At 46.7% G+C, this 243,793-nt stretch overlaps 6 protein-coding genes across 41 annotated transcripts in view; 3 read left to right on the forward strand and 3 right to left on the reverse strand.

Annotated features, from left to right (window-relative positions):
- Positions 1 to 4,939, reverse strand: part of KCTD20 (potassium channel tetramerization domain containing 20) — a 56,135-nt gene extending 51,196 nt beyond the window's left edge. For both annotated transcript variants that reach the window (XM_074038232.1, XM_065544113.1), the window contains exon 1: positions 4,824 to 4,939. The gene's annotated coding sequence lies outside the window, so the exon portion shown is untranslated. The remainder of the gene's footprint in view (positions 1 to 4,823) is intronic.
- Positions 4,940 to 13,357: 8,418 nt separating this feature from the next.
- On the forward strand, positions 13,358 to 51,348 carry PXT1 (peroxisomal testis enriched protein 1). Its single transcript, XM_074039112.1, has 4 exons — positions 13,358 to 13,387; positions 15,798 to 15,975; positions 41,770 to 41,900; positions 50,058 to 51,348. Exons 1-4 carry the CDS (start codon positions 13,358 to 13,360, stop codon positions 50,160 to 50,162), a joined length of 444 nt encoding a protein of 147 aa, XP_073895213.1. The 3' UTR covers positions 50,163 to 51,348.
- Positions 51,349 to 54,370: 3,022 nt separating this feature from the next.
- ETV7 (ETS variant transcription factor 7) lies at positions 54,371 to 77,689 on the forward strand. Of its 8 annotated transcripts, XM_074038236.1 has the most exons (9): positions 54,371 to 54,691; positions 56,538 to 56,673; positions 67,262 to 67,426; positions 69,760 to 69,885; positions 71,772 to 72,002; positions 74,266 to 74,408; positions 76,892 to 76,992; positions 77,106 to 77,248; positions 77,472 to 77,689. In XM_074038236.1, the coding sequence occupies exons 1-8, from the start codon at positions 54,686 to 54,688 to the stop codon at positions 77,221 to 77,223; spliced, it is 1,026 nt and encodes a 341-aa protein (XP_073894337.1). In that variant the 5' UTR covers positions 54,371 to 54,685; the 3' UTR covers positions 77,224 to 77,248; positions 77,472 to 77,689. The 8 variants fall into 8 exon arrangements, with proteins under 8 accessions (XP_073894337.1, XP_005553228.3, XP_045246686.2 ...); XM_005553171.5 differs by having other exon boundaries at positions 77,106 to 77,689; XM_045390751.2 differs by lacking the exon at positions 56,538 to 56,673.
- A 23,821-nt stretch (positions 77,690 to 101,510) lies between these two features.
- BNIP5 (BCL2 interacting protein 5) lies at positions 101,511 to 122,653 on the forward strand. Of its 4 annotated transcripts, none has more exons than XM_005553176.5 (12): positions 101,511 to 101,689; positions 107,698 to 108,311; positions 109,821 to 109,937; positions 111,425 to 111,489; positions 111,764 to 112,001; positions 113,066 to 113,197; positions 114,225 to 114,286; positions 114,881 to 115,112; positions 115,950 to 116,081; positions 117,178 to 117,242; positions 118,761 to 119,015; positions 121,015 to 122,653. In XM_005553176.5, exons 2-12 carry the CDS (start codon positions 107,702 to 107,704, stop codon positions 121,048 to 121,050), a joined length of 1,944 nt encoding a protein of 647 aa, XP_005553233.3. In that variant the 5' UTR covers positions 101,511 to 101,689; positions 107,698 to 107,701; the 3' UTR covers positions 121,051 to 122,653. The 4 variants fall into 4 exon arrangements, 3 of the variants coding, with proteins under 3 accessions (XP_005553233.3, XP_005553234.3, XP_065400188.1); XM_005553177.5 differs by having other exon boundaries at positions 111,767 to 112,001; XR_012433846.1 differs by lacking the exon at positions 111,764 to 112,001.
- Positions 122,654 to 123,381: 728 nt separating this feature from the next.
- Positions 123,382 to 196,984, reverse strand: PNPLA1 (patatin like domain 1, omega-hydroxyceramide transacylase). 8 transcript variants are annotated; one of them, XM_015449495.4, is made up of 11 exons: positions 196,719 to 196,984; positions 167,595 to 167,715; positions 146,351 to 146,583; positions 144,480 to 144,545; positions 143,202 to 143,411; positions 142,177 to 142,237; positions 134,908 to 135,516; positions 131,294 to 131,378; positions 129,972 to 130,097; positions 126,359 to 126,464; positions 123,382 to 125,643 (listed from the first exon to the last, which is right to left on the reverse strand). In XM_015449495.4, the coding sequence occupies exons 2-11, from the start codon at positions 167,674 to 167,676 to the stop codon at positions 125,593 to 125,595; spliced, it is 1,629 nt and encodes a 542-aa protein (XP_015304981.2). In that variant the 5' UTR covers positions 167,677 to 167,715; positions 196,719 to 196,984; the 3' UTR covers positions 123,382 to 125,592. The 8 variants fall into 8 exon arrangements, with proteins under 8 accessions (XP_015304981.2, XP_065400189.1, XP_045246684.1 ...); XM_065544117.2 differs by having other exon boundaries at positions 167,595 to 167,737; XM_045390749.3 differs by lacking the exon at positions 167,595 to 167,715.
- Positions 196,985 to 207,801: 10,817 nt separating this feature from the next.
- On the reverse strand, positions 207,802 to 243,385 carry BRPF3 (bromodomain and PHD finger containing 3). Of its 18 annotated transcripts, none has more exons than XR_012433849.1 (13): positions 242,711 to 242,745; positions 238,362 to 239,835; positions 235,349 to 235,505; positions 232,729 to 232,860; positions 230,274 to 230,402; positions 229,661 to 229,973; positions 228,629 to 228,931; positions 226,041 to 226,567; positions 222,581 to 222,674; positions 218,314 to 218,411; positions 215,212 to 215,309; positions 211,520 to 211,674; positions 207,802 to 210,151 (listed from the first exon to the last, which is right to left on the reverse strand). XR_012433849.1 is itself a non-coding variant. In XM_045390743.2 (13 exons), the coding sequence occupies exons 2-13, from the start codon at positions 239,807 to 239,809 to the stop codon at positions 209,968 to 209,970; spliced, it is 3,618 nt and encodes a 1,205-aa protein (XP_045246678.2). In that variant the 5' UTR covers positions 239,810 to 239,821; positions 243,159 to 243,385; the 3' UTR covers positions 207,802 to 209,967. The 18 variants fall into 18 exon arrangements, 13 of the variants coding, with proteins under 13 accessions (XP_045246678.2, XP_065399000.1, XP_005553242.3 ...); XM_045390743.2 differs by lacking the exon at positions 242,711 to 242,745 and adding an exon at positions 243,159 to 243,385 and having other exon boundaries at positions 226,041 to 226,547; positions 238,362 to 239,821; XM_065542928.1 differs by lacking the exon at positions 242,711 to 242,745 and adding an exon at positions 243,159 to 243,385 and having other exon boundaries at positions 226,041 to 226,547.
- Between the last annotated feature and the right edge of the window lie 408 nt (positions 243,386 to 243,793).

The raw sequence follows: 243,793 nt of genomic DNA on the forward strand, positions 1-243,793 counted from the left end.
CAGAAGGTTAGGTTTCCTAATCTGTAGGTAACTGACCTACTTTTGCCATGAGGTTGTTATGAAAAAGAAAAAATCAAAATGTATGCAAAAATATTTTATAACCTCTAAAAATTAGCTGGGCATGGTGGCAGGTTCCTGTAATCCCAGCTACTCAGGAGGCTGAGGCAGAAGAATCGCTTGAACCCAGGAGGCAGAGGTTGCAATGAGCCGAGATCACGCCCCTGCACTCCAGCCTGGATGACAGAGCAAGACTCTCAAAAAAAAAGAAAAAAGAAAGCATTGGCCAGGCGTGGTGGCTCACGCCTGTAATCCTAGCACTTTGGAAGACCAAGGTGGGCAGATCACGGGGTCAGGAGATTGAGACCATCCTGGCTAACATGGTGAAACCCCGTCTCTACTAAAAATACAAAACATGTAGCCAGGCATGGTGGCAGGCACCTGTAGTCCCACCTACTCGGGAGGCTGAGGCAGGAGAATGGCATGAACCCTGGAGGTGGAGCTTGCAGTGAGCTGAGATTGCACCAGAAATTTAGATCGCGCTAGAGAAAGGTAAGGTACTACTAGTATTAATATGATATATATACCCCATCCAAACTAATATTATCTTTTTCCTGAGGTAAAATTGTCCTCGTTAATGTCGACCTTAAATTGTTTGCATATCAAAATATACCAGTTAGTTTTCTTAACATTTGTTCTGCAGTTTTTTGTTTGTTTGTTTTTTGAGCTGGAGGCTTGCTATATTGCCCAGGCTGGTCTTGAACTCCTAGAATCAAGAGATCCACCCGCCTCAGCCTCCTGGTTAGCTGGGATTACAGGCACGTGGCACCATGTCTGGCTTGTTATACAGCTTTAATGAAAATAAAAACATGTTACAGTGATGAAATATTTTCAATTTTTTTCTTTTATCCATAATCATGAATAACAATAGAATTACTATTTTAAAGATAATTAAACATCACTGTTTTTTTTTTTTTTTTTTTGAGACCGAGTTTCGCTCTTATTGCCCAGGTTGTAGTGCAGTGGCATGATCTCAGCTTACTGCAATCTCCACCTCCCTGGTTCAAGCTATTCTCCTGCCTCAGCCTCCTGAGTAGCTGGGATTATAGGCGCCTGTCACCACATCCAGCTAATTTTTTGTATTTTTAGTAGAAACTGGGTTTCATAATGTTGGCCAGGCTGGTTTTGAACTCCTGACCTCAAGTGATCCACCCACCTCGGCTTCCCAAAGTGCTGGCATTATAGGTGTGAGCCACCAGGCCCGGCCTAAATATCACTTCTTAAGGAGATATTTGGTTTTCTACCGGATGTGTCCTCTTTAGTGCCTTTTAAAAATCATACACTAAATAATTGTCCTTACAGATTCTTATTCTTTTTTTTTTTTTTTTTTTTTTTTTTGAGACGGAGTCTCTCGCTGTTGCCCAGGCTGGAGTGCAGTGGCGCGATCTCGGCTCACTGCAAGCTCCGCCTCCCGGGATCCCGCCATTCTCCTGCCTCAGCCTCCTGAGTAGCTGGGACTACAGGCGCCCGCCACCGCGCCCGGCTAATTTTTTGTATTTTTAGTAGAGACGGGGTTTCGCTGTGGTCTCGATCTCCTGACCTTGTGATCCGCCCGCCTCGGCCTCCCAAAGTGCTGGGATTACAGGCTTGAGCCACCGCGCCCGGCCCAGATTCTTATTCTTAAAAGATTGTCAAACACACACACACAGTCAATGTCCTAGGCTGAATCTGGAAGGAATTATTAGGAATTGCTAGCTCATTGCTTCCTCAGCTACTCTTTGATTTTTAATATACTATATGATAGCAACATATGAATAAGGCTGACAGCTTTTGGAAAGTTCCTCTTCTTGCTTTGAATCTCTGTGCTTAAGCTAGTAAGTGGGTTGGTCTCTCTTGGTTTTTATTTACTGTAAATGGAAGTAGGTCCATATGATGCTGAAAATTAGTGGATACTCTACCTTGAAATGGGAACCATATACTTCGAAATTGACTTTAAGAAGGATCCAGGTGAGAGTAAGCTGAATAGGAACTAAGAAGATCTGACAGCCTGGTCACCTTTAGATCAGTCATTGCCTCTCTGGTCTCATCCACTTTTATCTAAAAATGGGGAAGTTTAGATCAAATGATACCTACCATTTGTTGAGTGCATCCCATGTGGTGGGCAGGCACTAGCTCTAATTGGCAAGCCTCATTAGTTCCATATTACAGATGTAGAAATCAGGGTTTAGGCTGGGCGCGGTGGCTAACACCCGTAATCCCAGCACTTTGGGAGGCCGAAAATGGATCACTTGAGGTCGGGAGTTCAAGACCAGCCTTACCAACATGGAGAAACCCCGTTTCTACTAAAAATACAAACTTAGCCGGGCATAGTGGTGCATGTCTGTAATCCCAGCTACTCGGGAGGCTGAGGCAGGAGAATCGCTTGAACTGGGAGGCAGAGGTTTCAGTGAGCCGAGATCACACCACTGCACTCCAGCCTGGGTGACACAGCGAGATCCCATCTTAAAAACAGAGGGGAAAAAAAAAAAAAAAATATATATATATATATATATATATACACACACACACACACACACATATATACACACACACATATATATACACACATATATATATATGAAGAAAAAAGAAAAGGAGAGAAACAAACATAGGAAGAAAAATGTAGAGCTGGGGAGAAGGGAAAGAAAAAAGAGTTGCAGGCCTGACGCGGTGGCTCACTTCTGTAATCCCAGCATTTCGGCAGGCCAAGGCGGGCGGATCACCTGAGGTCAGGAGTTCGAGACCAGCCTGACCAACATGGAGAAACCCTGTTTCTACTAAAATTACAAAAAGTAGCTGGGTGTGGTGTCACATGCCTGTAATCCCAGGTACTCGGGAGGCTGAGGCAGGAGAATCGCTTGAACCCGGGAGGCGGAGGTTGCAGTGAGCCGAGGTCGTGCCATCGCACCCCAGCCTGGGCAACAAGAGCGAAACTCCATCTCAAAAACAAAACAAAACAAAAAAAAAGCCCCAGCACTTTGGGAGGCCGAGGCGGGCGGATCACGAGGTCAGGAGATCAAGGCCATCCTGGCTAACACTGTGAAACCCCGTCTCTACTAAAAAATACAAAACAAAATTAGCCGGGCGTGATGGCGGGCGCCTGTAGTCCCACCTACTCGGGGAGGCTGAGGCAGGAAAATGCCATGAACCCGGGAGGCGGAGCTTGCAGTGAGCCGAGATCGCGCCACTGTACTCCAGCCTGGGTGAGAGAGCGAGACTCCGTCTCAAAAAAATAAAAAAATAAAGTTGCAGAGAGTTAGAGAAGGAGAAGGAGGAATCAGAATGGACGAGAGAAACAGAGTGGTCCAGAATAGGAAAAAGCTGGTCTTAGAAGGCAGAGAAAGACTAGAACAAAGGGGAACCACAGTGGAAGCCAGGAGAGATAGGTTAATGGAGTTCATTTTTTTCATTCAACAAATATTTATTATCCAACCACTGACTGCAGAGTACCCTGATAAATGCATGTCCTGGGAGAAAAAAAAAATGCATTACTCATGGTCTAACCCCAGATAGAATTTCATTTCTTAGTAACTTGGGTTTTCTTTTCTTTCTGATAATAGAAATAATTTATGCTCTTTTAGAAAATATGGAAAACAAGAGCTGAAATAAAGAATCTCTCATTCTAGCCTAGGGCTCAGTTTGAAGGGGCAGCACCACCGAGAGAAAACTCTTCTCATTAAGATAGCAGAGGTGCAAAAGAGCAAGCAGAAAGTAACCAGGCCTCTTTAGACTTAGGCTTGAAATAGTGCATTGTCTCGTCTGTCTCTGTCTCATGAAGCCACTGCAAAGGTGTGGACACAGGGAGGGGTAAAGAAATGGGGCCAGTAATCAGGTATGTATAGAGAGAATATACATATACATACATATACTATTAAAATTAGTAACTCAAGTACCATGTGTGGTCTTGCGGTAAATGATCTGATTTTCTGATACAATGAACAAATCTTGGTAAAATTCAGAAAATCATTAAACAACAATAACAAAAGTATAAGTTTCCCTTGATTTATACCATAGATGCATTCCTGGAAATCTGGTATATATAAAACCCACACAAAAAAATATTTTTTATTTCTATGTGAAACAGACAAGTTCTAGATTCAGATCATTATGACTGGATTTTTTGCCTATGAGAGTATCCAGAGGGACAGTCAAAATACAGAACGTAGGACAGTTTTTTTGTGGAGGGCAGGACCTTTACAGGCATTGGAGGAGGTCTAACATACCTGACTCTACCTATTAAATTTGGGTTTTTTAAAATTTTGTTTGTTTGTTTTGAGATGGAGTCTCGCTCTGTTGCCCAGGCTGGAGTGCAGTGGTATAATCTCAGGTCACTGCAACCTCCACCTCCTAGGTTCAAGCGATTCTCCTGCCTCAGCCTCCCAAGTAGCTGGGATTATAGGCCTGTGCCACCACGTCCGACTAATTTTTGTATTTTTAGTAGAGATGGGGGTTTCACCATTTTGACCAGGCTAGTCTTGAACTCCTAACCTCAAGTGATCCACCCACTTTAGCCTCCCAAAGTGCTGGGATTACAGGCGTGAGCCACCGCACCTGGTCTCTATATTTGAATATAACCTCATATTAATGTAACTGTACAATTGCACCCCAACATTTTGAACAATGCCCCCTAGAGACTAGTACATCCTAGTTGAAGTCTACTTATCAAATATCCCATATTGTGAAATTTTTGTTCACTATTGTAACCTTGCATCTAGTTTGATGCCTGACACATAGTAAGAGTTTAATAAATATTTCCTAATGAACACAAGAGTGTTCCTTTTACTTACATGGCATTTTTCATATTCCTTATGATAACGACTCGCATTTGTTTTTCCAGTCCTGACCTCTCTTCTGAGCTCCAAATCCATATTGGCAAATGCCCACTTAACATCTTTACTTGAATGACTTTCACATACCTCAAAGACTAAGTATATCCAAAATTGAACTCGTCATTTCCTGCCATTGCATCCCTCCCCCAGATAAAACCTAGTACCAAACAAGGCAAAATGTTAATTCGTGCTGGTGCTCTCTGGTTTAGTAACTGCCACTATGACCCACTTACTTAAGGGATCATCAGAACCCTGGCATTATCCATGATTATTTTCTACTTATCATCCCATTTTCTAGTCAATCAATTCTAGTTCCTAAATCTAAAATTTATCTCCTTTCCATCTCCAGGGCTTCTACCCTAGTGGATGATTGAATGACTACAATGGTCTCTTGCCTACTTCCAAACCACCTCCATCCAGTAGCCAAAGACATCTTTTAAAACAGAAATCCCATCAGGTCATCCCCCTGTTTAAATTCCTTAAAGAGTTTCTCACTTTTTTTAAGGACAAAATCTAAAACCCTGCATGATTTGGCCTCTGCCTATGTATCTTTTCTTATTTTGTGCCACTTAGTACTCTCCAATCATGCTGAGCTTTTTGTGTTTTTTTTTTTTTTTTTGGCTTACATTCTTTTTTAAAATTAATTTTTATTAAATGAATCCAGGCACATCATTTAAAAACCAATCATTGTTAAACAGTTTGTTTTTTAAAAAGTTTATGGCACAGTCTTGTTTTCCAGGATCCCTGCTTTCATCTCTGTTGACTTACTCCTTTCTTTTTGTAGAGCCCTTCCCTTCTCCACTAGCTTTCTGATGCAAGGGAGGTTAATTTTTTGAGATGTTGCATGAAAAGGGGGTTTATTCTAGTCTTACTTGTTTGTTAGTGTGAGTAGGTGTACACTCTAGATTGGAAAACATTTTCTCTCAGGATTTTGAAGGCTCTGCTGTCTTCTAACTTCCAATAGTGCCGTCGAGTTTGTTCTTAATTTATTTTTTTCAATCTGGAAGATTTTAGGATTTATCACTGATGAATTCCAAGATGTGTGTGTGTATATTGGTTTCGGTCTTTTCCATTTGTTGTGCTGGGCCTTTTCATCCTGGAGACATATGTTCTTTTGTTCTGCGATGTTTTCTTGCATTTGTTCTTCCCTTCCCTTCCCTTCCCTTCCCTTCCCTTCCCTCCCCTCCCCCCTCCCTTCCGCCACCCCCCTCCCCTGCCCTCCCCTGCCTTCCCTTCCTTTGGGACAGGGTCTTACTCTGTCACCCAGGGTAGAGTGCAGTGGTGTGATCATAGCTCACTGCGGCCTGGAACTGGGCTCAAGTATCCTCCTGCCTCAGCCTCCTGAATAGCTGGACTACAGGAGCAGAGCACCATGTCCAGCTAATTAAAAAAAAAAAAAAAAAAATTGTAGAGATGGGGTCTACCTATCTTGCCCAGGCTGGTCTTGAACTTCTGAGCTCAAATAATCCTCCTGCCTTGACCTATCGAAGTGCTGGGATTATAGGCGTAAGCCATTGTGCCTGGTCTGGTTAATCTTTTTAATTTTTTGTAGAGATGTGGTTCTCCAACTTCTGGGCTGAAACAATCTTCCCTCCTCAGCCTCCCAAATGCTGGGATTAAAGACATGAGCCATCACACCTTTGTTTCTTTGATAATTTCTTCTCTACAGCTTTTGCTAGTTTTTCTTTTTTCTTTTCTGGAATTCTTATTATTCAAATATTGTAACTTCTAGATACTCTAATCTTATCTTTTTTTATTGTCCATGTTTGTCTTCTGTGACAATTGAGTTTTTTATTACCTTCAAGGGTGATTTTCAACCACATAAAAGTACGTTTCAGAAAAGTTAATCTCCCTAAGCTGTTAAAAGAAGCATAAAGAGAAAATTATAACATTTCAGCTGATATATTTTATTGTTTTAGTTAAAAGGCTAGCAAATTTTAGCAATCAATTGAAAAGGGACTTTTGCCGCTTAACTAAAGACAAATCGTTTCAAACCACAGGCATTTCAAATATTTTATTTCTTCTTTATATACCTGAATTGTCTGACAAACCTTCTCATGTACTTAAGCATCTATTATAGACCTAATAATGTTATAAATATGCATGATTATTGGTTCTCTTATAAACCAACATCTCTTGGAAATTACAAGTATAGATTTGATTTTATTTGGCCTTTATACACCCAACTATTTCACCAAAACTAAGGAGAATTTCAGTTACGTCATTAATGTTCCAATCCGATTGGAACCTATAATGGCTACCTCATTTGGTTGGATTCAACTAATTTATTTATTGCTTTTCAAAATAGGCCACAACTCTTAGAGACATTAACATAAAATTTTATTAAATTTTAGATCTCTCATGACTTTTTTGTTACGAAAAATTTCAAAGATAAAAAGTTGAGGGTATAGTATTTCAACAAGTATACCCACTACTTAGATGCAATAATCATCAGCATTTTGATGTGTGTGTACATTCCAAGATGTGTGTGTATATACTGGTTTAGGTCTTTTCCATTCGTCGTGCTGGGCCTTTTCATCCTGGAGACATATGTCCTTTTGTTCTGGGATGTTTTCTTGCATTTCTTTGTTTCTTTTCTTTTCTTTTTCTTTTAGAGACAGGGTCTTACTCTGTCAACCAGGCTGGAGTGCACTGGCATGATCATAGCTCACTGCAGTGCGCTCCCAATATTTGCTTTATTTCTATGGCTGTTTATTATGAAAAAATTCAAATATAAAGGAAATTTAAGACTAATACAACCAACACTAGTATATCCACTACTTATAATAGATTAAACAATTGCTAACATGTTCTCATATTTTCTTTATTTTTATATTTGTCTATTTTGCTGAACTATTTGAAAGTAAGTGGCAGACAATATGACATCTCACTCCAAAATTGCATTTGGTTTTCTTATCTCTTTAGCCTCTTTTCTTTTTCCTTTTTTTTTTTTTTTCTTTTCTGAGATGGAGTCTTGCCCTGTCGCCCAGGCTGGAGTGCAGTGGCGCGATCTTGGCTCACTGCAATCTCCGCCTCCCAGGTTCACACCGTCTCCTGCCTCAGCCTCCCGAGAAGCTGGAACTATAGGTGCCTACCACCATGCCCAGCTAATTTTTTTTTTATTTTTTAGTAGAGACAGGTTTCACCGTGTTAGCCAGGATGGTCTCGATCTGCTGACTTCGTGATCCACCCACCTCGGCCTCCCGAAGTGCTGGGATTACAGGCGCGAGCCACCACGCCCGGCCTAGCCTTTTCATGTAGAGCAGTACCCTTCCCCATCTGCCTACCATTTTGTTCCCCCTTGACAATGATTTCTTAAGGACATCAGAGCAGTTTTCTTGTAGAATCTTCTCATGACTTTTCCTGACTTGTAACAATTTCCAAGGTCATTCTCTTTTGGAGCATTTTTTTTGTCTTTATCTTTCACAATGTATATATTTTTAGATTTCTAATTATAGTATTTGTAATTTTCAGCTGCTCTTGTTTATTCTTAGAGTGTTTCTTCTTTTAGCATCCTGTTCTTGTTTCATGGATATAATATTTCTCTGATGATATAATTTATTTGAAGTATTTTAATGCTCCTTGCATTGTCTCAGTTTTCTGTGATTTTTCCCCCCTGATTCTTCCATGCTTGAGGTTTAGAATTTTTTTTTATACTGCAGATTTTCCTCTAGTAGCTGATGATTTTTGTACATTTATATTTTAAGAATAAAGTCCTAAAAGCTAATTGGAAATTCTAAGTATATGTTTGCGTCTTATCAATTGAAAGAATTCACTGGAGGCTTTTTCTATGGGAGCCCCCAAAATGTCAGGTTTTTTTCCCCTAAGAAGTACTTTTTTTTTTTTTTTTCTTGCTAGAGAGTAGAACCTGGCTATGAAGTTCTATACCTATGCAGAAGAGGCCTGGGTGTTTTCTTTTCAGTAATATGTCTGACTCCCACTCTGATCTATGCCAAGTGTACCGCTATCTGTAACTCCTTTAGTTTACTTTCTCCAGAGATGGCATTTCCCGTTTCCTATGGAGGTAAAAGTATAGCTTGATTACATTAGATGGGGTGGGGCTCTGGGAGACCTGCCTACTTCTTAAACAGATTTTCAAACAAGTCTCCTTTTCGAAGCACTACATTTCTCCCACTTCACTGCTTCTGATACCTGAGTCTTTCCAGGGCTCCTCAGGGAGACGTGCCTTGCTTCTCCTTGGTTTCTCCTTCTCTAAGCACTTAGGCTTGACCTTCCTTGGATCTGCTAAGTCCTTTAATAGCCTCCATCCATTTTCTATTTTCAGGCATTGTGGTTTGAGGTGAGTCTCAGTTCAAGAAAAATGAAATGAGTGTTTCTAGGTGTTTCCCCCACTTGTTATTTTTGAGAGAGTTGTGCGGGGAATATCTCAGCTATTTTGAATTGAAAGTTCTGTTTTTATTTTTAGTTCTTTACATGCCTTGAATTATTTACTACCTTTGGGCTTTTGCATTTGGTGTTCAGCTCTCCCGGACATTCTTTTTCCCTTGCTCATCCTCCCTCCAGGCTAATTCCAAGTCAAATTTTAGGTCCTAACTTAAACATCATTCCTAGATGAGTCCTTCCTGATCACCTAGACTAGGTTAGGTCCACCCCTCATGATATATTATATCTATCTATCTATCTGTGTGTATACATATGTTTTTTATATTTTAATTTGTTGAGACGAGTCTTGCTCTGTGGCCCAGGCTGGAGTGCAGTGGCACTATCTCAGCTCACTGCAACCTCTGTCTCCCAGGTTCAAGCGATTCTCCCGCCTCAGCTCCCTGAGTATCTGGGATTACAGGTGCCCACCACCATGCCTGGAAATTTTGTATTTTTAGTAGAGACGGGGTTTTCCCATGTTAACCAGGCTGGTCTCAAACTCCTGACCTCAAGTGATACCCTCACCTCAGCCTCCCAAAGTGCTAGGATTATAGGCATGAGCCACCACGCCTGGCGCATATGTGTGTGTATATGTGTATATATATATATATTTTTAATTTTATTTTTTTAGGCAGGGTCTCACTCTATTGCCCAGGCTGGAGTGCAGTAGCCCAATCATGGCTCACTGCAACCTCTGCCTCCCAAATTCAAGTGATCCTTCCACCTCAGCCTCCTGAGTAGCTGGGACCACAGGCACATGCCACTACACCCAGCTAATTTTTCTATTTTTTGTAGAGACACGGTTTCATCATGTTGCCCTGGCTGTTCCTGAACTCCTGATCTCAAGCAATCAGCCCACCTCAGCTTCCCAAAGTGTTGGGATTACAGGCATGAGCCACTGTGCTGGGCCGATGTACTCTTGTAACACCCAGCATGACTCTAATATAGCCTCTTTCTTCTGCTAGACTGTAGCTCCGCAAGAAAAGGAAACATGTGTGTCTTGTTCACTGCTATATCCCCAGGGTCCAGAGCAGTGCCTGGTATTCAGTAGGAGATCAATATATATTTTTCATTGTCAACCAACGTATGTTGATTGCTGTAAAGATTTGTAGCTTAATTTACAGTTGCCATCACTAATAAGTAATTATTTAGAGTTCAGCATTCCTAGTTATTATGATCATCTGTTTATTGCTATGGACAAGAGCCCATTTTATAGTATAGTGTTTCCATAATTACATTTTCAAATTTATCTTACAATGAACACTTCTAAAATGACAATTTACGGCCAGGCACAGTGGCTCACGCGTGTAATCCCAGCACTTTGGGAGGCTGTGGTGGTGGGCTCCTGTAATCCCAGCTACACAGGAGGCTGAGGCAGGAGAATTGCTTGGGCCCGGGAGGTGGAGGTTGCAGTGAGCCAAGATTGCGCCATTGCACTCCAGCCTGGGTGACAGAGCAAGATTTTGTCTCAAAAAATAAAAAATAAAATAAAATGATAATTTACTAACAATATTATGCACTGAGATTAACATAGTATATAAATTTTCTACTGCTGCTGTAACAAATGACCACAAACTTAGTGGCTTAAAACAATACAAATTTATCTTACAGTTCTAGAGGTCAGAAGTCTAAAATGAGTTGGCAGGGTTGCATTCCATCTGGAGGCTCTAGGAGAGAATCCATCTCATCTTTTTCAGCTTCTAGAGGCTGCCTGCATTCCTTGGGTTATAGATTCTTCTCATGTCACTCGGACCTCTGCTTCCATTGTCACATTTCTTTCTGTGAATCTGGCCCTCTTGCCTCCCTCTCTAAGGATTATGTGATTAGGTTGAGCCCAGCTAATCCAGGATAATCTCTTCATCTCAAGAGCTTTAATATAATTACATCTACAGAGTCCATTCTGCCAGGTAGGGTAACATATTCACAGGTTCTGGGAATTAGGATGTGGATATTTTGTGAGGCTGTTATTTAGCCTACAACACATAGACAGCAAAATGTGAACCCATAGATGAATTAATAATTAACAAAAGAAATGATAGGAGATTTACTTTTTTTTTTGGAGATGGAGTGTCGCTCTGTCACCCAGGCTGGAGTGCATTGGTGCAATCTCACCCCACTGCAACCTCTGCTTCCTGGGTTCAAGCGATTTTCCTGCCTCAGCCTCCCAAGTAGCTGGGACCACAGTCATGTGCCACTATGCCTGGCTAATTTTTGTATTTTTAGTAGAGACAAGGTTTTGCCATGTTGGCCAGGCTGGTCTCGAGCTCCTGATCTCAAGCACCTATCTGGGCCTCCCAAAGTGCTGGGATTACAGGTATGAGCCACCATGCCTGGCCAAAAGCTTTACTTCTAATGCATTTTAAGCTTTATATCAGAACAACCCACAAAGAAGATAAAATAAATTATTTTATTAAGTAAAAGCTTTCATAAATATATATCAAAATAATAAGACTTGGCCCGGCATGGTGGCTCACGCCTGTAATCCCAGCACTTTGGGAGACTGAGGCAGGTGGATCACTTGAGGTCAGGAGTTCGAGACCAACCTGGCCAACATGGTGAAACCCCATCTCTACAAAAAATAAAAAATTAGCCAGGCACGGTGGCATGCACCTGTAATCCCAGCTACACAGGAGGCTGAGGCAGGAGGATCGCTTGAACCTGGGAGGTGGAGGTTGCAGTGAGCCGAGATTGCACCATTGCACTCCAGCCTGGGCCAAAGGAGTGAAACTCCATCTCAAAAAAAAAAAAAAAAAAAAAAAAAAAGTAAAGGAAAAGAAAATAATAATAATAAGACAAGATACCTAACATAAACCAGTAATTATTAAATTGACAACATACATCAACTAAATGGTTGCTGAAGCATGTGCAGATACATTCTCATGCTTTCATGAATTCTGAGATTTCCTGGTTATATATAATATTTTCAGGTAGGGCCAACATTTCTTAAGGGTATTTATGCAATTTTTTTTTTTTTTTGAGACAAGATCTCACTCTGTTGCCCAGATTGGAGTGCAGTGGTGCCATCTTGGCTCACTGCAACCTCTGCCTCCCAGGCTCAAGCTATTCTTCTGCCTCAGCCTCCTGAGTAGCTGAGATTACAGGCATGCGCCACCATGCCCAGCTACTTTTTGTATTTTTAGTAGAGACGGGGTTTCACCATGTTGGCCAGGCTGTTCTGGAACTCCTGACCTCAATTGATCCACCCGCCTCTGCCTCCCAAAGTGCTGGGTTTACAAGGGTGAGCCACTGTGCCCGGCCTGGTAATTATCCAGTTATACTAACAGTTACATAAAACAGCATAGTGTTTTTCTGACATTTATGTACATATATATGTATATATTTTTTCTTTCTTTCTTTTTTTTTTTTTTTTTGGGACAAGGTCTCACTTTGTACCCCAGGCTGGAATGCAGTGGTGTAAACACGACTCATTGCAGCCTCAATTTTCCAGACTCAAGTGATTCTACCTCAGCTTCCCGAGTAGCTGGGATTACAGGTGTGCGCCACCACGCTAATTTTTGTATTTTTTTGTAGAGATCAGATTTCACCATGTTGCCCAGGCTATTCTCAAACTCCTGAGCTCAAGCAATCAGCCCACTTCGGCCTCCCAAAGTATTGGGATTCCAGGCATAAGCCACACCACTTCTGGTCCTGACATATATTTTAAAATAAGTTTTAGGCTGTGCACGGTGGCTCATGCGTGTAATCCCAACACTTTGGAAGGCCGAGGCGGATGGATCACCTGAGGTCGGGAGTTTGAGACCCGCCTGGCCAACTTGGTGAAACTCCATCTCTACTAAAAATACAGAAATTAGCTGGGCTTGGTGGCACCACTGCACTATAGCCTGGGTGACAGAGCGAGAGACTCCGTTTCAAAAAAAAAAAAGGTTTTAGATGAAAAATATAATTAGCATTAATTATTTTCCATAAGTACCTATTAACATACTGCAGTATTGTTTGAGGGAAATTATAATAAAAACCTACTTGGGAAAAATAAAATCCAACATTCTTGATAGTTTAGTTTAAAAGGCTGTGGTTAGATATTTTATTCTCAGTTGTCTAGCAATGTTACATGAATGACTAGTACAAAATGACAGTTTCACAATAGGCTGATGGGTAAAGCTGTCAGCCAGCTCTTTCAGGTAAGAACCTCGCCTGGTAGCTGCATCTTGATGATCAACTTTGCTCATTTAGGAACAGTTTTTTTTTTTTTTTTTTGAGTCTCACTCTGTCGCCCAGGCTGGAGTGCAGTGGCACGATCTCGGCTCACTGCAACCTCTGCCTCTAGGGTTCAAGCCATTCTCCTGCCTCAGCCTCTTGAGTAGCTGGGACTACAGGCATGTGCCATCACACCGGCTAATTTTTTGAATTTTTAGTAGAGACGGGGTTTCACCGTGTTAGCCAGGATGGTCTTGATCTTCTGACCTCATGATCCGCCCGCCTTGGCCTCCCAAAGTGCTGAATTACAGGCATGAGCCACCGCACCCAGCCAGGAATTTTAATACTTTTATCAGTTCATCCAGGTCTGATCTGGCTCTGACACATGAGCTGAACAGCATGTCTTACTTGACAAATCAAATTAGGGTCAGAAGTTTGCCTAATGAGTCTAGTTAAAATGCCAGGCTGCCCAAGGCACTAAAAATGCCCAGAAACCCACAACAACTCATTTCTCAGCTCCCTTTCCCCCAGTGTGGCCTGAATTACAAACTTAAGCAATATATTGAGGTAGCATTCTACACTGGAAAATGTGGTACATTTGAAAAACGATGAGTCACAATTCTATTTGACAGTCTTTCTCCCCTTGGTTTGTATGGCTGGCTGTCCGGTAAAGTACAGTACAGTAGCCACTGACTGCATGTGGCTACTGAGTACCCAAAATGTGGCTAGTCTGAATTGAGATGTGCTGTAAGTGCAAAATGCATACCAGATTTTGAAGACTTAAATTAATAAGAATGTAAAATAATTCATTAATAATTTTTTATATTGATTACATGTTGAAATGATAATATTTGGATTTATTTGGGGATAGAGTAAATAAAATATATCATTAAAATTAATTTCACTCACTTCTTTTTACTTATTAAATGTAGCTACTAGAAAACTTAAAACCATATATGTGGTTCACTTATTTGTATTAGACAGCACTGATGTAAGGCTCCTGAAGTCCGCCTCTATTATCTTAGCAGCTCATTGTGGTCTTATCCATTCTTTGCCTTTGCAGTAACTTAGATTTAGAAGTTAGAATAGCAGGTAGATTTAGGAGGTAGAATAGAAAGTTTTGAACCCTGTGGCCACCCTTCAAGTCAAAAGAATTAAATGCCCAGGAAGACAACAAAAGTCATAATGCAGCCGGGTATGGTGACGACTCACGCCTGTAATCCCAGCACTTTGGGAGGCCGAGGCGGGCAGATCACGAGGTCAGGAGTTCAAGACCAGCCTGGCCAACACGGTGAAACCCCGTCTCTACTAAAAATATAAAAATTAGCTGGGCGTGGTGGCACACACCTGTAATCCCAGCTACTCGGGTGGATGAGGCAGGAGAATCGCTTGAACCTGAGAGGGAGAGGTTGCAGTGAGCCTAGATGTGCACTCCAGCTGAGATGTGTACTCCAGCCTGGGCAACAGAGCAAGACTCCGTCTCAAAAAAAAAAAAAAGTCTTAATGCAATTCTTCATCTCATTTGGATTTATTCTACAATATTGGAGGGGAAAAGGGAAAGGAGGCAGAAGAGTAATCTTCATATAAGTGTTTGCAGAGACAGAATGTGTGTGTATGAAGGATCAAAGAGGACTATGAGAATTATTTTGGGGAGGAAACACACACACCCACGAGGAAATAGGACAAAGAGTGTGTTGTATTCCATCTCCACCCCTCTCCACCTCTCTAGGTTTTGATCTACTTTATTTTGGCTATACCAATTTTTCTCTCTTTTTCTCAGTGTACCAATTTACACACTTCCCCTGATGGAATGTGGCTCTTGAAAAGAGGCCAGGCACCGTGGCTCACGCCTGTAATCCCAACCCTTTGGGAGGCTGAGGTGGGTGGATCACCTGAGGTCAGGAGTTTGAGACCAGCCTGACCAACATGGTGAAACCCTGTCTCTACTAAAAATACAAAATTAGCCAGGCATGGTGGCACATGCCTGTAATCCCAGCTACTCAGGAGACTGAGGCAGGAGAATTGCTTGAACCCAGGAGGCAGAGGTAGCAGTGAGCCGAGATGGCGCCATGGCACTCCAGCCTGGGCAACAAGAGCGAAACTCCGTCTAAGAAAAAAAAAGAGAGAGAGAGAAGAAAGACTAATGGGAGATAAGGATGCAGGCAGGTGTAATAGGTGATAAGGATGCAGCAGCCTAGAAAGATGTTTAACTAAATTGAAAAAGACCTCACTCTGGTCCACCTTCTACGCTAATCCACCTTCTACTCTAATCCATAACTCTCTTATATGTGGAATAAATGCTGCTGATATTGTTAAAACATTAATATTTATCCAAAATACCAAATATTTAACTGAGAAATGGGGGAAAGCCTCTGAAAATATGTTTTTCAACAGGGAAAAAACAAGAAGAAAAAACATGATGGCATTGTTTATGAAACTAAAGAAGTTCTCAATCCATCTCCCAAAGTAACAAATTGTTGCAAATCACTGTGGGTAAAATACAGTTTTCAGAAGGCATACATGACCCAACTTGTCAGCTCCCAGCCAGTTCCAGCAATGTCAAGGAACTCAGGTAAGATCTTATTTGGATTAAACTAAGATAAATAGTTTACTTAGCATGTGTTTTTCTTGATATTAAGACCATAAAATTGGACATTTTATATATATATATATATATTTATTTATTTATTTTATTATTATTATTTTTTTGAGATGGAGTCTCACTCTGTCGCCCAGGCTGGAGTGCAGTGGTGCGATCTCAGTTCTCTGCAACCTCTAGCTCCTGGGTTTAAGTGATTCTCCTGCCTCAGCCTCCCGAGTAGCTGGGATTGCAGGCGCCCGCCACCATGCCTGGCTAATTTTTTCATATTTTTAGTAGAGACGGGGTTTCACCATGTTGGCCAGGCTGGTCTTGAACCCCTGACCTCAACTGATCCCCCCTCATAGGCCTCCCAAAGTGCTAGAATTACAGGCGTGAGTCACTGCGCCTGAATCACATTAAATATATTATTTAAATATGAACTATAAGAAAATCTATTCATCCCGGTTCTTAGGTGGCAAAAATCTAAAAGTGACTTTGCTTCATGGTACTAAATCTCTTTAGTTTCTATTAGCCCTGAATCATTGCTGTGACGACCAATTAAGGTAATCCCAAATGGGCTAAAAATAGATCAAATTTATCTTTTAATAAAAATTAGTCTTTAAATTGGACCTGATAGTGTCTGTATTGTTAAGGTAGGGAACATTCAGATTAGATTTCTTCTTGATTTTGCCACTAGAAGAGAGAACATGAAGGAAAGATAAATTTGAAATTTTACGTTGCAAAAATGTGATTCCTAAATGTCCCAGAATGCTGGAAAAGTAGTTTTATGTTTTGAAGAGCATTAAAGGGCAGTGTTAGGTAAATTTATGAGGTTTTAGACTTTTAGATAAAAAATATGCTAGATACCCGAGAGGGATTATGAACATTAATTTCAACCTAATATCTAATTTTAAAATAATTACATGCCTCCTGAGAAAGTGGAAATTTCAAGCATCCTGATAGTTGCTTGCCACCACACCAAATACTTTTTTTGTTTTTGTTTTGTTTTGTTTTTTTGAGACAGAATCTCACTTTGTCGCCCAGGTTGGAGTGCAGTGGTACAGTCTTGGTTCACTGCAACCTCCGCCTCCCGGATTCAAGTGATTCTTCTGCCTCAGCCTCCCAAGTAGCTGGGATTACAGGCGTCCGACACTACGCTGGGCTAATTTTTATATTTTTAGTAGAGCCAGGGGGTTTCCATCATGTTGGCCAGGCTGGACTCCTGACCTCAAGTGATCCGCCGGCCTCAGCCTCCCAAAGTGCTGGGATTACAGGCGTGAGCCACTGCGCCCGCCCTGCTATCCATTTTTTAGAAAGCACTGAATTGACTGAAATTTTGGATCTTCTTCTTCTTTTTTTTTTTTTTTTGTTTTTGAGACGGAATCTCGCTCTGTCGCCCAGGCTGGAGTGCAGTGGCGCGATCTCGGCTCACTGCAAGCTCCGCCTCCCGGGTTCACGCCATTCTCCTGCCTCAGCCTCCCGAGTAGCTAGCACTACAGGCGCCCGCCATTAGGTCCAGCTAATTTTTGTATTTTTAGTAGAGACGGGGTTTCACCGTGTTAGCCAGGATGGTCTCGATCTCCTGACCTCGTGATCCGCCCGTCTCGGCCTCCCAAAGTGCTGGGATTACAGGCGTGAGCCACCGCGCCCCGCCTGAATCTTCATTTGTTAATTCCGTTGTCAACAATTATTCCCCAAAGTCTGAGATTGTGTCACCTATGAACACGTTCTAGGAACTTGTATTTATTTTTGAGACGTAATTCACTTAACATAAAGTTCACCCTTTTAAAGTGCACAGTACAGAGGGTTTTAGTATACTCACAAAGTTGTGCAAATCGTCGCCACTATTCTAAGATTTTATATTTTATTGTAAACCCTTTCCAGTATGTTTCCACACTCCACCTCCTGATCCTCAGATTCCTTGTGAAGCTGATCGCTGTCTTCTGAAGTTTTCCGTGGGCGTTGCTACTTTTGCCTCAAATGCTTTTCTTTTTTTTTTTTTTTTTTTTTTTTTTTGAGACGGAGTCTCGCTCTGTCGCCCAGGCTGGAGTGCAGTGGCCGGATCTCAGCTCACTGCAAGCTCCGCCTCCCGGGTTCGGGCCATTCTCCTGTCTCAGCCTCCTGAGTAGCTGGGACTACAGGCGCCCGCCACCTCGCCCGGCTAGTTTTTTGTATTTTTTAGTAGAGACGGGGTTTCACCGTGTTAGCCAGGATGGTCTCGATCTCCTGACCTAGTGATCCGCCCGTCTCGGCCTCCCAAAGTGCTGGGATTACAGGCTTGAGCCACCGCGCCCGGCCTCAAATGCTTTTCTAATTACAGTTTCACTTCAAAAGAAGAGGCAGGTGAAGAGTTACTAACGCTGCTGCCCTTGATTATAGAGTAACAACCCACTAGCTAAAGTACATGCTTGTTTTCATACCTAGAACTCTCGTTTTAACATACGCGAGTTATATGTCGAATCTTATTTTGACATATGACTGGTAGTCTGGTGAGCCACCAATGTGCTTTCAATGCCTCCCAAACAATTAGAAACCAGGGATCTCCCAATAAAGAGGTGCCTCCCATGTCCTTCCACTTCTGGCCCAGGAGACCTAAGTTGCCTTTCTGTTCAGGCAGCAGCGCATTTCTCCCTTTCATCTTTATGATACCACTGAAGAAATGAGGGATGTGCGGAATGAGAGGGCGCGAACTTGTTATTACTGCGTCGAGAACGCCAGAGTAACCAAGGACGAATAGAATAACGCTGGCGCGCATAATTCGGGTACCGCGCCTTCCTAACTCCAGCTCCCGCCAGCAGCCCGAGGCGAGCTACGCGCGCGCGGCCGCGGGCCGCGCCACCATGCGCCCTCCCCATTGGCCACAGCTGGCCCACGTGACCTCTATCGCCTAACCTGCTCGTCCGCGCGCGCTTTTTCCTCCACAGAAAGTCTAGGGCGGGAGCGGGCGTCTCACGGGTGCGCGAGGTCGTTCGGAGGACCTGGGGGCGCTCTCTGGCGGGGAGCCTGAGACAATGCCTAAGTACTGTCCAGAGGAAGACTCTTACTGAGGAAGCGGAAGATTGAGGAGGTCCACCTCTCCCCTCAGTGGCTTCTGTCCCGGGCTGTGACACAGACAGACTGAAAATGGAAATCACAAGCCTTTCATTGGCAGGAATGTGACTCGCTGAAGCCAAGATTTATCTCTTTGGGGGCGCTCTACACATACAAACCTAACTCTTCGGGGGAAAATACGTAATTTTTGTATGGGGAATTCAAAGCCACTTTTTCTTAGAAGAGTTGAGGGTCGTGGGAAATCCGGAGCAACCATCCTGATACACATCATTTAAGGGAAATTAGAAACTCCTGGGAAAACAAAGATGAGTAAAAGCAGAAGGAGGCCCTGCGCACCATTGCTGTGCGGGAATGGAATGATTTGACAAGGGCCAGTAGTGTAATAATTACAGATAGGAAAGGGCTAAATAAATGTGTGTGCATGTGTGTGTAAGTAGTATAAATGGGAAATATAATTGTAGAATTCAGTAGAGTTCAATTTAACTTATTTTTCTCTTTAAGAGTGCTTTGCTTACTTTTGCTTTTTTTAATTTTTTGCTTCGAAGGCTTACCAACCCTTCCTCCTCTAGATAAACATTTTCTTTTTTAATTCGTTCATTCCAGAAATACTAGGACCTACTATATTCCAGGCACTGTGCTAGGTACTGAGATGACAATGATAAATAAAAACAGTACCAGTTCCTTCAATCATGGAGCATATGGTCTGGTAAAGGAAGCAGACAGTAGTTAATTGCACATATCAATGTTAAATATAATGTGATAAGTGCTAAGGAGAGGTCTAGATGCCATAATGGGGGATTTGACCTAGCAGGGAGATCAAAGAAGGCTTGCCTCAAGATACAACCCCTGACATGAGACCTGAAGGGGTTAAAGGGGTTGGAGGTTGCAGACAGAGGGAGCAGCTTGTACAAGGGAGCACTGGGAGCCTCTCCCCTTCCAATGACTGCCCACCTCACCCATTTCCACTATACATACATTCATCTTGCCCCTCAGTTCTCAGAAGACATTTGTTCTCTTAATTCCAAGTTCTTAGGGAGTGCCTGGTTGTAACCTACAATGATTGTTAAAGACAGTGTTACCCAATAGGTAAGTATACATATCTAATATAATAGCAATATACATTTAATATACAATATATATTAATATACAGTCTAATATGCGTTATCTGTTGTTTTGTATAAGAAAAATATACAATGACTGTAACAAATCGTAGGATATGATATATCCCAATAGAACTAAAAGTGCTGTAGACAAAGTAGTGAGAGATCACATGATTTTGGAAGACTCAAAAAAGGCATCTTAGCGAAAGTAATTTTCAAAAATCATTGAGGTAAGATTTGGTCAGATAAAGATACAATTTAGTTAGAGCATCAGGTTCTAAAAGAAGAGTAAGGAGGTTGAACCAATCAGTTGAAATACATTCCAAGGGCCTTGAAAACCAGTCTAAAGAGTTTGTAGAAACCAAGCTAGTGCAGTGGCTTGCCTCTGAAATCCCAGCTACTCCAGAGGCTGAGATGGGAGGATTGCTTGAGCCCAGGAGTCTGAGATCAGCCTGGGCAATGTAGCGAAACACACTGTCTAAAATATTTTTAAAAGTCTGTAGAAACTAAAAAGTTCTATTTAAGTTTTAAGAACTTTCCTGAGATACTTTTTCTCCCCTAATATTTGTCTTGGAAAATTTTAAATCTACAGAAAAGTGACAAAATTAACTCTATGGTTATTCATAAACCCTTCCCACAGATTAGTCAGTTTTGTTTTGTTTTGCTTTTTTTGAGACAGGGTCTTACTCAGTCGCTCAGACTGAAGTGCAGTAGTGCGATCATAGCTCATGGCAGCCTTGAACTCCTAGGCTCAAGTGGTCTTCCTGCCTCAGTCTCCCAAGTAGCTGGGACCATAGGCATGCATCACTGGGCCCAGCTAATTTTTTGTTTTTTTGTAGAGATAGCATCTCACTTTGTTGCCCAGGCTTATCTTAACTCCTGGGCTCAAGTGATCCTGCCTTGTCATCCCAAAATGTTGGGATTACAGACGTCAGCCACACCTGGCCTTGGTTTTTTGTTGTTGTTGTTTGATTTTGCCTCATTTGCTTTATTCTAAGAACAAGGATATTTTTCTGCATAACCACAATACGACACTTGCGAGGTACTTTTTTTTGAGACAGAGTCTCTATCTGTTGCCCAGGCTGGAGCGCAGTGGCACAATCTCAGCTCGCTGCAACCTCCGCCTCCCGGGTTCAAGGGATCTTCTTGCCTCAACCTTCCCAGTAGCTGGGATTACAGGCACACACCACCATGCCCAGCTAATTTTTTTGTATTTTTAGTAGAGATGGGGTTTCACCATGTTGGCCAGGCTGTTCTCAAACTCCTGACCTCAGGTGATCTGCCCGCCTTGGACTCCCAAAGTGCTGGAATTACAGGTGTGAGTCACCGCGCCTGGCCCTGAGATACTTTTAAATTTTGAATAAGTACTTATTAATTAATAAGTGACTTACCAATTTTAATTTCATACTACATTGTAAGTGCTATATGTTTGCTTAAAAATACATTTTCTTGGCTAGAAAAATAAAAAATATGAAAAGGCATACAGCGAAGACTATCTCTTTCATTCTTGTCCCCCATCTGCTCAGTTCTCACTCCCCTAGTTCCCTATCTTAGGCAACTATTGTTCTTAGATTCTCAGGTATCTTTCCAGAATTTCTTTATGCAAACATGGACAATTGTGAATATGGATTTTTGTTCCTATTTCTGGATGAAAAGTATCGTATTAAGCACACAATTCTTACTTGCTTTGTCACTTAATATGATTTGGAGATCCTTCTGCATTAATGCTTAAATAACTTCCTCATTGTTTTTTTACAGTGGCATAGTATTCCATTGTGTGGATATACCATAATTTATTTAGACTGTTCCCTATTGACTTACACTCGGGCTGTTTCCAATTACTTAATATTGAAACCAATGCTGTAACAGATAACCTTAGACATATTTCTGTTTGTAAAATTTGATAGATAGATAGATAGCATTGCTCCCTACACAGGTTGTACCAATCTAAACTCCCACTAGCAATTGTGAGAGTATCTCCAAGCTTTTACAACAGTGGCTGACATATTGTAAGTGCCATATAAGTGTTTGCTTAAAAACTAGATTTTCTTGTTTAGAAAAATAAATAAATGAAAAGATGTACAGTGAAAAGCCTAGCCCTAAACCCACCTACTTGGGTGCTTACCCTTGGGCTGAGGTGAATCAATGCTTTGAGACCCTGGCTCTTTCTTCCCACACTATCTTCTCCCTCCCACTCTTGACTCTGTTGTAGGGTCTTGGAGATTTGGGGACCATCGTTGATCAAAGGCCAAATATTTCACCTGGTTCTAAACCGAGAGCTTTAAATATATGAATGTGCATTATTGTTGCTGTTTTACAACTTTAAATGAAAGGAGAGCTGACTTCAAGATAAATGGAAAGGTAGTGCTGTTTTTAGATAAAGTTACAGAGTAGCTGACCTTTTTCATCCAACTCTAACCTAATCAACAAATATCTATGGAGTACTTCCTATGTATAGGGCACTAAGCTAGGTCTTAAGAGTTATGAAATAGATACTTGCCCTCAAGGATTTCACTATTGTTTAGACAGGCACAAAATATAAATAATCATTATGTCAAGTTTCAACATGCAAAATACACCTCTTGCTTTTGGCACACTCACTGCTTTCCTTCCTGTCTCCTTCCTCCTCTGCCTCTTTGTCTACCTAACTGCCCTGATCACTGAGCTGCCCAAGCCTTGTTGGTTTCCTTGTAGCTCCTTCATTTCTCCCAGTGTCCATTATTGAAACTTACCCAACTTGTATTTCACTTTCCTGATGCAGATATTAGAGTTTGTATTTCTCAAGTGATAATTAGTTATGATTAGTTATTCTGTTAGACTAATAGTTACAAATCAATATGCTTTTGATTGGCACAGGCAGGCCTAGCCCATTTGGAAGTAGGTGAAATTTGTTTAGTCTTCCCAGTTGATTCCTGTGTGAGTACCTTCTCTCCTGGGTGAGCTCTCAACCCTCATTGATATCCTCACTTTTTTTTCAGGTGATTGTCAACTAATCATTAGGGTGTTATTTCAAAATGGTTTGAAGTGAGGATCTCAGGAGTATGTGTTATGTTTCAAGATACAATTTTATAGAAAACTGAAATGACAGGCAATAGGGTTGCAATTTTGATCAGAAGGCTGTAAGCCACCGACTTAGGGACTTACCCTTGGCTGAAGTGAATTAATGCCCTGGCCCTCCCTGCCCCACACTATCTTCCCTCTGCCACTCTTTACTCTGTCATAGGGTCCTGGAGTTTTGGGGACCATTACTGTCAGAGATCTTCGAACCCAGCTGGCAGCTGTTGCTCGGTGGCCTCTGGAGGAGAGTGGGAATGTAACGGTGGAAGTGAGTGGGTACTCTCCAGTGCTCTTAGGCACTCTTCCCTTTGTCTTCTCCCAGTCACCTTGCAGCCTGGCTGCCCATGGTGAAAGGTGATTTTTTTTTTTTTTTCAATCTCTATCACTCTGTGTAGGTGGCTGCCTTTTCCACTCAGCAGAAGTGGTTCTCACTAGTTGCCCAATGTGTTTAAAAGTGTGGATTTGTATAATGATGCTGTTGTATAATGATATTTGTATAATGATATTTGTTGCATTAATTTTAAAATCAAAGCAACTCAGGTTCATGGAAACAAATCAACTAGTACAGAGAGCTTATGGTGAAAAGGGACTTGGACCAGCGCCTGGCACATAGAAAGCCCTCTATTTGTTGAATGAATGAATGAATGAATGAATACAAAGTCAGTGTCCAGCCTGTCCTTTACACCTCCACCCCATCCCACCATTCCTTTACTAGAAGTGAAATTCCTTAATTGGTCATGTTTTCCGGTTTTCTAGATCCATGATTCTTATCCCTGGGTGCATGTTAGAATCAGCTGGGGAGCTTAAAAAACAAACAACAACAACAACAACAAAATCTATGTGTAGTCTCATTCCCAGACTAACAAAATTACTTTTTAAGCCTCCAAGCTGATTGTCTTGTGCAGCCAGCATTCAGAACCAGTATTCTAAATAATGTGCCTTTACATTTATTCCTCTCTTTCTTTTTTTTTTCTTTTCTTTTCTTTCTTTTTTTTGAAACAGGATCTCACTGTGTCTCCGAGGCTGGAGTGCATTGGTGCAGTCTCAGCTCACTGCAGCCTTGACCTCCTGGGCTCAAGTGATCCTCCCACCTCAGCCTCCCGAGTAGCTGGGACTGCAGGCATGCACCACCATGCCTGGCTAAGTTTTTGATTTTTTTTTTTTTTTTTTCTTTTTAGAGACGAAGTCTCACTATGTTGCCCAGGCTGGTCTGAAACTCCTGGGCTCAAGTGATCCTCCTGCCACTGTCTCCCGAAGTGCTGGGATTGCAGGAGTGAGCCACCATGCCTGGCCCGCTATCTCTTGGTTAATCATATTCATATCATCCATTGACTCCTTGACATGACAGATGAGGTTTAGCTCATACCGCACCCTCCTTTTTCTCATATTTGATGTTAAATTATTATTATTATTTTGAGACGAAGTCTTGCTCTGTTCCCCAGGCTGGAGTGCCATGGCGCGATCTTGGTTCACTGCAACCTCTGCCTCCCTGATTCAAGCGATTTTCCTGCCTCAGCCTCCCGAGTAGCTGGGATTTATAGATGCCCGCCACCACACCCGGCTAATTTTTGTATTTTTAGTAGAGATGGGGTTTCACCATGTTGGCCAGGCTGGTCTCGAACTCCTGACCTCAGATGATCTGCCCGCCTTGGCCTCCCAAAGTGCTGGGAAAACAGGCGCGAGCCACTGTGCCTGGCTGTTAAATTATTTTAATATTTCTCTCTCTTGTCTTCATAAACTTAAATAATTTGCACTCCTATTTCTTATTCGATCCATTTTCAGCAATGTCACATGAACTCTCATTTTGTAAGATGAAGATACTAACTTCCATGTCTTCTCACCCAGTCTTCTGGAGCCTGCTATTTGCTCCCCATATTTTTTAATTCTTACATTTTTGAAGTAGTTAACATTTGCATTCTGACCTCCAGCCACAATCAGCTCTTCCATGCTATCCATAAGTTGTTTCTTAAAGTTACAAACCAATAAACTTGGTTTACATTATAGTATCTATATAGTGTCTATCACCAGGTCTAGTGATAGTAGCTGACATTTATATAATACAGAATTTATTGTATAGTAAGTACTTTATGAACATCATTGTTTAATTGTCATAATGATCAGAAGGTCCCTTTTTAAAAATGGGGAAACTGAGGCACGGAGAAGTTGAGGCTTATTTAAGAACAGGAAGTCAGAAAGTAGTTGAGACAGAACTTGCACCATTTTCTACAGAAGGATAGGATGAATTTTTTTTCTTTTTTTCTTTTTTTTTTTTTTTTTTTGAGACGGAGTCTCGCTCTGTCGCCCAGGCTGGAGTGCAGTGGCCGGATCTCAGCTCACTGCAAGCTCCGCCTCCCGGGTTCACGCCATTCTCCGGCCTCAGCCTCCCGAGTAGCTGGGACTACAGGCGCCCGCCACCTCGCCCGGCTAGTTTTTTGTATTTCTTAATAGAGACGGGGTTTCACCGTGTTAGCCAGGATGGTTTCGATCTCCTGACCTCGTGATCCGCCCGTCTCGGCCTCCCAAAGTGCTGGGATTACAGGCTTGAGCCACCGCGCCCGGCCAATTTTTTTTCTTTAGGTACAAGTTTAGGACCCTTGCCAGATGAAAAGATAATGCACATCAAGGTCAAATACATATTTTTCTCTTCTCTGTTTCGGGGAGGAATAAGGGTGGTCTTTGGGTCTTGTCAGTTTTATTTTTTCCATTTCTGTTTATTTCTTCTTTTTAGAGATAGGGTCTGGGTCTTTGTCTGTTGCCAAGGCAGGAGTGCAGTGGCGTGATCATAGCTCACTGTAGCCCCCAGCTCCTGGGCTCAAGCGATCCTCCCACTTCAGCCTTCTGAGTAGTTAGGACCACAAGTGCACTCCATCACACCTGGCTGGCTTGCTTTCTTTCTTTCTTTCTTTTTTTTTTTTTTTTTTTTTTTTTTTTGAGACGGAGTCTCGCTCTGTCGCCCAGGCTGGAGTGCAGTGGCCGGGTCTCAGCTCACTGCAAGCTCCGCCTCCCGGGTTCACGCCATTCTCCTGCCTCAGCCTCCGGAGTAGCTGGGACTACAGCGGCCGCCACCTCGCCCGGCTAGTTTTTTGTATTTTTAGTAGAGACGGGGTTTCACCATGTTAGCCAGGATGGTCTCGATCTCCTGACCTTGTGATCCGCCCGTCTCGGCCTCCCAAAGTGCTGGGATTACAGGCTTGAGCCACCGCGCCCGGCCCTCTTTCTTTCTTTCTTTCTTTCTTTCTTTCTTTCTTTAGAGACAGGGTCTTGGTCTATATTGCCCAGGCTGGTTTCAAATTCTTGGGCTCAAGCGATGCTCCTGCCTAAGCTTCCCAAAGTGCTAGGATTACAGACATGAGCCACCCTGCCCTGCCACTTTTTAAATTTCTGGTAGTGACTAATTTCAAACACTTCAGGATCTCTTTCCTTCTTAGCAGATGGACCAGTCTCCTGTTTCATATACAAAATTGATGTCATCAAGGGTAAATACCTGAATCTTCCTCACTTCTTCCAGACTTCCTTAAATGAGCATCATATCTTATCTCCTGTCCTGTCTCAAAGGAAGGAGGAACCCTCCTCCTGTTCAAAACTAATCCTCATATTTGTATTCACATTCCTCCTTAACTTCTGGGACTTCACCTCAACAATTTGCCCTACTGTATCTCCCATTTTCTGTGGCTCCTAATCTAATTCCTCTCCTCAATCTGCAAACCTGCTCAAGACTCAATTGAGAAAGTTCCTGCAAGACACCTCCTCCAGCTACTGCCAATTCTCTCATTCCTTCATCAGGACACTTTAGAAGAGCAGTCTACACATATTGATGCCAAGTCCAGTTTGGTAACTCAAATTCATGCTCACTGTCATGAAAATTTCCATTCATCCCTACTGCAAGACCAGTTCTCTTTTCTGATACTTAGAGCCTGGGTTATGCCAGCAATTCTTTTTGTTTTATTTCATTTATTTATTTATTTATTTATTTATTTATTTTTGAGACACAGTCTAACTATGTTGCCAAGGCTGCAGTGCAGTGGCGCCATCTCAGTTCACTGCAGGCTCCACCTCCCAGGTTCAAGCAATTCTTCTACCTCAGCACCCCCTAGTAGCTGGGATTACAGGCATATGCTACCATGCCTGGCTAATTTTTGTATTTTTAGTAGAGACGAGGTTTCACCATGTTGGCCAGGCTGGTCTCGAACTCCTGACCTCAGAAGATCCATCTACCTCAGCCTCCCAAAGTGCTGGGATTACAAGCATGAGCCACCATGCCTGGCCAGCAATTCTTTTTAAAGGATCAATTTGTCCTTGGCAAGAGACTTTGAGCCTTCCTGAGATTGATTTGTAGGCCTGCTAAATTTAAGCAAATTATTTTGAAATTATTATTCAGACCAAAGATTGTTAAGAATTAAACTTTTAACTATAATAAGTTTGATTATGAAAGGACATGCCTTTTGAGATGGTGCCATAACTATTGATTTTGTACTTGAAGTATTTGCATCTTCAAAATGATTGAATTTAAAGCACTAGCTAATGCTCTAAAGTCCTCATAAAAGAAACCACTTTCCTCAACTAAAAGAAGAGGTCACTCTGAGTTTGACATGAAGCCTTGAGTTCTGGTGAGGTGGTTTGTCTCTGAGAAAGGGAGACATACATTTTCCAATCTGTCAGCAGATGGCCCAGAATGTGGAGAGGCCAAGACTTCCAGTACTTTCAACCTAATTTTTTTCCACATTGTGTCAACATTCCAAAGGTAATGTTCAAATACTTTCTTGAAATTCCTTTTAACAGTCTGGGAGTTAGGGGTGGTGGCTACCAGCAGTGAAGACTCTATGTCCTAGAATGACTTTACCTTGAGAAAAATCACCTGAAATTATGCCTAGTTATACAGATAAAGCGCTGCCAGGTTTAACACAGAGGAATATCTTTTTGGAAGGAAGTATAAAACAATCCCTTCAGTTTAAACTTAAGCCACATTTTAATTTGCTTCATATTTGGACTATAAGCTTCCTATATGATCTTTTATTATTTTCCGGACTTTATCATTTCCTTTCCTCCCCTCATCCATGTGATTTGTAATTATTACATCCTCAAACTTCCCCAAGTTCTAAACCATACAGTCGCTTCCACCAAGTCTCCCTTTCCACTGGGAACTACCCTTTGAGAGTTGTTCTCTTGTGCCAATCTGGTTACTCTCTAGGCACATTGCACCATTGAGATCCTGGGACTTCCGTACACATGGTTGGACCCACCTGTTGTTAAATCTTGTGGCTTTTTCTTTCTTAATTTAGTCTTACTCTATTTATTGTGTTTTACTGGAATACTTCCTCAAGAGACTTCCTAACAAATGGTGTATGGGAGAAAAATTCCTGAGTCCTTGCATGTGTGCAAATGTCTTCATTCAATTCTCACATATTTTTTATTTTTATTTTTATGTTTTTAGAGACAAGATCTCACCCTGTTTCCCAGGCTGGAGTGCAGTGCAGTGATCTTTAGCTCACTGTAACCTTGAATTCCTGGGCTCAACCTATCCCTCTGCCTCAGCCTCTTGAGTATCAAGGACTACAGGCTCATGCCCCCACATATGGCTAATTTTTAAATTTTTTGTACCGATGAGAGTCTCACTATATTGCCCAGACTGGTCTCAAACTCCTGGGCTCAAGCAGCCCACTCATCTCAGACTCCCAAAGTGTTGGGATTACGGTAAGCCACTGTGCCTGGCCCCACCTCTCACATATTATTGACAGTTTAGCTGGGCATATAATTCTAGATTGAAAATAATTTTTTATAAAACCTTTGAGGGCATTAAAAAATTTCTCCCACTATATTCTAGTATCCATTGTTGTTGATGGGAAGTCCGTTGCCGAATGAATTCCTGTTTCTCCTCAAATGCTTTAAAGAGTCTCCTTATATTTATCCTTGGTGTTTTGAAATTTCAATATGTTCAAAGGGTAAGGTTTTTATTTCCCCATTTGCTGTCCTAAGAACTTGGTAGGATTTTCTAATATGAATGTTTGTGCCCTTTAGGTCTGGGAAGCTGTTTTGCATTGTTCGTTTATTTCCTCCTCTGTTTCACTCTTACTGGAATTCCTATTAATCAGATGCTGGTCCTTCCATATTGTTCCTCTGTATTGCCTATCTTTTCTCTCATGTTTTTCAACTTCTGATTTTTTTTTTCCCCCGCTGAGATTTCCTTGACTTAACTTTTTTCAGGCTATCAATTGTATTTTTAATTTTGGCAATCATATTTTTGAAATCTGAAAGATTTTGTTCTAGGATTTTTCTTTTTTCATAGCATTCTCTTTTGTTTTATGAACGTAATATTGTCTTAAGTCTCTCTCTAAACAGGCCAGGTGCAGTGGTTCATGCCTGTAATCCCAGCACTTTGGGAGGCCAAAATAAGAGGATCGCTTGAACCCAGGATTTCAAGAGTCTCTCTTTTTTTTTTGAGACGGAGTCTCGCTCTGTCGCCAGGTTGGAATGCAGTGGCACGATCTCGGCTCACTGCAACCTCTGCCTCCCAGGTTCAAGCGATTCTTCTGCCTCAGCCTTCTGAGTAGCTAGGACTATAGGCGCGCACCACCACACCCAGCTAAATTTTGCATTTTTCGTAGAGACGGGGTTTCACCATGTTAGCCACGATGGTCTGGATTTCTTGACCTCGTGATCCGCCCGCCTCGGCCTCCCAAAGTGCTGGGATGACAGGCGTGAGCCACCGCGCCCGGCCTATTTTTTTTATTTTTGTTTTTATTTTTGAGACGGAGTCTCGCTCTGCCACCCAGGCTGGAGTACAGTGGCGGGATTTCGGCTCACTGCAACCTCCACCTCCTGGATTCAAGCGATTATCCTGCCTTAGCCTCCCGAGTAGCTAGGATTACAGGTGCACGCCCGGCTAATTTTTCTTTTTTCTTTCTTTCTTTCTTTTTTTTTTTTTTTTTTTGAGACGGAGTTTCGCTCTTTTTGCCCAGGCCGGAGTGCAATGGCGCGGCGATCTCGGCTCACCGCAACCTCCGCCTCCCGGGTTCAAGCAATTCTCCTGCCTCAGCCTCCCAAGTAGCTGGGATTACAGGCATGCGCCACCATGCCTAGCTAATTTTGTATTTTTAGTAAAGACAGGGTTTCCCATGTTGGTCAGGCTGGTCTTGAACTCCCGACCTCAGGTGATCCGCCCACCTCGGCCTCCCAAAGTGCTGGGATTACAGGTGTGAGCCACCGCGCCCGGCAATTTTTCTGTTTTTAGTAGAGATGGGGTTTCACCATGTTGGCCAGGCTGGTCTCGAACTCCTGACCTCAGGCGATCCTCCCACCTCGGCCTCCCAAAGTGCTGGGACTACAGGCGTAAGCCACTGCGCCTGGCTCCACTCTTATTTTTAAAAACCTCTCTAAACACATACATTAGAATTTGCAAACATTATTTTCTGTTCACTGAATTATGTGTTTTCTTCAGGATTACCGTTTTGTTTATCTGGTATTTATTTTTTTGGCAAGGTCTTACTCTGTTACCCAGGCTGGAGAGCAGTGGCAAGATCTTGGCTCAGTGCAACCTCAACATCTTGGGCTGAAATGACCTTCTCACCTCGGCCTCTGAGTAGGTGGGACTACAGACACACATCATCATGCCTGGCTAATTTTTTGTTTGTTTGTTTTTATTTTGTAGAGATGGGGTCTCACTATGTTACCCAGGCTGCTTTTGAACTCTTGGCCTCAAGTAATCCTCCTGCCTTCATCTCCCAAAATGCTCGGGTTACAGGCATGAGCCACCTTGCAGGTAATTCTTTGTTATTTTAGTGAAAGATACAGTGGGTAGCTAGTGTGGGTTTTTTCTGCTGTTATGTGAGAACTGTTCCCCCAGGTGGGTAGTAATAACTAACATTTATACAGTGTTTACCTGCGTTCTAGGCACTGTTCTGTGTAGTGTATTAACTTATTAAGTCATCTCAACAACTCCTCTATGAGGTAGTTACTATGGTCTTTTCTTTTCTTTTCTTTCTTTTTTGAGATGGAGTTTCACTCTTGTTACCCAGGCTGGAGTGCAGTGGTGGGATCTTGACTCACTGCAACCTCCACCTCCTGGGTTCAAGCAATTCTCCTGCCTCAGCTTCCCAAGTAGCTGGGATTACGGGTGCGTGCCACAATGCCCGGCTAATTTTTGTATATTTAGTACAGACGGGTTTTCCCTATGTTGGCCAGGCTGGTCTCAAACTCCTGACCTCAGGTGATCCGCCCAACTCGGCATCCCAAAGTTTTGGGATTACAGGCATTAAGCCACTGTGCCTGGCCATAGTATTTCATTCAGTTTACTATTCCATCAATTGTAAGATGAACCATTATTTTGTTTACTACTAAAAAGGTAAATAATGCTGTTGAAGTATGACATGTCTTTATAAGATTATAAGACACATACTGATTATGCATGTATTAAAAATCTTAGAATGAATGAATAATACATTACTATTGCCGTTTTACAAATGAAGAAACTGAGGCATGGACAGAATGGATAACTTGTGGCAGGTTACATAGTTAATATGTGGCAGATTTTATATTTGAACCCAAGCTTTCTGGCTTCAAAATTCTACCACTATACCTGAATGCCTCTCCAGGACTCTCTCTAATGGAGGCTCAAATGGTGCATAGGAGGGTTTTGAGTTGTCTGGGATTTAGGGAGATGAGTTAGTTTCTAGCTCCATGTCCCCCAAATGCCAGAACAAAGAGACCTTTAATTTGAGGTGCCAACATCCATAAAGAAGCTTCTGCTTTCACCACAGGGTTTGACCTCTTCCGTTAAATAATGGTCTGGATTCCTTCCTTCCTTCCTTCCTTCCTTCCTTCCTTCCTTCCTTCCTTCCTTCCTTCTTTCTTTCCTTCCTTGCTCCCTTCCTTCCTTTTCTTTTTCTTTCTTCTTGCGTTCTTCCTTTTTTCTTTCTTCCTGTCTTTCCCTTCCTCCCCTTCCTCTTTCTCTCTTTCTCCCTTCCTCTCTTCCTCCCTTCCTCCCTTCCTCCCTTCCTCTCTTCCTCTCTTCCTCTCTCTCTTTCTCTCTTTCTGCCTTCCTGCCTTCCTTCTTTCTTTCTCTCCTTCTCTCTTTATTCTCTTTCTTCTTCTTCTTTTATTATTTTGAATTTCACCCTAGTTGCCCAGGCTAGAGTGCAATGGCTCATTCTCGGCTTACCGCAACCTCTGCCTCCTGGGTTCAAACTATTCTCCTGCCTCAGCCTCCTGAGTAGCTGGGATTATAGGCATGCACCACCACACCCAGCTAATTTTGTATTTTTAGTAGAGACAGGGGTTTTCCATGTTGGTCAGGCTGGTCTTGAACTCCCAACCTCAGGTGATCCATCTGCCTCGTCCTCCCAAAGTGCTGGGATTACAGGCATGAGCCACCGCATCTGGCCTCTCTCTCTCTCTCTCTCCCCCTTCTCTCCTTCCTTCCTTCCTGGTCTTGAACTCCCGACCTCAGATGATATACCCGCCTTGGCCCCCCAAAGTGCTGGGATTACAGGCATGAGCCACTGCGTGCCTCCCCACCCCACCGGCTGCCTGCTTGCTTGCTTCTTTCTTTCTTTCTTTCTCTTTCTCTTTCTCTCTCTTTCTTTCTTTCTCTTTCTTTCTTTCTTTCTTTTTCTTTCTTTCTTTTCTTTCTTTCTCCTCTCTCTTTCTTTCTCTCTCTTTCTTTCTCTTTCTCTTCTTTCTTTTCTTTTCTTTCTCTCTGTCTCTCTCTCCTTCCTTCTTCTTCCTTCCTTCCTTCCTTCCTTCTTTCCTTCCTTCCTTCCTTCCTTCCTTCCTTCCTTCCTTCCTTCCTTCCTTCCTTCCTTCCTTCCTTCCTTCCTTCCTTCCTTCCTTCCTTCCTTCTTTCCAGACAAAGTCTTGCTCTGTCATCCAGTCTAGAATGTAGTGGCACAATTATGGCTCACTGCAGCCTCAAACTTCTAGACTCAAGTGATCCTCCCACCTCAGCCTCCTGAGTAGCTGAGACTACAGGCACACACCACCACACCTGGCTAATTTTTTGTATTTTTTCTAGAGACACGGTTTCGCCATGTTGCCCAGGCTGGCCCCGGACTCCTGGCCTCAAGTGATCCACCCACTTGAACTTCCCAAAGTGCTAGGGTTACAGGCCTGAGCCACCTTGCCTGGTCTGAATTCTCTTTTCTTTTGTTTTATTTGCCTGAACTCTCTGCTGGGTACAGTGAGCTGGGGGCACCAAGTGGTGCAGTTGGTCCCCATCAGACTTCCAGTCAAGGGTGCGTCTCCCTCTTCCAGTCTCTGGGTCTTGGCTGGGTAGATGGGCTTCCAAGCATCAGGAGCTCCTGTGGTGGATTCTCTGTGCTTTCTCTCCTGGTTTGTTTATCTGCAGCTTGTTTCGTCTGCTTTCTGCCTTCCAGAAACACATATAGGTCTCTCATCTGTTGTTTGACCTGCCTCCCATTCTCTTCGGTGTTCTGACCTTGTTCTTTTTCATACTTTCATTTTGGTGAGGTCTTGGGGGAGATTAGGAGAGATGGAGAAACCAGTGCTTGTGCTCAGTCTTGAACCAGAAGCCCCTAGACCCCTATTTTTAGTGAACAAAATCAGGAGTATAAATGGATGACCACCATGTGAGAAAATAAAATATTAACATTATGCCTGGCAGTGGAAAGGCACTTATAAATCTTCACAGCATGTTTGCTTCAAAGCTTTCCTAAATGCAACTGAAAGACAGGTGGTGGGAGGTCCTTACATAGGATTCGCAACATACAATAATATATTTTAAAGTTCCGACACATTGAGGCTGATTATTTCCTTTACAAAGGATTTTTTTTTTTTTAAACATGGTGTTTGTCACCCAGGCTGGGGTGCAGTGGCACGATCATGGGTCACTGCAGCCTCGACCTCCCATGCTCAAGCAATCCTCTCACCTTAGCTTCCCAAGTAGCTGGGACTACAGGCACTACCATGCCCAGCTAATTAAAACTTTTTTTTTTTTTTTTTTTTTTTTTTTTGTAGAAACAGGCTCTCCCTATGTTGCCTAGGCTGGTCCTGAACTCCTGGGCTCAAGGGATCCTCCCACCCCAGCCTCCCAAAATGCTGCAAAGTACCTGGCCTATAAAATTTTTTTTTTTCTTTTTTGAGAAAAGATTAACCAAGGCCAGGCATGGTGGCTCACTCCTGTAATCTCAGTACTGTGAGAGTCTGACAAGGGAGGATCACTTGAGCCAGGAGTTCTAGACCAGCCTGGGCAACATGGTAAGACTGTCTCTACAAAAAATAAAACATTAGCTGGGCATAGTGGTACATGCCTGTAGTCCTAGCTACTTGGGAGGCTGAGGTGGGAGGATTGCTTGAGCCTGAGAGATTGCAGTGAGCTGTGATTGTGCCATTGCAACAGAGAGAAGCAGAGAGAGGCAATAGAGAGAGACCCTGTATTTAAAAAAAAAAAAAAAAAGGCTGGGTATGGTGGCTCACACCTGTAATCCAAGCACTTTGGGAACCCGAGGCAGGCGGAACACCTGAGGTCAGGAGTTTGAAACCAGCCTGGCCAACATAGTGAAAACCTGTTTCTACTAAAAATACAAAAATTAGCCCAGTGTGGTAGCGGGCTCCTGTAATCCCAGCTACTCAGGAGGCTGAGGCAGGAGAATCACTTGAACCCAGGAGGTGGAGGTTGCAGTGAGCGAAGATTGCACCATGGCACTTCAGCCTGGGCAACAGAGCAATACTCAATACTCCATCTAAAAAATGAGAAACTTTTTTCTCCTAGATATTAATATTTTAATGCTTGGAAAATAATACAGAGTTTTACTTTTTTCATTCATTTTGATAATCTTGCTAAAGGAATTTTTTTTTTGCCTCCAATATGTGACTAGTTTAGAACTGTGATCTAATGATTTCTTCCCTGTTACGATGTTTCTTACGATATGGTGGTATAGCTATCTTAGTGCATAAATGTCTATAAGGCAAGTGCACCAACTCTCTTTAGCTAGCAAATAATGTCATATATAGGTTGAGTACTGCACAGCTTTCAATCTGTTTTACATTGAACTTTTATGAGGAGTGGCAAATGACCAGAACTAAAAACACAACCTACTAGTATCACGAAGTTAATTTTTAAATTTCACTTCCAGAGTCTGTGCTGAAGCTGATTTATAGCCAACGTATACTCCTACAGTTTTATGTACATTCGACAGCTCTGGACAATGGAAATAATGGATATAGATATTTAAGATGTTTAGCTGCAGGGAAGAGAAATCTACTTCAGTCACCTCCAGAAAGATGTGGTTTCTGGTGAGGATGCTTATGAAAATGAACTGAACTTGAAGGGCTTGGGCTCTGAGGCAGGCTGGCACTGGGGGCCAGTCTTTCTTGAGTCTTCTTTTCTTTTTTTTGGGACAGAGTCTCACTCTGTCACCCAGGCTAGAGTGCAGTGGTGTGATCTCGGCCCACTGCAACCTCTGCCTCCCAGGTTTAAGCGATTCTCCTGCCTCAGCCTCCCGAGTAGCTAGGATTACAGGCATGTGCTGCCACATCCAGCTAATTTTTGTATTTTTCCTAGAGATGGGGTTTCACCATGTTGGCCAGGCTGCTCTCAAACTCCTGACCTTGTGATCCACCCACCTCGGCCTCCCAAAGTTCTGGGATTACAGGCGTGAGCCACCGCACCTGGCCTCTTGAATCTTGGTTTCTTTCTGATTACCTGTTCAGTTCTCCTCTATTAACCAGCATCCCGTGTCTTTTCAATGCTTTCTTCCTCTTCATAATTTTTACTTGCAAGTGGCTTCAACTCATCATGGCCCCAACACAGTCCTGTGGCATTTGTGATCCCAATGCCACCCATTCCCTTAGTCTCCCGAGTCTATTGAGCAGAGAGGAACCTGACTCACCCTGTTCCTTTTGGGACTAGGTTGTAAGTACTTGGCCAGGCAATGGATTATTTGTCCTTGGGTCAGGTGTCCACCTCTGATCCAAATCACTTTGGCCTGGGGTTGTGGTGGAAACATGTAGGAAAGAACCTGATTGCTTAGGCAACAAGATAGATTCTCTTGGAAGGGCGTGTGGGCACAGATAGTGATTGGCATCTTTAAAACAAGGACCTTAAGTTGTGTTTTAGGATTCTGGATCATCATTATTATCACACTCAAACACTTAAATCATTACACTAGTCATGTGTCAATGATGGGGACAGGTTCTGAGAAATCCGGTGATTTCGTCATTGTGTGCACATTGGAGAGTGTGCTTACGCAAACTCAGATAGTATAGCCTACTGCACACCTAGGCTAGATGGTGTAGCCTATTGCTCCTAGGCTACAAACCTGTACGGTATGTTACTGTACTGAATATTGTAGGCAATTGTAACACAATGGTGTTTGTGTATCTGAACATAGAAAAGGTAGAGTAAAAATATTGTATAAAAAGTAAAAAGTGGTTATCTTTTATACCATAAATTGAGCCTGCAGGACTGAAAGTTGCTCTGGGGGAGTCACTGAGTGAGTGGTGAGTGAATGTGAAAGCCTAGGACATTACTGTACACTACTGTAGATTTTATAAACACTATACTTAGGCTACACTAAATTTATTTTTAAAAGTTTTTCTTCAGACCATTCTGGCCAACATGGTGAAACCCGGTCTCTACTAAAAAACTACAAAAAAGGTGTGGTGGCGCGTGCCTGTAGTCCCAGCTACTCGGGAGGCTGAGGCAGGAGAATTGCTTGAACCCAGGAGGCAAAGGTTGCAGTGAGCCGAGATCACACCATTGTACTCCAGCCTGGGCAACAAGAGCAAAACTCCATCTCAAAAAAAAAAAAAAAAGTTTTTCTTCAATAATAAATTAACCTTAGCTTACTGTAACTTTTTATTTTAAAACTTTTACATTTTTAAGTCTTTTGTAATAACACAGCTTAAACACAAACACATTGTACAGCTGTACAAAAATATTTTCTTCACATCTTTATAAGATTTTTTCTATTAAAATTTTTTATGTTTTACTTTGTTAACTTTTTGTTAAAAAGTGAGACACAAACACATGTATTAGCCTAGGCCTACACAGGGTCAGGATCATCAATATCACTCTTTCCCACCTCCATATCTTGTCCCGTGGGAAGGTCACAATGCCTTCTTCTGGAATACCTCCTGAAGGACCTGCCTGAGGCTGTTTTCAGTTAACTTTTTTTTTTTTGGAGGCAGAGTCTTGCTGTGTTGCCCAGGCTGGAGTCCAGTGGCACAATCTTGGCTCACTGCAACCTCCACCTGCCAGGTTCAAGGAATTCTCTGCCTCAGCCTCCTGAGTAGCTGGGATTATGGGTGCACACCACCACGCCCGGCTAATTTTTGTATTTTTAATAGAGACAGGGATTCACCATGTTGGTAAGGCTGGTCTCAAACTCTTGACCTCGTAATCCACCCACCTCGGCCTCCCAAAGTGCTGGGATTACAGGTGTGGGCCACTGCGCCCGGCCGTTTTTTTGTTTTGTTTTGTTTTGTTTTGTTTTTGTTTTTTTTAATAAGTAGAAGGAGTATACTCTAAAATAACAGGCTGAGCACGGTGGTGCACACCTGTAATCTTAGCACTTAGGAAGGCCAAGGCAGGTGGATTGTTTGAGCTCAGGAGTTTGAGACCAGTGTGGGCAACATGGCAAGACTCCATCTCTACAGAAAATACAAAATTTAGCTGGGCATGGTGGCTTGCACCTGTGGTCCCAGCTACTCAGGAGGCTAAGTTGGGAGGATTGCTTGAGTGACTGGCAGCACAGTAGATTTGTTTACATCAACATCACCAAACACATAAGTAATGTGTTGATGATGTCACTAGGTGATAGGAATTTTTCAACTTCATTGTAATCTTATGAGACCACCATTGTATACGTGATCTGTGGTTGACTGAAATATGGTTATACGACCCTTCTCTGTGTTCTTATACTGTAGTTAACCAAGTAACAGTGTCCATTAATACATTTTAAAAGGACATTTTCAACAAGACTTGAAAGATGCCTTTCCTGACATCATTTTCTTGGTTCCCTTTTTACCTCTTTGATTTCTTCTCAGTCATTTCTGTGGACTTTTGTTCCTTTGTCTATCTTGTTAACCATCTGGTTTATCCAGAGGTCCTGTCATCACCTATATAAACTCTCCCTCAATCACAACCACTCTCCTACATTGTTATTGAATAAATGAATGAATGACTCTTAAATCTTTATCTTAAGTTCTACATCCTCTGTGCTCCGAATGTTATCCAAATGCTTGCTAAAATGTCATAAAGGTACCTACGATTTATTTAGTTATTTTGAGACAGGGTCTTTCTCTGTCACCCAGGCTGGAGTGCAGTGGCACAATCTCAGCTCACTGTAGCCTTGACCTCCTGGGCTCAGGCGATCCTCCCACCTCAGCCTCCCAAGTAGCTAGGACCACAGGCGTGTGCCACCATGCCCAGCTAATTTTTTATAGTTTTGGTAGAGATGGGGTTGAGCCATGTTGCCCAGAGTAGTCTCCTGAGCTCAGGCAATCTGCCTGCCTTGGCCTCCCAAAATGCTGGGATTACAGGTATGAGCCACCATGCCTAGTCGGTACCTAAAATTTATAAATGAACTCAAATTTTCTTCTTTCTCTTTCTGCTGGCCTCCTCTGCCTTCCACACCTGCTCTCTCTCCATCCCATTCTCTGTACAGGCTGATGCTGCCTTTGCCATTTCAATACCTCGAGCCTAAAAAGTGGGAGTTTCCCTTTTCCTCCCTTTCCCTAGCTAATACTAAATCCCAGCCTATTCTGTTTCCTAAATATATAATCTGTTTCCACTATTACATCCCTATTAGTACTGCTTTAGTTCAGGCTCCATGCTAAGGTTAAGTGCATGAGTTTTGCAGCCAGACATACTTGAGTTTAAATCCTGGCTCACGTTCACTGGCTTTCAAACCCTAGGCAAGTTACTCAACCTCTCTAAACCATCAATCCTCAAACTTGGCTACACATGGGAACCACCTGTGGAGCTTAAATAAAGTACTGGCCAGATCCAGTGGCTCATGCCTGTAATCCCAGCAGTTTGGGAAGCTGAAGTGGGCAGATCACTTGAGGTCAGGAGTTTGAGACCACCCTGGCCAACATGGTGAAAACCCATCTCTACTAATAATACAAAAATCAGCTGGACATGGTGGTGCTGAGATCGCACCATTGCTGGGTGACAGAGTGAAACTATTTCAAAAAAATAATAGAAAAAGAAAAAGAAAATTACTGATGCTTGGTCCAACTTCAAGGCTCCTGATTTCACTGGAGCGGAAAGAGGCTTGAGCATTGGGAGTTTAAAAACTCTCCCCTCGGGGAGCTCTCCTTTATCTCTACTGGATAAAGTTGAAGCCTCTTCTTGTGCTGTCTCTATTAGCTTTGTCTCCTATGTCCCTCCCTTTCAATAACAGAACTACTTAGAGTTTATGCATAAAACCTTCCTGTCTGTCACCCCCAAGCCTTTGCTCACCTGATCCTTCTGCCTGGAATGTCCTGTTTGCACTCTCTCAGGGGGCTCTTCCCCAGTCTGTGTCTTCTCCAGGCTAATTCTTAGTCATCCTTCATCTTTCAAGACTCAACTCAAATATCACCTACTTCGTTTGGGATGTCTTCCTGACCCATCTGTGCAAACCTCATTCTTACTCTAACATGTTGAATTGTAGTTTGTGTCTCTCCCACTCGACTCTTTGAGTTCAAGGCTGAAAATCAAAGGTTCTCCAATTTTATTGAAATGAAACAGGTTCAACACAATTCTTGCTTTCCTATGAAGCCATACTTATGTCTACTTTAGCCCAAATTCATTTCCTTCTCTTCTGTAGTCCTAAAGCACTTGGGAATTGTATCATCTCTAACCTGTGGGTTCTAAGTGACTAAAGGACAGAAACCTTGTTGTATTCTTTAGACCTTCCCCAAAGCACCTAACAAGTGTTAACTTATAGTGTTGCTTAAAAATGCTCATTGGTTGCTGGAAGCAAATAAAGTTTAGAGAGCTCATCAAGGAGAGTGCATAAAAATATTAAATGGGGCTGGGCATAGTGGCTCATTCCTGTAATCCCAGCACTTCGGAAGATAGAGGTGTGAGAATCGCTTGAGCCCAGGAGTTTAAAACCAAGACCAGCCTGGGCAATAAAGCAAGACCCTGTGTCTATTTAAAAAAAAAAAAAAAAATATATATATATATATATATATATATATGTGTGTGTGTGTGTGTGTGTATACACACAGAATTTTTATATATAGTTATTCAAAATAGATTTTCCATTTTATATATGTGCACACACATATATAATATGTACTATATATTATATATATAGTGGAAAAATCTATTTTGAAAAGCTATAAAGATCTATTACTACTTGTCCAATACAATAGCTACTAACCACATTTGGTTATTAGCACTTGAAATGTGGCTGGTGCAATTGAGGAACTGAATTTTAAGTTTTAATTAATTTTAATTAATTTAAATTGAAAACTGATAATTGATTTAATTGTTGGAGCCCTTTTAAGTATGTTTGAAATGACCTGGATATGTGAATCTTTTTTTTTTTTTTTTTTTTTTGAGGCAGGTCTTGCTCTGTTGGTCAGGCTGGAGTGCAGTGGTGTGACCATAGCTGGCTCCAGCCTCCCCTCCTGTGCTCAAGCAATTCTTCCATGTCAGCCTCAGTCAAGTAGGTGGAACTACAGGTGTGAGTCACCACGCACAGCTAATTTTTTAATTTTTTGTAGAGACAAGGTCTCACTATGTTGCCCTGGCTGGTCTGAAATTCCTGGGCTCAAGTGATCCTCCCACTTTGGCCTCCCAAAGTTTTGGAATTATAGATGTGAGCCATGGCGTCTGGCCTGAATCTACTTTTTAAACTGTCAACTTCATGAAATCTAAGTATAGATCAAGATTTTCCGGTGAAAAGTTAGCATCTAAATTGAGGTGTCCTGTAAGTACAAAATAAACACTGAATTTCAAAGACTTAGGTATAATTTTAAAATGCAAAATACATCATTAATCATTTTATATTGATTAATGTTATAATTATGATATTTTGGATATATTGATTTAGGTAAAATAAATTACTAAAATTAATTTTACCTGATTTTACTGCTAGAAAATTTAAAATTACATGTGTGGCTTGAATTATATTTCTATTGGAGAGAGCTGACCTATTCCAATAGATAGGCTTTGCTTTTTGATAATTATTGTAAGAACTGAATTTCAACTCTCTCTCTTTTTTTTTTTTTTTTTTTTTTTTGAGATGGAGTTTTACTCTTGTCACCCAGACTGGAGTGCAATGGTGCAATCTTGGCTCACTGCAACCTCTGCCTCCTGGGTTCAAGTGATTCTCCTGCCTCAGCCTCCCGAGTAGCAGGGATTACAGGTGCCCGCCACCATGTCCAGCTAATTTTTTGTAGTTTTAGTAGAGATTGGGTTTCACTATGTTGACCAGGCTGGTCTTGAACTCTTGACCTCAAGTGATCCACCCACCTTGGCCTCCTAAAGTGCTGGGATTACAGGCATGAGCCATTGCACCCAGCCCACCCTCTCATTTTCTAAGACAGTTTTTAGTAACTAGTGGTGATTTTACAGATAATTAAGTAGGATTATGTCTTTTGAACTCTTTTTTTCTCAATGCAGATCATAATCTACCTTCTCAGCCCAAGGAGCATAGCATTGGTCAGAAGCATCACCAGGAGGAAATAATTCACAAGTTGGCCATGCAGCTGAGACACATTGGGGACAGTATTGATCATAGGATGGTTCGAGAGGTGAGGCTTCAGTTTCCCCAGCCAGGGCCTGTCAGGTAGGAGGAAAGAGCAAACAAAACCACAGCTGCCAAGTGTCTGAGATGCCCAGGAATTATCAGAATTAATGGATTAATACTGTCTGGATTACCACATATTAGATCTAAATATTGTGAACCTGAGCCAAAGCTGGCATTTAATCTCATACTTGTTACTCAGACTGTGGTCTGTGGACTGGCAGCATCAGCATCACTTGGTTAGATGTGTAAGATCTGAGACTCCAGCCCACACAATCAGAATCAGAATCTACCTTTTTATGCATTCCTCAGGGGATTTGTGTGATCACATGCGCTCTGTGACAGACGGGGTGGCGGACCCCTCAGAGCCCAGTTTCTTGCTCTTAGATTCAACTATCCTGTGAAGCTTTCTTGGTGCAGCTTCCACCATGCTGTCCTCCACCATTCCTGCCACAGGGAGTGCCGTGTCCTCTTTTATACTCAGGTCCAAATGTGGACAACACACAGCCTTTTCCTCAGATAAAACATCCTGGAGACAAAACATGGATGGGAGATCCCAACAATAATGCTATAAAAGCAAGAGGGGGCTCATGCCTGTAATCCCAGCACTTTGGGAGGCCAAGGTGGGCAGATCACTTGAGGTCAGGGGTTCGAGACCAGCCTGGCCAACATGTTGAAACCCCATCTCTACTGAAAAACACAAAAATTAGTCAGGCATGGTGGCACACACCTATAGTCCCAGCTACTCTGGAGGCTGAGGCAGGAGAATCTCTTAAATCTGGGAGGCAGAGGTTGCAGTGAGCCGAGATTGTGCCACTGCACTCCAGCCTGGGTGACAGAGTGAGACTCTGTCCCAAAAAATAAAAATAAAATAAAATAAAGCAAGAGAGAAATAAAGAGAAAATAAACATAGAGAACATAGGCAATCAAATAAATATTTGATAGGCCAATTTCATTCCAACAAATATTTATTGAATGCCAGACTCAGTTCCACGCATTGGTGGCTACAGCAGTGAGCAGCAGTCTCATAGAAATGATGTGGGGAGGGAGCAGATAACAAGGCAGATGAACAGTAAACAGCCAAGTCAGACAGGGATGTGAGCTCCAAGCAGGATCAGGGCACACTGATTGATGGAGAGTGACTTCCAATAGGCTGTCGGGGAAGGCGTCTCTGGGAAGGTGATATTTAAGCAGATACTGGAAATGAGGGAGCTAGCCATGGGAACACCTGGAGTGGGAAAGTGTTCCAGGCAGAGGGAACAGCCAGTGCAAAGCCCGGCCCCACCAATCTACGTTGTGTCTCTGTGGATTTGTCTATTCTGGACATTTTATATAAGTGGAGTAACACAATATGGAACTTTGTGTATGGCTTCTTTCACTTAACATACTTTTTTCAAGGCTTATCCATGTTGTAGCATGTATCAGTATTTTACTTTTTACAGTTGAATATTCTATTGTACAGATATGCCGCATTTTGCTTATCCATTCACCAGTGGTTGGACATTTGGGTTGTTTCCACTTTGTGGCTGTTATGAATAATGATGCTATGAACATTTGTATATAAGTTTTTGTGTAGAAATGTTTTTAATTCTTTTGGGTACATACCTAGGAATGGAATTGCTGGGTCATGTGACATCTCTGTGTTTCACTTTTTGAGGAACTTTCAGACTGTTTTCCAAGGTGGCTACACTATTATACACTGTGGTCCACCAGCAGAGTATGAGGGTTCCAGTTTCTACACATCTTTGCCAACATTTGTTATTAACTATCTTTTTGATTATCGCCATCCTAGTGGGTATGAAGTGTATCTCATTGTGTTTTTGATTTGCATTTCTCTGATGAATAATATGCATCTTTACATATGCTTATTGGTCATTTTTCTCTTTGAAGAAATGTCTATTCATATCCTTGCCCATTTTAATTGACTACTTATCTTTTTATCATTATATGAGTCTTTTTTTTTTTTTTTGAGGCAGGTTCTTGCTCTGTTGCCTAGTCTGGAGTGCAGTGCTGTGACCATAGCTCACACAGCCTTGAACTCCTGGGTTCAATTGATCCTCCACCTCAGCCTCCTGAGTTGCTGGGACCACAGGCACGTGCCACCACACCTGGCTAATTTTTTAATTTTTATTTTATTTTATTTTTTTGTAGAGACAGGGCCTCACTATGTTGTCCAGGCTGGTCCTGGATTCCTGGGCTCAAATGATCTTCCTGCCTTGGCCTAGGAGTCATTTGTATATTCTGGATGTAAGTTTCTTATCAGATATATGATTTGCAAATATTATATCCCATTCCGTAGGTTGTCCTTTTACTTTATTGATAGCGTTCTTTGAAGTACAAAAGTTTTAAATTTTGATGAAGTTCAATTTATCTACTTTTCTTTTTGTTGCTAGTGCTTTTGCTTTGGGTGTCACATTTATGTTTTCTTCTAAAGGCTTTTTAGTTTTAGTTGTTAAATTTAGGTCTTTGATCCATTTGAAATTAATTTTTGCATACATTTTAGTTAAGAGTCTGTCTTCCTTTTTTTGCATATGGATATCCTGTTGTCCCAACATCATTTGGATTTTGTTGTTGTTTGTTTATTTGTTTGAGACGGGGTCTTGTTATGCTGCCCAGACTGGCCTCAAACTCCTGGGCTCAAGAGATCCTCCCACCTCAACCTCCCGAGTAGCTGGGACTATAGGTACATCTCACTGTGTCTGGAGTACCATTTGTTGAAAAGACGATTGTTTCCCTATAAATTGTTTTGGTGTTATGGGATCTTTGGGGTGTCAATTTTCTGGCCGGAAATCTCTGTGGCCATGGCATCTTTTCCCCAAGTTCTTGTCCTGCATCCAGGAAGAATGAGGTATGCAGACAAGTGAAGGGTAAACAAGACAAAGATGAGCTTTATTGAGTGTTACAACAGCTCAGAGGAGATCCGCAGTGGGTAGCTCCTCTCTGTAGGCAGGTTATCCATTGAGTGTTCAGTTCTCAGCAGAGAGGAGGCCCTGGAGAGAGTAGCTCCTCTTTGCAACTAGTCCTCCCAATGTCTGCAGCTCTCAGTGGAGAGGCGGCCCTAGAGAGGGTGGCTCCTCTCTGCCAGCAGGTCATCTCTGCAGCTGTTAGCAGAGAGGGCAGTTCCTCTCTGCAACTTGTTGTTGCCTCATCTCCAGCTATCAGCAGAGAGGGTAGCTTCTCTCTGCAGCTGATCATCCCATTGTCTCTCTACCCTCTTTGTCCTGAGGACGTCATCTGCCCTGCTCTGGCTGAGCCCAGGGCTTTTATGGACCTCAGAGGGGAGGCAGTGCATGCTGATTGGTCCATGGGTGGCCATGGGTGGGTCTGGAAGGGGCAACACCAGTACCCACTCTGGTCCACAGGACTGGTAGCCTAGCCCCCAGCCTTTAGACCCTCTCTGACCTGAAGATGGGGTCTCACTGGGGACCCACTCCCTTCCACCCAGGAATCAATCTGCCTCTGGCACCATGAGGGACTTGGCCCCCACCCCTACTCAGAGATTGGAGCAGGCTCTGGGAGCAGAGAGAGGCCAGGCAGTGGGAACAGACACCCCTGAGCCTTCAGGGGTAGGGGTATGTCCTTCCTGGGGCCCCCAAGGGTGCAGGCTGCAGAGATGCCTGGGTCCTGCAACTGGGAGGGTGGCCAGAGTGTCACCCAGGGAGCTCCTGCCCCAACTCAGAAGAGGTGGGGCTCCCACTGGCTCCATGGAGCATGCGGCCTAAGCTGCACCTTCCTGCTGCAGCCAGTATGAGGGCAGCAGCCATTGCCATCATTGGCACCCTTGTTGAAAACCAATGGGCTGTAAATATGAGAGTTTCTTTCTGTACTCTCAATTCTGTTCCACTGATCTGTATAGCTATCCTTATGCCTGCTCCAGCTTTTCTTGCAGAACTTTACAAAGCTGGTTTTGACCTAGACATTTGTTCTGTACTATAAACCTATAAACTTGCACTTTAGAATACCTTTTTTGTTGTTGTTTTTTTGACAGGGTCCCACTCTGTTGCCCAATTTGGAGTGCAGTGGCACTATCTCACTGTAGCCTCAACTTCCCAGGTTCAAGGAATCCTCCCACCTAGGCCTCCAGAGTAGCTGGGACCAAAGTTGCCCACCACCACACCTGGCTAACTTTTTTGTATTTTTTTTGTAGAGACACAATTTCGCCACATTGCCCAGCCTGGTCTCAAACTCCTGGGCTCAAGCAATCTCTGCGTCGGCCTCCCAAAGTGCTAGGATTACAGGCATGAGCCACTGCGCTCAGCCTAGAACAGCTTTAAAAAGACCACAACACATTTAAAAAATAATAGTTTGAAAAATTCCAGCCGAGTGTGGTGGCCACAGTCCCAGCTACTCGGGAGGCTGAGGTGGGAGGATCGCTTGAGCCTATGAGGTCAAGGCTGCAATAAGCTGTGATAGTGCCACTGCACTCCAGCCTGGGTAACAGAGTGAGACCCTGTCTCAAAAAAAAAAAAAAAAAAAAAAATCCTTCTAAGTTTGGCTCTGAAATGCTAAAGGCTTTGCTGCTTCGAAGTTCAAATCAAGGAAATTAACAGAATTTCAAGTCTGGCATGGTAACTTTCTTTCATATATAGTCATCATTTATTTACCTTTTGTACTCTGTTTAATCAAGCAGTCACATCGATTCTCTAGATGCCTTCCTGCCACTGATGTATTTAAAGAAACTTTTATTCCTGCTCTTGGAACTGCCTATCAAGCAGCTCATCAAGTTATATTTTTATATGCTAAATGGATTGTTGTTGAGCTGCCAAAGTTTTCCTCTCTTGTTCTTTTTACTTAAGCAAGTGCTCTGTCTTTTTCAAAAGTGTTTTGTGTTTCTCAAAATAACATCTTTTAGGGTGGGCACAGTGGCTCACACCTGTAATCCCAGCACGTTAGGAGGCTGAGGCCAGGAGTTTGAGACCAGCCTGGGCAACATAGTGAGACCCTGTCTCTACAAAACAATTTTTTGAAAAATTAGCCAGGTGTGGTGGTGTGTGCCTGTAGTCCAGCTACTTGGGAGGCTGAGGTGGGAGGATTGCTTGAGCCCAGGAATTCGAGGCCTTAGTGAGCTATGATTGTGTCACTGCACTTCAACATGGGTGACAAAGAGAGACCCTGAATCTGAAAAAGAAAAAAAAAAATCTCTATTTTACCATTGAGTTGTGTGGGGTTTGGGTTCAAGTATGTTTTTTTTAATCCAGTTTTTTTTTTTTTTTTTTTTTTTAAGCCCGGGACATATACTTTTTCTAGATATAAAGCATGTTTTAAAATAGTTAGGCTTCTCATCACTTTTAGAATTTTAAATATGCCTTCGAAATTTTTCTCTCCTTCTGGGTTCTGGAAACTGCTCCCTCCCTGTCCTTACGCCCCTAGGAGTGGTGACAACTCTGTTGTCACTGGGTCTGGGTACTGCCCCATCCTCTGTGGTTTCTCCACACCTTTGTAGAGTCTCTCTATTTAACTCACCTTGAATTAGCCTAATTTGGGTGTGCCATCTGTTTCCTCTGGGAATCTGACTGATGTCATAATGCATAGGGAATTTCTCAGTTTGTTAGGAGGAAGGGAGGGAAACAAACATTTATTAAATTTTTTTCCAAGTACTATTTGAGACACTTTTTCATGTTTCATTTCATTCTCCCAGTAACCCTATGAACTGCTGTCACAGGTATTTCAGGAGAAGCAGTGGAGTTTCAGAGCGATTGCAAAACTTATCAAAGGGCACTTAGCTTCTAAGTGACAAGACTGGAATTTAAATATATGAGCATCTGACTCAGTGTTCTATACTTTTTCTTGTCTGCCATGCTGAAAGGAAACTCATTCCATTTTCCTAGCTGATATCAACTATAAGAGGGGGAGAAAAACATTTATTGATTTTCAGTTACTAGCAGGACAAAGTCTAAGTTCCTTAGCCTACTGCTAATGGTTTTCCATTCCTTTCTCCATTCATTTCTTCAACTTTTATCGAGCACCTACTGTATGTCAGGCTCTGTTTAAGTACTGGAGTTATGGGAGTGATCAAAGAGACAATATTCCTGATCTCACAGAGTTTGTAAGGGAGACAAACAGTAGCTACACAAATAAAGTAGGTAGTTTATCAGATAGTGATACATGCTTTGGAGAAAAGTAAAGCAAGGAAAGGGATAAGGAGTGTTGGGGTTTGCAATTTTAAGTAGAGATGTTAAGGGAAGGCCTCACTGAGAAGGTGACTTTATTTTATTTTATTTTATTTTATTTATTTTATTTTGAGACAGTCTCACTCTGTCATCCAGGCTGGAATGCCGTGGAACAAAGTCATCACTGCAACCTCTGCCTCCCAGGTGCAAGCAATTATCATGCCTCAGCCTCCCGAGTAGCTGGGATTATAGGCATGCCACCACACCGGCTATTTTTGTATTTTTAGTACAGGGGTGTTTCACCATGTTAGCCAGGCTGGTCTCAAACTCCTGGGCTCAAGTGATCCACCAGCCTCGGCCTCCCAAAGTGCTCACAGGCGTGAGCCATAAAGAAGGTGACTTCTGAGGAAAACCTTGAAAGAAGCATGGGACTGAGCTGTGGGTATCGGGGAGGAGGCAGAGGATTGGAGGCAGGAGGACAGCAAAGCCCCTGGGGCAGGAATGCATCTCATGTGTTTGAAGAATGGCAAGGAGGCCAGTGTGGCTGAAGCTGAGTGAGGGAGAAAGTCATAAAAGATATGGTCAGGGCCGGGCATGGTGGCTCACGCCTGTAATCCTGGCACTTTGGGAGGCCAAGGAGGGCGGATCACCTGAGGTTGGGAGTTCTAGACTAGCCTGACCAACATGGAAAAACCCTGTCTCTACTAAAAATACAAAAAAAATTAGCTGGGCTTGGTGGTTCATGCCTGTAATCCTGGCTACACAGGAGGCTGAGGCAGGAGAATCGCTTGAACCTGGGAGGTGGAGGTTGTGGTGAGCGAGAGTGCGCCATTGCACTCCAGCCTGGGCTACAAGAGTGAAAATACATCTTAAAAAAAAAAAATCAATCAATCTATCTATCTATCTATCTATCTATCTATCTATCTATCTATCTGTGTATGGTCAGGGGTGGGTGGTGGGCAGATTAGGTAGGGCCTTGAGGTCACTACAAGGGCTTTTTTTCTAGTGAGGTGGCGCCATTGGAGGGCACTGAGCCGAGGAACCACATTTCAACAGTCCACAGAGGGAGCTGTGCTGAGAACAGACTGCAGGGGGCAGGCGGGGGAGCATTTGTGTCTGACCCACAGTCTTTTTCTGATGTTCTGACATAAACAGTTGTTACTTTCTGCTCCAAAGTACTTAATATTCACCTCACCTCTTTGCCCATCTAAGTCCTAGACATTATTTACGGTTATTATTATTATTATTATTATTATTATTATTATTGAGACATGATCTCCCTCTGTTACCCAGGCTGGAGTGCTGTGCACAATCACAGCTCACTGCAGCCTCGACCTCCCAGGCACAGGTGATCCTCCCCACTCAGCCTCCTGAGTAGCTGGGACTACAGGTGTGTGCCACTATGCCTGGCTAATTTTTTCTAGAAATGAGGTTTCGCCATGTTGCCCAGGCTGGTCTCAAACTCCTGAGCTCAAGCCATTCACCTGCCTTGGCCTCCCAAAGTGCTGGGACTACAGGCGGGAGCCACCATGCCCAGTCTTCTCTCCATTCTTCTAGCCTCAAGGCAAATTTGCTTACCCCTTTGAGAGGACTAAGAAAGTGTTTTGGGAAGCCAGGGGAATAGGTTATCAGCCCTGAAAAGGGTGTCCCAGTTTGCTGATGAGCCCCAATTTGTTGAGACCAGCCTAGGCAACATAGTGAGACCCTGTCTGCACAAAATATTTTTTAAAATTAGCCAGATGTGATGGCATGCATCTGTGGTCCTAGATACTGGGGAGGCCGAGGTGGGAGAATCTCTTGAGCCCAGAAGTTTGAAGCCAGATGGGAAAGATGGTCAGATAGGAAAATATGTCCAGAGGCAAACTTCCAAGGCAATGTGAGGATATGGCCATATGGAAGGTGCTGTCCTTCAGCTCATACTATTCATAAAGCAACCCAAGAAGGTTGTTTGCAGCATGGATTGAATTACTATTTTCCATTGTGTTGAATTTTTAACTTTGGATTATTCTATCACTTAAAAATAAAACCTTTCTGTCTCTCTTTTTTTCAAATAGGATCTTCAACAGGATGGCATAGATGCACTAGATGGTTTTGTCTTCTTTTTCTTTAGAAGAGTTCAGGTGTTGTTGCATTTTTTCTGGAACAACCATTTGCTGTAAAAGGAAAGTAAAGGTCAAGTTCTGCTTTCTTTTTACCCTCTGAGAAACATGAATCCCACTGGGACAGACAGGAAGAACACCCTTCTTCGTCTCCCATCACTGTTGGTCTACACCTGGTTTATTGAAGAACTGCAGGCTCACGAGCCATTTGTCTCTTCGGAGGAACTAGCTATGAGATGTCTGCAATCACGTCATGATGAAGCCCAAGGAGTAAACCCCAGGAAGCCTTGCTGCCCAGAAAATGCCAGTGCTGTGGATGGTCCCAGGGCTCCTTGTGAGGAAACCTTGAACATTTCCTTCCAGGAATGAAAGAGAATCTCGTCCTCAAACTAAAGATCACAGAAATGGGCACTTTCTCCTGGGCCACTCCCTGGGCACCATGCCCTCTGGTGACCTGTTGGCTCCACTCTCGTTACTCATGTCCAGATCTGCAGTGACAGCTTCTCCTTCTCAGTGACATGTCACCTCCCTGCCCCAGTCCTGGCCCCAACTCTCTCTGGAAAATCGAAGTGAAACATTTGTCTCTAATACTCAAATCCAACATATGGTCCATCTCATCTACCTTCCCATTTCCATGCCTAGAGGCCCCACGACTACCACTAGCACCATTGGGTGTTTCCTTCTCAGGCTCTGATTCTACAACATTTATGTTCTTGTCTCACCTTTGATCCTCTTACTCCTCTGTGACCCCCTTCAGGTCTTCCTTCAGCACTCCAGTGTTTTCCCATACCACTCAACCCTGCTCCAAGGTGTCTTTCCCTGCTCTGCCATCCTCTTTTAGGCTTGCCTGCTTAAAATTGGGAGTGCTTAGTCCTTAGCCAACAGTCCTGCCTTCTAGAAGAGTGTAAGACCTGACAGAGTTATGAATCCATCACAAGGCAAAAACTTCTCTGTTCCTATTGCTGGATGGTTTTGCTGTTATTGGTTGGTGGGCCCTTTGCCTGTTGAATGTATTTCACTCATTCTCTCCTGCATGCTCTGACGCAGTTCTTTCACCTCCATTCTTCTCCTTTTACGTTTTTGTCTACCTCATAGTCCCTCTCTCCCCTCCTTTAAAATAATTATAAATATTAAGAAGGTTTGTTGTTATAAATTAAAAGTTTATGTATCTTGAGCTCTTCATAGTAGTATTATTTTTAAAAATTCTAAAACAGAAATAAATATTGTTATTTTATTGAGCATGAAACCCCTGTGCATATTTCTTTCTTGAAGGAGGAACCCCATGGCGGGGTCTAGCCACTTATTCCTGCTCATATTGGTTTGTAGACTTTGATTATACATACCATCAACTTTGTCCTTCCAAAGGGAAATGTCTCCATTTTTAGTCTGTCTCAGGCAGTGCCTATTTATTTCTATTATTACTTAGGTTCTGGCAGACTAGTCCTAAAACTTTCTTTTTAAAATGTATTTTGAATAGGTTTTTATTTATATGATTCAAAAATCAAAACAAGGCCGGGCACAGTGGCTCACGCCTGTAATCCCAGCACTTTGGGAGGCCGAGGTGGGCAGATCACAAGGTCACGAGATCAAGACCATCGTGGCCAACATGGTGAAACCCCGTCTCTACTAAAAATACAAAAATTAGTTGGGCGCGGTGGCACGTGCCTGTAGTCCCACCTACTCAGGAGGCTGAGGCAGGAGAACTGCTTGAACCCAGGAGGCGGAGGTTGTAGTGAGCCAAAGTGATGCCACTGCACTCCAGCCTGGCGACAGAGCAAGACTCTGTCTTAGGGGAAAAAAAAAATCACAACAATATGAAAAGGTTTACAACAAAAACCCTTTCTCTTATTTTCTACTCTAAATTCCAGTTATGCTTTTTAGTTTTTATGTATTCTTCCAGAGGTTCTTTGTATAAACACTAGTTAATACATACATACATACACACACACACATATATACACACACATATATTTACATACAAGAGGTAGTAATACACACTGTTTCGTACCTTGATTTTTTTACTTAGCATGGGTGGGTGTTTTACAAATGTTAACTTACTTATTCATAACAACCTTATGAGACAGGTATTATTATTTGCTCTTTTTCACTGTTAAAAAATTGAGGCAAGGGCCGGGCGCGGTGGCTCAAGCCTGTAATCCCAGCACTTTGGGAGGCCGAGACGGGCGGATCACGAGGTCAGGAGATCGAGACCATCCTGGCTAACACGGTGAAACCCCGTCTCTACTAAAAATACAAGAAAATTAGCTGGGCGAGGTGGCGGGCGCCTGTAGTCCCAGCTACTCGGGAGGCTGAGGCAGGAGAATGGCGTGAACCCGGGGAGGCGGAGCTTGCAGTGAGCCGAGATCGCGCCACTGCACTCCAGCCTGGGGCACAGAGCAAGACTCCGTCTCAAAAAAAAAAAAAAAAAAAAAAAAAAAAAAAAAATTGAGGCAGTAGTTAGTAGAGGGAGGCAGTAGAGGGGTTAACAAACTTGCTCAAGGGCACACAGCCAGTAAATGACATGGTTGGGATTCCAAACCAGGCAGGTGTTCCTAAGTCTAGATTATTATCCAGTATGCCATACTGCCTCTTGGAGAGCTTGCCATGATCCACAGAGAACTCCATAAAGTGTTGAACTGTATTCAGTTAAATGAATGTACATAATTTGGCTGGGTGTGGTGGCTCACATCTGTAATCCCAGTGCTTTGGGAGCTGAGGTGGGAGATCACTGGAGCCCAGGAGTTGAAGGTTAAGGTGAGCTTTGATGGCACCACTGCACTCCAGCCTGGGTGATAGAGTGAGACCCTGTCTCTAAAAAAAAAAAAAAAAAAAAAGGAAAATTAAAATTAAAACAAATGAATGCACATTACTTTATCAAGCCTCCTTTTATGGACACCTTGAGTTATTTCTCATACTTTGCTATTATAAACCATAATGAAATATGTAACTACGTATACTTTGGATATTTGTTGAATAAATTTCTGGTGGGCAGATTGCTGGGTGAAAGGAAAATGCATTTGTAACTTTGCCAGACCTTGCCGTGGGGTTGCACCACTTTACACTCCCAGAGGCTGTTCCTCTCAGCCTCTCCAGCAGATTATGTTATTAAACTTTTAAATTTTTGCCAAATTTATGGGTAAAAATTTTTGTCTCAGAATAACTTTAATTTGCACATTGGAAATAGTGAGTTCGTCTGAGCATCTTTTTCTTTCTCTGCTGCCCAGGGTGGAGTGCAGTGGCACAATCACGGCTCACTGCAGCCTCCAACTCTCAGGCTCAAGCGATCTTCCAACCTCAGCCTCCTGAATAGCTGGGGCTACAGGTGTAGCCCCACCAAGCCCAGCTAATTTTTAAAATTTTCGGTAAAGACAGGATCTCACCATGTTGTCCAGACTGGTGTCCAACTCCTGGGCTCAAGCGATCCTTCCACCTTGGCCTCCCAAAGTGCTGGGATTACAGGCATGAGCCACTGCGCCTTGGGCATCTTTTCGCATATTCAGGAGCCACTTGGCATTTCCTTTTATGTGGACTGTTTATTCATATCCTTTGCTCATTTTTTTTCTACTGGGTTTCTGGCCTTGTTCTTACTGGTTTCTTATTGCTGGCCTAGAGCTGGTGATAATATATCAGCGCTAAGCCTACTTTGTAACAGCATCTACACCGTCAGATTTTCAGCAGAAGGTTGTTAATGCTTTTCTTTCCTTTTCTTCAGTGTCTGCTGGTTTGTTTTTATGCGCACAACCTCTCTTGAGACAGGGGGAGCTGAGACAGATGGAAAGGGTGATGGGTGGCCAGGCACCAACTCTGGAGCACTCAGAGGCCCAGGAAAAGGTGTCAGTCGGGATCTCGGAGTAGTCTGGTCCCGCTCAGGAGAGCACAGCCGCTCTGATGGTGGCGCTACGGTTCCGGACCTGTGGGGCCTCCGCGGGGCCAAACAGCAGACCGAGACAGTATCTATCGGGGCCGGGAAGGTCACCCACCCCTAAACGGAGGCACCAGGCCCAGGAACACCCCATGGGCGGCCCCTTCCCATCCCATGTGCGGAGACTCACAGGGTCTTGCTCCTGGGCTCGGGACCATAAGAGAGGCAGCTGGTCCCGAGTTCAGGACTAGGGGTCCCCTTAGCTCCTCAGATCCTGCAGAATCCCACCTCTGCCCCAGTGGGAGCCAAGGCCTGGTCGCCAGAGGGGCTGTCCACCGGCAGGAGGCTGTGTGCAGGATCCACGCCTCCCAGGCTGGCGAGCGGGAAGCGCCCCGGGGTTGCGCTCGCGCGGGGCGGGCCCCTGCCCTGCCCCTAGCCCGCAGCGGCGCGAGTGGAACCGCATCCCGCTCTTTCGTTTTCGTTTCCCGGAAGGATAGCGATTACCGGAGCGCCTGGCGCCCCTGCCCGCCTGCGGGGGACCCGGGCGCACACGCCTTGGCGCTTCTCGAAAGACATTTCCTCCCACGCGACCTTCCAGTTCTCGGAGCCAGGTTAGGGGTTTGGGGGAGGAGGACTAGGAGCGCGGGCCTAGGGCCCCAGCAGCCACAGCCGGGGAAGCGCTCACGACAGAAAGCCGGTGGCTTCCTCACCTCCACCTGTAATGCAGGTAAGAGCCTGGCGGCTGAACACGCAGCGCGCACGCGGAGCCACCTGCTCCCTCATCCTTTCCCCACTATCCAGATTTCCAAACCTATTTTATCAGACCTTTTACCTGGCGGGAATCTCTCTTTCCAACACATTCCTAAACCTCACAACCATCCCACTCACCTCCCCTTCCACCTCCAGACGCGGGTCACCGCCCCTGACTCAGTGTCATACACAGCTCTGAAGGCATCACGCACAGCCCCTGCAGGCCCTTTCTGCAGCCCCCTTACCACTGGTCGTCCCTACACCAACCAAATGTGAGGTCCTTGGAAGTTCCTGCGCAAGCCGGGTCCTCACAGCTGGTGAACGCATTCTCTCGCAGGGAGCCCCTCTTTAGCAGCCCCTCCCCACTCGCCGGTTTCCTGGGAGCCTCGGAACTGCCCCCAGAGCTGGGGCCCCGTCCCACTCCAAGGCCTTTCTCCACTCGCTTCTCGCCAAGACCCATACCCGTTTATCAGACCCTTCCCTGGCCTCCATGCTGAAACCCAGGAGTCTGATCCTCAGCAGCTCCATGGCTGGCGTTTCCCACGCAGTTACAGCCCCGGAATTCCCCGCTCCTCTTACTTGGATGGGGATAGAGGAGTAGACAAAGAGCCTCCTGCAAGTCCTAGGCAAGTCCTAGGCAAGTCCTGTGACTTGAGCCCCTTCTCCAGCAAGGTAAGCTTTCCTTTCCCCGTTAGGAGGCAGCCCCTGAGGTCTGATTACTTGGGAAACAGCACCAAAGGGGGTCTGGCTGGAAATGAAGTGAGAACGACCCTGGAAGGTGTTGAATCCCCTTTCGCAGCAGCCAAGGCTTCTGGAGTTCTGCTGGCTCCGATCCAAATTCTTTCTCAGCAGATCGCTCTCCTGGGATCCCAAGACATGAATGTAAAGCTTTTGACAATCCTAGAGTGAAAAATGACTTGATGGAATTGGTTTCACTTTTCCTTTCCGTGCTGTGGCAGCCTGTGGCTGGGCATGAGCCCCAAGGAGCCTCCTATTCCTACAAAATCCTGCCACCTTCTTCATTTTCTCATCTGGATGGATGAACCCCCGTCATCTCTGGGGGCCAGGCTGATTGTTGAATTGTAAAGATACAGGCTTCCGGTGGTGAGACCTTAGGATTCAGAAATTTATCCTTTTTTCTCTTTTGAAAATGGTGTGTGTTTGTTCTGAGACGGAGCCTTGCTCTCTTGCCCAGGCTGGAGTGCAGTGGCGCAATCTTGGCTCACTCCAACTTCCGCTTCCTGGGTTCAAGTGATTCTCCCGCCTCAGCCTCCTGAGTAGCTGGGATTACAGGCGTCCATCACCACGCCTGGCTAATTTTTGTATTTTTTCGTAAAGACGGTGTTTCACATGTTAGTCAGGCTGGTCTCAAACTCCTGACCTCAAGTAATCCACCCGCCTCAGACTCCCAAAGTGTTGAGATTATAGGTGTGAGCCACTGCACCTGGCCTGTTTGTTTATTTCTGATTTAAGGTCTTTTGATACTGGCCTCTCAGGTTTCCTGTGTTGTCCTCACCAAGGATCCAGTGAGTATCCCTAGGCTCTCAGATATCAATCATACAAGTCTTGACAGGGGATCCCTCTTGGAGTTAGGCACATGCATGGAAAGCTTGAATTGGAAGGATGTCATTTATTGTGCCCACTGGGTACAAGATGTTGATGGTACTGGGTTGAAGATATACATGGTTCCTACCTTTAAGGTTGATGCAGTCTATTGGGAGAGATAAACACTCTTTCCCTTCCAAAAAAATTCTTAAGACATTTAAAGATGGCTGAGCCTTCACCAAGACGCTCTTCTTCTGTCCTGGTTTCTCTCTCTCTAGGAGGGAGAATTGGCTGGTTCTCCTATAAGCCCTGTGGCAGCCATGCCTCCCCTAGGCACCCACGTGCAAGCCAGATGTGAAGCTCAAATTAACCTGCTGGGTGAAAGGGGGATCTGCAAGCTGCCGGGAAGACTCCGTAAGTAGAGGGGAGGAGAAAAGCTGAGTTTTTAAAGGTAAATTTTTATTTTGTTTTAGATCCAGGGTCTTGCTCTGTTGCTTAGGCTAGAGTGCAGTGGTGTAATCACAGCTCATTGCAGCATCAACTTCGAGCTCCTAGGCTGAAGTAATCCTCCCACCTCAGCCTCCCCAATAGCTGGGACTACAGGCACACTGACTAATGTTAAAATTTTTAGTAGAAATGGAAATCTCACTATGTTGCCAAGGTTGGTCTTGAACTCTTGGGCTCAAGCTATCCTCTCACCTCTGCCTCTCAAAGTGCTGGGATTACGGGGCGTGAACCACTATACCTGGCCCTTAAAATTAATTTTTTTTTTTTAAATAAGAGACAGGGTCTGTCTATGTTGCCCAGGTTGTTCTCAAACTCCTGCGCTCAAGCAATCCTCCCATCTTGGCTTCCCGAAGTGCTGGGATTATAGGCACGAGCCACTGTGCCTGGCCAAGATTTTATATATATCTCATAACATAACTTTGTACCGCATAAATATATACAATTATTATTTATAATTTGTCAATTAAAAATTTAATTTTGGTCAGGTGCCAAAATTAAATTACCTTCCCTCTGTTTGCTGCTTCTTTGCTGAGTTTTCTTTAGCTTTTCCTTTGTGATGGAGTGTTGCTCTGTCACCCAGGCTGGAGTGCAGTGACATGACCTCAGCTCACTGCAACCTCCGCCTTCCTGGTTCAAGCTATTTTCCTGCCTCGGCCTCTCAAGTAGCTGGAACTACAGGTGTGCGCCACCATGCCTGGCTAATTTTTGTATTTTTTAGTAGAGATGGGGTTTCACCATATTTGCCAGGCTGGTCTCAAACTCCTGACCTCATGATCCACTTGCCTTGGTCTCCCAATGTGCTGGGATTACAGGTGTGGGCCATGTGCCCGGCCAAGGTTAGAAATTTTAACACAACTTCTAAGAAATACTTTCTAATAGTGAAGCTCAAGCACAAGACCCACAACTCTTCTCTGAGCCCTGGGAAATCCTATTTCCCTAAGACCAAACTTCTTAAGTTCAGAAGCTCACTAAATATCTACTGAATGAATGAATGCATGAATGACTCGGGATCTCTGTCAAGAACACCAGGACCTCCAAACAATGCAGGGTCACTTCTGTGGGCCCTTCTGAGATGGTCACCAGATATTCCTGCACACTTCTAGGGACAGGCATTTTATCATCCCCTCTTGAGGCAGCCTATTCTCTGGTTGCATAACTCAGGGTGCAGGTCATCGTGGCCTATTTTCTCCTAGATTAGAACTCCTGAGCTACCAGTTCTGTTGCCTTGGGTTAGATTTCCCCAGGAGCAAACCCTAAAATACTGGTGAGGAGTGGGGAGGAAAGACAAATAAGAGAAAGAAATCCCAGAGGTGTTCTTTTGGGCCAGTTAGCACCATGGGGTCTCTGGGGACAGTGAATCCTAAGTTATTCCAACCAATGGGTAAGGGGGTTATCCACTCACTTCCCTTCCATGACAGGACAAATGCTGTTTCCAGGGGTATTGGCTCTCCAGCATTTCCAAGCTACCCTGTACACTGGCTAAGGGCTTCCCGCAGCCAGAAAGAACCCAAGGCAGAGTCAGATGGGGCATTTGGCAGCCTTCAGAGTGCGGAGGTGAGAGGCAGTGCCTATGGGCAGGGCCCCAGCAGCGTCTTCTATACCTGTCATCTTAGATTCCATGACTCATATTTATTGGAACATCTGCAAATATTCAGACAATACAGTTCTGGCCCTTAGTAAATATCTGACAGTTTTAAAAGATAGGGGATGCCAAATGACTCATTTTCCTGTCAACAGCATCCCAAACAAGCCAACTGCTGACACAAAATGAGGGTTCAACTTTTCAGCCCTGTTGGGGGTGATCTCAGCCCAGTTTCCCAAATTTCTGGAAGCTGGATTTCCATCTCTGTCCATCTCGCTTGTTTATACCCCATCACCCACCCCATTCCCTCCCCTACCTCCAGCCTCCCTTTTAGCAGTCAGGACTGATTTGCCTCAGCAGGAAGTGAACAAACAAAACACATCTTGTTTAGCCTTGTGAGTTGACGCTAAGAGGAACACGGAAGTTATTTTCCTGCAGAGCTCACTGTTTTGGTGTTGATTTTCCTGACAAAGATGTGTAGTAAAGCAGTGGAAAGTCCACTCTGAGGACAACTGTGATGTCCAGGGTTGTGGCAAGGGACATGAGGTCTACTGGGATGGAGGAGTGGGATTCATGGAGATTCACAACTATGCTTCCCTGTATGGAAATGGGGAACAAAAGAGGATTCTCACCTCCCCATCCCTGGTCCACGGCCATGAGGGTCTGCCCAAGGCCAGAGTGAGTCAGGAGCTATGGGGGGGGATGCAGCTGCAGGGCAGGGACAGCTGGCAGTGCAGACTCTAGGACCACTTTCAGAACTGGGCTGATGTCACAGAGGAGTGAGTCTGGGAGGAGTTAATGTATCCTCAAGGGACAACTTGGGAGAATTTTGAGAGGAGGCAGTTCAGAGATGGTCACCACCATGGCCTCATTCAATGACAGAGAAACTGAGACTCCGGGAGGGCAAGGGTCATCTGTGATGCTAACGGCCAGACTAGGCCTCCAACCCAGGACTCTTACTTCTCGGTCCTGCATCTCTTCTTTTCCCTGGAGCTTATTCCCCAGAGAAAAGGTCTGTGAACTTCTCGCTTTGGATGCAGAGGAAATGAGACTTCTTTGTGTTTTGAAATTGACTTTCAAAGCTCCTAGCTGTAAATAAGCCACGGGAAGAGACGTAGAGTGCCGTGTCCTATATTCAGAATCACAGGGAGAGGGATAATACCTCTCTGTGACTCCCTGGAAGTGTAAAGCAGGAGAAATGGGCCTTTGGGAAGCTTGAACAGATTTCGGGTGCCCATGCTCAAGTTCACATCCTTCACGTGTGAGAGAGTTCCTGGGCACTTCATTTAATAGATCAGCGTTAACAATTGTGGCTTCCTGGTATTCCAGACCAGGGCTTTTCAGATTTTAATGTGCACATGAATCTCCTGGGAACCATGTTGAAATGCAGATTCTGGTTCAGCAGTAGGTCTGGGATGGGGACTGAGATTCTGGAGATTTCTAATAAACTCTGCAGAATCTAATAAACTCTGCAGAAGGTAATGCTGATGCTGCTGGTTTGAGAACCACATTTTATTTGTTTTCAAAATGCTGGTCAAGACTTACTAAGGAAGTGAAATCAACTTAGTGGACCAAGATAAATATTTTAAAAAATTGAAATAGAACAACACATCAGGGTGCATTATAAATAGTAAAGGTAGCTGAGATTTGTGACTACTTTGTTTAGGCTATTTATATATATATATGTGTGTGTGTGGGTACAAAATGTATTTGTTTACCATGGGTTGACGTCAAAACGGTTTGAGAAATGCTGCCCTAGATCATGGCATATGAGAAGCAGGAAACCAGAGGGATGTGGGTGTAAAACACCAGAGAGGTGGGGTGGAATGGGAGGATGGAGATTAAAAGCGAATGTTCTAATTCACTGGAACGTGTGAGTGTTGACAGTGACATCATCACCTGGCAATGAAAAGGAATATGGTGGTGAGGACCCAAACAAACAGATGGGGAATTGCAAAAACTATTAATATGAGGATAAAGAACCTCTCTCCTCCCTAAACACAAGGTCAGGGCTAGATCATATGCATCTTTGTGCAAATTGGAAAGACCCCTCCTTTGGGGAGAAGCCAATCAAAGTCCTGGCTGGATTTCACCTCCATCCTCCCATTCCCCTCCTCTGATGGTATCTTTGTGCAGTACACAATGTGAACTATATGCACTGGCCCCGCCCCCCACAGTGATGACCATAAAGCTTGGTGTGATTACCAAGAAAAGGATTATCGGCTAAGAATGGGGCCAAGTAGTGGGGTGACGGATTTAAGGGGTCTCTGGAGACACAATGACATACAATAAACTAAGGGCATGGTAATTGATAAGCCGTAGTCATCACGGCAGAGAAGCAAGCTAGTCTCTCTGTGTTCGGGCTGGGCTCAGCCAGTGAGGATGCTGATAATCAGCATAAAGGCCATGGTTTGAGTTTTCACTCTTGACTAGGCATTGTGATGGGCATACCGTATTTACTATCTGATTGAATATATTCAGTAGGCGTGGAGAGTAGCTTCTTTTGTTATCTCTGCCTTACATTTATGAAAAGTGGGCCTTAGGTGAATTATCTTGTCCAAAGCCACCCACCAGTAAAATGGTGGAGCTGGGATTCGAACTGGCATCCCTTAGACCCCACAGCTGCCATTTGCTTTGAGAAACTGCCTCTAGCCTCAGGTTATGATAGCTCCCGTTTTTAGCATACTGGCCAAGCACTTTAACTGTCTCTTGCATTCTTCCTGCAAGAGGATCCTGCAAGGTAGGGAAAAGCCAGCTGTTCATTCTGATTTGGTTGCTGAATGCTGGTCAGGTTCTGTGGCTCCTGGAGCTCACTAGACCCAGTAAAGTACAGGGGTGTGGTGGGAAGTGGTGGGAAATAGCTTTGGTCAGGTGGGGAGGGGCACTTTGAGGGGTCTTGAAACCAGGACAGAGGGGTTTTGACTTGATGGGCTTGATAGTTGGGAGCAATAGTTTCTTCAGCAAGAGAGTAAAAGGGATGCTGTGGGAAGAGAGGTCCAGTCGGGGTGGGAGTCAGGGGCTGGAGAAAGGGCAGGCAAGGAAGCCCTGGGGGTGACTCCACACTGCTTTGCTCAACTCACTTATTTAAGCAATTTATTTTTGTTGAGCAGTTACTACGTGCCAAGCATTGCTGTAGGGGCTGGAGAGACCACAGTGACTGAGACAGGCAAAGTCTGTGCCTCCTGGAGCTTACATTCTAGTTGGGGATTCAGGTGACTATGTAAAGAAGCACTATGTCCACAGATAAGGGCAGTGGAGATGATACAGCTGGGAGGTGGAGGGGAGCCCCCACATCTAGCTCTGTTCTGGAAGGAGGTAGGGGACACAGTGTTGACTCTTCAGGGAGACACCTGAGCCCTCCAATTGTGTCCTGGACAGGCAGCTCCTCTTGCTGCCCCAGCCAGGGGGCTCTGTCCATATCTGCCTTGGGAGCTGGGAGTCAGGAGCTGGCCAAGCTAGAAATCCTCAGTAAGGAGGCCACTGGGCCAGGAGAGTGAGGTGACAAGGTGACATTTGCCTGGAATCTTGAGAGACAAAGATGGTGAATGGGAAAGAAGTGAAAATGCAGTGGATTATTGCCAAGAGAGGGAGAGGCCGGGGGCCGATCTGCAGGGGAAGTCCCACATTCACCTTGGATTGGGAAGGGGAGTCCTAGTTGCTCTCATCCCGGCAACTAGGTCAGGGAGACTTCTTGAGGGTGATTGACGCCTTAGATAATACCCGCCAGGTGTTGGACCCTGTGCTACGCATTTTACACATATTACCTCATTGACATCTATAGCTCCGTGTATGTCAAAAAGCACATGCCACATGCCAGATGCTGCTCTTTAAATGGATTATCTCATAGCATCCTTGTGACAGCCCTGTGTGGACGGTACAGTTTTTTCCATCATCCTTGGTTTTACCGATGACGAAACTGAGGTACTGTCATTTAGGTCACATTATTTACAAGTGGCCTGGCAACATCATCTATGCTTTCTGTTGCTGTTGCATGTTTTTACTTTTTTTTTTTTGAGATGGAGTCTCACTCAGTCACCCGGGCTGGAGTGCAGTGGCACTATCATAGCTCATTGCAGCCTTGAGCTCCTGGGCTCAATCCCTCCCTCCTCAGCCTTCTGAGTAGCTGAGACTATAAGCATGCACCACCATGCCTGGCTAATTAAAAAAAATTTTTTTTGTAGAGTCAAGAGTCTAACTATGTTATCTAGGTTGGTCTCAAACTCCTAGGTTCAAATGATCCTCCCTCCTCTGCCTCCCAAACTGCAGGAATTACAGGCCTCAGCCACCACAACTGGCCAGGAATCACAGTTTTGAATTTTCAGGCTGACAGCCTCCAATATGGTGAACTAGGGGAACTACACAAAAAATATGAGTTCAGGTACAATGCAATTGGCGGTTGACCCCCTAGCCACAGAAGCCCTGGCTGGCTGTGGAGGCCTGCCCTCGATCCCTCAGGAATCTGCCCATCATGTGGCCTCCACATTTTACACTAAGTCAGCTTTCAGCATCTCATGTATCACCAGACTCATCTCCCAGCGAGGCTCCAAATTCCTATCTTCACCAGCAAGGCATCCTTTTCCCTGCACTCCTGCTATTAAATGATACCTTTTTTTTTTTTTTTTTTGAGACGGAGTCTCGCTCTGTCGCCCAGGCTGGAGTGCAGTGGCCTGATCTCAGCTCACTGCAAGCTCCGCCTCCCGGGTCTACGCCATTCTCCTGCCTCAGCCTCCGGAGTAGCTGGGACTACAGGCGCCCGCCACCTCGCCCGGCTAGTTTTTTGTATTTTTTAGTAGAGACGGGGTTTCACCGTGTTAGCCAGGATGGTCTTGATCTTGTGACCTCGTGATCCGCCCGTCTCGGCCTCCCAAAGTGCTGGGATTACAGGCTTGAGCCACCGCGCCCGGCCTAAATGATATCTTATTTTTCTCTGATGGTACCTTTCCCTGACTATTGAGGTGACATGTCTTGTCACATGCTTATTGGTGGATTTGCTGTGCTGCAGGGGATCTCACCTGGCAGCAATTTTGCTGCTCCCTTCCCCCTGGGGACATTTGGGCCGTGTCTGGAGACATTTTTAGTTGTTGGAACTAGGCTGGCGTTGAGTGGATAGTGACCAGGGTATTCCTAAACATCCTACAACACACAGGATAGGCCCTCACAGCAAAGAATTATCAGTCCCAAAGCATCAATAGTGCTGAGGCTGAGAAATCCTGCTTTGCTGGGATTGCTGGGAAGATTTTTTTTGTCTTTAAAAAAAATCAATTTACAGATGCTCTTGACAAGGCATTAACCTTTTATCTATCATCTGCATTGCAAATATTTCCCCGAAATCTATGTTCTTTTAGTTTTGTTTATGGTATCTTTTGCAGCAAATACAGAAAATTAATGTAGTCAAATGTGTGTTTCGTTTTTATTATAGCCTCTGTGTTTCCTGTCATGGTTGAGGTCCCCTCCGCTCTTATTAAGTGCATATGGTTTTTGATTTCTACTATATTAAGATTTGTATTGTTCTATTCTTTAGGCCTTTAATCTACCTACAATTGATTTTTGTGAATGTGAATGGTGGGAGGTTATCGGGAGAAACCCCACCCCCGATATTTATTGTGGGTTATTTTCTATTTCCTAAGTGTCTCAGCTGGTTTGAGAAATAAAGGGAAAGAGTACAAGAGAGAGAAATTTTAAAGCTGGGTGTCCGGGGGAGACGTCACACTTTGGCATGTTCTGTGATGCTCCCCAAGCCATAAAACCAGCAAGTTTTTATTAGCGATTTTCAAAAGAGGAGGGAGTGCATGAATAGGGTGTGGGTCACAGAGATCACATGCTTCACAAGGTAATAAAATATCACAAAGCAAGTGGAGGCAGCGCAAGATCACAGGACCACCAGATGGGGTGAAATTAAAATTGCTAATGAAGTTTCAGGCATGCATTGTTATTGGTAACATCTTATCAGGAGACAGGGTTTGAGAGCAAACAACCTGTCTGACCAAAATTTCTTAGGCAGGGGAATTTCCTTGTCCTAATAAGCCTGGGAGCACTACAGGAGACCGGGGCTTATTTCATCCCTTCGGCTTCGACCGACAGTAAAAGGAGGCCACCTTAAGGGGGCTGTCTATAGACCTACCCTCAGGGATGTTCTTTGCTGAGAAAAAGAATTCAGCGATATTTCTCCTATTTGCTTTTGAAAGAAGAGAAATATGGCTCTGTTCCGCCTGGCTCACTGGCAGTCAGGCTCCAAGTCTTTTCTCCCTTGCTCCCTGAAGATTGCTGTTATCTTGTTCTTTTTTCAAGGTGCCCAGATTTCACATGGTTCAAACACACATGCTCTACAAACAATTTGGCAGTTAATGCAATCATCACAGGGTCCCGAGGCGACATTCATCCTCCTCAGCTTACGAAGATGACGGGATTAAGAGATTAAAGTAAAGACAGGCATAGGAAATCACAAGGGTATTGATTGGGGAAGTGATAAGTGTCCATGAAATCGTCACAATTTATGTTCAGAGATTGCAGTAAAGACAGGTGTAAGAAATTATGAAAGTATTAATTTGGGGAACTAATAAATGTCCAGAAAATCTTCACAATTTATATTTGTGTTCTTCTGCCGTGGCTTCAGTCGGTCCCTCCGTTTGGGGTCCCTGACTTCCTGCAACAGGAGGTGAGGACCCAAATATATTTTTTTCCAGGGGGAGAATCAGGTTTTTTTTTTTTTTTTTTTTTTTCATATTAGATTAACTATCCTTTCCCTCTGAATTAAAATCCTACCTCTGTCATGTATTAACTTTACAAAATACACATACACACATTTCTATGCATGTGTGTGTGCATGAACACTTACTTACTCCTAGGATCCACCTTTTTTTCCCAGTAATACTTGCCAATCTTAGCATAAGACCTTTCAATCTTAGTTACATGGCTTTGTCATATGTAGTACCACAGAGGCTAGTTCTCACATGTATTCTTTCTTCCCGTCTTAAATCATTTTTTTGGCAATTTCAGACATTTACTTTTTTCTCTTATTTATTTTTAGGTCCCAAAATAGAAGTAAAGGAAACCCCTCCTCACTTTTAACCTGGGCTCTAGTGCCTTGCTTTCTGTTTTCTCGGCACCGTGAGCACTCCTCGCATGCCGTCAGGAGGACTGTCGTTAGAGTTACCGGTTGTGGGACTCCTCCCTCCTGCCAGCCTGGTTCTGTGCCATGTCCCTGGCCCTGCACGGTGACTGACACAAGCTGGTGCTCATTAGATATTGGCTGAATAAATGAACAGTGAAGGATGCAGATCTCCTTTGTTTTAAATGTTAAAATTAAGTTCATTTCTTGTGTTGCTTTGAGTATAAGGGAGCAGAGGCTGGTCTGGTCTTTGTCATTGCCAAGGTGTGGCCTTGGACCGTTGCTTCTCTCTTCTGCCTCAACTTTCTTACCTGTAGAACTGAACCCAGTAAGCTCTGAGTCTTTATACCAGTGCAGTCATAAAATAGGATGTAAATTTATGTATTTTTTTGAGACAGGATCTCACTCTGTCACCCAGGTTGGAGTGCAGTGGTGCAATGATGGTTCACTGTGACCTCCCAGGCTCAAGAGATCCTCCCACCTCAGCTTCCCAAGTAGCTGGGACCACAAGTGTGCATCACTATGCCCAGCTAAATTTTCTTTTTTGTATATTTGGAGAGACAAGGTTTTGCCAAGTTGCTCAGCCCGGTCTCGAACTCCTGGGATCAAGTGATCCACACACTTTGGCCTCCCAAAGTGCTGGGATTATGGGGGTGAGCCACTGCACTCAGTCTATTTTAAATATTTTTTGCCCACAAAGGCAAATGTGTCAAGGGCTCATAAAGTCATAATGTAGCCCTGCTAAACACCACCCAAAACTTGGCATTAGGAGCATAGCAGTCCCAGGCAGAGTGGAAACGTGGGGAGAATCAGCAGCCATTTGTCTGGCTACTGCCAGAAATAAAAACACATGCACTGAAGGTGAGTGTAGGAGGCTCCCTTGTCCCCTGGGCTGTTCCCTGAGCAAACCTGATTCCAAGTTGGCACAATGAAGCAGAAAAATTCAATAACCAGACATCCCAGCTGTGCCTCATGCTTCCTGTGTGAGTGTGGACCAGTCACTTAACCTCTGGGAGCCTCATTGCCTCATTTGGGAAATCATAACACCCCTTCCTTTTTCTTTTTTTAGACAGAGTCTCTCTCTGTCACCCAGACTGGAGTGCAGTGGCGCGATCTCGGCTCACTGCAAGCTCCGCCTCCAGGGTTCACGCCATTCTCCTGCCTCAGCCTCCCGAGTAGCTGGGACTGCAGGTGCCCGCCACCATGCCCGGCTAATTTTTGTATTTTTAGTAGAGATGGGGTTTCACCATGTTGGCCAGGATTGTCTCAATCTGCTGACCTCATGATCCACCTGCCTTGGCCTCCCAAAGTGCTGGGATTACAGGCATGAGCCACTGTGCCCGGCCAGTAACATCCCTTTCATTGGACTGTTCGGGCATTCAAGTAATCACTCAACATGTGTTTTTTGAGCACCTACTGTGTTCCAGGCACTGTTCTAGGTGCTGAATACACATAACATTGTGCCCCAGCACACCTAGTCCAGTGCCAGCACAAAGTAGGTTCTCGTTAAACACTTGTTGAATGAATGATTGGAAAACAGGTGGGGAGGAGGTACCAACAATAAATTAGTGAATACATGCATGATACATATATAATGATAAACACCAACATATGGTTCTATCCAGTGTAAAATGTCATTACAAAGAAGGTAAGGTGCTAGGAAGGAAACGAACAGGTGCCAGGGACAGAAGATGATGGGGGTTGGGAGCCAGGACAGGGGAGTATCTGCTCAGATGGAGTGCTCAGGGTAGGCTTCTTTGAGGAGGCCTATGGGGAGTGATGGGACTGGTTCTTGCTGGTTGCAGGCATCCAGCCCGCACTGTGGAGCAGGGAGGACGTGCTGCACTGGCTGCGCTGGGCAGAGCAGGAGTACTCTCTGCCATGCACCGCGGAGCACGGGTTCGAGATGAATGGACGCGCCCTCTGTATCCTCACCAAGGACGACTTCCGGCACCGCGCGCCCAGCTCAGGTCAGAAAGACTCACAGGTTTTCCTCTAAGTAGGAGCACTGGTAGGCCAGGACGGCCCAAATACCCCAGGGGGGTCCAGGGAGGGAGATGGAGGAGGTCTTCCTTGGGGAACCATGCTCATTTCCAGCACTGCAGATGCCCCTCTGCACACGCGTGTGTCTGGTGGGTCCTAGCTAGAGCAGGCCTTCGAGGCGAGGGAGTCCATTTGACCACGTGTTTTCAGAGCTGTAGGGGCCTGTTTTGCTGTCTCACTTTCTCTTCCCCCTATCTGTGGCCCTTGTCTCCTTTACCCACTTCCATCCTATTGCCTCCCACCCCCTACCCCTACTGAACAAAAAACCAACTAGAGAAAGATCAGATATTCATTCACACTGAGGTATAAATGGCTGGTAACAGCAAAAGCCTTAACTCTCAATATGACTTTTGATTTTAACCAGAAACTAGGTCTGAGGGCAAAGGAATGAACGTCAGATTATGGTGTTCCAGCAGCACGAAGTTTGTGGGGAGGGACTGGTGGTGGGAGGGAGGGTGGCCAGTGGTAGCGGGCAGCAGGGCCTTCCAGGAATCTCTAGAATTGCATTTGAGTCTTATTTGGCTTGTTTTCAGGTGGCTCTTATGTTTGTGCTGATTTGGTGTCTTTTTTTAAGAATTCGCTGATGTTTTCTGTGTACTCTGTCTTTTGGTCAAGCAGGCCCACAGTGTATGTGGCAAAGAGACGTTCTAAAATCTGCTGATTTGCCCCTTTTCTTCTTAACACGCACAGCCAGTCTCATGTCACATCCCAAGTTCTTTTTTTCTTTTTCTTTTTTTTTTTTTTTTTGAGACAGAGTCTCACTCTGTCGCCCAGGCTGGAGTGCAGTGGCGCGATCCTGGCTCACCGCAACCTCTGCCTCCCAGGTTCAAGCAATTCTCCTGCCTCAGCATCCTGAGTAGCTGGGATTACAGGCGCGCGCCACCATGCCTGGCTAATTTTGTATTTTTGGTAGAGATGGAGTTTCGCCATGTTGGCCAGGCTGGTCTCAAACTCCCAACCTCAGATGATTTGCCCACCTCGGCCTCCCAAAATGCTGGGATTACAGGCATGAGCCACCGCTCCTGGCTGACATCCCAAGTTCTATCACCCACTTCCCTCCACAAGCCTCCCACCCACTTCCCTCCTTGAGCCTCTTGTAGCAGCTGCTGGAACTTTCGTCCCTCTAAGAGTTTGGATTCAAGAGCTCTAGTGGGAGGTGAGGGGAAGGTAGGGACAGAGAGACAAGGCTTCCCCACAGCCCTAATGGTCCTGTGCCAAGGCAAAGCGGGGAAGCAGGTGAGCTTGGGGCTGGTCCCCTTCATGCCCTTGTTCATCTCTCCATCTTCCTACAAGCACTCCTGGTGCTCGAGTAACCACTCTCTACATTGTATCCCGGTGGGTGCCTGGGATCCCCAGGTTGGCTCTCTACCCATGGATCCCCTCTTTCCTGTCCTACTATCAGCACCTTAGTCCAAGGTATGAGTCAAGGGAAATTTCTGGGACCCTGGACACAGCCCAATTCTGTTTTTTTTTTCTTTTTGTAACAGGGTCTCACTCTATTGCCCAGACTAGAGTTTGGTGGTGTGAACACAGCTCACTTCAGCCTCAACCTCCTGGGTTCCAGTGATCCGCCTGCCTCAGCTTCCCAAGTAGCTGGGACCACAGACATGTGCCACCATACCCAGCTGATTTTTAAACTTTTTGTAGAGACAGGGTCTATCCATGTTGCCCAGGCTGGTCTCTAACTCCTGGGCTCAAGCAATCCTCCTGCCTTAGCCTCCTAAAGTGTTAGGATTACAGGTGTGATCCATCGCACCTGACCTTTCTTTTTTTCAACCATTTATTGAAGCGGCTACTAATTCTGCCTTTTAGGAAGAGGCTAAGACAGCTTTGCTCCTTGGAAGGCAGGGGCAGACTTTTTAAAAAGCTTGGAATCCCATGAGCCTTAGAACTGTCTCTGCCCCCAGAAACGTGAGGTACAGTGGTACAGTTTATGCACTGTGCACAAGCCCTCAGCCAAGGGTGTGTGCGGGGATTGAGAAGCAGCCTGACCTTGCAAGCTGCATGCCCTGGAGGCGGCCGCGTCTACTGGCAGGATAGGATGTCTTTCTAAAATTCATCCACCACGGGAGCAGCAGCGTCCCTGCCCATCGCCAGCCCAGCCTCCTGTTAGCTGCAGCAGGAACCCCTTTGCCAGCAGCATGAAGCTGTGACAGGACATGCCAGCCCTCACCCTGAGGCAGGTGGCTGCAGGGGGCCAAGGCTGACCCTCCCCACGTGGCCTGTTCAGCAGCCTGCCCTCCCTCCCACCCATGTCCAGGTGACGTCCTGTATGAGCTGCTCCAGTACATCAAGACTCAGCGGCGAGCCCTTGTGTGTGGGCCTTTTTTTGGAGGGGCCTTCAGGCTGAAGATGCCCACCCAGCACTCTCCAGTCTCCCTGGAAGGTGAGGAAGCTGTTTGTGGTGCTCTGAGTACCTCCCTCAAATCAGCCTCACTGGGAGGGCAGGACGTCCTCAAGGCAAAGCAATGAAGGAGGTGGCCAGTGTGGGCAAGCTCCCCTCCCTCCCCGCCCCCACCTCCTGTCTGGGGTGCTCCTGGCAGCCCTCCCTCTGTGCTGCACCCTCTGTGCTGCACCCTCCCTGCCTCCCACCTCCCCGTTTCTCTGCTCTCTCCAGCAAAGAGCTGTTGGTATCGTGTCTCAGTTTCCTCTCTGGAGCCCTCCATGGAAACCACTCTTGTCAGGGTCTCCAGAAACCTGAAAATAAGGATGTCCATGCCATGGCCATTCTCAGTCCTGATTTACTGTGGCCTCTCACAGCCTTCGACCCTGGGGGTCACCTCTTCTTCCCCCAAAACTCTTTCTTCCCTTGGCTTCCAGGACACCCCACTCACCTGGTCTCCTCTACCCCACTGGTGTCTCCTCGACCTCCTGGTTTCTACTCTTCTCGCCTGCTTCTAGAAGTTGGGGTACCCCAGGGTCAGAGGACCTCTCTGCTTCTCTATCTGCACTCAGATGCTGGGAAATCTCATCTGATCCTGGATCTTAAACACCATGTGGTGCCAATGATTCCAATATATGCCTCAGCCTCTCCAAATTCCAGATATGTGCACCCACGCTGCCTGCCCCACCCCTCTACTGGGGCATCTAGTAGGCATCTCAACCCCCACAGCCCCTAAACCAAATGCCTGATATCCTGCCCTTTTCGGTCTTCCCCAGCCCCACAAACCCCGCCTCCACACTTCCAATTGCTCAGATGTCATTTCTACCCCACCCCCACTCATCCCACTGTCCACAAATCCTGTCAGCCCTACCCTCAAATCTATCCAGAATCCAGCCTTTTCTCATTCCTCCCCTGCTGCCCCGTTCCAGTCCCCACTGCCTCTGGAGAACGTCCTCACTGGTCTCCTTGCTTCTGCTCTTGACCTCCTGTGATCTGTTCTCCACAGCGCAGGGAGATTCAGAAGTAGGTCACATCACTTTTCTGCTCGGCATCTTCCAGCGGCTCCCTTCTCACTCGGAGTCCAAGTGCAGTTCTTCTGCTGACTCCTGCCCCTGCCTTTCCCTTGCAGCCTTCTCTCTCTTGCTCCTGCTGCTCCAGTCACATGGGCTTTCTTGTTCATTGGACAAGCCTGAGATGCTCCTGCCCCAGGGCCTTTGCAATTACTGTTCCCTCTGCCTGGCATCCCCTCCCTGCTCTAGAAACCCACAGATCTCACTCCTCTACCTCCTTCGGGTCTGTTCAAATGCTACTGTCAGGGAGGCCTGAGCAGCCTCTCAAAAGTGGCAACTCCTGCTCCTTTCCCAGATCTCCCTCTCTGCCTTAGGGTGATTTATTTTGTTCTTCCCACATTGTATACTGTTTCTGTTTCCTTTTTATTTTAACTGTCCATCTCCCCTGCTCTCAATTAGCATAGAAGCTCCCTGAGGGCAGGGGCTTTTGGGGGCTCAGCGATATATCCTCAAGATTCTTAGAACAATGCCTGGTTCATAGAAGGCTCTCAATAAATACTTGGGCAAATGGAGAGGTGGGATACAGCGCCCCTGGGTTCTAGACCTGGCTCTGTCACTGCTTGGCTTTGCAGCCAGTTTCACAGATGGGGGAACAGGCTTGACAGATTGTTACTTGTGTGGGAGCTGGGGTTAGCACCTAGGCTGTCTGGCTCTCACCCACTGCCCCCCACTGCCTCCCTGACCTTCTAACCAGGGGCTGGACAGAGGAAGAGCATTAGGAGTGCTGCCCCACAGGGCTCCCAGGCTCACCATTGAGGGATTGAGTTGGGGAGGCTTGGGGCCCACTGCCTGCTACCACTGGTGCTCATCTGCTTGCAGAGGTGACTGGCCCTTCTCAGATGGACACCCGAAGTGGCCACCTGCTGCAGCCACCAGACCCAGGGCTTACCAGCTCCTTTGGCCATCTGGATGACCCTGGCCTGGCCAGGTGGACCCCTGGCAAGGAGGAGTCCCTCAACTTATGTCACTGTGCAGAGCTCACCTGCAGGACCCAGGAGGTCTGTGCCTTCCCTGCGATGCCACAGGCCCCCATTGACGGCAGGATCGCTGGTGAGTGGGAGGCTGCTCCTCTGGCCATGGGAAGGTGCCCTGAGTCTGAGTCCCAGCGTCACGAGTGATAAGGACAGGGCTATTTTGACCTGGTGATGGGAGGTCTGTGGCTGGGGGATTTCGGAGTCCTGCATGACAGGACAGCATGACTGTCCTGTGTGCTGGCCACAATCTGGTTACAGCGGGCAGTGATACCTGGGATCACCAAGCCTCACCCTGTCTCCCACAGAGGGACAATTTACCAGTCATATTCTGACACTCACATTAGCATGGAGTGCCACACCTGCCTTTTAAAACTTTATCTATTTTAAAATAATTGAGCATTCGTTATGTGCCAGGCATGGTTCCCAGGCCCTTATTTAATTCTACAATGGCCTTTTGAGTTTGGTACTATTATTAGCCCCATTTCACAGATATGGAAATTGAGACACAGAAAGGTTAAGTAACTTCTCCAAGATCACACAGCACTGGTAGAGTTGGGATGTGAACCCAGGCAGTCTGGCTCCAGAGCCTGAGTGCTAACCAAATGATACACTTCCTCTCTGCATTCATTGTTAAAGGATTAGCAGGCAGACAACCTGACAGACTGACAGGTAAGCTGAAGGGTGTTTTTCTAGTCATAATATTTACACTGCATTTCTTCTTCTTCTTTTTTTTTTTTTTTCCAACTTTTAGGTTCAGGGGGTACATGTGCAGGTTTGTTACATGGGTAAATTGCGTGCCACTGAGCTTTGGTGTATGAATAATCCTGTCACCAAGATACTGAGCATAGTACCTGATATGTAGTTTTTCTTTTCTTTTTTTTTTTTTTAAGATGGGAGTCTGGTTCTTTTGCCCAGGCTGGAGTGCAGTGGCAAAATCTCAACTCACTGCATCCTCTGCCTCCCGGGTTCAAGCAATTCTGCTGCCTCAGCTTCCCAGGTAGCTGGGATTATAGGCGCCCGCCACCACACCCGGCTAATTTTTGTTTTATTAGTAGAGACAGGGTTTCACCATGTTGGCCACAGGCTGGTCTCAAACTCCTGACCTCAGGTGATCCACCCACCTCAGCCTCCTTTGGCGCTGGGATTACAGGCGTGAGCCACCGCACCCAGCCTGTGATAGGTAGTTTTTCTGCCCTGGCTCTTCCCCTGTAGTGGTCCCCAGTGCCCAGAGTCTATCGTTCCCATCGTTATGTCCACACATTTATTCTATGAAGCCACAGAGTGGGCAGAAGCCTGGCTTTTGGGTTGGAAATGACTAGAAGTCACTAAAAAACAATGATTGGCCCAAAACATAGAAATGATGAATACTTGAGGTGATGGTGTCCTGAATACCCTGACTTGATCATTACACATTCTATGCATGCAACAAGATCTCACATGTACACCAGAAATACGTACAAATATTATGTATCAATAAAACACACAATGATTCACAATAATTGGATTTTTTTTTTTTTTTTTTAAAGAGACTGAGTCTCACTCTGTCGCCCAGGCTGGAGTGCAGTGATGCAACCATAGCTCACTGCTGCCTCAAATTCCTGGGCTCAAGGAATCCTCCCACTTCAGCCTCTTGCAATTACTGTATTCTTCAATTATAATGCTTAACATTCTTCGTGCACTTACACTATCCCAGGCACTGTGCTGAAGGTTTTGTGGTCTGTTATGTTACCTAATTCCCTCACCACCCCATACCAGGAAACTGGCTCAGAGGCGGTTGTGTAACTTGCCTGCAATGACCCAGCCGACAGGCCCAGGTCCTGGGATTCAAGATCACACAGTTGCTCCCAGATGCCCACTTACCCTCCCAATGGCATGCTTGGTTTTCCTGAACTTCACCATTAGGGAACTTGAAGGGGTGGATGTTATAATTAATAGAAGTCCAGGGGGCTAAGTGGGCCAGGGGCAGAGAGGGACCTGCGGTCAGGGGCCTGGCCACTCGGCCTGTGGGCCCAGCACCTACCCTCACGTGGCTCTGATGTCGGGTGGAGCCGGTCAGACTCCCCGCTTTGCCTGCCACTTAGGAGCTGGGCAACGTTAGACACCTCTGCACCTCTGAGCCCATTTCCTCACCTCTTCCTGGGGATAAAGGTAGCCACTTCCCAGACTCATGAGACAATGCATGAGGAGCCCCGTTAGTGGCCGTTTCTGTGGATACCATCATTTTCACCATTCTGCTGGTGCTCCCAGGGCTCTGGCCAGGAGGCCTCCAAGAGCGCCTTTCTAACACCTGTCCTCACAGCTCCAGTAAAGCTGCCTGCACTCCCTGTGCTAAATTGCAGACTGCCGGCTGCTGTGGGAATACGTGTATCAGCTGCTCCTTGACCCCCGGTATGAGCCCTACATCAGGTGGGAAGACAAGGACGCCAAGATCTTCCGAGTTGTGGATCCAAATGGGCTCGCCAGACTCTGGGGAAATCACAAGGTGAGCCTTGGCCGGCAGGATGGTCTCGACGTAACCAGAAGGCGACAGAGTTGGGAGTCAGAGTGAACCGCTAGCACTATGGGACAATCATCAGCTGATGGCGCCTTCACCAGCAGCCCCAGAAGTGTCAGGATAACTTTATTTGGGGAGCTATTGAGGGACAGGCAGTTACCTCTTATGGACGGGGAATGTCTCTGAAACTGAACAATTGTGTCTTCTCATTGCTTAATCTTACCTTTGCTTAGCATTTTAGCCTTTAGAAGCATGTTTACATGAACTGCACAGTTAGGCCAGATGAGGAAGCTGCTTTCCTGCGGGGAGCTGGACAGAAACCCAGGTCTCAGGCCCAACAGGAGCATCCGATGTCAGGGCTGGAAAGGCCTGGGGATGACTGAGGCCAGCATTCCCATGAGGAGGAATGCCTGTACCTAAATGGGCGTCTGCAAGATGATTTTAGGTGGTTTAATATCCTTATAATTATTTATTTTTGAATTAGGATTACAAAATGTATCTACCGTGACTATCTCATGATTTATAGCAGTGATATAAGGAATGTAGCCTTTTAAAATAAATAGATTTCTTTAAGTAAAAAAATCTTTTAAAGAAAACTATTAATGATAATGATAATCATCAATTTATAGCCTTTCCTAAGATGTAATAGTGCCTGATTGCCAGGCATTGCCCTGAGAGCTCCACTTGTATTAATTCATTTAATTATCATACCAACCTCATAAGAGGTTTTATCAAATGTGGAGACTGGGGCTCAGTGAGGGCTAACAACTTGCCCCAAATTTACCCATCCCCTGCTATGTAAGAGGCAGAGCAGGGACTTGAACCCAGGCTGTGGGTTCAAGAGCTAAGAGCAATATTCTATTACTCTTAGCAGTGCTGGTGGCTGGAAGGATGCAGATGACTAAAGTTCAGTGGATGTATTGGTCTAATCCTCGTATAGAACAGGGAGGAAAACAGGCCCAGAGAGCACCAGTTCCATTTAATGAGCACATACTACATGCCATACACTGTGCTAATTGCCTTCATGGATTAGCTATTTTTTTTTTTTTTTTTTTTTTTTTGAGACGGAGTCTCGCTCTGTCGCCCAGGCTGGAGTGCAGTGGCGCGATCTCGGCTCACTGCAAGCTCCGCCTCCCGGGTTCACGCCATTCTCCTGCCTCAGCCTCCTGAGTAGCTGGGACTACAAGCGCCCACAACCGCGCCCGGCTAATTTTTTGTATTTTTAGTAGAGACGGGGTTTCACCGTGGTCTCCATCTCCTGACCTTGTGATCCGCCCGCCTCGGCCTCCCAAAGCGCTGGGATTACAGGCGTGAGCCACCGCGCCCGGCCTGGATTAGCTATTAATAATTTAATCCTCGACCTGTGCGATGGGTGTTCTTCTCATTATGTAGCTGGGGAAGCAGACTCAGAGAGGTCCAGAAACTTGTCCAAGGTGACACAGCTGCCAAGCGCTGGAGCTGGGGCTGAAATCTATGCCAAACCCCAGGCTCTTTGGCCCTACCTCATACTGCCTATCCCCGAGAGAGAAATAAATGACTTGGCCAAAGTCATCCAGGGTGTGGCCTGGCAAGGCCATCCATGCCACCCCACCATGCTGTCTCTCTGATTGCATTTCCTGCAAATATATCTATATCTATATCTGTATCTATAGAACAAATATATATTTGTTTATATATATTTGTTACTGTTGTGACATTTGCTATTTAAAAGTAACATGCAGTTCACTCCCACACTATGTTCTCAGCCAAGTAGGCAAGAGAACGCTTCTTTCCTTCCTTCCTTCCTCCCTCCCTCCCTCCTTCTTTCCTTCCTTCCTTCCTTCCTTCCTTCCTTCCTTCCTTCCTTCCTCCCTCCCTCCCTCCCTCACTCCTTTCTTCCTTCCTTTCTTTCTCTTTCTTTCTTTCTTTCTTTCTTTCTTTCTTTCTTTCTTTCTTTTTCTTTTTCTTTCTTTCTTTCTTTCTTTTTCTTTCTCTCTCTTTCTTTCTTCTTTCTTTTTGTGATGGAGTCTCACTTTATTGCCCAGACTGTAGTGCAGTGACACGACCTCAGCTCACTGCAACTTCTGCCTCCCAGGTTCAAGGGATTCTCCTGCCTCAGCCTCCCGAGTAGCTGGGACTACAGGCATGCACCACCACACCTGGCTAATTTTTGTATTTTTAGTGGAGACAGAGTTTCACTATGTTGGCCAGGCTGGTCTCAAACTCCTGACCTCAAGTGACCTGCCCACCTAGGCCTCCCAAACTGTTGGGATTACAGGAATGAGCCACCCTGCCCAGCCCCATCATTTCTTCCCCAACCTTCCCCCTCCTTCCAAACTCAAGTGAGCACTCATAAATCCTCACAGATCCCTGGAATGAGAGGCTTAAGAAGCTGTCCAGTCCACCCCGCTCCCTTACAGGGTGGAAAGTGAGGCCTGGAAGGAGTGGGACATGGAGAGCAGGGCTGATGTGGGGGCTGCTTTGCTTTCCAGAACCGGGTGAACATGACCTATGAGAAAATGTCTCGTGCCCTGCGCCACTATTATAAGCTTAATATCATTAAGAAGGAACCGGGGCAGAAGCTCCTGTTCAGGTGAGTAGCCTAGGGGATGCGGTGAAAGGGGGACGCAGAACTGGGGTTGGGTGGGCTGAAATCCCCCTGCAACTGGGGCAGGAGATGATTTGCAGTTGGGGCCTGAATTCTAGATTTCTAAAGACTCCGGGAAAGATGAGCCAGGACAAGGACAGCCACCTGGAGCCGCCGGAGAGCCACGAGCAGGACAGAATGGAGTTCAAGGACGAGAGGCCAGAAATCTCTCCGTGAGGGGCAGGTGGACTCCAGGCACCCGGTACCGATGGGGCAGGGACCGAGTCTCCTTTGAAGGCAGCCTCCTCCTCCCAGCAGAGCAGCAGGATCCCCAGCTAGACTCTATACCCACAGGATTACAGCCATTGCTTGGGAGGGCTGGGAGGCCTCCCATCCAGGACACTGGGGGCAGGAGGGTCATCTTTTGGGCAGGGCGATCCTGGGGCTAAACGGGGTACAGGGGAGTGTTCTCTCTCCTGCTGCAGCCCCGGGAGAGGAAGCCAGGCACCGGTAGAGCATCCAGCCCCACCCCTGTAAATGGAATTTCCAGGATGAAGGGAACGAGGTCCCTCAGTGAGCCTCAGATTTCCTCACCTGCTCCTGAAAACCCCGCGCTCAGGGGCTGATGCAGGAAATGGGAAAAGTGTCAGTGCTTTGAGGCAGCACGAACAGCCTCCGTAATAATAAAAACAATGCTAGCTGACGTTTCTTTCTTTTTTCTTTTTTTTTGAGACAGTCTTGCGCTGTCACCCAGGCTGGAGTGCAGTGGCACGATCTCGGCTCACTGCAACTTCTGCCTCCTGAGTTCAAGAGATTCTCGTGCCTCAGCCTCCCGAGTAGCTGGGATTACAGCTGCCCACCACCACCCCCAGCTAACTTTTGTATTTTTAGTAGAGACACAGGGTTTCACCATGTTGGCCAGGCTTGTCTCGAACTTGCGACCTCAGGTGATCCTCTTGCCTCAGCCTCCCAAAGTGCTGGGATTACAGGCGTGAGCCACTGTGTCCAGTCGATGTTTCTTAAGTGTTTGCTATGTGCCAGGCCTTGTGCTAAGGGCCTCTCGGATATCTTATCTCGTTTAATTCACTCGGCACCTCCCTCGGGCTTGAAGGTGAGGACACTGAGGGAGAGGCCTGCGGAGCTGGCCTGCCTCTCCAGAACCCAGGGCTTCGACCTGTTTTCTTTCAGCACCTCTGACTGTATGTGGGCGCTTCTTAACCAGGCCCCGGCCCCACCTGTCTGCTTGTGGCATCTTCACTGAATAGTCCATTTCACTTGGCCCAGCCCCCTCATCCTCAGTTTTCAGTGACTATGGCCCAGTGAAGACTGCCCCCCGTACCCCCGTACCTGTGGCTTCCTATGCTCCTGTCCCTGTATCTGCTGTGGGACTTTGGGCAAGGTGTTCCGCCTCTCTGGGGCCTCAGGTTTCTCGTCTGTAAAATGGGGCTCCTTCTCCTCACCTGACCTCCGCGGTGTCAGAAAGCTTCCATAAGGCCGTACTTGTGAAATGCTTAATGTTTGCCTGCTCTGGGGGGAGGGCTTAACCTGTGTTAGCTGAGACATCTCTGCAGACCAAAAGCTGCTCTGAAGCATGAAAACACCTCGGTCCAGTGGGTCAGCTTCTCCCTCTGTGCCCCAGCCCCAAGTACTCACTGGGGCCTCCTGAGGGCCAGAGCCTCTGTCCTTGCAAGCCCTCAGGTAAAGCTCGGGGAGGAGAAGGGAGTATTTTCATTTAACCAAGAATAGAACTCCCTGGATTCACATCTTCTTTCTCAGAAGGAGGAAACTACCTCAGCCTCTTGCCCTCAGCCAGTCAGGAAATCCCCCTGTCTCTGCTGGAGCCTGCACTGGCCTTGAGTCACTGCAGAGAAGTTCTTGATAAGGACTCTTGGATTTTGGGGCTCAAAGCTGTGATAGCTCACAAGCAGGGAAACTCCAGGCTTAGTCTCATCTGGAACCCTCGATGGTCCTCACCAGCAGGGGACAGGCAGGTGGCTTTGGAAAAAGGATCCATGGGAAAATGCTTTGCCCCTTTCACTTTCCCTCTGAGACTGTTCCGGCTCCTTGACTTTGCTCTGGGATGAGCCCATGCACCATGGCCTCTCTTATCACCTCCTCAACCCAGAGCTGCATACCTGGCCCGGGAGGGACTGTCAAAATCAATTTATTCAGGCCCTCATTTTACAGAGAAGGGAACTGAGGCCAGAGAGAAGTGACTTGCCCAAGATCACATGGCCCAGCCCAGCTTCCTGGCTCCTGAAGCCACCTCATTTCCTCACCTCGGCATTGTGGTTGGGTCCAGGATGAAGCGGGAGGATGGATTCCTAGATCACTTCTTTCAGTTGTAAGTGGTGTTTTGCCTGCTGGTGGGTTGACGGATGTCAACAGCTACATTTCCCAGGGATGAGGCCTTAACTCAGGTGATGAGTCTCACCCAGCACGGAGACCATCAGGGCCAGGGATGGGCTACCAGGAGAGCAAGCGTGAACCACTGCCAGAGATCCCGACTCCGGAACTCTGCACTCAGCCCTGGGGCCATGCCACCTTTTCTCCATCTCCCCAGGGAGATCAGGCCCTGGGCTGGGGATGGGCCCCTGGGTGCCAGGAATAAAGGGGTTCATTCAGGCCTTCCTTCTACAAACTTTAATTGAATACCTGCTATGTACCGGGTAGCAGGTGAGGCATTGCGTTTATATCCATTTTTCATACAATTAAAGTCCTGAAAAGTGGCAGGTCATTGAAAATGACATATGTCAAAGTGGACTTCTCACAAATAATTTTTTTTTTTTGAGGTGGAGTTTTGCTCTGTCACCCAGACTGGAGTGCAGTAATGCAATCTCAGCTCACCACAACCTCCGACTCCCGGGTTCAAGCGATTCTTCTGCCTCAGCCTCCTGAGTAGCTGGGATTACAGGCACCCGCCACCACACCAGCTAATTTTTGTATTTTTAGTAGAGACAGGGTTTCACTGTGTTGGTCAGGCTGGTCTCGAACTCCTGACCTCAGGTGATCCGCCTGCCTCAGCCTCTTAAAGTGTTGATTACAGGTGTGAGCCACTGTGCCTGGCCAACAAAGAATTTTAAAAAGCAGGAAATACATTCTCATGGTTCAAAAAAGTAGCCAGTGCTCTCTTTTTGTCAGATTACATTACAATTAAAGAATTGACAATAAAGACAATTGATAAAGAATTAATGAAAAAATAAGTATAATAAGAAGTTCATTAATGAAACAAATGATACAAGTCACTGTCTTGGTCCAGTTGAGCCATTTATAGCATGAACCCATGAGCATGAGCTCTGGTCTTCATCTTCTCTATTCGGTGCATTCTTGCCTAGAAAGGCTTTTTCCCTCATAGGAAAGTTCCAGATCTAGCACTTGATTTAATCCTGGTGGCTCTGCTGGGTCTTGGGCTCTTACTGCAGGAAGCCTGGGCTGATGCCGGGGACCCATCCTCTTTGTCCCAGAGGATCCCAGGGTGACAGTCTTCCTTGGCTCCCTCCTCTGGTCCCACAGTGTTAGTGATCCACATTTTCTACTCAAATGTTCTCACAAAAGGTTTGTAGAGACACACAGAAAACACGGACCTTTACAGACCAAGGGCCTGTACCGCAGAAATGTCCAGATCTGGTGGTAAATGGGAGGGCAGTGTGGGCTCAGAGGGAGCCTGCGGAATGCTGGTGTCAGGGCCCCGCGCTGCTGGCGAGCTCCCTCAGTGAGACCTCGGCCCTCAAAGGACCTCAGCAGGAACTAAGCCACCAATGGGACAGCCCTAGAACCTGAGTGAGGAGTTTAAAGCAGGTTGTTCTGAAACCAGTATATGCAACTCAGAAATATTTTAATCGTGATCTTGATTTTTTAAAGTCCAAAATTCTTGTGAGTTACTTGCTCATATACCGGGGATGGGGAGTGATGGTGAGTAAACAAAGGGGAATAGGGCCCTGGCTTGGAAAGTTTGTACAGAAGTAGGGGAAACAGAGGTAGCAGATGAGCAAACCATTGCAGTCCCCAGGGAGAGATGACGTGAGAAGTGCACCCACTGGGGACAGTGCTGGACAAAGTGGTGCCGGTGAATTCGGCTTGAGAGGCACCAGGGAGCGTTTCCCTCCGGAGAATCACAGGTTTCTGCCCTCTTTTTCCAACTTCCCTTTTGGAGGGCTGAGGTCTAGAAGCACAGCAGGGCTGTGGGCCTTCCGATCCTTGAGGGGTCAGGGAGACTGCACGGGAAATGGGATTCTGGGCTGTGGGCTTCTCTCCACGGAAAGGCCTGCAGTTTATTTTATTTTATTTTATTTTTGAGACGGAGTCTTGCTCTGTCTCCCAGGCTGGAGTGCAGTGGCGTGATCTCAGCTCACTGCAAGCTCCGCCTCCCGGGTTCCCGCCATTCTCCTGCCTCAGCCTCCCGGTTAGCTGGGACTACAGGCGCCCGCCACCTCGCCCGGCTGGTTTTTTTGTATTTTTTTAGTGGAGACGGGGTTTCACCGTGTTAGTCAGGATGGTCTCGATCTCCTGACCTCGTGATCCGCCCGTCTCGGCCTCCCAAAGTGCTGGGATTACAGGCTTGAGCCACCGCGCCCGGCCAAGGCCTGCAGTTTAAAACCATGTCCACTAGGTGGTGCAAAAGCCTCTTTTTGTGTTAGTGTGGGGCCGGGCGGTGGCTGGCTGCATGTTCTGTGGACAGCAAGCCTGCCGTCTCTCACGGGGAGGTGTACTCTCCAGCTCAGGCATGCTCTTTAAGTAGACATCCAGGCCCTGCTTGAACACCTCCAGTGATGGGGAACTCACACCTCCAGGGGACAAAGTAAGTAGCAGGGGTGGGGGTGGAATTGAGGGGCACCAAAAAGCCAACTGTCCATTGATAGTGTCGGCCTCCTCTCCTAACCCACAGGACACTGGTTTCTGCAATTCCTATTTTCCCAGTCTTTTTATTGGGAATAACTTCTTATCTCCTCTTCTTATGATCACTTTATCCTTGAGTAGTTTGTCAGCAGGGGCCTGGATGAGGCCTCTTTCAGATCTGGGACATCTGCTAGGGGCGTGTCAAAGCCTCTCTACCCTCACCCTACCCATGTAGACCTGATTAGGAATCAAAAAGACTGGCCGGGTGCAGTGGCTCACGCCTGTAATCCCAGCACTTTGGGAGGCCGAGGCAGGCAGATTACGAGGTCAAGAGATCGAGACCATCCTGGCCAACATGGTGAAACTCCGTCTGTACTAAAAATACAAAAATTAGCTGAGCATGGTGGCACATGCCTGTAGTCCCAGCTATTTGGGAGGCTGAGGCAGGAGAATCACTTGAACCCGGGAGGTGGAGGCAGTGAGTTGAGATCACACCACTGCACTCCAGCCTGGCATTAGAGTGAGACTCCGTCTCAAAAGGAAAAAAAAAAAAAAAAAGGACTGAGGCTTCCTTAATTTTCTGCTGGCTTTAGTTACACTACCCTTCTAGGCCTCACTTTTCACTTTTGTAAAATGAAAGACAACATCCTTTGCCCTGCTTAGCACATGGAGTTGTTGAGAAATTTCAAATGAAATAATGCATTCATTTAGTTAGCATTCATCGAGCACCTACTGTAGGTTAAGCACTGTCTAGAAACAGGAATATCGTGGTGACCAGGACAGATAAATAAACAAATCAAAACAGAATGTAATGGCAGGTGGTGATATGTGCTGTGAAGGAAAATAAAATAGAATCAAGTGAGAGCGGCCAAATTTAAATTGAGCTGTTGGAGATGTAAAAACGTGTAAGTAGGAACAAGTCAGCTTTATCTATGTCATTTTCTCCCCTGTAGTCTGTCTGTCCCCTTTCTTTCTTTCTTTTTTCTTTTCTTTTCTTTTTTTTTTGAGACTGAGTTTCACTCTTGTTGCCCAGGCTGGAGCGCAATGGCGCGATCTCGGCTCACCGCAACCTCCACCTCCCGGATTCAAGCGGTTCTCCCGCCTCAGCCTCCTGAGTAGCTGGGATTACAGGTGTGCGCCATCACGCCTGGCTAATTTTTGTATTTTTAGTAGAGACAGGGTTTCTCCATGTTGGTCAGGCTGGTCTTGAATTCTCGACCTCAGGTGATCTGCCCACCTCGGCCTCCCAAAGTGCTGTGATTATAGGTGTAAGCCACTGCGCCCGGCCTGTCCATCCCCTTTCTATTTAACCTGCAGGTCACACCATGAAAGATGGACACTGTTGTTAGTTTGTTATGTGCAATCCAATGCAATCTTAATGGATATGAATAACGTAGACAGGCTGGGAGGAGAAGACCACCTTGGCCTAGAGCTCCCCTCTCCCATCCTCTTCCTTTGGGGGAGCCATCAGCTAAGACCACTGAGATCATAAAGTCTCCTGAATAGACCTCAGCTCTCCAGATCCGGCCTATCTAAACATCCCAATTCAAGGAAGCACGGTGTATTACTGAAAGTGCTCTGGCTGGAAAGCCCCAGAGTTCTAAACATGGCTCTTAAAATTCCAGCAATTCTGAGCAGGAAGAGATTTCCCCTCAGTCACATGATCATATGCTCCAGCCAGTGACAAGCTCAGGTTCTTGACCTGTGGTGTGGGATGGGGAGTACATATCAGATTCTTAGGGGACAGCTGATTGTGGGTGGCTGACCGTGGCGTGCAAATCTCTAGAGAGCTTCTAAAGCACCAACAAAGGCACTTTCTTCTCCACCACCCCCACGAGCGTCAGTGAACTGACCCAGTTTTAGGGTTTTAGGGATGGGGAAACTGAACACCAGGCGGACCTGGAGAGTCTGGGATTCTGGACTTTCAGCCAGGGACCCTTCCAACCTTAGGGACAGAATATGCCAACTCTAGCCCTCTGCAAACTCTAAAGTGATTTGCAATAAGAACATTATTTTTTTCCTGATTGACCAGTGAGTAATTTACCAAGCTGGGTCTTGATCAGCCACCAAAAGGAAAAAGGGCCTATGACAAAGCAGGAGACCTGAACTGGGCATGGTGGCATGCGCCTGTAGTCCCAGCTACTCGGGAGGTTGAGGCAGGAGAATGGCGTAAACCCGGGAGGCAGAGCTTGCAGTGAGCTGAGATCCAGCCACTGCATTCCAGCCTGGGCAACAGAGCGAGACTCTGTCTAAAAAAAAAAAGAAAAGAAAATAACAAAACAAAAAATAGATAAATTGAATTCCATCAAAATTAAAAGCCTTTGTGCTTCATAAGACACCATCAAGAAAGCAAAAAAAAAAAAAGCACCACAGGATGGAGAAAATATCTCCAAATTATATATCTGATAAGAGAATTGTATACAGGACTGATAAAGAGTTCCTACAACTCAATAATAAAAAGACAAATAGCCCCAAACTGGGCAAAGGACATGAATAGAGATTTTTCCCAAGAAGATACACAAATAACCAACAAGCACATGAAGAAATGCTAACATCATTGTATTAGTCCGTTTTTACGCTGCTGATAAAGACATACCCAAGACTGGGTAATTTATAAAGAAAAGAGGTTTAATTGACTCACAGTTCCACATGGCTGGGGAGGCCTCACAATCATGGCAGAACACAAGGAGGAGCAAGTCACAACCTACATGGTGGCAGGGGAGAGAGAGCCTATGCAGGGAAACTCCTTTTTATAAAATTATGTGGTCTCATGAGACTTATTCACAATCATGAGAACAGCACGGGAGAGACCTGCCCCCATGATTCAATTACCTCCCACTGGGTCCCTCCCACAACATGTGGGAATTGTGGGAGCTACAATTCAAGATGAGAATTGGCGGGGGTTCAGGGGGACACAGTCAAACCACAATAATCATTAATCATTAGGGAAATGAAGAACAAACTACCATGAGATACTACTTCTCGCTCACTAAGATTGTTAGGGAAACAGAAGCATAGGAGAGCCACAGTGACATCATTTTAAAATCAACTCCATCTTAAAAGTATCAAGGCACGTTCCTTGCTAGTCATGACTCATGGTCCTAAGATGTTTACAGTTGAGGAAACACCTTAAAAATACCTGCAAGGACACACTCCTACAATAACAAAAAATCCAGATGTCCCACTATCCTTAACAAGATATGCTTTTAAGATGACTATAGTCATGCTTTGATGTACTTATGCACTAAAATGCCAAGGATAACTTTCTTTACATCAACAAAGTACTAAATTTTATCATGCTGTCAGCCCACTCACACATAGACATAATTTATCTTAGCTTTTACATAGATGAGACTCCTGTATGAGAAAAGTTTAAGACAGAGATGGCATGTTCCTCCTCTTGCTTTCTGAGGATGCCCTATTCTGTAACTGAGTAGCTTTCAATAAACTATCCTCTCTCTGTACTTTGTAACTTGCCTTGAATTCCTTCCTGTGTGAGATCCAGCAATCCTCTCTTGGGGTCTGGATTGAGACTCTTTTTCTGGCAACAGCAGAGCTATAATTAAAAAAAAAAAAAAAAAAAAAGATGGACATTAACAAGTGTTGGAGAGGATGTGGAGAAGTTAGAACCCTCATACATTACTGGTGAGAACATAAAATGATGCAGCTGCTGTGGCAAACAGCTTAGCAATTTCTCAAAAAGCTAAAATAGAGTTACCATATGACCCAGCAATCCTGCTTCTAACTATATACCTGAGAAAATTAAAAACATATGTCCACATAAAAACTTGTACACAAATGTTCACAGTAGCATTATTTGTAGTTGCCAAAATGAAAACAACCCAAATGTCCATTAACTGCTGAATGGATAAACAAAATGTGATCTATCCACACAATGGAACATTATGCAGTCATGAAAAAGGAATAAAGTTCTAACACATGCTGTAACACGGGTGAACCTTGAAGAAATAGTGTTGAGTGTAAGGAGCCAGTCACAACATGTGCTTGTATGATTCCATTTATATGAAATGTCCAGAGAGGCAAATCCACCCAGCCAGATGGGAGATTAATGGTTGACTGGGGTTGGGGGTGAGAGGGCCTGGGAAGGGACTGGTAACGGATATGGGATTTCTTTCCAGGGGTATGAGAATGCTCTGGAAGTGGGCAGTGGTGGTGATTAATGCACATCTCTGTGAATATACTAAAACCCACAGAATTGTATACTTTTAAAGAGTGAATTTTAGCCAGGCATGGTGGCTCATGCCTGTAATCCCAGCACTTTGGGAGGCCGAGGCAGGTGGATTGCTAGAGGCCAGGAGTTCGAAACCAGCCTGACCAACATGACAAAACCCCATTTCTCCTAAAATCACAAAAATTAGCTGGGTGTGGTGGCACATGCCTCCAATTAAAGCTACATCAGGAGGCTGAGGCACGGAATTGCTTGAACACAAGAGGCAGAGGTTTCAGGGAGCCAAGATCATGCCACTGCACTTCAGCCTGGGTGACAGAGTGAAAAAAAGAGAGTGAACTTTATGGCATGTGAATGAGATCCCAGTGGAGTTATTATTAAAAAAACAAAAACAAATTTATGAGCAAACAGAGGCTCTGCATAGAGCGGCAGCTCCCCCAAAGAGGGCAGCAAATCAGGGGCACTTTCCTAGGCCTGGCAAAGTGGGATGTAGCATGAGGATTAAGAACCCAGGCTTTGAATCTGACGGTTGTGGGTTTGAATCCTGCTTCCATGTCTCATGAACTGTGGAATGTTGGAAAATGGACTCAATCTCTCTGAACCTCACAATTGTAACATGAGAATAACTCCTACTTTGTGAAGTTCTTATGAGGGTTAACTTCTTGGTAGCTTTGAATATTCAGTAAATGATAGGTAGTTTTATCATTTTTTTTTCTCTGGAAAAAAGAAGGAAAGGAGTCTCTGGAAGGTGACTTTGACCTTGGACTGAAGATGGAAAGAATAGGCCCAGTTTAAATAAGTACAAATAGATTTCAGGTTCTAGCATGTGCTAGAGGGATACGGAAGACCCTCTCCAGGCATGGTGGGTGGTCAGTAGGGGTTCAGGGACGGTGACTGGAGGCAGAAAAAGTACAGACACTCAGCCTCCCGCTAGGCTGCCAGGTCTGTGGGTTAGAACTGGATGCTCTGGTATTCAAGTTTTCTGCCAGGAGAAAAATGAGGTAAGTTATTACCATCGCGTTTTGTTGCCACAACTTTTCCCCTCACTCTCAGAAAGGAGCTGGGAGCTCCTCTGCAGTCTCACATCAGATATTAAGTGTGAGCCCAGATCAGCCCAGGCTGTCCTCAGCTGAGCTGCTGAGTCTGCGTTCGGATGAACAGCAGCTGGCCTGCTAGACCCAGCATCTCAGTGGGGCTGGCTGTTTTCTTCTCGTCAATATTTGATTCTTGTGGAATAACAGATGATTTTTATTTCATTCTTTGTGCCTCTGCTTAGTTTTCACATTGTCTAAAGGGACGAGGTATCTAATTAAAGTGCTATTGGGAAAACCGTAATAAGCGTGATTCATGCCCGTGTTGCCCTTTGTCTAGACTTTTCTTTCTCTTATCTTGCATGGCTGCCTCCGTCAAGATAAAGCATATTTGTGAGCTGCATCAGTCACGGTTCAGCTGGAGGAAACCACAGCAGCTAATTTTAGCGGGAAAGGCATCAGGGGTTTACAAAGTCATTGGAAGAGGGGAGGAGCGGGTTCCCGGTGGGGCTCCTGGGATGAGCCGGAACCTCAGCACCGCAGCAGTGAGGCGGCCGCCGGGAACCAGCCGCGCATGGAGGCGTATCAGCACGCGAGCCTTGCTGGAATGCGCAGCTTCTCCTTGACCTTGCTTGTTCAGCAGCACGGGATCCGCAGGCAAATGCCCTCACCTCACTTCCTGGGTGAGGAATCCCAAGACAGTTGACAACACATCCAGGTCCAATTTTTTTTTCCTCACTTGGAGCACTTGAGAGGGAACCCGGGCCAGGGCGTCGAATTGTCAGATCCTAATTCACATCAGAAACTCCAGCTGCTAAGGGGCCAGGGGAGTTTACTTTTCAGTTTTCCCGCCTCTGAGGGAGAAAAAGGGCCTTTGATGGTGTGGTCCAAGCCAACCCACCAGGACCTTACGTCAAGATTTTAACATGTACTTTGGTTCAGTACTTACTTGAGATAACTGACAATCCTTTTATTTTTGTCTGTATAAAAACTATATTTGCGGTGTGAAGTGACTTCCTCCTGTCTGTGGCGTCTGTAAGTTGACCTCTGAAGTCCTGTCTGTGAACACAGGTGCCCTCAAAAGCTGGAGAAGCGGCTTCCTGTGGAGCAGTCCTGGAATCGGCTCCCGGCATGTGGCATTGGTGGGTGCTGACATCAACAGTTTCCTTTTCCCCGCGAGGTGAGAAGGGTCTGTGTGCCATAGGAAGACAGGGCTTCCACGTATTCTCTTGGTTATAATGAGCACTTCCAGGAGGAAACAATAGAATTTGTAAGTGGATTTTTTTTCCCCCAATAAAGAATCTGCTGCTCAGGAACAAACTCAGAGGCCAAGAAGCATTTGAGGAGATGCTTAACTTCACTGTGAAAGAAAGGCAAATCACATCCAGCACGGTGGCTCATGCCTGTAATCCCAGCACTTTGGGAGGCCAAGACAGGAGGATTGCTTGAGGCCAGGGGTTGGAGACCAGCCTGGGTAACATAGCAAGACCCTGCCTCTACCAAAATAATAGTAATAATAATAAAAAGAAAGAAAGAAGGAAAGAAGGAAAGAAAGGAAGGAAAGGAAGGAAAGAAAGGAAAAGAAAGAGAAAGGAAAGAAAGGAAGGCTGATTAAGACAAGAGTGGCTCATCTGATGGACAGCAATGAACAGGCTCCACAGTGTCCACAGTGAGTGTGAGGGTGAAGAAGCAGCCACACTCATTGACACAGCTGGTGGTGGAAAGAGGCACGCACTTTTGGAAGGGAATTCAGCAGGGCCTACCCAGGTTGTAAGTGTGTCTCCCTTGTGACCCAGACATTCTGTTTCTGAGAATACAACTTTCACAAAACTTCTCACATATGTGCAGACATATATTTATAGAGATGTTCTCTGGAGCACTGGTTATTCTTACAAAACATGGGGAAAATCCAAAGGTCTAGCAATGGGGTTTGGGTAAGTAAATAAAGTGGAAAACCCTGCAGCTCACTTAAAGAGAAGATCTGCAAGAACTGATGGGGAAGGACGCGTGATGCCTCTGCAGGTGCAAGGCTGGGGCTCCTGGACCATCTGCCAAGTGGTGATGCTGCCCTGTCTGTGAACATGTAGAGCTGGTAAAATGGATGATGATTCAGAGAACATGGCACAGCAAGGCATAGTTGCTTTTGTTATATAAGATAATTTCTATAAATTATTTCAAGGAATTAGACTAAAATTATGGGATATCCTCTAGTCTGTATCTCTTCCATATGTCATGAGAATTTTACTTACCTCTCAAGTGCCCCAAGATAAAAAAAAAATTGGACTTGGATGTGTTGTCAACTGTCTTGGGATTACAAAAGGGAGGAGCATTGCCTTGGGGAGAGAGGCAGTGAGTGATCTTGCTGGGGACAAGCTGATTTGGGTTCACCTGCTTGTCCCCTTACCCTATCCCTGTCTGCCTAAGCTGGAGTGGGAATAGGGGCTGCAAGTTCCACTCCAACTTTGCAAGGTTTCAAAGAGAAAAGTCATCAGCGGAAGGTTGAGAAGTTCATGTGGGTGAAATGCAATTATTCCTAGTGTCCCCTTCTGTGGAAACCCGCCTTCCTGAGAAGTGATGGTCTCTTGGAGTTCTGAACCGCTTCCCTCACTAAGTTTTAAAAAAGATTTGGGACTTGGAAGAGAGAAGGGAGTCTTCCCCACTCTGTGACCAAAAGCTCCCTTAGGATAATGTTTTTTGGGAACTGCCACCACCACTGGAACAAAATACAACACCACTAACAACAAACAGGCCAGGCCAGTAGCTCGCGCCTGTAATCTGAGGTGAGGGAAGCTGAGGTGAGGCGAGTGGATCACTTGAGCTCAGGATTTCAAAACCAGCCTGGGCAACATGGCAAAACCTATCTCTACCAAAAATTTAAAAAATTTGTGGCTGGGCACAGTGGCTCATGCCTGTAATCCCAGCACTTCGGGAGGCCGAGGTAGGCAGATCACAAGGTCAAGAGATTGGTACCATCATGGCCAACAGGGTGAGACCCTGTCTCTACTAAAATACAAGAAATTAGCTGGGCGTGGTGGTGCATGCCTATAGTCCCAGCTACTCAGGAGGCTGAGGCAGGAGGACCGCTTGAACCCAGGAGGTGGAGGTTGCAGTGAGCCGAGATCGTGCCATTGTACTCCAGCCTGGGTGACAGAGCAAGTCTCCATCTCAAAAAAAAAAAAAAAAAAAAAAAAAATCTTGGTATAGTGGTGCTTGCCTGTAGCCCCAGCTACTTGAGAGGCTGAGGTGAGGGGAGGTTGAGGCTGCATGAGGTGTGATGATGCCACTGCACTCCAGTCTGGGCAACAGAGTGAGACCCTGTATTAAAAGAAAAAAAAGAGGAATAATATAATGCTATGTGCATAGAAAAAATATCCTGGAAGAGCTTTTTCTAAACAGTGGCTATTCCTAGGCAGGAAAGTGGCAAACAAGAATCACCGTAACAAAACCCTCAGTGGCCATCGCTAAAGTGTGGAGCCTCTGGTGTTGTAAATGAGACACAGGCATGTACTAATCGTTGCAGTACAACAGCCTGGCTCCCCGCAAGCTGTTTCGACAGGCTGTCTGCTCCTGCTTTGATAAGACCAAAGTCTGTCTTGGACAGCCCATTTTCTGGTTAATGGGGTGTTCTTATCAACTGAGAGGACTGTCACCCGCTAATGCAAGGGCCCGCCCCTTCCCTGAAATATGGCTCCTTCCCTGAAATACAGCCCCTTCCTGCCTGGGCCTCGTGCCTGAGATCCCGCCATCTGATCATACTTCCTGGGAATTGCAGTTTGTTGAGCTCAGAGGGCCTGGCCCTCAAGTTTCACCTTGTGGGCAACCTCTGTGCGTGGAAACGTGGTCTCACCCTGGACTTGAAGGTCAGAGCTGACTCAGAACAAAAGTCACCAAGGGTAGGAAAAAGGGCAAGGAGGTGCTTTAGGGATCAGCCTCGGCATTGTTTTTACATTTTTTACTTCAAGATTAATTATTTTACATCATTTTATTTGCTTATTTTTTAGGGCCACAAAGGGAACACTTTTGAGAGTGACAGGATGGAAGATCTTCAGGCTCTGCCATCGGCCTGGCATCCACCCCTTCAGCAGGACAGTCAGGACGATCAAAGTCAGTGCTCCTGAGGGCCCCTGCCCGCCAGCAGGAAGGGGGACACTCCGGTTGACAGGCAGCTCAACCACGAGCCTGAGCGAGCTGGGTGGGGGCTTCAGGACCTGGAGACCCAGTCTGCTGCGTGGCTGGGTGTGAGAGAGAGAGTGTTAGTTTCCTGGGGTGCTGTAACAAATTACCACAAACTTGAGGACTTAAAACAATGGACATTAATCGTCTCACAGGAGGTCCACAATCAAGCAGAGATTGATTCCCTCTGGGCACTCTGACAGGGAGTCCCTTCTCTGTGTCTCTCCCAGCCCCTGGCCTCTGGGGTTGGCGGGCAGACCTTGGCATGCCTTGGTTTGTGGCTGCATCACTCCCATCCCTGCCCCCATCTTCATGTGGCCATCTTCCCCCTGTGTGTTTCTGTGAACCTCAGGTCTCCTCCTGCCTTTTTTTTCAGGACCACTCTCACTGGATTTATGCCCCCTCCAAATCCCGGATGATCTCATCTTGAAATCCTTAATTATGTCTGTGAAGACCCTTTTTTTCCCAATCAGGTCACATTCACAGGTTCTGAGCATTAGGATTTGGACATATCCTATTGGAGCCGTTCTTCCGGCCATGACCGAGAGGGACCCGACACAGCTGAGCCCAGTTGCTGCTCTCCTTCCCTCAAGCTACGGTGATTAATTAGTCATGGCTGTGGCGTGATGGCGGCCAACCTCTCCTTGCCTAACCTTTCATGTAACCTCGTATCTGTAAAAGAGGTCCCAGTTCCAGAGGCCTCAATTACATCCTTTTGATGCAGGGCAGGTGAACCTAATATTGAGGCTTAGCCCAGGAAGGTTCTTGGCTCTGCCCCAGAAATAATCCAAAGTCAAGCTGGTGGTGTTAAAACAGCAAATTTTATTGAAGCGACAGTGTACATCACCAGCAGAGGTCCTGCTCCCTGCAGAGCAGGGCTACCCCATTGGCAGCGTTCCCAGAGCAGCAGCTGAGAGGCAGGACTGCATTTATATTTATACCCACTTGCATTATATGCAAATTAAGGGGCAGATTATGTAGAAATTTCTAGAAAAAGAATGGTAACTTCTAGGTCACCAGGTAGTTGTCATGGAAAGGGGCAGTAACTTCCGGGTGTTGCCATGGCAATGGTAAACTGACATGGCGCACTGATGGGCGTGTCTTATGGAAAGCGGCTTCGCTCTGTCCTGGTTTTACCTAGTCCACAATTTGGCCTGGCGTCCAAGCCCCGCCTTGGCAGTTGAATCCTGACTCCTAGGACTCAACTTACTGTCAGTCAGTTCACACCTGGCTGGAGGGTGGATATAATGGGGCCCATTTGCAGAAGAAACTGTGATGCTCAATGGAAAGAGAAGTAGATGGGCATTTGGGGCAGACAGTTAACTCCTTCTGGAATCCTCTCTCCTCCTCTGTGCTCATAGTCATTCCCAGGCCTGTGCTGGTGGGGAAATCCCTCCACATTCCCCAAGTGTCAGGGCTTGAACTGGATTTGCTCAGTCTCCAGAGAGCTGGAGCCACAGCTTCACTGTGAGAGAGGAGGCCTGGCCGTGCAGCTGGAGTTTCTCTGTGATACTGAGAGGGCCCAATGTGTGAAACCCAGAGTGGATGGGAAGGAATCTTTCTGTGAGGAAGAGTGACCTGGAAACTATCACTGTGGCAGGTACTCCTGGAATCAAATAGCCTTTGACAAAAAGGGCCTGTTTCTATAATTTACCTGGTTGGGGACAGAGTCAGAGAAACACTGGTAACTAATTTTCTTTTTTTCTTTCAGACCAAATCTCGCTCTGTCACCCAGGCTGGAGTGCAATGGCACCATCTTGGCTCACCGCAACCTCCGCCTCCAGTGATTCTCCTGCTTCAGCCTCCCAGGTAGCTGGGATTACGGGCGCCTGCCACCATGCCCGGCTAATTTATTTTTTGGTATTTTTAGTAGAGACAGAGTTTCAACATGTTGGCCAGGCTAGTCTCGAACTCCTGACCTCAGGTGATCTGCCCACCTCAGCCTCCCAAAGTGCTGGGATTACAGGCGTGAGCCACTGCACCTGGCCTGTGTAAGAATTTTTTGGGAATATACATGCAGGAGTGGAATTGCTGGGTCCTGGGAATATATACACCAGTTTTGACAGTGCCTGATTGTTTTCCAGAATGGCTGCACCAGTCCATATACCCTCCTGCTCTAGCAGTGCATGGAAGTTCTATGCCCCTGTGAATGTTCTGGCCAACACAGGAAATCTGGTTTAAAAACAACAAGAGGTCAGGCGCGGTGGCTCACACCTGTAATCCCAGCACTTTGGGAGGCCAAGGCAAGCAAATCACAAGGTCCAGAGTTTGAGACCAGCCTGACCAACATAGTGAAACCCCGTCTCTTCTAAAAATACAAAAAGTTAGCTGGGTGTGGTGGTGGGCGCCTGTAGTCTCAGCTACTCAGGAGGCTGAGGCAGAAGAATCGCTTAAAAACCCGGGAGGTGGAGGTTGCAGTGAGCCAAGATCGCACCACTGCACTCCAGCCAGACCGAGACTCTGTCTCAAAAAAACAAAAAACAAAAAACAAAAAACAACAACAAACTAGCATTATGGGAAACCCACCCTCACTCCTATTTCCCACCCTCACTCCTATGCCCTAAGGACAACTAGTCTCAGTTAATTTGTTTTCAATTTTCCAATGGCTACTGTGTTAGTCAGAGTTCTCTAGAGGGACAGAATTAATATTATATATTATATATTATATATTTTTATTAAGTATTAACTCACACAATTACAAGGTCCCACAATAGGCCATCTGCAGGCTGAGGAGCAAGGAGAGTCAGTCCTAGTCCCAAAACTGAAGAACTTGGAGTCTGATGTTTGAGGGCCAGAAGCATCCAGCACAGGAGAAAGATGTAGACTGGGACATCCCAGCTACTTTCATTAATCTAGATAATGTTTTGAATATCATTTCAGAGAAATCATTTGTATGGAAAAGAAATATCCTTCTGCCTAGTTTTTAAAATTTCCAACAGAATTGCATATAGAAATTATCAAACATTTTTGTTTGAACCTATTGATATGGTTCCCTGATAGTAACAGTTTCCCAGTCTTAAGTTAATCTTTTTTTTAGTTTTTTCAATTGAGATGGAGTTTCACTCTGCCTCCCAGTCTGGAGTGCAGTGGTGCGATGTGAGCTCACTGCATCCTCTACCTCCTGGGCTCAAGCGATTCTCCTGCCTCAGCCTCCTGAGTAGCTGGGACTACAGGCGCCTGCCACCAGGCCTGGCTAATTTTTTGTGTTTTTAATAGAGATGGGATTTCACCATGTTGACCAGGCTGGTCTCCAACTCCTGATCTGAAGTGATCTGCCCACCTCAGCTTCCCAAAGTGCTGGGATTACAGGCGTGAGACACTGTGCCCAGCTCCAGTCTTAATCTTAATCTTTGATTTCCTAAGACACAGTCTTCTGGGTTGTGATGGCTAAGTCATTTAATGCACTTTCAAATTTAACTTACTGCTTGATCTTAAGAAATACTGTGCATTACTGCTTTATGCGATCCTGTTGTATCTTTGAGAATGACCTAGAAAATCCCAAACATGTGACTCTCAGTATTAATCAGGGTTAGCAAACTAAGGTCCATTACCTGTTTTGGTACAACCTGTGAGCCTTTAAAAATGGTTTTTACATTTTTATATGGTTGAAAAATTTTTAAGGAATAATATTTTATGACATGTGAAATTCATATGAAATTCAAATTTCAGTGCCCACAAATAGAGTTTTATTGGAACACAGCCATGCTCATTTGTTTAAGTATCAGCTATGGCTGCTTTCTCCCTCCAACCGCAGAGTCGAATGGTTGCAACAGAGATCATACAGCCCACAAAGCTGAAAATACTATCTGGCACTTTGCAGAGCAGCTTTGCCAACCCTTGGCATAAATGATTCAAACAATAAAAGTTTAAGTTCTCCGTAAACTTTTAAGTTTACGGAGAACTTAAACTTTGGTGAAGGACAAGCTGTTCTGGTCTCCATGGGCATTTCCTGTCCTGCTAGGGAGACAGTCACAACACAGGGTGATAAGTGCTAGGATGGCGCAGCACAGGTGACCAAGACCTGGAGCCACACTGAGGAGATCAGGGAGGGCTTCCCAGAGGCAGTGACATCTAAGCTGAGACCTAGGAGTGACAAGGAGCTGGCCAGCTGAAGAGGGGTGAAGGGAGGTTAGAGGTGGCAGGAAGAATGTTCCAGGCAAGTGGAACAGCATATTCAATGGCCAGAGGGATCAGGGCTTATTGGAGAAACTGGGAGATGTTTGCATTATTATTTGTATCAAAGGCTTATTTGTAATTAGACAAGTTAATTTGCATATCGATAAATAATCACCTACTTAGGGCTCTTAGTGATATAAGCAAGGAAGGGGGAAGGTCAAATAATTGATCAATTGATCGATTAATTCATTCAACGAGCATGGAGTAAACACCTTCTAAGTGCTGCACACGAGGCTAAGTTCTGAGGATACAGAGGAAAACATGTGGATCCCTGTCCTGAAGCCTTAGTGAGGAAAAGTAGATAGATTTAAAAATAATTTCTGCAAGTATGAGGAGTGTCTATTCTGCCAGGTCAGGGAGGGCCCACCATTTCCATCCCTCTTCCCCCTTGCCACTTAGTCATTTTCCCAGCTCCCTTGCTGCTAGGACTGGATATATATCCAAGTTTTGGCCAATGAGACATAGGGGAGATCTGCTGAGGAGTGTTTAGGAAAACTGTCTAGTTTAAAGGTGATGCCACAGATGACACCATTGCTTTCCCCCTCTTGCCTGCCTTTGAGTGGGACTGTAGTGGTGGCACAATGGGATCTGTGGCAGCCATCTTGTGATCATGAAGTGATGAGCATTAGGACAACGTTGGTGCTTGTTGGCATCATCAAGCTGCTGCGCCAAACCTGGAACTACCTGCCTTCAGGGACTCCTAGTTAACCTGAGATCATTGCATGTTGTTATTGCTTAAGCCAATAGTTCTTAGCTGGGCGAGATTTTGCTCTCCAGGGGACTTGGAGGCATTTTTGGTTTTCACTACTGGGTGGGGTACTACTATCATCTAGTGAGTAGAGGCCAGGGATGCTGCTAAACATCCTACAATACACAGGACAACCCCCATCCCCTCTAGCAAATAGGTGTCCAGTCCAAAATGTCAACAGAGCTGAGATTGAGAAACCCTGCCTTACCCAGGTGCTTCCTTTACTGGCACAGTGTGAGAGGACTTGCTGGAGCCACTGGAGGTTGAGGAGACCAATGTCCACCTTAGGGCCCAGGAAAGAGGAATTTGGGAATTATCCTCGCTGGGCTCAGCCATGTGACAGTGTTGGGCTTGGAGCAAGTTCTGTGAGAGAGCTGTGGGCCCCAGTCCCGTGATGAGACCTCACTGTGGGCTCCTCTACAGCAAATGCTCCCACTACCCAAGTGCCCACCAGCATCCTGTGCCAAGTGCTCACTGCATTGCCTCACTCCAGTTTCCCGCAAGGCTGGTATCATTTATTCCCATTGTAATGGTTTGAAAATTGAGGTTCAGAAGAACAGTGGAGTGTACTTTGGAGACTGGCACATTTTTATTTTTATTTTTTGGAGACAAGGTCTTGCTATGTTGTCTAGGCCAGATTAGAATTCCTAGGCTCGAGAGATTCTCCTGCCTTAGCCTCCTGTGTAGCTGGGAACACAGTTGCATGCCACAAGGCCTGGCTGACTGGCAGGTTTTAATCTGCCATTTACTAGTATCACTTAAGCATTTTACTCTTTTTTTTTTCTTTGAGATGGAGTCTTGTTCTCGCCCAGGCTGGAATGCAGTGGTGCCATCTTGGCTCACTCACTGCAACCTCCGCCTCCCAGGTTCAAGCAATTCTCCTGCCTCAGCCTACCGAGTAGCTGGAACTGCAGGCGCACGCCACCGTGCCCGGCTAATTTTCGTATTTTTAGAAAATACGAAATGTTGGCCAGGCTGGTCTTGAACTCCTGGCCTCAAGTGATCTGCCCGCCTTGGCCTCCCAAAGTGCTGGAATCACAAGTGTGAGCCACCGCACCCGGCCTATTTTATCTTTTTGAGCCTTAATTTCCTGATCTGTAAAATAGCAATATACGCTTTATGAACATTATTGTGGGGGCAAAAATCACGTATTTAGAAGCACCTGCTAGGGGCCTAAGGTCTGTCTGGTAACCATTTTGCGAATGGCCGTTGTCTTTGCGATCACCAGCGCGCCCCCTGGGGGTGGGCAGCCGGAGCTGCGGCGCAGGTCTGCCTAATGTCAAAGCCACCGCTTTCCCACTCCATGGGGATGCGCACTCGAGGCCCCCACTTGCAGCGGGGACCCGCAGACCGCTGAGGGAGAGGAGAGTCTAGGAGTCCCTGGGAGCCACGAGGCAGGGGAGTCTGGAGGGGAACTGGGATTCACTGAGCACTTCCGGCACAAGACCTAAATCAGGCATCGCACACAGCAACCGAGGGGATATTCTGAGGCTATTTTCGGGCTGGGGACTTTGGTCCTGGGTCCTGACGGGGCTTGAGAAGGAGTGAGGTCATAGTCTTTCAGGTACCTCTCACTGAGGACAGGGAAGGAGACTTAGGGAAGGCCGGTGGGTTGGAGGCCGGACGTCGAATTACCAGGCGCCAGGCAGAGGGTGTGGCCCGGGAAAGGAGTGAGAGTTCACCAGCTTGCTCTTTGCTCTGCGGTGAGCAGGAGCCGCAGAGCAAATGAAGGCCTGGGCCCATTTCCATATGTAGATAATTCTGGCGGGATGGGGACCGATTTCTGGGAAGCAGCGTTCACACTCAGAGAGGTTAGAGGGTGCCCTGTGAAAATCCTTCTGAGGTTTGTTACTCAGAACCACCACATCCTGCGCTCCTGAGACTGGGGCCCTGTGTTCCACCCACCCCTCTCCGTTGGCTACCATCATTTTTATCTAAGACCACTTTTAAATTCCGTGCCCCGCGCTGCACACCCAGGCCACACAAGCGGGTGAAAAATCTTTCTAAACAAATGTACAGACTCTCCGGGAAAAAACAAAAAACAACAAAATCTCAAATTTGTGAATATGCCACTGTTTATACATTTTCCTGTTAATGGGCATTTAAGTCGTTTCAAGATTTTGAGGGTTTGGCTATCACAGACAGCACTGCTATACACATTCATATAAAAGTTTGGCGGGGGCCATGGGAATGCATTTCTGTTATGTATCTATCCGTGGGTGGAATTGCTGGGTCATAGGGCAGGTGTTCGTTCAGCTTTGGTAGATATTGCCAGCCGATTTTTCCAAGTAGTTGCACCATTTTCCACTCCTACCAGCAGCGTATGAGAATTCTGTTTGCCCCGCACCGGCTCTGACACTTGGGGTTGTCTGTCTGAGAATGACAGCACAGCAGTATGGCTGAGTCCCGCAGACATGCAGTGAAAAAAGCCAGGCGTAAAAGAAAACATGCAGACCGATGATGCTCCAAAATAGGCAAAACTAATCTAATCTGGGAGTCATGAGGGGAACAAGGCGGGTTCTGGGGTGCCAGGAATGTTCTCTTTCTTCATCTGGGTGCTGGTTTACACAGGTTTATTCCCTTTGTGAAAATTCATGGAGCTATCTCCTTGTGATCTGCGTACCTTTTTATATGTTATACTTAAATAAACATTTCAAAAATATTCTGTCTCAATCTCCCTCTGTCTCCCTCTCGCATCTTCCCTCCCAGCACATGGTTGGGAACTGTCACCTTCAGAGCCCCCTTCAAGGCTGTGTGACCTGGACAGTTGCACAGGGTGTGCACTCAGAAGGGCCTGGTGCTTGGTTTAAAGTTCTGCTGTCTGTCTTGAAACTATTAATACTTTTTGAGCAAGGGTGCTTTGTTTTCATTTTGCATGGGGGCTCACACATAGTGTAGCCGACCTTGGCCCCGGGTCAGGTAGCTGCCAGAGTCTGTCTCCAGATTTCCAGCCCAGGACGTGATCTTTGGCAGGCACTGAGGGCAGGGCTAGGTTGCTCCCCTAGACCCCTGATGGAAAAGGTGTGGAATGCTCAGAGCGGCCCATGACGGCTTTCCCTCCCGTGAGAACCTAGGAGCGCATGTACCTGCAGATGGGATTGCTGGGTACATGGGAGGTGCCTGCACAGTGTCCCACGTGGCTCTCTGCCCCTCCCCTTCTTTTTATTGTGGTAAAATATGCATGACATAAAGTTGACTGTTTTAACCTTTTTAAAGTGTACGGTGCAGTGGCATTAAGTACATTTTGATTGTTGTACCACTCTCTACCACTGAACCATCTCCACAACTCAAAAGTTGAGTTTGAGTTTGCCTTGTGAAAATCCTCCACATCTCAAAAGTTGTGGAGATGGTTCAATGGTGGAGGTGGTGGTACAACATTCCTCTCAAACTGAAACTCTGTATGCATTAAACAACTTCCCATTCCCTTCTGCTTGCTTGTATGGTTTTCTCTGTGTGTTTCTCTCTTCCCAACTACTTTGTGGACTCTGTGAGGGCTGGGCCAGGCCAGGCATATTCACCTCAGAATAAGAAAGAACACATACAATACACACAGGGCCTGGAAGAAGTGGGTGACAGAATAGTTTCATTAAATAAATGAAAAATATGTAATATTATTTAACCTTTGTTTGAAGGCTGGGTGACTTCTTGACTAATAAACTCTAAATTTAGTGCTGAGACAGTGTCTGGCACATAGCTGGATCCAAAACCTGTTGACAGAATGAATGAAGCATTAATAACTCTGTTGCCCGTAATAAAATATTGGGCCTTTATTGAACCCTTACAAGTACCAGGCACTGTTAATACACAGAAAGAAAGATGTTTGGCACTCCATACCCTCCCTCCCTCCCTTCCTCCCTTCCTTCCTTCCGCCCGCCCTCCCTCCCTCCCTTTCTTCCTTCTTTTCTTTCTTTTTTTCCTTCCTTTCCTTCCTTTCTTCTTTTTTCCTTTGACACAGGATCTCACTCTGCTGCCTAAGCTGGAGTGCAGTAGCATGATCACGACTCACTGCAGCCTTGACCTCCTGGGCTCAAGCAATCCTCCTGCCTCAGCCTCCTGAGTAGCTGAGACTACATGCATGTGCCACCATGCCTGGCTAATTTTTAAAATTTTTAGTAGAGATAAGATCTCACTAGGTTGTCCAGGCTGGTTTTGAACTTCTGGGCTCAAGCAATCCTCCTGCTTTGGTCTCCCACAGTGCTGGGATTAGAGATGTGAGCCACCATGCCTGGCCTCCTTCTTTTCTTTATAAGCATTAGCACATTTGGCCCTACAACTACCCTCTGAGATGACCACTTGTTTTATAAGTGAGCACAAGCTCAGCGACATTGTGTCCTCTGCTGAGGTTACATAGCTGGCAGGTGTCTCCAGACGGGGCTGACTCCAAAGTCTGGTGCCTCCGTATTTATTTTGTAATGCCTCCCTGTGTTAATGAACCAAAATAGAATTTCTTAACTTTTTTTTGAGACAGAGTCTCGCTCTGTCACCCAGTCTGGAGTGCAGTGGCGTGATCTCAGCTCACTACAACCTCTGCCTCCTGGGTTCAAGTGACTTTCCTGCCTCAGCCTTCTGAGTAGTTGGGATTACAAGTGTCTGCCACCACACCTGGCTAATTTTTGTATTTTTAGTAGAGATGGGGTTTCACCATGTTGGCCAGGCTGGTCTTGAACTCCTGACCTCATGTGATCCGCCTGCCTTGGCTTCCCAAAGTGCTGGGATTACAGGCATGAGCCACCGCGCCCGGCCTTTGCTTTCATTTTAATAAAACTAGTTTTTCTTTTCTGATTATAAACATGTATTTACACTCTTTTTTTAAATAAGGCATTACAGAAAGTGGAACTCTGACTTTTTAGGACTTCTTAGAATGTTCTCTCAAGATCCGTGGCAACCCTTCCCGGGCGCAGCAGATCTGGAGCAGGTGGCTCTTGTGGGCTCTTTCTTCTGGGCTGTCTCCAGGTCAAGGGACGTATGTATCCCATCGCTGACCTTTCTTTCTAGGTACCCACTAATCTTCAAAGATAACTGAGGGATGTTGTAAAGGCAGTAAAGCTACCTCCACTTTCTTCCCTAACCTGCGTTTCCCATTAAGGCTTGTTTTCAACTCTAAGGTGGGGCTTTCCCCAGCCAGACCTTAGGTTATTTTCTGAGCTTTGGTTTCTTATTGGGGTTTGGGTGCAATAAGGAAGTTGTCAAGTGAAACTGTTTTTTCCAGGGTAGCTGAGCTAAGCCTCCTATCATTGGAGGAGCGGGGAGCAGCCCTGGGTTGGGTGGTAACAGGTGGAGGCAGGTGAGCCAGCCCATGGCTCTCTGGATTGGCTGCCATGAGCTCAGCTCCTGGAAGATACTATATATATGGACGGCCAAAGCATCTTCTGAGACACTCAGAAAATTGTCAGCACCAAAGTCGTGGCATCTTCTCCCTGGGAGAGCTGGGTCTGACTTCTCATTGGACACAACTTCCAGCTGACAGGGAGGAGAGCCTACCACAGAGACCTCCTGTCTGAAGATCCCGGCCCCGGGTGTTCAGGACAAAAGCGATTTCTGTGGTCCAAGGTTGGTTGAACAATACCCTCTCCTTTGGGGGCTGGAGCAGTGGGTATGTATCTTGGGGTCCGGAGAGGAGTTTAGTCCTGGGAGTCAAACCAAGAGTCCAGTTCCAATTCTGCTTCCAGCATGCTGGGCCCTCCCAGAGAGGCAGCAGGGGTGGAGGTGGGGGAATCAGTTTTCTTATCTCTAAAAAGATGAAGCAGGGTTCAGTGACATTATCTCAATGGGGTGTTTCTCAAAGAGCTCTGGGCTCACTTGGACTTAAAACTCTGTATTCAAGTCCCAATCCTGCTTATTAGCCGGCACCCTGAGCAAGGAACTTCACTTCCTTGGGCCTCAGTTTTCTTGTCTGTAGGATGGGGCAGCATTACATAGCTCACCTGCTAGTTTCCCTATAGGATGTGGTAGACGTCGAGTTCTAGACCTTATGTGAAGGTACATGAGGGGACCCCCGATAAATGGGAGGTGTTATTATTACCTATGGTTGAATTAAGATTCTATGAGTTTTAAGGTTTCGGAAGTTAGTCCAAGAACGGGGAGATCTTATTAAAAAAACTCATGGTCTACTGCTTTCTTGGATGGGAATTTAGAGGCTGGGGGTGGATTATAACCCACAGTCCTGACCGACTCCTCACGCAGTGTTGCATTGCCCGTGGTCTTGGATAGAGGACAGAATGGGGTGGGGAGGGCATGGGTGTCTATACCTAGGCACACGTGATTGTGTGACTCTGTGTGCACAGGTCACTGTAGGTGTGTATGTGAATGTGGTTATTTCCATCAGTGTGAAAGAGCAGGTTTCTCCCCTCTAAGTCTGTATGTAAGTGTGTGCATGTGTATCTATGCTTACATGAGGCCATTTGGTGTAGAATAGAGAAGATAGGATTCAGATCAGGAGAAGTGAATTCGAGTCTCAGCTCTCTGCTTCCCGGCTATGTGACCTGGGGCGTGTCTCTTAATGGTTGAGAGCCTCAGTGCACCACTGTTAGCCCATCTGAGTCACAGCCCTTGGCAAAGATGGAATGAGATCATGTAAAGGAAAGGGCTCTCTGGACGCCGTGTGGCTGCATGAAGGTGAGATGGTTTGGGTTTTCACGTGCCTATGTATCATTTATTTGTTTCACGAACACCGAGAGCCTCCCAGGCTCAGGTCCCCTCTCACGGAACTTAGAGTTAGCACCGATGGCAAGTAGTGAGCTTGGTCATATAATTATTCCTTTACACTTGGGACAGGAGAAATACAGGGCGTCTTGAGTCCGTGTAGGTCTGTGGTGTGCACAAGTGTGTTCTGGTGACACGTGGATGTCTGTGGTGTTGACTGTGGGTCCACGTGTGTGTGCCACACACTCTGTCCCTCAGGGTGCTGCTGTGGGTGTGCCGCAGGTTTTCTCTCTGTGAAGTTTCTATTGTGTGAATCATGGGTGGAAAAGGAGAGCCGCAAAGTTATCTCCATGAAAGGCACCAGAGCAGTTAGAGGGTAAGGCGGCCAGGTGAACAAATTAGCAAACAGCATAGAGATGAGGTCACCGTGCAACTTAGAAAGTAAACAATACACAGCAGCAAGCTTGGGGAAGGCAGGCAAACTTCCTGCTCCAGGGTCAGCTTCGTGAGCCTTCTCTGGTTCTTTGTCGCTGTTGCTGGACATGTCACCAGTAAATGCCACATCTTATCAGAAGAAGTCTTGTGATCTGTAGATCACTCGGGTATTTCTGAGCTGATTTGGACTTTGCTCTGACATCCACAACAAGTTTACGAGAGCAGCTGGGTTTCCGCATAGTGAGGCCGCGCTGCTGGCTTAGGGTTCCTAGTCTGGAGCACAGCCTGCGCGGGGTGGGATTCCCTGGTGGTCGGGCTGAATGTAGTTGAGCACCTGGGGCACAAAACAAAGAAGAAGAAAGGAAAGTCTTGCTTTGATAAATCCTGGATAGCAGAATTTTATACTTGGAAAGTCTTTAATTTTGGCACAGGTAGGAAAGGGGAGGTTATTAGGATTAAAAGACAAGCTTCCCAGGGCTTAGAGACTTTAAAAGTCTGAGGACACACCATCCACAGAGGTTCTTCAGGGGTCTTCCTGGGGGCGTGTTGGTGTGTCTTCCCCAGTCAGCCGCACTCTCTCAATCCCTGGCCCAGAGCTGAAGACAATCTTTGAAACATTACAGAGGAGGAGCAGTTGGAGCGGGGGAGAGGGAGGAGAGAGCTGGACTGAGCACAGTCACAGCCACCCAGAGAGGAAAGAGAAAAGAAGGAAGTAGGGCTGGTATCAAATGCTGCAGCACGTTAGGGAGGACAAGGCATGGGAAGAGGTCACTGGATTTGGAATTAGGAAGCCTTGGGAGACCCTGGAATCTCTTCATTGGGGAAACTCTTGGGTAGCAGAGGCTGGGCGTCACCCGGCCCCCTTCCTGCCTCTGGGCTGCAGCAGCAGCTGCGGGGCTCCTGGCCTTAGTTTCTCGCATCTCCCCATGGGCTCAGGGCACCGGTTATTCCAGGGAGGGGGTGGCCAAATCACAGTAGCTTTCCTGAAAAAACGTCAGGGAAAGCATGTGCTGGTGGGATTGTGTTAATGTTCTGATCAGGAGGAGCAGCGTGTCCTTGGAATGCATTAGGAGGATACTGCCGCCATTGGCAGTGGCGAAAACCGTTTCCATGGCAATGACAGCTCTTTAAAAGATGACTGCGTCTCTCTTCCCGTTAACTGGGTAAGGAAGCACTGGCCCTCCGTGCGATGGGTCCCATGGAGCCAAATCTGTGCAGACGGAAGAGAGGCTGAGCTGAACAAGAGTGTCCTGGTTCTGTGGTTTTGTTAATGAACAGCTTCTCTGCCAACCCCATCCAATTTGCCCTGACCACAGGAACATATGGAAAACGCAGAGAGAACCCTGACAGCGTTCAGTAAATATTTCTGGCTCGGCTTACTTTTTTAAAAATATGATCTTAAATCACATAGAACTTCAACCTAAATTTATCTTCTTTTAAGACCATGTGCTTCTGAAGAGACAGCAGATGCAGGGGAATGGAACATTGCTGTCATCACTGTGTACTCACATCCTTATTCCTGCGCGTTCAGAGAAGACCAGAATATTCCCTCTGGGGGCACACACTGCATCTCGTTCATGATTGTATCCCTAGCACCGAGCATAATTTCTGGTGCAGAGTGGGTGCTTATTAAATGTTTTTTGAGAGAAATAAGTGAGAACAAACATAAATTTTTCCCCATGACTTCTTCTCCTTGTCCTACCCCCCGTTGTCTTCGGAAACACAACCGTAAGGCAGCCAGTCTCTGAGTCTTTCAGGAATATTAGTGAATTTCCATATAAGGTACAGATACATACTGCTAAAAGTTTCCGTGTAGCCCAGATGTTCCTTTTAAGGAACATTAAATAACAAATAAGTCCTTTTAAATTGCCTGCCTCCACCCCGACCTGATTTCTCATTTCCTCCAAGGTCATCCACGTGTGGACACTTGGCTCCAATGGCCTCTGGCCTTGGCGACCTGGGGCTGCAATATCGTCTGGTTTCCTTCCCAGACGGGTGCTTGGAGGAGGGAAGGCATCCCAAATGTTCATGTCACCTTCAAATATGTGTGTTCCCATTTCTTTTCTTCTTTCTCTGTATCTTCTTCACTTTCCTGTGGATCCCACACATAAGAAATTGCAATTATAGATTCTTATTTTTGCCTCTAAGCTGAGCATAGCAATAGAATACATTTTAGAGTACATCCCATACCACTAAACATTACTTGGTCAATGCATGCTAAAGCTGTAATGACAAATTAGAGCAGGCAACCTGTGGTCCTAAACTCCACAGGACTCTCCAGGGGCTCAGGTTTGGCATTCAAAACCATATTTTATTTTTCTTTTACCTTCCACTGAAGGGAAGAGGCCTTCTGAACAACTCTGGAAAAATTGGAAAGCCCCAGCAGTTTTAGATTAAATTAAAGACACACAAATGAAGTGCACCGCCCACACCCAGGCCTGCTTGAAATGCTGCCCGGGAGGGAAAGGGTTTTTTTGTCTTTTTCCATTGGCCGCTGCTTCATTCTGGATGGAGAATGGAGGAGTCCCTACTGCTCTAAGATGAAATTGGCCTGAAAGCAGTGATTTCATGTTAACTACACATCCAAAGATACCTTATGTGTTGTGCCATTTACTAAATGTTATACATCTATGCATTTGTTTAATAAGTGCTTATTCAGTAGCAGTGATATGCTAGACATTGTTCTAGGCACTCAAAGACAGAAGACCTAGCAAAATAGACACAGGAGATGGAGAGAGACTCAGACAGAAAACAACTAAACACATAAAGACACGACATTGCACACCACCAGCGCATAGGGTAGGAGGGGAAAGGGTGCGCTGATGGGAAGTGGGCAGGGAGGGCCTCGATGGGAAGGTGACAGTTGAGTACAGCCCCAAAGGAAGTGAGGGAACAAACCATGAACAAACTCATTCTTTCCATGAGGGAAGAATGTTCTAGAAAGAGGGACTGGCCAGTGTGAAGGCGCTGAGGCGGGCGGGCCTGAAGGACAGCAAGCAGGGCTGTGTGTGTGGAGTGGAGTGAGAGAGATGTGGTCAGAGGGGTGATGGAGGCTGGTACGTGTGGGACGTGCCTGCTGCTGTAAAGACTTTGAGTGAAAGGGGACCCTTGGAGGAAGGGAAGTAACTTTTGTTTTAAAAGCCCCCATAGCTGCAAAGAGGAGAAGTTACTGGGAAGGGCAAGAGGAGAGCAGGGAGGTCAGTTAGGAGGCGGTGGTAACAGTTCAGGTGAGTGCAGATGGGGACCTAGAGACCCCAGGGGGCTGTTGGGGTGAGGACAGGCTCTATGTGAGTGAGGCCAACAGGCTCTGCTGATGGGTGGATGTGGGAGTAAAAGAAAGAAAGGAGGCCAGGCGCAGTGGCTCATGCCTGTAATCAGCACTTTGAGAGACCGAGGTAGGTTGATCGCTTGAGCCCAGGAGTTTGAGACCAGCCCAGACAAACACAGCAAGACCCCATATCTATTTTCTAAATAAAATTATTTATTTTTTTAAAAAAGAAAGAAGTCGGGGTGACTTTACATTTTTGGCTTGAGCAGTTGGAAGAAAAGAGTTGCCACTGACAGAGCTGCCTCATGGAATATTCACGACAGCCTGTGAGAGAGGGCAGGGCTCAGGCATGCTTCAGATGAGCACATGGGGCCAGAAGAGGTGCCTGAGCTGCCCAAAGTCCCGAGGCTAGTGAGGGGCAGGACTAGGCCTCTGGCTCCGGCTGTATTCGTTTTCCATTGCTACTGTGAGAAAAGCCCCCAGACCCAGTGGTTTTGGACAAGATGAATTAATTATCATGCAGTTCTGGAGAAGTCCCAAATCAGTCTTGATAGACTAAAACCTAGGTGTGGACAGGGCTATGTTCCTTTCAGGGGCTCTGGAGGTGCAGCTGACCAGCCCTGAGATCTGAGCACGATCTTCCTGTGGTCCAGTTTTATCCTCTGGAAAATGAGAATAATGACCCCCATTCCCCGAGGGTTTTGGGGGAATTTGCACAAGACAACAGCTTTGAGAAATTGTTGACATGGGAAGTTGACACTACTCACATTAGCAGGCAGGGTGAATGGGTCCGCTGGTCAGTGCCGGGAGCCAACTTCGGCGTGCCCAGGAGGCCTCTGCTGAGGGAGCTGTTGGGCCGGGCACAGTGGCTCACGCCTGTAATCCCAGCACTTTGGGAGGCCGAGGCGGGCGGATCACCTGAGGTCAGGAGTTCAAGACCAGCCTGGCCAACATGGTGAAACCCCATCTCTACTAAAAATACAAAAATTAACCAGGTGTGGTGGCGGACACCTGTCATTCCAGCTACTCGGTAGGCTGAGGCAGGAGAATAACTTGAAGCCAGGAGGTAGAGGTTGCAGTGAGCTGAGATTACACCACTGCACTCCAGCCTGGGCAACAGACCGAGCCTCCGTCACAAAAACAAAAACAAAAACAGAAAAACAAAGCAAAACGAAACCAAAAAAACTAAGGGAGCTGTTTGTTTTTGTTGTAGCCCGATGGAGAATCCAAGGTGCCCAAGGAAGCCCCTGGCGGAGAGGAAAGCCAGGTCTCTGGACAGGCCGCTGGCCCCCGGGAAAGGCTTGGAGCCGTGGGACTGCCATTGCCTCTCCCTGCCCACTGCCCCCTCCAGGAAGGCGCTTCACTGGGCGACCAGTGATTGGGCCAGACATTCAGACAGCCCAGCTCCGTCTGCTGAGGCTCACTGCACCACCACTGCAGCCCCCACTCCCGAGGAGACTGGAGAGTTTCTCCCCAGTGAGCAGAGGCCTTCGCAAGACACCAAGAAGGGGTGGCTGAAGACCGTGCTGAACTTCTTCGTGAGGATGGGCCCTGAGGAGCCCAGAGAAAAGGCCAGCAGGAGGCCAAGGGGGAAGGAGGGCCTCTCCCAGCCTCTGGAGCCCCTGGAAGCAGCAGGGGAGCCAGCCCTCAGGAAGAGAGCCCACCACGACAAGAAGGCCGGTCGCAAGAAGCAAGGTCACAAGAAACATGCAGCCGAGGTGACTAAAGCAGCTCAAGACCAGGATGCCAGAGGCCAAGAGGAAGGGTTGTCCAAGGCGGCTGCTGCCTCACGCTCTGGGGAGGCTGACCTGGGCCCAGCTCGCAGGGGTGAGTGGACCGTGCCTGTTCCTGTGGAAACCCCTAGGGTGCTCTAAACTTGCTCCAGGAGCCTCTCCACAGAGTGACAAGAATAGTCAGGGGCCGCACCGCTGTGACTTCCTTCCTTCCTTCGTTCCTTCCTTCTTTCCTCCCTCCCTCTCTCCCTCCCTCCCTCCGAACCACTGTGAATCCCTCCCTCCCTCCTTCCCTCTCTCCCTCTTTTCCTTCCTCCCTCCCTCCCTCCCCCCGCACCGCTGTGAATCCCTCCCTCCTTCCTTCCTTCCTTCCTTCCTTCCTTCCTTCCTTCCTTCCTCTCCTCCTCCTCCTTCTTCCTCCTCTCTTTCTTTCTCTCTCTCTTCCATTCTTTATCTCTTCCTTTCTTGCTTGCTTGCTTTTTTTTTTTTTTTTTTTTTTTTTTTTTTGACGGAGTCTCTGTCTGTCCCCCAGGCTGGAGTGCAGTGACGCAATCTCAGCTCACTGCAAGCTCTGCCTCCCAGGTTCACGACGTTCTCCTGCCTCAGCCTCCCGAGTAGCTGGGACTACAGGCACCCGCCACCATGCCTGACTAATTTTGTATTTTTTAGTGGAGATGGTTTCACCATGTTGGCCAGGCTGGTCTTGAACTCCTGGACTCAAGTGATCCACGGGCCGTGGCCCCCCAACATGCTGGGATTACAGGTGTGAACCACCACGCCTGGCCCACTGTGACATTTCTTTGAGGTAGAACAGCACCACGGCTGAGCGCTCCAGGGAAAACCACTCGCCCACTCGCAGTGCCGCCGTTCACAAGCTGTGTGGCCCAGGGAGGCAGGTTTCCTCGCTGAGCCTCAACTTTTTTCATGGATAAAATGAAGATAAATAGTTACTGTCTCATGGAGTGGCCACAGCCCACAAAGAAAGTGCTCAGTGCACAATAGCTGTTACTGCCAACTCCTCTAGTTTCAGGAGCACAGACCTAGGAGAAATGAGAAGGCAGGGAGTCAGGCGAGGAGGGAAGCCCTACTCCCACCCCACTGGTGCCTGTGTGCTTCTGGGCTGCTGCTTCCAGACCTTGGTTCTAGACTTGGCTCCATCAGGAGTAAACTTGCTGTGTGACCTTGAGCTTGAGCTGCTCCCTCTGGAACTTTTGATTCCCCGCAGGTAAATGAGGGTGCTGGCTCCCAAGGTGCCTTCCTATTCTGCCTCGCAAGGCTCTGGAGCTGAATGCCCACTGGCACCTAGAGGGAGGGGGGCTCTGCCTCGTGGCACTCAAAACTCGGTGTTTATGATGGGGAGAAGATTGAGGGTTTGCGGGGAGGGGGTTAGCAAGAGAGGTGTCTTGGTGGAAGTAGCCTCTTCTCAGATAAAAACCTTGGTGGGTTTCTGGTTTTTTGGTTAGGCCTGGAGCAGGCTGCAGCAGTGCCTGTTGCACTGTGAATTCTGTGCTGTTTTCTCGTGTTGATGAACAAAGTCGGGAGAATGTCACTGACACACGCACATACACACCTACATACCCGTTTGCTTTCGTCTCTATTCCAGGTGGGGAAGATTCTGATTGCCACTCCTTCCTCATCAAAGTGGATGGTGCTGGAGCTTTGGATGTTTCTCCCCACGCCACAGGTCACCAGCAAGAAGAGGAGCTCAAAAAGCCTGATAGTGAGTCGGAATCTCTAGTGACCTTTTTGCCTCTGACTGAGGTGGCTGTTACTGAATGAGACGGATTGTTCTGAATGATTACTGAGACCTTGGATAGTGGCTCTCAAAATACATGCACTGGCCTTTCTTGCCTCTTTTGGTGCTTCTGGCCACGTTTGCTTATTTTAGAATTTCACAGAAGGGAGGCTAGGGAATTGGAAAGGCTGCTGGCAAACGCTTCTGCCTTATGTGTTAATGAAAATGGAACTTTTCTTAGTCTTTTAAAATGTATTTTACTTTAAAAAATATATAGAAGAGTGAAAAGTATAGTTCAATGCTTTGTATACTCAGTTGTTTACACTCTGCCAGTTTGCTTTGTGTGCGTATCATTTTGTTGCTGAATCATTTTGGAGTAAACCATGTTCATCCCTAAATACTTAAACATGCATCTCCAAAAAATAAGTACAGTCTCACACAAAACCACAATACCATGAGTGCTCCTAATAAATCGAGAATAATCCCCTATTCGTCTAACTCCCTGTAAAAAAAGATGAGCATATTTTATAACATGTGAAATGAAGGAGCTATGCATGTGTCAAAGAATAACTAAAAGGCATTGAGTTAGTTATTTTGCAGCTAATTGTTTTCTTACATGAGAGGGAACCAGCTGGTAGCTGAGTCAAGCAACAAAAGCCAAACAATTTATAAGTGAGGGAAGTGAGAGAGGGAAGTTAGGAGTAAAAAAAAAAAAAAAAAAAGCAAACCCACAGATAGCCTCAGAACAGGGAACCTTGTTTGCATCTCTTTTCATGTAAACTCATCAGCTGGTACCTATCAGAGGACAGTGTGGGCACATTGTCCTTGAAAAGGCTGACCGGAGTATCAAAGGAAACCATTTCCATTGTCAGTGGCTTCTCTGTGCAGAGATGGGGGTGTGGCTGAGGCATCAGCGTGGCAGGCTCTCTCTGTGTCATCCCTGCTGATGTCCTTTCATCCTCCACCTTAGTGAGGCCAGGTATCCACCATTTTCCCACTGGAATTTTGCAGGTTGGAAGATCAGCATTAGCCTTGCAAAGTGTTCTCAAGCCCAGTCCCTCATATGACAGCCTGACAGCCTTCTGGGGGAGGCAGGACACAGATTATGACCCACATTTCACTGGGAGCGATAAAGGCCCAGAGAGGTTAAGAAACTTATTCAAGGTCACACAGCTTACTGAACCCAAAGTAGATGTTCCGAGATCTGTGACTTTCAAAGGAAACAGTGGGGCACAAGTTGAATGCCTAAAGGGCTGACCTGAAATGTCTTGCATGAAGTGTCATGGTTTGGCTCAGTGCCTTCCCCGTGGATCTTCCAGCTTTCTCTCAGAAGGACCTGCCCCTGGGATGTGGTGCTTTCCCTCCATTGTGTGGCCAAAAGAGTTGTTTAAGAGAACTGTCCAAGACGGTAATTTAGAAGGAGTTGTCTGTGCATTTAGAAAGAATAACCGAATGCATTTGCTTTCTTCCAGAGGATGCTATCATTCAGATGATTGTGGAATTGCTCAAAAGAGTGGGAGACCAGTGGGAAGAAGAGGTGAGGAGTAAACTTTGCAGGTCTCCAGGGGCTCTCTGCCTTCTCCTCCTCCTCTGTCAAGCTCCACCTGTCCTTACAGGCCGGGCTCTAGTCCCTTCCTTCCCTGAAGCCTCCTGCAGCTTCAGAACTCAACCCTCCGCCTGCTCTGGCCTCTGCTGCCTCCCCTCTCCTGGGGCCATCCTGCAGCTTGGCTACCCTTCACTTTGCATCCAGAGAGCTTTCCCCCTCTCCTCAATGTCATGAACCTGACTCAGTTTTTCTCCTCTCCCGGCAGCAGTCTCTGATCTCACAGCTGGGGGTGGCCCTGCCAAACCCAGCACTGGCTGTTAGGAAGCAATCCCAAGAGAAAAAGACAAGCCTCAAGAGCACCTTTTCTCTTAAGAAACACGGCTCCGAGGAGGCCAAGAGGAGGGCCGCAGATGTTTCCAGTCCAGAGGCCCGGCCACCCAAGAAGTCCAGCTTTCTGCCCCTGTGTGTTGGCGGCCATCGGCCTTCCATCTCCAGCAGCTATGGTGAGCAGGCTCTGCAGTTGCCATAGCAACCCTGCAGCTGCCTCCAGCTCTGGAACCTTCCCTGGGGATGGAATTGGCCACTTTAAAGGTTGCGTTGCACCTGGTCTGACTTTTGCTCTCTGCCCTGAGTGGTGTGAGGATGACTGTGGGAAGAGAGAAAGAATGCCAGCGGGTCACCTCCACACACAAAACCTCAGCAAGGTCTAGGCAACCCCAATAGGCCCTTGATGGAAATTATGTTCCGCAATTCCCCAACTATCCACATTTCTTGGCTGCCTCAGCTTCTGCGCCCTGGCAGGGAGGGGAGTAGTGTGTGCAGGAAGGAGCTGGAGCAGGGGAGGCAGGAGACCTGGGTTCTAGTATATTGTCTATGTCATTCCCCATCTTTGTGCCTCGGTTTCTTCACCTGTAAAATGAGACATTTCCCTGCTGCATATCGATAACTCAATCAGTCCTCACAGCCATCAGATGAGGTACAACTATTATCCCCATCTTACAGATGAAGGGACTGAGGCTTTGGGAGGTAAAACAATGTGTTCAAGGTCACGTGGCCATGGATGATGGGGCCAGAGCTAGAGGGGGAAAGGATCAGACAAGTCATTTCTTCCTGGGCATCAGGGAGAACAGGCCATCCTGTTAGGTCATCCTGGCCGGGAGACTTTACAGCTTAGAAAGGAGGGGTGATGGTTAACACCAAAGAGGGGAATTTCAGGCCACGTGGGAGATATTTTCATGCAGGGGGATTCTGGCTGTGATTCATTAATTCATGTCATGGGACATGACAGGCCTCTACTATTCAACTTGTGGATCAAGTCAAAACGGTGGAGGGAGGAGAGGGCAACAAAGCCCAGGAAAGCCAGTTCTATGGAAGCACAAAGGGATAAGGGAGCTTGGTCTGGGCCAGTAAATCAGAGACACGACCCTGCCCGGCAGCTGTCTTCCAGCCCCATAAGGCCTTAGTGTGATCCAGCCACAGAACCCACTGTAGAGTCTGTGCTAGCTTCTGTGCATAGTTGACAGCCGCAGGCGGACAAAACACACCCCTTTTTCTTTCTGCTTCTCAGGCTTGGAAGAGCCTGAAGCCCAGGAGGCCCCATCTACAGAGGCTGGCGCTCCAGGTCCCTTCATGCTTCCCACCCCGTCAGAGAGCTGGGGACCTGGAGAGAAGCTTCAGCTGGACAGAGCCTCCGAATACAGTCAGTACTCCTCTCCTTTTCTCAGACACCCCTTGCAAAATTTCTGCTCTGACTCCCCCACTTGCAAAGAGACACTGAGCCAGAGAGAGGCAGTGACCTGTCCAGACCTCCCTCTGAGTACAGCAGGCTGGGAGGCAGCTTGGGGTCCAGAGCCCAGGCCCAAGCCAGGCTGCCTGACTGAACCTCGATAAATGGCAATAGTGTTGGTGCTCACCCTGATGAGGCAGACAGGAGGCAACGGGAGGCCCACAACAAGTGTCAGCCGATGGGGTGATCTTACGGACCTGGGTTTGAGTCTGGGCTCTGACCCCTTTGAGCCGTGTGGACTTGGGCAAGTTACTTCATCTCTGGTCTCAGTTTCTTCATCTGTGAAATGGGGACAGCAAGTACCTACTTTCTAGAATTGTCAGCAGCATTTAGGACAGCCCCTGTCCTAGACAGTGGCGAATACGTGTTAGGTGCCATTTGTTGCTCTTATTGTCATTGTTGGGTGACCCAGCTTGAGAGCAGAGCTCAGAAGTAAAGAGGATAGGGAGAGGGGTAGGAGCCTTAGGAGGGAAGCTCAGCTAATGGCAGCTGCCATCACTGTAATTATTATTCTACCATTGGCAGAGCCAGGCCTAGAAATATATATATATAAATAAAACCACTGGCAGGTCTGAAAAGACCTGGAAAGATCTCTGCCCCCTACCCCCTGCCATTCTGCCTTGTTTGCTTTTCATAGAAAATATGCCTTGAAGGGCGATTCTGCCTGGGCAGGGAGAAGGTGCATGGTGAGGGCACCTGTAGGGAATGGGCCTTTCCAGATGGCCCTGAGGGGTTCCTCCTGGGCATCTATTTAGAGGCCCTCACTGGTAAAGTGAATGTGTATCCCATGAAACCAGCCCCGCCCTCAGGCCACCTCTGGCAGCTCTTTAGCCCCCTGGAGAATCACCCAGGAAACCACCAGGGCATTAGGAAATGAAGACTGATCACAGAAGAGCTTTTCTAGCACCACAGTGTAACCATGCCTGTTGATCTTTTTCAGAAGAATTCATTCAGAAGATCATTTCCATGCTCCAAGATTCGGAAGAACAGCAGGGGGAGGAGGTGAGGAAGATGCTCCCCATGTAACCGTGACCTCACTGTGGGCTCCCCAACCCTGCCTTCCCTGTCCTTGCCGAACTCTTCTGTGTCCTGCCAAAGCCCTACTCCAGTCTCTCTTTTTTTTTTTTTTTGGAGACGGAGTCTTGCTCTGTCGCTCAGGCTAAAGCACAGTGGCTCGATCACGGCTCACTGCAACCTCCACCTTCTGGGCTCCAGCGATTCTCTTGCCTCAGCCTCCTGAGTAGCTGGGACTACAGGCATGCGCCACCACACCCAGCTAATTTTTGTATTTTCAGTAGAGACAGGGTTTTACATATTGGCCAGGCTGGTCTCGAACTCCTGACCCCTGGTGATCCACCTGCCTCAGCTTCCCAAAATGCTGGGATTATAGGCGTAAGCCACTGCACCAGGACCCAGTCTCTCCTTCTTGAAGCTTCCCCAACCCTCTCTAGACCACACATATTTCCCCAGCGTTGAGCATCAACCACTCTTCTCTGGGCAACGCCTCCTAGCCCACCGTGGGTCTCCTTCCCCAGCTCACCTGAGATCTCCTCAAGGTCAGGGGCCCCGACTCAGTTTCTCTCATCTCCCCCACAGCAACCTCAAGTCCAGGAGGAAGAGGTGGGTCTAGAAAACCTGGCCCCACACTGCAGAAGGAAATCTGTAGAAAAAAAGTCGAGCTTCAGGAGAGCGTTTTACCATAAGAAACACAGCTCCAAGGAACCCAGGAGACCGGGGGCTGCCAGCCCGGAGGCCCGACGGCCCAAGAGGCCCAGCTTTCTGCCCCTGTGTGTCGGTGGCCATCGGCCGTCCACCTCCAGCAGCCTTGGTGAGCAGGCCTGGTGTTGCCATGGTAACAGAGGCTTCCTCTTGGGCAGGGCTGCTGTGTGGCCTGTCGCTGACAGGCTGGCATAGTGGGGGATGTCCGCTGTTGCTGAAAGCCCTGTTTATTTCCTTGCTGAGCAGAGTGGGGGATGTGGAAGTGTGGGGAGAGGTGAGGGGCCAGGTGCCAGCAGGACCCCACCCCCGGTAGCCCCTGCTCACAGCACACGCCCTCCCCTCCGTCTCCACATGCAAACACTTAACAACAAATGTGGTGAGAGAGCCGTGCCGCTGTGCATCAGAATCACCTGGCCAGTTCATAGAAAAGCACAGAGACTGGGTTTGACGAAGTAGGAGATGGTGTGGGCCTGTTTTTTCACTACACCAAGGCATGAGGGCCACTGGTGTACAGTAATTCCCCTGACATCACAGAGTGCCTACTATGTGCTACTTGCACACATATTATCTCATTTAACCTGCTCGCAGCCCTGTGAGGTCAATCTTATCACTCCCACTTAACACTTGGAGAAAGTGAGGTTCAGACAGGCTAAGGGACCCAGAAAACCTGGCAGAGGGAGAGGGTTCGTTTGGTGGGCCCTGTGGGCACACCTGTTTTAACTGAGCCCCTCCCAGACTGAGGAGGCAGAAAGGGTTGGTGGGCAAAAGTCAGGTTTCTGGAGAAGGCCAGGAGTGCACCACGAACTCCTCTGAGGCAGAGCCGGGGACAGGAAACTCACGGAGGAGCCTGGAACCAGCCCCCGCTGATGCTCGTGCCTCCGAACATCTTGTCAGGAACTAGATTCAGCTCTCTGCAAAAACACTCAACAACCCTTTTTTGCCCTAGATCCCGAAGATCTCTCGGGCCGGGAGCCCCTGCCCGCAGAAGGGGAGCCAGTTGTGATCTCAGAAGCACCTTCCCAGGCCAGAGGCCATACGCCAGAAGGGGCACCTCAGCCGAATGGAACATATGAATCTAGTCAGTACCACCCCTGCACTTACCTGGACAGCTTCCCGGGCGCTTCTCTTCCACATGGAGTTCACAGGCTGAATAGGGGAGGGTTCTGAGGAAGGAATGGGGAAGGCAGCAGGCAAAGACCCCAGGAGACTCTAGGAGGGGGCAGAGGGCACAGGCTTGGCCTTAAACTGGGGCTGTTGGGGCAGAGTTGCAGGTAGAGGACACCTGTCTATCCTGTGGGATGTAATTAACACCCCCCATTCGTTTGCTTGAATGTTTCATATGAAATTCCTAGCTTGCTCCAGGTCTCATAAGCAGTGGTGTGCTGGCAGACAGGCTCTCCATTGGGAGGAGGATGCCCTACTTTGTAGCATTTGCAGATTTCCATGGCATAAATATTTTTACTGTGGCTGATTTCAAGCTGCTAACAGTTTGTAACAACTAGTCCACAAATTAATTAGCCTCGCATGGTGGTGTGCGCCTGTAGTCCCAGCTACTCGGGAGGCTGAGGCAGGAGAATCACTGGAACCCAGGAGGCGGAGGTTGCAGTGAGCCGAGATCGCGCCACTGCACTCCAGCCTGGGTGACAGAGCGAGACTCTGTCTAAAACAAAACAAGACAACTAGTCCACAAATTTCCTGAATATTTACAGGGAACTTAGTACGACCAGGCCCTGGCACACCGCTGCTTAGAACCCAAGTGGACGGGTGCATTCCTAATGGGTCAGTAGCCCTGGCATGTCCCCTCCCTGCATTCTGATGTGCTGCTCCTCGTCCAAACTCCCATTCTTGACTGTGCTACTCTGTAGCCTAGATAAGGGACACTGGGAGGCCTCAGTTTCCCACCTATGAAATGAAGCTGAATGTGGTTACAGGTGAGGCCCAGCAAGCCAAAGTCCCTTCTGTTTCTATAAAGGGAACCCAAACAAGGCTCTCACACTCCAGCATTAGTTTAAGGCAAGAAGTGTCTTGGTCCATCATAACTAATGTGTGTGCTGGGTTTTAGAGAAAAAATACTGTCTTTCCCAGGTGGATGTGTCGTTGCAGCACTTTGTTTTTGGAAGGGAACCGGGCATCACCCAGTCGACAGTCACTCAATTCTCCTTTCTTTTCCTTAGAGGAGATCATCATCCAGAAGCTTGTGGAGCTTCTCCAAGAAGTGGATGGCCAACTGGGGCAGCAGGTGAGCACCACTCAGCCCTCCCCAGGCCAACCCCAGGGCCTCATCTACCCACAGCTGAGACCTGGGTTCCATCCCCAAGTCTGCACCTCTGGGCAACTTTGAGCATGTCCCTTCACCTTTCTGAGTCTCGGTTTCCTCTTTTCCAAAATGAGAGATGATTACCTCCTTGACCAAGCTTAATGCATATGTAGAAAGCGCCAGACATGTAGCAGATGAGGGAACTGTTTAAAATAACACAATGCTCATGTGACCTCCCTGCCCCAGCCAGGACCACTCCTGTCTAAATCAGCTATTAAAGTTCGGCTCATGTCCCCCGTCCTTGGAAGCCGCCTCCCACCTGCCCCACCCGCCCAGCCGATTCCATTCCCTGTGGTCTCCGGGTTCACTCTTGGTCTTGCCACGCCCTTCAGCATTTATTTGGTCTCCCATTCTTTCAAGTTGATTTTCCTCCCCTGATAGGCAGTCTATAACAGAAGGTTCCCCACCCTTGGAAAACACAGTCTATCTGGAGAGACAAACACAGATCACATGTGAAGAGGTCAGGTTAAAGATGAGTAATCAGCATAGCGGACGCTCTGGGTGCCTCTCTTCACCACCAGAGTGCACACTGGCCCGTCCAGCTGCCAGCTCCTGCCTCCTTGTGCCTGAGGACACAGGGCCATTTTGCAACCCATGTTGGGGGCACAATTAACAGCCTCCACTTCCGCATGAGCAGCCCTCAACCAATGGCTGGTGGGAATTGGTGGATAGAGACCCCAGCTCCCTCGCTTTTATGTGGTATAACTGAGGAACGTGCTCTCAGCTGGCTTCCAAGGTGCCCTGAGTGGATTAAGCTCCAGTTGCCACCCCTTGGGCCGCCTTCCCATTCTTGTTCCAGGTCTCCTTCTCCCATCAGCATTTCCTGGGATCATTTAATGAATAAAATGCCTGTACCCAAGTCCTTGTGTCTGGGTCTGCCTCTGGGGAACTCATTTAGTTATTAAGAGAAAGGAGCTTGTTGGAGGAGGCTTAGAAGGAACTAAAATTCCTCTAACATCTACTCGGCACTAAATCGTTTCTGTAAACTCTCTCATTTCATTCCCCCTCCAATCTCCCCCAGCAATCCTGGGGCTGGGTGGATATTTTACATTTTACAGATGACCAGAGGCTCACATACCTAGTAAGTGCAACTCAAGCATCCCAATTCTAGACTGTCATACATTTAAATAATAAAGTAAGATTACTTGTCAAATAAGGAGTGGCTAGGGTAGATGAGAAGGCTCTGTGGGGTGTTTGCTTCTGAATTATCTGAGTCTAAAGACCTGTACTTCCACCTTTGCCCTCTACTTTGTCCTGCTGCTTTGAGCTGGACCTTGCAGAACAGATTCTGAGAGGCTAGGGGCAGTGGAGGGATGTAACAAGCGGAGCTCATCCCAGGGAAGAGGAGGTGCCCCGCCTGGCTGCATGGAGTTGCAGGAGGGGCAGTTGGTGGGAGGGATACTGCCAGCAACGCTAACCTGCTTTCATTTCCACTTCCAGATCAGGCGCCACCCCAGCTTTAAGAGGTTTTTTTATGAGTTCTCGGACTCCTCCCTCAGCAAGCTGGTAGCCACCCTGCGCAGCCAGGTGGCCCACTCCTCTAAGCTGGACAGGAACCGCGCCAGGAGACTCTACCAGTTTGATGTTAGCTTAGCTAACAAATTTGCTGGCAACAACAGCCACGCCATGTGCATCCTCATGGGCCTAAGAGACCACTACAATTGCACCCGGTTCCCATACAGGGAGGACCAGCCGGTGAGAGAGGGCGGGGAAGACAATGGCGATGTGGCATAAGTGACAGCAGGCTCACAGCTGGCCTCCAGTGGGATCTATTTATTCTCCTCTCCCCTCCCCTGCTCAGTTCAGAATTTTGGGGTCTATTTCAAATGCCACCTCCTCACTGAGGCCTTCTGAGACAATTCTAAACCATGACGACCTTTTTCTTTTCTGAAACTTCACTGATTTTACTCCATAATTAGCATCTTCTTTATTTGGCTTTAGTCTTCAATTACATGTACATTTCCATGCTTTTTTGATAGAATGGCATATTGGACGGGCTATGATCTTAGCTTGCCTTGTTATTATTTTGTGGGCTTTGTTGCTTGCCTTCTCAATTCTAGGCTGTCATAAAATGTAAATAACAAACTAAGGTTATCTATCAAATAAGGGGTGGCTGAGGTAGACAAGAAGGCTCCATGGGCTGTTGGTTCTGGAAGGCTTCCAGGAGGTGATCACTCACTGACCTGGCCTTGGTTGCCTAATGAACAGCCTCTCTCCTGACGTCACCTTCACTGTTCTGAGTGCATTTATGCTTTTCCTAATAATTTCCCCTCCTCCAAGTCTCTGAGATATTCCCTTCAGAGATGATGCTTGTCAATGATTTTTTTTTTTTTTTTTTTTGAGACAGGGTCTTGCTCTGTTACCCAGGTTAGAGTGCAATGGTATAATCACTGTTCACTGTAGACTCAACCTTCCTGGGCTCAGATGATCCTCCCACCTCAGCCTCTCAAGTAGCTGGGACTACAGGTGCATGCCACCATGCCTAGCTAATTTATTTTTTATTTATTTATTTTTTTGTATAGAGATGGGTTCTCACTATGTTGACCAGGCTGGTTTTGAACTCCTGGCCACAAGCAATCTTCCCACCTTGGCCTCCCAAGGCCAAGGTTCATGCTGGGATTACAGGCATGAGCCACCACACCTGGCCTGATTTTTAAAAATTCTGATCTCTCATATTTTCTGGTAGACTCTGATAAAGATTTCTTCATCCTTTTCTAATTCACTTAACATAACCTGCTTACAAACATTTGACCCAGATCCACAGTGCAGAAGCCACTGAATGAAGGTGTGACTTTAGAGGAATGAAATGTTCTGTTTGCTGGTGTTGGACCAACAGGACCAGAACTTCTACATCCAAGTGGTCCCCTGGGAAAGCAGACCCTTCTGCAATGATGCTACTATCACCCGAAACACTTCTGTCTTTCTTGGAATTACCTTTAGAAGCCATTTGAAAAGTCTCTCAAGGCAGCTGGCTTATTTCATGATAGTTGTATCTTGTCATTCGAATGCTCTGCTCTACTTTGGCTCATTTTCCTGGTGGGAAATCCTCCTTACCATAGACCTGTCTCTCTTCTTGGCCTCACTGTCTTCTCTGAGAGAATAGGAAGGTTACAGATAATTTGCCCTCTAGGGTGGTTTAGGTAATAGCTTACAGGTTGATCTGAGTTATTTGTGAAAGATACTATAGAAACATCAGTTGTGACATCCTCAGTTGCCCTGACTCCATCTTCTGGTTTTACTAACCATTCATTCATTCATTCATTCATTCATTCATTCATTTAACTGGTAGCTGTTGACAGCCTCCTATGTGCTTAGTTGTGCGAAGTGCTGTGAGGCTCTGTGGAAGGTTCTGCCTTCAAAAGCTTCATCTGCCAATGGAAAAGACAACTGTTTGATGACAAAATTAAATAGCAACCAAATGCCAAATGAGTGGTAACTGAGGCCCATGAAGCAAGTTGGTCCTGGGAGCCTTCCAGGAGGTGGAGGTGCTGATTTTGACCTTTGAGAATGGGGAGGCTGTCTGGGGAGAAAGGATCAGGAGAGCAATGTCAGCAGGAGGTGTTGCAAGAGCAAAGACCCAGAGATGGAGGCTGGGGTGGGGTGTCAATGGGGTAATGGGAAGTCTGGTGTTTCCAGAGTGAACCCATAAATAATTGAGCTGTGGCTAATATCTATGTTCTTTTTCTCTTCCCAGAACATCACAAGTCCTGAGATTCAAAGTCCAGATTGAAAGCTGTGTCTTGCACTCAAATTCCCTTGAACTAGCCGAACGGTTTGCAGCTTTAGCCAGGAGACCCTGAAGATGCTCTGTGATGTCCCAATCCCTGCTTCACAAACGTAATGGAAGACAAGAGCAGACAACCATTCTGTGTCCATACCCTAGTATCTGAGAAGCACAAAGCATTCTTCCACAAGGCAAGACACAGAGGCCATGTCTGGGGAAATCAGCACTGGACTGGGAGTGAGGAGACCAGGGTTCCACCTGCTGGACCTACCCCAGAATTGCTGGGTGACCCTCCACACATCCCCACTCCTCTCCGGAATTTGGAGTCTAGGATCCCACCCAGAAGGCCTACTGATATTTTCTCAGATGTTCGTTTTAACTGAGTCTAGTTTTTAAACTAAATTTTTATTTAATCTCCAACCAGAACATTCACATGCATCCAAGCAGATGTGCATCGAAGTGTATCCCATCATTTCTTCAGTTGACCGGCAGTTCTTCGTGCTCATATGGACTTGTAGATGCCTCCCAGGAACTCTGCAGGCCCCAGATGGAAAGACCTAGAGACTGCGGACCCTTGGTCTCTCAGAATCCTTCTAACCTGTGTCCTGACATTCTGTGACTAGAGAAATGGAGCTGATACCTTGCACCTCTCCCATCTCATGGGATTGGCTAGGAGTCAGTGAGAAAATGGGTGTGAAGAGTTCTGAAAATTACCTAGTGCCATGTTCATGTATGTACTATAGCTTCTTTTGGGTAGTTTTCAGGAAGCGGAGGAGGGCTTCAATGGGCTAGACTGCCATGGATTGTTGCACAGGGGTGGATATGGATTGTTGCACTGCCCAAGAGCACCATACTCCAGGAGGTGCTATTCATATCCTGGACATTGTGGGTTTGTAGATTTATGATGACAGTTTTGTAGCTGGTAGCAGTAACACGTCTTGAGAAAGGGCTGTTTTCTGTATTTGCACAAAGGTGAAGTGTGGGGGTGCCAGAGGCTTTGCCTTCTGTACAGCTCAAGTTTCAACAGCTTGACTCAGGCGTGAAATTTGCCACATGTTCATATCTATGTGCAGGAAGGACAAGACTATAGACAGAAAGCCGGCGCCCTTGGACACTGCCCAGAACATGTGGTCACGGGGGAAAGGGTGTTAAACCTGGATGGCAGGTGAGATCTTGTGACCCTTGGGGACATGGTATTGCTGTGTTGAACCTGCTGTCACACCATGGGGTAGGACTGGGGAGGAGGAGCAGCCTGGGGCAGAGAGGCCCTGGGTGCTTACATGGGACTGGCCTCCAACCTGAGGCACCGGCTCCATAAGCTCAATTCAGCCTATCTGGAAAGCCATTTAGTTTTTATTGCTGCTTCTGAGAAGTGGGGGAGAGATGAGCTATTTGTGGATTTGTTTTAGGCAGTGTTCACGATCACCCAAATATGAAGGGTCAGAATAAGTTATGAAATGAAGGTCAGGAACCTTTTGTACATAGTTTCTTATTTGGAATGATGTTCTTGAAGCCCTATGAGTATTTGATATGTGCTTCTGATGCTGGCATCTGAGTCTCATTTTTGTACTGTGTTATTTGAGCAAATAAAGAAATTAACTTGCGCAAAGGTGTGATCTGGGTTATTCACCATGGAAGCAAGACAGATACCCACCTGCCACATCTATGACAGTCTGGTGCTTGCAAGGCTGTGGGGGTTGGCCTCCCTGTCCCTGCCTGGATCCCCTCCAGGTGTCCCATCCTTGGAGTGCCAGCTCGCTGATGCAGTAAAAAAAAGTGTCCTGGGCTGGGTGTCAGGAGACTTGGGTTTTAGTCTAGCTGCCCCCAGGCTGGGTGACCCTGAGGACAAGATACTTGCCCTCCAGACCTGACATTCTACAACTCACTGACTCTCAATGTGACAGTTCATAGTATGTCCAGGAAAATCAGGAGCAGTACTGATTCTACCTTGTCTCTTATTAGTCCCCCAAATCTGGTGCTTAAATTCTGTCACTCAGAGCCAAGATAAAAAATTGTTAGAACACAGCACTAGGTTTTTGGTCCATAAAATGTGGTCTCCAGGGACAGATATTGACGATGTTCTTTCTCCTCTCAGGTGACACATGAGTATTTATTTGTTCCTCAGTCCCCGAAGGCTCACCCTAATGCTCCAAGGATAGCAGGAGGAGGCGACATTATTATCCTCCTCTCACAGATGAGGAAACAGAGGCTCAGAGTGGGGAAGCGCCTTGTTCACAGTCACACAGCCAGATACAGACAGAACCCGGCCAGGATCAGGCTCTGATAACTCCTATTTTAGTGCCCTTCCCTCCACTTATGATCTTATCCATTAGTTCATTTATTCAACCAATGTTTATTGAGCACTTACTGTGTACCAGCTCTGGTGCTAACTGTGTGGAATACACAAATGCAAAAGACATAACCCCTGCCCACAGGATGCTCACAGGCCCCACTGGTTATGGGGCTTTTGTGCCAATATGAATATAGGGCACCATGTGCGGGTGCTGTGGAGGGGTGGGGCCCCTCAACTCCCACCATAGATGTTTTTGGTTTTTTTCCCCCAAGTGCTGGCAAGTATGTAGAGCAACACAGATGGTTTTTACAAGAGCACTGAGGTGCATGGAGGTCCTGCTGCTTTGCATGGCTTTAAAAAGGTGGGCAAGTAACATCATAACATAATTAACCTAATTCCCTCCCTCTGAGAAGTCAGAAGCCTAAGTGGGTGAGTCAGAGATAATGGGGTCAGCTGAGAACCGGTTGAGCTGGAGGTGTGAACTGGAGGTGTTAGCTGGGTTACAGCGGGGTTGTGCTGTGGGTACCAGTCAGAGGTGCTTGTCTGGAAGAAAAGACAGCATTCTGGTGTTGCCCCTGGTACAAGCGAGGCCTCCTAGTTTCAAAGCACAGTGGCTGACATGTAATAATCCATTCATGTTGATTAGGAAAAAAAAGAGAAAAAGGAGAAAGAAACTAGTTTGGGTTGCCAGATTTAGCACATAAAAATACAGGAGACCCAGTTAAATTTGAATTTCAGATAAATTATAAATAATTGCAATATTGAGGACATACTCTTACTAAATAATTATTCATTGTTTATCTGAAATTCAAATTTAACAAAATGTACTCTATTTTATCTGGCAACTCTGAAACTAATGTAAGAACAATTATTTTAATTACCTCAAAACAAGAAAAATAATTAACCCAAGTGAAGGGAACAAGTGGATGTATTAATACTTTAACATAAATGACATTAAGAGCATCTGAGCTCTAAATACAGACTTTGAATTAAAACAATAATTATGATTAAGTTCTAGTCTTCCTTGGGTCCCAGGGAACAAGCATTCCTGGGCTGTGCAAAAGAGGCCACTCTCCTCCCCCTAGTTCCCAGGCCTCAGGCTTCTGCAAACATGGAGGCCACTCCTGGAAGAAAGGCCTGCGGCCAGGCAGGCCTCTCTGGTCAGTCTCCCCCCAGCACACACCTCCAGCTGCTTCCTTTGGCTGGTCTGGTCACAGATCAACCAGAGTAGGCAGAGGATGCAAGACCCCTGGGACTTTGACCCTTTTCAGGGTCTCAAAGGTACATTTTATCCCCTGAAATGGCCATGTTAAGTGGGGTCTGTTGCCACAGCTGAGCCCCAAGCCCCTAAATCCCCAACCCCACCAGGCTTAAATTTGCATATGGCCTCCTCAGGCTCCTAAGGCCAGTTTAGCATCGTCCTCCACCCATTCATTCTGGGTTTTGCATTTCAGGATTTGGTAAGCAAATGTACCTGAGGCCTGTGGGCAGCTGGGGCTTCCTTGCTGGGCCTGGCGGGGACTGGAGATTGTCTGCTCTCTGGGGAGGTGGGGGGCAATTATTTTCTGGACAGGCTGGAAAAATTGAGGCTGAAGTTGTCTTCCTCATGGAACATTTTCACTGAGGTGTGAACAGCAGACAGAGAGTTAGCCCTCATTTGTGTTGGCTGCAGGGGAGGGACATTTGGCCTCCTTCTTCCTCTACAGCCACCCAGGACTTCAGGGCAGCCCGTCTCAACACCGCAGCACCACAAAATCCCAGGGGAGCTTGAAAGATCTCGATGCCTGGGCTGCCTGAGCAATTTCAGCCAGTGATTCCAGTGACCAGCTCAGGCCAAGCCGTTAGTACACTGTGAGAATTAAAAAACAAACAATAGAACTTGGGCTCCTGCCACCACAGGAAAGAGGGAGTGTGTCGTTGGCTCAGTCCTGCTGGGCCCCCAAGAGTTTTGCCCTTGGACAGGATCCTGGGGAGAGTAGAAATGATCCGGCCCATCTCAAAGAAGCAAGCTCAGGCCAAGGTTGGGAGGAAGGTCCATGAGCGCCGATCAGTGCTGGCGTCCATCAGTCTGTCCAGAGTAGGGCAGTGGAAGGGTTGAAAGGATCGCAGGGAAGCTGAGATGCTCACCCTGGAAGGGAAACAGATCTTGCGCACCACTGGGACTGGCAGTAGGTCTTGTCCCCGGTCCTCAAAAAGGCCTAGAGTCAGGGGAGTGTGCCGGACAGCAGTGAGAAGCAGGCTTGGCCTCAGGATCCTCAGGTTCTCTCCCATTCCAGCTCCAGTTCTCTCTCACGGCTCACAGCTTCCTAGGAAAAGGACAGATTTGTCATTTCTGAGTCCCCCATCTAGGGCTTCCCTAACCTGAGTTCCACCAAGGATCACCCTTACAGGTTCATACACCTTGGGCAGCCCTGAGCAAGTAGCCAGGCCTTTTATAGCCAATGCACAGAAATTGGAAATCTCAAGTTACACCAAAAGCCAGTTAGGGGGTTCATTTCATTACCCAAGGGTCTTTTGCTGCTTGCAAATGTAATCTCCAGTGGGAGGTGATACAAGGGTGTTTGAAACATCATTCCATGTATGAAAGTTCAACAGATATTTGTTTTTTTAGGAAGGGGATAGGGCTGGAGTGGTCTCCGGATGGCTGAGTACAGTTGTACAGAATTTACACTATACAAGGATACAGTGCCATATAAAGGGGGTAGGCGATTCGTAGACTTATGCATGTCTTTGCATGTTCTTTGTAGTTTTCTAGCAGTTGTCAGTCAAGTATCTTACTCTAACAAAATCAGTATATTATGACAATTTTCCAGTGGCTGGTAGTCAGGTTCTCCAGGAAGGAGTGCTATTTTCTTAGTACACAAGGTGCTGCCTGGGCTAGTGTTGACCTTGACTGTGACCAGGAAGGGAAAGGTGGGAGAAGAAGAGGAGTTGGATCAATGAGACCCAGGAGTCACCACAGCATCCCAGAACAGGACAGGCAGTGTCTGCCTTCCAAGGTCATCCTAAGGAATTCCACACCTCAGGGCAGCTGCATTCCTGGATCCGGCTGGGATGAGGTCTGTAGGTGAGCCAAACTGTCTCAGAAGTGGAGAGCAGAGGGAAGTGGAGTGGGCAGGGAGCAGACCTGGATAGGAGAAGCCGAGGAAGAACAGGTGAAAAGAAGGGAGACAAAAGGGAGAATCAGAAGGCCTCATTTCCAAGCCCTACCTCCACCTGCTGTGTGAGTTTGGGCAAGTAACTCGCCCTCTCTAGGAAAATGCAGGAAAACACTTGCGGAGCCCAGAAAAACACTGGGATGTGGACTTGTACATTCCTGGATGATTTTCAAATCTCCATAAATTTCAAATCTATCATTCTGTTGCTTAGACCCTGCAATGACTCCCCAGCACCACATGGGAAGTCCAGCCTCATTAGCCGGTCATTCAAGCCAGCCTGACCAGCTTCCACCACATCTCCAAGTTCACTTCCAGGCCTCTCCGCTACCTCCATCCTTGCAACCGCAGTTAACTGCTTGCATAGACTATTTCCTTGTTCTGGGCCATCCCATGTGCCTGGAATACCTTCCCACACCCCCATCCTCAGTCTGACTAACTTCTGCTCCTCTTCCACACCTCCACCAGGTTCCCTGAGATCCCCAAGCTAACAGAGTGAATTAGCTGCCTCTCCTCTGTGCTTCTCTTCCATAGTAATCCAGTGGTTCTCAAACTCCAGCGTGCATCAGTCATCTGGTGGACCATGCACAATACACACTGCTGGGCCACAGCCCCGTTTCTTATTCAGCAGGTGCAGGGTGAGCCCAAGAATCGGCATTCCTAAAAGCTCCTAGGAGGAGCCACGCATTCAGATACCCTCTCTCTGCTCCTTTGTCTTGTGCCCCAGCCTACACACTGCCTGGGACCCTCCCAAATGTCCCATACAGGCCTGGGCACTGGTCATAAGGTCCTGACATGTCTTTGTTACCAGAATCACACAGGACGCTTCCACATTCAGCCTCTCATTTAAGTCCTAAATAACCATGGGTTGAAGGCAGGGCCGATGTTATAGAGAGAAACTGAAACTCCCACTGAGTAACTTGCCAGAATGGAGAAACCAGTGCTAACCTCTGTGACTTCTGACTCCCACTCCAGTGCTCCTACCACCCTCATAGGCTGTGTCACTGAGTTGGAACATCAGGACACTGGTGACAGACAACCTGGATTGGGATCCTGGCTCTGCCACCTACCAACTGTGTGACTTTGGGCATATTACTTAACCTCTCTGTGCCATGGTGCTGGGCACATAAGTACTATGTAAACTGTAGCTATTATTATTACACTCACATTGTAATGGGGGAAATTACACAGAAACTCAAAGAAAAGGATCTCTTATGGTGGAAACGGCATCTCACAGACTTGGTAGGAATTAGGAGGATTTGGGGGCAAGATGGGGTCCTCCTTCTCCACTTGTAGCCTGTAGGCAGCCTCTCAATTTCTCAGTCTGTCTCTTCACTTTGAGGCCAGTGACACAATTCAGAGTCAGATGACCACTGAACTCTTACTGGAGGAGAGCCAAGGCTAGCAGAGGAAAGCTAGGCTGATACGTACACCCACCCACACTCCAGGAGAAGAGCAAGTCTGGCATCACTGCTGGTCCTAGAATGAAAGGGGCCTGGAGCAGACTTAACCCAGCCTGCAGCCTAAATACAGCTATCCCAGCCAACGCATAGCCCCATGAAAGAGAAACACAAATGTTTGTCCTTGTAATCCACTGAGATTTGGGGGATTGTTTGTTATGCAACGTTATAATAGCAGCAATAACTGACTAATACAATTTGCATCAGAGTATGAATTTCGACCTCTGATTAAAAAGCAATACTGATTAGTGTGTGGGACATCTACACTTTAGCTTTTGTTCTAGCCTCTCTCTGCTTGTCAGCAGGGATATCAGCTGGGGACTCGAAGTTTGCACAGGACTAGCCCATGGATGTGACAGTAGTTGTAGTTTGGGAGGAAATGAGCAGGTTTCTCCTCTTCCTGAATCACTCCCCGCTTCTCTATCCCTAACATTTTTGAGCTTCTCTTTTCTACCCCTTACCCCAGCCTTTGGAATTGCTTAAGACCATCAGTTGGTAAATTGCCACCTCCAGGCAGGCTCATCATCTGTTCTGTGAAAGAACGCAGCAGACAACCACCTGCCTGGTGCAGGAGGTGTGACCCAATGACAACAGTGCTTCCCACAGTTTATGAATGTTGTCTTGTTTGTTTCTGTCACAGCCTGTTTCTTTGTAAAGCACCTTCATTCCCAGAAGGTTTGTCGACCAAAGTGGCTCTTGCTGAATTTGACAGTTCCTGCTTCTCTGCTGCAGTGGGAAGAGAGCTGGCCCTGGAATCAAGGAACTGGAGCCTGGGCTTGGCCTCCAGATAGTGCTCCTAGCCCCAGGGAGGCTCCCCACACCCACCGCAGACCTGCCTGGCTTCCCACGACCGAACTTGAGCATGAGCTCCTAGAGACAGAGATAAGGACACTCAAAGGTCAGGAAAGCATTGGGGCTGGAGATCAAGAATGAGTGAGAAGAATCCCAGGCTGGGATTGTTGATCCCATGAACCCAGGGACCTCTAGCTGCCATCCTGCACGGTCCCTTACCTACCTGTCATCCAGAAAGAACATGTGGTTTGTTCCACTTCCTGCAGCAGCTCTGAGAATCTCCTCCTACCATACTGCTTCCCACCACTCACCAAGTGCATTGCTTAGACTTCGAGGTGGGTCTTTGGCCACCAGGTGAGCCTCTGACCCTTGTCTGTCTGATAAATCCCTGTGCTCATCCAGGGACCCCACTTGGGACAAGAACAACCAGGAAGGATGTTGCTCAGAATGATTAGAGGTTTCTCTGACCAACAAAGACTTGAAGCAAATTAAATAGCAGTGTGGGTCTGTTCCATTCAGAGAATACTGTGTTGCCCAGGCCAGACTGCAACTCCCGAGCTCAAGCAATCCTCCCGCCTCAGCCTCCCAAATAGCTGGGACTACAGGCACATGCCACCATGCCTGGCCAATTCAGAGAATACACTGATAACCCAATGAAATAATTGTAAATAATACCTGGCTTGGTTTGAATTTGAGGCTGTCATTTGAATTTGTGAGTGTGTTTGTATACCTGCATGAGCCTTTAATTAAAATATGATGACTCAGTAAAAAAAAATTAAAACTTGGTTTAGGTGAGGCTTAGAGCCACCGTGACTGGCCTGTCTAGTTTTGTTTTTAAGTAGCATCTCTTCAGAAGCAGAGAGGCAACCAGCTAACCTCTGGGAATTATGTAAACATAACATCTACTTATTGTGAGCTATTACACATGCTGCATTCTATGAGGCAATTTACATCATTGATCACATTAAACTCTCACAACTTTGTGAAGTGGTATCATCCCCATTTTACAGGAAATGGAGGCTCAGGGAGAGCAAGTGTCCCAACCATGATCCCTGAGTGGAGTTGTGGCAGAACAGGAATTTTATGTCGGATGTGTCTGTTCCAAAGCCCAACCTCCCACCCCTCCACTACTCCTCTACTCTCCCCTCCATTCCTCAGAATCTCCCTGAACACAGTTCCCAAAGCTGCTCCTCTCCGTGGGATTTAAGGAACATTAGTCATTCTCACTGCACTTTGCCGCTTGGTTTTTTGGATCGCAGATGTCTTGGGAAACCTTTTCTGGTGCCACTTGTCTTTTGCTTGTTCTTCTTGAAGACCTTATTCACCCAGTTTGAGTCTTCAGCAGGGCTCTCCCTAGGCAAAGAGATTAAGTGGTTCATTATGGGCCTGGCCTGGGCCCTCCAACATCCGGGCCTGCTCAGCTCCGCAAGTGGGCACACCCGTGCTATGGTTCTCAACCCTGGCTGAGCATTGGATTTCCCAGCAAACTTTTAAAAATATAATCGATGAATATTTATCTAAGTAACATCATGTCCATGAGTCAACTGAAACTCAGACTTTTATACAGTTATACGTAAATTTAAAAAGGTTTAAATTATGTGAACAAAATGCATAACTTATGCCTAAGCTCAAAATTGTTAAATTCATACAAACTCTTTCAAAAAGTTTTATGGTTAAAATTATACTTAATGTGGGAAGCAGGTAAATTCTAATACGCTTGATGTGAGAGAGAGTGCAAACATTAAAAGCAAGAATGCCTCGGGCCCTGCTCTCTCAATACCTGCAGCTGTGGTCATGGAGAAACCCAGCCACTGCCAGAGTGGTCCCAAGGCAGGGAGGGATCAGAGGAGGCTGGGGTTGTGGGGAGAAATACCCTCGACCCAATTTCTGATCTCCTGCGGTGCCTCCCCCACTGCCAGTACAAACGGCATTCAGCCAGCAAGGGAGCCTGGGTAATGTGGTCCTCAGGGATGTTTTAAAAAAATGCAGATCCCCAGGCCCTCTCATAGTTATTGCAAAGATACAATGGAGTGTATGTTGCACAACCCAGACACTTGATGTGCATAATAAAAAAGATTTTCTGGGGACAGTCTACAGTCTAGGACTATCAGGTCATTATGAGGCTAATAGAAAATAGTTCGAGTAAGGAAGGCCTTTGATAGAGATCCTTAATTCATGCCATGCAGGAGCTGCCTAAGGCTGGGAGGTAGGATGCCTGCAGGCCTTCTTGAACGGTGGTATCACCGGAGAATAAAATATGAGGGCAGGGGATGCGCATTCTCACACTGCACTCAGAGAAGGAGCATTCCCAGCGTGCAGGAGAAGAGAATGACATCAACACGGACAGGCTCCTTCCCCACACACTGCCCTCACTGAACAAGAGAAGGCGGCTTTGTGAGACGTAAAGGGGTGGACCTGTAATCACACAATCACACACACCAGAAAAGGATCCCAGGGTTCCTGGGGCAGCTAAGGTGGTGGAAGATATGGCTTAGCCGGGCTCCCTTCTCCTGCCCAAAGGAAAGAACGTGCTCCATGGAGAAACTTACATGACATAAGGCTTGCTGACGGTTTCCTTCACATGAACCAGAGGCACGGCGCTTTTTGGATTTGAAGAGACAAGAGGAGCTACAGCTAAAAGTAAAAATATAGGAAACGAGAGGGAGATGGGGAGGGGGGATATGGAGTCATTTTTGAAATAGCAATAGTAAGTAAATGAGAAGGTTTAAAAACAGCAAAGAACTCTCTTGTCCTCAAATTCTCATCTTTACAACCAGAGTCATGCTGTGAGACTTGACTGAGATGCAGGCCTGCGGCATCTGTGGAGGGGCTGACTCGGACCCTTGGTGGAACATTAGAAACAACTCCCAGGGAAAGTGCAGTGGCTCACGCCTGTAATCCGGCACTTTGGGAGGCAAAGATGGGTGGATCACTTGAGGCCAGAAGTTCGAGACCAGCCTGGCCAACATGGTGAAACCCTGTCTCTACTAAAAATACAAAAATTAGCTGGGTGTGGTGGTGCGTGCTTGTAATCCCAGCTACGTGGGAGGCTGAGGCAGGGGAATCACCTGAGCCCCAAAGGTTGAGAGTGTAGTGAGCTGGGAGTGGGATACTGTCTCAAAAAAAAAAAGAAGGAAAAGAAAAAAATAGCGCCCTCACAGAAAGCAGTGTGTTAGGGAAGGTTTTCAGGAAAATCCCCTGGAGGGGGCTGGACTTTCCATCACATGCTTCATGTAATGCTTTTTGCTTGTTTCTTGGAACAGAGTATTAATAGTTTCACAACCGTTGCTCTTAAGTGAGCTCTTTGCATGTTTCTAATGAGTATGGGGGTACATAATATATGAAGGTTAATATGTAATTATGTATTATATATAAATAAAAGTAATATAAAGTATATGTAGGTTCCTCTGAAGTTATTTTGTTAGAGGCCTGTTGTATGTCCCTAACTCTCCCAAATCTATTCACATTGAGGCTTGTCCTTCTGTTTTTGGATTTTCCTAGGGCTTTTAACAATTTTCCTGTTCCCCAACGCCACCAATGGCCATCATTAAATGACTGATACTACTAAACTCTAGGGCAGGGGTGTCCAGTCTTTCGGCTTCCCTGGGCCACACTAGAAGAAGAATTGTCCTGGGCCACACAGAAGATACATTAACAGTAATGATAGCTGATGAGCTTAAAAAAAAAAAAAATCCAAAAAAAATCTCACAATGTTTTAAGAAAGTTTATGAATTTTTTATAGACTGGTGCATTCAGAGCCGTCCTGGGACGCGCATTGGATAAGCTTGCTCTAGGGCGTCTCAGCTCTGCCTAACTCGCATAGATGGCCTAGGATGTCACCGTTGAGGCTCAGTTGTAGGCTATAACATGGTTTCTCAATCTCAGTACATGCTATTGACACTAAGAGTTAGTGCTTTTTACAGAGGCTATTCTGTGAATTACAGGGTATTTTTCAGTGTCCCCAGCCTCTAACCACTAGGTGACAACCAAATGTCTGCAGACATTGCTAAATGTCTCCTGGAGACAAAATCACTTCCAGTGGAGAATCACTAGACTATATATGCCCTCTATCCACCCCCAATATGAGTGAAGATGCCAACTTGGGGCCCAGGATTGCTCAGGTACGTGAAGATGGCCACCTTCATGCACAGGTATGATTAATGTAAAATAAATGTTTTGCATTCAACAGGAAATAAGAGAGCAGGTAAAACACTATGACCTATTTTCTGACTCTTTTTTTTTTTTTTCTGAGACGGAGTCTCACTCTGTTGCCCAGGCTGGAGTGCAGTGGCAAGATCTCTACTCACTGCCACCTCTGCCTCCCTGGTTCAAGTGATTCTCCTGCCTCAGCCTCTTGAGTAGCTGGGACTGCAGGTACCTGCCACCATGCCCCACTAATTTTTTGTTTTTTAGTAGAGATGGGGTTTCACCACGTTGGCTAGGCTGGTCTCGAACTCCTGACTGAAAGTGATTTGCCCGCCTCTGCCTCTCAAAGGCATGAGCCACAGCCTAATTTTCTTAATGGCCTTTTGTTTCTGTCTCATTAAAAGAGTCAAAGTAAACCTGTTCCAAAGAAAGGGCATCTCTGCCAACTTGGGGCTAATTCCCAGAGGAGGAGACATTGCCGATCTGTGACGTTTACTGTAATAGCTCTGGAAATTTGGCTGAGGACCATGAGCACCCTACAATCTGGCTTCAGTCCCTCATCTGGGTCTCTGTCCCTCTGTCCCCACCCAGACCATCCATGGTGGCCACACACATGTCCTCTCCTTCCTAAAGTACCTTGAAAGTACCCTGCACATCCCTGCACTGCAACTGAGCGTCTTAAATAAACAAAATCGGAAATGCTCTTTCTACTCCATCCCATATATCCCACAAACCATGATGTTCAAAATCCTGCCCATTTAAACTCACCTGTCACCTCCAAGAAGCTTTTCATACTCCCCCTGATCTCCTGCGGTGCCTCCCCCACTGCCAGTACAAACGGCATTCAGCCAGCAAGGGAGCTTGGAGGATCTTATTCTCTACGAATACCCTCCAACACTGTGTTTTTGTTAGTTATATAGTACTTAATACTTCCGTTTTGTTTTGTTTTTTTTTAATGGATTTTCACTCTTGTTGGCCAGGCTGGAGTGCAATGGAGCAATCTCGGCTCCCTGTAACCTCCAGCTCCTGGGTTCAAGTGATTATCCTACCTCAGCCTCCCAAGTAGCTGGGATTACAGGCATGCACCACCATGCCTGGTTAATTTTTGTATTTGGTAGAGATGGGGTTTCACCATGTTGATCAGGCTGGTCTTGAATGCCTGTCCTCAGGTGATCCACTCACCTTGGCCTTCCAAAGTGCTGGGATTACAGTTGTGAGTAACCACACCCAGGCCCTGACTGTATTTTTGAGGTTAGTATCCGTGTTATCTCCTCTGCTGAAAGGGAGATTTCCTGAGTAAGGAATTGAGAACAGTTTATCTTTGCAGCCTATATAGTGGTGCTTCTGAAATCATCTGTAGTAGTAAGGAACCAGTTTTTAAAAAATTTCTTTGTAGTCTAACAAACTCGTACTTTTGTGAAATACAATGCAAATAAATTAGTAAAAAATGGTCAAGCTCCAGGATGTTGTGGCAATACCTTAGTGCTACAAACATTTCTAAGTGATTACTCTTAATTTCTGCATTCACTCCGTGGTGGGCTAGTAACACACAGTTGAGGGCTGGATTGGTCTGCAGACCACTCTTTGAGTAGCATTGCCCAGCACAGCAGGTTTCACAGTAAAAATCTACTGGCCCAGTGGTCTCAAATGTGAGCAGGCAAAAAAATCACCTGGAGAGCTTGTAAAAAAGACAGGTGGGCCCCACCTCCAAAGTTGGTGATTTAGTAGGTCTGCAATAGGACCTGAGGATTATGATTTCTAACAAGTTCCCAGGTGATGCTTTTGCTGCGGGTGGGGGGACCACACTTTGAGAAGCACTGCACCAAGGGAATGAACCAATGTCCTTTATACTGCCCCCTTGTGGCGGAATGTCCTCATAATGAACAGAGGCGCTGAAGCTCACTGCTAACTTCATCCATGCACCCCTAGAAAAGCAGTTATCGGCCCTGGTGTCCTTGCTCTCTTGCCGAGGGGCTCCAGGAATGAGAAAGCCATAAGAAGCCAAAAGGGTCCATACCTTGGGGCTGTTCTGGGCCTAGTTCCTCCACAGGTGGCTGAGCAGAGAAGGCTGAAAAAGAACCTCGGGGCGGTGTTTGAGGTGCCCCCACAGTTGAAGGCCCCAGGGATGGCCTGGGTGAAGTGAGTGCCTGAGAGTGTGGGGATCTGGGTGGTGATCCAGATGGTTGTACCTGCTGCTGAGGTGACACAGGTGACAGTCCAGGTGGTGTGGTGGGCAGTGATGAGCCAGGTGTGGAGCTGGGTGGCTTGTGCACAGCTGGGAATGATACAGGTGGCATGTTAGTTGGAGAAAGTGGCGTTGAAGAGGCCAGTGGCTGCGCAGGTGGCTGCTCAAGTGGAGAGACTGGTGCTGAAACAGGTGACTCGCATGTGGATTCAAGTGTCTGCACAGGTGGGGACACAGGCGGACTGTGGCCGCCCCTTCCATCCCGTTTGGGAACCCACTCCGTGTGAGGTCGTGGGGCTCCTTCCAGACTGGCCTGCTGTGCTTGAAGGCTTGGTTGACTGCGTTCAGGGCACTCATTGCCAAGGGCGAGTTCTATCTGGCAGTACACTTCCACCCGGGGGAAAATCACTCTCTTGGAGGGAGAATTAAGATAAACAGCATCTAGGAGAAACAACAGCATGGGGTGTTACTCAGCCCAGGCAGCAGCATGGCTTTTGCGAAAATGGTTTCTTGAGTTATTTTCCTAAACAGGATCAGTGCTTTTCAAAGGTCTTTCTGTACTTACTTGAATTTATCGTGAGTGAAAACAAACGTGATGGTTCCTGGCACTTACGGTGTAGTGTGGGGGAGCAGGCGTTGCCCACCCAAATCATCTAGAGTTTCAGCTGAGGCAAGTGCAGGAAGAGAGGAGTGTGGTGCTGTGAGAGACGGCAGGTCATCTGAGGGACTGGCAGTGAGCAGAGATATGAAGGGCACGTGGCCCAGGATGGTCAGGGCGGGGTGGTGAGGGTGTTTCAGCAGAGGGAACAGCACACACAAAGGCCACAAAGTTTGAGGACACTCCAGGTGGTGGGGGCCTGAAAGGTCAGTGTGGGGTGAGGGGACCATGCTGGGGGAGGAGGCTGAGGAGGCAGCAGGGGCCAGACCATGTCAGGGCTGTAGGCAGCAGCTAAGATCCTTGGTTTTCATGGCAAGCATTATTGTAGCACGACTTTTAGGCAGGGGAGGCAACCAGCTGAGGCTGGTTCTGAGAAGGTCACTGTGGTTGTAAGACTCTTGAGAAAGGTAAAAGGGTTGCTTGAGTCTGAAGCTGAAGCTTCAGTGAGCCATGATTGCGCCACTACACTCCAGCTTGGGTGACAGAGTGAGACCCTGTCTCAAAAACGATGGGTGGGGGAGGGGCATTTATCTAGACCATACAACAGCCCTTAAATAAGAAAACAAATAATTCAGTTTTTAAAATGTGTAAAAGAGCCAACTGAAAGGGCTCTCGATGGCCAAAGCTGGAACAATTTGAGGAAAAAGATAAAGTAGTATTGAATAATAACCCAAAGTATAACATAACCGTGAATCTATACTGATATAAACATATGATTACCTAAGTAAGTAAATCAGGGAGAAGAGAGAAAGCTCCCCTGCAGAAGAATTCTAAATAATTTGTGTAGATACTTGACCCTTTAGGGAGTAGAGCATAACTTCTCACTCCTTAAGTATGAGCTGTGCACAGTGACTTTCTTCTAAAGACTGCAGTAAGGATAGAGGGAGAAAGAGTACTTTACAATGGAGAAACCCAATGGACGCTACCTCAGTCAGGTGGTCACAGTCAACATCAGCAGGGATACGTCACGTTGGCAGCATGTGCCTGTGAGGTAATGCAATGTGAATGGCACCTTACCTCTGTGGTCTCCTCCCCAGAATTCACAACCCCAGCCTAATCATGAGAAAAACATCAGACAAACCCCAACTGAGGGACATTCTACAAAATACCTGACCGATAGTCAACTCTGTCAAGGTCATCAAGAATAAGAAAAATCTCTGTAATCCCAGCACTTTGGGAGGCTGAGGCGGGTGGATCACGAGGTCAGGAGATCAAGACCATCCTGGCTAACATGGTGAAACCCCGTCTCTACTAAAAATACAAAAAACTAGCCGGGCATGGTGGCGGATGCCTATAGTCCCAGCTACTCGGGAGGCTGAGGCAGGAGAATGGCGTGAACCCAGGAGGCGGAGCTTGCAGTGAGCTGAGATCACACCACTGCACTCCAGCCTGGGCGACAGAATGAGACTCTGTCTCAAAAAAAAAAAAAAGAATAAGAAAAGTCTGAGAAACTGTTATAGGCAAGAGGAACCCTAGGAGATGTGACAATGAAATGTAATATGATCCCTGGGTGAGGGTTCTTGGAACAGAAAAACGAATTAGGTAAAAACTAAGAAAACCTGAATAAGCAATGGCTCTTACTTAAAAATATATCAAGACTGGTTCGTAAGTTGTAACAAATGTACTGGACTGAATACCATGGTATGTATGTATCATTCTGTAACATATAACAGATGTGAAACAAACACCCTGTATTATTTTCACAAGTTATCCATAAATCTAAAACTACCCTAAAAACACAAAGCTTATTAAGAGTCTAGGTGAGAAATGTGCAAAAGAGTGGAACGAATGCTTCACCAAAGAAGATCTATGGCAGGCAAATAGGCAAATGAAAAGATGCTCAAAGTCATTAGTCATTAGGGGAATGCAAATTAAAACCACAATATGTTACTGACATGCACCTCTTAGAAGGGCTAGAATGAAACATTCTGAGCGTTAATTAAAAAGACCAAAAGTTGGCCGGGCACGGTAGCTCAAGCCTGTAATCCCAGCACTTTGGGAGGCTGAGACGGGTGGATCACGAGGTCAGGAGATCGAGACCATCCTGGCTAACCCGGTGAAACCCTGTCTCTACTACAAAATACAAAAAAAACTAGCCGGGCGAGGTGTTGGGCGCCTGTAGTCCCAGCTACCCGGGAGGCTGAAGCAGGAGAATGGCGTGAACCCAGGAGGCGGAGCTTGCAGTGAGCCGAGATCTGGCCACCGCACTCCAGCCTGGGCAACAGAGCAAGACTCCGTCTCAAAAAAAAAAAAAAAAAAAAGACCAAAAGTTTTGGAGGAATGGGAATGCTCATCCACTGTTGGTAGGAATGAAACATGGTACAACTGCTTTGGAAAACCATTTGGCAGTTTATTAAAAAGTCAAACATGTATTCTGGTTATATATCCAAAAGAATTGAAATAGCATCTGGAAGAGACATGTATACATCCATGGGCACTGCAGCATTATCCACAATAGCCGAAAGATGGAAGCAACCCCAGTGTCCCTTGTCAGATGGATGGACAAAGAAAACGTGGAATATATTTAGCTTTAAAAAGGAAGAAAATCGGCCGGGCGCAGGGGCTCACATTTGTAATCACAGCACTTTGGGAGGCCAAGGCGGGCGGATCATGAGGTCAGGAGATCGAGACCATCCTGGCCAAATGGTGAAACCCCATCTCTACTAAAAACACAAAAATTAGCTGGACGTGGTGGCATGTACCTGTAGTCTCAGGTACTTAGGAAGCTGAGGCTGGAGAATCGCTTGAACCCAGGAGGCATAGGTTGCAATGAGCCGAGATCGTGCCACTGCCTGGGCAACAGAGCGAGACTCCGTCTCAAAAAAGGAAGAAAATCCTGTCACATGCTACAGCTGCAACATGGATGAACCTTGAGGCCATTATGTTAGGTGAAATAAGCCAGTCACAAAAAGACAAATACCACATGATTCCATTTATATGAGGTACCTAGTGTATTCAAAACCATCAGCATAGAAAGTGGAATGGCGGTTGCTGGGGGCTGGAGGAAGACAAAAGGGGGAGTTGTTGATCAATGTGTGTAAAGGTTCAGTTTTGCAAGATGAAAACATTCTAGAGATCTGCTGCACAACAATATGAACATAGTTAACACAACTGAACTACGTGCTTAAAATTTGTTATGTGTTTTTTTACCACGATTAAAATATTTGTGGATGTATGTTAAACATGCATGTACGACGCAATCCCGTCATTCCATTTCTAGGTATTTACCCAAGAGAAATGAAAGCATATGTCCACACCAAGACTCATGTATGAGTGTTCACAGCAGCTTTATCCATAATAGCCCAAATCTGGAAATGACCTAAATGTCCATCAACAGGGGAATGGGTAAATGGGCTGTGGCATATGCATACAGTGGTATATTCAACTCTTTTGGTAGGTGAGCTGTGGTACATTCATACAGTGGCACGGAACGTAATAAGGAACAAACTATTTATACATTCAACAACATGGATGAATCTCAAAATAATTATGCAGAGTGAAATAATTCAGATTTTAAAAAAGAGTTCACATTGTAGTGAATTAATCTGTGATGGCAGAAAGCAGATCGGGGTTGCTTGGGAAAGGCAGGGGGTGAGGGAAGGTGGGAGGGATCATGAAAGGGCATGAGGAAATTTTGGGGATGACGAATTATTCACTATCTTAATTGTGGTGATGGTTTCACAGGGGTGTGTGTGTGTGTGTGTGTGTGTGTGTGTGTGTACAGAGAGGGAGACACTTACCAAACTGTGAGAGGGAAGAAGGGAGTCGGGGAGGAAGGCGGAAAAGAGGTTTGGCCAGGCATGCCTGAATGCCGGATGGATATTTTAGACATGGCATCCTCTGAGCTCCAACCTCACTCAGCACCCACGTTCATACATCTGTGTGGGGAATGCGGATTTTCAAGCACGCCAGCGTGCACTGCCCTTCCCTTTGGCAGGAGGCTGCTGCCAGGATGGGTCGAGTGTAGAGAGAGTGGCTTGCCTGGCAGCAGGAATAATTAATTCTCCTCCCTTGGGAGGGAGGAAAAAGAGGTTGTGAGAATGTGAGCTGAGAAATGGAGGGTGACACCTTTTGGGGTATAGTTTCCTACTGGAGGTGACCCCCCACCCAGAAAGCAGCCTGAGGGAGGCCAGGCGGACTCCCATTTTCTGTTCCCAGATGGCAGGTAGGGATAAGGGTGTGGCTCTGGAGACCAACTGCAATTTCTCAGTATGTGTCAGTAGTTCCTGTTCACATCTGATGCAGGGAGAAAAATCCACTCCCACCAAATCCAAGAGGACTGAGGTGGTGGAGGTGAAATCTGTGCTGAAAAAGCCGTGCCGTACACTGGCAAATTGGAAGAGGAAGCAAAAATAGTTGGTAGTCAGCACGAGACCATTTCTCCCTTAGGAGTTGTATCTGTTCCTACTTGGAGTGATTCCAGGGCCATTGAAGAAACCTGCCCCATCCATATACTGGCTCAATTTTGGGGGCGGATTCCTGAAGTGCCACCATCAGGTTTCACCCTGCAGTAGGCTGGACTGACCGTGGCTAGGACTCAGCACGTCTCATGAGAGCTACCATTTATTTGAGCATTGTGCTAAGGTCTTGTGGCTTCGCTCCTTTAATCTTCGAAATAAAACCATAAGGTTCCATGATTAGGCCCCTTTTACAGATGAGGAGACTGAGGCCCCAGGAGATTAATTACCTGCTCAAGATCACACAGTTAGTAGGTGTCAGGAGCTAGGATCTAAACCCCCTTTTTCATAGGTTAGGAAACCAAGCCTTAGAGAGGGGAAGCGATTATCCGGAGGTCACACAGCTATGGGTGAGGTGGGGGCCTAGAGCTACTTGCCTCTAGAGCCCAGGTTTTCTCCATCCTGCTCTCCTATCTGTCCAGCCTGTCCACCCCCCTTGTTGGGAGAAAGGACCCAGGAGAAAGCAGAGACAGGATAAGGGGAGTTTGGGAAGCAGGAAGGAATTTTGAAGAAGGGAAAAATAAGTGAACACCTCCTAGGAAGAAAATCTCATCCAACCCCTTAATCTCACCCACAGAGTATTTTTTAAAGCTACATACACAAAAAGTTTACCACAGAATTACTCATAATCACAAACATTTGGAAACTCAAAGGAATGATCAAGCAAATTTTTCTGTACAGCTATGATGGAATATTATACAACTGCCAAAAAAGACAGTCACAAAGACGTGTGGCAACAAGGAAAATGCTTCTGATGTAACATTAGGTAAACCCTTTGATCTAGTGATCCTTTTTTCTGAAAATAATTGATTCTAAATATGGCAAAGCTTTTGTTGATTTCTTTCTTTTTTTAAAGACAGGGTCTTGCCTGTAATCCCAGCACTTTGGGAAGCCCAGAAGGGTGGATCATGAGGTCAGGAGATCGAGACCATCCTGGATAACACAGTGAAACCCCATCTCTACTACAAAAATACAAAAAACTAGCCGGGTGTGGTGGCGGGCGCCTGTAGTCCCAGCTACTCGGGAGGCTGAGGCAGGAGAATGGCGTGAACCCAGGAGGCGGAGCTTGTGGTGAGCTGAGATCCGGCCACTGCACTCCAGCCTGGGCGACAGAGCGAGACTCCTTCTCAAAAAAAAAAAAAAAAAGATGGGTCTCACTCTGTCGCCCAGAGTGGAGTGCCGTGGTGCAGTCATGGCTTGCTGCCGCCTTGACCTCAAGTAGCTTGGGCTATAAGCATGTGCCACCATACCCAGTTAATTGTTTAATTTCTTGTAGAGATGGGAGTCTCACAATTGCCCAGGCTGGTCTCAAATTCCTGGGCTCAAGTGATCCTCCTGCCTTGGCTTCCTAAAGTGCTGAGATTACAGGCATGAGCCACCACATCCAGTCTTGTTCATTTCTTGTAACAAAGATGTTTGCCATGGAGTTAGCACATAAAAGACATGTCATTGGAATTATTTCTTCCACCCTGATAAAGCACAGAGAATATATAGGTGGAGGGACCACCATTTCAAACCTACACAGGGCAAAGGCTCTTCTCTGTGATTTGCTGGTCACTCAGAGTCTTACGCAAATATAAACTAGTGACATCCAGTTCTACCTTAATAATGCAATTTTACTGGAAAGAGAATAAAGTGGAAGAGAATGAAATGACATGAAAATGGAATTCTCCAGGGAGATCTGAACTCTGGATTTCCTAAATAGAGTTTTTACATTCATAAACATACATGTACAACTGTCCTAGACACTGTGCCCTTAGTTAACCCCAAAGCCCCCTTTACATGGAGATCCTATTTTCTAGACCCAGCGGTCTGGGCTGGGTGATGCAGCCTGTTAGATCCCCACCCCCATTTCCAGCTCTCCCAGGTGAAGGGCATCTCCAGGTCACAAATTTGGGGGGAATACCCCTCCACTCAGCCCTTCTACGGTTTGAACTGTCCCTACCCTCCAACACTGCCCTTGCCTGGGGCCCCACCGGTACTTACTCAGTCGCCTCAAGTACAAAACTGCATCCTCGTACCCTCGGTAGTAGTAATCGTGCAGGATCTGGGGCGGGGCACCGGGAGAATAACCAAGGCTGCGGTGATGAAGGAAGCCACAGTTCCCCTGACCCAGGGCTGCTACTCCCATTGCTCTTGAACTTTATTTGATGGACTTTTCAAAACATACCCATCCAGTGTCCCATCCCTCACTATCTACTAAGAAGAATTGGGGAGCAATTCCTGGTCACATGCCCCAGTGATGCTGCGTTCATGAGTGACACTATTCATGGTGGATCCTCAGCCTCCCCTGGGCAGGAAAGTGTTGGGTGCTCATGGCAGAACCAGATGAGGTGCATTGGGGCCATATGAAGAGCAAAGTTTGGAGCCTGAGTTCAGGTCTCTGGGCTGCCCCTTATTGGCTGTGTTGCTCTCACCTCTCACAGCCTCAATTTCTTCATCTACAAAATGGGGACAGCAATAATATTGGTCACAGAGGATGCTAGAGGATTACATGAGGTATTACCCACAAAGCCTTTTCTGTAAAGGGCCAGATAGTAAATACTTATTTTGGGCTTTGCTGGCCACATGCAGTCTCTGCCTAATGTTCTTTTTCTTTTTCTTCTTTTTTTCCCCCATAACTCTCTAAAAATGGAAACCCCTTTCTTAGCTCACAGGCTGTACAAAAACAAGCCATAGGCTGGATATGGCCCGTGGGCTGCAGTTTGCCGACCCTTGCTTTGGTACATGAGCTGTCTGAGTGGAAGGGTTCAGTTAATATTTCTATCAGCACTTCTGACATCATCTCGCTTTACAGGGGAGAACATTGAAGCCGGAAGAGCTTAAGGCACTTGTTCAAGGTCACATAGCTAGTTAGAAGCAAGGCCAGTAGGCAGGTCTAGGAGGAAGTTTAAGGGATCATTTGAGGGGAGGAGACTCAGATGGAACTTGAGTGGGCCCCAGTGGCTCTCTAACCCCACCCCTAGTCCCTGGTACCTTCCCCTACTCCCCAGACCCCTCCTGCCTCTCACCACCAGGTCCGGGGGGAACAATGCATGGGTCATCCTGGCGATGTTCTCCAGGGAGAACTGGAAGGAGCAGTTGAACATGCGAAAGTCGTGGAAGATGGCGGGGCAGTCCCGGGGACAGATGTCCTGCTGCCCACTGAAGGTGGAGATGGTGATGGCGTCGGTCCAGAAGGCGCAGGGCTGCATGCCTGTGAAGCCCCCATCAATGTACCTCTGTGTGGGGCAGAGTGAGAAATGCTCACCTGGGGCCAGAGTTCTCAGCCCCACTCGGAGTACCTCAAAATGGCCCATAGGACATGGTACCAGCTTCAAGGGCCCATCAAGGAAGGTCCAGAAGACCCTTCGGGATAAGCCTGGAGATGGAGGTCCTGGTGGGTGTGTGGTGTGCCCCTGGTCACTTGGTGAGTCCACACTGGCCTCTGGACTCCCAGCCTGGTGCTCTGTCCTGCACTGATCCTCCCTCCGCTATCTTAGTGGTGCTGAGACTGGGGCTCCCAGGGCTCGTGTGCAGGGGACCCATACTCTGGGTAAAGCAGGAGACGTGCCCCTCTGCCACAGCCCCACCACCTGTTCACCCACAAGCCCCGTCCTTTCTGGGGCTTCTGTTTTCTCACCTATGAATGAAGGATGATAAATACTGAGGCTCTAACTCTCAGGCTGGCTGACGTGCAATACGGGCTCCATCTACTACCTGAATCCTAGTCTCTGGCCCTAACTTTCTCTGCATATAAAATGAGGAAGGGGCATGAGCTAGACCATCACTACTCAGAGTGTGGCCCACCCACCAGCAGCATGGGCAGCACCTGAGGCTGGTTAGGAGCGGATCCTCAGGCCCTGCCGCAGATCGCCTGGATCAGAACTTGTGTAGTTTTACGAGACCCCGAGTGATTCACGGGCACATTAAAGTCTGTAAGGCCCTGGCCTAAAGGGCTTCAGAAAACATCCTCATCATTTGAGGTTCCAGGTCCCAGCTCTTCAGGGTCCACATCCTCTGTTACGAGAAGTCTGGGAAAGCCTGCCAAGCCTATGGAGCCTTGATTTGCCGGGCTCGGCAGTGGGTAGGCGGATCCAGAGAGGAGCCCACCCCAGCTGGAGAAGTTCATCTTAAAGACCCAGAAAGCCATCTACATTGGGAATTCTGAGTAACAACACGAGAAATTCTCCAACTCTAGGTCCTCCCACTACATTCTGAGACCACCCTCCTGCTCCCCCAGGTGTGAGTCACAGGGACCCGAGGTCCCCTGGATCCCGGTTCACCCCTCACCATGCTGGAGCACTCACCACACCGCGGTAAGTCGGGGGGATGAGGCCGCAGTACACAGGGACGAAGCAGCTGCAGTATAGGGCCTGTATGGAGAGAACAGGGCTGAGATGCCGGAGGCCCAGGGGGCGGGGTGGGGACGGCTCGTCTGTCCGCTGCTGGGCCATCCACCACCAGGCCGGACCTCCTTAAATCCTAAGTGAAGGTGCCGCATTGGGAAGCAAAGCTCCGAGTTCAATTCCTGGCCTGGTCCTCACTAATGGGGTCCTTGGTAACCTACTTGGTCCGTCTGGCCCTGACATCCCAGCATTAAAGTGGGAGGGGGTCCTCAATAGCTTCAGGGTTCCTTCTGATGCTGAACTTTCATGAATCCAGTGGGATTCAACAACCACTAATGTGTGTCAGCAAAGGAGGCTGAGAGGCCCACCCTTGGGAGTGCTCTACAGGGGGGAGTGAGCAAGTGGGTGACGGTGCAGTGGGGTGACAGGGGCTTGGTGGAGGTGAGCATGGGCACTGTGGCTCCACAAGAGGGGTGCAGGCAGGGTGGGAGGGGATGAAGGCAAGTGCCCTGGCAGGAGGGACTGGGTTTCAGCAGCAGGCAAAGCAGCGTAGGAAGGAGGGAGGGGATCCCGGGCAGAGGGAGCGGCAGGTAGGAAGGCCCAGAGGTCTGGCTTGTGTGTGGTTTGCTAGGGTTGGCATGGTAGGAATGGAAGGTGGCGGAGAGGGCCGGGGAGAGAAAACTGCAGCAGTGGGCGATGAAGTCGGAACGGGGGTGGGCGTGAGGAGGCAGATCTGGAAGAGCCGGCTGCTGATAAACCCAGGGGGCCATGAGGAGTGGAGGAGGTGTCCGTGCACACTGCCTATTAATCCCTCATCCCCAGGATTACTGCCAGGCCAGTATGGGATGCAGATGGGGAGGCAAAGGCCCTGTATGTGGGGAAGGAAGGAGAGTGGAGATGTGGGGTGGAGGCCATGCAGCTTGACCCCTTTGTCCCGAAAGACAATGGGACCTATCTGCAGCCCTCTCCAGCAATCATTGTTCATAACTAAAGTTCATATTAATGAGCTTAGGGCAGTGCACTCAGGATTAGCATGCACTTTTCTTTTTTTTTTTTTTTTTTTTGAGACGGAGTCTCGCTCTGTGGCCCAGGCTGGAGTGCAGTGGCCGGATCTCAGCTCACTGCAAGCTCCGCCTCCCGGGTTCATGCCATTCTCCTGCCTCAGCCTCCCGAGTAGCTGGGACTACAGGCGCCCGCCACCTCGCCCGGCTAGTTTTTTGTATTTTTTTAGTAGAGACGGGGTTTCACCGTGTTAGCCAGGATGGTCTCGATCTCCTGACCTCGTGATCCACCCGTCTCGGCCTCCCAAAGTGCTGGGATTACAGGCTTGAGCCACCGCGCCCGGCCTAGCATGCACTTTTCTAAGTGATAACTGATTTGGTAGTAATTCAATCCCTTATCAAGGGCCACTGGAAGTGAGGAGGCAGAAAGGGGGCATGGGGGCCCGTCTCCCCTGACTGTTCTCACAAACTGTGAGTAATTCAGAGAGGACGCAGGGCAGCCCAGCCTGGAAGGCCCTGAAAGAGCCCCGGGCCCTCTGCAGGTCACACCTGGGCCTCTGGGAAGCTTCAGGCTTAGCACAGAGGGCCAGACAGGATGGACGTGAAGGCCAAAGCATTGAGGGTGGTGGTCAAGCCTGGTTTGTCCTGGGCTTCTGTGTCCATCTCATCTAACACTGCACCTTGCACAGGGAGACACTGGGGGCATGAAGCAAGGGAAGGACTAGAGAAGTGAGGCAGATGGGTGAGGCATCGGGCTGGGTGGTGGAGAGAGAGCAGGAGCAGCCCTCCCACGCCCCCTCTTTGGCCCTCCCTCCCTCCCAGCCCCCTTGCCTCAATGAGCTCCTCCTTGGACGTGAACTCTGAAACCACCACACTCTCCCCGTCCGTGAAGCGGGTGAGGCTCACATGGAGCTTTCCCGTGGTGACCTTGTAGGAGTCCTCGGGCAGGACCCGGTACAGAAACTGCCTCATCATCTGCACCATCTTGCAGGACGGGGACAAGGGCCCCAGGAAGGATTTCTTCACCTCGGCCACACCCACATTGAGGACTCTGAGGTACTCATCTGCAAAGGAAGCAGAGAAGAGGGGGTGGTCGGCGCCACCCAGTGGCCAGGGGCCAAGGGAGGTCTAGGGTGGTTTCTCCAACTCATCCAACAAATGGGGAAACCTAGAATTCGGGAGCTGGGAAAGCCCCAGGAATCGGCCTGCTGTCCCGCACATGAGGAAAGCAAGACACTGAGGAAGGAAGTCGCTGGCTCCAGAAAGCCCAGAGCTAGGCGATGGTGGAGCTGGACCCAGGCGTCCTGACCTTTGTCCAGGAGTCGCTACGTGACAGACACCTTCTTATCAACAGCTAAAGGAACACTTTACCCCAACCCCAAATAGCTTTCCGCAACTTCTTGTCACTCTGCCTGGAAGTCCACTGCCAGACCACAGTTCTGGGATCCTGTATGAGATTCCTATGAAAACACTGGTGCAGTTGGAAGCTGTTCCCAAGTGATGCCCTGGGATACTTGCTTTGTGCCCATTGAGTCTGTGGGCAGGGAGGGGGTGCTGGCCTTGGGCCGGTGAATCACATGGAGGAGGTGAACTTTGTCTTGAAACCATTGCGTCACCTTTCCTTTATGGCCCTGGTCCAGGTCTGAGAGGGAGATGACCCTGAGATATGGAGTATGTAAGGCTCGCCTGTGCCATGTGCTCAGAGGGCAGATGTGCTATTCAGGGTGGCAGAAGAGGGTGTAATGTTCCCCACCCCAAGTCCCCAGAATCCCACCAGGGAAGTCTGTGTTGTCAGCTTAATAAGAAGTGATAACTTGCTTAATTCCCACAACAATACTGGGAGATAGGTATTTCTATCTTCCTTTTACTGATCAGGAAACTGAGGCTCAGATAGGTAATATAACTTTCCCAGGGTCAGCGTCAGCCAGTTAGTAAGTGGATAAAGTTAGCATTTCAACCTAGGTTGTGTGACCCCAGAGCCTGGGCTCCTTCTACTACGCTAAGCCAAAAGCTTCTTCTGGAGCTGAGCCCACACCTACTTTTTGCTGACCACTGCTCATCTCTACCCTGTGCAAGCCTTTGGGAAAATCAGGAGTGAAGATAGCTCTGGAAAGGATTGCTAACTTTTTTAAACAAACATTTATTTGTAAAACATGCTGTAATACGCTATAGTGAAGAACTTTCTTATAGTTAGTGTCATGTAGCAATGGCTACAAGGGAAGCTGTGTGGTCATGAGTTTTCCGCCATGGGAGGTAACCAGGCAGAGGCTGGATAAGTACCTCTGTCAGAGAGTTTATCAAAAAGATTCCTGCATGAGTGGTAGGGCTAGGATTCCTTCCAGTTTTGAGATTCTGGGATTCTCACAGGCACCTCGCAATACATCTGGGAAGTAATCAGTGTGCCTTACTCGCCTATTTATAAACAGAGCAGCTGAGACACAGAGCGGTTAAGTGATTTGCCCAAAGTCACATGGCAATTTGGGGACAAGCCAAAACTAAGGATGCCCTACTCCTCTTGTATTTTACAGTTTACAGATTATTCACCCCAGTCCTGGAGGTAAGATAAGAAGCTTCAGCACCATTTTACAGATGCAGAAACTCACACAGAGAAAAGGTAAGTGTCTTGCCTGAGGTCAGGCAGCCAGGCAGTGATTTTTCTGACTCCATACCCCACCTTCTTTCCCTGGGATTTGGACTGATCTCAGGAATGAAGAGGCTGAGCAAGCCTGGGTTGCCATGGTGACAGCCTTTTTTTTTTTTCCAACCTTCAGAATTACACCTGCTTATGTGTAGTAGGGACCGCCCTGAGCAATGGAGCATCATAGCTGTTACCCTCCTACAGGGGAGGGTGCTCCTGGGAGGCAGAAAGGCCCTACAGTTTTAGTAAGGTTAGACTTACCATGTGCCAACGGTGGTAAACAGTGTCTGCCCTCAAGGGAGGGCAGAGGCTAACCCACTCACAGGTGATGCAGCAACTGCTCATTTGGATACCAAGGTGTTGGATCACTGAGGTCTCGCCCATAAGACCAGCCGGGATGGGGAGTCAAGCCGGGGCAGGGAATTCTTAGTGACCAGCTTAACACCTTGCAAGGGTCAATGGCTTTTCCCATGATGCCTGGGAGCCAGGAATGCCTGATCTCCCAGCAGAAGCCACCCCTGGGAGGGAAGCAAGGATGTTCTTATTACAAAACTCAGACATGCTCATTATGGAAAAACTTTTAAAAATGCAGATAAGCAGAAAAAAAATAAAATGTCTTGGAATCCCTCCTCCTAGTGACTAACATTTGGTCTGTCTCCTTAAACTATATATTTTATTTTTATTCATACTTATAAAGGGTCATACAATACATACTATTTGTAATTTGCTTCTTTCACTTAATCTGTTGTGAATGTTTTTCCAGGTCAACAAATATTCATTTATAACCTAATTTGTTTTTTCAAATGAGGTTTTGTTCTGTCACCCAAGCTGGACACCATGATAGCTCACTGCACCCTGGAATGCCTGGCTCAAGCAATCCTCTCACCTCAGCCTCCTGAGTAGCTGAGATTACAGGCATGTGCCACCATACCCAGCTAACTTTTTTATTTTTGTAAAATAGGGTCTCATTATGTTGTCCAGGCTGGTCTTGAACTCCTGGTCTCAAGCAATCCTTCCACTTTGGTCTCCCAAAGTGCTGGGATTATAGGCATGAACCACTGCACCCAGCCTATACTCTAATATTAAAAGCAGTATGGAAAACTGTTGTAAGGTTATACCATTATTTATTGATCAGGAAACCAAGAGTGGTTGGCTATTTAGTTTGTTTCATTGCTTTTCTAAATAAATGATGCAATGAACAATCTCATGCTAACTTCTTTATCCATATACTTATTTTCCTTAGGATAAATTCCTAGAAGTGAGAATGCTAGGTCAAAGGCATGCATATTTAAAGTCTTATAATGTTTACTTTAATGGTGGCTTTAGTATATTATTCATCTACAGTCAACTCACCTATTCAGTGGTGGGAGTGGGTGACAGGAAGAAAACATGGGACAAAATAATGGAAACAGTGTCGACATTCCAAAGTACTGACATCTGAAAATGGTGCTATCTGGAAATTAGCAATGCTCTAGCCAGTCATGTAGCCTGGGAGGAAGAGGGCAGGAAGTTGTCTGATTCTCTCAGTCTAGCTCTGCTGCTGCTGGCTGAAGCCACACACCAAAAGATACTGTTAGCTCTGCATCTTCTTAGTTCTCTCCAGGTGTGTGTGTGTGTGGGGGGGGTGTGTATGTGTGCGTGTTCCTGTCTGTCTTCAAAGTCTCTGTCTTTCTGTGTCTCTCTTTGTCTCTGTCTCTGTCTATCTCTCTCCTTTCTCTCTCGCCCAGCAACTAATCTGGTTAAACAAATCTATGCTAGTAGAAAGTTAAGTGTTAAGCATAGCAATTGCTGGGTGCTGAGAGAGGGGATAAATTTAGCTTACTTCTTTATGTATTACCATATTTTCCAGCACCTTCTCCCATTTAAAGGCCTCCTTCCGAGCTGCATGCTGCCAGGCTCTGAGACACAGAGTCCCATACTAACCACAGCAAGGTTATTAGAAGCAGCACCGCAGACCCAATGTGTCCTGATCAGGGTACTCAAGGTTGACTGTTCCCACCCCTCAGCCCACCCTAGGCACATCCACTTCTGCTCAGAGGAGGGGTTTCTCTGAGGGCAAATCTGGTTCTCCTCCTCCTCTCACAATAGCCTATCACTGAGCTTTGCCCATACAAAGGTCTTCAGAAACCTCCCCTGAGGGCTGGAAATTCCTCCAGGGCAGAGATGGGCCATAATCTATGCCCATCAAGCCTCTCAGTATGTGAACAAAGGAATACAAAAACCTGAGAGCAATGGAGATGCCCCCAAGGAAGAGCTACTTGACTTAATTACCCAATAAAAGCTTGAAGGCAAGATCATCCCAGATAGATGGGTAGACAGCAGAGTTAACAATATTGATTAGTGTGGTCAGCTCACCAGGTTTTATGAGTCTAATGTGCCAAGAAAAATAAGTAAATAAGATGCTGGGTCAATGCTGGGTGTGGTGGTTCATGCCTGTAATCCCAGCACATTGGGAAGATGAGATGGGAGGATCGCTTGAGCCCAGGAGTTTGAGACCAGCTCTGGCAACATAGCAAGACCCCTGTCTCTACAAAAAATAAAAATAATAATAATAAAATTAGCCAGGCATGGTGGCATGCATGCTGCCGTCATCCCAGCTACTTAGGAGGCTGAGGTGGGAAGATCACTTGAGTCCGGGAGGTGAAGGCTGCAGTGAGCCATGATTGCACCACTGCACTCCAACCTGGATGACAGAGTGAGACCCTGCCTCTAAAAAATAAAATGTAAAAAGATGTTGAGACCGGGAGATTTTTGAAGGGCACTTGGAAGCTATATTTCCAAGTTTCAGCCACTCGGAGAGTCTTTCTTTTTTTAATTTGATTTAAATTTTTTTTTAGAGACAGGGTCTCACTCTGTTGCCCAGGCTCCTCAAAGTATCCTCCCACCTCAGCCTCCTGAGTAGCTGGAACTACAGGCATGTGCCACCATACTGGATAATTCTTTTTGTTTTGTAGAAACAGGGTCTCTAGCCCTGTTGCTCAGGCTGGTCTCAAACTCCCTGGCTCAAGCAATCCTCCCACCTCAGCCTCCCAAAGTGCGGGGGTTACAGGCATGAGCCACTGTGCCCAGCTGATCAGAGTCTTTCCGTGACCACATCCATTTCTTGGAAAGAGCTTAGGCTTTGGAGCCAGGCAGATTTGGTTCAAATCCCAGCTTCACCACATGCTATCTAGATCATCACTGGCCACTTAAATAACATCTTTCATCCTCAACTTTGTTGCCTGTAAAATTAGTCTAAGAATACCTACCTTACTGGATTATGAAGAGGCAGACAGCTTTTAAAGTGCCTGTACACAGTAAATGCTCAAACATTGGGTATGGCAATCATTCCTTATGTGACAAAGCGTTTGGATGTTTCGGACTCTCAGCCTACTCATCTGAACAGAAGACAGTGATCCCAGCCCCCACATCCTTATCAAGCTGTGGTTAGGCTCAAGTGTGGAATCAAAAGAGCAAAATACGAGCGTGGAGCGAGAGGGTGCGCCCCAGTTTCAGAATAGTGTAGGCCTGACTGGGAGAACACTCCCTCTCCTGTCAACTTGGGGGATCCTACAGATATAGTAGGGGGAAAAAGGGGCTAGAAAAATCATCAAAGGGGAAGAAAAGGGATAATTGTACATGCGTTTATTTGTTTAGGTGGATAATGTTCCCCCCTACACAAGGGCAAGGATGGTCTCTGTCTTGTTCATTCCTTTGTCCCTAGCACTCAATATAGTGCCTGGAATACGGTCGGCACTTAAGAAACATGCACGCAGGCATGAATAATGGATAAATGAACGAACTCCAGAACCTGAAGCGGGATACTGAGGCCCAGAGAGAGAAGTCGCTATTCAAGATGACCCAGAGGATGAAAACAGAAGGCTTTTCTTCCCCATCTCCACGTGGCCTCTTGCTAAATGAAAAATCATAGAAAGACGGGCTCTTGGGGCTGATAATTTAAGCTGCTGAGGATGCCGTTCACAGGGGGCCGGAATTAGGTCTGCAGCGAGGGATGGATCAGCCACAGAGGATGGGACTGCGGGGCCCCAGGCTCAGGGCGCAATGGTAGCCTAGCAACAACCTCCGGTTCAGCCAATCACTGTGAGGCGCCGCCGCAGGCCCTGCTCCCAGAGCAGCGTGCGTGGTGGGCGCGCGGGGAGCGGGGGGCGCAGCAGCCCCTGGGGAGGCGCCGACAAATGCTCAGAATCCCAGCATGGAGCACCTGAGAACTGGCTGCTCCTATCTGGTCCCTAATTGCAGACTGAATTGTAATCTGCATTTTCCTGTGGGTATATCTTGAATACCCGACCCCAACGTAATAATAATAATTGTTATCATCTTAACAACAATCGTTTCCCTAAGCAGGCTTTCCCACCTATTATCTCAGTTTATTTTCACAGTGACAGCCAGCCTCCGAGGAGCAGTGACCCTGGTTTATTTACCATTTTATTTCTATGCCCTACACTGCAGGGGTATTGATTGAAAAACAGTTTGGCTTGAAGCTACAGTGCCACTACTGGAAGGTTTACAGAGACCCTTTGGGGCAGTGAGTTTTCAGTTAGGGAGCCTTTGTTCAAAAGAAATCTTAAGTGGAAACCCAATATATAAAACAACAAAAAATGTGGCTGTTCTGGGTTGAGGCTGTTCTGAGACTCTGTCCCATCACCCCACCCTCCCTAGGAAGGTAGCCCCCAAAACACTGCCCTGAGACTCCTAAGATTCTGGGATCCTAGGTCAGAAATAGGAATCCCAGCGAATTCTCACATTTTACAGGTAAGAAATCCTGCCCAGGAAAAAGGTGAGGCTCAATAAATATCGGCCGGATGGATGGATGAGTGGATGGATGTTTGGATGGTTGGTTAGATGGATGGATGGATAAAGGAAGGATGTACCCTGGGACCTAGGTCACACAGTTTCTGTTTGCAGAAATAGAACGAGAATGTATGTGAAAACTCACATTTTTCTCTCTGTACTGAACGCATTATAGGCTTTCGCCAACAGCAAAACAACTCTGACCTATTTAGCACTTCAAATCAAACCAAACAAAACAATGTTTTTAATGGATAATAACAATCCTCCACATAGACCTTCTTCTAACGCTAAGAGTTTACTAAACAATTGGATTTAAAAGTTCAGACTGGCTTATATCCGGTTGTCATGGAAACAGAAGTGTCTTCCGCTGATTCATCACCTACGCTCCTAGCAAGGTGTCCACAGGACTCTTTGCTTGCCCTCAGGTAGAGGGCCTGGGGCCTCAGCCCTCAGCCCACTATGAGCCTTTCCCCCCAGAATTCAGGCACAACCTCCAACATCCCACTGCAGGTTCTTACTGATCACCCTGAGGTGAAACAGGCAGAGAGGGAATGCATCTAGAAAGTTCCCTGGAAATGATCATGTATTCAGGGCCATTACCCCTGCTCTTTTCTCTGTTTTCTTTAGTGGACCCAGAAGTCCTTTTGGGGTCCTGCTCCAAGGTAGGAATTAATACTGCCTCCCATCTAGGCTGTGGCCTCTCCTGCCCTATAGATTCTCCTTGCACTACCCAGGGGACACTGGGATGATGCCACAGCTGTGAACTGAGTCACCCCCTAGTCTTAAGACTCAGCTGGACTTGAGGTCTGACAGGGCAAACCACAGGCAGTGTGCTCTATCAACTCTGCTTCTAACTTGTGCTCCCACAGGGATGCATACTAGACTCTGAGTTAGGGCATAGCAGGAGATTCTTTCTTTTTCTGTTTTTTCTTTCTTAATTTTTTTAGAGATAGGGTCTCACTACATTGCCCAGGCTGGACTTGAACTCCTGGGCTCAAGTGATCCTCCTGCCTCAGCCTCCTGAGTAGCTGGGGCTACAGGTGCATCACCACACCCAACTGAGGAGATTCTTCCTTACGTGCTGATTTCATGATTACAGAGTTGGGTTACCCACAGGATTCAAGGGTGAACTCCTAACTCAGGGGAACCAAAGAAGTCTGGAGGTTTATTTACCATTTGTTTGGCTGTCTTCCCCCTAGAATTGGAAAAAGAGCTCAACTGTCTTTCTTGAATTTGAGCCCAAAGTGAAGCAAATAAAACAATGCTATTTTAATACTAAGTGAGTGGGTTTAAAAATGGATCCACCAAATGCAGTGTGGAATCCTGGATTGGATTCTGGGACAGAAAAGAGACATTAGTAGAAAAACTGGTGACATTCTAATAAATCTGCAGTATAGTTAATAGGAATGTACCAATATTAATGTCTTAGTGTTGGCAAATGGGCCATGGTTATGTAAGATGTTAACATTAGGGGAGACTGGGTGAAGGATATGCAGAACTCTGTACTATTTTAGCAACTTTTCTGTGAAGCTGACATTATTCCAAAATAAAAAGTTTATTATTAAAATTTTTAAAAACACAGATCGACCATCCTGGCTAACACTGTGAAACCCCATCTCTACTAAAAAAAAAAAAAATACAAAAAATTAGCCGGTGCGGTGGTGGGCGCCTGTAGTCCCAGCTCCATGGGAGGCTGAGGCAGGAGAATGGCGTGAACCCAGGGCGCGGAGCTTGCAGTGAGTGGAGATTGCGCCACTGCACTCCAGCCTGGGCGACAGAGCGAGACTCCGTCTCAAAAAAAAAAAAAAAAAAAAAAAAAAAACACACACACACACAGATCAAGCCAGGTGTGGTGGCTCACGCCTGTAATCCCAGCACTTTGGGAGGCCAAGGCAGGTGGATCATGAGGTCAGGGGTTCAAGACCAGCCTGGCCAAGATGGTGAAACCGTGTCTCTACTAAAAACACAAAAATTAGCCAGGCGTGGTGGTGGGCACTTGTAATCCCAGCTACTCAGAAGGCTGAGGCAGGAGAATTGCTTGAACCTGGGAGGTAGAGGTTTCAGTGAGCTGAGATCTTGCCACTGTACTCCAGCCTGGGTGACAGAGCTAGACTCTTGTCTCAAAAAAATTAAATTAAATTAAATAACACATACACATACACACAGATGAAGCAAGGCTGTTGGGGATACAGTGTCTTGCACTCACAGGGGCTCAGTTAGCACCTTCTGATACCAGGGGGATGGATTAACATATGTCACCTACGTGAGTTGTTTTCCAAATAGATGTTTCTACTGCGTAACGAACACATTCAGAGCTTTACCAGATCTTCCATTCAATGTTCTACTAAAAAGTCCAAGGGATTGTTTGGGGAAAATGAATCTTTACCCATTTGGATGGAGAGGTTTAAACATGTAAAGCATAAGTTCCTTTGAGTGAGATGGAAGATACTGGGTCCAACATGGTAATGGGAGTTACAACAACTACACAATGACACCATCTCCATAATATTGTATAAAAAGTCCTTTTGTATTTGTCATGCCATTCGATCTCACTTTCTTTCTTTTTTCTTTTTTTTTTTTTTTTGAAACAGTTTCTCTTTTATTGCCCAGGCTGGAGGGCAATGGCACGATTTTGGCTCACTGCAACCTCCCCACCTCCTGGGTTCAAGTGATTCTCCTGCCTCAGCCTCCTGAGTAGCTGGGATTACAGGTGCCTGCCACCATGCCTGGCTAATTTTTTGTATTTTTAGTAGAGACAGGGTTTCACCATGTTGGCCAGGCTAGTCTCAAACTCCTGACCTCAGGTGATCCACTTGCCTTGGCCTCCCAAAGTGCTGGGATTACAGGCATGAGCCACTGCACCCGGCCTGGTCTCACTTTCTTAACCAATGTATAAATAATTGCTTGACCCATGGAGTGTAACAAGAAAACTGTCATGTTGCTTGCAAAGCAATTTCTGAAATCATGATTAGAGAGGATGTAGAATGTAGACATTTAGAGAAATACCAGTCTTGGCTCTGTTGTATAAACCTGGGAAAATTATCTAATCTCTCTAAATCCCTGTTTCCTCATTTGTAAAGTGAATATAAATATAGTATCGCTTCATAGGGTTGTGAGGGGATTAGAGTAAATGATGCATATGAAGCACTTAGCACGGGACCTGGCACATTCTAAGTGCTTGGTAAATAGCTGTTATTCGAAAGACACTAGGATGTGAATTTGAGCAGAATACCTTTTTAGAGAAAACACTGCCATCTCAGATAACTAATTTTTGGAGTGATTTTTAATGAAGACATTTTGATTCTGAAAGTGTCCCCAGCAGCCAGGACTGAAATCCAAGTTACATCTGGGCAACATATACATATACACACCCACTCACACTCACCTACATACCTGCAACAGGAAAAAATGGAGGTTCTCATTCAGGTCTTAAGGAACTTCCAGCTCCAGTAGTACGGTGGGCTGAGCTAAAGAGGAACCTCTCCAGCTTCAGAAACAAGAGATCAGGTGCCTTGGCTCATGCCTGTAATCCCAGCACTGTGGGAGCCAGAGGCAGGCAGATCGATTGAGGCCAGGAGTTCAAGACCAGTGTGGGTAACATAGTGAGACCCTGTCTCTACAAAAAAAATTAAAAATTAGCCAGACATGGTGGCACGTGCTTATAGTCCCAACTACTCAGGAGGCTGAAGCAGGAGGATCGCTTGAGCCCAGGAATTCGAGGTTACAGTGAGCTATGATGGCGCCTCTGCACTCCAGCGTAGGTGACAGAGACCCTGTCTCAAACAACAAAAACAACAACAATAACAATAAAAAGCGCAATATTAAATAAAATATAAAACAAAGTTGTAAGACATGGTTGAACTCACGAGAAAGGAAGAAATGAAGAGGGAACTGAAAGTCAGTGACATGAGAAGGAAAGCTGATGATGTGGTAACTGCGGGGACTGTTACCAGACCAGAAACTGTCAGGGACAGGGACTGCATTCTTGGGCTGGGTGAACTGAGACCTCTGCTTAAAGCTAGGACCCTCCAAAGGCTGCTGGGCTATTGCGAGATGCCAGTGGCTTGTGTCTGCACAGGGATCTGGGTGAAAAAACAGTTTCCCATAAAAATGGAAGACCCAAATCTGTATTACATATGGTTTAGAGCTTGAATTGATACAACCTACAGAGTAATTAACATGAAAAGTGTTCCCAAGTCAGCAATAATCCTAGGGTGTTTGGCCAGAACCAGTGCAGACTAGCTGAGATGGGTCCTTCCACTGCTGGGGCCACACAGAATTCCCGCAGAAAAACCAAGTCCTTGTGCAGATGAGCTCACGATTATCATGAAAAACATTGCTTAGACCAGGCTGGATTCCAGTCATCTTTGTTTTTGTTTGTTTTTTGTTTTTTGTTTTTTCTTTTTGAGACGGAGTCTCACTGTGTCGCCAGGCTGGAGTGCAGTGGTACAATCTTGGTTCACTGCAACCTCCGCCTCCTGGGTTCAAGCATTTCTCCTGCCTCAGCCTCGCAAGTAGCTAGGACTACAGACACATGCCACCATGCTAATTTTTGTATTTTAGTAGAGACGGGGTTTCACCATGTTGGCTGGGATGGTCTTGATCTCCTGAACTCGTGATCTGCCTGCCTCTGTCTTCCAAAGTGCTAGGATTACAGGCGTGAGCCACCGCACCCGGCCTGTTTGTTTTAATAAGGTTTAATTCGTTCTCTGGGACATTCTTGAGTTTGGAAAGTGCTGCTTTATCTATGCTTTTCTATTTCAAGGTAATTTTCTTTTCACCTACTCATCCATTCATTCAACATTCATTCTTCAAAGACTTATTTTGTGACTAATATTTGCCAAGCACTGGGCCAGGAATGCATCCATGACTTCTTTTGTCTTTCACTATAATGTCCAAGAGATGTGTTTCCAATTATCCAAGTTACAGATGGCAAAACCAAGGGCAAGATGGGTCCCTGGCCAGCCAAAAACCCACGGAACTCAAGGGCAGAGTTGGAAGTTCAGCCCCAGCCCTCCTCCTTTCTGGGAACTGTATTCTCCACCAATCCTGACCATGTCTCATTCCTCAACTGAGTGACAAAGATGGGTGCATGAGTGACCAAGGAAAGGAGTTACTAAAGCGAGGTTCTCACAGAGGAAGCCCAGTGCCAGTCCCAGTGGATCAGAATACACCTTGAGCCACCTATCAATGACAATAACCAGCCAGCCTCAGCTCCAGGACCCCAGGAGAATTTCAGCTACTGGACGGGCAGGAGCTGCCAAAGGAAGCACTGGCCTGGGTGTGGGAGGCCAATCAAAATACTTCTCCAGTGCTCTGTCTCCACGGGAGGAGTTGTGCTGGGTCCTGTTGTGCACACATTTGCGGGGCAGGGGGCAAAACATACAGCTACTCTGGATCTCTCATGTGTTTTGCAAGATCCCTTTGAAGCCTGTTTCCTGTCCAGAGGGACAAGCCACCTCCCTTTCTGAGAACACAAGCATGTTTGCACCGGGGGGTAACTACCCCTGCAGATCTCTCAGCCTGGAACGCTCTTCCCTCAGTGCACATGGCTCTCTCCTAGCTTCATCCACCTCAGAGGGGCCTTCGCAGGCCAGCCCACCCAACACTGTGCCCTTGTGTCATTCTCCCATCCTTTCCCTGCTTTATCTTCTCCTTTGAGCACGCATGCTGGCCTTTTTTATATGTTTAATTTTCTATGGTTTAATTTCACCAAGAGAATGTCAGTTTCATGAGGGTGGACATCCACTGCTTTGTTCACGGCCAGATCCCCAGGACCTAGAATGAATGAGCTAATGAATCATCTATTTCATCACCGTAATTCAGCCAAAATCTGATCCTCAACCTCCTTGTCTGCATCTTGTGGGAACTGGGCTCAAACAGCAATTCTCAAACTTTAAAAGAAATTACTGAAAGATTTTCTTTAAATATAATTTTAGAAAGATCCCCCATGTATGAGATGGACAACAGCAGGGCTGTACTAGTGCAGCCAGGGCTTCAGACGTGTCTGTCCCCTGCTTTTCCTCCCCATCTGCAGAACCCTACGGATCCCTGGAACACAGTTTGGAAACTATTGACCTAAGTGAGGTCTGTCTCCAACTAGTCACTTTCTCTCCCAGGGTCTAAATACAATTACCTGTAAAATGAGGGAGTTGGACTTGCTGACCTTGACACTGTAATATCCTAGCATTATCCATATCCATAACTACAGAAAATCATCCAAGAGCCAGGGAAACTACAAAATACAAATTGCAAAGACACATTCAGTGTCACACTGGCCAATAGCCAGCAAACACCAGGACGTTATCAAGGAGCTCTTGTTTTATGAGCAGTTTGTGGGAGCCATAGGACCCACAAGATCTCAGCTTGCTCAGCCAACCTAGTGGATGAAATGAGACACCGTATCTGTAACAGTTAAGACTGTACAACATCAAATGCTAGAATAGGTGGACAGATTTTATGGGCAAACTGGACATCATGGAAAAGAGAGATGGAGTGGGGTAAAATGGGATGGTGTCTGGGGAGAAGGTTTTCTCTCTGAAAGGGGGGCAGAGGGTCATTCTAGGAAGGGGACACAATAGGTGCCATGGTACACTGCCCAGGCCCCCTGCTGCAGGACCGAAGCTCTCATGCTTCCACTGCCAGAAGGGCAGCTGCTGGTGGGCCAGAGCTGAGCCTTTTCCCAGACAACAAACTGGACTTGGCTTTGTGATTGTTTGTTTGTTTGTTTGTTTGTTTTTAGAGACATGGTCTCACTCTGTCGCCCAGGGTGGAGTGCAGTGTGGCACAATTGTAGTTCATTGCAGCCTCAGACTGCTGGGCTCAAGGGATCCTCCCACCTCAGCCTCCTGAGTAGGTAGGACTGTAGGGATAAGCCATCACATCTGGCTAATTATTTTATTTTTTGTAGAAACAGGGTCTCACTTTGTTGCCCAGGCTGGCCTAAAACTCTTGGCCTTAAGCAATTCTCCCACCTCAGCCTCCCAAAATTCTGGGCTCACAGGCACGAGCCAAGGCACCTGGCCAACTTTGTGATTATGAAGTCATGGTCTTGGTCTCAGGCAGGGGCAGAGTTTCTCCAGGATCCTCATGCCATTGATTATGGTTGTTGCAACGCAGACTGCTCGTTGTCCCCAATACCCATTCTCCCCTTCTTCTTTCGTAATTGAACCTCCGATTTTTAGCTGGCCACATGGCCTCCCAAAATAAAGTCTACATTTCCTAGGTTCTCTTGCAGTCAGGTGTGACCATGTGACTAAATTGCAATCCATGGGATGTAGCTGACAGGACGTGTATCACCTCCGAGTCCTGCTCTAAAGGATTGTGCCCTTCCCTTTTCCCTTTCCGACTAGCTGGCGTGCAGACATGGCAGGGGCACTTGGACCACAGGAGAGGCTACACCTTTCAATTCCCGACGTCAGTTGACTTGCACTGTTTACCATGCTCTGGAGGCACCACGTTTCCCCACTGCGTGGCTTTGTCGTGTTGTCATGCTACATCCCTGCTGGAAGCCTTGGTTCCTGCCCAACCTGTCTCTACCTGTCCAACTTCTACTCACCTTTCAAGCACGGACTAGCCCAAATGCCACTTCTATGAGGCCTTCCATGTTTGGAAGTGTTTTCTCCATCCCTCTGCACTCCTATGCCTTATAATTCTCTAACATTCAACTGCAACTTTCTTTTTTTTCTTTATTCTTTTTTTTGAGACAGAGTCTTGCTCTGTCGCCCAGGCTGCAGTGCAGTGGCGTGATCTCAGCTCACTGTAAGCTCTGCCTCCCGGGTTCACGCCATTCTCCTGCCTCAGCCTCCCGAGTAGCTAGGACTACAGGCACCCAACACCATGCCCCGCTAATTTTTTGTATTTCTAGTACAGACGGGGTTTCACTGTGTTATCCAGGATGGTCTCGATCTCCTGACCTTGTGATCCGCCCGCCTCGGCCTCCCAAAGAGCTGGGATTACAGGCGTGAGCCACCGTACCCAGCTCAATTGGAACTTTCTTGCATTATAACTATTTGGTAGCTGCCTTTAAGTTTGAGTGGACTGTAAGCTCCTTGTAGCAAGATCAGAGTTTCATTTTGTGTTATATCTTCACATCCTCTGCAGGGCCTAGTATATGCTCAACTAACACGGAAGGAAGGAAAGAAGGAAGGAAGGAAGGAAGGAAGGAAGGAAGGAAGGAAGGAAGGAAGGAAGGAAGGAGGGAGGGAGGGAGGGAGGGAGGGAGGGAGGGAGGGAAGGAAGGAAGGAGGGAGGGAAGGAAGGAAGGAAGGAATGAAGGAAGGAAGGAAGGAAGGAAGGAAGGAAGGAAGGAAGGAAGTAGGGGAGGGAGGGAGGGAGGAAGGGAAGGACGGAGGGACAGACTGGCTTGCCAGTTTTTTATGGGGAGAAAGGTGCCAAGAAGTAGCTTAAGTGGGAGTAGGGTTTTAAGTCTGCCAAATCACTATTCTTTTATAAGAAACATTTTATTTTTCAAAATTATGCAAATGCAGCTTCAAGGCATGTTTCCAACCCCACTTCTGACAAGATTGGAAACTCTGGACCCCCCAGTGGCAATCACGGAGACCACCCCTCCTAGGTGAATGAATGGGTTAATGAAGGTTACCACCTCTCTAGTAAAAACCAGGCACTGTGTTAAGTGCTTTTACAAACATTTGCATGTGACTTGCACTGGCCTGGTCGCAAAACTGGGCATACATGTCAGAAGATGCACCTCTGCCACCTCAGCTTTCACAGAAAAAAAACACAGGATCTCAGGACAGAAAAGCCCCAAGCTGGCTACAAAAGTGGGGACATGACCTTGAGGAGGGCCTCAGAAAATGCTAGCTGGGTGCGGTGGCTCACACCTGTAATCCCAGCATTTTGGGAGGCTGAGGTGGGTGCATTACTTAAGGTGAGGAGTTTGAGACCAGCCTGACCAATATGGTGAAACCCTATCTCTACTAAAAATACAAAAATTAGCTGGGTGTGGTGGGGGGTGCCTGTAAGTCCAGTTACTCAGGAGGCTGAGGCAGAAGAATCTCTTGAACCCAGGAGGCGGAGGTTGCAATGAGCTGAGATCACACCACTGCATGCCAGCCTGGGCAATAGAGCAAGACTCTGTATCAAAAGAGAAAGAAAGAAAGAAAGAAAGAAAGAAAGAAAGAAAGAAAGAAAGAAAGAAAGAAAGAAAGAAAGAAAGAAAGAAAGAAAGAAAGAAAGAAAGAAAGAAGGAAGGAAGGAAGGAAGGAAGGAAGGAAGGAAGGAAGGAAGGAAGGAAGGAAGGAAGGAAGGAAAGGAAGAAAGAAAATGCTATAGGTAAAAAAAAAGATCCCATTTCCCATAGCAATAAAAAATAAAACTACAAGGGAAAAATAAATCTAATAAAACACACAAAATCTTTACTGAAGGACCAAAAAAAAAAGACCAGAATAGAAAGATCAACTGTATTTATAAATGGGAAGATGCAATTTCAGTCAAAAGCCCAGCAGAGCTTTTCACATGGGGCGGGGAAAGGGCCAAACATAATGGAGGCAATATTTGAAGAAGAAAAAAGGAGGAGGAAGAGGAGGAGATTGCTCGCCATAGGTGATGAACCCCTTATTATAAGACTATAATGATTACAACAGAAATAGACAAATGAGCCAACAGAATAGAAGAGACACTTGAATATTCCAGAAGCAGCATTTCAAGTAAGTGTGGAGATAGCCTCTAATTGGCTATCACATGGCAAAACAATTTAAAATTAGATCTCTACCTCAACCATCAACAAAATGAATTCCTGAGGAATTAACCTAAATATGAAAACTTTAAAACTTTCGAAAGACAATGTAGAAGAAATAATTGTAATAAAGATATTTTATAACACGTATTATATAAGAGGATGGCCAGGCGCAGTGGTTTACACCTGTAAACCTTGCACTTTGGGAGGTTGAGGAGGGAGAATCGCTTGAACCCAGGAGTTCAAGACCAGCCTGGGCAACATAGTGAGACCCTGACTCTACGAAAAAATTTTAAAAATTAGCCGGGCGTGGTGGCACGCACCTGTGGTCCCAGCTACTCAGGAGGCTGATGCAGGAGGATCACTTGAGACTGGGAGTTCGAGGCTGCAGTGAGCCATGAATGTGCCACTGCACTCCGATGTGGGTGAGAGAATGAGACCCAGTCTCAAAAACAAAACAAAACCCAAATTGTAAGATGAAAAGATGGATACATTTGAGAGCATTAAAATTAATATCTGAGTAACTAAAGACATCAAAGCAAAATAAAAATACAAGACATAGAGTGGGAAAAGAGAGGTGCATTGTGTATAACTGGTGAATGATAAGTGTACAGAATATATAAAGAACGTCTACACATTAAAGAAAAAAGATAACTCAGTAGGAAAAAATAGGGAAATGTGGTGAGCAGGCAAGTTGCAGAAGAGGAAACGTCTAGTGGTCAATAAGTACGTGGGGATGCTGAACATCACTAGCAATCAGGATAGGTAGATTAAATACAGTAGATGAGATACAATTTCACATTTGTTAGATTGGCATAAGATTTTCAAGTGTGACATTGTGGGGAAATTAGAACTCGTATCTGCTGCTTGTGATTAAATTGGTACAACTGCTTTGGAGAGTAACTTATCAAAGTCATTAACAAAGTTAATGACACAAATACCCTAGAATGATATACATTCCATGTGAGCATGGGAGACACAAACAAGCACGGTTGTAACAACAAGGAAATTGGTCATATCCATCAATAAAATGACTAACTGTACTGTGGCATAGGAATACAGAGACTTGAAGAAAAACTGGAGACCTAGCCCTGGTTCCTTTTCGGCTTCTAACTAACGAAGGGACTTTTGCTTTACATAGAATGCTGTCCCCAGGATATTCTTGGGCTCATACCCTTACCCACTTCAGTTCTGTGTGGAAATTCTACCTGCTCAGAGAGACTCCCCAACCCTGCCTCTGCACCCCTTAACATTGCATTGTTAAGCAGGGCAATTTAAAGGATAAGAATGTAGACTCTGGCTAGACTGGGTTCAAATTCTAGCTTTACCAAGTGCTATCCATGTGACTGTAGGCAACTTATTTAAATTTTCTGTGACTCAGTTTCCTCCTCTGTAAAATGGGGTAATAACAGTTTTCACCTGGGAGGGCTGTTGTGAGGACTGAATGAGTTAATATGCCAGAGGTAGAATGGTGCCTAATAGAAAGGAAGTGCTAGTTAAGAGTAAATTGTATGGCAGTTAAATGAGTGAATGAACTAGACTGGAGTGACACTGACAAGTCTCATAAACATGCTACTGAGTGGACAGAGTGAGTCCCACACACACCTCCCTCACCCTTCCCTGGACTTCTGCCATCATTATGAGCAGCCCACAGTCTAGTCCTTGATTACACCCCGCTGCTTGATGTCCTTTTTATAGGTTTTAGTTCCCACCACTGCCGTCCGTGACCATCACAGCCTGGTCAAGTAGGCTTGCAGCGGTATTCAAACTGAATGAGTTAAATTAGTTCTGAAAAGTCTTTTTTCTTTCTTTCTTTCTTCTTCTTCTTCTTTTTTTTTATTTTTTTTTAAATTTTTTAATTTTTTTTTGCGATGGAGTCTCCCTGTATTACCCAGGTTGTCTTGAACTCCTGGACCCACACAATCTTCCTGCTTTGGCCTCTCAAAGTACTGGGATCACAGGCAAGAGCCACTGCGCCCAGATGCTATATTTTAAGATGACATAAAGACAGAGAAGTGAGAGTAATGGAGCAGACGAGCAACGCAGGTGCCTGGAAAAGGAAGGAGAATCCCTGCACCAGGTGTTTCAAGGCAGGAATTCTGTGACTCCAGGACAGAGTAGGGGTTGTCACCCTAGCCCCATTCTGAAGGCCTGGAGTTCACTGTGGAAGAGCCATTAACGGCTACATTCACAGAAGACAGTGCGTTAAAAAGATCTGGAAAGATCCATGCCTAGCCCTTAGCACTGGCTAGAGGAGGGACGGTGGGATTAGGCGCACCCAGGCAAATGGAGGCTTTCTTTCTACTCTTTATTTATTTATTTATTTATTTATTTATTTATTTATTTATTTGAGACAGAGTCTGGCTTTGTTACCCAAATTGGAGTGTAGCGGCACGATCTCACTGCAACCTCCACCTCTGGGGGGTTCAAGCAATCTCCCATCTCAGCCTCCCGAGTAGCTGGGACTACAGGTGTGCACCACCACGCCTGGCTAATTTTTGTATTTTTTTTAGTAGAGAAGGGGTTTCGCCATTTGGCCAGGCTGGTCTTGAACTTCTGATTCACCTGTCTCAGCCTTCCAAAGTGCCGGGATTACAGGCATGAGCCACCGTGCCTGGCCTCTTTCTACTTTCTACTTTTACTCTATACATTTTCACATTGTTTGAATTTTGTCCAGTGAGAAAAATGTGTTTATTACTTGTGAGATATTAAAAAGAAAAAAAATCTTATATATAGAGGTACTCAGTGAATGGGCATTACTATTATTCTTTAAAATAAAGACTTTCCACCCAGCATAGAGGTCCCCAGCCAGGAAGTACCCTGCTTGGGCTGGGAGGAGGCTATTGTCTGCAGCCTCTCCCTCACACAGCCCAGCCGGCCCTCCAGTAAGTCTCATGGCCTCTACTTTCAAAGCACATCCTGAACCCAATCTCTTCCCTCATCTAGTTTCCACCTTGCCCCCTCAAACACACTCTGCCCATCGGTCAGAGATCTTAAGAAGCCTAATCAGATGGTTGCCACATTCCGAACACTTGCCATATGCCAGGTATTGTTCTAAGCAGGGATTCATATTAGCTCAGCCAATCCTATAACCAGGGGTTCCCAACCCCCAGGCCATGGCCCCGGGTCTGTGGCCTGTTAGGAACCACGCCGCACAGCAGAAGGTAAGCAGCAGGGGAAGCTTCATCTGTATTTACAGTGGCTCCCCATTGCTCACTAACTTACCGCCTGAGCTCCGCCTCCTGTCAGATCAGTGGCGGCACTAGATTCTCATAGGAGGTGAACCCTCTAGTGAACTGTTCATGGGAGGGATCTAGGTTGCACACTCCTTATGAGAATCTAATGCCTGATGATCTGTCACTGGCTCCCATCACCCTCAGGTGGGACTGTCTACTTGCAGGAAAACAAGCTCAGGGCTCTGATTCTACCTTATGGTGAGTTGTATAATTATTTCATTATATATTAAAATGTAATGATAATAGAAGTAAACTGCACAACAAATGTAATACGCTTGAATCATTCTGAAACCATCCCCCACCAACCCTGGTGTGTGGAAAAATTATCTTCCACAAAACCAGTCCCTGGTGTCATAAAGGCTGGAGACAGCTGCTATAACGATGCCGGGAACCAGGCACAACTAGGATCTCACTTTTCTAGATAGAGAAACAGAGGCGCAGAACGTTCAATAACTTGCTTTGGGCACGCGTCATGAAACGGCAGAGCTGGGATCCCACGTGAAGAGCTCACGCTCTCTGCCCCTCCCCACCCACTGTCACAGCCGCCTGTGCTCCCCTCTCTTAGGTGAGATCAGAGCTTGCTACTGAGGCCACATGACCTGGCCCGGGTTGACCTCCCACCACCTTTTCCACACCACAGGCTTTGTGGCTGCTCCTTCACCAGGAATTCTCCTTTTCAGGAGCTCCCAGTAGCTTGTTCTGTCACCATACCCAGCTCTAGGCTTCAATGTCACCTCCTCAGAAAGGCTTCCCTGACCACCTTCCTAAAATAGTCTCCATTTTATTCTCAGTCCTTTTCCCGCTTTAATTTTATTCGTGGATCATATCACTTCCTGACCTTATCCTAGAAGATGCCTTGTTTCGATGTTTATTATCTGCTTCTTTTCTCTAGAATTTCTGCTCCAGAAGGGCAGGGACTTTGTCCTCAGTGCCTGGGACATGGCCCCGTCTAGAACAGGAGCTCCGTAAATGAATAAATACCCCTCCAAGGTAGCCCACTAGGCTGTTGGGCCTGTTCCTCGGGGCTGCTAGACGCATCTGCTCCCTGGGACAGTTTCTCTCTCTGGGTGAGCAACGTAGCAGTCCTTCTCGCTGGGGCTCCTGGACCAGCAGGACAGAAGGTGAAGTGAGAGCTTCTGTCTTCTCTCCCCACCCCTTCCTATTCTTCTCCCACTCTGGGCTCTCTCCTGTCTACCCTTCCAGCCTCGGGGCGTTCGTCTTTCCAGCCACCTGGAAATGGTGGACAATACATCCCAATCGGGGTGATAGAGATTTGAAGAGTTGCCTCTTCAAAGGGGTATACCCTTTGAAGGGTATTTTCATTTTGAAAGAGGCCAGGCAGGAGCAACACGGAACCCCAATGTATGACTGTGCTTCGGTGTAGCTTCTGACAGCACCATGTTCAATGTTTGAGGGAGATACTGCCCTTCACTCTCCCAGGCGCTGGGAGACAGAGCATCTCACAGGTAAGGGCACTGAGGGAGAGGGACAGGGGTCCAGGCTCACCCTGCAGGTCAGAGACTGGGGCCTTGCAGACCTCAACCTTCAAATGTCACAGCTGCTGCTGTCCTACTCCAACCAGTTCTTCCCTTCCCTTCCTGCCATCCAGGCCTGGCTTTGTCCCCCAAAGCATCCCCAGCCTCCCTCAGGCTCCTTCTGTCTCTGTGGAATCCCCCAAGAGACTTCCCAGGGGACCCAGAACACAGGCCTTACCCATTTCAATCCCGCAGATGGCCAGGGCGGCGATCACAGCACCCGCCGATGTCCCCGCGAAGCGGTGGGCTGTTTCCAGCATCCGGGGGGCCAGGTCCCGCAGGGCGTCCACGGCCCCGGCCTGGTAGAAGGAGAGGAATCCACTGCCCGAGAAGGAGATGGAGTGAGGGGTGTCCGGGTCCCCCTTGAACACCTGTTCTTCCATCTCCTCGGCCTCTGGCTTTCCGCGGAAGGAGGAACCACCCTTCAGTGCTTGCCTGCCCAAGCCTGGGCTGCCGCTCCCTGTAGGAACTCCCTGCCCAGCTTCCCTGCCACCCCGGAGCTTGGAATGTGGCCGTCTCTACCCAGCTGGAGCAACCTCAGGCTGCTCAGGAAGCTGCCTCGGCCTGTTAAGCTCCGCCAGGAGGCAACCCCAAAGGTTGGAAAGGGGCCCCAGGATGAGATGCAGACGGCCCTCCGGTGAGTGAGCAGGGTCCTGATCCCGTGAGCCCCCCGCTGGCTTCATTTCTTGGCTAGATTCATCTCGGGCACAGGATCCTCAGCCCTCTGCCCATCTGTGGTACACCAGGGCGCATTCACTGCTCCCCGACACAGGGCCATGCCCAAGGAGGCAGGCTCTGCCCAGTCCTCAGCTGCAACATTCAGTTGCAAAACCTCCGTGATGGTTATCGGCGGACACCTCCCTCCCCAACATGCTCCCGCGGCAGTGAAGGGCTTCCGAGCCCACCTCCCTCCAGGAGGACGGTGCCCACCCTGTCTCTTTAGGACATCCCCAAAGAGATGCCCCTCCTGGGCTCCTTCAGGCTGTGTGGTATGTGTGGTGTGTTACACAAGCATTTTTATTTGTTTTTCTTATATAAACACCCCTTTGTTTATTCACTTGTCTGTTTATTTACATGTTAGCATCGGCCCTGGGTAAAATTGTAAGAGAAGTTTGACTTTGGGAGCCCCACCCACCACCGCCTCTGCACCTCTCTCTGTCTCTGCTCCTGGGCCCTTCACGGACCCTGTGACCTTGGTCAGTACCCTCTCGCGAAGCCCCAAGCCCTCATGCTATCTCCTAAGTGTGCGGGAAGAAATCAACCTGAAATCTAGATCATTCTAAGTGTGTGAGGCTTCGTGTTGCGTGCTCTTCCTCCCGCTCAGAAATGAGAAGTTTGAGATAGCAATGTTTAACCCCAAGGAGGAGCAGCTGGGGAGGTCACCTGTGGGGATGTCGGGGTCAGGGCAGACAGACATTTTGGTAAGGGAGGTGGTGTGAGAGGACCAGGGTTAGCTCCAGGGGCTGCGGTTCTGTTCCCTGAGGAGCTGTATCATGTGGTCCTGATGGTGGGGAGTGATCCTCACACCCACAAAATGTCCCCTCATGGAGATATAACAAAGACGGTAAGACTGCATCTCCCGCTCCCCTCAAAGACCACACAGCAACAGGACCAGAATCAGAATCAAGACGCCAAGGCCTCCACCAAGTGCCAATCCAGCCCCAGCCTCTCTGTCAGGATGTGACATCAGTGGCTTCCCCGCTCCTGGGGAGCTCACACCATTCTGGTGGACTCACTGATCTGCATGGGAATTCCGCAATAAGGGCAAGGCCAGGCTTCAGTTAGGAGGGAGTTGTCCGTCTTGGGTAGGTAATTCCAGGCATATCATTGCCTCAGGTTGAAAAGAGAGCTTTAGATGAGATAAAGCGTGTGTGCGTACGTGTGTGTATGCATGTGTGCGTGTGTGTGCAGATATCTGAGGCGTATTGCTGGGGTGGGGGCGGGTGTGTCAGGGTGGAATCCAGTCAGTTTTGGACAGCAGAGACCCTGCCCCCTTCCTGGGAGGTCAAGTCAGCTCCACTGAGTGCTTGTGTGCCCAGTCCTGTGCTGTGTCGGGGCCCTGTGCTGTGTGGGGGGACAAGAGAACATAGAAGCTCCATCCCCAATTCAGACATTTGCAGGCTTCTTGGGAAAAAGACAGGCAAATGTGAAATAAGCAGAGAACCGTACAAGGCAATCTATAATTAAGTACTAAACTGTGCAGGGCTGAGATTCCTGCCAGAAAAGTTAAGAGGCAGGGCTGAGCAGTGTGGGCTGGAACATCTGAGGAGCTGTGCGGAGGTGTGGGCTGCGGGACTGGAGGCAGCTGGGAGGAGCAGGCAGGGCACTGGGACAAGGCACAGCAAGAGCCCCTGGTAGAGGAGGGAAGGGGTGTAATGGGACCTGTTTCACAGGATGAAGGACTTTGGATGAGAGCCCTTCTGAGTCATGACGTTGGATCCCAGTTCTGCTATTTACAGGCAGTGTGACCTGTGCATGATCTCTCTGGGCCTCAGTTTTCCTCATCTGTGAAAGGGACAATACTGTCATTCCTATGCTGCACAGTAGCTGTAAAGGCTAAAGGTAATGGCTGTAGGATGCCTGACACACGGCACGTCTGAGGTTATCAGAGGGTAGTAAGAGTCAAGGCTTCTGGAACAGATAGACCCCAGAGATATGGTGGAATAGAAAGGCAGGGTCCAAAGGGGAAGGCCCACATGCGACATGAGGAGGAGCTTGGAGAGGTCTCAAGCAGCAGAGCGTTGGAAGGAAGATGAGAATGGGGATGGAGAATGAGGAAGGAGGATGGTGGCCCATTCTCCTAGGATGATGGTGGCCAGGCCAGGGTGGCAGCTGCAGGAAGACAAGTTAATGAAGTTATTGCTGCAGAAGACTCTCAGGACGAGGGACTGGTTGGATGGGCAGGGCGAGTCAAGGCTGAGGCCTCACTTTTAGCCTGGGGGTAGGGAGGAGTGGGGCTGTCTTCAGCAGAGTTGGGGAAACTGGGACAGACGTGGGGAAGCTGGGTGGAGGATGCTTTTACTTTAAGATGCATCTGAGATGACAGCAAGACATGGGCACTGTCCATGCGGGGGCAGGAATGGCACCAGAACCAAGGACAGAGACCCCTGCCACTGAGCAGCAGAGAAGGGTAAGCGGTGGAGGAGGGCATGGGGTCATGTTAAGGGGAAGACAGCCATGGATAAGTTTCTTTTTCCGGGTCATCCCAGTGAAACAGAAAGCAAGGCCACCTGCTGTACATGAGCTGCAGGCACCTGGGGCCGCTGGGGACGCACCACCCGTTCAGAGACAGTGCATCCTGACATGGCCCCCATTGTCCCCACCTCCTTGGACCTGGCTGACTTCCACGAATGCACATACGTTTCTGTTCCCTGTGGACGAGGAGACAGCAGTGCCGCACAGTCTCCTCCATGCAAACACGTCAGCCAGAAATCCGTGACTGTGCCTGGGAAGGCCGTGAAGGAGCTGCTAACCTGGACCCCAAAGACTGAGCCTGCCAGACCGGTCTCCACAGCTAATAAGGGCTGGTGAGCAGCAGGCCTCAGCCTGTCCTCTGCTGGGTGCTAAACTCCTGAGAAGGTTCCTTTCATTTGCCCTCGTTCCTGACCCTCTGCTCACGCCCTAAGAACTTCAAGCGAATGACATCGAGGAAGAATCGCTTTCCAGCATCTCTGCATTTGATTTTTAGTCATCTCATGATCTTCGCAGGTGTTTTTTAACGAAGTTAACACTGCTTGTATGACTCATCCATCCCAGGAAATCACGTGGGAGAAACAGATTGCTTATCACACACACTTCCAACAAGACAACCCAAAATGAATTTCTAGAGGAACCTGGACTTCCCATAAGTTTAAGATATGTGAAGCCACCCAGGACAGATACTGGGGAGAAAGATGCACATAGATTCCAGATTGGCTTTTGCCTGATGGCGTATCACCCTCTGCTTACATCCTGAAAATGTTAATTTAGTGAAGAACCTGGTAGTTTCTTGATTCGGTAGAGTAGGAAGGTCACAACATCACCTGTGAATATTCATGCCAAAACGATGTCACCTGAATCTAATTGAGGCCTAACGTCCAGCTTACAGTAAATACGAAGCATGAAGGATGCCAGGTGCAAACAATTAGATAAACGGAGCCCGTGGGAGGCTGGCAGAGACTGTTGCTGGTTACCAGCAGCCATCTCCGGCCCACTTGCTCCTTGCTCACCTCCCTGTAAAGCAGCTGAGAGGCCTGGTCCTCGGTTTCAGCTAAGAGTGAATCATGAGCTCACGGTGATCATCAGACCCCACCCCCTGGACATGAGAAGTAACAGGGACTCTGCTGGATTGCTTCTTGGAAAGATTTCCCTCCTTGATAAAAGGTAAAAGGCACATAGGAAGACCCTGGTAACTCCATCCCCTTTTCTTCCTGCCAGAGACACTGTCCTGGGATCATATGGTGTGTGGATCTATAACAGCTGTTTTACCTCCGTCAGGGGAAATGTGGCAGACACACTGAGTGTATTGGTTATCCATTGCTTCATAACAATTTACCCTGAAACATGGCACTTTCAAACAAGCATGTATTATCTCACACCATTTTTAAGGGTCAGGAAACTGCAAATGGTTTAGCAGGTGGTTCTCGCTCTTGTCTCTCAAGGTTGCATTCAGGCTAATTGACAGGGTTGCAGTCATCTCAAGGCCCACTGGAGCTAAAGAACCCACTTCCAAACCCACCCTTCTGGTTGCCAGTGGGTATCAGTTCTTGGTCAATGTTGACAAAAGCTTTAGTGCCTCATCAAGTGGGCCTCTCCATTGGGTGGCTCATGACTTGGCAGTTGACTTTCTTCAGTGAGAGATGAAGACAGTAAGAGAGAGAACAAGGGAAGGAGAGCATGTGAACCCAAGACAGGAGCTGCAGCCTTTTTATAACCTAACCTCTGATGTAATCTCAGCTATATTCTATTGGTCACACAGACCAGCCCTGGTAAAATGTAGGAAAAGTGAATACCAGAGAGTGGGTATTATTGAGGGCAAATTTGAAGGCTGGCTAAGACACCAAAAATCGTATAAAAGAAAGCAAGAAAAATCCTGGGTCTGGATGAGATTCTTGTGTGACTGCACCAACCCCCACACCATTCATGTGTGTGCTTCCTATTATGACAGATAACTCAATGTCTTTGCTTTTAGTCACTGTTCCCTTGATATTTGCTGCTAAAAACCTCATGGCCAATGCAAGGGCTCTTAAATATTTCTAGTAAAATGTAGCCCTTATTTTGAGAGAATGAATGAAATATGCCTTTTGCTTTTAGTAAAAACAAAAGAAATACTTTAAGGTATAGATACTTTGTTATTGTAGGTAAAATAACTCTGATTCATGAAAATTCTGAAGAACTTAATTTGAAAATTTTTATATACTTTTAGAAATTGTTTACCAACTTATTTTTGTTAGAAGCCGAGAAGTAGATATTTTTTCTCTTCCCTACCCCTCCTTTTCTCTGCATGGCTTGTTCTTAGCCTTTTGTCTGGGCTGGGTAGGGGTCTGATAACTTTTTTCTTTTTTCTTTTTGAGACGGAGTTTCGCTTTTGTTGCCCAGGATAGAGTGCAATGGCACTATCTCGGCTCACTGCAACCTCCACATCCCATGTCCAGGTGATTCTCCTGCCTCAGTCTCCCAAGTAGCTGGCATTACAGGTATGTGCCACCACGCCCAGCTAATTTTTGTGTTTTTAGTATAGATGGGATTTCACCATGTTGACTAGGCTAGTCACAAACTCCTGACCTCAGGTGATCCGCCTGCCTCAGCTTCCCAAAGTGCTTGGATTACAGGCATGAGCCACCAAGCCTGGTCCCGATAACTAATTAAACAGCCCTCCAATGTAGCACTGGCCTTTTGAGGTGTGTGACTTAATTTTTGAATACTTGACCAAACATGTAGACATATCCATGATGGGGGTAGAAGTGTTTAGACATTTCCAAAAAGTCAGGAAGTTTTAAAGATATGATGTAAGGAGAGAGGAGAAAGTTTGACACAGCTGAGATGGGCACAGTGGAGAAGCTTGCTGGCTTCCTGAGCTGTTGTTATTTTGTAGGACCTTGAGATTATTCATGCAGCCTAAATAGTATCTTTTTTCTCATAATGAAAGAGCTCTAGCGTAAAGTACCCAAACTAGTGCAGCAAACATTCATATACCCACCAGCCAGACTGAAGAAGTCTTAACATTTTACTACATTTGGCTCAGCTATTTCCCTGGTTTTAAAGCAATGAGACATCACAAGTAAAGGTGAAACCTCCTCAAACTGTTTCCTAATCAGTATCACCCTTCACTTTCCTTCCTATGAGAACCGTGTTCCAGGTTGAAAGGACTCTTTCCCTTCCATGTTTTTTTTTTTTTTTTTTTTTGAGACGGAGTCTTGCTCTGTCACCCAGGCTGGAGTGCAGTGGCCGGATCTCAGCTCACTGCAAGCTCCGCCTCCCGGGTTTACGCCATTCTCCTGCCTCAGCCTCCCGAGTAGCTGGGACTACAGGCGCCTGCCACCTCGCCTGGCTAAGTTTTTGTATTTTTAGTAGAGACGGGGTTTCACTGTGTTAGCCAGGATGGTCTCGATCTCCTGACCTCGTGATCCGCCCGTCTCGGCCTCCCAAAGTGCTGGGATTACAGGCTTGAGCCACCGCGCCCGGCCCCCTTCCATGTTTTTTATACTTTCAGTACATGGATATGTTTTGTAAACAATATATACTATTGTTTTATAAACCTTTTTAAAAATTTCACATAAACAAACACGTTGCATTTATTTTGCAAATTGCTGTTTTTACTCAGTATTATGATCCCTGGCTCCAGTCTTTTCCATTTTCCTGCTTTCTGGTGACCCATTATGAGACCACGGGACAACATGTATCATTCTCCTCCTGATGGACATTTGGATTGTTTCTAGTGTTTTGCTGTACCCAGCAATGCCACAGTGAATGCTCTTGTGTACATCCTTCCTTGGCCCTGCACAGGAATTTCTCAGGTCACAATGTGGGTTTATCAATGGTACCCACAGGACTTCAGTTGACGAAGGTGACTGAGTTACCACATGGAGAGGCTAGTGCCATTGAAGAGATTTCTATTACACGTATTTACATTTCCTTGCCATGCAGGACCACATGGGAAAGCCCCAGTTTCGCTCAGGGGGCAGAAGAGACAAAAGGAGAGCGCAGCCCAGAGCCTCTACAGTGTTTTCCGTGGAAAAGGCAAGTCGGGGCAGGGAAGCAGCTTAGGACTGGTTGGTTCAAATCAAGGTGGCGGGCTCTGGGTCATAGGGGTGGTCTCTAGTTGACGGGTGCCTGGCTCTGGGTGATTTTGCCTCTTGGAGTATAAGAGCCAGATAGAGAGGGTGGATCAGAGCATGGGCTCTGGACAGGCTAGTTTACATATGAGAGGCGCTGCTGCCCCACCCACCCCAGCCCTCTGCCATCTCTAAGAATGGGGTAGCCCTGGGAGGGGCAGCCTCTCCCTCATCAGTGAGGCCACAAATGCCAGAACATCAAAAATGCACAAAATAGGCCGGGCGCGGTGGCTCACGCCTGTAATCCCAGCACTTTTGGAGGCCGAGACGGGCGGATCACGAGGTCAGGAGGTCCAGACCGTCCTGGCTAACATGGTGAAACCCGTCTCTACTAAAAATACAAAAAATTACCAGGGCACGGTGGCAGGCACCTGTAGTCCCAGCTACTCAGGAGGCTGAGGCAGGAGAATGGCGTGAACCCGGTAGGAGGAGCTTGCAGTGAGCTGAGATCGCGCCACTGCACTCCAGCCTGGGTGACAGTACAAGACTCTGCCTCAAAAAAAAAAAAAAAAAAAAAAAAATTCACAAAACGAGAAAGCATGGTTAGTACAGTGGGCATTTCTACAAGGAGCTGCTCGATTGCTCTCTAGAGTTGACGTGCCAGTTTCCACACCCACTGCGTGTTTATAAGAGACCTAATCACGTCACTTCTCTTGTTATTGCCAGATTTGAAATGTTTTGCCAGTCTGAAGGGTGCGAAATGCTATCTCATTGTTGTTTAATTTACATTTTCCTTATTTTTTGGTGAAGCTGGGCACCATTTCGTTCACTGGTTGTTCCAGTTTCCTCTTCTCTGAATGGCTTGTTCTTAGCCTTTTTCCATTTGGGAATGCGGGGCGGGGGGAGTGTTTGTCTTTTTGTTAATAACATGTAGACGTTGGTACTAATATCGGCTCCGTTGACTGCATTGCAAATATCCTCTCCCGGTGTGCGGTTTTTAGTCAACATTTTAATGGTGTCTTCGGTGATACAAGGTTTTAAATTTTAGTGTAATAACATGTATCATTCTTTTCTTTTATAGTTTATGTTTTTGTGTTAATGGTTTATGTTTTAAAGGCATCAGGATTCTCTCCCATATAAAATAAAGTCTTGGTTATTTTAAATGATTTGACCATCAAGCCTAAGCTATTCATTCAGTCTCCTTTAAAATGTTGCAGTCTGATGGGCAATTTGGCACCGTCTATTTAAAATCAATACTTGCAGGAATTTATTCTACAGAAATACTCATAGGAGTCCTCCAAAAATATATGCACAGGATTTTTAAATACAGCATCAATTGTAATAGCAAAGATCCAGAAATAACCTAAAAGTATATCAATGGCAAGCTAGTTAAATGAATGATGGTATAGCCACATAATGCAATTCTCTACAGCTATTGAAAAGAATAATTGTGGACCTGGGTGTGCTCATAGGGAAAGTTCTCCAAGATATATTGGTAAGAAGGAAAAATAATGATAAAGAAACAAGGATTCAAGCAATATAGTATGCTACCATTTATGTCTAAAAGGCAGGGGAAGCGCTTCTCTATGTATATGCACGTAACATTTCAGAAATAAAACTGCTGAGGATGGTTACTTCTGAGGAGGGGACTGGGGCTTGCGAATGGAGGGAAACCTATTTTTCACTGCCAGCCTCTTCTGTTGTTTTCATTGTTACTTCCATTACAGTAAACAAAGAAGGATTGCTGTAGATGGTCACATTTTCCGTGCACTGCTATTTGTTTTGGCATTTGGAATATTCTGAGGTGAAGAGGGCCTTTTGTTCCAATAGCTATGAAGAAATTGAATTATTAGGAATGGGGCAGGAGGTTTCATTACATGTGCTGCGTAGCCCCGCCTGGCTGATGAGATTTAGGCTTGCTTTGTCTGGGGACTGAGGGCAGAGTGGGAGCAGGGGGCATGGGAGGGTTGTCTGTGGGACAGGAGTGGGGTGGGCGAGGTGGGGGCAGGGGAAAGTGGATGGAAGGTGGGACGGTCTGAGCCAGAGGATCAGCCTGGGCTTCTGTAGCTCCAGGACCACCTGTGTGAGGTCTGGGTCACCCCTAGGCACTCACTGTCCTCGAACTGCCTGGCTGCAGGGTTGGAAGAACCTGCAGTAGAGGAGGAGAATCCCAATCTCAAAGGTTCTGGCAGGTGATTCTCCCCAGAGGAAAAAAAGCCATGCTACTCCTAGGAAAATGTTCATCCAATAAACAAGAAATAAAGGCACCCTGAGTTTACCCTGGTTTAAAGAAGAGAAAGGGATGGGGTCAGCATCCATGGAGCAAAGACAAGATGTGCCGCCAGGGTTAAGTCCAGCTGCCTTTCTCAGGGCCGTACAGTATGGCCACTTAGGGAGTCCAGCTGTCTTTAGTTCAAGACACAGCTATGTTATTTGCACCTTTGACAAGTTATTTGACATCTCTGTGCCTTAGTTTTCTCATCTAGAAAACGGGAAAATAATTAAACTTGCCTCCCCTGGCACATGGCAAGTGCTTACAAAGTGTTAATTGTTTTTATTCTTTATTTCTCACTTTCGTGAGTTTAGTGCAGCTAGGAGCTAGGACAGTGATATGGTCAGTGCATGAAGATTCGAACTGCGTCTGAGGTGGACACACATTCACCAAACTCTCAAGCCTGATGAATGAATTGTAACCTAACTTGTTAATTTACACTGGCCTGAACACCTAGGTAAACCCATCAACACTTTCCTCCCTTTTCCTCATGTGGGAGCCCAGACTGTCCTCAGAGGCTCTTTGCGGGATGGGAGCACTTCTGTGCCTTATTTACTTCCCCGGCTGTTCCTGCTGTTTGACTGTAAGCCCCTTAGGGGAAGACACTTTGGTACGCAGGAGGATTGCCATTCATGGTGGTCAGAAAAATATCTGTTGAATGAATGATGGTCATCACAGTGCTCTCTGTCATAGCAAAACACTGGAAACAATCTAAGTGTCCAACAACAGGGATTTTTTATTAAATTGTGGTCTAGTCACCTCACAGAACTGAACAATCATTAAAAATGATCATTAAAATGATCGTGGTCAAGCTTGGTGGCTCATGTCTGTAATCCCAGCACTTTGGGAAGCCGAGGAGGGAGGATTGCTTGAGCCCAGGAGTTCAAGGCCAGCCTGGGGGACATGGCAAAACCTCACCTCTACAAAAGACATACACGAAATATTAGCCGGGTGTGGTGGTGCATGCCTGCGGTCCCAGCTACTTGGGAGGCTGAGGAAGGAGGATCGCTTGAGCCCGGGAGGTTGAGGCTGCAGTGCACTGTGATGGCGCCACTGCGTGCACTCTAGGCTGGGCGACAGAGCCTGCACCCTCCTTCCTGCCCCAGAAAACAATCATGTGGAAAGATAGAGAAATGCTTATGATGTAATCTTAGAAAAACAAAATAAAAATAATCGAAACAGACCTGATGTGGATTCATCTGTATGATATTTTAGGTAAAAAATGAGGTTCAGAAGAAGGTGTATAATATGCTACCATTTGTGTAAAAAAGGGAGCAAAGAACGTAAGACTTCATTTGCAGATATAAGGATAAACTACCTCTGAATGAGACACAAGAGACTGAAAACATTGGTGGCCTCTGGGGAGGGGACCAAGAGATGGAGAGCTGGGAAACCTGTCCCTGACAATACTTTTGCACCTTCTGAATGTTGAACCATGTGAATGTGTTTCTGATTCAAAAATTAAATAATTTAAAACACTTCCTGATACATAGTAAAGTAAAATAAATATATTTTTCCATATATTTCTCAATCCTAAGGCACATATTTTCCCCTCATGTTGTAAGGTTTCTGATATTAAGATGTATCTCACCGTCAATTGCCATTTTATTATTTTTTTATCCTTATTTTACATTTTAGGAACAGGGTCATACTCTGTCACCCAGACTGGAGTGCAGTGGTGTGTCGTAGCTCACTGCAGCCTTGAACTCTTGAGCTCAAGCAATCCTCCTGTTTCAGCCTCCTGGTAACTAGGACTACAGGCGCACACCACAACACCTACCTAATTTTTAAATTTTTTGTAGAAATGGGGTCTCGCTATGTTGCCCAGCCTAGTCTCAAACTCCTGGCCTCAAGCGATCCTCCTGCCTCAGCCTCCCAAAGTGCTGGGATGATAGGTATGAGCCTGGCCTCAATGGTCATTCATTTTTTTAAAAATAATTTCAACTTTTATTTTAGATTCAGGGAGTACATGTGCAGATTTGTTACCTGGGTATATTTTGTGATGCTGAGGTTTGGGGTACAATTGATCGTGTCACCCAGGTACTAAGCATAGTACCCAATAGTTTTTCAACCCTTGCCCTCCTCCCTCCCTCCCTAGTAGTCCCTGTATCTACTGTTGCATCTTCATGTCCTTGAATACCCACTGTTTAGCTCCCACTTATAAGTGAGAACATGCAGTATCTGGTTTTCTGTTCCTGAGTTAATTTGTCTAGGATAATGGCCTCTGGCTAAATCCATGTTGCTGCAAAGGATGATTTTGTTCTTTTTTATGGCTGTATAGTATTAATGGTCATTCTTATTAGGTTCTTGCAGTGTTTTTTTTCTCCTGAAAAACTTTTACTAAATCAATGTTGGATCTTAAAACTGATAGCATTTTATAATCAAGGAAATATAGGACATAAAAATGTGGGTGTGTGGAGAGGGACTGTACAATGAAAACCATTGTGTGGTGGGACTACGGGGGTCTTTCTTTATCAAAATAGTCTTTATTAGTATATTTATATCATCTTTTCAATATTTTTTTTCTTTAAACATAGTTTTAACTGCTTTCAGCAGATAATCGATGGTTTTGGGGGAGTTCCCTAGATAACCTGCAAAGCAATAACCCCATGAAAGTCACCACCTCCTCAGCTTAGTTTAGCTTAAATATAATTAGCAGAATAAAGCCCGGAGTCCTAAATTCAGCTGTAGTTCCAAGGAAAGACCCTTTGTCTTTGGATTTTTCATGAGAAATCCACCTTCTAGGAACAGATTGTGCAAAACTGAGAAAATACTCACTTAGTCACCAGGAGGGTCTGTTCCAGCAATTGGTTCAGACCTCAAGTTTTGCTCTGAACCATTGCTGCGGTTCATAACACATGATGAGCTGGAAATGGTGATACATCTCAGAGCCTGCTGGCCAGACTGCCATAGTGGGGTAGCACACTGAGCATTGTAACTAAAGGATGGCCTTGAAACCTTGCTGCTTCCAGAAGTTCAGACCAGTCCTGACAAATCTCTGTGGATAAAAGACTTCTAAATCAAATAAGTATGTTTAAGGACGATTGCAGGTGAGATTGGGATAAGCACTTGGAGAGCGACAATGCAAACCTTCATATTAAAGGCACTGAAAAGTTCTGTGTGGCAAGTTTCATTGGATTCTGGTCCCTTTCTTCCTAACTAAACAAGTCCTAATTCTGTTTACCTTCTTTGGGGCAGCCAAGCTCCCCAGGACAAAAAGACCCCAGAACAAAGGAGTTTAAGAAAGAGCAGATGAAAACAATTCTGGCCCATAAGACAGAGAATAAACCTGCTGGGGAATTCTGAGAAAGATGTCTTCACTCCTTAAAAAGACACTAACAAAAATTTTGCATTCAGTAGCGGCTGAGTAGCTCCCATGGGACCACAAACCTCCCACATGACAAAATTATGAAAAGCAACTATGAAAACCCTGAAGAGCAATCAAAAGTCATGGATATTGGAGGGGAGTCAATACTTGGAAGAAGGGAATACCAATGAATTTTTTTTTTTTTTTTAGTTTTTTTGCTGAGGGAAGCCCCTAGTCAGGGACATGTTGGGTAGATAAAACTAGGATATAAAGCTCACACTTGTACTGGCATGAAAAATCAGAGGACAGAGTTCTGGTGACTACACAGCTGGAAAGTGAGGAAGGAAATCCTGGAAAGGAGAAGGAGCCACAAATGAGTAGCCTCAAATTCTTTGTATAGACTCTGTTCAAATCTCTGAACCCCACATGTGCGGGACAGACTCCAAGCTGCATGGCTAAGGCTAAATGATCTAAACTAAGATTTCAGCTCCCAGCTAGGTACAGTGACTCACACCTGTAATCCAGGCACTTTGGGAGGCTGAGGCAGGAGTATTGCTTGAGACTGGGAGTTCTAGACCAGCCTGGGCAATGTAGCGAAACCTCATCTCTACAAAAATTTAAAAAAATAAGATAAAGATTTCAGATCCTATTCAGCGGAGGGAAGGGCATTTGCAGTTTGAGAGTTGAGCCAAGTTAACTGCTAGCTAAAACAAATAAACACAAACAGTAATACTTTTCAGAAGACCAAAAGAAATCCAGAGTTCCTACACTATACACTTGCAATATTCAGGAGACAGTTCAAAGATGCTTGACATTAGAAGAAGCAGGAAAATGTGACCCATACAAAAGAGAAAAAGGAATCAATGGAGAACAACCTTGAGATAACCCAGATGTAAAAACTAACAGACAAAAATTTTAAAGCAGTTATTATAAACATTTTCAAGAATGTAAATGTGAATATGCTCACAATGAATTAAAAGATGGGAAATCTCAGCAGATAAACAAAAACTGTAAAAAGACCTCAGTGGGAATTCTAGCACTGAAAAATACAACATCTGAAAGAAAAAAAACAAGCAATAACCCATTTTTTGCCTCTGGCCATCATCAGGATGTAACGTTTATTTTGCTACAGTCAACTTCTGGTCACAAGGATAGCCATACTGAGGACAAGGCCTACGTGCTGTGCCATCTATGGCTGAGCAAGAAGATAGAAGGAATCTGGGTCTTTAATCATGTCTCTGAGCCACTGGATTAATTAGAATTTCCCTGCTGCCAGACTTTTTGTATTGGGAGAAAAATAAAATATCCTTATTTAAGCAATTTCTGTTTGGATTTTATGTTACTAATATGAGAAAGAAAGCATTGTTAGGGTTCAGAAAATGATATCCTAAAGTATGCTGTTTTGGACTTCAGACTGAGAGTACCTGGGGAGCAGCAAATGCAGGGAAGGGTTTTCTCTGAAGTTCTCTACCTAAAGGTTCCTCTGGAAGATATTTAATTGCTGTGAATCCCTTCTCCACATATTTCACCTACTGGAGGAAACTGACGCATATTGCAAAAAGGAAGACTAGAGTTGACACCACACCCAGAGCCCAGGCAAAATTTGTCCCAGGCTATTTTCTGTTCTTTGGAACTATTTATCTCCCCTAAAAATCATTTACTCTTCTTCTAAAATTGCCTATATCCCCCTACATCCTCTCCCCTATGAAGAGGGTATTTAAGCTTTAATCATCTTGCCCTTCTTTGAGTTTCAAGCTTTGTGTGACTCCCATTCATTTGCATGTTAATAAATTGGTATGCTTTTTCTTCTATTAGTCTGTCTACTGTCTGTTTATTTCAGACGAAATTATCAAACCTCAGAAATGTGGTAGGCCAGGCACAGTGCTCATGCCTGTAATCCCAGCACTTTGGGAGGCTGAGTTGGGTGGATCATGAGGTCAAGAGGTCAAGACCATCCTGGCTAACATGGTGAAACCCCATCTCTACTAAAAATACAAAAATTAGCTGGGCTTGGTGGCACATGCCTGTAGTCGCAGCTACTTGGGAGGCTGAGGTAGAAGAATTGCTTGAACCTGGGAGGTGGAGGTTGCAGTGAGCCAATATTGCACCAATGCACGCTAGCCTGGCGACAGAGTGAGACTCTGTCTCAAAACTAAATAAACAAATAAATGTGGGGGTAACTTCTCAGAGCATCATAAGTGATAACACTCTGAAGTAAAGAATTTGGCTTGATTTGTTTAACCTAAGGTTCACCAAATGTATGTGACTACATGTTTTTTGTTGTTGTTGTTGTTGTTTTTTCTAAGACAGGTTCTTCCTATGTTACCCAGGCTGGTCTCGAACTCCTGAGCTCAAGGGATTCTCCTGCGTTGGCCTCTCAAAGTGCTAGGACTACAGGCGTGAGCCACCATGCCTGGCTGACCACATCTTTTTAAAGTAACATCCATTGACATATCAAGCACACTTAGGAAAATCTTGTGTAGACCCTAGTTCCTACCTTAAAAATCTGCATCATTCAATTATATCACCTGTAGGATATTAAAGGCCCAGGCTATTTTGACTGTATAACAAGTGAGATACACAAACAACTGGTGACTAGAAGTCTGCTAGGAACCTACTATTAGAGATTTTCATGTTTGCAAATTGCTGGAAACTCTTGGTACTCAAAGTGTGGTATGTGAACGGCAACATTTCAGCCCAAGCCCAGATCTACTGAATCTAAGATCTGCATTTCAGCAAGACTCCTCGGTGTTTCATATGCATGTTAGAGTTTGAGAAGGACTCCTGTAAGCTATAAACTGCAATAGAGATGTTAGCGGCACTGTAATTAATGAAAAAACTACTACTACTAATTTCTCAGCCTACTATTTCAGAGACCTTCACAGAATCATCTCATTTGGCTTTCACAGCGATGCTGTCAGTTAGATTTTTGTTTGTTTGTTTGTTTTTTCAGACAGAGTTTCACTCTTGTTGCCCAGGCTGAAGTGCAGTGGCACGATCTTGGCTCACTGCAACCTCTGCCTCCTGAGTTCAAGTGATTCTCCTGCCTCAGCCTCCGAAGTAGCTGGGATTAGAGGCGTGTGCCACCATGCCTGGCCAATTTCGTTTTGGGTTTTTTTGGGGGGTTTTCTTTGTTGTTGTTGTTTTTTTTTTTTTTTTTTGAGACGGAGTTTCACTCTTTTTGCTCAGGCTGGAGTGCAATGGCACGATCTTGGCCCACTGCAACCTTTTCCTCCCGGGTTCAAGCAATTCTCCTGCCTCAGCCTCCCAAGTAGCTGGGATTACAGGCATGAGCCACCTTGCCCAGCTACTTTTTATATTTTCAGTAGAGACGGGGATTTTCCCATGTTGGTCAGGCTGGTCTCGAACTCCCAACATCAGGTGATCCACCCACCTCAGCCTCCTAAAGTGCTGGGATTATAGGTGTGAGCTACTGAACCTGGCCAATTTTGTATTTTTTTAGTAGAGAAGGGGTTTTACCATGTTGGTCAGGTTGGTCTCGAACTCCTGACCTCAAGTGATCCACCTGCCTCTGCCTCCCAAAGTGCTGGGATTACAGGCATTCGATTTTTTTAAAACCTCTGGGTATAGAAGAGGAAATAAGATTCAGCAAAGTAAAGTGACAGATTATATTGAGTTATGATTAGTCCCGTAGTTGAGAAAGAAGTTGCAATTCATTGTCCAGGCACTATGTTATTGTTTTCAATGATGCAGGCGTTTGATGCCCAATTAAACTTGGAGACAAGCCCCTGCTATCCCTTTGAACATCCTTTTGCAGTCTCTACTTGGATCGTGCTCCTCTCTCAATGCCCAGGGCTGTCCTGTGCCCCAGAAGGAGAGAAATGATAATCCAGTTCACCCAAGCAGCCGCTTCTGTCTGTCTACTAATGGCCCAGAGAGGTCTCAGCCCCTGAGAGGGGCCTGAATCCAAGGCTCAGAGTTAGGTAGACCCAATGGCCACAATAACAAATTCCTGGTGGAGAAAGCCAGGCCCGTCCCTACAGCCTGCAAGGACTTTTAAAGTCCACTCCAGTTAAGATGGCCCATTCTTTTCTTTTTCTTTTGTTTTGTTTTGTTTTTGTTTTTGTTTGAGACAGGGTCTTCCTCCATCGACTATGCTGGAATGCAGTAGTGCAATCATAGCTCACTGCAACCTTGAACTCATGGGCTCAAGCGATCCTCTGCCTCAGCCTCCAGCATAGCTGGGACTACAGGCGCACCCCACCACGCCCGGCTAATATTTTAAATTTTTTGTTGAGACAGGGTCTCACTATGTTGCCCAGGCTAGTCTCGAGCTCCTGGGTTCAGGCAGTCCTCCCACCTCAGTCTCCCAGAACGTTGGGGTTATAGGTGTGAGCCACCCACCCATCCTAGGATGGCCCAATCTAATCAATTAGGGAACCAAGACCAGGATGAGATTAGGATGTGATTGAAAAGAATTCATGATTAGTGAGAAAAGAACAGAAGCAATTAGTTTTTAAGAAATTTAAGTATTATTTAAATTTAAGTATTATTTATTATTTAAATTGTTTTTAAAAACAATTCATGATGCATTCTTTACTTGGCTATTTAATGGTTGTTTGCTGTTTAATAAAGGCTTGCAATTTTGTTTTTTTATAAGGGGAGAAAACATATTGCTTTCTAGCTCAGTTAACAGTAGCTACGACTTTAGCTCTGTATTCAGACCATATGACCTCAGAATGGGAGCAGCATACCCTAACTGTAAGAAATCTAAGATGAGGACAGTGCTGAGGGCTGAGCTCACATGGTGAGAATACAGCCAAAAGACACATTAACTTCTTCCTGGTTCAGGTTAGCCAGTCTTGCACTTTAAATGTTGAACAAAATTCTCATGTGCAACGATAGAACCATTCTAAAAAGCAATTTGCTGTTTATCAAGAATTCTGGCCAGGAGCAGTGACTCACATCTGCAATCCCAGCACTTTGGGAAGCTGAGGCGGGAGGATCACTTAAGGCCAGGAGTTCGAGACCAGCCTGGGCAAAATATCAAGATCCAGTCTCTACTAAAAATTTTTTAAAAGTCGGATGTGGTGATGCATTCCTGTAGTCCCAGCCACCTGGGAGGCTAAGGCAGGAGGATTGCTTCAGCTCAGGAATTTGAGGCTACAGTAAGCTATGATCACACCACTGCACTCTAGTCTGTGACAGAGCAAGACTCTGTCTTTAAAAAAAAAAAATTTTTTTTTTAAATTATCAAGAATTATAACAGTCGTGTCTTAGGTGAGACTCACTGTTTTCAATATTTCTTTGACTTAGTTATCCCATTTGTGGAAATATATTCTAAGGAAATAACCTAACTCTAAACAAAAGAGCTCCCCGCAGCATTATTTTAACTATTCAAGCATTGTAAAGCTACATTGCAGAGTAAGGGAGTAGTAAAATGATCTACAGTGTATCCACCCAATGCTGTGTTGAGTAGCCATATTTTAAATGATGTTGACATTCATAGTATATTTGGTATTGAACTAGATTTCCCCCTCTATTGCCTTTATTGATTGATTGATTGATTGATTTTTGAAGACAGAATCTCACTCTGTCTCCCAGGCTGGAGTGCAGTGGCCCAATCTCGGCTCACTGCAACCTCCGCCTCCCAGGTTCAAGCATTTCTCCTGCCTCAGCCTCCCGAGTAGCTGGGACTACAGGAGCACGCCACCACGCTTGGCTAATTTTTTGTATTTTGGTAGAGACAGGGTTTCACCATGTTGCCCAGGCTGGTCTCGAACTCCTGAGCTCAGGCAATCCACCAGCCTTCGCCTCCAAAAGTGCTGCAATTACAGGCGTGAGCCACCATGCCCAGCCCTCTATTGCCTTTCTGTCCAACAAAGGAAAATGGTTGAAACAAAGTTAAAAATGAAAATTGCAAGGCAAAGATTTTTTGTGAAGTACTAGCTGTAACATTTGGTCTAAGATATACCAGGAAGGGCCTACCTAGACATTACCATCTCTTCTATCCACTCAAATCTGAAGCCCAGACATGCTTCATGTCCTGCTCTCTCCACGAGGCTTCCCCTGAATCCTCAGCCCTCCTTTCACAACTCCTACAGCACACTTTGGTCCTCAGATAGACTGTCTTGTGGAGTTGGTGTCTTCATTAAGTACCTGTCTCTTCCCTTGGGCTCCCTGACATGTGCCCGGGTGTTTTTTGACCCCTTTTGCTATGCACACACACAGCCCAACCCCTGAACCCAATCGTTCACCAAGTCCTACCAATTCCGCTTCCTGCCTTCCTTACTCCATCCCCACCTCTCTCTCCCCTCCATGAAGGTCTGTGTTCAGGGCTGCCTCATCTCTCCCTGCGTTACTGCAGCAATCAATGCTGTCACTGTTAGGCTGCTTTGGGCTGCAAGTTACAGAAAACTCAATGTGCAGTGGATTACACAGCAAGACTATTTGTTTTACTGGGGAGAAAAAACTCTTTCTAGAAAGCCCTCAGGATCTGCCAGCTGGAACTGGGTCATGCATCCATGCCTGAGCTGCAGGGGAGGCTGGGAAAGCCCTCATTTGGCATTTTCCATCTCTACCGTGACGCAGCCTCTGCCTGGAGGAAGGAGAGAAGGCAAGGGGCAGTTTCTATTAGGATAGGGAGCTGACAGTTCTGCCTCAAACTTCCTTACCTTGGGTCTCCCCACCCCTTTGCTTCATTCCTGACACTGCCACTATTCGTTCATTAATTTAACTAATCGTTCATTCATTGCATTAGTCAGCTTTGGCTAGGTCTTTTTGTGTTTTTGGAGACAGGGTCTTGGTCTGTCATCCAGGCTGAAGTATAGTGATGCCATCATAGCTCACTGCAACCTAGAATTCCTGGGCTCAAGCAATCCTCCTGTCTCAGCCTCCCATGTAGCTAGGACTACAACTTGCACTACCTCGCCTGGCTAATTTTAAAAAAACATTTATTTTTTAAGAGACAAGTCTCTCGCTATGTTGCCCAGGTTGGTTTCAAACTCCTGGCCTCAAGCTGTCCTCCCACCTCTGCCTCCCAAAATGCTGGGATTACAGGTGTGAGCCACCCCCTGGCTATGTTGTGGTAACAAACAATCTTGAACTACCAGTAGCTTGGAATAACAAGTTTATATATTTGGCCATGGTATCAACTAAACCTTCACTGGCAACAGGGGGAAGAGAAAAAAAGACCTGTACCAGCTCTGAAATGCTTCCACCTGAACTTGACATGCATCACTCCTGCTCGCATCTTACTGGTTAAAGCAAGTCACATAGCTACACCTAGCTTCAAAAGGGCATAGAAGAGCAATCATCCTTTGTGCAGGATGAACAGAAGTAACAGTTACCACACTCAACACGTATTTATTAAGCATCTACTATGACATTGCTAAGCAGAGAAGCCTACCCCAGCAGCCCAGGAGTTCTAGGTTGCAGTGAACTATGATGGCGTCACTGTACTCTAGCCTGGATGACAGAGAAAGCCTGTCTCCAAAAAAACAAAAAGATCTAGCCAAAGCTGACTAATGCAATGAATGAATGCTTAGTTAAATGAATGAATGAATAGTGGCAGTATCAGAAATGAAGTGAGGGGTTCGGGAGACCCAAGGTGAGGAAGTTTGAGACAGAACTGTTGGTTCCCTACCTTACTAGAAACGGCCCCTTCGCCTTCTCTCCTTGCTGGAGATGCATTGGTGAGCAAAATGAAGTATGTGTTCTGAAAGCCTTTTGTTCTGAAGGCCGGGCGCTGTGGCTCATGCCTGTAATCCCAGCACTTTGGGAGGCCGAGGCGGATGGATCACGAGGTCAGGAGATCAAAACCATCCTGGTCAACATGGTGAAACCCTGGCTCTACTAAAAATACAAAAATTAGCTGGACTGGTGGTGTATGCCTGTAATCCTAGCTACTTGGGCAGCGGAGGCAGGAGAATCACTTGAACCGGGGAGTCAGAGGTTGCAGTGAGCTGGGATCGCGCCACTGCACTCCAGCCTGGCAACAGAGAAAGACTCTGTCTAAAAAAAAAAAAAAAAAAAGTCTTTACAAACAAAGACAGAACAGTTTACCCCCTCCTTTGTGCCCCTATGCTAACATATAGAGACTTCAGTTGTACCACCTCTTACATTTCTTTTTTTTTTCTTTTGTTGAGATGGAGTCTTGCTCTGTCACCCAGCCTGGAGTGCAGTGGCGTGATCTCGGCTCACTGCAACCTCCTCCTCCCAGGTTCAAGCAATTCTCCTGCCTCAGCCTCCCAAGTGGCTAGGATTACAGCCATGTGCCACCACACCCAGCTAATTTTTGGATTTTTAGTAGAGACGGGGTTTCACCATATTGGCCAAGCTGGTCTCGAATTCCTGACCTCGTGATCTGCCCATCTCAGCTTCCCAAAGTGCTGGTATTACAGGTGTGAGCCACCGCACCCAGCTTGCCTCTTACATTTCTATTGCATTAAAACAACAACTTGCCTGTCTCCCTGAATAGACTATAAAACTTAAAGATGGTTATCTCTTCTTATGAACTATACTTAGAATGGTGCCTACCACTAGTAGACACTTAATAAATATTTGTCGAATGATGTATGAGACAGGATGAACTCAGCTACAAGGAATAAGATACCCAACTGTCATTGGCTTAAATAAGCATGGGTGGTGGTGGTATTTTTACAGAGCAAAAAGTCTAACACCCAATAACTGCTGGGGTTGGTTTCTCTGCTCAGCAATGTCACCCAGCACCCGGGCTCTTTCCAGCCTTACCCCATAATATTCTCAGCTTTTGGGCTTTCCTTCCTGTGACTGTGCCTCATGATCACAGGACTGCTGCCACAGCTCCAAATAACATACAGTATTCATATTTAAGGTGGGAGAAGCAGAAGGGACCACGGGGGCTCTTCTCTTGGGACTGTCACTTTAGCAGGGAACAAAAGACTTCCCAGAAGCCACCCAGTAGCTCACATCTCACAGCCAAAGCATGATCACGTGGCAGAACAAGGCCAGGAAAGAGAATATCTGGATTTCCAATCTCTGTGGTTGCAGATGGCAAGGAAGGGGCTGGGAATGGTTTGGGTAGCCAACCAAAAGCATTCACCGCAAATCAGGAATATGTGCTTGATAAACATTTATTGGCGGAGACTCAGATTTTTTTTTTTTTTTTTTTTTGAGACAGAGTCTCTGTCGCCCAGGCGGCAGTGCAGTGGCGCCATCTCGGCTCACTGCAAGCTCCGCCTCCTGGGTTCACGCCATTCTCCTGGCTCAGCCTCCTGAGTAGCTGGGACTGCAGGCGCCTGCCACCACGCCCGGCTAATTTTTTGTATTTTTAGTAGAGACGAGGTGTCACCGTGTTAGCCGGGATGGTCTCGATCTCCTGACCTCATGACCCGCCCGCCTCGGCCTCCCAAAGTGCTGGGATTACAGGTGTGAGCCACTGCGCCCGGCCGGAGGCTCAGATTTTTATGGTCTGCTTCTTCCTTTGTTTGTAATAGCATATAAAGAACTCATCATTGTAATGACTAACCACTATTGAACACGTTTTCTGTTCATCTTGAACTCTGTGCTAAGCAAGTTATATGAATTTTCTCCTTCTGTCTTTGCAACCCTAGGACAGAGATAATATCAATCTCTGTTTTACATATGAAGAAACTGGATCTCAGAGTCGTTAAGCAACTTGTCCAACTTGTTCACTTACCAGCTAGTAAGTGACGAAACAGGGATGTAAACTCTCATGGTCTGAGTCCAGAGCCCATGTTCCTATCCTAAAATGTTAGTTAGATCTCAGGGGAGCCTAGAGTTCATCACACACAAACCCTTTACTTCCATGGTACTGAAGCTGAGGTCCAGAGATGGCTGGTGACCTGCTCCAAGTCACAGCACAAGCCTAAGTCAGAGCCAGGCCCAGAACCCACGAGTCCCAACACCAAGGCCATTGTTTTATTTTCTGCCACACTGGGCATCCTCTGTTTAGAAACTCCACATCAGTTCACTAATATTTAAAAAGAAAAAATGCCAAATTTGGAATCTTGTGGACAATTTGGTTAAAAATAGAACTGTATTTGACTTAAGGTTTGGCAAATTAGAACAAGTTGTTTCCTTTTTCGGAGTCAAAACCTGATGATAAGCTGGTTCCAACTCTTTTATTCATCTCAGTGGAAACTCCAGTGTGTATAATATTTTTTAGTTCTCAGGAAATAAAAGGAAGAATGTAAGGTCAGAGCCTCAGCTGGGATGTACTGAGATGACTTCCAACCCCAAGCTCACGACCCAGAAATGCCTTATTAGTAACGTTTAATCATGTCCTGTGTAACACAAGCCTTGGGAAGTCTCTTGGAGGAGAAAGTGTGCAGGTTATACCACCTCCTAGCTGTGGGACCCCATGACTCGGCCCCTAGCGAAAACTAAGCAGCACTAACGGACGGAAACACATGGCATGAAGTGGGACTCTGTAAGAGCAAGTTCCCTCTCCCCTGGTCTCTGCACCTTCCCTGTTGGGCCTCTCTAGGGCAGATATGCAGCCAGCATCCAGTGCAACAAGCAGTACCGACCTTGCCCACACCCATCCTGTTTCAGAAGATCAAGTTCTGGCCGGGCGCGGTGGCTCAAGCCTGTAATCCCAGCACTTTGGGAGGCCGAGACGGGCGGATCACGAGGTCAGGAGATCGAGACCATCCTGGCTAACACGGTGAAACCCCGTCTCTACTAAAAATACAAGAAAATTAGCCGGGCGAGGTGGTGGGCGCCTGTAGTCCCAGCTACTCGGGAGGCTGAGGCAGGAGAATGGCGTGAACCCGGGAGGCGGAGCTTGCAGTGAGCCGAGATCGCGCCACTGCACTCCAGCCTGGGGCACAGAGCAAGACTCCGTCTCAAAAAAAAAAAAAAAAAAAGAAGATCAAGTTCTTCTCAATAGGACTCAGTCTTCTAGGGGGGAAGTTTGCTTAAATTGAAAAGTTGGCCAGGTTCAGTGGCTCACACCTGTAATCTCAGCACTTTGGGAGGCTGAGGTGGGCAGATCACCTGAGATCAAGAGTTCAAGACCAGCCTGGCCAACATGGCGAAACCTTGTCTCTACTAAAAGTACAAAAATTAGCTGGGCGTGGTCACATGCACCTGTAATCCCAGCTACTCAGCAGGCTGAGACAGGAGAATCGTTGAACCCAGGAGGCAGAGGTTGCAGTGAGCTGAGATCGCGCCACTGCACTGCAGCCTGGGCACCAGAGCAAGACTCCGTCTCAAAAAAAAAAAAAAAAAAATTGAAAAGCAATTTTGATGCAGCATTTAAGACACCTAAAGAATAAGGTTATAAAGCATGAGCCCGAGTCAAGCAGGGTTTGAATTCAGGCTCTGTCACTTCCTAACAATGTGTGTGGTTATACAACTTCCTTACTTCCTTGTGTCTCAATACAATAGACATAATAATAACAGCCTTCCTCAGAGGGTTGCTGGAGGAGTAGATGAGGTGCTACATGCAGAGTCCCGAGAACTGTGCTGTCGCCCAGGAAGTAAGTTTTGCAGGTTCACCAGAGCCTTGTCGGATCCTTCAATCTGTTCTCCGCTGCATTTTTCTTTTCTTTCTCTTTTCCTTTTTTTTTTTTAACCATCTCCCTCCCACAGCATTGTTCATCTGAGTGTTCAGTGTGGATTACACCAAACATTTTCTCTGCTTCTTTTAAGGGTGTGGACAATCAGGCAAGTGATTGCATGTGACAACAGAGAGAGGGCATGGCACACGGTGGCAGACGAGCCGGGGACTGGAGGCAGATCTGGGTTCCAGTTCCGGCTCTACCAGCAGCACCCATGTGTCCTTCTGTTCTCTGGGCTCAATTTCCTGTTGTAAAATTCAGAACTTGGAAGAGGTAAATGGTTAGTCACTCCTGAGACATCCCAGATAATCACAGCCATCCAAAAGTTGGCTCGGGAGCCTTGAGTAACCAAGACTGGAGGAAGCAACAGTTTAGTAAAGGTTCAGAATCCTATGATTAGAGCTCAAGAATGAAATACTCTTCTAAGATCTTCTCTCAGACCAAAAAGAGCTAATTAGGAAAGAATGGTGGCATTCTCTTGGGCAAACTGAAGGAGCCCCTGGGCTTTGCCTCCTTATACCTGCCTCCTCGACCTTCCTCTAGCCCACTTGGACACAATGCAACTTCCACCCTCTACTTTTTTCCAGATACTATGGTAAACCTGCTCTCAGATCCTTCTCCACACCCAGGAAAAAAATCGTTCTTCAACTATATACTTTAATGAATATGCACTTACTATGTACCAGATACTCTTTGGCTGCTAGGGCAGAGTAGCAGGGACGTAGCCCCTGTCCCCGTGGGGTCAACATGCTGGTGGGGGCGTCAGAGGTAATAAAATACGCAAGTAAGACACACAGTAGACCAGGCAGAGCTGGCAGAGAGCTGGATCTAACTGGATTGGGGTTTTTGCCAAGCGAGTACAGTCCAGCTTGGGATGCAGAGGGGAGAGTACAGAAAAGGTAGGGACTAGAATAACTAACCCTGGAATTTAGGCTGGTAAAGGAGGGAGTAGGGATTTGAATGGGGGTGAGGTCAGTAGACTGTAGGGCCCTGAGGGGGCGATGGCTTCAAGGTAGGAGCCGGAAAGACATTTGACAGTGGCTTCTCTGGAGGGCTCAAGCTTGACGGTGAACCTGAGTGCTGAGCCCCAGAAGATCACTGGGGAGAGGAGGTCAAAGAACTGGGAGGCCAGGGCACCATCGGCGGGGCTGGTGAGTGGATGGTGAAACCAACATGCAGGAGGCAGGAGGAGCTGGAGAGAGGACACGAGATGGGAGCTAAAATCTGCAGGGAGTGCGGAAAGCAGAGACAGCGGTAAGCGCGCCGGAGGCTAGTCCTGAGTCTGGGATGGGGCAATGGAGTTCGAGAAGACGTATTTAAGAGTACTGTGTAATTTTACATGTGGGAAGAACCTTTTGTTTTCATAATCAGAACTACAGAAAGGGACAGAGCTGTTTGTGTCACGAAAAGCAGGCCTGAGCATTAGAAGACTGAGAAACACCTGGCAGGATCTCGTTTCAACGGGGCTCAAAGTCATGGGCGAAAAGGATGGAGCTCGAGTTGTGCAATTGTGAGTGACTCGAAGCTGGGTGGGAAGGCGTCTAGTTTCTTATGCGTAAAGGACCTTCCTGTTGTCTCTGAAATCATACCAAGTAGATCGCCACCGTTTCAGCAGAGGCTTGAATTACATTGATAATGACAATTTATCAGTATCATATAACTAATGTAATTGATTGGTAGGAGGAATTAAGAACACGGGATCTGGCCAGGCACGGTGGCTCACACCTGTAATTCCAGGCCAAGGTGGGTGGATCACTTGAGTTCAAGAGTTCAAGATCGACCTGGACAACATGGCCAGGCAACATGTAAAAATACAAAAATTAGCTGGGCGTGGTGGTGGACGCACCTGTAATCCCAGCTACTTGGGAGGCTGAGATGGGAGAATTGTTTGAACCTGGGAGGCGGAGGGTGCAGTGAACCAATGATTGTACCACTGCACTCCAGCCTGGGTGACAGAGAAAGACCTTGTCAAAAAAAAAAAAAAAAAAAAAAAAATCTAAAACTGTGGGATCTGTTTAAACCCTGGCTCTGCTCCCTGCTACTTGTTATCCTCCTCTGTGCAGCAGGGGTGATGCCAGCCCCCACCCCTCTGTTTCTGAGAAGTAGATGAGCACATATGTGCACAGAGACCTGCCTGCAGTGTTGTGAGGACTCACAAAATGTTGGCTAGATATCCTAATCTTTCTCATGTTTGTTGGCAAACAAAAACAGGCTGAGATGGCCCTGTGCCATTGGTATTTCTGTGTGTGGAATAACAAGACAGTATAAAGCTGAAAAGCAGGTCCTTCCTTGACTAATTGCATTTCAGCAGCCGCTGGGAGGCAGTGTGGAGGGGCGGGGCGAGGAGTGAGACTGTGTGGGGAGTCAGGGGGCCTGGATTTCCTCCTCAGCCAATGAGGCCAAGGCCAAATCAGGATGTCCCTGAGCCCCTGTTTGCCCACCTGTAACGTGGGGATGACGGTTCCTGCCAGGTACCCACAAGGCTGTTGTGAGGACCGAATGAGGAAATGCTCCTTGAAGGTAAATGACAATGCCCCAGAAGAGCAGATGCAGCTCCCCCATGCTGAGTGCCCACTACTGTGTGCTGGGCACAGGGGCAGAGCCACCCACCCCTCCCCGCAGCAGTGCCCGGAAGACAGGACCAGCATCCAGATAGTCAGAGTTGAGACAGAGTTTAAGGGCCTGCCAGGCATAACTCCCTTGCCAGGAATGGAAATAAAGGAAAATCTTGAGTTCTTTCAAGGGAAATTCCAGGCACCTAGCTAGTCCTGAGAGTAAATGAACACAATAAGCAAGAAGGTAATAATAGCTTTTTTAAGAAAATAGCCAAGGAAGTTAGTCACAAAATACTTGGTTCCCTATTGAAACTTAAGATAACATCTTAATGTACGTTTCTGAGTTGTTTTTCAGAAACCCAGGCCCCCCACAGTGGAAAATGCCATCCACTGGCACGGAGACTTCAGTTGGGAGCCGAGGACTGAACTCAGACCACCATTCTTTGTTCAACATTTCTTCCTGAGGGGCCTGGAGGAAGTCACGCCCACAGTCCAGAGCTCAACATTCCTTTCTGCTGACCCCAGGTTTTTAGACAAAGCTTTGCCTCCTTAACCAATCACAAATCAGAGGGTCTTTGAATTCACCTATGACCTGCAGGCCCCGCTTCAAGATGTCCCACCCTTTTAGGTCAAACCGATACACAGCCTCCACGAATTGATTTATGACTTTGCCTGTAACCTCTGCCTCCCTGCCTTTAAAAACCCTTACCTGTGAGCCACTGAGGAGTTCAGGACTTAAGCATGAGCTGCCTGACTCTCATTCCTTGGTGCCCTGCAGTAAATGCCTCGCTTTCTCTCGCTGCAAATCCCAATGTCAGTGCTTGGCTTTGCTGCACCTGGTGGGCAGACCCAAGTTTGGCAACAGTCTGTGGGAGAAAGTGCTGTCAGAGGAACATGCCTGAGCAGCCAGATTATAGAAGAAAGAAGTGTCATTATGGTTAAGTCTGTGAGCAGATTTGAGGAGAAGGTAATGAGTGGCACCAGCATCTCCCCTTCTAGGGTGTTATCTGACAGATGTGTTATCTGACAGATGTGCTGCTCATGCCTTCTGCACCTGAGGTCAGGGATGCTCACACAGAATGGGTTGTAACTGCGTAAGGTCGGAAGCCCCCTCTACATCCACCAAATAGAGGATAAGTTGAATATGCAGATAATAAACAGAATAAGGAAAGGCTCTTTATGAACTGATACAGAAAGACTACCAATAAATACTAAGTTAAAAAAACACACACAAAAAAACCTCAGTGCCAAACAGTACATATAGGATGCCACCTTTTTTTTTTTTTTTCTTGGTCTAAAAAATGGGGAAGAATATCTATGGAATATACTCATTTATATATGAATAGAATATTCTAAAGCTAGTTGCAAGAAACGAGTACCGTTAGTTTTCTCTAGGAAGGAAAACTGGGAAATAGGAGGAGGAGGATTATCACTGTATATCCTTTTGTACCCTTTGATTTTGAGACCATGTAAATGCAATATCTAAAAGAGAGAGAGGAAGGAGGAGGAGGAGAAAGAGGAAGTGGAAGAGGAAGGGAGAGAAAGAAACACTGTGCATGGGCTCTAGAATCAGATGGACTTGTGAATTCCAGCTCCACTACTTCCCAGCTGTGTGACCTTGCCCAAGCTACTCAACCTCTCTGGGGCTCAATCTGTGCAGGAAAGGGGCATGACAATTACATAATGCCTCCAACCCTCGTGGACTGTTGGGAGATTGAGACTAATGAGTTTAAAGCTCTTAGCTGGAAATGGTTGCTATAGATGTTTAGTCAGCCCTGGCTTCCCACTCTCCAGGCTGGCTTCCAAACTTCCTGGAGGGCACATGCAATTCATCTTTTCCTTTCCCATGCAATGCCCCAGGCGCCAGCTCATGGCAGTCCTTATGCCTGCAGGATACCACATCAAAGCAGAGTTGGGGGAGGTGAGTATCTTGAGTCAAAAGCAATGCCAGCCCCCAGGCTTCCTCCCAAAGCAAAGCCCCCTGCAGACTAACTGCTGGGCTCTCTGGTAGTAGGGTCCTGCTCTACTGAACCCCACATCCCTTCATCCTGGGCGGCACCTCCTTCCTCAGATGAAAATAGCAATTCTCAAACACAAGTGTGCATCTGAATTTCTGGTGCAGGGCCAATTCCTGGGCCCACCCCAGGACTTCGTTTTGCCCACTGAGTTCTCAAAGATGGAGCTCTTGCCACCTCTCGGGCAGTAGGTCCTACACCCTTTACAATCCACATCTCTCCCCACTTACGCACTGGTTCCCAAACATGTCCAAATCTTTCCTCCCTCACTCTTCATGCTTCTGATTTTGCAGATCTCTCCTTCAAGAATCTTCTCACCATCCCCTACCATGTATTCATGCACATTTTCCCACTTGCCTATACAATGCTTACCTTGATAGAAGCAGCTCAATCATCTCCTCCTCCAGGACGCCCTCTGATGTGGGCTGCCCTCCAATGTGGGCTCCCCTCTGGCTGATTTTGTGTCTGTCATAGCCTCTTCATAGCTTGCTCGAATTAGAATTATCATTGACAACAATGAAAGCTTGGACTAGTGAGTGCATGAATGTGAGTGGTTTATTAACATTGGCCCTCATCTGCCTCACACCCACAAGAGGTAAGTGTTATTGTCCCTTTTCATAGAGAAAGAAGCTGAGTCTGAGGGATGTCAGAGGGTTTGCCCAGGGCATAGCACATAGGGGATGGGTTGGGATTTGTCTGCCTTTACCTGTTTTTTTGTTTGGTTGGTTGGTTTTGTGTGTGTGTGTGTGTGTTACTGTGCCCACTTTTGAGACTAAACACTCTCTAGAGTGGTGGTCAGCTTATTTTTCTCTCTTTCAGGGCCAGGCAAAGTCTAATCCCTCAGTTAATACTAACTTGAATTCTCGAGATGGGGGTGTTCATAAGAAAGTTGTCTGGCAGTGACTGGGGACGCTGAGCAGGGAGGATTGCTTGAGCCTAGGAGTTTGAGACCAGCCAAGGCAACATAGCAAGACCCTGTCTCTATAAAAAAAATATAGCTGGGCATGGCGGCGAGCAGCTGCAGTCCTAGCTATTTGGCAGGCTGAGGCAAGAGGATCGCTTGAGTCCAGGAGTTTGAGGCTACAGTGAGCCATGATTGCACCACTGCTCTCCTGCCTGGGTGACAGAGCAAGACTCTGATCAAAAAAAAAAAAAAAAAAAAAAGGAAAAAAAGAAGGAAAGAAAAGGAAGGGAGGGAGGGAGGGAGGGAGTAGGGGGGAAGAGAGAGAGAGAGAGAGAGAAAGGAAGGAAGGAAGGAAGGAAGGAAAGTAGGAAGGAAGGAAGGAAGGAAGAGAGAAAGAGAGAAAGGAAGAAAAAGAAAAGAAAAAGTAAGAGATGCTGGGTAGAGACAATTCCTGAGGAGTCTTTGTGGAGGTGGGGGTGGCTCGAAGGGATGTAGGTGGGAGAGGAACATCATCACTGAGAGAAAAGATGGTGCAGTACAAACAGGACAGGATGGATGTCATTCTGACCCTGAGGCACTCATGGAATTAAGGGAATTTGCTGAAAATAGGGAGGCACAGGGCCAGGGGGAGCAAACACTATCTTTCCTTTTCTTCTAAGCATCTCAGGAAGTTCCTGTGAAAAACCTACATGTCCACACCCCCATGTGCAGCTGCGCCCTGCTATCTATACACAAAGTTATGCATCGCAGAATCGACTGCAAAAGGCTGGAGCCCACTCAGTGTCTATCAATAGGGAACGGGTTAAATTGACCACAAGATTTTCATATGACGATGGAACACTCTCCAGCCAAGAAAGGAGGAGGAAGTCCTCACTGCTCTGATATGGAATAGTCACCAAGACATATTTTAAGTAAAACAATGCAGCATGCATAACCAGGGAAATGAAAACTAAAACCACAGTGAGTTACAATTTCACACAAAACCATCTACAAAATTAAAAAGCTGATAATTGCAGGTGTTGGTGGGAAGTGGAGCCAGAGGAATGCTCAAACTACTAGCGGGTGTGTGAATGGTTATAACCACTTTTTAAAACTTTGGCATTATCTACTGAAGTTGACAATGTACTTTCTCAGTGACCTTGCAAATGCCCTAGAGAAGTTCTTACCCAACCCCCACTCCCCAACATTCCCCCCAACACACACCAGAAGAAACAATTAAGAACATTTGTACCAGCTCTGTTCCTAGAAGCCCAAAATTGAAAGCAACCCAATGTCCTAAAATAGTCCAGTGAGGCCAAGCACAGTGGCTCATGCCTGTAATCCCAGCAGGCATAAGCCACCCTTTGGGAGGCTGAGGCAGGAGGACTATTGAGGCTGAGAGTTCAAGGCCAGCCTGGGCAACACAGTGAGACCTCTTCTCTATAAAATAAGTTTTACAAATTAGCCAGGTGTGGTGGCTCATGCTTGTAGTCCCAGCTAATTGGGAGGCTGAGGTAGGAGGATCGTTTGAGCCCTGGAGGTTGAGGCTGCAGTGAGCCATGATTGCACCACTGCATTCCAGACTGGGCAACAGAGTGAAACCCTGTCTCAAAAAATAAATTAGAAAACAATAATAATTATTATTAATAAACAGTCCAATGAAGATAATCATAGTATCCCCGTGCAATGGAATTCTATACAAGAGTGAAAAATGAACTAACTCCAGACATGCATATCAGTACACTGAACTTCAGAACTATAATTATGGGTGAAATAAAAGCAAGCTGTAGAAAACTGTTCATAATCCAAAAAAGTGAGGCGGTATACCATATTAATGTGTTATATATATTTATGTCTGTTACATATAATGTTTATTACATTTATCTTATTTAGTATAAAAATATAGTATATTTATTGTAATCTATTATAAACAGGCAGTAGGATTATAAAGAAACAAAAAGCGCAGGATAAGCGTAAGATTCATGGTAGTATTTAGGGGAAGAGGAGGTGGGCCTGGAGAGAGGTACATGGTTTCAAAAGCCCAGCTTCTTTATCTAGAACAGGGCGTGGGTACCCATGCTGGCCTATTGTATTGTGAATGTTTTTAAAATGTATATATATTCTATACTATTTTTGTATCTACTCGATATTTAATTTTAAAATTTTAAATGAGGCCTAGAACAGTATAAAAAGTATGCTACCATTTGTATAGAGAAAGGGGACATGCACATCATTCATGTGCATAAAGTATCTCTGGAAAGTTACACATGCAACTGGTGAAATTGGTTTCCTCTGGGGAGGAGAACTGGGAGGCTGGGGACAAGGAGGGACAATAAATCAATTGAACTTAAAAATCACAAAATTTAAAGAGAAGGAGATAGGGGAAGGAGGAAGAAAAGGGAAGGTAGAGGGGAGAGGCCAAGTCCTGGTCCCGGGAGGGACAGGGAGCAGAAAAAGGAGGACTGGCGAAGCTCTGGCTATCAAAACCTGTGTGTATGCCACAGGCACGAGTGGAGCCAGAAGCCTGAGGGCCCGCCCAGGAAAGCCTGTGTCCTCCGCACACAACTCAGGCCTAGACCCAGAGGATGCTCTTTCTTGCACCTGAGGATGGGGCCGGCTTCAAACAGTTGCCCAGCTTGACCCTGGCTCTGCAGTCTTGTTTCCAGAGCTCTGCTTCCAAACGAGGCTCCCTTGGGTCTTTTTCCCTGGCCCTGCCTTCTTATCTCCAACCTTCACCCCACCTGTGATCCGAGCGATTCCTTTGAAGTTGCTTCAGAGTCTTCTGAGCCTTCATCCTTGATGGCTGAAATGTGCGTCTGTGGCACCAAGGTCAGCCAGCTGCAAGTAGGCCCTTTTCATCTCCTTTTAAACCTTCCCCTCAAGGACTCAGTGTCCTTGCTGTATTGCCTTATCGAAACCTGCTCACACATCCTTTGTTCACACTGGGATACCAGTCACTTAAAGGAAAACAGGCCCACTCTAACCAGGGTCACTGCCATGTCCCCAAGGATCATGCCCTTGAGAGGTAAAAGCATGAAGCACTAAGGGTAGAATTTTGGGCATCAGCCAGTAGACAAGGACACAATGGGTGCGATGCGCAGGGGTCCTTTCTGCGCCACTGGTAAGTATAACACCTCAGGACACAGGCTGGGGTCTGTATTCAAAAATGGGTCCCTCAGGCCTGGCACAGTGGCTCACGCCTATAATCCCAGCACTTTGGGAAGCCAAGGCCAGTGAATCCCTTGAGCCCAGGAGTTCGTGACCAGCCTGGGCAACATGGCAAAACCCCATCTCTACAAAAAATACCATATTAGTCTAGTCGGGCATGGTGGTGCACACACCTGTGGTCCCAGCTATTTGGGAGGCTGAGCGGGGAGAATCGCTTGAGCCCCACGAGGCACAGGTTGCAGTGATCTGTGATCGAACCACTGCACTCCAGCCTGGGCAACAGATTGAGACCCTATCTCAAGAAAACAAAAACAGAAAATAAAAAAGCAACCCTCGAGCAGAAGTGGGTCCTCAGAGCCCAATGGCAGTGACGGGGAGGATGAGGTGGGAACGGTTGTGTTGCTCTGAACTAAAAAGGACTGTCCAGTGTGACCCTATTTCCCAAACAGCCCATGCAGGGATCTGGGTGGCACCATAGTACGGAAGTGGGTGCTAAGAGAAGCCTGGGCTGCACAGCCAGGTGCATTCATGCCCTGGCGTCCAGGACAGGATCAGCAGCGAATCCACTCCAGGGAGCTCTCCCCGCTCACCATCCTCTTAATCAGGATTCCCCAGTTGAAAAGCACCTTGGCAGTTCATAACTCTCCCTCTAAAGCCAGAAAGTACTATAAAGGAAAACAGAGGCCTTGCTGCACAGTGGAGCTTAATGGAAGTCACTCAACAAGTGGGTCTGGAGCAAACGCCACAGGCCGGCAGTACGGTGTGTTGGCACAGATGTGGAGCAACTACACTCTGATATGGCTTGGATATGTGTCCCCACCTAAATCTCATGTTGAATTTTAATTCCCAGTGTTGGAGGAAGGGCTGGGTGGGAGGTGATTGGATCATGACTCAGATCTGGTTGTTTTTTGTTTTTTTTTTTTGAGACAGAGTCTCGCTCTGTCGCCCAGGCTGGAGTACAGGGGCATGATCTCGGCTCGCTGCAAGCTCCGCCTCCTGGGTTCATGCCATTCTCCTGCCTCAGCCTCTGGAGTAGCTGGGACTGCAGGCACTTGCCACAGCACTTGGCTAATTTTTTGTATTTTTAGTAGAGACAGGGTTTCACCATATTAGCCAGGATGGTCTCGGTCTCCTGACCTCGTGATCCGCCCGCCTCGGCCTCCCAAAGTGCTGGGATTACAGGCGTGAGCCACCGTGCCCGGCCAGATCTGGTTGTTTTAAAGTGTGTAGCACCTCCCACTTTGCTCCCTTCCTCCTGCTCTGGCCACATAAGATGTGCCTGCTTCGCCTTCCCCTTCAGCTATGATTCTACGTTTCCTGAGGCCTCCCCAGCCATGCTTCCTATACAGTCTGCAGAACCATGAGCCAATTAAACCTCTTTTTTTCTTTATATAAATTACCAAGTCTCAGGTATGTATTTATAGCTGGGAGAGATCAGACTAATACAGGTGGGGAGCTGTGCAAGATCAGATGAATACAGGAGGGAATGTAAATTGAACACCAAATGGGAAACTGGCAGAATCCACTAAAGCTAAACATATATCTGCCCCGTGACCTAGTAATTCCATTCCTGGGACATACAAGCACTTATGTCCATCAAATGACATGTACAAGAATGTTCACAGCAGTGTTATTTATAACAGCCCTAAACCAGAAATAACCCAGTGCCCATCAGCAGGAGAATGGATACACAAACTGTAGTGTGTTTGGATGATGGACTATTACTCAGCAACAACAAAAAGCAAACTATAGCTACATGCAAAACAGGGTGGAGCTCAGAGCTACAATGTTAAATGAAAGAAGCCAGACACAAAAGAGCACAAGCTGTGAGATTCCATTAATGTGAAGTTCAAGAACAAGCAACACTAACTCAGGACAATGCAAGTCTGGATGGTAGTTACACTTGCAGAGGGGGTCCTGACTGGGCGGGGTCATGAGGAACCTTCTGGGGCACTGGAAACATTCTGTATTTTGGTCTGGGTCCCAGTTTCATGGGTGGGTACACATATAAACACTCATAGAGATTAAACTTAAGATTTGTGTGCCAGAGTTACTATATGTAAAACTATATCTAAAACATGCAAATACTCAAAGTTCCGGCTCTGTTCCTCCTGCTCCCGACCTGACTACTCCACTAACTGGTCCTGCCCTCGGAAGCATGTTGTATCTGCTGTGGAGTGATCTTCGTTCCTGATGCTGATGGCTGTACCCGAAAGCAGAGGTGGGAACTTCTCAATCAAGAGGAGAATTATATGGCCATATGGTAGCTTCCTCACTCATTAGGTGTTTGTACATGGGGCAGAATTTGGTCTAGGACTGAATTCCATGGAAATTGACCCGAGAGAGCAAAGTTGTCAGGATGAAGATATGTAGCTCCCATCTAATTTCAAATGCTATGGAGACTAGCAATATTTTAACAAAACAGAGGAACAAACAGGCAATGCTTGGTTTGGGCCAATCCACAATCCACAGCAAGCGAGAAAAAGCCAGACTTAGGCTGAGGAGGTGTGGGGAGGACTTGCATTCCCGTTGTACCATGAACTTCCACAGTGATGTCAGAGAGCTAACAGACTTCTCAACTACCCAGTACAAGAAACTAAAATACATGCTCTACCTAGAAAAAACAAGAGACCATTAAAATGGTAATTTCTGCGTGGTCAGAATAAGGGTAGTTCTTAATTTCTCCTTTGCACTTAAAAATTTTCCCACATTACATACAAAAACTCCCACAAATTTTATAATCTTTCATGACCAGCTTAGATAAAGTCGCTTTCAGGTGTCACCTGGGACTGTGAAGCTGGAGGGAAGGGGTCTACCCCTGGGTCCTTATGTGACACTCCCTGCCCATGAGGAACCATCAACGTTGCATCCCCAGTATGGCTTCTGCATCCCCCAAAGGGACCAATACCAGGCAGAAAGGAAGAGGAAGGGATTGAGACACGGCTTCAGGAGTTCAACTGAATCCACCCTCTTCCAACCAGCCTTACGGGTGTCAAGCAAAGGACACAAAATGTTTTCGGAAACAGCACCACAGCCCTTCTGAAATTTGGGGACAATTAGCTTTTTTGACTCTATGTAGCCTGTGATGGGGGTAGAGCTCAGTAGCAGAGTGTTTGACCGCGTGTAGCCTGGGAGTTCTGGCCTTATTATTAAAGTTGAAGAGAATACGTATGTATAGGTACACACACACACGTACGTATCCCCGATTACCTTCTGCCACCCTCGAAGGGAAAGGGCAGACAGAAGGTCACCCCAGGTGCCAGTGAAATGGGAAAAGTTCCCTTATCCCCCTCGCTGGGCATGCGATGGGGTTGTGGCTCGCTTCTTTGGTGCCCCGTAGCTCCAACCCCTAGCGGGAGCATGCAGACAGGCAGGTCATGGGGAGCGTGGGCTCCGACCCCACTGCAGCGTCTAAGGTTTGAGTGTTTACAGCTCCGGAAGCCCCAGTGGGTGTATGTTACAGTATGCTCTTCCAGTTTAACCACCTGCAGACAGTTTGTGTTAATCGGCTCAATTAGACCCTCTGCCTTATCACAAGGACAGAGGGCTTTCAGTATCCTGGGTTCTTGCCTTGGTGTGGCAGAAAAATAGGATCACCTGTGGGCTTGCTTGGATGATGGGTGCCAGGTTTTATTGAGTGGAGGTAGCTCTAATGAGGTGAATGGGGAGGCCAGAAGGAGGATGAAGTGGGAAGGTGGTGTTCCCCTGGAATTGGGCTGCCCGGCAGCTGGACTCCGACCGCCCCCCGCCAAATTCCACGTCATCGTGCAGTGGATAGCCTGTCGGCATCTGCTGGTGCCTTTCGGTGTGTTCTTCCACTCCTCTGGACTTCCAGCCGCCTGTGTGTGTGTGCCCAATAGGGTCTCGTGGGTTGTATAGGCCCAGGGTCGGGAGCGTGGTGGGTCAGAGTGGTCTTGGAAAATGCAACATTTGGGCTCAAAAACAAGAGCGCCTGTTCTCACCTAGGTCCGTGGGCCAGGTCTGAAGGTCGCGCCCTCACCAGGGGCCCGGCCCTTCTCTCCCCAGCACTTCCCTGCCGCTCTCCCCTATCACCAGGGTGGAGCCAGCACTCCCCTCCAGCTCTAGCCCAGCACGTATCTCCCTGGCACTTCTTCCTCACCACAGAGTAAGAAACTTCTGCCCCACCTTTTGGAGAAACCACTTCCGTCCTCCAAAGACCTCCTTCCCTCATCCCAGCTTCAGGAGAGGCCAGAAGGCTGCAGCCAGCAGGACTAGAGACCTGCACACTTACTGCCCTACTGCAGACACTGTGGGAGGCCTGCAGACTCGGGGTAGTCAAGGCCCACACCCTCCATCTCTCCTTCAGCACTGCTCCGATCTTGGCAGTCTTGCCACTAGCCCCTGCTCTTCTCTCAAAGTGAAGCTCAGAGCCTAGCCAGGTCAGGAGAGCCCGTCTGAACACCGGCACATTCACACTCAGGTGCTAACGGCATCTAATACATTAATGGAAGCAGCCAAGCTGACCAGGGATTTTGGCAAATGCTTTCAATGATTTTTTTAAACTTGTTAGGAGAATGGGATTCTCTGTTCCAAGAGTCAGAGTGTCTCCAACACACGTCCCAATATCACGGTATCATTTTAGACTTGAGTTCATGAATTTCAATCACAACATTGATAAAATTTATTAAGGACACTTTTGCCTACTTCGAGTAATATGTAAGTCTGTGGAGACCAGGAAGGGCTGGGTGCTGAGTTCTGGTCCAGCCTTGCCTTTTCCTGTTTGTGATGCCGAGCACATCTGACCTGCCTCTCCCTTCCATCTGTGGCATGAGGGCTTGACATTCCCTGTGAGGCCCTCCCTGGAGAACAGACCCCTCAAAAGGTGCTGTCTCTCCCTCTCCCCAATCCCAGACTTTAAATGTAAGGGGCTTTCCTCGGGTCTGTCCTTCGCCTTCCTTGCTGTCCTTGGCCATTCTTCTAACTGCCCAGGTGGTCTCCAGTGTGCCCACATTTCTGTCATCTGCTCCCATCTTTCTCTTGAACTCTGGGCTCAACTCTCATCTGCTTGCTGGAGGTTTTTCTTAGATGTCCCATAGACAACACAAACTCATCAAAAAACTATACTTTCTCCTCCCTTCAAAACCCACAGTGATCCCTCCAGCAGCCACCCAGTATCCTGTCTCAACACTCCTGCTTTTTAACTTTGAGTTTAGTTAGTTGCCAAGCTCCAGTCAAGTCTCTGCCCTGTTCAGATCTTTCAATGAATGCTGCTACCTGCCATATATGAATGGCACCCACCTTGCCCTGTCTTCGGGATCCTTTATTACATCAGTCTCAGAGAGGCCCAGGGTCACACAGTGAGTGACAGTGACAGGGCTTTTAAGCCCAATATACTGCTCGCCACCTCAGCGGCTTCCAGTCACATGGGAGGTCAGCTAGTCACTGGAGCTGGAATATACACAATCCCTCTCTTGACTTTGCCTCCGCTTCTTAGCCTCACGTGCTAAAATCCTACCCATCTGGCCACTTTTATTTCTAAAATGTTTTATAGAATGAGCTTGTAATTTCACCCTAAATATTTTGTAAATATTTTGCAAATGTCTTTTTAATTCAACTTACAATTCATAAAGTCTTTCTTAACCCCATTTGTCAAGGCTTGAATTAATTGCTGCTTCTGAAAGCTTTCATTACTGCCCAACCAAACATGTCTCTCCTAAACGCTTCCACATGTCTGAGACTCTCACGCTGGTCTTACGCGGAGTTATGTGAGGTGTATCTTATAAATCAGGTTGTGAGTGTCTTGCGACCAGGGTGTGTGTCTTTGCAGCCCCAACACATAATACAAGGATTATCAGCACACCGGCCGTACTTTATCAGTTAGGCCAAAACGAGAACTTCGACACTTTTTTGACTTCAGTGACAAGGCTGTCAAAGGCCCCATCGAGGAAGTGATCAAGAGACCGCTGAGTCCTCAGCCACACCACTGAGACAAGCGTAGGAGCCGGGTAGGACCAGAATGGGATAGGAGTAGGGACAGGGGAAAAGCTATTCCATGCCCAGCAACTAAGCAGTTTGTCTCTGGGAACTCTCCTCTGCTTCTGCTTTTCAGGACATTCCCACCCAGAAATGCCAGAGCCACAGCCACTGAGAGACGAACACGATACAGAATAGGCCAGTGGAGTCTTGAAATGCTGTGGAGTCCATAAAGAAAGCCTTGGCCGGATCCTTGTCCCAGAATTCTGCCACAATTTCTCAGCTGGCTGACCTTGGTCTTTTTATTTTGCTAGTCTGTTCCCTTGTCTTTAAAATGAAGACCAGGTAGGCTCAAGGATGCCTTCCAGCTTTAAGAGGAGTGAGGCCTATATTCCCCTGTGTGTGTGTCCCAGCTACCCATCTATAGAATGAAAACAGCAGCAATGAAACAGGAGGTGTGCGCATCCTCAACTCTCGAGTTCAGCAAGCTTGGTAAGTAAGTGCCAGGTGTGTCCAAAGGGTCACTCTCCTTCTTTTTTTTTTTTTTTGAGACGGAGTCTCACTCTGTCGCCCAGGCTGGAGTGCAGTGGCCGGATCTCAGCTCACTGCAAGCTCCGCCTCCCGGGTTCACGCCATTCTCCTGCCTCAGCCTCCCAAGTAGCTGGGACTACAGGCGCCCGCCACCTCACCCGGCTAGTTTTTTGTACTTTTTAGTAGAGACGGGGTTTCACCGTGTTAGCCAGGATGGTCTCGATCTCCCGACCTCGTGATCCGCCCGTCTCGGCCTCCCAAAGTGCTGGGATTACAGGCTTCAGCCACCGCGCCCGGCCAGGTCACTCTCCTTCTTAATGAGGAGCAGAGGCTCCTAAAGGAACATGGCCTCAGGGAAGGCGAGGCATGGGAAGGTAGGACAGACCTTCCAATAGCTACAAGAAGGTGCCAGCGCTGTGCAGGAGGGAAGCAAAATCAGAGAACATCTTCACACTGCTCCCAAGGGTCCAAGAGATAGAGGCTGGGCATGGTGGCTCCCACTTATAATCCTAGCACTTTGGGAGGCCAAGGCGGGAGGATTGCTTGGGTCCAGGAGTTTGAGACCAGCCTGGGCAACACAGTGAGACTCCGTCTCTACTAAAAATGACAAACACAAAATAGCTGGGCATGGTGGCACGTGCCTGTAGTCCCAGCTACTGGGGAGGCTGAAGCAGGAGGATCTCTTGAGTCTAGGAAATTGAGGCTGCAGTGAGCTATGATCATGCCACTGCACTCCAGCCTGGGCAACAGAGACCCTGCCTCAAAAAAAAAAAAAAAAAAAAAAAAAAAAAAAAAAGATACAGCCCTCACTAGCTAGGAAACTGCAACAGCTAAACAACCCCATTCTTAATGGTCCTGGCCTGTTGAGGAGGTGGCTGTAGGGAACGGGAAGAGAAGGGTAGGGGGTAGGTCCCTACTGATTAAACACAACACAGCAACTACTGCCCATTAGAACATTTATTTCTCAGAGAGAAAATAAGTTTCAGACAGTCATATTATAGTAGGTAAAATTAACTTTTGTATTCTTTACAAGCATAGATTTTTCTCTGTTTATTACCTCTCTTATACCATCTGTTATAAACAATTCTAGAAAGCAAATAAAGTCACTTTCTACAATAAATAGAGCATCATGTGCTTCACAGCAGACGCGACAGAGACACATAGGCCCCATGCCACAGCAGGATCTGAGCCGTTTCCCATTCTAAAAGAGCATTTTAAAAAATGAGACTCAGAGAGAGAGACTAAAAGATTCAGAGATTGAAAAATAAAGAGAGACTAAGAAGAGAAAGTGTTGGGGGGAAGAGATAGACATAGAAAGAGAGGGAGAAAGTCCCAAGATCTTACAACACAGGTTTAGACAAAGGTCACAGAGTCCACAGCTGACCAACTACCTGGGGAGAGGGGAAGCACTGGCTCCTTTAAATCAACGACACTGTGTGGCCACACAATGGAGGACTCCAATAATGGAAACTATAGGCCTGAATAATTTAGAACAGTATTTTACAATTATATACACCATGTCCTTCCCTAGCCATATGCTGTATTGTTTTTATTATTATACAAAATCCAAAACCCCATCCTTTTAAGTTATAGTGTTTTGTTGGTTCCCTTTTAAACTCTGGCTCATGTCCCAAATGTATAAGAAGTTGTGGTGGTTGGTTGGCTGTATTTTTAAAAAGTCAAGTGTGTAAAAATGGCAGTGATCTCCCCAGTGACTTTGTTTTGTCCAAAACTCCCCTATGAAAAATTTAAAACAATTAAAAAGAATATCAGGTTAAAAATCAACATGGCAATCAGCAGCCTGCAACTGGCCCTGCGACTTTGGTGCTCAGGAGGTGAAAAGAAATGTCTAGAGAACAGACACTGAAGCCTCTGAAAGTTGTGTTGGTTTGTCAGTCAGCATTCCCCGTTCACAGTTTTTTTCCTTCCATTTTTGAGAAGGTGAAGGTGGGGAGGGGGTTGAAGAGAAAGAAGGAAGGAGGCAGAGAGTTTGAAATAAAAGTAATGCATTCCCTGAAGTTGGGAAGTAGGAGTAGCAGAGGCTAGGCAGGGCAGGGCAGAGCGCAGGCCAGGAAGATGTTTGGTGGCAGGCGCCATGCCATCCGGGTGGTGGAGAGTGAAGCTTAAGACTGCAATTGCAGAAAAAGTCCATGAGGAGAGAAGAGAGGAGAAAAGGGGGGAGAGGGCAGACCCCACTGACGGGCACAGCTCCATCCCAACCACCCTCGACGTCCACGTGGACAGATGGACACTCGCACACCCAGCCTGACAGGAGCCTACTCTGGAGGCTTGGACCACCTCGTGGCAGCAAAGGAAAACAAGAGGGGACCCGCCTTGATCCAGGGGGCACACTCGCAGAGCTGGGAAGTTGTGTCGACAGCAAAAGGGAAGGTCTGTGGGTGGGAGGTGATGTCCTGGGGGAGGGGGTCACAGGTTGTGGGCTGGCCTCTGTCTGGGCCCTGAGGAGCCTGGCAGAGACACCACCTGGCATAGCAGCTGGCCTCAAGGGGAATGAGACATTACAGAAAAGGACCAGTGTGGTGACGGTTTCTGTCAGTTTGGCACAAGAGAAAAAGAAAAGGTGAGCAATGGGTACAGAAGATGGGACAGGGAAGAGGTGTGAGAATGGGCGATAAGCGGGAGAGACAGTGAGCTTGGGGAGATTCCCCTTGGGACCCTGGCATATCCACAGCATCTCTGGGATCAGTGTCAGAACCTCACCCGCCCTGAGGTGTAGTTAATGGGAGCAGGATGGAGGGGGCCAGGCAGCCCCTCAAGAAGGAGCCCAGGACCTCTTGCCATCTGGGTGGGGTCCATCTCCTAAGTTGGGCCCAAGCCCCACAGCTCTTTCTACTTCTAACTGGTTCTTCAGTAAAAAATCCCCTGAGGGATCTTGGGTGGGAGTTTTTGGCACACAGCAGGCCTGCCAGGAGAACCATGCAATTGGTCAAAACTGGGGCCTTGCCCCTAGTGGGGAGGAAGCCCAGTCCCTGGCCTACCATAGAGGGGGAAGCTGCCGGCCATACATCTGGCAGGGGCAGAAGAGGATTCTCTGTGCCCCGCGGGACGGAGGCAGGGCAAGCAGATGCAGGCCCAGCCCCGCCCTCACAGGTAGCTGGAAGTGACGAAGGAGTGGGGCCCCCGGACTCTGCTCAGGTGGATCATCGCACGGTCATAGGCCACCTGCACTGACTTGCGGATGCTGGTCTTGCGGCCTTCCAGCATCTTGAGCTTGTCCACGGTGTCTTCCACACCCAAGGGCAGGACTTTGTCCCTTGGAAGCCACTGCCTGAAATGCAAGCACAGTAAGAGGCTGGGCAGTAGTGGGTCTCACAGGGGGCTCCTGTGGCCCCACTTGGCCAGGACCAGCAAAACCAGGGAGAGGGTACAGGGCAGAGGGAAGTAAATTGGGAGACTCCATGCAGGAGGCCACCAAGAACCTAGCAGGTCAGGGCAGCAAGCAGGATATGCAGGAGTAGGGTGGGGGAATGGCATGAAATCAATTTTGCAGCTAGGTCCTTCTCTGGGCCCTCACTCTGTTTGGAGAGTTGTCAGGGTCCATAGGCTAAGAAAGGCCCACCTGCTGCCCTCTGGGGCCAGCTGAGCCACCCTGGGGGGCTCTGAGCCTCGCCTTGCCTTGGAGAATTAGGGGGCAATGGCTAGCAAGTACAGCTGGTGCCAGGAACTGATAAACTCATCTGTAGTGGGGCCTGCACACTGTGTGTGTGTTTTTAAAGCTTCCCAGGTGAATACAACATGTGGCTAAGAATACAGCCTTTGGAACAAGATCTTGTTTTGTATCTCAGTTCTGGCTACAGGATCTGGACTTTCTGAGCCTCAACTTCCTCATCTGCAAAATGGATTATGAGGGGATTAATGAAGACTTAAATGAGGATTAAAAGAGATCAGATATATAAAGCAATCTGCATAAGTACATGCAGTAAGCACTCAATGGCAGCTGCTATTATCACTATTTTTATTAGCTAGTTCTCCCTCCTCACTCTATAGAAGCTAAGGTGAAAGTACTCTCTTGCTGGTGCTAAGAGAAACCTTAAGTACTGTAAACCATAAATGAGCAAGTCTCCTGTAGTGGACACTCCACTGGCCAGAACCCCCCTCAGGATGGAAACATGCTTCCCAGAAGCTACTGGAAGTGTTGGAAGCCGACAGGCTCTCATCTGAGTCCCTCACTAGGAATCACCCTCCACCAAGGAAGCCTCTGGCCCAGGCCACACCCCTCCCTTGGGGCAGTGGCATTCAATTACTAGTTGGCACAGGGCAAAAAGGCACAGCCCCAATTCCTGACATCTCTATCTTGTTGAGCCACCCAGCTCCAGATGTGCCCAATGGATGAGGTGAGACAGCAAGTGGGCTGTATTGCAACTTCTGCCCAGTGCTGCATCACTCCCACTCCACAGCTCTCCTCAATAAGCCTCCTGATGCAAGTCTCGACCTCAGAGTGTTTCCCAGGGAATCTGATCTGCAACACCCCTCAGTTACTATTAACATGGCAAGTACAGGCCTGTTGCTGGCAAGTAATGCCTTCCCCTTCACCTGGGTGGAAACCAGGGTAACTGCATCCATGGCCCCTCTGTGTACCTCACTAGCACAGACCCCTGGCGTGCCCCTCAGCCCCCTCACAGCAGCACCCACTAACCAGGTGCGCTTGTTGTCAAAGAAGAGGACAAGGAAGAGCTTCTCTCCAGCCTCTGCCTGTTTCTGCTCTCCCAGCTTCAGCACGTCCAGCGGGGGGACAGGGATGGGAACGCCATTGTGCAGGAGGCCCTCCCGGGGCATCTTGGGATCGATGATCTGGAGGCAGAATAGAAGATGGGCACTCAGTGAGGGAGGCCAGGGTGAGCAGCACCCCTGCTGCAGGACCAACTGCTGAAGCACCTACATCAGGGGAGTATCAGGTCTGAGTGGGATATCTTTGATGTCCAGACCAGACAGGCAAACCTCTTCCTCCAATGTCCCTTAGGACAGAAGAGTACAGGTCACTTTTTTTTTCCTGTCAATTTCCCTTTAGTACCTTTGCAATTCACCTCAAATGCTCGGGGGCCTTCCCTAGGTACCACAGCTATGAAGAAGGCTCTGCATCAGGAAGGCCATCCAGTTGGTTCTAACAAGGTCTCTGGTTACCCACTACCTTTCTGTCTGACTACAATCCTTCCTGATACATGGACCAGGTATATTTGTGACACCTCCATGGTAAGATCAGAGAGGAGGCTCAGTGTATAGCTAGAGAATGAGCTTGGAGGTTGATGGAGAGGGGGATGATGTGGGTGGAAACAAGGGCCACTGGAGGCATTAATCCTTGAGGCAACAAGCTCCACAAGGGCAGCAGCTGGGCCCTTCTTCAGGTTTGCTTCTGGCATCCAGCCCCGCCTTGCCTGGCTCAGAGAAGGCGGGTGCTCAGCAAAATGCCCGGCAGCATCAACACAACAATCAAAATCCAGGTCTAGGGAGCACTTTCAAAGTTTCCAGAGCTCCTAATTATTCACACATCATCTCATTTCAATCTCTTGCTGATGCTGAGAAGTCTGCTGACAGGTGTTAGCTGACAGAGGAAAACACCAAGCACAGAAGCAGGATGTAGCTGGCTAAAATCACACTGGGACTAAAACCAGACAAGGCTTGGGCCTCCACAGCCCACTGCCTCCTAGGCAGCCCCTGCCTCCAGAGCAGAGAGCTAATAGCTCTGGGAGCAAAGACTGGGAACTTACTGAGGAAGCAGCCTTCTCCAGAGACAGAGCAATCTTACTTCCCATATGCTGTCCCATTGGGCCCCTTCTCATAATAAACTGCTCTCATTATTTACCTTTGCACGTCTGCCAATTTCACGACATCCCTCTTAAGATAAGCAGCTGAAAGCAGTTGTTCTGGTTATGCGTTTACTCTAAGGAAGAACCACCTTACCCCACCCACCGGGTGTGTAATTTGATCAAAACTCTCTCTCCCAGGCTGTCTGTCCCTCCTGGGATTGAAGAGTCCTAACAAGAACCACCATACAAGCCCTTGTAAGCTTCCTTGATTACCAAACAAGACAGTGAGGCTACTCTGATATGTTTCCTCTTGACTAAGGCATGCTGGCTCCTGCCTCGGAACCCAGGGTGCTTGCAGAGGGTAGATTGTGAAAAATTTCCCGAGGGCAAAAGCAAGGTGGATAAGTCTGCCATCTGAGGAGAGCTTTCATGTCCCAAAATAATAAATGGTCCATTCATTCAATGAATACTATGCAAATGTAAAACAGCATGGTAACAAAGCTTGTGATAAAACTTAACATAAGTGTACATACACTATTATTACAACTATAATATGAATATGTGAACAATAAATAGAAAGAACGATACAAAATGCTTGGAGTCAACACTAGAATGGTGGGGTTTGTGTTGTTTTTTTCCCCCTGTTTTTCCAAACTTCTATAATGTAGTATATTACTCTTACCCAAAAAAAAGAAAAAATGTTTAAAAGACAAGGAAAAAAACAGACAAGAGCCAGAAAAAATTAAAAACTTTATATCCACTATCTATGGATGCAAATACATACTGAAGAATGCATAGGAAAAAGACTAGGAGAGCATACACCAAAATAAAAACACAGGTTGTGTTCAGGTGGTGGCTGAATTTCTTTAATCATAACAGAAAATGTATAATTAAGAGGGTAATTTAAAAAAAAAAAAAGATGAATTTTAGGCTAGTGTTTTTGCATTGTGAGGTATTCTGTTTGTTTTTTAAATCCAAACCTGCACAGCTTAATCACTTCTTTAATGACTGAGCTGGGAGTCCTGCAGTTTCACCGCTGGCAAGGCAGAGAGCCCTGTGAAGGCAGGCAGCCCCAGGCCCTAACTCTTCAGTTGCTAGATCAGTATGAATTTTTCCCACCTGCTACTGCTAAGGAGTGAGTAGAGTAGGCAACATGGTTTCCAATATGGCTCCAACAAACTGTATTAATACAACCTCTTTGGGCTATGATTTCCTTATCTGACCAAACAGGATCAGAATTCCTCCTCTCCTTATCTTAAAAGGCTGCTGTTAAAGTCACAGATATGAAGGGGCTGGGAGAAACCCAGAGTCCTGTATACATGTAAGAGCTTGGTGGGGTGGTTCCCAATCCTGGCTACAGATCCTTTAGGATGTTTTCTAAAAAATATTGATGCCTCAGTCTGGCCTCAGAGAGTCTAATCTGATAGTGCTGGGGTGCAGGTGACTTGACATGGGTATTGTTTTAAAATTTTCCCCAGATTATTCTGACATGCCTCAAAGGTTTAGTATCAGTGGTATCTTCCAGAGCCAGATGGACACTACCTCTCTAACTGAGACAGAGTTCAGAAATAACAATCAAGGTGGCAAAAATTGAATTTTTAGCTGCTGCTACTATGAAAGAAATGAAAAGTTTAGTTACTGCTGGTGTGAGTATAAACCAAAATGAACTTTCGGCAACTTGGCAACTTGTATCAGAATTCTGCATAGACTTTGCCCCAAGAAGGGACTCCTAAGAATTCACTGTAAGGAAATAATCATGGATGTGCACAAGGGTAAAGCTACAATGAAGTTTATTGCCAACTGTTTATCATAGTGAAAAATTCAAAACAATCTAAGTGACCAACTAGGGAATGGTTAAAATATGGTACATGCATACAACTGAAGACGATGCAATCATTAAAAGTGATGTTGACAAAGAATGTTTAATGGCATAAGATGTGCATGTTCATGATATGCTGTTAGGTGAAAGGGAGGCTAAAAGCAGTATGGTCTCATATATATGCATATTTATACATTTTCTATAAAAGAGTAAGTGGATATACACCCCAAATTATCCTTGAATAGACAGGACTGTGGATGATTTTGAACTCAGTGGCTCAGAACACAGGCTTTGACGTCACACATTTTAAGCCCTGGGCTCAAATTCCAACCCTGTCATTTATTAGCTGAATGACCACAAATAGTCAGTTTTCTTCCTTAGAAAATGGAATAATCATACTTTCCTCAGTATTTCAAGGACTTAGCGTGACAAATATTTAATAAAACGTCTAAGCATTATCAGCAGCTTTAAAGATTCTCTAAAATGGGCCCTGTTACTTTTATGCATAAGGAAATAAATAAATGCTATTAAATGCCATTAAAACTCTAAAAACCCTGGCCTTCATCTGCATACTTTTAGCCTATTTTTAGTGCCCCAAGCTGGGAGCCTTGCTAGTTTGACCCACTCAGGCTGGGGCAAAACCCCCCTCCCATCTACAGCTAAAGACATTCTGACTCCCACCATACTCTGCTGGCTTAATCCAATCAGATTAGCCCCCAAGGCAAGGCAGGGGAGGTAGGAGGGTGGCGTCTGGGGCAGACTCACCAAGGCAGGGTAGGAGGGGTAGCCTCGGCACTTGGCCCACACCAGCTCCAAGGGCTCCAGGTCTCCGCGGTCTTCAAAGGGCAGCAGGAGGCTTCTGCCTGGGGGGTGGGGGAGGGGAGGAGACAGCACCCAAAGGGGACTTGGAATGGTACCCAAAAGGCCTGCCTGTGGCCTCCATTTGACTGGGGCAACCCAGGAATGAGTCACAACATCCCCTCCACCCTTCCTTTTCCCTCTCCTTTCCTTAGAAGTTAGACTGGATCAGGGGTCAGCAAACTAGTTCTGTAAAGGGCCAAATAGTAAATATTTTAGCTTCTGTGGGCAACACGGCCTCTGTTGCAATTACTCAACACTGCTGTTATAGCATGAAAGCAGTCACATACACAATCTATAAATGAATGAGCATGGCTATGTCCCAATAAAACTTTATTTTTTGGACACTGAAATTTGAATTTCATGTAATTTTCACATGTTATAAAATATCAGTCTTCTTTTGATTTTCTTTTCAATCATTTCAAAACGTAAAAACCATTCTTGGCCCATGGACCATACAAAAATAGGCAATAGGCCATAGTTTACCGACCTCTGAACTAGAACACCTAAGATGGCTTTCCCTGGAAAAATGTAACTGCTTCATCCTCACAGCCTTAGGGAGAAGGGCCAAAATCCAGCTTGGGCAATGCCACATACTGCTCTCTGCGCCTCCCTGAGTGGGGAGTCCTCATGATGGAGGCTTCATGGACAAAGATGCCAGGGAAGACATCCTGGTAAAATTACTTGCTAACTGAGCTCTTTTCTGACAGGGTCACACCTGGCCACCTAGGTCACCTGGATGCACAGCACTTAGCAGAGCTAAGCGGTCTGCAAGTCCTTCGCATGTCTTCTTTTGTCAGAACCTGATACTGGGTATCCCTGGGGCAGGCACTGCATCTTTTCATCTTACTTTGCTCTGCACTCAATGCACTAGCACATGTGAATGAGTACTTCACAGATGCTTCTGAACACACAGAAGAACCTCTCTTTCCCTCCCCCCATCTATACACTGGAATGGGCAGGTGACCACACTCAACCAAAGAAAAAAGTCCAAATCTAACAGAGTGGAAATTGTTATTTCTAAAGAAATATTACTACCTCACTTTTTAAAAAATTTTATTTATTCATTTTTTGTAGAGATAGGATCTCACTATGTTGCCCAGGCTGGTCTCAAACTCCTGGCTTCAAGCAACCCTCCCACTTCGGCTTCCCAAAGTGCTGGTATTACAGGTGTGAGCTACTGTGCTTAACTCTACTTGTAATTTTAAAAAATGCACTAAAATTATAAGATAGTATTTTGCACCTATTGAATCAACAGCAGTAACAATAAAAAGATAAAATCCAATACCAAAGAGGTAGACTGAGTAGAAACTGGTGCAATCACATACTACTAATGCAACTGCAGACCAAACCCATCCTTATGGAATATAATTTGGCAGTATGTCTGAAGAGCCATTTAAAAAATGTATGAACCACCTGTTCCAGTAAATTCCTTCTCTGGGAATTTATTCTAAGAAAAATAACTTTCAAGATGAATAAAAGGATTTTAAACAAAAATATGGGTTCACTACATTACATATAATGTTAAAAGCTGGAAAAAACCCAAATGCCTAACAATAGAATGGTTAAGTAAATTATAATGCGTTGTTAGATACATTGTTCCAATAACATGAGATATATAAAGATTATGTGTCAACATGAAGAAAGTACAAAAAAAATTGAAAACAGTAGAATACAAAAGTACATGTGTTTGGATCAGCATTTTGTTAAAAATGTGCCTAAAATAAACAGAAGGCAACACAGAGAAATGAAGACAATCATGTTACGGTGATGGAACTATGGGAGGTCAATATCTTTTGGCATCATTTTAATAAGCATGTGGTTTTAAAAGTAAGAATAAGATGTCACCACCAGAAGCACAAAGTGTGCCAATCCACTCCTGGCTTTGTGTGAGATGCTGTACAAATTCATCTTGACATAAGCCCAGCCTTTTGGGCACTGACAATTACGGAAAGCAATGAAACACACAGGCATGCATCCATCAACACACATACGAGAAAGAAACTGATGCTAAGGGAAAATAAAGTAGTTGGGTAAAGGAAAGAAGGAAGAGAAGCCCTGCAGCCTGTGTGTTAGATGGAAACTTCAAAGACAGGGCATCCAGGGAGCACACACCCCTGTACAGCAGGGCTGGACAGAGGTGAGCTCAGAGAACAGCCTGCTCTGCACCTGTCCCACCTGAGCACCACCCCAGGCCTCTCCCCCAGGTCCTGCCCTGCCCTTTATTCCCTTTGTCCAAGGAGACAGGGCCCATAAAACTACAGGGTTATGTATGTGCGAGATTCAGTGATACAGGCTATCACTGATAACGTTTGTGAATGGGGACAGGCAGTATCCATGAAAATTACAAACATACACTTCCTTAAATTCAGTAATTCCACTTCTATGGATAGGCTCCCTATGGATATAAAATTATCTATGCATAAGGTTGCTCACTGCAACACTGGTTATGATAATAAATGAAAACAATCTAAAAGTCCATCTTTGGAGGACTGGCTAAGCAAATGATGGCATTCCTATATAATGGGACACTGGGAAGCCAATAAAAAGCACAGAAGGATTTCCAAGATATATTACTAGCTGGAAAAAAGGAATGGTTTAGAGGAACATGTGCATATTAGGCTTCTCTACTCACTCTCTTAATTATTCATGCAAGTTTTGGCTTGTATACATATGGATTACCTCTGGAAAGATAGAAAAGAAAATGCTAGCAGTTGATGTTCCAGGGAGGGGAGTGCTAGCTTTCATTATACACTCTTTTGTACTTTTTTGATTTTTATTACTATGGGCATGTATAACCTATTCAAATTTAAGATGCAATTAAAAGAAAAAAAAAAAAAAGAGTATGATTGGCCTGGGAGAGGGCCATCTCCCTGCCCAAGGGCCCAAGAGTTTGGGGGAGCTCAGGGACTGGCTGCCTGGTACAGAGCCCCAGCAGTGCAGCAGCCTGAAGAGCTGGCTCCTCAGAAGGCCTGGCCCCCTCAGCTCTGCCTGAACACTGCTCCTCACCTGAGCCATTGTAGTCAGAGTCTCCGTTCACACCTTCCAGGAAGGGCACTCGAGACAGGGCTGGCTTCCCACGGCTGCGTTTGGGGGGCGTCAGACCACTGCACACAGAGCAGGGAGAGAGGGGTGAAATGAGCAATTTCAATGACTAAAACGCCCACTCCCCTTCTCCCTTCTACCCTCTCTGACAGGAGTGGAGCTACAAAAACTCTTCAGGGAGGACAGTTCTCACCTTCCCCTAAAAACTCACACTAACCCATGTTTTTGACTGCATAGTTCCCATGAGGTTTTGAGGAACCATTTCATCTACATGGAAGGACTGAACCTGGAAGGAGTTGCTCGTTCCCTGCTCAGGAACCTTGGACTTCATCCAAAGGAAAGGTCACATCAGTCATCTGTCAATCCTTCCAGAGTCTAAGCAGCCTTGCCATGACAGGGGCCATCTTACATCTGCCCAGAATTCTTTGCTCTGGTTCACATTGTGTCTTCTTTAGAAACCAATTTATTTTTGAGATTCAAAAATTTGCCTCTTTGCCAAATTTTCTAAAGTGGACATGTCATACTTCCTTAATTAGAAAAGACATTTTTAAATTGGAAAAAAAAATGCACTTCTCACTTCCAAATGGTTTATGTGTGAAGTTTTTCTTGGATAGAGAGAAGTGGATTTTTTAAAGTAAAAAGTGGGCTGGGTGTGGTGGCTCAAGCCTGTAATCCCAGCACTTTGGGAGGCCGAGCTGGGCAGATCAGGAGGTCAGAAGATCAAGACCATCCTGGCCAACATGGCGAAACCTAATCTCTACTAAAAATACAAAAATTAGCTGGCCGTGGTGGCACGTGCCTGTACTCCCAGCTACTTAGGAGGCTGAGGCAGGAGAATCACTTGAACCTGAGAGTTGGAGGTTGCAGTGACCCAAGATGGCGCCACTGTACTCCAGCCCGGCGACAGAGCGAGACACCATCTCAAAAAAAAAAAAAATTTTTTTCATGGCTATTTCAAAGAGGCAAAATATATATTACACAAAGACTAAAAAGTGATAAGCAAAAATTAGAATAGCAATACCAAAGCAATGTTGTAACTGAAGCCCACCCACGCATCAGTATTTTCAAATTGTTCCCCATGCAGTTCTAATGTATACTATAGCTTCTGGGCAAAAATGATATGGCTAGGGCTTTTTTCCATCCAAACTTCAAAAAATATTACTCCTATATAACTTTAATTTTTTTTTACTAATAAAATGCTTAAAGAATAGGTCGTCAATCTGCAGAAAAGCAGAAATGCTTAAAGAAACCCCCGGTGGGATAAGCAGCAGCCAGGAGTAGGGACTGGTTAGAGAGTAGGGTACTCCTGTTTTACTGAATCAGAACTGACTTTATCAGGACTGTATGCTAAGAAAACTTTGCTTAACTAAAACCCAATGAATCATGATTTTTCAGTAACCAGTAGTTAAGTTGGTAGTTTTTATTGCTAGTCAAACTAGGAACTGTTTGGGAAAAAACAAAAAATACCCAGTTTACATTTAGGATTTAGTTCCCACTTACCCTACAAAAATCTGCCAACATATTAGAGACATTGAGTCCTTGTATAAATGTAAAGTGCTAGTAATTTTATCAGGAAAGCCTCTCAAAGTTCACATCAAGATGAGAAAAAGAAAAACAAATCAAAGTTCACATCAAGAATCTGGGGAGACATCTTCAAATACAACAGAAGAGAGCACAGCAAAGCAGTTAAGAAATTAAACTCTTGGAGCCTATCTGGGTTCAAAACCCAGCTCTTTTTAACAGTTCTGTAACCTTCAGCAAGTTACTTAACTTCTCTGAGGCTTACACTCCCCATGTGTTGTTGTAAAGATTAATGAATGAACACACATAAAGCTCTCAGTACAGCACATACCATGCATTCAATAAATAGCAGCTGTAGTTATTGTCATACGAAGGGTAGTAAATTTTAATGTCTTACTTAAAGTATTACAAACTGCTAATACTCTACTATAGAATGATGAGCTCTCAGAAGGATGAGCTCAATAAAATAGGATGCAACACCAAAAATAGGTCTGTATGTTCCTGATTTGTAGAAAAAAGCACAACTGACTCAATCATGGCCTGCATTTCAGCCCTTTCTCCAAGTTACCCAGGCCTAAGGAGACAACCCAACCTACAATTATCTTATTTACTGATTTAACATCCATATCCATGAGAACAGACACTTTAGAAGATAATCTTCATGACAACAGGCACCTTAGTGCTTAGAACAGTACCTGGCAAGTCCTTAGAACAGTACCTGGCACACAGTAGGTGTTCAGTTATCAATATTTGAATGAGTGACCTATAGAAAGCACGTGTAGCACCAACCTGCTCAGAAAATCGTCAGAAAAGATAAACCAAGGGGCAAGTGAAAAAGGAGGTGTGGGGGATGGGTTAGTGACCAGTTCTTTCAAGATTATTTCTAATTCTGGGATTATATGATTCTGGTCTAATAAATAAGGTCTTCCCTTATGTACTTATTACCACAGTATAGGGGGAAAAAGAAAAACAACGCTTGCAGTTGAAGCCCTTGAATCTCCTATTTTAAACCCTGAAATCCTAATACACACTTCCTCCAAGGGGCCCCAGATAAATCAAGGGCATTGCACTGGAGTTCTGCAGAAAGGCAAACACGCCACCTGAATCAGCAGGCTAACCAGAGCCTGGCCTTGCTTGCTCTTATGGCTCATAGCTGAAAAGAATGCCCTTCATAGAAGAAGGGGCCAACACACATTCCACATTTAGTCAAAAGCTAAAAAAGGATAGTTTGATGGGTCCAATCCTACCCTGACCCCAACAAATTGGGCTTCCAGGTACCTTATCTTTGAAGGGAGTCAGGAACTTCAACCCAGGTCCAGGACAGAAGCATCCTGTAAGATTATGAAATCTCTTTCTCTTTCCTGTGCCTGATAACTTTTTTCCATCTACTTTCCCTATATCTCTGGAGGCTGCAATAGGAAGCTAGGGCAACTTTGAGGGTTGGCTGGGGGTAGGGGAATCACAAAGAAACCACAGCAGGGAACCAGTCCAGGCCAACGAGTAGCTGGGGACCCCCTCAGCCCTACCAGTAGTCCCACAGCCCAGGCAGACTGAATGCCTAAAAGAATACATGCCCAGTCTGCCTTGGAAGCACTTCAAATACAAATACATAGTCTTCTGGTGCTGCCCTGGGACCTTTGCTCCCCTACTCTGAACCTAAGATCCATTCAGCAGTCATATGGTGGGGTCATGACATTAGCCTTCAGGACAAGTCACTTTTCCTTTGTGGCACTAAGGGTTTCTCATTTATAAGAGTCCCCCCCACCCGCCCTGGTGTCTTGCAGAATACAGAACACAGAACAGGGGCTCCATAAACTCTTGGGCCTGGAATAAACTTTAAGATTCTGGTCTGAGAAATCCTCCCTTCAGATAAAAGAATGGGAAGAAGTCCATCCCTTTTCAGCTCAAGGATAGTAGAAGAGCTTTGGGACCTTTGTCTGAATAAAAGGCAATTCCAGGCCAGACACGGTGGCTCACACCTGTAATTCCAGCACTTTGGGAGGCTGCGGCAGGCATATCACTTGAGGTCAGGAGTTCAAGACCAGCCTGGCCAACATGGTGAACCTTCATCTCTACTAAAAATACAAAAATTAGTTGGGCATGGTGGCATGTGCCTGTAGTCCCAGCTACTCAGGAGGCTGAGGCAGGAGAATCACTTGAACCCAGGAGGTGGAGGTTGCAGTGAGCCAAGACTGGGCCACTCCACTCCAACCCGGGCGGCAGAGCCAGAGTCCGTCTCAAAAGAAAAAAAAAAAAGGCAATTCTAAATTTCCTACTTGGTCATTTCATATACCTACACCACACCTCTATAAAGAGGCTATGACACCCCAAAAGGCAAAGAGCAAAACCAAGTCTTTAACAGGCTGGGTTGTCTAAGTATGTGTGTAGGGGCAGCAGGGGACTTTGGCTCAAATGTTAATTTCACTGAGCAATACGAGATTTAGCTTTCCCTATCCTCTAGAGTCCAAATTCAGTCACACAAACCCTGTAAAGCATCAGCACTACTCTTCCTCTCTCAGATCAGACCTGAGAGTCAAGGGTCACCCTGTTTCCTAGGAAATCCCAGAGTTACAGATAAGAGGCCTCAGGAAATAGCAGGAGTTGGGGGAGAGAAAAAGGTAAGCAGGAAGAGGTTCAACCTGTAGCTGAATGGAGAGTAAAAGGAGGGGTGGCAGAGCTGCTGACAAAGCTTTAGGAAATGTGTTCTTACCTGCAAGCTTCAAATGCCAGTCCACCACTGAGACCCAAACTACATTCCGAGTCAGACCCGCTTTCGGTGTGTTTTCCAAAGCCGTTGGTCATGCCTGCCAAGGACACACATAGTGAGTCTGAGTGCAGAAATCCCCCTTCCCAACACATGCTATCAGGGTGAGGCAGCCACCTCAGGAGGGCTCAGTGAGGAGTGGAGAGGATGGCTATTCCTTTCCCTGTGAGAAATGGGTCTTGGGTGATAAAGAAGATATGATCAAGACAAAAGTTTGGGGGGAAATATTGCTGGCTAGGGCAAGGAGCAGACACTGCAATTTCCTTCCCATCCTTCTGCTTTTACTTTAAGGAAACCATAGCACACAGCTCACTCAGCTACTGTCATTTGGCTACACAGGGAGATACTAAGACTTCTCCCACCCTGGCTTGCTCACAAGTCCCTGGATTTGCTTCTAATTTCAAATCTCAATTATCAGGTAATCTCTGCCTTTTTCAGGAGCCCACCCACCTTGCCTCTTCAGATAAACACTCACATAACCTATGCCTCACATAGCTGGCAATAGCTAGTTTGATTCTTTGGGGGTGATGTCAAGAGAGACTAGAGAAGGATAAGGGCCCTTTGTCAACCACACCCTGAGATACCTCGCAGGGCTAATCCAAATTGAGGATGGGGGTACTCTTCAGCAGAACTAAAGCAGCCCAGAACTTCCTGGCAGGGAGAGTCAGAACCTGGGGTTCTAGGCTGGGCTCTGAAACACAGGTTCCTTTTCTCTTTCTTTGAGGTCTCTTGACCTCTCCTTTTGTGAAGTGAAGATAATACCTTACTTACTATTCAGTATGTATGAGAGAAGGTCTGTTTACAGTGGGGAGTCCTTCAGAGGCGAATGAAGGCTATTTGGTCATCCCAGGTATGTGACCTTGAAGTGAAGGCTTCTACTCTCCTATCTATCCACATTTATTTTTCTATTTTTTTGAGATAGGGTCTCGCTGTTGCCCAGGCTGGAGTGCAGTGGTGTAAACAAGGCTCACTGGGGCCTCAATAGCCTGGGTTCCAGTGATCCCCTGCCTCAACCTCCTCAGTAGCTGTGACCACAGGCATGCACCCTATGCGCAGCTAACTTTTTAACTTTGTAGAAACCGGGTCTTGCCATATTGCTCAGGCTGGTCTCGAGCTCCTGGGCTCAAGTAATCCTTCTGCCTCAGCCTCCCAAAGTGCTGGGATTACAGGCATGAGCCACTGTGCCTGGCCTTTATCTAATTGCCAACCACACTAAAAGTCCTATAATTATAATAGCTGAGCCAAGAGGTGTGCGGAGATGGACCAGGCACCTGATTTGAAAGCTGTAAATTACAGACACCTTAACTAGAAAACTGTGAGGCAAGTCCCTTCTATAAGAGCAGGTGTCTGAGCCACAATGTCTATCCTGTGACCTGGTTCTGCCTCTAACATTATTACCACAATTTAAATCACTGAAGCCATCTGTGTCTTGGGTGCCTCACTTACAAAGGATCAACACCTCTTTTTGTGAGATTCAACTAAGATTGTATAGAAGTATTCCTGAGTGCCAGGCAATTGGGATGGTGAGAGAGAGACAGGATTCTAGCAGTATCTCCAAGCAACAGGCCCCCTCAGGTTGGATGGGCCTCATGTACAGTTACTTCCCAATAGCAGGATCTCTCATTCTTTTAATGCAGTGTTCTCAGCACTGTATGGCTAAGCCTGATTCAGCTGAGAGGATGACAGTAACTGCTACCATCTACTGCTATATGCCAAGTGCTTTATAAAGGGTATTTCTAGTTCTTAGAACCCTGCAAAGGTACGTATCAGAAACCCCCTATTAGGAATAAGGAAACAGGCTCAGAGAAGTTAACTAATTTTCCTGTGGTTACACAGCCAGTAAGAAATTGGGGATTTGAGCACAGGTATGCCTAACTTCAGGCCTTAGGCTCTTGCCTCTATAAACCAACTTACTCCCCTGACACAGAAAAGTTTTGGCCAGATGAGATGGGAAGGTATTGTTGAAAACAAAATGTCAGGCAAGAACACAGAAAAGCAAGTGCTGGCCACACAGTCCAAAGTCACCACATAAAAGTACATGAGAGACACAAAAAGCAAAAGCCAAGAGCAGCCCTCCCTGCCAAGAAAGTGGGTCTTCCCTAACCCACCAAGACCTAAGTACTCTGCCCGGCTTCAAAGTCCTTCACATTCAGTCCCATCTTACCCATCCAGTCTTGGCTCCTGATGCTCTGGGAAGCCCCTCTCTAAGCTGTCCCTCACAGAGATTCTGTCCTCCTCCTTGTTCCCACAGACCCAGGCCTGAGGCCTTCATAACCATTCCTTGCCAGTCTGCCCTCATCCCACAGGGCCAGCTCAGGCCAACTCCTACAGCTCAAATTCCCTGAACACCTCTAGCAATGCTACCTCTCACCTGACAAATAACAACATACTGTTCACCACTGTGATTTCTCTACATTTTGAGAGACTCATTTGCCCAATGGCCTGTGAACCTTCCAGAGCTGGAATTAAGTCTGACTTATTTTATTACTTCCCCACACCTACTCATGACTAGCTCTTGCTCTTGCTGGATGTATATTAAGAACACTTTAGGCGGGGCGCAGTGGCTCACGCCTGTAATCCCATCACTTTGGGAGGCTGAGGTGGGTAAATCACTTGGGGTAAGGTGACCAGCCTGGCCAACAGGTGAAACCCTATCTCCACTAAAAAAAAAAAAAAAAAAAAAGAATTCTCTTTAGTGATGGAACCTCCATTATCTACCTCTATCACCACCTCACCCCACTCCAACCCCTCTACTGCAGCCAAACTGGTTCCCTCACTGTTCCTCAGACATGCAGGCATGTTCCCACCTCCAGGGCCTGTGTACTTTCTAGTCTATCTTTTTGGAATGTTCTTCCCCTAGACATACAAATAGCTCATGCCTTCAATTCCTTCAGATCTTTACTCAAACGTTACCTCTTTAGAAGACCTGGCCACCATCTCTAAGACCACCCTAGAATTCCTTCCCTGCTAGATCGTTCTCCAAAGCTTCTAATACAAGATACAGTTTACTCATTTGCTTTTAATGTATTCCCCCATAAGAGAGGAGATTTTTGTCTGTTTTGTTCATTGATTTTTTCCCCCAATGCCTAGAACAGTGCCTGACACAAATATTTGATGAACTGAAATGAAGGTAGGAATCATTTTACTTTATACAACATTGCTTTACCCTCAGGGCCAATGAGAGTCCCAGACACAATCTGGCTCTCTGGAAAATACCTGCTCAAAGCCTATTTCCCCTGGCTGCTACTCACATGCCAGGCCCAACTGTGAGCTATGGTGCCCTCAATGCTACTATTGCTGTCCAATGGGGCCATTAGAGAGATGGCCAATTGGGGAAGGTGCTGATTGGCAAGGCAAAGCAGAAAAGCAGATGCGAAGTATCAAGAGAAGTCACAGGCAGGGTCACCTGTCTCTTCCTCCTGCTGGGGGGACCTCTCCCCTTCGCTCTCACTACAGCTCCCGCTCCTTGGCCGCTTCCGGGAGTGGCGCTCATCCTCGATGCTGGCTGGAGAGGCAGGAGAGCCTGCCACACCATGGTCCTCGCCATTCTCCAGGGCCCTGTCTGGGCTTCTCTGTAGCTTAACCCCATTCTTGGCCTTCTTGAAGAGGACTGATGTGCGGCGACCCACACCACTAAGTGGGGTACCGCCCGGGGTGTCAGGGGCCATGAGGGATAGTCTGTTGATGCCATTGTCACTGAGCAAGCGTTGCAAAGGCTCACTCCCTAGCTGCAGCGGTGATTTTTCCAAGAGCTCATCTTCTTCCACCTTTCTGGGCTTTAGGAACCGGCTTGGAGGTTTGCTATCATTGATGGGTTTCAGAGTTGGGGGCTCCGGCGGGGATTCTTGCTCAGACAAGGAAGGTGCAGGCCCAGTGGGCTCCAGGGTTGGTGGAGGAGGCAGTTTGGAGTCATCTATTAGAAAAAAAGAGAACCTGCTTGAACATTTTAGAAAGAGTCTGCTCCTACAGGCTAGATACTGACACTGATAACCAAGGACCAAAAGCATGGGCTGTTACAAGGCTTGAGATGCATTCAAGGTCTTAGATCTGAACAGGCTAGATACTGACACTGATAACCAAGGACCAAAAGCATGGGCTGTTACAAGGCTTGAGATGCATTCAAGGTCTTAGATCTGAAGCAAAGAGAAAGGAGGATTAGGTTTGTTTTCTTTCAGAGACAGGATCTTGCTCTGTTGAGCAGGCTGGAGTGCAGTGGTCTGATCACAGAGCACTGCAACTGCAAACTCCTGGGCTCAAGTGATGATCCTGCCTCAGCCTCCAAAGTAGCTAGATCTACAAGTACACACCACCACGCCTGGCTAATTTTTTAAAAAAATTTTTGTAGAAACAGAGTCTTAGTATGTTACCCAGGCTGGTCTCAAATTCCTGGTCTCAAACAATCCCCCTGCCTCTGCCTCCCAAAGTGCTGGGATCACAGCGATGAGCCACTGTACCCAACCCCAGAAGAAGTAAGTTTTATCTACACTAGTAGTTCTTAACCCTGGCTATGTATAAGAATCACATAGGAAGTTTCTTAAAAATTCCAGTGCCTAGGCTCCATCCCATACCAACTGAAACCAAATTTGTAAAGATAGGCTATTTGTTTTTTAAAGCTTACCAGGTGAGTCTAATGAAGTGAGGATTGCAAACCATTGCTCTACACCCAAGAAAGTCACATGCTTAATCAATAAATAGGTAAGTCTCAGCTTGACAGATTAGGTATCTACAATTCTCACTGGACTCAAGAGTTTTCTCATCTGTCTTTCGAGTTTATTTCACATCACCCAAGTGACAGCAAGTACAGCATGCAGAAAAAGTTCAAAAATGTGAAAAACAGAGACCAAGTAAGTTAAATCAGTGGTTGCCAAACATGTCTGCTCACCTACCACCTTGAAACTTTTAAAAATTGAGACTTCCAAGCCAAAGCCCAGACATCCCTAACTGAATCTATGGGAGGTGAGGCTACGACATGTTTGTTTTTTTTTTTTTTTAATTTTCTAGGCGATGCTGTTGGCCTACTGGGCACAACTCTGCACTGCCACAGCCCCAGAAGTAGGGATACAAGTGGCATGCTGACTGTCACATGGGGAGTCCAGAGGAATCACAACGGACACAAAGCCCTCTGATGTCAAATGTGATCTCTCAACCATGTCCCCATTCTCTGCCAACCTGAAATAAAATGGGCTGTTACCTACAATCTGGGCCCCTATCCATTGGAAGTAACTTCCAACCTTTTGAACTGTGTGTGTGACAGGCTCTCCCAACCTGTAGGCTCAGATCCAAAGGCAGGTATGAGGGAGACAATTCCATCCCCAATGAAGGGGAAGAATGAGAAGCAGCTTAGCTTATAACGTTCCTGGGTTTCTGAGAATCACTTCCCCAGCTGTCTTTTCTTCTTTTTTGTCTTTTCTCAAGATTAAGAAAATCTGTGGAAACCAACTATCTTTTATAGTCTGGCCTCTCTACTTGAGATGGGCCTATAGATTCAGCCAAATGGGGTAAAAACCATGAGGTGGCTCAAAAGCCCGGGGTCTTTCCTTCTCTGCTATCCCCTCACATCCCAACCTAACCTGCTCTAAGAGTCTCTCCACATGATGATACAAGGTAGGCTGATATTTAACTGGTATGTACAATATGGCTGTATCAGGTGCAAAATACTGACATACTTAATTGGCTAATAAACAGCTGCTGGGCTGCAGCACCTGAAACTCCCCACAATCCAGCAACTAAATATTCACATCAGAAGCCTTTGGGAGCCCACTCCAATACAACAGCCAACATTTACTGAGATGGATAAATTTTGGTCTCTATTGATTGTTAAATATTTTGAACATCATCCCTGCGTATACATGGAAATGTGACCCTTCCAAGGGCTTTTGCTTGCCCATAAGTGTCAGATCTAAACTCGGAAAGGATACCCCATTATTAGATTTCAGCTTAGCCTTTATCCCTCTTTACCCTCCAACCCCCTGCCTGCCTGTGACTATCTCTCACCTCTGTCCCCATCGTCTTCTGGCTCCTCCTGCAAGGCCTGCTCCAGCACAGCTGCATCCCCCTGGGGCCCTGCTGGCAGCTCCCCATTGGATACTGTCTTGTTCAGTGATGGTGGCTGTGGTGGTGGTGGCTGTGCCAGCTTCTGCCGAAGGGCATTGATCTCCCGGCGTAGCAGGCGGACACGGCGGGTGCGGGCCCCACTGGACCGCATGGCGCTCACCAGGTCCAGTTTCTCCAGCAGCTCCTTCAGCTGCACCTCTGGGGACAAATGGGCCCGGTTCTCTGGGATGAGGATGTTGTCCACTGCCAGGGAGAAGGGAGGACAGAAGGGGCTGAAGGACCTGCCCAGCACAGGGCAAGAGAAAGGGGCCGAATCCTTCGGATGCAAAACTCTCTCTTGGAATGCCTGGGCCAGCAGCTTCCAGCAGCGTCACTGTGGGCCTTGGCCCTGCAACACCACTGCCCAGAAGGCAGCCACAGGGACAAGGTCAGAATCTGGGAAACGTCTGCAGGAAGCAGTTCACAGTCACGATTATGGGCTCCATGGAGCAGGCATGAGGCAGCTTGGCAATACCCTGGCCTGAGTGACTGGCTGCTGCCATCGAGAAGCAGAGAGCAGGGACAGGCAGCGTGTGGGGCTCAGAGGCAATTCCATTTTTCTGGTCCTCCACCTGCAATCTTCTGAATGAGCCAGACACACACCAGCAATGCACTCTCCCTGTCCCATGCTCCAATGCCATACAGAGGGGATCCAAGAAAGGAAGACCTCTGATGAGGCTTTAAGCTTTTCAAACAGACCACTAGTACCTGATTCCCCTTTTCTACCACTTAAGAAGTGCTGAGTGCGTTAGTTAAACTTTAACCCTTAGAACTATTCTAGCCACAAAGGTATACCTCAGTCTGTGCTCACCCTCAGCTTTGCTCCTGGAGTCTACCTATAGTCCCAAAGACCACCCTGATCCCTCACTCTGTAGACTCTGTTCCTGTGCCTCCTCCTGGCCCCTCTCCTCCCCACCCATCCAGGCCTCTCACCGTCTTCCCAGGAGAAGCGGTAAAAGTCTTCCAATTTGGGTGACTCGGGCAGGTGAGTGCCCCTCTCGGGGTCATAGCCGATGTTCTCTGCCTGCCGCCGGGCATGCCGTAGGATGGCCCCTCCCAGGTCCCGCAGGCGGACAGCTGCTCGGTGGAAAATTGTGTCTTTAGCATTATACTTCATGCAGTTGGTAACTATAAGGTTAAAGTCCTCCTCAAACTCCTCCAAGGTGCGGTACAGGTGGGACTCCAGCTTCCGCCTCATAGTAGAAAAATCCATTGGCTTGGATATGAATTCCAGGTAATCTGGAACCTAAACATATAAAACCTGTACAATTACAACAACCATTTACTAGCCAAACAGGCACACCCTTCACCAATACTCTTGGCCTCCTCGGTTTCTGATTTGGCCAAGCCAGGCTAACTCAGAGTCCTATGGTCCTGGCCCACCCTGGCCTGCTGACCCCTCATCAAGGGCAAATCTACTAGCTTTGCCAGACCCACCCTCCTACCCCTGGTTTTGTACACCCTGTGGCCCAACTCCTTCCTACCCTACTCAGACCCTGTTCCAGTTCAGGAAGAATTTACTACTTGGAAAGTGGGGGGAACTTGCCTCACTCAAGTTGACTGGTTCTGCGAAGATGTGTGCAGGATCCTTCTCCTGCAGCAGGTCCAGTGTTGTCCTCAACAGAACATTGAATGGCATCAACTCCAGCTCCATGGCAGCCTGCTGGACTTTGACCTGTGGGGAAGGTGGGGTGAGATCAGATCAGGACATCTCCTGCAAAACTGTGCTGAAACTTTTTCGTGATAGCTTGACTTTTACCAATCATGTACAACAAATTTTCATAGAATATTGAGCTGACCAGTATGAGGAGCTATCACTCAACCTTCAGCCTAGGAATAATGATACCAACAGCTACTATTTTATGATTGTTTCCTATGTACCAAACACCATACTAAAATTTACAGTAATAATAATTATCATTACAATTACAATAATTAACACTTCTATAGCCCTTACTAAATGCCAGGTAATGTTCTAAGCATTTTATGTAAAATAAATGAGTATATGAGGTAGGAACAGATGAGGTACTTTACAAAGAGGAAACTAAGGCACACAACGACTAAGTAACTGGCCTAAAGTCATAGCTAATAAGGAACGGAGTTGGAATTCAGTACCAGACAGTGGTTCCACAGTGAATGCTCTTGACCATTATGCCACACTAACTCTGTACTTGTATTACCTCTATTAATCATCACGATAACCCTGAAACAGAAATTATTATCCCCATTTTACAAATATAGATCAGAACAAGGATCACCAAGGACTAAAAGAAAAAAAATACAAATTAAAAAAATATATATACGGAATCTGAGGATTAGAGAGAGCATGATGCAAGAGTTATTACTCTAAGGTTATCTGGCTAGAAAAGAATAGAGATAGGATTTGAACCCAAGTCTGACTAGTCCAAGGGACACAATGATGATGTAAAATGTGCTTGAATCAGAATTTCCCATTCAGTGTGCTGAGGTACTGATTCCATCAGCCCTTGGAGCATCTGGGTCAGCATGGGGTCACCAGGGCCTCCAGGTTTACCCCCACAAGTGGCAAGTAGCTTCATATATTTACAGTAGTATGCTGTACAAATGCTATTTTCTACATATGCCCCAATGTGAAAAGTTGGGAAGCCACAAATTAAGACTATAGAAAATTCCCACCTTTTGGCTATATCAAAACAGGCCTGCCTACTTCCCCAGGACCAGGGCCTTTTTCTCTCTCTCATTTCTCTGAATCAGAGATGAGATAAGAAGTTCAGCTGTGGGATCATGCCTGGGATAGCACAGACATTTTGAACCCTTGAAGAAGGTCCTGAGATGTCCTCCATGGCCACCCATGGTAAATATGGCATGAGATGCCCAGGCTATGAGGAGGAAACTCAGGCTACTGGCCTGCTAGAAAAGGGGTTGTGCTAAGGCTGAACAATGAATTAGAATTTGGAGAAAGAGAAAGAAACATCTTTTTTTTTTCCTCCCTTTTTATGGAGAACAGGTCTTGCTTTGTTGCCCAGGTTCGTCTCAAACTCCTGGACTCGACCTATCCTCCTGCTTCTGCTTCCCTAAGTGCTGGGATTACAGGCATGAGCCACTGTGCCCGGCAAGAAAGGAACATCTTTAACCCGGGCCTCTGAAGCATGTGAGCGACAGCTGCTATTCCTAGCCCAGAGAGAACAGTTTTGGCTTTTCATCTACTCAATTAATAGTATTTGCTCTCTGCCATGTGCAGTAGACACTGCAGGGAAGCAAAAAATTGATAATAATAATAATGACAGCAGCTGACACTTCTCTGTCACTATGTGCCAGGCACTGTTCTAAACTCTTTACATAGACTAAGTCTTCTAATCCTCAAAACAACCTTATGATGTAGGCTCTATAATTACCCCCATATTCCAGGTGAGAAAACCGATGTATTAAGCGATTGAAGAACTTGCTTAACGTCACATAGGTAGTAAGTAGAAGAGGCAGGATTTAAACCCAGGAAGTCTGGTGCCATAGCTCATGTTCCTAAACCACTATATTACACTACCTACCTCAACATTTCCTATGCTCAGGGGCTTAAAATCTCCTAGAACGGAGGATAAATAGAAAATTTAAATGATTCAAGACCATAAGTGTTTAAGAGTCAAGTGGGAACCCTCAGAAGTTCCCAGGCCAGAGGCTTTCAACTGATGATGCCCATTAGAATGGCCTAAGAAGCTTTCCAAAATCCTCAAGGCCAGGCTCCCTCTGAGACTTCCTGAATCAGAAATTCCAGGGACGGGCCCAGGCATATATATGATATTAAGCTTATGCTTGAGGCTACCAGGAGCTGAAACCCAAAATATAGAAACCACCAGTAGCACCACAGCTAATACAAAGTAGGCAGCTCTTGGAGCCTACAATCCTGGGTAGGGAGGGGAGAAAGCAAGCTAGCATAAGGCAGGGGCTCCCAGATTTCCCAATACTAGACTGATAGTGGGAGAAAGTGACCTTGAACTAGGGCTCTAGGGCTGGGGGCTCCTCCTTACCTGCTCCCGTTTGAGCTTCTCTCTCTTCCGAATCAGCTCAATCAGCAGCCGCGCCCGCTCCAAGTCATGCCGGAGCTTCTGCCAATACTTCAGCTCTTCCTTCACTGCACTTGTCTTCTCATCTTGCTCTCGCTGCAGGAAGGAAGAGAAGAGGGACTAGGAATCTCCTTCTTGCAAAAGTCCTCTCCCTGTTCACACCTCCTGGGGCTGCAGCAGGTAAAAGTCTTGTCCCCTTCCTTGACCCACAGTTCCAAGAGCCCTTCCACCCTTCTCTACCCCATGCCTTCCTCCTGAGCTGCCCCAGTATTATAGCACTGTTTCTTCATTATAAAGCAATAACCTTTGCTGGAGTAGGATCTGGGACTGCTTCCCCCTACCCCCAGGTATACCAGAGAGCAGCTATGGCCCTTTGGGTCAGAAAGAATTTCATTAGGAAACTGACCTCAGGGGTGAAAAGAATTTCACCCTAGAGCTTTCACTTGGCTAGAAAACAAAGCGAGGTTCTTACTATAAGCTTGAACATACTTTGGTAAAACAACAACAAACAAATTATGATTCCTGCCCTAGAAAAGATTACAGTTGGAGTCAGGGGAAGGGAAGAGACCTAGAGCTTGAAGCACAAGGGCATATTAGCATAAAGATAATAAAAACTAATAATATAAATGCTAAGAGGATACAAAATAGAAGATCTGAGTAGGTGGAGGTTAGATCAGAGAAGCTTCCTGGTGAAGAATCTTACTAGAGTTTTACATATAGGTAGGTGACAGACATGGATGGACAAAGTAGTAAGGAAGGTCTCTCCTGGAACCAAAGGTATGAAAGGGGTAGAAATGTAGAGGCAGAATTAGTGATTCTTTGCTTAGTAAGCAAAACAGGCTGACCAGAACAGAGATGCTGGAGAACTACAAAAGTCAAGGAAGATCCAGGATACAGCTAATAAGAAGCTTCAAATGTAAGGCAAAAGAGCCTTAACTTCACCTGCCTAGAAAGAGGAGTATACTCTGGAAGAGGAAGTAAGAGAATGGAAGAGCAGGACATTGCTCACCTAGGCCTTGCTCCTCTCCATAGTCAGACATTCCTGCCCCAAAGCCAAGCTTATAAAATCAAGAACTAGGCCTTTCCCCAAAGGACAGATCCCCACCAATGTCCCTGCCAAGCACACCTGCCCAGATGTAGGCAGCACCCTCCCTCTACAACCTCTTGGCCATGGAGGATCCCAACAGCATGTGAATAAGAAACTACCAGTTGTAGAGCAAAGAAAGAATTAGAGGCTAGAGATCACCTAGAAAGCTATTGCTGAGATTAAGAGGGCATGGATGAGCAGGAGAGCTGCAGAATGAAGACAAAAAACCATGTTGAGAAAGCCCCCAAAGCAGCTTAAGGGATGATTAACAGTGGCCCATTAGGGAGTAAAGAGTCAAAAGTAACTCCAAGGTGGGGAACTCTTGATATGAGTCAGGAGGGAGGGGAGAGCCATAATGATGGGGAAATAAGTTTACTGAGAGGAAAAAAGATAATTAACGTCCAATATTTGAGTTACAAGTTAACCACATCCACATGGAAACGTCCCTGAGGGACTGATGGCAGAAAAAAGGGACGAGGACAAGACAAAAAGTCTGGAGCTGCTATTATACAGTTATTGTCAATTATAAGAGTGGACATGTTCTCTAAGCAAACAAGCAGATAACAGAGCCACTGGGAATGTTACCATTAAAGAGCAAGAAGTGGGATCAGCATAGGGTATGGTCAGAGAGGTAGAAGCAGCAGGAAATGGTATCACAGAGAAGCTCTTAGACAAAGTGATTTGTGGTGTCAAATGCAGCCCAATGATCAATCAGGTGAGAATATAAGGAAAGACTTCCTGGGACAAGGTAGCTGATGTTTTAGGGGAGGCTTCAGTGAAGCAGGTGGACCAAAAGGTTCAAGGGGGCCAGATACAGGCTTATACTTCAGGAGTTTAGTTACAAAAGGCAAAAGTGAGATCAGACAGAATGCAGAAGGCACCAGACTCACATAAAGCTTTGCTTCATCTCTGGAGCAGCAGTGTGGGAACACTTAAAGGCAGAAGGAATAGAACAGGTGAAGGGGGGAGAAAGAACTAAATAGTTCAAATAAGGGAAATTAGGAGCAAAAAACATTAAACATGCAGCAACTCCAGTTGCTAATGGCTAACATCCACCACAATTGGACAGGCTGTGTGCTACAACTTAGATCGTAAATTTGTGTATTTACTATGAAACATTTTTTGGCAGATGGCAGTATAATGTCTTGAGGAAAGGGCGCCTTTTCCTAATTAACACAATGTGGCCACCCTGGCTCTCATTCAGCCTACTTCTCGCTTTCTGCCACATCTAGAGGATTTTCCCCACATATATGGAAAGCTGGGCGTGCTCTCCACTCTCCCCTAGAATTCTCTACAAAGTCAAGCCTCATCCATTCAGAAGGAGCTGCTTGACGATCTCTATAGTGCTGGGGGTTGTTCCTGGGATGGGCCACCCAGACAGGTAGGCAAAGGCTCCATGGAGGGATCAAGGAGGGATGCCAGCCCCACCCCAACCACCATTCCTTTTCCTTCACTCTCCACCTCCCTCTACCAGTCTCAAATCACCACTGCACCTACCTGCTCAGCATTTCTTTGGGACTGCAGATGGGAGTGCAGGCGCCGGATAAGAGGGACACCATTCCGTGCCTGCCGCTTCAACAGCCAATAGTTGTGAAGCCGCTGCATAAACTGGTTTTTCCTCTGAAAGGAGAGACCACTACAGATCTTGTTCAACCTTAAGTAGAGGCACATGGAAGTGAAAGACAGGGTCAGTAGGCAGCCCAGATTATAGCCCATGCATCCTATCCAGACCCTGGTTCATTTCTGAACCTTATACAGGAAGACAGAATAAAATGGCCAAATACCTCACCTCAGAGAAAAGCTTGAAAAGGACAGTAAAGTTAAGCAGCTCAGATTCAGCATGAGGTATTTCATTTGCTTTTCCACCTCTTGCCTTGCAGTCCTAATCCTCCAAAAGAACCCTCTCCCAGAACCCCGTTTCCTATGGTCCTAGACTTCTTCGTTCCAGGTATGGACTGAGAAACAAGCCTATGCCTCAATACCCCCACCCTCCTCTTATAAAAGCAGCGAAAGGGAACAGGAACTGGGGTAAGCTATGGTTAATGTGGCCACTATTTCCTGCCTTCTGCGGCTGAGAGTCCCATCAAACCAGGGAGTAGCCCACAACCAGGTTGAGCCCAATGCAACCCCTTAGAGTTGTTTGACCTCTGGTTTTTCATGGTATAAACCTCAGCAGCCTAAAAATGTTAATTTTGAACCAAATGAAAAAAAAATTGGATCTAAAGATGTAAGAGGATGGGAAATGTGAAAATGCAGCTGGCTAAACTACTCAAGTCTTAAGGTCAGGGTTTAAGCCAGTAACTCCTTGGGGGAGGAAAGGGTACGAGAGGAATTAATGCAAGCCTATAATATCTGTCTTTAATATCCATATTGCAAGGTGGGTATCATTATTCCCATGTCACAAAAGATGGAAAGGCAGCATAGGAACAGAAGCTGAATAAACTGTCAAAATAACTAATGCAGCTAATAAGATGGTGGATCTGGGTTGGACCTGAATCCACGATCTCTCTGCTATACCATGGTACATCCCCAGACTGGTTATCCACAGGGTAAGCAAGGCCTCAGTGCTCCTGTGATGTTTCCTCTCCTTTTTTCTCTTCATGCCACTCCATTGAAACAAAGATAAGCACAGCTAAACAAGTTGAAACCTTAGAAGGATGGGCATGTTGGGCACGACATTGCTCACCTAGGCCTTGCTCCTCTCCACAGTTAAGACATCCCTGCCCCAAAGCCAAGCTTATAAAATCAAGAACTAGGCCTTTCCCCAAAGGAGAGATCCCGACCAATGTCCATGCCAAGCACACCTGCCCAGATATAGGCAGCACCCTCCGTCTACAACCTCTTGGCCATGGAGGATCCCAACAGCATTTGTGCAGGTAGGGAAAAGAATAGTAATGATAAAATAGCAGCAGCAGCAGCAGCCACCATTTATTGAGCACTTACTATTTGCCAGACACTGTGCTAAGTGCTTTACTTATGTTATCTCATTTATTTCTCACAACAGCTCTATGTGGTGGGTTCATTTACAAATAAACTAAGGCTTAGCACAGTTAAACAACTTGCCAAAGGTCACACAGGTACTAAGTGATAGAAATGGGTTTCAAATGTCAGTTTGTCTGGTTCTTAGCAAGCTCTGCTGGCCCCAGCAAGAGGCATCTAGAACAACCTACATGTCAACCAAATATTCTAGCCTCAGGGTAAACCTCCCTACAGATGGGAACTAAGCATCCACCCACTTACCTCAGGAAAAAGAATAACCTAGAACAGCTCGGTGACTAGAAAACACATTCAGAGTCACTGAAATTCTAACTTGGGTAATAGCTGGCACTAAGAGCCTCCCCCTTCCGATCTTGCACTTATGTCTTCTTCCCAGCCTGGCAAGTCTGGTTGCCTATTCATAGCTCTCATACAACTCTTTCCCCAGCACTCCTTTCTCTCTACGCTTCTCATCAAGAGAGATGGACTACAGGAATGCAACCTAGAGGCATCATGAGACCCAGCTCTTGTGGTATAGGGTCTGCTACTTTCCACCTGGTTCCACCCCTTAGAACAGGACATGGCATGTATTAAGTGCTCAATAAATAAATCATTGAATGAATAAAGGAGTGAACAACTTTACCTCCCGTGTTCGCAGTTTCTTCATCTGGGGGTGTGGGAGAAGGTGCAAGGACTACATCAGATGAACAATCTCCAAGACTCTTTCCTGCTCTAACAGTGTATACTGTTTAATGAACACCACCCAAGATAAGCCTCTGCTAGGAAATCTTCCCTATTCTCTTGCTTCTCTGCTAAGCTACCATCCCTCCAACGGCTCCAGATACCTCTCTGATATTTTAAAACAGGTACCATGGGCTCTCTACAGACTCAATGGGGGTCCACAGAGCTTAGCTACACAGCTGAACTGAATGATCTTCTTATCCCTAAATCTAAAGCTTCAAAAGGAGGAATACCATGTTCTCTCCACACCACCACCCCCTCATACCCAGGACAGAACTTGCTGGACAGCAGATGGCCATGCCAATCCTCTGAAACAGTGGTTCTTCACTGGGTAATTAGTTCTACCCTCCCCAAGCATTTTTGAAAACATGCATGAAGAGTGTTTGAGGTTGTCACAAAAACCAGGCAATGGGGGAGATGATGCAACTGGCGTTTACAAAGACCAGGGATACTAAACATCTAGAAACATACAGGACAGTTCTAATAATGAAGAATTATCCTGTCCAAAATGTCACTTAGTGCCCCTATTGAAAAATACTGTCTAAGATATCCTATCAACTGAGTTTCTAAGTAACTTAAGTGTTTTATTTCACTTTGAAATAAAGGAAATACATTACTCTGAGGGCACAATCAAAACCACAAACCAGGCCAGGCGAGCCTGGGTCAAAAAAAAAAGTTTAAATTTGGGGAAGAGAATAGTGTCCAACTGTGTTTAGGGAAGGCCTGGCACAGGGCCAACACCAACCCAAGAAGAAACCATGAGTCCCTAAGGAGCCCTTCTGGGCATGCTTACCTGTAAGAGGGTATCTGTGGCACAGTGACCAGGGGGAGAGTGGAGGGTGTGTCTTGGCCTGCTTCCTCTGGCTCCTTCTTGATCTTCTGCTTCAAACTCATCTTGTTCTTCTTGGGCACTCCCTTGAGGGGGCCACTCACCCCGCCTTGGCCTTCCTGCTCCTCTTCCTCCACTTCTTCCTCTTCTTCCTCCTCTCCATCACCCTCCTTTAGCCCTTCCTCATCGCCAGTCTCACTGATGCTTCTAGGGGAGTCGCCCTTCCTCCGAGCAGTGGCAGTACTTGGTGGTGAGTGGGCCTCACAGTAGGCAGTCTTGCGCACTGTAAAGATGGTGCCATTGAGGCTGGTTTCGCGCATGGGCTCAATCTTCATGAAGAGCCCAGCCCGCTGTGCACACGTCACGTGGAATGCTGTGTAGCAGTTCACTTTATGGCACTGGATGGCTGCACCTAGCCCCTTCTGCTTGCAGATATAGCAGGTTAGTTTCCAGCGGGCAGGTGGGATATTGTCAATGCCCTCAATAGGTTCCAAGAACACGGTGTTAGCAAAGCAGACTTCAGGGATCCAGATGGCACACACCACATGGGCCCAGTGCCCATCACTGGTCTGTTTGAAGGCGCCACCCTTATTGGGGCAAAGGACGCAATCCACAGGCCGGGAGGGAGACTGCAGGCAGCAGCGGCATAGCCACTGACCCTCAGGGATGTAGGGAACGCCATAGCACTCCTGGTGTACTGCCAGGTTACAGATGTCACAGAAGAGAATAACGTTGCTATTGTGACATTCATCATCCAGGCACACACAGCAGAAAGCGTCTTCATCGATGAGTGACTGTTGGGCCCCACTGCTGCGACTCTCCAAGTATGACTCTTTCTCAAGCCGGTCTACCAGTAGCTCAAAGGTGTCTGCAGACACCAAACTGTGCCCATCTACTCGCCGCTTTTCATTCACCATGTCCAGCCAGGCAAGGTCCTCCTCATCCATGTCATACTCTACCTCTGCATCCAGGTCTTCAGGTGGCTTCTCAATGTAGCGATAGTAGGCAGCAGGCAGCGGGGGTGCTTCTGGCTGGATGCCTGAGTCCACCATCCGGAAGCTAGGCTGTGGGAGGTGGAAGGAAGTACCAGATGCATGCTTGGAGCAGGATTCTTTCTTTTTGCCCTTGGATGAGGGTTTCTTGGACTTGCCAGGGAACTGAGGCTGTTCACTGTTTTCCTTGTTACTATTGCATTCAGTGATATCCTGGGCAGTTAGCTCATCCTCAGTGATGATTTTGAGTGGGTCATAGATGCTGATACGATGCAGGCGTCCATCAATGTCTACCTCGACAATCCGCTGGGCCTGGGCATATGTTAGGGTCTCCCGGGTGGGTGAGCACTTCAGACTGTAGGGGGACGGGGAACGCCGGCCCTCGGCATTCTGCCGGGACTTCCGACGAGGCTTCCTCATGGCACCTGGGGACTGAGAGGACAGGCCTAAGGAGAGAAGGCCAGGAGACTATGATTTGGATGCCCTTATGCACCCATTCATCCTCCTATATGATCAAGCATCCACCAAGAGGACTGGCTTTTCCCTCTGTCTGAACAACCTGCCCCTCAGGCATCCATATGGCTTGCTCCTTCACCTCCTTTGAGTCTTTCACTTCTTCAAGTGAACAACACTACTCAGTGAGACCTTCTCTGACCACTTTATCTAAAATTGCAAATCCTTTTCCTCCACCAGCAATCTACCTTTCATTCTGCTTTATTTTTCCCTTTAACACTCATCATCTTATACCATGCTACATAATTTACCTACTACTACGTTTATTGTTTTCTTCCTTCCACTAGAATGTAAGCCCCATGAGGGGAAGAATTTTTGTTTGTCTTGTTCACTGCTGTATCCCCAGTTCCTGGAGCAGTGCTTAGCTCCTAAGTAAACACTCAATAAGTATTAGTTGAATGAAAGGAGAAATCAAACACACATGATCCCTGCCCTCAAGGAGCCCTGTCTAACTGAAAAGACAGAAAAGTAAACAGATTATTACAGTGTAACATGGGGAAAGATCTAAATGTTCTAATGATGTACATAAAGCTGTGCAACAGCTAACTACGGAAAAGCCATGAGTAGTTAAGGGTTTAGAAAAGAAAACAAGAACAGCATCCACTGTTAAGCTCTGTACTGAACAATGGGCCCCGTCAGAGGATCAAAAGTCACAGGTCTAGGGTCTTCTCTCAATACATCTTACCACGATCAGAAACCCTACTCCTTGACCCTGCCTAGAGGTGAAGGGGTGAAGGCGTCTGAAATGCCTATAACACATGGTCTAAGGGCTTCAAACTACAGTATGCAGGGTATTCCCTACAAAAGGCAGCATCCAGGACAGCGGTCCCCAACCTTTTTGGCACTAGGGACTGGTTTCATGGAAGACAATTTTTCCACAGATGAGGGTGGGTGGTGAACACTGTTCCACCTCAGATCATCAGGCATTAGTCAGATTCTCATAAGGAGCATGCAACCTAGATCCCTCACATGCGCAGTTCACAGTAGGGTTCCCGCTCCTATGAGAATCAATGCAGCCGCTGATCTGACAGGAGGCAGAGCTCAGGTGGTAATGCTTGCTTGCCCGCCACTCACCTCTTGCTGTATGGCCTGGTTCTCAACAGGCCACAGTCTGCGGCCTGGGGGTTGGGGACCCCTGATCCAGGATACACCAACTAGTACATTTTAAGGCAGAAACAAACCCTAGAAGCTCTGAGAGTGGCTCCAAGAGATCTCTGAAGTTGTAGTGGCCTGTCTAGGACCTTCATTCACCTAAGGCCAAGATGATCTGGGCAGTATCTGAGGTAAACTCTCAATGCATTCTGCTACCTCAAAAGTCTCTCTTAGAACACTTATATCTAGTCTATCCTTGTACAGCCAAGAGAAAGTCCTAGTTTCCCACATCATTCTCTGGATGACAAGCTCATAAGGAGCTGCGGTAGGCAGTTACCAAGGCTGTCACCACCAGGAGAGACCTTTGGGGATACAGGGCCCCATGGTGTGGGCAGACTTGGAAGGATATGAACAGGGAGAAGATTTCAAAGAGAAAAACAATTCATCACCTTGGTTGCAGGGTCTACCATCTATATAAAGTAGGGACAGTGATGATAAAAGCACTTTTTCCAAACTACAAAGCCCTCTTAATATTTCTCACAACTACCTTAGGAGATGGTGTAGCTACTATGATCTACACAGAAGCTCAGAAAGATGTCACTCAACCTAAAGCGAGTAAGTGATAAAGCTACAATTTGAACCCAGATCTTCCAATGCTCAATTCCTCTCGGTGGGAATTAAGAACACCACAGAGGTGCTATGGTCTGGTACAAAAACAGGCTCTGGGGCAATCTAGGTTCTAATCTTGGCCCTCTGTGACCTGGAGAAAGTCCCTTAAGCTCTCTATGCCTCCATACTCCATCAGTAAAATGAGGGTAATACAATCTAGCTCTCAAGGTGCTACTTGTTAATAAGGTATTATTAACATCCTTATTTGAAAGGCCTTCCAATACCAAAGTGTGACTGAAACAAACAAAAAACCAATTTGGCTGAGGGGCAGTGCCAGGCGGGCTGGCACACCCCATTTGGAGCCAAAGGAAACAGAATCATCGCAGCAATTCTGTCCGGGTTCCAGAGGCCCTTGGCTACTGGATTCCTTAGAAATGCCAAGTCCCTGGGGGCAGACAGGGCCAACAGACCTGCTTCGTCACCCACTCCTCCAAAGGCACCGAGGCCCTAGGAGAGGTGAGAACATCTGCCTCCACACCGACCCCAAACAGCGCAGACAGGCGATGCGGCGCCCCCTTTCATGAAAGCCGCTCCATCTTCTCCCTCCCCACCTGCCACCTCCTCGGCTGCTCAAGCATCTCTCGACCACGCAAGACTCTATACACAGACGTGTTTTGTCCCACCCACGCCTCCAGACACCGGGGAGAAACTCTAGAGGGGGAAAGGCTGCTGCTGAGGGAAATGAAATGAGTTTCGCCCACAAGGAGCTTACAGTCTAGACGAGTTTTTTGGCGGGAGTTTATCAACCTACACAGCCCTTCCCACATACACACCTCCAACACATCTCCAACATCCCCCATCCCCCAGATTTCCTCTCGGCACCCCCTGACCCTCCGCTCGCCCACCCCACCCAGGTCCCCGAAGAATGAGGATCTTCTGCAATCAAACTGTATCTCCTGCACCCCACACAAGCTACTCAGGAGACGAGGAGGACCCTAGCCAAGGCTCCTGCTCCTTTAAGGGGGCACCTCTTCCAGAAGAATCTTGACCCCTCGGAGAAGAAAGGAGGGAAATAACATCTCCTCAGAGGGGAGGGGGCGAGCGCACCAGAGACAGCCTGACGTGGAGTCCGACCCTCAGACAGAGAAAGCGAGCGCCAGCGAATGAGCGGGGCAGAGAGGCGAGAGCCCATTGGTCGCCTCATCTGCCCGTCAGAGGGACCCAGGGGACCAAGGGACGCTCAAGGGGCGGAACTCTCGTCTGGCCAGGCCAATTGGAAGACGTGGTGGGGGCGGGGCTTGGCGGCTCGGAATCCAAGGCTTGGGGGGAGACAAGATGGCGGCGGCGGGAGGGGGTCCTCGCTTCTCAGCTCCCCCGCTCACCCGCCTTCTCCTTCCCTGCCGCCGCCCTCGCTCCAGGAGAGAGCTTTCGCACCGCCCCCGCCCTGCTCGGAAAGCCCCCCGCTTCTCCGGTTTCCCCCCGTGCAGTCCCTGGTCCCCGTAGGCCCCGCTGCCCCCGCCCCCGCTCTGTCCGGCCCCGCTGCCGCCCCCATTACCTCAGCCGCCTGCCCGGCCCCACCGTTCGGGGCCCCTGGGCGCGGGCGGGCCGGCCGCCGAGCAGGTCGGCGCGGCCCGGGAAGCGGAGCGCGGTCTCCTCCCGCGCCTGCCTCCGTGGCCTCCGCCGTGCCCCCTCCCGGCCCGCGCTGGGGCCCCGGCCCGGCCGCCGCCGCCGCTCCCGGGGGAGGAGGGGGAATGGAGCCGCCGCTGCTGCCGCTGCCGCCACGGAGCCCGGCCGAGGGGAGGGAGGGATCAGCCCCCAGGCAGGATCCGCCCCTCCGGCCTCCCCCCGCCACCTCCACCCCTTCCCTCGCTCCCTCCCTGACTCTGCGGGCTCTCCCGCTGAACAGGAGCGAGAGCGCGAAAGAGGGGGAAACGGGAAAAAAAATCCCCCCGCCCGTGCCCGGCGCGGCGGCGGTCCGGGCGGTGCGGAGAGGAGCGCGGAGGCGCCGCCGCCGCCGCCACGGGGCACCGTCCCCGGCTCGGCCTCACGGTGGCGGTGCGGGCGCGGCGGGGACACCGAGCAGAGACCGGGTCTGCACCCGCCGCGATCCCTGCGCACGACGGCCCTGCCCGCCACGGGGCGAGCCCGACAAGAGGGCTGTGGACGTTCGGGTCTAGTTGGGAGAGACAG

The sequence above is a fragment of the Macaca fascicularis genome, chromosome 4 (genome assembly GCF_037993035.2).
Source record: "Macaca fascicularis isolate 582-1 chromosome 4, T2T-MFA8v1.1".
In the NCBI taxonomy this organism is placed as follows: domain Eukaryota; kingdom Metazoa; phylum Chordata; class Mammalia; order Primates; family Cercopithecidae; genus Macaca; species Macaca fascicularis.

Coding starts and splice junctions, on each gene's coding strand:
- PXT1 (XM_074039112.1), top strand. CDS start 13,358: ATGGGTAAAGCTGTCAGCCAGCTCTTTCAG. Junction 15,976..41,769: donor AGCAATGTCAAGGAACTCAG/GTAAGATCTTAT, acceptor TTCTCAATGCAG/ATCATAATCTACCTTCTCAG. Junction 41,901..50,057: donor ATCATAGGATGGTTCGAGAG/GTGAGGCTTCAG, acceptor TTTTTCAAATAG/GATCTTCAACAGGATGGCAT.
- ETV7 (XM_005553171.5), top strand. Junction 72,003..74,265: donor CATTGACGGCAGGATCGCTG/GTGAGTGGGAGG, acceptor GCTAAATTGCAG/ACTGCCGGCTGCTGTGGGAA. Junction 74,409..76,891: donor GACTCTGGGGAAATCACAAG/GTGAGCCTTGGC, acceptor TTTGCTTTCCAG/AACCGGGTGAACATGACCTA.
- BRPF3 (XM_065542927.1), bottom strand. CDS start 242,682: ATGTTATTTCCCTCCTTTCTTCTCCGAGGGGTCAAGATTCTTCTGGAA. Junction 235,506..238,361: donor CCACAGATACCCTCTTACAG/GTAAGCATGCCC, acceptor CCTCTACTTAAG/GTTGAACAAGATCTGTAGTG. Junction 228,932..229,660: donor CCGCTTCTCCTGGGAAGACG/GTGAGAGGCCTG, acceptor TCTCCCTGGCAG/TGGACAACATCCTCATCCCA.
- BNIP5 (XM_005553176.5), top strand. CDS start 107,702: ATGGAGAATCCAAGGTGCCCAAGGAAGCCCCTGGCGGAGAGGAAAGCC. Junction 113,198..114,224: donor GGACAGAGCCTCCGAATACA/GTCAGTACTCCT, acceptor GATCTTTTTCAG/AAGAATTCATTCAGAAGATC. Junction 117,243..118,760: donor ATGGCCAACTGGGGCAGCAG/GTGAGCACCACT, acceptor TTCCACTTCCAG/ATCAGGCGCCACCCCAGCTT.
- PNPLA1 (XM_015449493.4), bottom strand. CDS start 167,799: ATGGAAGAACAGGTGTTCAAGGGGGACCCGGACACCCCTCACTCCATC. Junction 130,098..131,293: donor GTCAGCAAGCCTTATGTCAT/GTAAGTTTCTCC, acceptor CTCTTTGCCTAG/GGAGAGCCCTGCTGAAGACT. Junction 125,644..126,358: donor AGGAATGCAGCTGCCCTGAG/GTGTGGAATTCC, acceptor TCCTTTTCCTAG/GAAGCTGTGAGCCGTGAGAG.